Source organism: Ursus americanus, chromosome 5 (assembly GCF_024610735.1).
Source record: "Ursus americanus isolate L20-20 chromosome 5, mUrsAme1.1.p, whole genome shotgun sequence".
In the NCBI taxonomy this organism is placed as follows: Eukaryota; Metazoa; Chordata; class Mammalia; order Carnivora; family Ursidae; genus Ursus; species Ursus americanus.
In genome coordinates, this window is record NC_142131.1 from 28,152,080 (window position 1) to 28,401,703 (window position 249,624).

The window sequence follows — 249,624 nt, forward strand, 5'->3', positions numbered from 1 at the left end:
AATGGGTCAGGGATCTAAATGTGAAAACTGAAACCATACTAGAAGAAAACGTGGATGAATTTTACTTTAACTTTGGTATAAGGAAAGTCTAATCATGACTCAAAATTCAGATGCAATAAAAAAACTGAGAAATTTGACCACATTAAAAAAAATCACTTTGGCATATCAAAAACCAACATAACAAAATATTTGACAGCTCACAAACTGGGAGAAAATATTTCTGACACATGTCAGAGTTAAAGAGGTAACACCTCTACTCCATAAAGAACTCTTAAAATTGAGGGGGAAAGACCAAAACCAGTTGAAAATGACACAATTCACAAAAATGATGTAAAATGGCCCTTTCACATCTCAAAAGATGTTTAACCTTACTCATAAGAGAAATGCAAAACCAAAAACTATCCTGAGATATCATTTCTCATATCAGATTGGCAAAAATTAAAGAGTATGAAACTTTAATGGCTGGTAACAATGAAAATTGGTACTACCCATACAGTATGGAAAGGGGGAAAGTAGAATTGGAGGTATTCCCTATGAACTCATGGTTTTGTACCTATTCATATGTATCCATATACTATCTATACATAGTTACGTATGTCTGCGTGAATATATACATCCAGTTCCTGTCTTTGTCTGATGAGAGATCCTGAAGTAATGACAGCCCCGTAGCAACGAGCACAACTACAGCACAGATATTGGTTTCTAGACGCCATCCTCCACTAAAAGCAATCAAGGAGGGTTCCTTGTAGAGATGGTTAATTCCAGGGTTGCGGGCGGAAAAGTACAAGATGAACCTAGAATACGTTGTTGTACCAAAAAGTAGGGGAGTGCTCAAAGGTTAAGAAGGATATGCCAAAAGGATACAAGAGCCAGACTGCAGGGGCTCCCACTGGTCAAATCGAAGGAAATTGGAGGATCAAAATAATTATAGTAAAGCACATTGATTAAAACAAGAATCCATGAGTTCAGAGTGATTTAAATCAACAAATTAATGGGAGAGAAGGCAAAATTCTTCCCTACCTGACAACTAATATAGAAGGAATGATGGAATTAGAAAATCATCATTCAGCAACCACCCTAATAATAATAGATCAAAGCGAGAAGCATCAGTGAATACGAAAACTAATAAGCCAAAGTTTTAGAAAGAAAAGAACATAAATGTATTCTCAAATTATCTCTTCATAAAATAATGATTAGTTACAAGGGGGAAAATAGTAACTTTATAGTGGAGAAATGCCTGCCTTAACAAAGTGATCAAATAATAAATCAACATCCTGTCCTTCTTAATATGAAGCCTCAAGAAGATATATCACTTTTATGTGATACATACTTCTGCACAAACCCATTACCTGAGTCTAATCATCAGGAAATATCAAAGTCCAATTAAGAGACTTCATAATAACTAGGCTGTACTGCATATCGTGTTCAATACATAAAAATAAAATTAACTCTTTTTAATGAACTCATTTGCACATTTCCAGAGCACAATTGGCATAGGTTTTTGTTCAAAAATGCAGGATATGAGAAGTCTCAGTGTAAGTTTAGCTAGTTTCTGGAGCAGGTGGTCAAAGGAGGAACAGTTTCTGCAGATTAGCAGCTGTGTTTGGGCAATTTGATTTCTATCAGGCAGGGTAGGGAGAAACAGTTCTGGAGAAGAAGGACATGCAAGGGCCGTCGTGGAGAATTCTCAAGCCTTTATGGTCTCTTACGGGGTCTTTAAATGAAATTTTCAAGCCTTAATAAGACTCAAACAGCTCTTCAAAATTATTCTTTTGAATTTAATGCTTAATTTTAATTTTTTTCTGCTAAATTCCACTGATTCCACTAGAGATTAAACTTGGATGTGTCATAAACTAATCCACGCCATGCGAAGAAAAATACATGTAAAAGGAAAACACTCCTTTTGTGTTAAAGGATAATTTTCAAAAAAAGATAAAAATCATGACCCTTGTACAAATATAAAAGTGGATACATGTTGAAGATTTTATTTAATTCACTAATGAGGAAACTGGAAAGGTGTTAAAACTAGTTCAAAGGACAACCCACGGATCAGATAATGAATATTAAAATAAATGTTTAAGTGGAGGCAAAACTTTTTTTCCACAGTGGCGGTGGGGATTGTCATTCTGCTTAGAATTCATTTGTGTATGTATAAATAAGAATTAGTTTCCACAGCTGACAAAACCAAAAGACAACCAACAGAATGGGAGAAGATATTTGCAAATGACATATCAGATAAAGGACTAGTACCCAAACTCTTTAAAGAACTTATCAAACTCAACACCTGAAGAACAAAGAATTCAATCAAGAAATGGGCAGACGACATGAAAAGTCATTTCTTTTTTTTTTCTTTAAGATTTTATTTATTCATTTGACAGAGAGAGAGACAGCCAGCGAGAGAGGGAACACAAGCAGGGGGAGTGGGAGAGGAAGAAGCAGGCTCCCAGCAGAGGAACCCGATGTGGGGCTCGATCCCAGAACGCCGGGATCACGCCCTGAGCCAAAGGTAGACGCTTAACGACTGAGCCACCCAGGCGCCCCTGAAAAGTCATTTCTTAAAAGAAGATGTATAAATGGCCAACAGACACATGAAAAAGTGCTTAGCGTTACTCGGCATCAGGGAAATACAAATCAAAACCACAATGAGATACCACCTCACATCGCACCCATCAGAATGGCTAAAATTAATAAGTCAGGAAATGAAAGATGTTGGTGAGGATGTGGAGAAAGGGGAACCCTCCTACACTGTTGGTGGGAAAGCAAGCTTGTGCAGCCACTCTGGAAAACAGTATGGAGGTTCCTCAAAATGTTGAAAATAGAGCTACCCTATGATGCAGCAATTACACTACTGGGTATTTACTACAAAGATACAAATGTAGTGGTCCGAAGGGGCACGTGCACCAATGTTTATAGCAGCAATGTCCACAATAGCCAAACCATGGAAAGAGCCCAGATGTCCATTGACAGATGAATGGATAAAGAAGATGTGGTATATATATATATATATATATATATATATATATATATATATATATATATATATATATAATGGAATATTACACAGTCATAAAAAAAATGAAATCTTGCCATTTGCTTTGACATGGATGGAACTCGAGGGTATTATGCTAAGCGAAATAAGTCAATAGAGAAAGACAATTATCATATATTCTCATTGACAGGTGGAATTTAAGAAACAAAATAGAGGATCATAGAGGAAGAGAGGAAAAAATAAAACAAGATGAAACCAAAATTAGGAGACAATCCATAAGAGACTCTTAATCATAGGAAACAAACTGAGAGTTGCTGGAGGGGAGTGGGGTGGAAAGATGGGGTAACCGGGGGATGGACATTAAGGAGGGCATGTGATGTAATGAGCACTGGGTATTATATAAGACTGATGAGTCACGGGCCTGTACCTCTGAAACCAATAATACGTTATATGTTAATTAATTGAATTTAAATTTAAAAATGTTTTTTAAAAAAGCATTAGTTTCCATTACTACCAGTTATCCACAACTTATAAAGCTGTGAAATAATTCCCATGGCATCAGACTCAGATAACCTGAAAGGATACAGTGCATAACCGACACCGCCCCACCCCCCGCCCCCACAGCTGTAAATAGTTATAATCTATCTCCAGACATAGAAGAGGCAGAGAGTTTTGGATGGCAGTGGGAATGTACTGGTCATGAGGCTAACTTCCCAATTCAATGAGCATGTGGTTAAGGGAATTTTTTCCTTCCATCCTCAGATGATTTCAGGCAAATTAGATGCTATACCTCGTGTGGAGCCAGCCCCGAAGGGGCTCATACCTGGGCAAGCTAATGAGCTACTCAGTGGTCACACAACAGCCCACAAAATCCTCAGGGCAGCCTAAGTAAAACTGCACCTTCAAAAGGACACCGTGCAGTCGGAGTATTTGGCCCCCTTTTGGGTAGTGAGAAGGAAGTGGCTGCACTGGCGTATGCTATTCATAAATGAATCTGAAACATCACCTAGAGTTCTGCTTCTCCATCGACCTCCCACTTGCACAAGTCTGAGTTCTTTTGCTAGAAATGATTCCCCCCACGACTTTTAAAACATCACGGCTCAGGATCTGAGTTTGGGTTAGGTTCAACAAACTACAAGCTTCTTTATTCCGAAGAAAAAAAAAAAAAAAGAAGGGTGCATTATTCATAGTTCCTAGTCCCCGAGGTTGTCCCGAAATTTAAAGAAAATGTTTTCTAAATTACGAAGAGTTACTAAAAAGACCAAATCTGCTCCTCTTTGAGGATGCTACGATGCAAAGTTCATCTCTGGAAAGAAACCTTGGCTCCCATCAATCATTAACGGAATTTCCGCGCAGCTGGGTAGCGGGAGCCCCGGGTGCTACTCCGCTGGCTCCTCCCCCATCACGCCCGGCCCGGGCCCGGGTCAGAGGCGGCGGGGGCTCGGGCGCCAGGCCTCTACCGCCCGCCGCCCGCCGGGGGTGAAATCCCGTGCGGAGGCGGGGCAGGCCCCAGCTGCCCAGTTCCTGATTCTATAAGCGGTGCCGGGGGCTGCCGGCGCCACAGGCACGGGGACCGTGGGCCGCGAAGGATGGGCCGGCGCGGCGCGGCGAGCCCGCCCCGAGGCCCCAGCCTGCGGCGGCCGCTCCTCCCCGGCGTCCTCCCCTTGCTGCTGCGGCTGCTACTGCTGCCGGCCCCGCGGGGCGCAGGCGCCGGGGCCGGCCGGCCGCCGCACCTCGTTTTCGTGCTGGCGGACGACCTGGGCTGGAACGACGTGGGCTTCCACGGCTCGAACATCCGCACGCCGCACCTGGACGGGCTGGCGGCCGGCGGGGTGCTCCTGGACAACTACTACACGCAGCCGCTGTGCACGCCCTCGCGGAGCCAGCTGCTCACCGGCCGCTACCAGGTACGCAGCGCCCCCGGCGGCCCGCCAACCCGGCGCCCGCGCCCCGCTCCGCCCCTCCCGCGGCCGCCGCTCGGCCCTCCTGCCGCCCCCCGCCGCCCGGCCTCACGGCCCGCGAGCCTCGGAAGTGGGGCCGGGAGGCCGCGGCGGGCGCTGGCTAGCCGGGCTCAGTTCCCCGAGCCGGCTCCAGGCGAGGCGTCGGCTCACCCTGGCCGTGCCGTCCCCGCTCCTCCCGGGCCCCGCAGGCCGCCGCGGCCTCTGCGCATGCCCGCTCCTAGGCGACCCGCAGCCCCCGGAGCCCCACCTCCTCCAGGGCTTTTTCTGTTTTCGTTTTCTACAGGTCGGGGTGCAAGGGTTTCTAGGGGAGCGCTAGTTGCTGGGCCTGCGAGCCGTAGGCCGAAGGGTCAGAGTGCACTCTGCGGAGAGGTTCTGAAGACAGACGGAGGGGAGGGAGCGGGCTGGGGACCCCCGGAGTGGAGCAGAGAGCGGAGAGGGGCCGAGAAAGCAGAGGCGGGGCGCCAGGTAAAGGCGAAAGCGTGTCCGCTGAGGGTGCGATTCTGCTCCCTCTGCGAGCCCAGCGGTCCTAGGTTAGGACTGTCCGACCAGAGAGTCATTTTTCCAGTTCTCAGCACGATGAGCCTACCCAGGTTGATTTTTCTTGGGCTGCTGATACTCCTTTCTGATTCAACGCTTCTGAGCACTGTTATTATCTATCAATCATTGAAGTATAATTGGCATATAATCATCCCCGCTTCGGGTGTACATCATATTCTATATTTTTATACATTATGAAATGATCCCCACAATAAGTCTAGCTATCGTTTGTCACCATACAAAATTATGACAATATTATTGGCTATATTCCCAATGCTGTACATTATATCTCCATGACTTAATTTATTTTTTATCTAGAAGTTGGTTCCTCTGAATCCTCTTCACCCTTTTCGCCTGCCCCCCACTCCTCCCCCTCTGGAAGCCAACTGTTTCCTCTATCTATGAATCTGCTCCTTTTATTTTGTTCGTGCATTGTGTTTTTTAGATTCTACACGTAAGTGAAATCATATGTTATTTGTCTTTCTCTGACTTACTTCACTTCGCATCATACCCTCTAGGTCTGCGCATGTTGTGAAGATGGTAAGATTTCACTCATTTTTTATGGCCGAGTAGGATTCCCTCGTATGCATCTGTTACGTCTAATTTCTCCGTTCATCTGTGGATGCACACTGAGGTTGCTTCCATGCCTTGGCTTTGTAAAGAGTGCTGCAGAGAACATAGGGGTGCATCGATCTCCTCAGATTGGTTTGCCCTTTCCTTCCGATAACTATCCAGAAGCCAAATTGCGGGGTCCTGTGAGAGCTCTCTTTTTAAATTTTTGAGGACCTTCCATTCTATTTTCCCAAGTGGCTGTACCAATTTACATTCTTGTCAACAGTGCACAAGGGCTCCCTTTTCTCCACATCCTCACCAACACTTGTTATTTCTTGTTCTTTTGCTACTAGCCAACCTGACAGATGGGAAGTGCTAACTCACATGATCTCTGAAAGCTTTTCTTTAAAAACTTGTATGTAGTTAACAGAGATACGTGCACTTGTGGACAGTGTGCACATACGTTAGACAGCTAAGAATATCAAGAACATTTGCATGGTGCTTTACTGTTTTTAAAGTTAATTCTTGAAATAGCCCCTGAGGCAGCTGTAACTTTTAATCCCCCTTTACAGATGAGGAAATAAACTTCTAGACGTTCGATTACATGTTAAGAATCACACAGCTGGGAAGTGGTAAAATCGGGTCTTGTGCCTCTCCTGTACCCACTAGTCATCTCAGGCCCATAAAATTGTATCCTTTTTGCTTAATCTGAATAAGATTGATGATTTTATAAGATCCTGATGTGATTATGGCTATTTTAAATACAATAAATGGATACCGTTTGAAAACACAAGCATACCTTCTTATACAGGTATTGTTTGTCCAACAAGCATATTTTGAGTCCTTACTGTGCAAGTCACGGGACATGCTTGAACCCTTGCTCTTGTAAGTCTGTGTTCATGTAACCTCTCTGATCAGCCCTAGCCTCGTTGCCCTGCGATCAAGAGAAGGGAGGGTTTATTTGTGATAAAGATTTCCACAGTGATCTGAAGACCTATAGAAACAGAAAAGACAGACTTTTACCACAGGACCGAGAAGTAGCTATAGCCCAGGTTTCCATGGAGAAAGAATAGCTCCCTTCACCAGCTGCCCTAAGTACTTTCCACAGGTCTAACTTCGGCTGCCAGGTGTAATCAGGAATCCCTGCTCTGAGGCAGATCTTTCCCTGGACACTTAGTAGAAGTAAAGGAGCATTTGAGTAAAGAAGAGAGAGAATACAAGATCTGCCTCAAATAGTTCTGCATTTGCTCTGAAATAAGAGAACTGAACTCATTGCAGAAGAATGGGAGGGCCATTCATTTCTCCAACTTCCTCTCTTCCAACAGACTTGAATAGGAAAACAAATACCATACTTTAAGAAACTGCTGCTTTTGTCCCTTAATATTCTTCTCCCCCGGTCACCACCATTCCATCTTGGAGCAAAAACGTGCGCAGAGTACCCTGTAGTTAAGAAGCGAAGGAAGGGTAGAAGCTGCGTACTCCGAAACAGTTCAGAGACCACTCAGTGGAGCAAGCTAGCCTCCCCAAACATTTTGCTTGGCTTTGCTCCCCTGTTTTATTCTGAGTTCAGGAGGCCCAATTACAAATTACCTCAGGCTAGCAAGCATCCTTTTTTAAAGGAGCCAACATTTCAGGGAGAACTAAGGAGCCTCATTGCCCTCAGATGCTGTATACTGATACCATTCCGGGCACTTTACACTTCAGTTCATTGACTTCTCTCAGCAACCCCCTGCGGTAGGGACTACTTGTATCCCTATTTGATAACAAGGAAACCAAGGCTGGAAGAGGGTAAGAACCTTGCCCAAGGTCACAGGGCTAGTAAGTGGTAGACCAGGATGTGGCCAGGCAATGCGGCTCTATAACCACTATACTGTGTTGCCTACTCAGAATTATTAGAAATATCACAAGAGCTGCTTCAGATTTACTAAATGACCCATTATTTTTGGATGTTTAGGTCGTTTCCAAACATCTTGACCAAAAATTAACCCATCATGTTTCAACTTAAGAATTGCCTGTGTTGAATGGAAAATGAAAATAGGGGGAGAGGTTTTATTTCTGAACGAGTCATGTGTTGCACAAAATTTTAGACACTAAAATGAGGAAATTTGTTGACTGTTTCAAAATTAGGTACTTGAAGGAAATACGTAACAGTGCTATCTGTGAACTTAATAATCGTCTTTTAATAGAATATTTAGAGACTCATCCTTCCCATGATCGTGTAACTTTAGAAAAGTGTAAAGTGATAACTAAGCCTAGCCTGGCTGAACTGAATTTCCCTAAATTCTGAGTTTTAGGTTTTTGGCTTATTAAAGTATTTAGTGAAGAGCACTGGTTGGGAATAATGAAATGTGGGTTCCAGTCTTCAGACTCTGACCTGCTGGACATCATTGTCCACATCTGTAAAATATGGGAGGTAGGCTGAACTCTGAGGCTCTTTCCAACTCTACATATCTTTGACTCTGTGGCCCTGTGTCTTAGAGCAGGTTTCTAACTTGGCAAATGTACCCGAGCATACCTACTGACCCCATCTGCTGGCGGAAAGAGAGATTACTCTTGCCGGCGTTAGGCGCCTTGCAATGTTGGCTACTCGTTCTGCTGCCAGAAACTTGTTTCAAGGGGAACGTGAGCCCAGCCTTTTTTTTTTTTTTTTAAAGATTTTTATTTATTTATTCAACAGAGATAGAGACAGCTAGCGAGAGAGGGAACACAAGCAGGGGGAGTGGGAGAGGAAGAAGCAGGCTTATAGCGGAGGAGCCTGATGTGGGGCTCGATCCCGGAACGCTGGGATCACACCCTGAGCTGAAGGCAGACACTTAATGACTGCGCCACCCAGGCGCTCCAGAGCCCAGCCTTTTATACTGAGATGTATAATCGTTCAGAATCCTCACATATGAACCTTTATAAACCTGCATACTTTGGTAGAAAAATGCATGGAGTTTGATAAAGCAGGGAAGAGGGAGACTGATCAGCAGAGGAAGTAAATGGTTATTGGTAAATTCAGGGCTAGAATTCAGGTCTCTGTACCTTGTTCTTCCCACAACCCTGTGACTCATTCATTCCTTATTTTAAAAATATTTTTTGATGTATATTTTGTTTATCCTTCTGAATAGAAAATACAATGGTTTGAAAACTCAGAAGTTACTGAAAATCTCTCTCTATGCACATGCGTGCACGCACACACACTCACACACACACCCCTACACCTGTTTTGTTCCTTAGGCATCCCGTTCCCCATCTCTGGAGGCAAGCAGTGCTATCCGAATTGTATATGTATATCTTTTGAAAAGTATTTTGTGCATATACAAGCAAATCCATACGTAGCTTCTCTCTCTCTCCATATGGATGGTAGCATGCTCTTCACGTGTTTGTTTTATTTTACATTTGAAATAATTTCACATTGTTACTAAAAGAGCATCCTCAGTTTTTATGACTGTATAATATTTTGTTAAATGGATATATAATAATTTTTGTAACTGGTCACATCACGATGGACATATAGATTGTTTCCCATCTTTTGATATATCAAAGCTGAAGTCAGTACCTTTGCTATGTATCGTTTTACACATGGTTGAATACATCTGTAGGATAAATTCTTAGAAAAGGACTTTTTCTGTGTTTAAGGGTAGATGCATTTGTAATTTTGAGAAATCCTACAAAATTGTACTTCAATGAGTTGTATCAATCTACATCCCCACCAGCAACTTAAGATAGTGCCAATGTTCCTGTGCTCTATTTTTTAAAAAGATTGTATTTTTAAGTAATCTCTATACCCAGCATGGGGTTCAAACTCATAACTCCAAGATCAAAGGTCATATGCTCCACTAACTGAGCCAGCCAGGCACCCCTCCTGTACTCTATTTTTTTTTTTGAAGTTGTGTTTCACATACCATCAAATACACCATTTTAAGTGTCTAATTTATCAGTTTTTCGTATATCTTCAAGGTTGTGCAACCATCACCATTGTCTAATTCTAGAATATTGCCATTACCCCAAAAAGAAAGCCCATAATTGTTAGCAGTCAATCCCCATCCCCCCCTTCCCCCAGCCCCTGACAACCACTAATCTACTTTCTGCCTTTACAGATCTGCTGATTTTGGACATTTCATATAAATGCTGTCATACGGTAGATATCCTTTCATCCATATGGTGGCGTGTACCATTCCTTTTTACGGCTACATGATATTCTTTTGTATGGTTATACCAACATTTTATTTATCCATCTATCAGTTGATGGGCATTGTCTTTTGGCTATTGTGAATAATGCTGCTGTGAACAACCTTTATAAGTTTTTGCGTGAACATATATTTTTTTTTGTCACCTCTCTTGTTATGTACCTAAGAGTGGAATGCTAGATCATTTGGCGACTCTGTGTTTAACTTTTTGAGGAGCTGCCAAGCTGTTTCCATAGCAGATACACCATTCCCACAGTGTATGTGGGTTCCAGTTTCTCCATATCTTTGCCAACCCTTGTTACTATCTTTCTGATTATAGCCTTCTAGTCATCCTCGTGGGTGTGGAGTGTTATCTCATTGTGCCTTTGATGTGAATTTCCCTAATGGCATCAAGCATCTTTTCATTGTCTTATTTGTCATTTGTACATTTCTTTGGAGAAAATGTCTACTCAAATCCTTTGTCATTTTTAAATTGAGTTGTCTTTTTATTGTTGAGTTGTATGAGTTCTTTATATATTCTGGATGTTAAACTCCTTTCATATACATGATTTGCAAATATTTTTCCCTTTTACTTTCTCGATAGCATCCTTTTGTGTATGAAAGTTTGAAATTTTGATGTAGTTCAACTTAATTTCTTTGGCTGTTTGTGCTTTTGGTGTCATATCTAAGAAACCACTGAGGTTATGAAGATTTACCTCTCCATTTTCTTCTAAGAGTTTTATAGTTTCAGCTCTTATATTTAGGTCTTTGAACCGTTTTTAGTTAATTTTCTGTCTTTTTTGAGGTATGTGGATGCATGTGGATGCCCAGTCGGTCCAGCACCATATGTTAAAAAGACTATTCTTTTGCTATTTTGTTCTTTTAAACATTGATTTGGCTGTTCTAGGCCCCTTGCAATTCCATATGAATTTTAGGATCACCTTGTCCGTTTCTGTAAAGAATGCAGTGGAATTTTGACAGGGACTGCATTGACCTACAAATCCATTTGGGGAGTATTACCACCTTAACAATAGAAGTCTTCTAATTTACGAACATGAGATATGTTTCTACTTATTTAGGTCTTCTTTAATTTCTTTCCAATAATGTTTTGTTGTTTTCAGCATGCAAGTCTTGCAATTCTTTGTTTATCTTTAGTCCTAAGTTTTTATTCTTTTGGATATTGTTATAAATGGAATTGTTTTCTTAATTTCATTTTTGATTGTTCATTGATAGTGTATGGAAATGCAACTGACATTTGATCTGTATCCTGCAACCTTGTTGAGCTTACTAGTGTGTCTAAAAGTGTGTGTGTGTGTGTGTGTGTGTGTGCATGATACCTTTAGGATTTCCTATATACAAGAGCCTGTCATCTGAGAATAGATATAGTTTTGCTTTTTCCTCTCTAGTCTGGATGCTTTGCATTCTGAACCTACAGTACAATGTGGATTAGAAGTGGCACGTGTGAACCTCCTTTTCCTATTCCTGATCTTAGAGGAAAGCTTTCAGTCCATCACCATGAAGTCTAATGCATTCATTCGTTCTTTCAGTCAACAAGTATTTATTGAGCAGCTATTTATGCCGGGCATTGTGCTACACTCTGGGGATCTCCTGGTGCTTGGAGTCTGTTGGAGGTGAGGTGAGGAGAAGGAGGGACCAAGCCGGGGACGAAATGAACACATAAACAAATGAATAAGCTAGGTGAATTTAAATGGCCTGGCAATAAATGTAGAGAAGAAAATAAAGTAGGTAAATTGCTAAGTGACTCAGGAAATTATGGGCAGAAATTATTTGCCCCAGGAAGATAGGGTCAGAGGCCTAAATGAAGAGGAGTCAGCCATTCAGAGATCCTGGGAAAGAGAATTGAACAAAATGGGAGGGACAGCCAAATGCAGGCCCCGAGGCTGCAGTGAGCTCTAAGAATGGCGACAGGGTCTCTGGCTGGAACTGAGCTAAGGAGGGTATGAAAAGCATGCTGGGAGCTCAGAGGTGGAGGCAGGGTCTCCCTGTACTCCTACAGCCTGCTCATGATAAAATATTAAACTTCAACTTACTTGTTTGGGTTTTCATAGTGATGTTACATTGAAGGCTGCTATAAGAACATTTCTAATCCAACAGCGTTCCGAGTAAATATATGTTAAGGAACCACAATAATGTACACGTTATTCCAGTTAGGATTCAATTTTTTATCCACCCCCCACCTTTTTTCAAAGTAAGCTTATTTTTAAAATTGTCTTTAGGAAATACTTTCAAACTTTCACATATAAGAGATTTAAATGGAGGTTTGCATTAAAAAAAAAGATCTTTTCATCTTGGCCCTCAGCCCTCCTTCCTGTTTGGAACCCCTATTTATTACTTTCTCGGTATCCTTTGGAGGCATGATGTGCATATAATGAAATAGATTTTACATTCACTTTCCCCTTGTTTGAAATCTCAAGAGTGAAATATTAACTTAAAAATCCTTCATGAGGTGGGAGGAGAGGACAGATGTTGTTTAAGGGTACAGACTTGCAACAAGCAGTAAATAAGACCTAGAGATCTAATGTGCAGCGTAGTCAACAATTGTGGACAACAACACGGTACTGTAATCATCAAACTTGCTGAAGAGACTAGAACTTAATGATTCCAACCACTAAAAAGAAAGAATAATTATGTAACATGAGAGAGGTGTTAAGTATTGCTACAATGGCAATGATATCACAATGTGTAAATGTGGTACACCTTAAATTTACACGATGTTACATGTCAGATATATTCCAATTAAAATATGTATTAAAGATGTTTGTAAAGGTGGCCAAATAAATAAAAATCTGTCAGCTTTTCTAATAGAATTTGTATAGTGCTTTTAGTTCAAAAGAAGACTTGAAAATGCTAAATTTCTATATTCTTACAAATTGATTTTATTCAATACAAAATATTCGTTATACCTCTGTATTCTTTTTTTTTTTTTAAGATTTTATTTATTTGACAGAGATAGAGACAGCCAGCGAGAGAGGGAACACGAGCAGGTGGAGTGGGAGAGGAAGAAGCAGGCTCCCAGCAGAGGAGCCTGATGTGGGGCTCAATCCCATAACGCCGGGATCACGCCCTGAGCTGAAGGCAGACGCTTAACCGCTGTGCCACCCAGGCGCCCCTATACCTCTGTATTCTTAGTACACATTTTCAGTGTGGTTGTTTGTTCTCAAGTCTGACTTCTCGGTGAGACGGCCTTGCTTGTCCCTGGCCTAGAGAAACAGTCGGTGTCGAACAACTAAATGAATGAATGTGCTAAGTACTTTAACAGCTGAGCATTTCCTGAGAGAGCTCAAGATAGCTGTCTTCCCTGGGTATGGTTGACATGCCATTTCCACAAAAAAGATTAAAGAGTAACAATAGCAGTAGGCCTTAGTGGGAACATTTCCTTCTAGGAGAAAAGGAAGGGAAGTAACTTCGATCGTCAACTGGGAACATTCTTACCTTGGGAACCGAGGGGCCCACACCACCAGAACTCTGTAGCCTTCGCAGAGAATAGAAGCAATGAAAGATGACTCCAAGGTTGCATCCTTAAGGGACCCGAGTCACATTTTTCTTAATCACATTGATAAATGGACAAGACGTTTCAGGGCTTTTCACTCACCCCTGACGCAGAACCTGGGACAGGAAATATAGGAAGGAGGCTGTGCAGCAGTATTGTGGGTAATTGTTGACTCTTGCTTCACATTTGCTTTAAGAATGTGAACAGTTGAGACCCCTGGCTCCAGGCAGAATCGGCATTGCTTACCGGCCCCGGAAAGAGCAATGAGTTTTGCCTGAGGATGCTCTCACCTCCCTGCTGCTTTTCTTTAGTGCCCTCAGCGTCAGGCCTGTCCATCCTTTATCAACCCCCCACCTGCTTGCCTCTCCTGTGGACAGTGGACTCCTGTCCCTGGTCGCCTGTCCCTGGATTCTAAGGCTAGAAGTGGGGCAAAGAGGAGTAAAGAGCTAGAAGAAGTAGATAGAGTGATTGGGGAAAGAAGTAGGTGACAAACTGGGAGTGTTCATGGGACCCTCTGGCAATGGCACCTAAGGAGTAAGAGATAGGAGCATGCAGTCTAGGGCCCTAAGTGTTTCTGAAGAGAAAGCACTTGTTAGCTTCTATTCCCGTGCTTCCTTAGGGGAGGAACAGAAGAGCATTAGTTCCATAGTGACAAATAAGACGGCCTCCTATTAAAACACATCCGGAGGGGCGCCTGGGTGGCACAGTGGTTAAGCATCTGCCTTCGGCTCAGGGCGTGATCCCGGCGTTATGGGATCGAGCCCCACATCAGGCTCCTCCGCTGGGAGCCTGCTTCTTCCTCTCCCACTCCCCCTGCCTGTGTTCCCTCTCTCGCTGGCTGTCTCTCTCTGTCGAATGAATAAATAAAATCTTTAAAAAAATAAAATAAAATAAAATAAAACACATCCGGGCTTTAATGCAGGGAGACCTGAAGATGACTTGATTTGATAGGGCTTTTGTTTTGCTGAAGCCAGGTCTCTTTCCTAAGCCTCGCCAGAGCCAAGAACATTTTCCCAGAAGGCAAGGGGCATCTGGAAGCCATATTCTGCAAGCATTGAAGATGTTTGAAAGAAACAATTCCACGTCTTACATATTTTACTTCCCACGTAATTGGAAATGAGGAAATAAAGAAATAAGTTTGGGGCTGAGTGGAGTATGACCCACTGACTCGTGGGGTTTTTTTGCTGTTTGATTTTTGAGGTTTCTTATTTCAAGAATTGCTCTGAACATAAGCTGTCACTGTCTGGTAACTCTCTTTGTTTTTGTTTCTTTAGTCATATCACTTTACTAAAAATTTCTTTTCCTCGATATTTTCCCACCTTTTCATTTTGGGCTTTTGGTTGGAGTTATTGTTGAAACAGAGGAAGGCACGGATGCAGTTTTTGCCTTGTTTATTCTTTTTACAAACAACATCCCTTTGTGGGTTTAGGCAGAGATTTACACTCTTCGCTAATCAACACCAAAATAAACAGACCCTTAAAACTGTCAGCGACACCGGCCAGCTCTGCAGGCCGAGTTCTGGAGGACCAGGCCAGATGGCAGAGTCAGGCCCCTAACACACATAATGTGTGTTCTGTAGCTCTTGGCTTCAACAGCCTGGGCAGCTGACTGCGTTTTAGAAGGCTGAAGGGGGGAGGGAGCAGATTCTCCACCATCCATTTGTTCTGTGGGGCAGCTCCAGGAAGAAACCCTAAGGTGGCATGAGAGGTCCTTGACCGTGGTGAAAACGTGTAGTGTATTGGCTCAGATGCGGGCTGGACGTCTGAACTCCCGGCCGGCCTCCAGCGCGTCCTGTGACTGCGTTCCCGTCAGGAAGCTTCCCTCTCAGCCCTCTGGCACCCACGGGGGAGGGTGCGGCTGCCTGTTTTTCCGAGTTTTAAAGTACTGTCCAGGAGGTGCACCAATCCGGGGCTGCAGGGAGCCCTCCGTTGCTCTTGCACAGGTCCCACGGGTAGGACAGAATCTTCCTTCTGTTCAGCTGCATATCATCTCAGCATTATTAAGTTAGGAGACAAACGGCATTCATTGCCATATGTGTAGCAGTGGTTCATTAGCCCCTGGGAGAGTTCGTCATCAGCGGAGCTAAAATACTGAGCTCTGAACTTCCAGTATCTGTAGATAATCACTAGACTGCCTGGACCTCTTTTTTTTTTTTTTTTTAAAGATTTTATTTATTTATTTGACAGAGACAGCCAGCGAGAGAGGGAACACAAGCAGGGGGAGTGGGAGAGGAAGAAGCAGGCTCCCAGCGGAGGAGCCTGATGTGGGGCTCGATCCCAGAACGCCAGGATCACGCCCTGAGCGGAAGGCAGACGCTTAACGACTGAGCCACCCATAAACTGCCTGGACCTCTTAAAGGGGTCTAGGAAGAGGTTCTGAGGGTCTTCCCTTCTCCCTCCAGGAGATAGGCCTTTCTCTTTTTTTAAGTTCGTGAGACTACACTGATAGTATCTTCTATGTCTACACAGGCTGGAATAACTCACGGGATCAAATAAATTTTATATGTGACAAAACACACACACACACAAGGATTCTCATCAGTTATCTCATGGAAAGAACCTAGAGACAAGCCAGGTCCTTCACGGATTATAGAGATCCTTTGCCTTTGTGCAGGAAAGCCTTGATGGTTAAGTGCAGGCTTAGGAGAAGCTGTTTTTGGAAAGACGCTTTGGTTTAAGGAAGACGAGAGAGCCGCACGTGATCGGTATAGAGTAACTCCTTTGGACTCTCCTGTATTATCCATATAATCCTCTCCGTTCCCATATGCTCTCTGAACGTTGCAGAGGGGTGTTAGAATGGAATTGTCATAGGGGCTGCTGTGTTTGCACAAGGACACTTGTTTTCTTGTTGATTCCTGTTGGTGCCCTGTTACCATCGTGCCCCATGAAGCGTGGTGTGGGGCTGTCGTTCTGTGCTGACCGAAGTGCTCGGCTGGAAGCAGTCAGCATTGGCCTGTTTACTGCTTCTCTACACATTACAGCTTCCTTACTTCAAATAGTGTTTGAACAGCCTAAAAACATGTTTTTGGCTGTCATCCAGAGTTTGGCTTCCGCTTCCCCAGTAATGCCATAAAAATGCTCTGTCAAATAAATTCTCGGGAATTGAGAAGAACAAATTCTCTGCTCCATATGATTGTAGATAATAGAAGCAGGCTTCAGCTGACCACCTGGCTTGATGCCCATGGACTAGGAAAACCGAATCACACCGCATCCCTTGGCAGTGCTCATAGCTCTCAGAGTTAATCTGTGTGTGATGGACGAGCTTTCCATTTAAAGAAATCTGCACATAGCATTTATCTCCACTGGGTCTTTTGGGTTCCCTAAAATACTCTCTTTCCTTGTCCTGCACCGTTGCCAATTAGTATATATTATAAAGTTTTTGAACCTAGGATTAATTTTCTGTTGAGTAAATTTCACGTCAGTAACCATGAACAGAATCCTTCTATGACTTGAGGTGTGTGGGTGTATTTTTTGAGAGCAGTGTTTCCTGCCCCAGCCGGGATAATGTCACATCGTTATTATTCAGGATCCCAGCTGGAAAGAGATGGCACATTCAAATTAGGATAATTTAGGGAGGTTTATTTATAAAGGGAGTATTCAAAAAAGTGTGAATTGGGGAAGGGGAACACAAGTAATGGTGTGTATCCAGTGGAGCTGTTGCTAGCCCTGGACCGGAAGGGAGGGAAGGAGAAAACCTAGAGACAGAGTGTCATATAGAGAAGGCTGCCTTCCGATGGCCTATACACAGAGACACATCTGGCAGTCCAAAGCCACTCATCTCTTCCCTCCCTCTAATCTCCTGTCAGGGGTCCCCCTTGGCTGAACCCAGTCAGAAGACAGAAGGTGCAGAGCCCTGTGATTTGGTTCCCACAGGTAGCTTCCCGGGTCAGAGAGCAGGACAGAGGCAGAATGTAGATTTGGAAGGCAAGTGGAAGGCGTCCGGCACTTACCCTAGTGAAGGTGTCCAGTGGTTTCTAGGAAAGGCATAGAAACTTTTTTTTATTAAGATTTTATTTATTTGAGAGAGAAAGAGAGCATGAGCGAGGGACGGGGGACGGGGGGTGTGGGGAGCAGAGGGAGAGGGAGAAGCAGACTCCCCACTGAGTAGGGAGCCTGAGGCAATGCAGGGCTTGATCCCAGGGACCATGAGATCATGACCCAAGCCGAAGGCAGACGCTTAACCAACTCTGCTACCCAGGAGTGCCAAAAACATAGAAATCTTAATAGAACACTTAAATTCACTTTTATTTTTAAGTAGCTTTATTGATGTATGATTGATATACAATAAACTGTACATATTTAAAGTATACAGTTTGATAAGCTTTTTTTTAAAGATTTTATTTATTTATTTGAGAGAGAGAGAGGAGATAGAGAGCACGAACAGGGGGGAGAGGGAGAAGCAGGCTCCCCGCTGAGCAGGGAGCCCAATGTGGGGCTCGATCTCAGAACCCTGGGATTGTGACCTGAGTCGAAGGCAGACACTTAATGACTCAGCCACTCAGGTGCCCCTATATGGTTCTTTTAAAAGTGTAGGGAAAGATAGAAGGAAATGAAGCAATGGCAAGTGCAACTCCAAAGTGTTGGTTCTGGAAAGATCCACAAAAAATGAAATGCAAGGCAATGTTAAAGCTTATGAAAAAGCTAGTCAATAGTAGCTAATAATAAATTAGAAAAAAAAGGTTGTAAGTGTGAATTTTTTTTTTTTTGGCTTTTCCTTTGTATCTGTTTATTGCCATGTATTTAAAACACAGTAAACATCTGTGAATCTGGTCTGTGTAAGTCAGTATTTGAATTGAGAAACTCAGAGATTAGTCAGTGTTCCATCACACCAGCAAAACTAGAGACGAGTAGCTGAGTATACATTTCATCTGGTGTTCATATGCGCCATGACATGCTCCTGGGGCAGCTCCAGGCTTAGGGGTACGTAGTCTGTGATACGGCGCCATCTCTCAAGAAAGCAAAGTGCAATGTAGCGGGGAAGGCTTGCTATGCTATTAATAACAAAGCTTACGGTTAATACTATGGCAGTCTTTGAATGTTGAGTATGTCCTTGGTGCTAGAGCTGAGATGGGATTCAATTCCCGAGCTTTATGCATTCTGCCTTAAATTATAAAAGCCAGTAAGGCATTTGCAAACACACTTTCACCATTTATTAATAATTGCGTGCAACCCACCTGACAGCTGACGGAGGCCGGGGAGTTAGAGCTTGGGTTGAGAACTGGCGCTCTCCACCTTCTGTGTCCCCAGAGCCCCATTTATCCTAGGGAAGTCAGGAGTACCTAGCCCTTTCTAGAGAAGGCTTGTGTCCACTGCAGAGTTGAATGTGAGACCCTAGTCCCACTCCACACAAAGGAAGGTACCTCCCTGGCTAAGCCAGGACAAGAAGAGGTGTGAGGTTTGCGGGCGGGGAGTGGGCTGCGCAGGCTAGGACGGAACCCCCGGGGGACTCTGCTCTGGTGGGGCCCCAGCAGGGCTGACGTGCCTCCCACCAGCACAGGAGCTGTGACAGGCCCACACTGGCTTCCATGCTGGCCTTCAGACTCACCCAGCAAGTTCAGGGCTCAGGGCCTTTGCACTTTTTATTTCTTATGCCTACATTATTCTTGCCTCGTATTTTTGCAAGGCTCTCTCACTCTCTCACTTGATTCATATTCCTGTTCAAATAGCTTCTCCTTGGATTTCTTTTGTCACCCTCTCAAAGAATCACCTCTGTCACCATCTCCCTGTCCTACTTTATTTCCCTCATTGCAAGGACCAATCCTGGATATTATAACATCAATTCTCAAACTTTTTGGTCTTACTTTGGACCTCTTCATGTGCTTAAAAATTATTATAGACCCCGAAGAGCTTATGTTTCTGTGGGTTACACCTTTCAAAGTTCACCGTATCAGAAATTAAAATAGAAATTTAAAAATATTTTTGTTTATTGAAAAATAGCAGTAATAATCATTACATGTCAACATAAATAACTTAATGGAAAATAACTATATTATCCAAAATAGGAGAATTACATGAGAAGAGTAATACTGTTTTGTATTTTTGTATGTGTCTTCTATTAATACAAGATAGCTAGGTTGTTATAATCTGATGTAATCTATTGTTCTGGTAAAAGTTTATGAAGAACATCTAGCCTCACTAGCCTCACACAGGTAGTTGGAAAAGGAAGGATTATTCTACTAGCCTTTTCATGTAATTGTGGATATCCTATTTTAATATCACACCAAGACTCAACAAGGGATCATTTCTTAAAGGCTGACTGTTGTGTGGTGCTTGTGCCCTGGGCAAACTTGTGTGAGCCACTCCCAGCATGTGGGTCAGATAGCTGCTTTTCTTTTCTTAAGAAAAAGTTGGCCACTGACTCTTGAAATTATGGTTTCCATAAAGCAGAATAAGAAAAGCAAATCATTACTTTCATCGTATTTTTGAATAACCTTTAAAAAAATCAAATCTTGAAAGATTACAGAAGCTCCTTCCAAACCAAACACGAATTTCTCATGTGCACCAAAATTGAAACGCTTTTTCCTTGAGAGATCCACACTTCATTTACGGTTACTTTTTTTGAGGGAAGAGGTGACATCCTAAGTTAATGGTTTCTAACAAAATTCCTTGATAAATATTTTTTAAAATATCTAATGTTTGTTAGAGTGCTTTTATTCGTTTTTTTCCAATCCTGTTTATGTCCATTACCTTATTTGAGTAAGCGAGTACAGCGCCATTCAGAAATACCCTTAAGCTGGTACAGGAATAGAGTTCAACGGTCCAATCTGCAGAGGTAGCCAATGAATTAAGCCACCGCTTTCTCTGCTTGTTCGGGATGTTTCAACACCATCAGTCTGTAATTTCATGTTTGTCTCTTTAAGATCCGCACAGGTTTACAACACCAAATAATCTGGCCCTGTCAGCCCAGCTGTGTCCCTCTGGATGAAAAACTGCTGCCCCAGCTTCTAAAAGAAGCAGGCTACACTACCCATATGGTCGGAAAATGGCACCTGGGAATGTACCGGAAAGAATGCCTTCCAACCCGCCGAGGATTTGATACTTACTTTGGTAATGGAAATGCACATGTTTCTTTTACAACTTAGACTAGCTGCAACCGTCTCGTAAAAACACACCCAGGTGTAATCAAATGAAATGACTGGAAACTTGAACAGAGAATGAATCCGTCAGCACTGCCGTGGGGCAACTTTGCTACCACCTCCGTACACATGGCCCTGCGCTCCGCTCGTGCTGGGCAGCTGCCCGCAGGGACGGACCTTTGCCAGGGTATTAAATGCCGTGTCGGTGCCTTTGAAGATTTGCTGTCTCCATACCCGGGACCAATGTACTCTTAGAGAACCTTATTACCAGAAGGGGTTACAGCTTTCTTTTGAAAAATTCCAGGCTTTCTTTTGAAAAATTCTTTTCTTTTGAAAAATTCCAGGCAAAACCCAATACAAGAATATTTCCTTCACAAAGGTTCAGAATATTTTTTTCCCTCCGTGGACTGTCCCAAAGATTTTTTTTTTTTTTTTTCCCCTGGAGATGGTAGAGGAGACCCTTTTCCATTAGCATCCTTCTCCCCTTCTGTGAGATCTGTTTTTGAAATCACTAGATTGGGGAAGACCAATCCAAAGAATAAAATGGGAGGGCAAATAACCAATGATAATAGGAAGGATAATAAGAAGTAAGTAATTTATGGATTTGATAGCCCCCAAAAATGTGAAACGTTAAGTTAGTTTTAAAGCTTACCGTCTTTTAACCTGTACAAACTATGTTTTAATTAACAGCCTATTTATCTTACTAGTGGCTGTGTGTCTTTCTGATAAGTTCTTTTCATGCTGCGCTTTCTATCCGGCTGTTTAGCTACCTCCTTACCTCTCATTTGCCTTTTCATTTATTTACAACCTGCCACATCCCAAAAGGAACACGCGCTGAACATAAAAATTTAAAAAAAAAATAGAGGGCACCTGGGTGGCTCAGTCGGTTAAGTGTCTGCCTTCGGCTCGGGTCATGATCCTGGGGTCCTGGGATCAAGTCCACCTCAGTCTCCCTGCTCGATGGGGAGTCTGCTTCTCCGTCTATCTCTGCCCCTCCCCGCCTGCTTGGACTCTCTCTCTCTCTCAAATAAACAAAATCTTAAAAAAAATCGAATAAAAAATCAGGGTGAGTAGAGAAAGATGAAATTGCGGTGTGGCACGAAATTATGAAACTACTGCCTGTCTGTAGGTGGGCTTCACATCGAACTCTGCGACTTGGAATTTCTTATGTCCAACTAAAAAAAATTTTTTTTAAAAAGGAGACAGCTAATAAGAGTTGCATTATTTATAAGATAAATGGAAACCAGATGTTCAGGAAGAGTAAAGCATTTTCTGGCTCTGAGACCTGAGAAATTTCTCCTTTGGGAGAAGATAAGGTGGACAACATCCTCAAGAACAGCAGCTTAGTAATATAGCAGTGATTTTCTTGTACGTGTTTCTTAGACACTCCTTTTTATTCAGGGTAGGACCAGAGCACCGAAGTGCATTTCAGTGATTCTGTGGGGCCCAAACAGTGCAGGAAACACACAGCTCTGTCCTACTGTGTTGGATCCGGGGTTGAAGTTGAGATGCAGGGACATCAGGCAGGAGACCGTCTCTGCCCCGCTCCCGTCTGGGTTCTCTCGCAGACATTGCTAAGCAATCAAGGCATTCTTTCTTGGTGAACCTGGACATAGCCTCCGCATCCTCAAATAACTTTTAAAGTCAGACTTGGGTGTAAGAGCTCTTTGTCATTTTGGATATTCTAGAGGAGAAAACAGCCTGAATATCCTTTGACAGTTTTCAATCAGACCTTTGCTGAAAGACGGATCAATACCTATACTCTGGCAAGAGGAAGGACTACAGACATTTTAATTTTTCTTACTAAAACCGAAGTCACATATTGGACAGAAAAAAATCATATCCTTTTATGAGAATTGAGATGCCTGAGGATTCAGATGAACGAACACCCAACATTCATGTGGACTTGTAGATGGGGTCAGGGGGTAATGACCACGCAGCTGTTGTCACTGTTATGACTTAGATGTTCTGTTAAAAATCAGTCAAATGGTTGTGGGGCTAGTCGCACAACTCTGAATACCTTAAAACCACTGAATTGTGCACTTTAAGTAGGTGACTTGTATGGCATATGAATTATAGCTCAATAAAACTTAAAGTCAGAGATTTCGTTGTTCAAAAAGTATTTTATGATCCCCCGCCCCAAAAAGCACAGGACGCCATCTTTAGGCTCAGCATCTAAATGCAAATTTGTGAATCACTGTTGTGAGAAAAGCTGTACATGGTGGTTTGGGATCAGTCTGGCCACGTATGTAAATAAATAGTTCTATTCCTGGAATTCTCGTATTTGTAAATCCTTTTAATATTTATAGTTCTTACTTTTTTTTTTTTAAGTGAGCCACCTAGGCACCCCTATAATTCTTACACCTTTTTTGTTTTAAAGATTCTATTTATTTGTTTGAGAGAGAGAGAGAACGCACAAGCAGGGGGAGGGGCAGAAGGAGAGGGAGAGGCAGGCTCCCGCTGAGCAGGGAAGCCGACACAGGGCTCGATCCCAGGACCCTGAGATCACGATCTGAGTCGAAGGCAGACGTTTAATTGACTGAGCCACCCAGACGCCCTCGTATATCTTTTAATCAAGTGTATCCTATGCTTATATTCTCTGAAGTGATAGACAACAGTTTACATTTACAGAGAAATAACCTGAAGTGATTACCTCAAGCTCTTAACACCCAGGAGTTATTAAAAATTCCAGATAGAACCCCAGTGTTCTGACCTCTCTAATCATCCATATAAGGGCTAAGATCACTTTTATGGATACATTTCTTTCTCTATTATCTATTAATTAACAAACACATTTGATTTCCATTTCTGTTATATACATTAGAGGAAAAGATTGCCATTTAAAAAGTGGTCTGGGGCACCTGGGCGGCTGAGTCAGTTAAGCTTCTGACTCTTAATTTCGGCTCAGGCCATGATCACAGGCTCCTGAGATCAAGCCCCACATCCAGATCCACACTCAGCGTGGAATGTGCTTGACACTCTCTCCCTCTCCCTTTGCCCCTCCACTTGCTCGCGCTCTTTCTCTCTTTCGAAAATAAATTAATTAAATTTAAAAAAAAGTGGTCTGCAGACCAAGGTATTCATTGTATTCAGGAATTTGAATTTATTGAATCATGGAAAAGGAGGAAGTTAATTAAAAATGAATTCATTTTTCATGTAAACTGTGTAAGGCTTTTGATTGTGATTATAGAGATTGCTTAGGGCTGAAGAGAGGGCTAGGCCAATTTTACCCACCTCATTTTAAGGTTAACAAGCATGTTTGGTCAGGAGATGGCTCAGAGTCCAGCACGGCTTATTTCTTTTTAAAAGCTCTATTGAGGTATAAATCACACGCCATGTAATTCACACAACTAGTGTACAATTTATTGATTTTTAATAAATTCACAGGGTTGTGCTGCTGTCATTACAATCCAATTGTTGACTATTTTCATCACCCCAGAAAGAAACCCCTTCTCTATCAGCAGTCACTCCCCATTTTCCTCCAACCCCGCCAGCCTTATAGGCAACCATTAACATAACTTTTTGTCTCTACAGATTTGCCTGTTGTGGACGTTTCATATTAATGGAACCATACAATATGCCCCACAGCTTATTTTAATATTTTAGGAAAATGTGGAACATTTGCAGAGACAGCTTTGGTTGAGAAAACCCATTTCCTTTCATGTTTACATTCAAATTGTGGGATAGCAGTTGATGCCACTTACACTTGGGGCAAAACTGAGATCGTGGTTGGTAGAAAAATCTACTTTCAGTGCCCATGTTAGTTCGATCTTTGGGTTCTGTTAAATTGTTTAGAGCTCCTGTTTGGAAAAGTTTGTGTCTTCCACCAGTGGGTGTCAGCATCTGACTAAAGATGATTCCTCCCAGAGCCGCTTCTATAAATAACCTTGAAGCCAGTCTCCCAAGGTCAATATCGACAGTATTTGAATCTTGTGTTCGTTTATGTGATTACCTCAGAGTAAAAACTTGTAAGAAATCACATTAACTGTATGCTGTTTTTGCCATTAGATAGTTTTAAAAGATGAAGACTTGATCGCCTTTACTGAATTTGAACTCTGATTTTTTAAAATGGATTTACTTGGAATCATCCACTTTGAGAGTTACATGACAGAGCCTTGTGTTCTGAAGACTTGACTGAGGAGGAATGGGTTTGAATTTTTTTACAATGGCATTTTAATGCCTCCTGCTAGCACATATAGAGATGTTAAGAAGTGGTGCTCTGATTAGCTTTGTCATGGGTAATCAATTGCACTAGGCAATTAAATGCTGAAACGTTAGTTTGTTGAACAAGTTTTATGCTATGCTGACTACTTTCATCTCCCATTCTTGTTGTAGGATATCTCCTAGGTAGTGAAGATTACTATTCCCATGAGCGCTGTACATTAATTGACGCCCTCAATGTCACACGATGTGCTCTTGATTTTCGAGATGGTGAAGAAGTTGCAACAGGATATAAAAATATGTATTCAACAAACATATTTACTGAAAGAGCTACAGCCCTCATAACTAACCATCCACCAGAGAAGGTAAGTCTTGCTTCTTTACGGATATCAAATTTGTGTTAAGATAGCATCTCTTCAGGTGAGTATAGGAAAAAGCTCCTTTTTTGGGAAAAAATCTAATTCTGGGGGAGTTGTTTTCAAATATTGGAGTGTATCAGTATCTGCCTGGGGAAGCTTGATAAAAATAGAAATTCCTGGAGACCCTCTTTAAAAGTGATTCCTTAGGTCTGGAGGAAATCCATACATCAGCATTTTATGTATGTATGTATGTATTTATATTTTTAACGTGGGGCTTGAGATCAAGATCTGAGCTGAGATCAAGAGTCAGATCCTTAATCCACTGAGTCACCCAGCGCTCCCATACCTCAGCATTTTAAAGAAACTCCTCAAGGGTTATTCTGACACCAGGGGTCCCCAGATGACACTTTGAGGCATACTGTGTCTACAGTGTTTTAGTAGAAATACAGTTTTATTATTTTGGTGAATTATGTGCGTGTGCTGTAAGCAATTAGTACATTGACTTTTTAAAAATGATAGGCTTGTGTACAAGATGAGGCTGTATTATGGCAAACTTCCTGTTAAGAGATTGACAAACTTTGGGTTCAGGGCAAGTCCTCTTTGTATTTGGCCTCCCAAGGTTATTTTGGCTATTCTAGATATTTTGCATTCTCATGTTGTCAATTTCTACCAAAAAGTTCCTGCTTGGATTTGGATTTCATTGCATCCGTAGACCAACATGGGGAGAACGAATGTCTAAACAATATTAAGTCTTTCACTCCATAAACATGGTATACCGATAAGCCTGTTTTTCACATTTACTACACTGAAGCCATTGTGTATGTCATGTACTAAAATCTTACGACTTACCTAAAGGTAAAAATGGAAAAAAGTGTGAATTGCCTTAACCATTTTTGTTGTTGTTAACCTAGAGTTAGCTTCATAAGCTAAATTCTCTAAATATACCTTTGAAATTGTTGTCAGATATTGGGCCCAAAATGTGGCTTAAGAATTGCATTAGTACACCGATGAAATTGGTCCTTCAGTAAGACCCTGACATATCAAATTACAGAATATGCAGTATTATCTTGTGCTCCCAGTTTTTTGTACTTTGCTTCTTTGACAATTACTTTGACCATTACTGCCTCAGGGCAGATCACAGTTTGGATTTAGGTTTACATAGCTGTTCAGAGGTGGTACCTCGCAGGTGCTTCCCTTTTTGATGTAGTTTTTTCCTGGCTATGCCTTTGCCTGTTCTAACGCAGTATTGGGAGTCTTCCCTGGTATCTGTCTTCAGTTTTGCCCCACCTTGGGCTTTTTATCACCCTCACATACTGACATCTTGGAGTAGCCATGCTTCCCGTGGAACATGGATGATCAGAACGTCCTCTCACATATGCGGACATATGCAGGTTTTAAATCTAGATCTAAACTGGGGCATCTGGGTGGCTCAGTCAGTTAAGCATCTGCCTTAACAGGGTCCTGGGATTGAGCCCCACGTCGGGCTCCCTGCTTAGCGAGGAGTCTGCTTCTCCTCTCCCTCTGCCTCTCCCCCTGCTTGGGTGTTCTCTCTCTCTCAAATAATAAAATAAAATCTTTAAAAAAAAATGTCAATCTGAACCAATTTTCAGAGAGTTGGAAAGATAACTGCTAGGTAATTGGCTAAGGTTGTCCGTTTTCTTCTGTATGCTTGGTGTTTTATAGATGGTGCTTAAAGCCCAGAGAACAAGATAAGGTCTTAAGGGAATTGTGGTTCTGGTCCTGTCCTTTGAGTTAGGCACCCTTTTGAAGATAAGCAAACAAGAAGCTTGTTCAAGGTCACGGAGCTACTGAGAGTCTGAACCAGAACTCAGACCCATGCTGTTTGATTTGAGCGCTCAATGCACTCAGCAGGCATCCCGAGTTCACAGCTCATATCCAAGACTAGAGGTCGTTAGCCCCAGTGTATGATTCAGCTTGATGGTTCCAATCTTGATGGGATATTGGGCTCACCTGGAAAGCTTGTAATAAAGATCAATAACAAATATTGTGATTTATTGGTGCTGGTGGGAGGGTGTCACTGGTATTTAATTACCTCTCTGCCCCTCCCTCCCTCCCTCCCTCCCTCCCACTGTTGATTCCGATTGTACCGCCACTATGACTCCCCTCAAACACAGGGGGACAAGCTCAAGCCAACTGCCTTTTACAGCCTTACAGTGTAACACTGCCCTAATCATGAAACAACTATAACATGCGTATGGTAAAAATGAGTTCCCATTAGGCAACAATGGAGTATTCTGTCACGGTGCCCGTAACATTTAGCGGGTAAGAGGAAGCAGCTGGGTGAAATGGTTCTTTGTGGGTGGGCTGCCTTATCTGGTGTGGTGCAGAAAGCACAGGGACGGAGGGAAATGAGTCCCTAAGAGCTCGCAAGCCAGCCAAACTTGTGTTAGTCATCCAGGGCTGCTCATAGGTAGCGTCATGGGAATCGCCAGATGAGAGGATGGTCGTTTTCCGACAGCGTCTGAACATTCTGAAGCTGTGTCCAGCATTCCCGACATCCTCAAGGTCAAGTTTCAAGCGTAGACATAAATGAGTGAAGTAATCAGCACGGAGGAACAGCCCCAGGATGTTTGTTTAAGACACCAAATGCAGACGTTTATATTTTCAGTTCTCATCACATAGTTGCAGGAGCTGCACTTTTCCTCATTTTATCCCAGTGTTGAATCTAATTCTCTGCTTATTTCTTAGGCACTATATATACACTGTAACATAGGCAACTTGTCCTAAGTTGGAAATCATTAAAGAAATACACACGAAGTATCCACAAGCCATCTTAAAAATGTGCCTATTTTAAAGAGCACTTGAGGGGAAAAGAGCATACGGCGCTATTTTGTAACAGAAACACAGTTGGTGCTGGATTCAGGGAGATATGGTAATAGCCACTGCACATGTGTTGGGAAGGAATGTTGGTTTTTTTTTTTCCTCCAGGATAATTCCCTTAGTACTAACACTACAGTGTAAAAGCAACATGTCCATCGCATATTGTTCAGTTAAAAATAGTTCCCCCCCAACACTTTGCAGAATAAACACAAAGGTTGCCTCATCAACCTAATCTTCTAGAAGCTTCTTAAAGCAAATGTGGATTTCTAGCGGTAGACACTGTTTCCTGACACGAGTTGGAAAGAAATGTCTTAATTTGAAAGTCAACAATAGAGCAATAATTTAAAAATGCATCCTATATTTTTTAAATTTATACTTTAAATTAGGCAAATATACTAAAGAAATGAAAGTAAAGCTTTCTTCCTGACTGGTTTCTTAGCACGGTGAGGATCTTTAGAGTAGATATCTTAGGATTCGTCTGGCATAATAAGAAAGGGAAAAGAACACTTAGCATCTCATCCATATGCTATAACTTAGGTGGTAATGTCATAGTTTTGTGTAATACTTAAACATTTGGTCAGGATTCACATCTAGGACTCTGTTTTATATTCCTAAGGAACCGGAAAGGGTTATAGTTAGGGTTGCTGTAACTGGCTTGGTCAGAGGAGAGACGTGGACCCAAGAAGGAGCAAGGAAAAGATCAGGATCGTGCATAAGCCTGGAGGTCCACGGAGAACCAAAGCAGCTCCAGGACTGCCGTGTTTTGAATCATGATGTCTCGAAGGTCGGAATGCGCCCACAGGTCTCCACAGGCCCAAGGCATGGGTGGGTTGGAACTCAAGTCAGTAGACAGCGTAGTAACACTGAGTCCGTGCCCGGGATGGCAGCTGCTTGCTTTAAGGCCGACAGTGAGCTGAACGGTGTGGGGAAATTGGCTGCGTGTGTTCACTGGGGGAGCCCTACAACAAGGTGGCTGCAGTCAGGGTCCCGGTTGTAGAGAGCCTAGTTAATTATTCTTTCCACTAGGCCACCATGTAGTACAAAGAACAATATTCTGTTAATTTTTTTTTCATTTAAAAATAGCATTGAAATGTTCTATGCCTAGTGCCGTAGAAATGAGTTGTTTCATGGATAAAGTTCACCTTGTGAGTGTTGGAACTTTCTTTTTACAATATCAGAGGAGATGCTCTCAGTTGTGTTGCCCTGGGCCTCACCGTATTAGAAGGGCTGCTCTGTACGTTGTTCTGCCTCCTCCTTGTGAGCCGGAGACGTATTGATGGGTGTGTCTGTCCACCCGTACAGACTGCTGGTGACCTGGGGGGAAAAGATAGCTTATTTTGCTCGAGGAACACCTTTGTCTATGCTTGGAAGTTTCTAGGATGTGGTGGCAGCAGTGTGAGGCCCTTGCTGGCCTGAGACAGTCATGCCCTCTTCCCTCGGAGGTAGATTTCACTCCCTCTTCTCAGCTGTGCTCCTTCTGAACCCAAAGAAGCCTGGCCCCTGGAAAATTGGGGTCTTGCTGCAGTTTTATACCTTTGACCCTTGAGAGTAGTGGTCCTGTCTTTAACCCCCTACGGAATAATTATGGGAAAGATTTCCCAGTACTGTTTTGCTGTACTTAACAAAGTGATAGCATGCTTTCATACTGAGTATTTGTAAGACTCTCCAGTGATGGTCCGAGAAGCATTTTTTTCCCCTGATGTGGTTATAAGAACTCTTCCCCAACCCCCACCCTGGCCATCACCTCTAGAGATCACTTGCGGGCTGGGGATAACCTGCCGTCTTTCTCCTTTCTCTCCTTCGCCGTGTGCCTTGCCACGTTGGTGCCGATGACCTGGAGGAGCGCATCTTCTCCTAAAGCAGTGAGCTCCTTCTCTCATTTCCCTGCCCCTGCCCAGAGAGGCCAGACCAGGGTCACACACGCTGGTGTTCACAGCGGCCAGGCTGCTGACCTAAAGGAGTGAAGCCACTCAGGTCGAGCAGCACGGAGGCTCTAGAAATTGCAGAGCACTTGAGAGTGAAGCCTCTATTTCATGCTCCAGCCATTGGTTACCAGAGGGAGTATGGGCATGGAGTTGGCGGAGTTCTGATTTTTCATGAAACTTTTTTTTGTTTAAAGATTTTATTTATTTATTTGACAGAGATAGAGACAGCCAGCGAGAGAGGGAACACAAGCAGGGGGAGTGGGAGAGGAAGAAGCAGGCTCACAGCGGAGGAGCCTGACGTGGGGCTCGATCCCATAACGCCGGGATCACGCCCTGAGCCGAAGGCAGACGCTCAACCGCTGTGCCACCCAGGTGCCCCGAAACTTTTTTTTGTTAAACCACAGAGTTTTATGCAATATTTCCTGATTCTAAAAGCTTTATGTGGGCTGTGTATTGTGGCAGTCTTCAGTATTTAATCCTGTCCCCCTCCAGACTGCGGCTGGTGGCGGGGGTTGGTTTGATCCAGTGCTGAAGACCCGGACGGCTGCTCCCACGGCAGACCCTCACCCTGCACCGCTGAGCCGCTGATGCCCCAGCACAGCCACCCCCCTGCAGGTGTCTCAGCCCAGCCTCCTTCCTCCCCACCCCAGCAGGGCCCGTGCTGGGCTCCCTGCGCTGTGGTCTGGGGGAACTCAGAAGTTTTGCTCTGTGTGGAGCTGGAGTGGAGAGGGTGTGTGTTGAGGGGGCGTGGAGGCAGAGCTAAAGCAGTGGCAAAGATCGCAGTACTGACCTTTGGAGTTGCAGTTTGGAACGTTTTCCCTGTGGACGGGTGTGTAAATGAAGCCTCGCTTCTACCGTATCAGAGTGGTCATTCCATCACCTAACCTCCTTCGTGAAATAGGTTTTACAGTGATTGCTTTGATATCTAACAGCGGTTTTTAACAGTCCGATTTTGGGGAAAGGGTGTTTCTAAGTTCTAAAGATCTGAACTAAAAATAATCTTTTGGGTATCTTCTTGAGCTCTCTGCATGTATATTCTTACTCTATCTAGCAAGGTGTATCAGACAGAATTTTTAAAAATTTATCAACAATAATGAAGAATGAAATATGAGCCCCCCAGCCCGCTTTCTAACTTTTCCCCATTTGTTTATGAGATTTAAATGTCTCAAATAGGGGCACCTGGGTGGCACAACGGTTAAGTGTCTGCCTTAGGCTCAGGGCGTTATGGGATCGAGCCCCACGTCAGGCTCCTCCGCTGTGAGCCTGCTTCTTCCTCTCCCACTCCCCCTGCTTGTGTTCCCTCTCTCGTTGGCTGTCTCTATCTCTGTCGAATAAATAAAATCTTTTAAAAAAAATAAATGCCTCAAATAGTTTAACAGAATTGTATTATTATTCTTGGGTTGGACAGTTGTTGTCTCTTTGAGGATTTTCAACTCATTAAGGAATTCTGTAGGGGCACAGTGAAGACAGTGTTTTCAGAAAGGCTCATTAGAAAAGGAGAGGCTGACCTGGATACCACTAATGTGAAATGCTATGAATTGGTGTAAAAGGTAAAATAGAAGCAGCGTTTCACACTCTTTTGTTTCGAGGAATTAAATTGGGAGAATGTTTGGTCCTCGGTCAAAGACTAGCGAGGCATGATGTTCACTTGTTTTCTTATATGAAAAATCCTTAACTCTCTCCTAAAGTGTGGGAACTTTCTTTTTGGATAAAGCAAAAAGCTAAAGCATCTGTTGGTACATACTTGCACCATAATAGTGGTGTTTTCCATAGGAAATTGCTCTGCAATGAATATGAATGTGGACAAATCCTCCATAGCCTTTTTAAGCCCCGGTTAACTTATCCGTGAAATGGGTGTACCAGGCTGGATTTATTTGATCATTACACGAGACGGAATATGTAAATCAGGTCATAGTATCTAGCACATAGACAACATTTAATGTATAGTTGTTAGTATTGGTATCATTATTATTTGTTTGGGTCAAAGCCTTCTAGGTCATTTTAGAACTCAAGTTTTTGTTTTTAATTTTTCATCTTGCATTTTTTTGTTACAGTTTTAATATCTTTATTGATGCTCATAGTTCACATGCCATAAAATTCACCCAATTAAAGTATGCAATTCAATAGTAAGTTCATAGAGGTGTGCAAACATCACCACAATCTAAATTTAAAACATTTTCATCACCCCTGAGAGAAACCACATGCCTATTAGCAGTCACTCTCATTCCTCTTTCCCCCCAAGCTCCCCACAGCCCTAACCATCTTTTCAGTATCTTTTCATGAGCTTATTGGTGATTCATATATCTTCTTTGAAGAAATGTCTATTCAAGGTCTTTTCCCATCTCCTAATGGGGTTAATTGTCTTTAGTTACTGAGTTGGAAGAGTTCTTCATATATTCTGAATATGTCCCTTGTCAGATAAGCGATTTACAAATATTTCAAGCTATTCTGTGGATTGTGTTGATATTACTTTTATTAACTGATAAATGTGGACTTCTGTCTCTATATTTAATGCTTCCATACCCTCTTATTTGATTTGCACAAACTCTCTTTCCAGCCTCTGTTTCTCTACCTTGCTCTTCAGTCCGTCCACGAGCCCCTTCAGGTCCCCGAGGAATACCTGAAACCCTACAACTTCATCCAAGATAAGAATAGGCATTACTATGCAGGAATGGTGTCTCTTATGGATGAAGCCGTGGGAAATGTCACGGCAGCCTTGAAAAGCCAGGGGCTCTGGAACAACACGGTGTTCATCTTCTCCACAGGTAAGTCTGTCAATAGGAAAATCATCTCTTGGCAAAGCCTAAGACGTGGTATTCGATAAATGGAATGAAGACAAATTGGAGCATTTAGCAGTTCCTTATTAAAATAAATGTTAACTGTGTGAGCAGAGACATGATCATAATGGATAGAAAAATGTGTCTCAGGAAAAGAATTATGGGCCTTCCCCCTCTTCCTTCAGATATCAAAATACTCTGGCAGAATGCTTGCCAACAAGCTCTCACCACCCGAGAGAGTATGAGCGGACATCACTCATACGCAGGCCAGCCAGGCAGTGAACTCCTAGACTGGCTTGTTCTCGGCCGTCTCTGCGGCCCAGGTGTCCTCTGTGAACAGGACTTCTGCCGACCGAGCGGTTCCGTATCAGTGTAGAGAGAGACAGATGGTGACATTAAGACAAATGAGAAATGGAGCCATTTAAATCTAGACTAGAGTCATCCAGTATAGAATTCTTTGTATTAAGATTGTTTTCTGACAATAAAATTCATACACATCTATTAGAGAAAAAAACAGAAAAGGAGGAGGCAAGAAAGTATTTGAGAACAGTTTCCATCATGGCAGGGCCTTCTGAGTCCTCCTCTGTCACACATGCGATTTTTCTTCCCTCTCATTAGACACTGTTTGCTCAAATTTCCCTACGGCGTGCTATGGGTGTAGATCTTGGTTTACTCATTATGCTGGGTGCTCAGCACTTTGTATCTGAAAATGAAAATGCTTTTCTTCATGGGAAGTTTTCTTATATTATTTATTTCAGAATTGTTTGGCCTTCCATCCTACCTTTTTCCTATTCTCTCTTTACAGAACTTCTGTTATTTGGATAGTGGATTATCCTCTAATTTCCTTAGTTTTGTTCCTTGCCTATTTATTTTTGTTCTACTATTTGGGAAATTTCCTTATCATTATTTTGTAACCTTTTCTATTAAATTCATTTTAATTACCATATTTTTTCATTATCAAGAACTCTTACTTTCTGATAATTCCTTTCTTACAAAGTTCTGTTTTTACTTTGTATGTAATAATTTCTTTCTCCAAAGCCTGTGCTTTTAGCTCTTTTATGTCGGCGTGAGTGTGTACGTGGGTATGTGTACGCACGTACGTATACTTGTGAGTGTGCGTGTATGGGAACCCATACCTATATTTTTAACTTTGCTTGTACTCCCACCATTGCCTCTCTTCTTTCTAAGGACATTTGTATCTTTTTTGGCTTATCTTTCATGAAAAAGGCTTTCTCAAATCCCTGGTGATCCTTGGCTATAAGCTAAAAATGTGATGGAAACTCCAAGAGTGAGGACAGGACTTGACTTCTGTGTGGTGACGTGTTGAGGGATTAATCTGGGTATTCTACTCATAGTTTGTTTGATTGTTTGTTTTTTTAAGAGTCGTTTTGTTTTGGGGCACCTGGGTGGCTCAGTCAGTGAAGCATCTGCCTTCAGCTCAGGTCCTGGGATCGAGCCCCACATTGGGCTCCCTGCTCAGAGGGGAGCCTGCTTCTCCCTCTCCCTCTGCTGCATCCCCTGCTTATGCTCTCCGTCTCGCTGTCTCTCAAATAAATAAAAATCTTTTTAAAAAAGAGTAGTTTTGTTTTGCTTTTAATTAGGCATTGTTATTGAATCCAGTATTTATCGAGTGCTTACTCTAGGATGGAGTTCAAAGTGCTTTATGTGACTTAGCTCAGATAATGCGCACAGTGTTCTCTGAGGACTGTTATCCCATTGTGCAGATGTGAGAACTGCAGCACAAAGAGGCTGAGTAACCTGCCCGAGGCCACACAGCCAGGCTGAGCCAGGCAGCAACCTCTCTGGCTCCACTGCCATCTCCCGAGATGATGCCGATGATGATCGGGATGTTCTTGTTGGACCTCGTGATACAGCAGAGCTTTCCCCACGGTCGGCTGCCGCATTGATCTGTTGAGGAGCCCGGCCAGGGCCAGGAGAGGCGTTCACCCTGAGCAGTGTTGTTCGGTGGCTTCACTGCGGTGCAAACACTCCAATTTTCTAAGCATGCCCTGCTGTGAAACGGGTTGAATGTAAGACACCGTGTGTCCCCCTGCAACCCCCAAACTTCCCCTCTTCCAAAGAAACGGAGACATCTTATACTTGCGTTCTTGCAAGATCTCTCATAATTCTGAGAGTCTTCTCGATTTACTTTATTTTGAATGGCCTGGTAAACACTTTAATCAGGTCTGGAATCGAATGCTTATAGGGGTCACTAGAAAGAATCAATAAAAAAGGAGGCCAAGACATTTAATACTGACTTAGTAATTATTCCTGGGAAATGCCCTCACAGGTGCAAGAATTGGAAGTTGTAAGTTCATAAAGCAAGCCTTTGTTGTAGAGATCACAATTTTACAGTTTAAGGATAAATGATTTCCTGGAATGGAAAGGTATCCTATGTAGACTGCAAAGTGCTCGGACAGAAGTGAAGATGGAACCTCTGGAAGACCGTTACATATCTCAAAGTGGCTCCTGTGACCGTGGTTACTGCTGTGAGGGATGCGTGGGAAGAGGTGGGATAACATTTTTTCAAGATATGTGAGACTTGGAAAGAAGCAGTATTTTAAGGTCTTTTATTACATGATTTCAAATGTGTTTACATAACTGTATTTTAAAGTTGACCGTTTCATAAACATCCATAATGTATTATTTATTCAAGTTGTCAAAAATCATTTTTGAAGCTCTGCATTGAGGTGGTGGGGATTACCTTATAATAAGGCTGCCGTTTGTTCTAGCGCTAGGGTATATTAATAGGTACATGAATCTGGGACCGCCATTCCTTTGTTGGGCTAAATCCAATTGGATCATGTGTATATATTTTTTTTAAACTGCTGAATTCAGTTTGCTAGGGTTTTATTTAGGACTTTTGCATCAATTCAGATGTGAAAGTGGGGTTGGTGGCTTCTTTTCTCCCTGTCAGGTCTGTTGTCTTGTTTATGCTCACTTCATAAAATAGTTGGGATGGTTTTTCCTTCTTTTTTATGCTCTGGAACAGTTTACAGATTGTTTGAAAGATCTCTCTGGTTGAGCTGGTCCCTGGAACCTTTTTGGAGGGTTTTTCTTTTTTAATTATCTCCATAGTTAAAATTTTTTGCTGAGTTATATCTAGGGATAGGTCTTTAAAATATTTAAAAATTAATTTTGCCTGAACTGTATGAGCCTTTTGATCTGCCTGCTGCGATTATTTTTTACTCTGGAAGTTTTCCTTGTACATATTTTAGCTTATTGCTTTAGTTCTGCTCGATTTATTTCTCAAAAATAGCTTTAATTAATAGGTTGAATCGCTGATTCAGCTTCTCATTATTTTCAGTTCTCTGTCCTTTTTCTCAGTCTTCTGGGTCTCCTCTGCATTATCAGTTAGACGTTTTTGCAACTTGGTTTCTGTTCTTTAGGGTCTCCAATGTCAATTATTATTGATTGTTTTGGTTCTTGCAATCCTTCCTTTGCCTCAGCCAGTTCCCTTTTCTTCTACACTTGTTAGCGATGATAATAATAATAATAGTAATAATAATAATAATAATAATAATAATAATAATAATAATAATGACTACTGCTTGCTAAGTATTTACTGCATACCCAGGCCCTGTTCTAGAGCCTTCCCTATACTTTCTTATTATTGGTCATGTTGTTAGCATTAAAGCTTGAGGCAACCTTGTGAAAATAGGTTTCTTTATCCCCATTTTATAAGTGAAGAAACCAGAACTTAAGGAGGTTAAGTGATTTGCCCAAGGCTACTCTTACGGTCTGAATGTGTCCATCCACAATTCACATGTGGTGGTTAGAAGGTGGAATTGGGAGGTGATTAGGTTACGAGGTAGAGCCCTCGTGAATGGGATTCGTGCTTTTGTAAGTCACTCCAGAGAGATCCGAGCGTCTTCCTCCATGTGAGGGCACAGCAAGAGGACACCAGCTGTGAACCAGCAGGAGGGCCCTCCCAGGAAGGCCACCACATGGGTGCTTGATCTTGGTCTTCCCAGCTTCCAAAACTGAGAAATAAATTTCTGTTGTTTGTAAGCCACCCGGTTGGTGGTATTCTGTTCCAGCAGCTGGAATGGACTGCCAAATGCAAGAACCAGAATTTAAGTGCAGATCTACTCAGGGTCGATACCTACTAGCCATGATCAGCTGGGCCTTTGCACCTCGACTTTTCCTTTTTAGCTCATCGCACTGTCCCTTATCTCTACTTTCGGCTTTCTTCATTTCTGTTCATAGAACCTATGCTTCTCCTGAATCTTTCTGAATAGACCTCTACTAAAATCTTCATTTTCACTATAAATCATTATCAGCTATGTATTCTTCCTCTGAGTATAAGCAAGGACAGATCTGTCCACACAGAGTACATGGCCGTCTCCTGGCCTCTGACCACTGTCCCTGGCTAATTCCTTCTCAGACCTGTAGTCTGAGGTTGAGGTGCTCAGCTTCCTCAGTTCCCAGCGGCCTCAGGCACTGAGTGTTCTACACTCCAGGGAATCTGATTGGCGTACTTGACATTTTCTTCCCTTTTGACTACCTGGTACTCAGGAGTACTAGAAGAACCCCAGCACGCACAGCTACCAGACTCTTCTTCTCTCCATACCTTTGGGGGCATTTCCCAGGATACAGTGTGCCCCACTGTCAGACCCTATTCTTCTACTCATTGTTTTCTGGGAGATGTGATCTCTAACTGCATCTAGGAAGGGGAGGAGGTAATAATTCTCTGGTCATGTCAAAAATTAGCCCTGTTCCCCCCCAGTCTGCCTTCCTGCGTCTTTTCAGGCAGGTGGGTGGCTCTGTGTCATGAGGCAAGTGGGATTTGCCAGCCCTTGTTTCTTCAGCCCAGCTTCTTTGGCCTTACTGCTTATAGAACGTTCTCCAGGATTCTCTTGGGTATTATAGCTTATCATTCAGTCCTGGTTTTTCACATTGTGATGAGTTTTCATCTTACTCTAGCTTATCACAGCATATTATTCATTGTAGTCTATGTCTGCGTTGTTTTAGTGGGATATCGCTCCAGGGAAGCAGCATTCGTGGCTGTTAGGAAGATACCATTTAACTGGGGCTCCTGTCACCATGCTGATCTTTATAGTAGCCAGACTCCAGGAATCTTCACTGAAGTCTGACCTTGAGTAAAATGAGCTAAAATCAGAGTCAGCTCTGGAGCAATAAGATCCTGAATTAAAACTAGGAGAACGGATTCTAAAACCTTGAAGAGAAAACTGTAATTGATCTCAACATCTCTATGCAGCGATTATATATTTATATCAACTCGTATCAGAATAACCAGTTTCACTTATATACAGGTGAGAGTTTGGCTGTAAGGAGAAACCTTATTGCGGTTCTTCCTCGAGACCTTGCTGTGCTCGTGGACAGTTTCATTGCCTGAAGTAGAATTTAATAATGTGCTATAATAACGTGACTAAGACCCAAGGAAACAGGGCCTGGGTCTGGCTGATTTTAGAGCAGTGATTCATTTCTTCCACTTTTCGCACATGACTTCGCTTAGCACTGCCCTACTTCGTAGGCATAAAAATACTGGGTACATCTAAACATGCTGGATTCATTAGTATAAGAAACCCTGAAACAAGCCAGCTTTTTTTCGTGAAAGGGAGAGGCAAAGGCATATGCTTTTTAGGATTAGATGTTTGGGAAAGCTGACTTTTTAAAAAAATCTCCTCTTATGACCTGTGGGTGATCCATGGGGCTTCTTACTCTGTCACCATTATCTGAAAGTTTGCGGTGGTTATTCTGAGTTGGCCCCCTGGGGACCACCTGTAGCAGTGGGGAGTTTGTTAAAAATATAGTCTTTGATGACGTGGCTGCATGACATTGTAGACGTACTAAATGCTGCTGAAACGGACGCTTTAGTTTTTTTCTTTTCTAAACATCTTTAGTGTTTCATACAACTTAGCATATTTCATTTCATTTTATTTTTACAAACACCATTCATTTTTAATCTCCTGTTATCTAATCTTCCTTATATCTATTTTATTTTTTTATGTTTTTATTTATTTTTACATTTTTAATTATTTTTTAAAAGATTTTATTTATTTATTTGACAGAGAGATAGAGAGCACAAGTAGGCAGAGCAGCCGGCAGAGGGAGAGAGGGAAGCAGGCTCTCTGCTTTTTATTTTGATGAAGTCCCAGTAGTTTACTTTAGCTTTTGATTCCCTTGCCTCAGGAGTTGTATCTAGAAAGAAATTGCTGGGGTCAATGTCAAAGAAGTTACCGCCTGTGTTCTCCTCCAGGATTTTTATGTTTCAGGTCTCACATTTAGGTCTTTATTCCATTTTGAATTTATTTTTGTGTCTGGTGTAGAAAAGTGGCCCAGTTTCATTCTTTTGCATGTTGCCGTCCAGTTTTCCCAGCACCGTTTGTTGAAGAGACCATCTTTTTCCAGTTGGATGTTCTTTCCTGCTCTGTTGAAGATTAATTAACCATATAATGGTAGGTCCATTTCTGGGTTTTCTATTCTGTTCTATTGCGCTATGTGTCTGTTTTGTGCCAGTATCATACTGTTTTGTTCACTATAGCTTTGTAATATAACTTGAAGTCTGGAATTGGGATGCCTCCAGCTTCTTCTCTTTTATGAATTGGACACTTTAAAATGGTTAATTTTATGATTTGTGAATTTCACCTCAATTTTTAAAAATACAACTTCTCAGACTGTATTTTAGACTTACTGAATCAGAAATCCTGAGGTCTGGGTCTAGGAATCCTTATTTTTAAAAATAATCCAGGTAATTCTTTTGTATACAAAAATTTGAGAAACTCAGATCTCAGGTAACTTATTCAAACCTCAGGAATTCACCTAACGAGGAATGTATATATATTTATTGTATATGTAGTAACTATTTAAATAGCTTATATATATAATACAGATATATGCAGGAGTATAATACATATATATATATACATACACATATACCAGTGGTGCTTGAATAATGTGGGGATTAAGGGCACTAACCCCTCAGGCAGCTGAAAATCGACACAGAACTTTTGACTCCCCAAAAACTTAACTACTAATAGCCTGCTGACCAGAAGCCTTACCAATAACAACAGTTGATTGACACATATTGTGTGTGTTATTTGTATTGTACACTGTGTTCTTGCGATAAAGTAAGGTAGAGAAAAGCAAATATTATTAAGAAAATCATAAGGAAGACAAAGTACATTTATAGTACTGTGCTATATTTATTGGAAACAATCTGCATACAAGTGGACCCAGAAATTCAAAACTGTGTTGTTCAAGGATCATATATATATATATATATATATATATATGTACAGTTTTTATGTTCAGTTTATATCGTTTATAGTTTCAATATATATATATATATTTCACAAATCAGATATATATATATATATATATTTCAGATATATATATATCTGATTTGTGTATGTGTGTGTGTGTGTGTGTGTGTGTGTGTGTGTGTGTGTATAGTTTCAGGTTCCATTTCAGGTAAATGTGCCCATTTCTAGGAACAGACTCTTGAAAAAAGCTAATAAGAAAAATTTAAATTATTCTGTTCTCCATGTCCCTACTACATATAATTACAACCTTGGTAGATTAATGCCACTCTTTTTACAATGTGTGATTATTTGTGTTGTTAACAAATATTGCTTGTCCCATTATAAACATAATATTCTGTATTTGTATACAAAGATGACTCTTGGAGTCCTTCTCTGATAGGATATGATCAGAGTTTAAGTCCCAGCTTTCCTGCCAGTTGGTTATGTAGACCGTAGCCTCAGTTTCATGATCCGTTGAACGCAGGTTGGCTGATCCATTCATTTATTCACTTAGTCTCTCATTGTAGATTGAAAGATAAACAGGACATAGTTACAGCCCTTGGCAAACTCGCAGCCTAGTGAGGCGTACAAGCAAATGTATGATTATGACGCCGTGGAAGCGTGTTTGGGTGCAGCCCAAGGTATTGTGTGCACATAGTAGGAGCTCCTACCAGAGCCCAGAAGTCTGGGGAGGCTTTCTGCGATTTAAAGGTTGGGAGTAAGTTGGCCAGATAAACAGTGTGCCATTGGGAGAGGGATTGGACAGTATTCTCCGCTGTGAGAGGGGAACGTGGACAAGGGCAGAGGGGAGAGAGCAGTTCTGTAGGAGGCTCAGCGGGGCTGGAGCCCAGAGCGCAGGAAGGAGGATGGCCAGATGGGAGGCTGGAGAGCGTGGCGGGAGAGCCTGTGTAGGCATCAGAAGGAATCTCCGAGGTACGGTGACAGCTGCAGGGAAGCATTGACAGGTTTTAAGCAGGATCAGATTTTCATTTTAGGGTTCGTGTGGAGCATGGTTGGAGGCAGGCAGACCTTTTAGGAGCCTGTGACAGTGAAGGGAGTAGGAGGCTAAGGAGGGGCTGAGTGAAGGCAGGGGGGACACTGATGGTGATGAAAGGGCAGGTTGAAGAAGTACACAGGAGAGCTTGGACCGGTTATCTCTAAGAGTTCTTGTTAGGAGGAGGGTTCATTGTTCTGTCATTCGGTGTTCAAATACCTTTTGTCAGTGCTGGAGGCACTGATGGCCTTTGATGGAGGCTTCCTTTCTGCTGGCAGCGGGATGCACTTGCGGAGAGCCGGAAGTGTGGCCAGAGTGCCCATGTGGCCCGCAAAGCGGTAGAGCCATCGTCCACTTGAGACTGGGCTGGGGCTCTGCGATAGTATTTAGAAACGTGCAGAAGTGGTTTTGGTGGTCACAGCGACTGGAGGGTGAAGCCACTTGAAGGACAGGCACCTGCAGTGCTCCTGACACAGACATCAGCAGCGCCAGCATCGAGGAGCACTGACTGGGCCCTGCAACAGCACACTTCTACTTGATCAGAGAGGCTCATTACAGACCCTGAACTTTGAACATTTATTATCTGAACCTGGAGAAAATTATGTGTCGTCGAGTATCTTAAACAGAGCAATAAACTAATTCTCCTAAATCTCTCATCTTTTTCTCCCTCATATATTGAATACTCTTAGGAACGGGTACTGGCAAATGGAGAACTCCTTCACTGCTTCCATGTACTTCTGCAGCTGGCCGACTTATAAATATCATAGAAATTCTCTGCCAGGAGCAAAGAAGGCCGACTGCTGGCAAACCAATCTCAGGAGGTTCTTCAAACACTTAAACGCATTTCTGACAAAGCTAAGGAAAAGCTGTTAAGGGAATAAGTCATGCAGTGTGTCCACACTGTCTCTTTGCAATTACCCCTTTATTGAACACATCTACCATAGAAGGAAACAAGAACACATGGTTCAAAACCACGAGACTAGAATGATCTTTCCCCCAGCCAGAAGTCACTAATCGATTTTACCTCTTTAGACTTTATATGTTAATGTCCATGCTGAACGTATGTTGGATCACCTTAAAATATTATTAATAGTGGTAATCCTACAGATTTGTTCATTAGTGTATTGAGAGAAAATGATAACCAATACCTTTCAAAGGCCCCCAGAACAGTCTTGTGTTTGTATTCTCTGTGACAAACCCTTGAATCCATAAGCTCAGAGTCGAAGGCAGAGATGAGTCTCATTCCCTAAGTTTATCAGATAGATCTTCAAAGTTTTGTTATATTGCTTATTATTTGCTGTAATATAATATTGCATTATTGACATTTTGAATTTTTTATCATGAGAAGCATGACATAATCTTTATTTTCATCCTTCTGGGAGTTTGTGAGTAATGGAAGACATGTAGTGAACCGGGCATAATTACTGACAAAACTGCAAAGAAGCTTTCTAATTGGTTGGGTTTGCTGTCTCTTCTTGGTTTTCGTTCCATTTTAGAGGCCACATTTAAGATGGATCCGTTTCTTCTGTTGTTTACTCCTCCAGACTCATTGGAGGCAGAACTCGGTGGGCAGGGGAGACGAGTGCTGGGAGGGCACTGTGCTGTGGAGGAGAAAGCAGGGCGAAAGCAGATTCTGAATGGAAGCAGGCACGTGGGTGCAAGGTCGGCAGGAGGAAGGGGCTGAGATAGTCGGGTCCCCGAAAGCTGTGGGGGCAAAGATGTGCTCGGCAGTTGGAGGATGAAGGAGGAGACGAAGTGGTTTAGGAAACGGTCGTTTATGAATCACCAGAAAGTAGACTGGATTGCAAGTAGTTTTGGTCTGGGATATTTTTTTAATCTACATCAGTAATAAGATGAAAGATATGAATTTAGATTTCAAAGGAGAGACCGGTATGTTCAGTTGGAAAACAAAAGCTGTGTATTGTTTATAATCGCATCTTCCAGAACGTGAACATGGGGATTTATTCCGGGGGAGTTTAAGAAAACAACGATAGCCAAAATGTGTTCACCCGGCTAACTTTTCACTATGAAACAACCCAAGCGGTCTGATTCTTCCCCATTTTCCTCCGCACGCGAGACGTTCTCCTGGAACATAGTTGAAAAAAGGCATGGAACGTAGTTGAAAAGAGGCATTGGAAATGTAGAGAGTTTCAGGGCTAGGTTTTGCCTGTGTGCTGTCTCAGGCTCCTCTCCAGTGTGGCTTTATACAGGACACGGTGATGGTCTAACTTGGTCTGAAGCCTTCTGGTAGCCAGGGGCAGATTCCTGACCCTTCCTTCCCTGGGTTGTGGAGGCTCGCTGGTCCACCAGGGTCTGGGAACCAGGGCCCAAGCTCTGCGTGGGAGATGGCCCCGCTGTGCTTGGCCTCAGACAGGCTGCACAGCTTCTGCTTTCAGAAGCATGAGACACCCCCCCGACACCCCGCGCCGCCCCGTCCAGGCCTAAAAACAATAATAAAAATATATTTGAAGAAACCCCAGTTTCCTCTCTTGCTGACTTTGGCAGTTAGGTACAAAGTACCAACAGAGCGTGGCATACAGAAATTCTGCCTTCCAGGTTTGTTCCCTTCTTACAGAGCAACCTTTAACCTTGTGGGGCTCTTTTTTCTTGTTTTCTTAATCAGAAAATATTTCAGAGATTAGTGGCACCACAGGTTTCTTTCTTTCCGGCAGTTTTCACTCTGAGCCAACTGTAATCTCTGTGGTCTCTTTTCTGTTCTTCTCTCACAGTGCGGGCCACATCTAATCAGCCTCCTCTAAGACGACTGTGCCAAAGACAGTGACTTTTTTTCTTTTATCCCTATTTTTCTTTCCATCCCAGAGTACTTTCTTACTTGTGCAGATATTTAACAAATAAAATAAGGATTGTCTCAAAACTTTGAACACACATTAAAAATGACATCCATGGCTATGGAGACTACCAAACAAACAAAAAGCTGTATCTCTGTCCTCAAAACAGCTTGTGATCTGGTGACAAATTCTGACACAGACACACAAATTAGTCAGAAGCGCAAAAGAAATGGGGCTGAGGGGAGAAGGGAGTGCTGTGTTTGGACTGAGAATGCTGGCTATATGGAGCCACTTAATTTAACTTAATTTTTTTAAAGATTCTATTTATTTATTTGGAAGAGATTGAGAGAGAGCACACACGCGAGCGGGAGAGGAGTAGAGGGAGACGTAGAGACTCTGCGCTGAGTGCAGAGCCTGAGGAGGGACTCGATCTCACGACCCTGAGATCATGACCTGAGCCGAAACCAAGAGTCAAATGTCCAACCGACTGTACCACCCAGGTGCCCCAGGAGCCACTTTAAAAGACTTATGGGTAGGTGAATGGAAAGAGTGGGGAGGACATTCTGGGCATGGAGAGAGACCTGAGCAGACATGCAGGAAAAAGGGCCCAAAAGGTGTGTTCTGAGGTTGGTGACTAGGCCAGTCCAGGCTTACCATTGGCGTTCAAAAGGATAGACAAAACCACGGTACTAAATAGGATGCATCTTCTTGAAATGTTAATTTTGTTTCCATATATAGAAGAAAAAATATGTAACTTAACTGGCTAATAATCTGAAACATTTAAAATTAAAACAAACAAGGGCAAATTTTGGAACAGAATACAATTTTACGGATCTTGTAAAGTTCAAAATCTCTGGTTTCTACTCTTTTCTTTTGATCCTTTGATGGAACAATTAAAAATTTTTTAAAGAATCAACTCCATTCATCCACAAAAAAATGCCCACTAATCCTTACTTAGAGCTTGAGGCAGGAGTGTGGTTCCTCATAAGTGCCTGTGGGAGGTGGGGCGAGAGGTCCAGCGCTTGGCCGCCTGGCTGGGGATTCTGCTTAGCTGTTGCGAACGCCAGCTGGAGGCCCAGGCTCTGCGACACTGCGTATCCTGGACAGCAAATCCTGATGGTGGTTAGTGTGGGCCCCCTACAGAATGTGCCTCTGTCCCATACAGCAGCCATGCCATATCTCTGTGCTCTGGTCGGGGTGTGGAGTCTGCACTCTTGCTAAGAATGCAGAGAGGCCCGGCTGCCTCCTAGGAGAATAGATGGAATGAAGGGTCTTCAGAGGCACTTCCTGAGTCTTCAGTTCTTTTCTTTCTCACCTGCTGATCCTCAGCCCACTACATTCCTGCGTCTGCTTCTCCAGCCCCTCTGGCTCCTTGCGCTTCCCCAGGCCCCAGGCCCCCATGCTAGTCCTTTGTCTTTGGTATGTTTGGGTTGTGAATCATTCGATAGATTAGATCACAGATTTCAGCTTGTCCTGGGCAAAGGCCATCCCCTCCCTTTCAGAGCTGTCTCCAGCTTTTCCCGCTTTGAGAAAAGACCCCATGCCGTCTCTCCAAGCTAGAGTGGTATCAGAGGCCAACAAGAGGCAGAATCGTTGGTGGGCGAAAGAGCCTCTAGACCTGGGTTTACCATTTCTATTTTTATTTCCATGTATTTTGGTATGTGTCACATTGATTCTGTTACAAGATTTTCAAACTCTGCCCAGGGTTGTAGACTGCTTTCTTGTATCATGGTCATCTACTCACAAGTTAAAGGAATTAAGAAAAGCCAAGAAGAACTCAGTCACTCCAGTACTAAATACTGCCCTGGCTTTCATTATTCATGAGAGAAATGGATCTAGATTTGTGCTCAGATCTAGAGGTCATCAGGAGGTGACCACCAGCCACCGGTGGCTATCACTCATTTGACATGTGGCTAATTTGAATTGAGATGTGCTGTAAGCATAAAATACCGAATTTCAAAGACTTGGTGTGAAAAGATTGTGAAATAATACAACTTTATGTTGATGACATGTCGGAATGATAGTATTTTTGGTATGTTGAGTGGAATAAAGGTATTTATTAAAATTAAATGGAACTGTTTCTTTTTAAAATGTGGCCACTAGAACATTTTCACATTACATGTGTGGCTCAGATTGCATCTGTATCGGACAGCGCTGGTCCAGATTGCAGCTTCATAATCACAGTAATTCCTGCCTCTTTGGGGCACCCCAGGGATTGTTTATTGAAAATCTTCTCTCTAATGATCAGGCTAAGATGGAATAACACAAAGTAGACTGTAAGGCTCTACAAAGCAGGAGCTGGGGTCACTCTGCTAAGGACGCTCATAAACAGGCTTTGAAGGCAAGTCCAAAACCAGTTTTGAGCATTGACAGCATCGTTGGAAGAAGGGTATTGCCTCCCAGTGACTCCACTGAAAGATGTAATTTGGTTGCATAATCTGGAATTGGGACGTTAAAAAGAAGAAAGGATGGAAGGAAGGAAGGAAGGAAGGAAGGAAGGAAGGAAGGAAGGAAGGAAGGAAGGAAGGAAAAAGAAGAGAAAGAAAGAGATCTCATGACTTGAGGTCTGTTCCTCCAGGGGGTGCAGGGATTTCCCATATGCTCCCTGCCCCTACCCTTGCATAGCCTCCCCCACTACCGACACCCCCACCAGAGTGCTGCTGTTTTTGAGGTCTTTAAAAAATATCCTTCGTTGTAGAGCTGCCTTGTCTTCTAATTCTCAGGGGTAGACTAGAAATAATCATCACCTCTTTCTAAAGAGAGACATAATCACAGAGAGGTCATTTGTTGAAAAGCACAGGTGACCGCTGACTGAAATGGTTTGAAAATGTAGATTTTTTTCCTTTCCATTCCAGCTGCTGGATTCATAGTCCCACATGGTTCTGGGAGCTCAGATGTCTTTTGCTCACAGTAGAACACGCGGGTCTGAAAAATGAGGAGGCGTGTCTCAGTTTTCGGTGTACTTCTTTTCTATTAAATTTTACACCGTGCTTTGTTTAATGATACAGTTACTTATTACATGTTTAGAGAGTTAAGAGAGGTAAAGAAGAATTGAATTCTCGAACCGGTACTCTTCCCTTTCTCCCGTAGCGAGGGAAAGGATTCAGGCATCGTCACCAGCTTGTTGGAAGCAGAGTTGCTGGGAACCCTTCCTTCTCACTTCCCACTGCTTCATCTGTCAGCTCCAGTCTCGAACAATTCAGAATTATTGCTGTGTATGACTGAAAAGCAGTGGCATGGATTTCCTCCACAGGAACTTATTTACTTCTTTTCTTGGATGTCTGTCCTTTTGTCGATAGTATTTTCTCACGTCCTGAAGCACTAATTGATTCTGGAGCTTCGGCAAGATTACTTGTTGCACCGAGTGCAGAAACCGTGTTCCCGTGGCTTAGTGCACAGCCTCTGGAACCGTCAGCCAGGGAGCCTGCTGGGAGTCGTAAATGAGGAAGAAATGATGGGTCATGATAATGAGAGGCTCCACGTCCGAGGGTTCAGAAAGGAGCAGACATAAACAGCCACTCCCTTGAAGACTCCCAGCGAGTCAGCCACTGTTGGCTTCCTTAAGAAGTCAGGACTTGAACACGTTCACGTGTGTGGAACGTTCAGAGTACGTGTGCAAGGTCAGTGGTAATGATCAGCGGATCTTTCTCCCTCTCCCGTCTGTATACGATACGTGAAGAGTAAGAAGCAAGAAACATGTTTAGAAAAGAAAAATCATTTTAAATGTTGGTATTTTGGGACAATGCTTTGCTTTTAAAATTACATGCTATCGTCTCAACTCCAATCCAGTGTTACACCCTGAAGCACAGCCTCGTTCCCCTTGCTCTCTTTTACTGTTCTCGGCATTGGGCATCCATCTCTCATCACCGGAACTCGGTAATGGGTCTTGATTTTGTTCTAACTCGGCACACTAGAAGTCGATAATACATTTTAACTTCAAAAGGCTGCCCATGTCAAATGCCTCATAAAGCAATATAACGTGCCAAAAAAGATTCTAGCTTCCGGTCAATGCAAAATTCCTGGAAAAGGACCTACTGGGCATGTTGGGGACAGGGAGAGGATGGAAAACCAGTTCTGGGAAAGGCTGGGATAGGGGGCTGAGCTGGATATAGGTCTGGTTCCAGAAGGTTGATGGCAAGTCTCATCTGTAATGGCCCAGGAAACATGACAAGTTTGAGACCCATCTTGAAGAGAGAGTAAGACAGGGCAGGGGCCCTGTAATCACACAAACCTGAACTCAGATTCGCATTCTACCACTTACTAATTGGGTGACTTTTGGTAAATTTCTGAGCATCAGTTTGCTTATCTGAAAATGGGGATAAAGCTTACTCACAGGACTACTGTGAGAAGTAAAATAAGACTCATGTAAACTACCTTATACCAGGCCTGGTGGAAGGTAGGAATTTAACAATTACAGCTATTATTACTATCATCTGGGCTTTTGCCGTTTTGTATTGGTGAGGACGTCAGAGCAGTAATCTCTGGGCAATGTGTTGTATAAATATTGTATCGCGTTCAGGATTCAAAGATCCCTACTGAAGCAGGACCCCATTCAGCTGTGCTACATGAGCAGAACGCAGCACCTCCTAGAAGAGGAGGTCCCCAGGGCTAGGCAGGCTGTTGGGATCTCGTTTTCAGGAAACTGGAATGCGTATTTGGACACGAGTCAGAAGCCCACACATAAGCAGCTGGAGGAGAAGCAGTTGGAGGTGGGTGGGTGGCTGTAAGGGTTAGAAGAACTATAGACTCCAGTATGAAGCCCAACAACCAGGGCTGAGCAGGGCTGAACCTATATGTTGAAGGCCCCCGAATCTGCAACTGGGCAGGACGGGGGCAGGCAGAGCCCCATAGTCAATGTCTGTCTTTAAGTATTACTGAAGTTCTTAAACCACTGAATGACAACACTCTGATTTTAAGCCTTTCCCAGAATATGAGGTAGATTTATGTTAGTCTCCACTCTTCAGATGAAGAGACGGGCCTAAGGGGCAGTGATCCATTGTTAAAAGCGAAGCAATTGCGTCCTTTGGCTCTAGGCTTTCTTTTTTTTTTTTTTTTTTTAAGATTTTATTTATTTATTTGACAGAGAGAGACAGCCAGTGAGAGAGGGAACACAAGCAGGGGGAGTGGGAGAGGAAGAAGCAGGCTCATAGCAGAGGAGCCTGATGTGGGGCTCGATCCCATAACGCCGGGATCACGCCCTGAGATGAAGGCAGACGCTTAACCGCTGTGCCACCCAGGCGCCCCTGGCTCTAGGCTTTCATTTAGAAACCACACTTACTAAGACAGTGTGTCATCCACAACTCTGTGCGTCATGGCGGATCCTTATAGCCCCATGTCTTGCTCCAACTGCTGCTCTGGTGACCAGTTCAGAGTAGGCTCTGGTCAGCTTCTCACAGGGCAACCGTTGTGCCTTGCCCTGAGCCCACATGTTCTCCGACACTGGAGACTTACATGTACACACCCTAGATGTGCTGAAGTTGATGCCCATGGGGCCATGCTTACTCAATTGGGAGCCAGTGCATAAATGTTTCCCCCCCAAACCCCCTAGAGTGACAGTTCTGAGATGAATTTCATCCGGATTCTCAGAGGGGACCAGTGAGATTGAGCATGAGTCACCTGTGGCAGTGGCCAACTTGATAACACACCCATGTGTGGCTTTCTCTCATTCCTTGTTCAACAACTCTGGCCTCTCATTCCTGCTCCCGGGGATCGCTTCCAAAATAAACTGCTTGCATGCAAACTGCTGGTTTGGGCTCCAAGACAGTGTCAGAAAGCATTCATTCGTAGTCCCACGTTCAAACTGACTCCCACAGTCTTCACCAAATCCTAGCATGTTGAAGCTAGAAAGGCTAAGAGCCTCACATTATACATGAGGAAATTGAGCCCCAAAGAGGTGAAGTTCCTTTCTATGGTCACACAGCTAGAGTGAGGCAGATGTGGGAGTAGGACTCTGTTCAAGTTTTTTTGGTTAAAGGTCTCTCCTTTAAAACTGTCACTCATTCTGTTTCTTACATGGTTATGTGCTGGCTCTAGAGCCATTGGGCTCCCAATAGGAAGAGAATTAGTGATGACAAAATTTGGCCAAGGAAACATTGTTGATACTTGATTTTGGGAGACCTGAGGAGCCATGGAAAGTTGAATTTACTGAGGTTGAGTTTAATGAAAAGAGACAAGGGTAAAATTGTATAAAGAAGAGAATATGGGGGCGCCTGGGTGGCTCAGTCGGTTAAGCGTCCAACTCTAGATCTCAGCTCAGTCATGAGCTCAGGGTCATGAGATCGAGCCCCGCATCAGGCTCCGTGCTCAGTGGGGAGTTTGCTTGAGATTCTCTCTCTCTCTCCCCCTCTGTCCCCTCTTCCCCACTCTTAAAAAAAAAAAGTAAGAGAATATGATATATGTGGGGGGATGGGTGGAATTGGTAAAGGGGCTTAAGAGTACACTTATCTTGAGCACTGAGAAATGTATAGAATTGTTTAATTATTATATCGTACACCTGAAACTAATATAACTGTGTTGATTATACTTCAATTAAAAAACTTAAGACAAATGAAACAACGAAAAAGAAGAGATTATAATGATAGGCCATGTAATATGAGCTGGGGAAGGAGGGAAATTTAGGACTTGATGGAGAGTTGTTAAGATGTGGTAAAAAGGTAGTGTGATTGAAGGACTGTACATCCTGAGGGTGGTGGAAGAATTACCGAAGTGAGGTGCTCGAGCCATGTTGTCCAATAGAAATATAACGCAAACCACCAATGTGAGTTACATCCATATTTTAAGTAGCTACGTTCAAAAAAACTGAAAAGAAATAGGTAAGCTTAGTTTTAGTGATATATTTTATTCAATGTAATACAGCTAAAATATTATCCTTTTAATCAGTAATCAATATAAGAAGTTATCAGTGAGCTATTTTACAGTCTTTTAAGAAACACAGTAAATCTGGTATGTGTAGTCTGAGTGCATGAACTTCAATCTGGGGGGAGAGGGGTGGTGATTAGAGAGAAGCGTGGGAAAAGTTAGGAAGTGCGGTGATGAACAATAGGGCCGCAGAGGGAGGGCCAGAGGCTCCGGATGGAAGGCCTTCTGTCGATGGGGCTGTGTGAGGAGTGGGAGCCGAGGGGGGCGGTCAGGAGCTGAAAAGAGTTAGGATTTGCAATCAGATCTCCGGATGCACAGAACTCCTTGCAAATGAGTCTAGGTGCTGAAGGATGACCCTCCCCAGCCTGCCCTTGGAGGTGTGAGTCCCTGCTGCTCACCCCGCCTCATCACCCACTGATGCACCCGCCGGGGTTCCCACTCGGGCGCTGCCCGCGGCCAGCAGGGAGCGGACCCTCTGAGACCTAAGTCCGCGGTGTATCTTCAGACCCCTCCCTCCCATCCTGCCTCCCGTTTGAGACATTCCTGTAATTACTGCAAAGTAATCTTGTCCCAAATGAATGGTTTCATCCAGACTTCATTTTTTAAATAATAATTTCTTTTATTTTTAAACTCATAGTACACAAAATACAAAATTTTCAAATCATCCAGACTTCGTTTTTTAAATAATAATTTCTTTTATTTTTAAACTCATAGTACACAAAATACAAAATTTTCAAATCATCCAGACTTCGTTTTTTAAATAATAATTTCTTTTATTTTTTAACTCATAGTACACAAAATACAAAATTTTCAAATGTTCAAAAGTTTTTGAGTGAAAAATAAGTCCGTCTACCTACCACTGTTCTCCAGCCTCTCAGTTTCTTTTCCCAGAGAATACCACTGTTCGCGGTTCTAGAATTCACTTGCAGTAGGAAGCGCCTCTGCTCCTATTCCCTCCTGCCTCTTTGGATGTGAAGGAGACTTTCTCTGAAAATGTATTCAACGTTCTCCAGGATAGTGGCTTGCTAGACAGGAGTCTGGGTGCTAAGAAGCGACTCGAGATCAGCCAATTCTCCAGATTCAAATGTAGTCTTATGGTTGCCTTATTGGAAAGCTCTAGATTTCTGGTCTCCAACAGCTACATATAACCCCAAATCTCTGCAATTCTTTTAGGGATGTAAACTCTTTATTCCTTCATCTATTCAGCATATATTCTTTCAGTGATTCCTCTGTGCAAGGCTCCATGCCAGGCACATAAAAAGTGAATCAAACTTGACCAAACTCCCCCAGGTATTTGGACCGTACGCCAATCCTGCCTGAACTCCAGTCCAAGCTAGCTACTGGCCGTGGCAGTCTCTTCTGTCCAGGAATGCAAATGTGCTGACATTTGTGCTAAGTAGATATTGTTTGTATGGAGTAAGGATTGTGTGGTCTCCCCAGCATGCCCTATCCCGACTGCTCTCCAGTCTGGGCTGTGACGGCTCACTGGCACAGCAGGGGTCACTCTAACTGCTGTAGTTGCAGCAGGCATTCCCCAGCGAGCTGTAGAGTGTCCTGACCCTGCCCCATCTCCATTAGCTTATCCCAGATTGGAGAATGGGGCTCCTAGTTTCCTGTCTTGAAATTGTGCCCATATAGAAAGTGCATACTTAAGGGGCGCTGGGGTAACGCAGTCATTAAGCGTCTGCCTTCGGCTCAGGGCGTGATCCCGGCGTTCTGGGATCGAGTCCCACATCGGGCTCCTCTGCTATGAGCCTGCTTCTTCCTCTCCCACTCCCCTGCTGTGTTCCCTCTCTCCCTGGCTGTCTCTCTGTCACATGAATAAATAAAATCTTAAAAAAAAAAAAAAAGAAAAAAAGAAAGTGCATACTTAAGAAAAATCTCCTAGTTTACCTGACTTTGTTTTGTTTCTCTCCACTACTGAACTGCAGCATTATATTGGTGGTGTCATGCAGAGATAAAGGGTTAATTTGGGTACCCTTCATGGCAGAAGAGCGAAACAAACAAGAAGGGCTCTAGACTTCATGCTTCTGTGAAAACCCTATTAGCACCCTTTCATGGTGGTAATTTCTAATTCCTTTCTGAGCTGAGAAAAAAATGTTTTTGCTAATTAGATAATTATTTAGTCGTGACCTTTTGATAAGAAATTGCTTTGACTCTAAAAATGTCTGGAGAGGAATTACTTTACTTAATAAATCATTATCCTAACATTAAAGTCAGACATGAAGAAAAGGTCTTGAAAGATTACAATTTTTATACTAAACCATATAAGAAATACCATATTGGGCTGAAAGTTCTTGAAGTGTGTGTGTATGTGTGCACATGAAATTGAGTTTTTTGTCCCCAGAATGTATAAGAGTAATTAATGTAGGATGTTAACCATAAGAGAAACTGAGTGTGGGTTATATGGGAACTCTCTGCATTACATTTTCAATTTTTCTGTACATCTAAAACTACTCTAAAATGTTTTATATATATATGAAAGACCCTTACAAATCAAATTAGATGTATTCTATAAACTGAATGAGAACATCCCTGAAAAGTTTCCATAGGTGTAATTCCACTTAAAAAAGCTTTATTTAAAAAAATTGACAATATATTGCCTTTCTAAGGATTCCGACCACATCTAATGGAAGTATTAAGAATGGTAGTTTTAGTACATACCAGGACCATTTGCATTTCCTGATATGCAAATATGTTAACTATGAAATTGCATTTAGAATATTTAGTTGCTACATAGGAGACACTTTTCCTATGAGAAACTATATTACTGTTTACTAATAAATCTACTCTCCACCTGAATCAGTTACAGTTAAAAAACTATGAATTACTTGTGTTTTGGGTTATCTCATGATGTGAGTGGGATGGACCAACATGAGAAAGTGTGGTGACAGTTTGAGTTTTGTCTGTCTCTTGGTTTATTCCATTGTAAATTTCTAAGAAATTAACTGATTTTGGCCAAAATTGATTGAAAAGTGTTCAGTTTTCCTCAAATCTCCTTGAACCTGTGGTTTAATTTGCCACCTTTAAACACAATTGAAACACAAAAGGATTTCATGTGAACATGTATCCTATCATATCAATAAATGTTAGTGAAAGTAAGTAGGTGGGTGGGGTTCAGGTAATGGAAGACAAGTGATGATACTCACAAAAGTTCCTTTGTGGTTTACTGCTCAATGTCATTTAGCTTACATTTTTCTTGACAACAGAAAGTTATCAAGAATATAGTTGATAGTCTTTTTTTTTTAAGATTTTATTTATTTATTTGACAGAGAGAGACAGCCAGCAAGAGAGGGAACGGGAGCAGGGGGAGTGGGAGAGGAAGAAGCAGGCTCCCCGCAGAGGAGCCCGATGTGGGGCTCGATCCCAGAATGCCGGGATCACGCCCTGAACTGAAGGCAGATCCTTAACGACTGAGCCACCCAGGTGCCCCTGATAGCAGTCTTTAAAAAAAATTTTGGCATAATTTATCACACAACCCTAATATTGTATCAGAGAGGACTTTGAACTTGAGTTCCCTTCGTCCAGCACTCTCTTCTCTTGACCTTCCCAGGGCTGCTGATGCCTTACCCTTATAAATCATATCAGCTCACAAGCCAACCCTTCACTTGCTGTTGTCCCCTCCTGCGCCCTCATTGCCTGTCCTATCACAGTGTTTGGTCTTCTGCATAGCACTTACCACAGTGGGCATTCTCTTTCCGGTTGTTTTTGCCATACTTGTTTGTCATCCATCTCCCTCACCAGAATTAAACTCTAAGGAGCAAGGACCTTATCTATCTTGTTTATCACAATATCCCCTGTGCTTGGAACCCTGGCACATAGTAGGTTGATATTTTAATGTTTGCTGTTGCAAAACGTATGTATAGGTATATATGCATTTATAATTCCTGCTAGAAGACAGGCCAGAAAGATTCCCCTCCTCCCATGAATGAATAACTACCTCCGGTTACTAAATTCTTTCCTAATTCCTTACTCTGTTTCTGAATTTCTTGTACACTGATATTGCTCTTAGGGCATGATAAATGATATAATTTAATAGGGAAATTGTAAATCTCAAGGAGAAACCTCGGAATTAAGGTAGCACTTTATCTGCAGAACAAATCGATGTTTTAGCTCCTTTCGATTTTTGTCGGTAAGAGAAGGATGACTTTGGGGATGGCAAGGAGACATAGGTGGTCTTGGGGTAGGAGTCCATGGGGTCATTATCTCAGTGACCTCTTGTTCTACCTGAATATTTCCAGGAGACAGGCAAATTTAGTATTTTACTACATTAACCCAGAGGTTTGATCAAGTCTGCTCTTGGGTTTAGTTCAAGACAGCTTGTCCATGTGCCCAGGTCTAGTGTTCTTTGCTCTGGAGTAGAAAAGGCCAGGGAGGACCCGTCTCATTCTCCCGATAGTCAGGACACCTTAATGTACCTTGGCCCCTGTATGCCTTAGTACGGGCAGGGGAAGCCTTTGCAGACCTACTGAGAGCCTTACAAGAAACGTAGGCTAGAGTATGTGATTATCATTAACTGTTTACATATGAGATGTTCATCCATGCCTGGGATAATTTGAATTTTATGGAAGTCATGCCCCACTTGCTGCATGTTCACCTCATCAAAAACTTTAGTAATCTTACAATGAATCATTCCTCTGAGAGGATATTTGTAGTAAATGCTAATCTCAAAGCGTAAATGAAGCCACAGACGAAGATTACGTAAGGGCTGGAGTAAGCAAGTCAGCACCATTTAGATCTGACAGATGTCAGGTTTCATGTTACCTTCTGCTTCACATCCTCTCCCTCCTTTTATTTCCCCCCCCAAATTAATGACGTCTTTGTGTTTGATAGAAAGCTCTTGGACCTTCCCCGTTTCTGCCCCGAGGGCATCGTTTCTCTCGGTGTGTAGCCTGAGCTCGCCTCCGACGGACTCGAGGGTTTCGCTAACCGTGATCCTCAATGTGCAATAGAAGTTTCTGAAATCACTGGTTTCGTTTTAGTTACAGTATCCATGCAGCCCAGAAAAGTCCTTTATGCCATGACTGATGGAGCTCAAAAGAAGCAGCCAAGGGCCTAGATGTGTCGCCCAGATACATTGTTAGAATCGAGGTGGCAGCGGTAGTTAGCTGGCCCAGTAATTAATTATCAGATAACTCAGTAAGGTATCCAGGAAATGAATGGGAAACAGAAACCAAACGGATTGCACATTGATAGTGAAAACCGGATTTATGTGACATAAGGGAGTTTTTTTTTTTTTTTTTTGCCAGAGTTGAACTATGCCTCCTCTCGTCAAAAATATACAAGGAAGGAATGAAAAGCAGTTCAAGAGCTGAAGAAAGTAGCCTATTGGTTGTCCAATTACCTGGAAACTTAACAGGAATGTTTAATACATTCATGAAGTGTAATGAATGTAAAGTATCTTGGCACCCTCATATGGCCCTAAGTATTTGTGGGCCCCTCCATTGTGATATGTGGACCACCCTTTTCCAGCAAGCACGCCACTGAGGATTGGTGGAGACGTGGAGGGCTTGTTTCATTTTATATTTTTTTAATAATTTGGCTCTGAAATATTACTCTTCTCTCTAAAAAAGGTATTCCCTCGTTCATTTCTTTATTTTTTACAAATTAACATTTAAAGTAATATTTTCTAACCTTTGGATTACCAGAATAGATTTTATTATACTTAAATAAACCACACTTATTTTAGAGTGAATATCAGTTTTTGAAAGAAATCCTTAGTATCTCCCATTAATGTTTTAAAATTACTTTAATCATGCTCTGATAAAAAAAATTAATACATGATCATGGTAGAAAACTAGAAAACTATTGAAAGATATAAAGAGAAAAATGTAAATTAATCATTGTCTTACCATTCGAGGTAAATACTTAACTTCCTATGGTAAAAATTTCTCTGACATTAAAAATTCTTCAAAAACATAATTTTTAATCATAGCCATCATTTTAAGAAATCATGATCTAGGTGACTACAGCTGGACAAGAAAGATTTTTTTCCCCTTTGGCTAAAAATTCGGGTACCTTTGATATTTTGGCATAAACATACGTAGTGGCAGAGAGTAATGGTGATGTATCTAAAATGGCAAGTCTGTAAACACAAATACACGACAGTGAGTCTATGTTGAAATGCCTAGAGGCTCTAACTCACTTTTGATAAGAACCCCAACATTTGTGTCTGATCATACCATGAGAAACTTGAGAATCAAATAAAATAAATAGATTCCATTATACAGCAGGATAGGAAAAATACTAACTCCATCCCAAACAGCTGCTTTTGCTGGGACTCGGCCTACTTTATGATACTGCACGTGAATTAAAACTTTGTTTTAAAAGCCCGGCTCCCATCATGTCATTGGCTGGCAGGAAGAGGTCCGGGGAAGGAGGCACTGCCCTGGCCGAGCTGGAAGCATTCCTGCAGGATCCCACTGACTCACTGAGGCCCGTCCCCCAGGCTCAGCATGTTTTCAGTGAGCATGACCAAAGCTTTGAAGTGATCAAAATGATAACGGATTCTTCTTTCTGATGCCTTGAAAATTCTTCCAGCAAAGCTTCTTTAAAAATAATTTCTGACCGTATGTTTGGTTTTTATCAAGAAATGGGAATGGATAGTGGTATTGTGCATTGATCCCAAGAGAGAAAAGTTCCCATACAATGTAAGTGCCTTAGTCAGGTAGTTGGAGAAGCTCCTGTCTGACCCCGGTTCCCTCTTATGAATTCCCAGTATGCCTTCTCCTTGGCCGTGTGGTGCCGTGTTGCCCAGCTGAGGGAAGTGCTGCCATTGCCATAACTGGGATCCGTGCCGCCCTTCCTGACCCACCTGCTGGGCCGGTAAACCGGAAACCGTCGTGGCAAATGTGTTTAGTTGCTTTTCCCTGAAATGTGCTGTCCCTTTTTTACCTCCTGAAGATAGAAACTGACAGGTCCTTTTCCTGCTAGCCAAAAAACAGTGATGGGAACCAGGTGGAAGATACGGCTTTTAAAATGTAGTTTTAATTCATTTTGAGTCCCATAAAGTAGGCCGAGTCACAGACAAGCTGTGGGCCTCACCAAATCACTCCATGACTTCCCGTTCCCTCTGGCAAACCTCTCTCAGGGTACTATGGTGATATCACTGTTAGAGTGCTGGAAGTAGCTTGCTTGTGAGAAATCTGCCTGTGAGGTGTTAGGGCCACCAGATAGCATCACTGCTGTCCATTTTTTCTCTTTTTCCTTAGTCTTCAAATTCATATGGTCTCGTGTACTGCAAGAAGGCTATTAACCCAACCTCGCCGCAACCATTTGGGTTACAGATGTGAAGGTCTGATTACATAACCATTTGTTAGAAGTATAGTTCCAGGGACACCTGGGTGGCTCAGTCAGTTAAGTGTCTGCCTTCGGCTCAGGTCATGATCCCAGGGTTCTGGGATCAAGTCCCGTGTCAGGCTCCTTGCTCAGCGGGGAGCCTGCTTCTCCCTCTGCCTGCGGCTCCCCCTGCTTGTGTTCTCTCTCTCTCTCTCTCTGTCAAATAAATAAATAAAATCTAAAAAAAAGAAAGAAAGAAAGAAAAAGAAGTGTAGTTCCAGAATTGATGAAAGCCTGCATTGACTCCTCTGTTTTTAAAGCAGATACTTTGAATGAAACCCCTGGAATCTTCAAGATGGTAATTGACCTTACGGTTGTGTATTGAGGTCTCTGTTTTAGTTTCTCCCCAAGTACTTCCTTTTTTCTGTTGCTTTAATTATTACCCTTGCAGTCAAACAACGTGATAGCGAATAGGATGGGCTTCAGGAGAAGTGTGATCGTGGCTTTTCTTCTAATTGGCTGTGTGGCTTCTCACGTGCTGTCCGTCTTTCTTGACCTTGTCGTCTTCACGTTGATCTCTCAGATACCATTTGAGATTCTGTACTCCCACCACGGAAATTCAAATGCTGTTTTCTTCTAGCCAGGTTCACAGTCTTCTGTGTGTTTTCAAGCCGCCTAGAAAGCCCACCCCAAAGATTCGGATCCCCAAAGTGGTTCTGCAGTGTAGTCAGGTTGAAGGATGAAAACCACTGGTATAGCACAGACCCAGAGACTCATTATGATAAAACCTTCTCCTTTGTCACCTTTTTTTCCACCCTTAAGAACATTTTTGCTATTCGAAAAATAACTACCTTTATAATTTAATCCTCACAAAAGTTAAGGGTCAGCCATTTTCTTTGTGTGACTTTTTATGAATATTTTACATTGGTTCAGTACCCATTTGTGTTCTTGCTTATTTTCCCACTCTGATTATTCAACCACATTTGACCAGTGATTCAAAAGAACAACAAAGGATACTGAGGAATACTCGTTGACTTTAATGTATCAGCCATTATCTCTCTCTCTCTGGAGCAGTGGTTCTCACAGTATAGGCCCAGAAGTATCCGCATCACCTGGGAACTTGTTAGAAATGCAAATTCTCAGGCTCCTTCTTAGACCAGAAATTTTGGAGGCGGGACCCAGCAATCTGTGTATTAACAAGCCTTCTAGGGGATTCTGATACATGCTATTGTATGAGAGCTGTCCTAGAGAGATTTTCGTATTTTCAGACAGTTGGATTTTTAAGTGGGTTTGGATGTTTTTGAAGCAATCATTGTCCAAACTTAGAAAATAGAGAGGATATTACATAGGTAGAAATAGAAAGGGTATTATATTTCTAAAGGGTATAGTGCCCTGCCTTCCTACCTTTTTATCCTTCAGAAGTTTTCATATTCTTTTCTACTCTTAGAAAACCTATCCATATCTCTGCCTTTTTGTAGTCTGAAATTTCAGTCTTAAAATCAGTTCTATTATCATGGAAACTTTGGTAATCAATGCTGTTTAAATAATTTATTGTGGAATATGATGGAATAGTAGCTGGAACAGTGACTAATGAAATCTTTAATTTCTACTTTTTCATTTGTATATTTTTTAATTGAAACTTCCAGATGGAATTCTTCTTCTTTCAAAGATTTTATTTATTTATTTATTTATTTGAGGGAGAGGGAGTGTGTGTGCACACTAGCATGAGCAGGGGGAGGGGCAGGGAGAATCTCAAGCAGGCTCTGCTCTGAGTACAGAGCCAGACGTGGGGCTCAGTCTCACCACCCTGACATCACGACCTGAGCTGAAACCAAGAACTGGACGCGTAATCCACTGAACCACCCAGGCACCCCGGAATAATTCTTCCTTTAAAACATAGACAGGGATTATTTAAAGTTATCGTTAAACAAATGGAATTGTTCTATAATAGACCCAGAGGCTGCTCTAATCAGAGGGCCTTTAATATGAAATTGAGCACTTTTGGGAAGGAAAGTTTGAGCATGAAGCTAACATCTCGGATTGAATGATGGAGAAGGAGGATAAGGGCATCTGCTGTGGCCGAAGCAGACTGAGAGCCCAAGGTTCTGTGCTTCCAATTCAGTGTTCTCTGCACAGAATGGCCCTGCCTCTAGGACTAGACAGTTTACCTCATTGGTTGGATTTTTGTCAAGAGCTCGATCCAAGTGTGGTTTTTTGTTTTAATATATAAAGCATTTGCAAGTTCTTTCAAGGGCAGCACATAGCTTTATTTAACTCTCTCAAGGCCTCTCACCTCTGCCGAGTTGGACCAGGAAATTCAAGGTCTAGCCAGGGGCCCCCAAAGAGTTAAAAAGACATCCAGTCTGCAGAGTAGGAGAAATTGATGTAAAAAACAGATGTTCCTATCCAGGCTTTGCTGGATTCATAAGTCAGGATAAAGCCAGCATGTATGTGTGCACGTCAAAAAAAAAAAAAAAAGAAGTCTTGGCCAGTGTTGTGGAGAAATGAAATGCTGTCCCCTCATCTGTGATTCCTCTCCAGGCTTTGCTGCATGGGAGCCATGCAGAAGGGCTCCCGGGAGACTGGTGGCCCTGACACTTTGAACGCCCTCGAATCCCTTGTTTTCATTGTTGGTGTTCTGCCGAGCTGCCCGCGCAGCCCCTGCCCGTTTTCATTGGCTCCGGGGATTGTTATTGGAGTGGCTGACAGCTGTCTGCCAGGCTGTCTGCAGTGGCCTCCCCGGGCTCCCCCGCCGCTCCCCGTCGCTGCCCAACTTCACAGCACTATTGTTCCTGTTGGGCCTTTTTCTTAAAATCTTTCCCAGCTGTATCCTGATATGGTAAACCACTTAAATTAGCTCCAGATTGCTCTGTTTATTTTGTGTTAGATAAGCGACAAAATATGGTCCCCGCAGCCTGCTGGGAGGAGGGTGGAAGTGGGGGGAAGGGGACTGGGCGGGGGGGACACAAGCAAGGCCTTTTGCAGAAGGTTGCGTTCCCAGACAAAACTGTGAGAAGGCACAAATGTGGTACAGTCACTGGTCCTGCCGTCGACATGTGACCACAAGGGGCTGGCCAGGCAGTAACTTTGGATCTGCGCACACATCATTCCAGAAGAGAAAATCAAGGCCTTGGCATGAAGTCACACGAGAAGGAAGCTGAATTTCCATGATTGGAAATAGATACAGTATCTCTATTAACCACAGGTCTGGTTGCCCTGCCAGCTGTCCAGGCTGTACGCTCGATGCCCGGACTGTGACAGGAATCCCTTTTTTCCTTTAAATTGTCCTCTGTATGGGGTGCAAACCAGCTGAAATTCACCAGCCTCCCTCTGTGCTCAGCCCTTGAAAACGTTCGCTTCTCTGCTGTACTGTAAAGCTAGAAATCCAAAGACGTTGAGTCACCGGCATAGGTATTTTCCACAGCTGCAAGTGAAAACTCACAGTGGACTTGGCCCCCATGTGCTCACGCAGGCCATCTGTGCAGCTGCTCTCGCCGTAGCCCCTCCGCCGCTGTGGGGGTCTGCACACACGGGCTCCCGGGCAAAGCCTCTCTGAATGCGCCTCAAAAACATCTTTCTGAATGTAATCGATACTGTCCCGGAATGAAGATACTGCCTTTGTGATTGTAGGAATAAACCCAAATAAAATATGAAAAGGAAACTTCCGGATGTTTTAACTCAGCCGAAGCGCATGAACAATGCCAGCAACCAGCTGAGTTACAACAATTATTGGACATTTTGTCTGTTGGTAATTCAAGACTCCCCAGGAAAGATCCCATGACTCACTCCAGCATGACTGGGCTTCCAGTCCTCACGCGGGAAGTCCTGGAAACGCTTTCTACCAACTGAGGGAAGGGGAGGGAAGAGCAGGGTCGGGAGCCATAAAATGTCCTTAGAAGCTGCCTCTTAGTTTCCTTTGGGGCAGATAAACTCAATGTGTCATAAAAAGGTACAAAACCAACTTTGGAAGAATAATTACCTCATCAAGCCCCCTTTCCCCTCTGGTCGAATGTGCCTTTTCTTCTCCACCAAATTCGAGCATGGGATTGAATGGCCTCCAGTGTCACCGGCTTTAATTCCCCAGTTTTCATCTCCCTCTTTTTTCTCTGTGTCCTTTTTTTGTCCTAATTGCAGACAGTCTTGTATTTTTCACATGGAGCAGGCTTTCCATTAGATGATCTGTCCCTTTAGAGTAGGGACTGTGTTTGAACCTCTGTCGTCCTTTCCCACTATGCTGACAACGGTCCATGGGTTCTTCACAGTTGCTTACTTAAGGCCTTTGAAGTCACTGTTTTCTTTCTTTATGCTTACCTGATACAAGGTGGCATTCATTCTGCTGCTGTATTATCCCAGGCAAACAATAAAACAACAACAGCAAAAAACATATCACAAGTCTTGTTGGCCAATTCTCATTAAAATCCTACACGTACCCTCCCAGTGAGGGGCAGGACAGACCAAGCCAACTGAAGCCTGTCTTCCTCATGCATTACACCTGGAAACTCTGGAAAATACAGAAAGCAACTATCTGGGGCACCTGAAAAGTACACAATAGCAGGGGAATGGTGAATGGGAATGAAGTCAAAGCTTTATCAATCCCTTATACAAGCGGTGAGTTTTGTGGGGTGTGTTTTCTCTCCTCCGTCTTTCAGCTTTGACCCAAGACCTGGTGGAATTCTAGAACAACGCAGCAGGTATTGGCAACAAAATCTTTAGGTGAAACCCTTTATTTCTAAACAGCAGTTTGGGAAAGGAGTCCTGGACAATATAGGAGAATTATTATTTTGTTTCTTTTTTTTCTCCCCTGACCCATGGCCAACCCCAGCTGAGGATCCGCATTTGTATTTGTGATGGGGGTTTGGGCACCTGAAATCCTAAAAGAAAATTCTCTTTGACCAGACAGCCAGTGAAAAAGAGCCCCTTTATTCCAAAGAGTGTGGGAGAATCTCATTATTTTATCTCTTTTATTTTGCTGCTTTGCTCCCAAAGGCAGCCTCAGTTGTATGGAAGTACATGACGGAATAAGGAGCTAAAACCTGAGAGAAACCTGTCTTTCTGACCAGAGGATCAAGGAGAAGGGGACCCCAGGAGGCTAGAAAGTGTGTGGGGAATCTCAGAGAGGATGGGGGTGGAGAAGAGGATCCCCCAGTTCCGTGTATGAACGGACGTAAGTCCCAGGCTCACCTCTAGGCTGTGCCACACAGTCCCAAGGAAGCAAAGCAAAGCCCTTGAGAACTCAACAGCGATATAAACCACTACCCAAGTCCCAGACCAGCTCCTGAGTGGGGCGCTTCCTGGGTGGGTAAACCCAAACATTATAGCAAAGCCTTTAAAAACTAAGCTGACATTATAACCGCTATTCCCGGAAAGTGAGGTGAAACTTGCAACTGAATCTAACAGGGTTGGTTGTCTGCTAAAACAAACAAATATCAACATCCTTGAGAGGATTATAATAAGACCTACAGTCTCACAACGTGATATTCAAAATGTCCAGGGTACAATCCAGAATTACTCACCATACAAAGAACCAGGAAAATGTGACCAATACTCAGGGGAAAAGACTGTCAACAGATGCCAATACTGGGATGACCCAAATTTTGGACTTATCAGATGACAATTTTCCTGTAGCCATTATAAGCATTCTCTATGAGATACAGTTGAATACTCTTAAAATGCATGGGAAAGTAAAGTTCTCAGCAGAGAAATAGAAAGGAAGGAAGGGAGGAAGGGAGGGAGGGAAAAGAAGGAAAGAAATAAAGAAAGAAAACCAAACTGAATTTTTAGAACTGAAAGATACCATATCTGAAATTAAAATTCTCTCTATGGGTCCAGTAGCAGAATAGTAGAGGAAAGGGTCAGTGAACTTGAAGACAGATCAGTAGACACTGTACAATCTGAAAGAGAGAAAAAGGAAAAAATTGAACCAAGCTGTAGGGACCTATGGAACAATATTAAAAGATCTGACATTTATGTCACAAGAGTCCTAAGGAGAGGAGAAATGTTGGGCAGAAAAAAAATATATGAAGGAATAATGTCCGACAACTTCGCAAATTCGGTGAGCTATATGTGTATAATTCAAGAAGCTCAGTAAAATCCAATCAGGATAAACCCAAATAAAACTACACCCACGTTGTAACCAAACTGCTGAAACCAAAGATGAAGGAAAAATATCTTGAAAGCAGCAATCCCAATGGCGGGGATGTGACCTAGAGAAATGAAAACATGGTTATACAAAAACCTGTAGCCACGTGTTTACAGCAGCCTGTTTGATAAGTGCTGAAGGCCGGAGCAAACTCAAATGTCCTTCTGCTGGTGAACAGCTCAACAAAACTGCAGCAAGCCTCTGCCGAGGACTGCTCTGCCCCTTGCTGGCACCACGAGCCGCTGATGCACGCATCCATGTGTGTGAATCTCAGATGCGTTGTGCTGAATGAGAGAAGCCAGACTCAAAGAAGCTTCACAGTGTATGATTCTTTTTTTTTTAAGATTTTTTTTATTTTGAGAGACAGCGCGTGCACACACACAGACATATACATGAACACACATGTATACACGTACGCATGTGCAAGTGGGAGGAGGGGCAGAGGGAGGGAGAGAATCTCAAGCAGACTTCCCGCTGGACTGTGTGCTGAGCACAGAGCCTGACGCAGGGCTGCATCCCATGACTTTGAGATCATGACCTGAGCCAAAATCAAGAGTCTGACGCTTAACTGACTGATCCACCCAGGCACCCCAAGTATAATTCTTTTTATATGGCATTCTGGAAAAGGCAAAACTTTAAAGATGGCGAAGGCATCAGTGGTTGCCGGGGCTTGAGGGTGGGGTGGAGGGTTTGATTACAAAGGAGCAATACAAGGGAGTGATTCTGGTTTGATGGAGTTGTTCTGTAATTGTGGCGCTGTTTATATGACTCTATTTGTCAAAATTCATAGAACTCCAAACCAAAGCAAGTGACTTTTACTGTATGTAAATCATAAAATAAAAAAGAAATCACCAGCATACCATTTCATATCTGGTAGGGTTAAGGTATCTTCATGAAGTATGGAAAAGATTCATGTAATCTTTTATGTATTTTGAAGTCATTTTCCACTCGATTCCACATTAAACTTGCAGGAAACTAAAAATGGAATAAACAATGAAGCAATCTCTTTGGGTACATATGAAGAACTTTCCAAAAAAGAATTTTGTGTCTCACATGCCAGGCAGATGTTTTGTAGGGTCAGCTTATCACAAAAGGCATCGATGAAAAATTGAGGTGTAACAGAAGGGTCTGTAAGAGACACCTTGTTGCCAGCAAAGACCTACTGTTATTAAAAGAAGCCAAGTCAGTTTGATGGACTGGTGAAAAGAAGAACAAAGAATCTGACGTATCTTGGAAGCTCTGGGTTTGGATAATTGGGGTGGTATGTAGAGGGCCCTGTCTAGAAGAGTCAGTCTCTTGTACTCAGCTCTATCCTCGCCTGTGCTCTGAAATGTACATGTAGGAGGCAGGCTGGGACTGTTTCCATGAAGCAGATTGTGTACATTCCCATGACACTGGGGAGAGTTTTCCTGAACGTAGGATTTTTTCTTCAACCCGCCTCTCATCCAAAAGGCATAAAGTACAGGATAGATGTTTAATTGTAGTAAATCTATGCTTAACTTTTTGAGCAAACTGCCAAACTATTTCCAAATCAGTAAAGCCATGTTACATTCCCACCAGCAGTGTTTGAGGGTTCCAGTGTCTCTGCATCCTCTCCAGCACTGGTCATTGTCTGTTTATTATAGATATCCTAGTGAATGTGAAGTGGTATCTCCTTGTGGTTTTGATTTGTATCTCTCTGATGTCTAACGATATTGAGCATTTTTTCATGTGCTCGTCTTATTTGGAGAAATATCTGTTCAAATCTTTTGCCCATATTTTAAATGTTTGTTCGTTTGGTCTATTGAGTTGTAATATGATTCATTTTTATTTTTTATGTATGTTGTAAGGTAGGATCTGTCACGTTTTTTTTTTTTCTTGTAGGTATCTGATTACTCTAAGAATCATTTGTTGTATAGACATTTTTCTCAATTAGTTTGTTTCGCTAAGTATCAAATGATCATTGAAGTGTGGTTCTTTCACCAGGCTCCCCTTCTGGTACCATGCTGTCTTGATTACTATAGCTTTATATAGTAGGTTGGCTAGTGTAATTCTGTCAACTTTGTTCTTGTCTTTGAAAATTACTAGGCTAAACATCACTTGATCATGATGATAGTGGTAGGCGGAGTTATGTTCCACTTTCTTCCTTCAAAGAGTGTACAGTTTAAGGCCCTGAAGCTATGGATATGTTATGTTATAGTCAAAAGGGAATTACGGTTGCAGACTGATTCAGATTGCGAATGATCAGACCTTAAAGTGGGGAGGTTCTCTTATAGAGCATAATGTGATCACAGGGGTCTTTAAAAGTGGAAGAGAGGGGCGCCCGGGTGGCTCAGCTTGTTGAGCACCCACCTCTTGATTTTGGCTCAAGTCATGGTCTCATGGGTCATGAGATTGAGTCCCACGTTGGGCTCCCTGATCAGTGGGGAGTCTGCTTGGGATTCTCTCGCTCCCTCTCCGTCTGCCCCTCCCCCTGCTTGTGCACACGCACGCTCTCTCTCTAAAATAAATAAATAAATCTTTAAAAAAAAATGGAAGAGAGACACAAAGAGGAGGTAAAAGTAATACAATGCAAGAAAGACTCAACTAGCTTTTGCTGGCTTTGAAGATGTTGGTCTAGAGCCTAGGAATTCCAGTGGCTTCTGGAAGCTGGAGATAGCGAAGAAACAGGTTCTCCCCTAGCGCCTCCAAAAGGGAATGCAGCCCTCCTGACACCTGGATATTTTTCTCCAATGAGACTTGCTTCAGACTTTTAACCTATGGAACTACGAGATGATCAGTCTGTGGTGTTGAAGCTGTTAGGCTTGTGGTGATTTGTCATAGCATCAATAGAAGATAAGTACAGTGATGTGTTATCATTTTTGTATACAGCTGGGTTTGATTTACTAAAATTTTGTTAAGGATTTTTACACCTGTGTTCACTGTAGTTTTCTTTCTTTCTCTTTCTTTTCTTCCTTCCTTCCTTCTTTCTTTTCCCTTTTCTTTTCTTTTCTCTTCTTCTTCTCCTTCTCCTTCTCCTTCTCCTTCTCCTTCTTTTTTTTTTTTTTATAATGTCTTTGGTTTTGGAATCAGAGTAGTGCCAGCCTCACAAAATGAGTTGGGAAGCTTAGGCGTCTCTATGTTCTGGAAGAGTTTGTATAGAACTAGTAATATTTCTCCCTAAGTGTTTAATAGAATTTATCAGTGAAGCCATTTAAGCCTGGAATTTTTTTTATAGGAAGTTTTTAACTACAAATTTCAACTTCCTTAATAGATACAGAGCTTGCCTAGGTTATCTATTTTTGAGAGAACTTGAGTAGATTTTTGAGAATGAGTTGCTGGAAAAATGGTTAGAGCTTGCTTAATTTCCTTTTTTCAAACAAAGAAGCATTCTTTCATTGCATTTTTGAATATTTATAGGACAATTTAATTTATTTTGGATGAAAAGGAATTACCGTATTATGAGATTGTGCAAACAAAAGTACAAATAAACTGTGCATTGGCAGTGGGACACGGTAGGCCTCTGAGTCCTTCTTCACCAGGAGATCTGATTCCCATTTAGCTTCCCATGCACTTAAGCCCCTCACGTGGGGCATGAACATGCCAGATACTGTGATAGGTAAATTTAATCGTAAATCACCTGACATTCTGATATATATATATAATTTATCATAGTTCTGCTCCTGAGAGGTGGAGCCTCTTTCCATGTGCTGGTAGAATTGTTTATGAGCTTGCAGAGCTTTTAGGCCAGACCCCAAACTATGGCAAATTTACAAAGCAGTGAATGTCACCCGACCAGCCTCTTGACAGCGAAGCCGCTGCTTATCCCTGCTCTGTGTCCCCATTTACCACTATGTAGGCCACTGGCTCCTACTGGAAACATTTTGCAGAGGCCCGGGATGAGATCCCCACACAGTGAGGAGCAGTCCTGAGTCTCATGTGCCTACAGACATCCTGCTGCTTAGTCATGAACGTTTAAAAAAAAAATGCTCATAGTGTTTTGAGTCCAGAACCTACTCTAGTTTTGCATATAAACACAAGGCCATTTTCATGGGGTTTTATATACACTTACTATCCTAACTTTTATTTTAGCATTCATACCCGCCTCTTTGATTTTTCTGTCCTTCTAGAATGCCCCCTGTAAGCCCAAATTTATTTATATGTAGTACATGGAATGATCTTACTGTTTTGCCGTATCTTCTGGGATTGGGTTTATACCTTTTTCATGTGAAATATAAGCTAATTGGTTATCAATTACTTTTTCTCCTCTATATTACATTTAGAGTTGTTTTAAAAATTAGGTGTGTAAGTATAATATTGTGTATGAATTCCATTACAGGACAGTATAGGGAACACTATAAAATATTAATTATAAAAAGGGATTTTCAGCTTGAAAGCCTTGAGAGTCATGATATAGAAGCAAGCTTTCTTTTCTCTCCTATTTCAGAACTTTCCCAGTCATTATGGTGGCTATTATATAAAAAGGTAAGATCTGTGAATGAGTCCACAGACAGGTCACATATTACCGCATCCACAATAAGTACAAAACAACCATAACAATAAAAATGGATTCACCTTCTGTTTCACCTGCAAAATAACCTAACCCAGCTATTTTATCCATCAGGCACAGGGCACCCGGCCATAATGCTCACACGTATGTGCAGCGATCACAGACTTCTGTCCATGAACTTAGACGTGCAAGAAGTGTCACTTGCTTCTTCTTTTCTCCTCAGAGTGAACATAATACTGCTTGCGGGGTTCCAGTTCTGCTGGGTGGAGGAAAGCTGGGGTCGGTCAGTTCAGAGCATCTCAGTCAGTTCAAGGTCTCCTTGTCTCATTGCTGCTCCCCTCCAGGGAACCAGCGCGTTGAAGCTGAGGAGAGCGTCTGCTCCACAGCCAGTCTCTACAGAAACCCCCTTCATGCAGGGCCTTTTCATATCATACACCCACCTGACCACACCCCAACCCCCTTGCCTGCGGAGACTCGGGCCACCTCTTGCCACATCTGTGCTCTTCTCGTCAACAAATGAAAACCACTCATCGGTGGGGCTATAACCTCTTCCATACTGTGCTGTGAGGGCCTCTGAGACTGCAGTCGTTGTCGCCTGCTGCGGCCACACCGCACGGGGCACAGGGAAATGCAAAGGGCCTCGCTGTCCCCTTCTTAATCCCTTGCTCTCTGCAGAGCCCACCTCTAGCGCTCAGCACCTTTCTAATCTGCAGATTCTAGTCTATGAAGTAAGGGAGCCACACACCATGCATGTCATTAGAATAGTGTGTGAGACTAACTGGGCCCTGCGTGGGGCTCTGATAGCAGGGACTTGGTGGTGCCTGTTGTGGTTAGTCAGGGGCATTTGTTCTGATTTGTTTGTTTGTTTGTTTATCCTGGTTCATGGCTATTTAGGATACACTGAGTTTCCCAGATATTGGACCCCTTCCTCCCTTCCTCCCTCCCTCCTTCCCTCCCTCCCTCCCTCCCTCCCTCCCTCCCTCCCTCCCTCCCTTCCTTCCCTCCTATTTTTAAATTTGAGTTGAGTTGACTTACGACATCACGCTAGTTTCCAGTGTACAACGCAGGCATCCCCCATCTCCACACGTTCTGCGGTGCCCGCCGCCAGTGCAGCTGCCCTCCGTCCTGTACCTCAGTCTTATGGGACCACTGACTGGTCCCTGTGCTGTGCCTTTTATGCCCGTGACTTCTTCAGCCCGTGACTGGAAGCCTGTATCTCCTGCTCCCCTTCACCCCTTTTGCCCATCCCCCCCATCCCTGCCCTCTGACAACTGTCAGTGTGTTCTCTGTATTTATGGGTCTGAGTACACTTTTTGTTTATTTGTTTCTTTTAGCTTGCACAGGTGAGCGAAATCACATGGTATTTGTCTTTCTGGGACCTCTCTCTTCACACATCCCTTTGCGTCCTGCTAAAATGCCTCCGTTTAACCTCTTGCTTCTCATTAGGCACATGGACCTCACGGTTTCCCACACTTTGTCCTCTCCAGCTGCCTTCCCTCCCCAACACCTGCTTCGAATGTCCAGGGTCACCTGATTTCTCCTCATCCTCACTGTGTACCTGCCTGTCAGAAGGGGTTCCGCCACCTGGTGTGGTCAGGAGGACCCAGAGTTTGAGGGCGACCAGAGTTGGTTTTCCTTTGGCTTTGGAGCAAGTGTCATCTGCAAATCCAAAGGAATTGTGTTCTTGCTTTTTTATTAAGTATGTATTCAATATTTGAATTATTTGTTAAATTCTCTTAATATCTTTTTAATATCTAGGTACATTGAGTTATTTCTGTTTCTGCCATTAAATGTTTTACTCTTATGGTATTCTTCAAAGAGGATTGTGCTGATGACTTGTCTCTCTTCCATAAGTAGACACTCATACCTCAGTGAGATCCTTCAGCATTTAGTAAACTTCAGAAAAGAGCTTTGGGTACAGAAAATAAGAATCATATATCTTTATGGTTTCTACATAAGAAAAAAAAAAGAATATGGAAAAGAAAAGAGCTTTGGGCAAAGAGAATTGCCTGTTCACTCAGCTTGGTTTATTGGTTTTTCTGTGTAATTCTAAAAGCATATCTGACTACCTTGAAAGTAGAGATCCAATAAAATGCTGCTTCTGCATCAAAGGTAAATGCAGGACATTTAACTTGTATTATGTATTTGGGAACATATAGACTAATTAAAGTAGTTGATGCTTACCCAAACAGAATATGTTAGCTTTCTCTGCCTTAATTCTCTCCAAAAAATCATTGACCTCAATTCTCATCTTTCTTGCCATACAAGGACTTAATGCACTTGTAATTTTGTAACGGCAGTTCTACTTTTGTCTCTCTGTTGATGGTATTTTCACTCTTGCTGTTCTCAAACTTGCCAGACGCTGAAGTACTTCTGTGAGAAGTTTTTATCTGTTACTTCTTCTTTTTTTTTTTAAGATTTTATTTATTTATTTGACAGAGAGAGACAGCCAGCGAGAGAGAGAACACAAGCAGGGGGAGTGGGAGAGGAAGAAGCAGGCTCAGAGCAGAGGAGCCTGATGTGGGGCTCGATCCCATAACTCAGGGATTACGTCCTGAGCCAAAGGCAGACGTTTAACGACTGCGCCACCCAGGCACCCCTTCATCTGTTACTTCTTGATTAGCATTACTGATGGATAAATAGCTATCTAGTTAAAAAAAAAATCACCTGTTCTGAAAAGGGAGCCAAATAATTTGTGAGTAAACTATGATACTCCCTCAAAGTGCCAAATAACTTTCGCTTGCCCTGAAATTCATAACTTCATTCTTTCAAGATCAACCTAAAGGGAAAACAAGGAGGGTTTTAATTAAAAAAAAAAAATCTAGAACAAACATGTGGTATTTTTGCTGGTCCTAAGTACCCTAGACACTGGGCTTTTAGGCTACTTGTTAGGGGATCAGGAATACGGAGATCAAACCCATGCCTCCTGAGTGAGAGAAACTCACAACATTCCGTACTTCTCTTACAACTTAAGTTTAAGGATCTCTAAACTCTGTGACCACCTATGCTTTCAACTATAGAAAAAGTTCATTTGTTCATCTACTGATATGTAATAACTTAAGACAGTTCTTTCAGTTTCCAGTTCCATTTTAATTTTTATTTATTTATATATTTGTTCATTTGTTTTTAATTTTTTTAGGTAAGCTCTACACCCAGCATGAGGCTCAAACTCACAACCCTGAGACCAAGTGTCTCATGCTCTATCCACTGAGCCAGCCAGGCACCTCCCATTTTAACTTTTAGAGACCAATTGTTTCCAGTCTTCTTCTTCTTTTTTTTTTTTTTGTTTCAACTTCTTATTTATTTTATTTTGTTTTTAATTCAAATTTAGTTAACATACAGTGCAATATTGGTTTCTGGAGTAGAATTCAGTGATTCATCACTTACATGTAACACCCAGGGCTCATCACAAGTGCCCTCCTTAATACCCATCACCCATCTAGCCCATCTCCCACTCCTGTCCCTCCAGTCTTTCAACAGACTTTTGAGTCTTCTCATCCCTAAATTTTAAAGGAGAGATAAAATCCCACTGGTATCTGATCATTATAAGCAATGACATTAGCCCCATTAAAATGAGGAAATCTTTTACTACAACCCTGTATAATCCCCTTTTAATCCTCATTGATTCCTGATTTTGCCTTTTCCCTGCATCCACCCCCTTTATCTTCTGCTCCTTTGGTGGCTGCATCCATTATGCAGTCTGGTTGCCAATCCCATCCCAGCAGGACCCTCCCAATAGTAGCTCCGTGGGAGCGCTCCCTTTGCTGGTTCTTCTATCCAGATGTAAAGTCTGACTGGGTCTGACTGGGAGTGGGGTGGGAGCATTCGTCTGTCCTGAATGCTGCAAACCATTTGAGACCCCAACAAATATAACTAAACAAAGCTTCAGCTTCTGACACTGCATTTGTATCACAGCTTATGATCATCGTTCCTCTTTCTTTGATAATTAGGAAACTTCATTTAAACTCCTAGAAACAGAAAGGTGTTACCTGGCTCTGTCCCCAGAATAACAGCAAAAGCCCTCAAATTCACTGTGTTCTTATGAGTCTCAAGAAATCACCTACAGAGAAGAGCATGTAACTGAGAAGGGCTCTGTGCATAAAATCCTTTCTTAACGAATGCGTGGTGTTTTAGAGTGCCGCTGTAATACTTAAATCCCGTGTACGTGTAATAAATACCTGGATTGGAGACGGTTCTGCTCTGCATATTTGATGCTGCCGCTGCTTGTGATTCTCATCAGTGAAAATGGTAGTATTTATTGGGCACTATTTGTGGCAGGCTCTATTAAGATAGGTATCATTATTAGCCTCATTTTCCAAATGAGAAAATTAGGCTCAGAGAACAGTTTACCCAAACTCACAGCACTTAACTCCAATTCTTCGAATCCATTTCAATGAAATTCGACATGTGGCAGTAGGGATGAGAGAGACAAACGATGACAGTCATTTAGCAGCTAGACACCTTCATTCAGCTCAAGTTTGCCTCAAGTTCTGGCAACAGAATGTTCTTACGAGTGTAGTTAACTTAATCTTGAATTGAGAAGAAGCCTTGATGCAGAACACACCCCGCTGTCCAATGTGTAACTGAATAAAGCACTTGAGCCTGTACTCGCTGTTCTGGGCTCTCTCCTCTCTGATCGTGGTCCATCCTGTCCCGTCATTCTGGTTTCAGCTCCTCCATGAGGACCATGAGTGGAGAGATCGTACCTCTTTCTACTTGCTTCATGAGAGAGAGGGCCTTGTCTGTCTTCTTGGCTGCCATTTCCCCAAAGCTGGGGTGGTCCTTGGCACATGGTGAGCACTCCCAAAAGATTTGTTAAAGGACTGAATGAGGACTCTCTTCCTGTCGAGGACCGAGTTCCTTGAAATGCTCTCAAACAATCCCCTTTGACTTCAGCGTGACTGATCAAGGGCCAGATTGGACAAACAATTCTGGTATTGTGTGTTTGATTTGTTTAAACCCTCATGGGGGCCGAGAGCCACCCTGACCCTGTAGGGTCCTGTTAAATAAGCAGCACCTGTGTATGGAACAGTTTCCTAGAAGTCGAGACCATGCAGTGGCTGAAAGAAGGCTCAGAAAACACCATCCAACAATCAAAGTAAATTTTTAGTGCCTTCAGTCTCAATTTTTGGTGGCCTTTTTTCTATTTGTTTATTGTTCCTTACCCGCACCCTCGCTCCCTCAATTCTTGAGTCCTTCTCTTTGGTGGGCCCTGTGCTCGGTCCTGGAAATGCAAAGAAGAATGAGATATTGTTCTTGTCGTTGGGAGGCAGAGTTCCCTGGGAAGATGAACCCATGAACAACTAATTAATAATATACAGAAATAAGTACGATATACAGAGAGACTATCTATGCAGGGTAGTGGTGGGGCATGGTAAATGAAAAGTTAACAGAAGATGTGACATTTATCCTGAGAATTAAAATTTAAGTTGGGCAGGAAAGAAGAGGGAGAGCATTTTAGGCAGAGGAACCAACATGTACAAAGGCAAAGTCAGCACGAAAGTGCATGACATATCCTAACAACAAGAAGTTAGTTCTACATGAATGAAGCACTGGGTACTTTTTTTTTTTTAAGATTTTATTTTTAAGTAGTCTCTACACCCAACGTGGGGCTTAAACCCACAACCCTGAGATCAAGAGTCACACTCTCTACCGACTGAGCCAGCCAGATGCCGCAGCACAAGGCACTTTTAATGGAGGAGGGTAGGTGTTGATGCCCGATAAGTAGGTTGGGGCCAGGTGTAAAGGATTCTGTATTTGGGCTGAAGTTTGAACTTTTTCCTGATTCGAAAGCAATTAGAGATCTTTAAACACGAACATGACTTGATTGGTTTGGGGCTTCACAGTGATGCTTCTGACAGGAAAGTGAAGCAGTCTGTAGGTTACCATGTGCTCAAGTGGGAAGAGTGCCATACCCAAGGCACTGGGGTCGATAGAGGTGGATGGACTTGAAATCCATTTGAAAGTTAGACTCGGCAGAAGGGAATGCGCGTTCAATCAGAAATTGAATGTAGAACAAGAGGGAAAGAGAAGAACATTAGATTGTAAATTGTCCAGGTAGATATTTCCTCCAAGATCTTTTAGTAGGAGAAGATTGAATTTACCTAATCCTCTAGGTGACTTCTAAGACATATATATTAACCCTCCAATTTGCATTTTAGTTAAAAATTTTTTAAAAAATGAGTCTAAAAGAATCAGTCATCAGCAAGTGGGTCATCTTTTTAGAGAAGAAGGCATCTTGGTATTGGAAATCATGTTGTCTACTCATCTGTCACACTTAGGTTGCCTGCCCTGTTCAGAGCCAAGTCCAGGTGCTGGTGCAAGGTTCTTGGACTTTCTTGCTTTTTCTTTCAGGATCCCTGAGTCAGGATGAGGAGGATGTCTCGGGTAAGCCCGGGTGAGGGAGCAATGAGATAGAAATACACACTGATGTTCAGCGCCGCTTCCACGGCCAAGCCACAGCCCTACCCTGTTGGGAGTAGTCCTAAAACTAATGTTGTCATGGTTCCATCTTAACTCTTATCAGCTGGATAAGGATGAGGCTTCGTTGTCAGACACCGAATGCGTTTGCTTAGATCATCGGCTAACCAATGTTTTTCCATGACTGTTTTTGATAGTTATTTTTGTTCAGGAAGGAATAATAAAGTGAGATTCACCATCTGTATATGATAACATTTGTTTTATTTTGACATTTCTTTTCTGGACAGCAAAGTGTTTATAATTAGGTTTTTCCTCTGCCAGAAACATTGCTGACAAACTTTTTCCCTGAAAAAAAACTTTCAGAGCTTCCTTACTAGTTGCAGTCATCTTATTTTAATTTGGAAGTTTTTTCATAAATAAGTCAGGAAATGAAACAAGAAAATTTTCTCTTGAAAATTAATTCGTAGCAAGAACAAAAGTTAGCTTTTGCCTAAAAGAAAATTAGGGGAGAGAATGAAAAGAAATGTGTTCGAGATGGTGACGGTTCCATTGTCTTTTTAGATTTTTATTTGTCAGAGTTAAGTGAACCATATAGGAAACCATATTCCAAATGAGCTTGTTGTATTCTTGCTGCAACTGTGATCAGTTTTATGTCCAACTTCTTGAAATACTCAGGAGACTGTGCTGGAACTGACGGACAGCACCCTAGTTCTGAAGAGCCCAGCTGGGTTCTACGGCTCCACTGCTAAGTGGCAGCCATCGGGCAGGTGCCCGCTGTGGAGAGGCGGACCCCCGGCAAAGCCAGATTGTCCTCTTCGTGTCTCTGGTTGTGCCGTCGGCTCTGGGACAGGGGAGTCCGAGAGAAGAAGTCGTGCTGTGCCCGTTGACAGTGCTTTGTCTCCAGAGTGCTCTCGAAAACGTGACTGATCACAGATGACAGAATCCCTTATCATTGCTCCTGGGAAACCCAGCCCAGTGAGCTGGTGGCCAGAACAGTCCCGCTCACTGCATCGGCACCCTCGCTCAAGATGCAGACACACCTCGCAGCTCCGACAGTAGCCACGGTGGCCACATTCTCCTTCCAGCACAGCGCATTTTCCCTTTTGAGTCATGCCTGAGGGGCCGCTCCTGGAGTCAGAGAGCAGACGCAGCCATCCTCCTCCTCATCTCCACATGCATTTCTTCCACCGCCATCATCTGGTGTTTCTGTGTTGAGCACTAGCAAGTACGTGGGCCTGAAAGAGACATTACAGGATATCTCAGAAGAGTGTATCTATTTAAAATGGAGACAACTGGCATCTTCTACAAGCAGTAGAAGCCAGTATCGTTGATAGCAGCCTAGATAATAGAACGAAATTATAGCGCCAGCTTAGCCATTCTTGACCTCACGGGCAGAATGTAAACGTTTTTTTCCAGTGTACTTTAGTATAATATGAACGGCACCTCCTTTTAAGTTTGGAAATGTGGGTTATGGGTGACCGATACTCTGTGAAGTGTACGCAGTATGGAGGAGTCCCCTGTGTCTAAGGATGGTGACCTCTTGTTTTGAATATCCAGGTTTGCTCCTGTAAAATAGAAAGTGTATGTAATAAACTGGCTTGGGTGACTGTTAGGGCCTTGACTTGGTCAAGAAGAGATGTAGGGTTTAAGGAAAGGTTCTTACAAGTCTGTGATGGCAAATGATGAGACAGATCATCACCCGCCGGCGTGTTGAAGAATTGTCATCTTCATGTAGGCTAGCTCCACTCTTCTCCCTCCCTTCACGGAGCACAGAGGAGAACCAGGCATTTCATGTGCTAAGGATTTGAACAGAAGCCCACTTGGCAGTAGAGCCTTGAATTTCTTACCCACCAGCAACCAAGGCTCCTCTAAAGGGAATTGTCATCACCCTGAAATATCATCACCTTCTGCTGTATCAAAAGGGAGAGTATACACTTTGCTGAGACTATGCTTCTGATTTTCATAGGGCACTGAAGCTTTATGTGGCCTGTAGGTATGAAACCCGCTCCATACCGGATGTCAGGAACACGGCACTCTGGGGGCAGGAGACACCTGGGGAGTCACGCAGACCTTGTTCGAATCCTAGCTTTGCCACTCCTTAGCTATTTGGACTTTTCAGGCTTCTTTTTTTTTTCAGTGACGAAACGGTTATGGTACTAGACTGAGTTATAACTATTGGCTACCATTTATTGAGCCCTGAGGTGATGCCAGGTACCCAGCCAAGCAATGATCATAAACAGTGTCATTTCATTTTCATCCTAATACCTGAGCTAGGAATTCTCATCTCCGCATTGAACAGAAACAGGTGGCGTAGTGCCCTGGGTCCCACGGCAAGTGCGTGGCTGGCATCAGGCTTCAATTCCAGGCCTCTCAGACTTCAGATTCCGGGAGAGATAATAATAATAATAAATAAACTTGAAGTGGTGCCTGGTGCATAGTAGGTGCTTAACAAGTGACAGTTCTTTTCCTTTTCATGTGTTTCCTGTGGCTTCGGTCTTGATTTCTGCGTTGGATTTTTACCTACGACGTTCTACAGACATTAGGTCTGCCCTCCTGCCCTCCTGTGGTTCATTTGGGTAGCAGTGATTTGAAAACAAGATCTAATTGAGGTGTAATATGTATACAAATAAGGTTTATTTCAAATGTATCTGTGGAGTCCCCAGGTGTACGGATACTTTTGGGGATACCAATGATTCTACAACCTCAGTCTACAAGAAATAGCACTTTTTTCCCTCTACAGTCCAACTTAATTTCTGAGTTCCACCCAGCCGGTAAGATACTTAATTTCAGTCGCTCTTGTAACTTCTCCTCTGGCTTCAACTTCAGCGGTCTTGGAAGAGAACCTTTCTCTTCCCTGGCACAGTGCATCAGATGAAGCTTTGTCTTGCCATGCTGTCCAGAAGGGAGGAATTTTTCTGGCAATTATTTTTTCCACCTGACTGCTGTGTTTACAAGAGACATTTAGCCCACTGGAGAAATCTTCAACTTTCACGCTTAAGAAAGAGTTCAAATCACCAGGGAGTAGAAGTTTAATTTAGTTACCAGTGTAAATGTTAGAAAGTTTTTCCAGGTGAGTAAAATAAAAAGGTCCCCACTTATTAGCAGCTTTAACTCACTGAGTGAAATGTCACTTGAGGTTTCTTTTCGTGGATGGGGAGGGGCTCAGTGTAGCTGGATTCTTTCTCTGTGTTACACAAAATTACACACATGCATTTGCAACATAGTTGTTGATTATCAGTACAGGGCTCTATCCCGAGCAGATATCCTCGGGGGACTTGTGTGTTTTTCAGCGACCGTATCCAAGGGGATTTGAAGGTCTCCTGTCAGATTGGTGCCTTGCTGCACTCTGTTTATGTCTGTGTAATGGAAGGGGTGTCGAGCAGGAGAGGGGAGGTTGGTATGGGAGTGGGTAAGGAGGGGGCATCTTTTTTAGTTCTTAAGCACCATTTAAAAGCAATGTAGAAGCCTTCTGTTCTTAAATGTGTCTAACGTTTTCCTCATGCAAAGATCTAATTGTGTTTCAGATAATGGAGGACAGACTTTGGCAGGGGGCAATAACTGGCCCCTTCGAGGAAGAAAATGGAGCCTATGGGAAGGAGGCATTCGAGGAGTGGGCTTTGTGGCAAGCCCCTTGCTGAAGCAGAAGGGTGTAAAGAACCGGGAGCTCATCCACATTTCTGACTGGCTGCCGACACTCGTGAAGCTGGCCAGGGGAAGCACAAACGGCACCAAGCCTCTGGACGGCTTCGATGTGTGGAAAACCATCAGGTACCCGCTCGTCTTCCTTTTTCTCCTCCCAGGGCAGAAACTGCAAGAACAGCCTGATGGGATTGAGGGAAAATGATAGCTTTTGTGTGAAAATGGTAATTCGGCTTACAAATAAATAATTTTTTTAAATTAGAAATATCTTTAGAAACATTGTAAGTATATATTATTTTAAATTCTGGATTTGAGATGGCGGCCCTATGTTTTACAAGAAGAGGAAGGTTGTCTTCTGCTGTGCACCCTCTGCAAGTGTTTTTTAAGCAGAGAAGCTTCTCAAAGGGGTAGGATAGGGTATTGTTTGTCCTGCAGGGGGTCAGGGGACCTGCCTTCTTGTCTGCTAGGAGAATGGAGGACCACGCAGGGGATAGAGCTGGAATGTGAGCCAGGGAGTAGCTAATGAGCACCCATTATGAACCACCCCTGTTTTAGGGGTGGAGGAAGTAGGAATGAACAAGACAGGACGATCCTGGCTTTCATGGAGCTTATCAGGGGATGGGGAGAAGAAATAAACAAGTAAACACCTAAATAAGCAAGTAGCAATAAACACTATGAAGGCAGTAAAACAGCGTGTTGTGATAGAGAGAGCTGGCAGATGTAAGGGAGGTTCACTGGGGAGCAGAACCCCGATGCAGCTTTGGAAATGGTGGCAGTCCTTTTCCTGTTTAGCCACCATGGTGTAGAAAAATGGCGCCCAAGGTGGGGAGGTACACACCTTCCAGGGTGCAGGAAGAAAGCAATAAACTTGGATTTGTATTTAATTTTATCTTACCTTTGTTTAACAATATGTTTTTAAGGTTGATAATATATTAAAAGATGAGTACATATATCCAATTTATATAAGTGTGTATATATTGAAGGTTTTCTAGCACAATAGTATTTAACCTTGGTTTGGTGTTACGGAGGGAGAAAAAGTGGCTGATTGACTGACTAGTCCCTAGTGGATAGGAGGAGACAATCTCCTCATGCTCTCTTCTTCATCCCACTCCAGATGTCCATCTCAAAAATAGTAGGGTTTCTATTCTTAGGAAATATGCAGTGGAGTAGGACTAAAGGGTCATGATAACGTGTTAACATATGCTCAAATGGTTCAGAAAAAAATTGTGTCTATGTATTTCAATATATATTTCAAGACATACAGACACAGTGTGTGTATGTGTATGTGTGTGTACAGAGAGAAAGAATATATATCAAGTCAAATATTAACAATATGATAATCTGGGTAAAGGGCATAGGTATTCTTTTACTATTTCTTATTTTTGCAACTTTCTTTAAATTTGATATTATTTCCAAATAAAAAAAATTTTTTTTAAATAGGTGATTCTGGCAACACAGGGGCCCACCTTTCCATAAAGCCAACCGACAAGAATCAAGTAGTTATCTTCCTTAGATAAAGTATTCCGTCTTCAAATCACCAGTCTCCATTGCCCCCCAAATCCCAACCCAGGCCCACTTCATTCTTTTATGTTAGTACGTGGTCTCTGTAGACATTTAGGTTTATAATCCACAGTGCATAGTCTGGCTATATCATAATCTAACCAGTCCCAAGTGCTAGATATACTCCTTACCTCTGATCTTTATGTTATCAATTTTTATGTAAGTAATATTCAGTATCAAAAATAGTAAAGTTTGGGGTGCCTGGGTGGCTCAGACGGTTAAGTGTCTGACTCTTCACCTCGGCTCAGGTCTTGATCTCAGGGTCATGAGTTCAAGCCCCACATTGGGCTCCACCCTGGCCAGGGAGCCTACTTAAAAATGTAAACAAAAATAAAAATAAATAGTAGGGTTTGACATAAGATTGCTTTATGCAAAGGAAGTTTGACAGCTACTAAAGTTTTAACGTCAAAGTTGTAAAATTTCCTATGAGCTTAGGAATGGACAAAAGAAGCATTCAGCAGGGCTCTTCAGCCTCTGACAAGCAGGGAGTCTATTGGTGCCTTTGTAATGAATCTCACCCGAGAGGTGAGGCGAGGGAAGGTCTTCATCTCCTACAGACCCAGGGGAAAATTCGATTAGCTTTGTATCCTTTTTCTTTCAATTATTTTGCAATGCAAAGTTCCCAAGTTTTCTTTAGAGAATTTATCAAATTAAAAAGATCTTTTCTCAAACAGCAAAATTTAAAGCATCAGGAAGCTCTTTCTTTACCTTTTCCTATTTTCCAACTATTATTTCGGTCCTTCTTATGAATCATACTATTTCGGGGGGAAAGTCCTAACCAGCCCCACATTGTCTCCTCCTATTCTTGCCTGAGAAGTAGGCTTTTCAGTTTGGGTTGGATGACCAGTTCATGTGATTTGCCATTTAAAGAGAACTCAGCCATATCCATGTCATTGAACAGCTAAGCCAAGCAGTAAACAAAAGTTTTTTCTCTCATTAGTTGTTTTGAAAGTTTATCCTCATTATTTTCTCATTCATACAAGATGACATTTTTCTTTTTCTTTAAAATATTTCTGCCCCTGTTGGTGATCTGAACTTGAGATGTACACGTGTTCTGTGGTTACTCTATTTTTATTTCATTTCCCTGAGTGTCAGTAATATATACTCATTGTAGATAATTTACAAAGTACAGACAATAAAAATAATCACCCAAATGTAACCTGGAAAAGCTACCGTAAACATGTGTCATATTTCCTAAAATTTTTCTTCTTAGCATTTTTAACTACCTCTTTTTTCCCTCACTTAACACATCATCACTTTGACCGTGCCAATTCAAGAAACTCATCGCAAACATTATTTCAATGACTACGTATTCTGTCATACACCTTCATATACTTAACCAATCCCTTAACATAGATTGATTTTTATTTTTTGTATCATTAACAACGGAATAGACAATTTCTTCATGAAATCTCTGTCTATATTTTGGATTTTTCTCATTAGATAGAAATTATTTAAAATTAAATTACTAAACTAGAGAATGACTTCTATGTATTGATTTAATTTTTTTTAATGTCACCCAGTTTTATTGCATACATTTTTAGTTTCTTTTTCTTGCGTTGCTGTGGAACACAAGCCTTGAAAAAGTTTGCCTAATTTTGGAGAGTGAAGAAAATAGGTATCAAGTTAAATTTGAAGGTTGATTTTGTTAAAATGTCTATATATTTCATCATTCAACTGTGAGGCAGTAAGTAGCAACCAGAGATTCAAAGGACGTACATGCTGGGTGGTTTGTGTTCTGTTGTCCAGTGAAACATGTCTGACACCTTTCTCTCCTCTGACTGACTGATGACCGGTGAATTCAGAATGTGAGGAAAAATAATATAATTTAATTTCATTATTCCAGCTTTATTGAGATGTAAATGACATAAAACATTGTGTGAATTTTAGGTGTACCTCATAGTCATTTGATACACATATAAACTGGGAAGTAATCACCACAATAAGGTTAATTTATTACCTCTCATAGTTACTATTTTTGTGTGTGTGGGGAGAACATTTAAGAGCTACTCTCTTAATAACTTTCAAGTATATGATACAGTATTGTTAACTGTAGTCAGCATGTTGTACATTAGATCCCCAGAACTTACTCGTCTTACAGCTAGAAGTTTGTACCCTTTGACCAACATCTCCCCATTTCCCTTACCCTCCAGGCAATGGCAACTACCATTCCACTCTCTATTTCTAAGAGTTCAGCTCCCTTCCTTTTGTTTTTTTTTTTTTTTCGATTCCACATATGCAAGATATCCTACAGTATTTAGAGATGACCATTTTGAAAGCATTTGACAGACTTCATAACATTGTGTTCCCAAAAAGTACCAATGTACTCTTACTCCACTGGTTAGTGAGAATTCTCATCTCCTTCACAAGTTTTCCTTATATAGCTTTTAAAAACCTCTTTGTTAATATCATAGGCAAAATCATCTCATTTTAACTTGAATTTTTTGATTATTAAAGAAATTAGTTTTTAAATGTTTTATATTCCATTTGTATTTTCTCTTTTGAAAATGTTCCTGACTTTTTACAGTTATTTACTGAAGTTTGTGTTTTCTTGCTGAAATCGGTTTTTCTTTTGCTTTTTTGGTCCGAAGTCTTTTTCTCCACCGGAAATGCACTAAATATTTTCTTCCAAGTGTGGTGCTTTGATTTTCTTCCATATAATTCTTGCACTGTTGAGAGATGATTGTGCGTGTTATGTAAAGTCAATATCTAAATCAGAGGAGTGGGTTTTTTTCCAGATTTTTGGTTCATAGACCTTTTTGAGACTCTGAAAGCTGTGAATTTACAGAAGAAAAGTATCTAAACATATGCATAGAAATTCAGAAAGAATTACTTTTTGTGATATTAAACACTGATTATACATTCTTTTCTATGTGATTCCACATAGAAAAATATGAGAAACATTCTTTATAAACCTGTCTCATAAATTTTTTTAAAGAAAATCTGTTACTTTTTTTTTTTTTAAGTTGATGTAATTTTTTAGTACTCTCTACACCCAGTGTGGGGCTCAACTCACAATCCCAGATCAAGAGTTGCATGATCTTCGGACTGAGCCAGCCAGGCACCGCCGTCTCTTTAATTTTTAATGCAAAAATTAATACCTACTTTATGATACAGAAATAGAACAAAAATTCCCAAACGAAGCAAAACTTGAACTTCAATTCAGCTCATCGCTAATTTCACTGTGAAAGCTGTTGAGGTTTGACTTAAAGAAGTAGGAGAAAGTTTTGTGTGGTTTTTATATGACAGCATATGAGTCATGCTTGACATCCAATCCGTTTTTGATTTTTGTTTTGTTTTGGTGGCAAAAGTGTTGTAAAATCCTGGCTTGCGAAAGCACCCATAGCAAATGGAGTCAAAACTCCGCGGTGTACTTTGCCAAGTGAAGGTAGGCTTAAGTTGAGAAATAGTTGAATTCAGTTGGAATAATTTCCTCTGTCCCCAACTCACTGAGGCTGTTGTCTTTGGCAAAGTCTAAGTCTTTGATGTTTGTCCACATCACCAAATTTTGGATTATATAGCCACATTTCAATCTTAAGGTTCTATGGATTACGAGTAACCTTTAAAAGTTTGGCACATGTTTGCTGCTGCCTGCAGAGAAACTGGAAAAAGTTTGGGCACCCTTAACTCCAGATCGGAGGAAGTCTCTCTTCAGTGTTAGAAGGATACTGAACTCCTGGTGACCCATCTCTTATGGAACAGGAGCTCTCCATTCTCGAGCCGCATATGTAATATTGACTGCACGGCTTTAGCCAAGGGATACGGCCAAAAGTATCGTCCAAGTATGCTGAACCATGAGAGAGCGGGCTTTCCTTTTCTGTGTGAAAAAAAAAGTAAAATTTCTGCCCAAAGTTTAATTAAGCATTTCAAGACTTTGCTCTGGAAATCCAGGACATTTCTGTTTAGTAAGTGAAGAACTACTCTCCTTCTGCTCCTATGTCTTGATGAAAGGTCCTGAAAAATGACTCAGCCCCTCTGGCCTTGAAGTTGATGCTTCTCACAGCATCAGGCAGACCGTCATCCGTTATGAGTGGCGCAACATTTGGCACCCACGACTGCTGATAGAGAAAGCATCCAGTCACACTGACATCTGGAGCTTCTTTTTCCAAAACAGCAAAAACAAATGGACAGCCAAATGTCAGAGATGTTTGATCTGTGCCCGGGGTTCTGGAACTATCTTCTAGTCAGATATTTACTTGGAATGCCAGTTTCAAGATAATGCTAATTTTTGAAAATTTCAAGAGGGTCTCATGAAATAGGAATCCCAGTAGCAGAGTTGGCTGTGCTGTGAGCATCAGAGGTTTCGCTAGTTGCAGAGTTGTCCGTTCCTCTTAGACCTGCTTTCAAATATTAAAATTTTAGAAGAATTAGTGGTTCTGGGGCGAGTGATACTATTTGCAACAGGAGCTCCTTCAACCACTTCAGTTTTCCTTCTGTTCCAAACCATAGTGCATGTTATCATTTGTAGGGACACAGCTTCTCCAAGTTCTTTCCAGTTCTGTATGGTTTTTCTGCTTTTCAACTTGGTAAGCAGCCTGCAGGGTTTTTAAGATATTTTGAAGGATCAATATCTCACAGTGTTTTTTCTCCTGCTGCTTTTTTTTTAAACTTATTTTATATTTTATTATACTTAAACAAAAGTAGAATGCCTAATCTTAATGGCGGGTATCGTTTTTCTTTCTCATTAATGGGAAACTCTTCTTGATGTTATAACATGACAATAGTGACAATCAAATCTTATCTGATGATGTAAAATATCTTAAAAACTTAATAACTTAAAAACTTAAAACTTGGGGTGCCTGGGTCGCTCAGTTGGTTAAGTGTCTGCCTTTGGGTCAGGTCACGATCTCAGGGTCCTGGGATTGAGCCCCACGTTGGGCTCCTTGCTCAGCGGGGAGCCTGCTTCACCCTCTCCCCCCTCCCCTTGTGTGCGCACTCTCTCTCTCAAATAAATATGTAAAGGCTAACAACAACAACAACAACAAAAACAAAAACTTAAAACGTCGCCCAGTATGGATTAAATTTCAAGAGGAAAACTGAAGGGAAAATAAGTCGCTTTTAACCCCACTTTCACAGATACGGTGAAGGCCAGTGAAACATAACGGTCAATGAGCCAAAGGTTAAGAACCTCTCAACTAAGATGATACTTTATTCCAACTGTTACCAAGACAACCCAGACTGATTATTGAATAATTATTGAATAATATTTACATTGTTATTATTATTGAGTAATGTTTCTGTTTTCACTGACTTGTAGTACCACTTTAATTATATTTTAAGTTCTTATTACTACTGTTTTCTGTCTTAGTGCTGTCTGCTTTAGTCCACTGACTTAGCTGTTCTCATGTTAACACCTCACTGTTGTAATGTGTAATCTGTTGTAAATATGCATTTTGGAGTATGTTTAAATACCTGGTAGAGATAGCTATCGCGTCTCCATTCTATTTTCTTTACAAAATTTTCTTGACTAGTCCCACTTTTTAAATTTTTTTCTGGGCTCTAGAATTATTTTGTTAAATTTAAAAAAATCCTTTTTATAAATTAAGTTGAATGAAATTAAACCTGAAAATTAATTTGGGAAGAATGGAGATATCCAGTCTTCTTACCTGGACTCTTAAAGTTGTCCTCAGTTTGCTGATGCTCCTTTCATTTTTTTTTTTTTTTACATTATTTTTTCCTCTGTATTTCATTTTGGATAGATTCTATTGCTATGCCTGCAATTGTATTATTATTTTTTTCAATGCCTAATCTTCCGTTAATTCTCTTCAGTCTCTTTTTCATCTCACCCTTTGTAGGTTTTCACTTCTGGAGGTTCATTTGGGTCTTTTTTCTATCCTCCGTGTCTCTAGGTAGCTTTATGAACATACAGAATACAGTTAAAATAACTTTTTTGTTGTTGTTAAAGATATTTTAATTTATTCATTGGAGGGGAGAGAGGGCGAGAGAGAGCGGGGGCATGAGCCGGGGGAGGGGCAGAGGGAGGGAGAGGGAGAAGCAGGCTCCCCACTGAGTAGTGAACCTGATGTGGGACTTGATCCCAGGACCCCAGGATCATGTCCTGAGCCGAAGGCAGACGCTTAACTGCTGTGCCACCCAGGCGCCCCTGATTTTTAATTTAATTCTGTTGTGGTCAGAGGACATACTTTATACTATTGAGCCCTTTTTAATCTGACCTTGGCTCTACGTATGATCTCTCTTGGTGTCTGTGCCGTGTGACCTTGAAAAAGAATGCAGGCTCTGTAGTCGTTAGGTATACGGTTAGGTTTTTCTTGGTGATCCAGTCAGAAAACATTTTGTTTTAGTAGATGAGTTTATGTATATTGCTATGACTGGTATTTTTATTCCTAGCTTTGTCGTATTGTCTTGTTATATTTACTCTTATCTTTGACCTTTGATTTTTTTTTAGTTCTTTTAATATTTAGAATGATTTATATCCTATTCTAATGTTCACCTTTATCCGAATATCTTTACAGACTGCCCTGATTTATGATTTTTTGACTTTGTGATGGTGCAAAAGTGATACACATTCGGTAGCAACCATACTTCCTAGTTTGACTTTTGATCTTTTCTCTGGCCAATAACATGTGACGTGTCGCTCTCTTGAAGCGCTGGGCAGCACGCCACGGCTCCTAGGCAGCCGTGCAATTGTGAGGGTAAACAACCGGTATGTTGACAGCCATTCTGTTTTCCACCTGCAGTACAGTATTTATTAAATTATCTGAGGTATTTAACACTTTATTATAAAACAGGCTTGTGTTAGATGATCTGCCTAACAGTAGGCTAATAGGAGTGTCCTGAGCACATTCGAGATGGGCCAGACTCGGATGTTCCATAGGTTGGGTATATTAAATGTATTTTCACCTTATTATATTTTCGACTTAAAGTGGTTTTATTGGGACACATTCCCATTACAAGTCAAGGAGGATCTGTATATAATTCTTAGTCCTCCGTTTTCCTTAGGTTCTCCTATTTGGTTTGCTATCTTCAAATGGCATTTTTGACTCCTACTTATTACTTATAGGGAAATTAACTGGTGTATTTAACTCAATCCTTTCATGTGTCTCTTGCCGTCTTATTCTTAGTTGTATTATTTCTACCTGGTCAGAGCATATAATACATAGAATATTGTTCTTCTGTCCTCATTCACTATCTTGTTTTAGTCTTAGACCTACATCAATATATTCCATGCTAACCACTTCTCAATTTCTAAAATGTTCTCAATTATCTCTTATTTGGAGGAATTAATTCTTTAATAGATTTCTCAGGATTCTTTGAATTCTTGAGTATTTATTAAAGCGCTTTCTACAACCTTGATAACTGAAAAACTGTTGAACTGATATAAAATCGTTGTCTCATACTTTCTTTCCTTGAATTTCTTGAAAATGTTATCCCACTCTTTGTTTTTTATGATGCTGTTGATACATTTAATGTCAACATGATTTTTTTTTTCAAGTGACTTGGTCTTTTTGCCTGGAGGCTAAGAAGATTTTATTATTATTTTGATTTAAAGTCTAAGACTTTTTTATCAGCTCTGTCTCAAAGGGGACCATGTATATTCTTAGATATACAATGAGTTCTTTCAATCTGTACATTCAGATCTTCTATTTCAGAGGCTTTTGAATTATAGTTTTAAATATTATATTTCACTGTTGTGTTTCTTCTTCAGGGACTGAAGTTATAAATTTTATTGAATCTTATTTACATATGTTTTAGTTCTGTTTCTCTCTGATCCTTTTTCTTTATTCTGAATTATCTTCTCTCTTTTCATTTTTATTCTCTACATGCCTCATATATTTTCAGTTATATATACTACCCCTTCATTTCTGAGATTTTGTCTTTTCTTTTAGTTTCTTTCCTTAGTTCAGTGTCAGAGTTTTAAATTTTTTGATTCACGTTTTTTTTTATATTGGTAGTTGCTCATTTAATTATATTTAATTTATGTTGAAATTTTGTGTAACAGTTTTCTTCTGCATGTGGTTGTTTTTTTTGTTTTGTTTTGTTTTGTTGCCATGATAGGGGCAATGTTTTCATTTGCCAAAAGTTTTGATTCTCATCTCCTGCGGTAACTTTGTTTAGATGCTGAGTTCTTTTTGTTGTTCACGTTTTCATATGTCACCTTTTCCTCGACCTGTAATAGCAGGCAATCTATGGGGGTGGGCTTTTGATAGTTTAATTTAGCTCTTGGTTCAAGAACACCTTTTTCTACTGCTGCAGTGAAGTGCCCTTCTTAAAATAAATGTTGCCGCTATCTCTCCGGTCTGCCTTCTTGTGATTCTATGATGCTAGGTTCTTTCAGTAGGACCCTGATCTTTTGTCTCTTCCTTTTTTCCCCTTACCGTCCACTTTCTAAAAGACACCTGATCTTCAACTGCTCCTTTCAGAATTAGTGCCGCCTGAGACCGCCACTCTTGTCCTGCACACTGTCCAAGCCCTCCCTTTGGACTCCTCAGGCACTAGTCCTCTGATCCACTTGGTATCAGACCTGTGTGTCAATCTTCTATCCCTCAGGGTGGGGCCCTTTTTTTCTGGGGTGTATTTTACCGGTACAGTCTGAGTCCTTCCCCTCCATGCCCCCTCACCCTCTTTTGCATGATGCCAGCCTGACTCTGCCCTGGTTGACCTTGGCACGGACTTGTCAGGTCTTAGATGATTATTTCCTCACAGCCACCCATGGTTTAAATACGTTCTGTCTCCCACTTATGTTATAGGCTTAGGCATTGGGTGATTTTACTTTCTTTCCTTTTTTTTTTTTTTTTAAGATTTTATTTATTAATTTGAGAGAGAACGAGCTGGGGGAAAGGTGGCGGGGGGAGAGAGAGAAGGGTGGGGGGGATAAGCAGACTTCCTGCTGAGCAGGGCATCTGACGTGGGACTCGATCCCAGGACTCTGGCATCATGACCTGAGCAGAAGGCAGATGCTTAATTGACTGAGCCACCCAGGCACCCCAGCTTTATTTCCTTTTCATTATGGTTTCTAAAGAAAAGATGTGGAGAGATTAAAATTTAGATGGCTTCCATTATTCTGTGGAAATCTGGAAACTCACATGTTCTTAGGCTCTTTCTCCAGTTTAAGAAAAACAGCCCTAAGGTGTTATAGGCAACTGATGAATCACTACATTCTACCCCTGAAACTAATAATATAGTATATGTCAACTAAATTGAATTTAAATAAAAAATTTTTTAAAAGAAAAGAAAAACAGCCCTAGAAACTGTAAAGAAGCATTATAAGTATGTTTGATGAACTAAGGATGGTAGAGAATTCTAACCAGTAGCCCTGCATTCAAAGACTGCCGACTGAATATATATGTGTTTTTAAGTTAAAGCAAAATATTTAAGGAATGTTGTGTTATTTTTTTGATTCTCTACTTCACCAACATTTTTTATAAAACAGCTTCTACCCTGGGGCACCTGGATGGCTCAGTCAGTGAAGCGTCTGCCTTCAGCTCAGGTCATGGTCCCAGGGTCCTGGGCTGGAACCCTGCATCCATCTCCCTGCTCAGTGGGAGGTCTGCTTCTCCCTCTCCCTCTGCCCCTATCCCCCAGCTTGTGCGCTGTCTCTCTCTCAAATAAATAAACAAAAATCTTAAAAAAAAAAATCTTAAAAAAAAAAAAAGGAGCCTCTACCCTAAGGCCACAGTATGTAGTGCTCTAGGGGTTGGTTCAGATTTGGGGGTGTTTTTGGTTAGTTGACTTCACATGCAAGGATGCTACGTGTTATGCCTCCTTTCCTCTGTTTCCTCTCACGTAGTCTAGCGTTTGCCGCCTGGGCGGACATAGGGCGGGATGTAACTGGGGGTGAAGGAGGAAAAACGTGATGGGCTAGTTCTGAAGACGCCTCACAGGAAATCATTGCCCATTTTTTCTTTAGTGCGATCTCTGAGTCCCAGAGCTAGAGGTAGACAAAGCAAAGCCATCTTTTTTCTGTTTTCTTTGGGATCAGTTTTTGATTCTTATGGTAGAACCCAAGAATATGTTGTTAATCTCTGCAGCATTGGCGTTAGTGAAAATCCCCTGGAGACTTTGGCATCTGGTCTTCTCTTTAGTTTCCAGTGCTCTTGCCAGTTTTCATCTTTTTGTAATTCTTTATGGGTATTATCATGGAAATTGGAAGAAAGGCATATTAGGCCCTGCTGGTTTGCCCTGATTCTAACCCACAAGTCCTACCAATTATTTTTCAGTAATGAAAAGGAAAAGACTATATTTGGGAGTGATTCCGTTATTTTTAATAATATTACATATTTCTTCAGTAGTCTACTTTAAAAATTTAATAAGATTTCTTAATAAAAATGTCCATGAAAGTAATCTCTCCATATAACTCTATATCAAATGAATTTAAGGTATATATTTCCTCACCAAATTTAGTCAAAATCTTATAATTCCCATGCCTAACCTCTTTATTCATGGTTATGTTTGCATGTTAAAATGGCTTTTCAAGGAGCATGGGATTTCCACAAACATTATATCACCTGGGCCCACATAACAAGGCAAAGAAATCTCACCAGGAATTTCACTGGTACCGTTGACGCTTGAACAACACAGGTTTAACTTCACGGGTCTACTCATACACGGATTTTTTAATATAAATACAGTGCATTACACTAAATGTATTTTCCTTATTCTCTTAATAACATTTCTTTTTTCTAGTTTACTTGATTGTAAGAATACAGTTTATGATACACAAAGCATACAAAATGTGTGTTAATCAACTGTTTACATTATCAGTAAGGGTTCTGGTTGATAGTAAACTATTAATAGTTAAGTTCTGGGTGAGTCAGAACTTGTACATGGATTTTTGACTGCCCAGGGGGTCAGCACCCCTAGCCCTTACATTGTTCAAGGGTCAACTGTATGATGGCTCAAAAGTGTGAGCTCCGTGGGTAGATCTGGTTCACATCTTATCTCCATTTGATATTTGTGTGACCTTGGGCAAGTTACTTAACACTTGCAAGCATCAGTTCCCTCATGTGTAAAATGTAACATTAGTAGTTCCTACCTCACAGGCACTTCTGTGAGGGTTTAGGGAAAGAAATGTATAAAAACACCCAGCGCAGTGCCTAGAACGCAGTCACGACTCAGTGGCTGGACATGAAGATGGTGACAGTGATGACGGTGCTCACGGAGAGGGAACAGGATGGACATTACTCAGGGTGTGTCTTGAATTTTTTAATCAGTAACTCTTTTTTTTTCCCCCCCAAATTTCTTCTCAGAAAATATCATCATGGCTATTTCTGTTGCTAAAAATTTGATCCTGCTTTTCAGGGTGTGCCTTTTTTATGACAGATGGTCAGCAGCTAGTGGTAAAATGAATATGGAATGTAATAGTATTTCATTTATTTATGGGAAATATGTTACTGCCCCACCCTTCAATGATTTGGAAAATGAAAGTCAAAAACTGGAAAGTCTATTTATAAATGGACAGTGCTGTGATCTCAGTGTCTGAAACTGTAGACTTTTAGAAAATATTTATAGCCTATTGGAAACTAGTCACTGATCAGTGTCTTCTTGTCCTGTTATTTTTAAAGCTAATCCAGAGAATATGACATTTGAGGTAAATTAAAATTGAATACTAACATGTCATCAAGGATAATTAACTTCGGATGCCTGGGTGGCTCAGTCTTTTAAGTGTCTGCCTTTGGCTCAGGTCATGATCTCAGGGTCCTGGGATCAAGTCCCGCATCAGGCTCAGTAGGCTCAGGCTCTCTCTCTGCCTGCCGCTCCCCCTGCTTGTGCTCACTCGCTCTCTCTGACGAATAAATAAATAAAATCTTTTTTTAAAAGATAATTAACTATATACCATTTTACATAAGTTTTTAAGAGAAGATGGAGAAAAGGATTCTCTCTCTTGTTAATAGAGGCATTTGAAGTTAATAGAGATACTTGGTAATGGTGCCTTGAAAATAAGCTGAATGAATGGAAACGTATGACATTCAAGGAGATACTGAGGCCACGTGTGCATCTTACTAAGGAGACAGTTTAGCATAGTGGTTAGAAGTGAGGGATTCAGGAGTCAGTCAGAAACTGCCCGAGTTTCAAAGCCAGTTCCAGACCCTGCTTAGCAACATGATCTTGCAAGTCACTTAACCGCTCTGTGCTCTCGTATCTATGTCACAGTGTCAAGGATTCAATATGATAATACATGTAAAGCATTTAAAATGATATGTGGCACATAATAAATGCTTTATAAATGCCTGGCCAAAACAAAGAAACCCCCAAATCACTCCAGTTTGGTTGTTATGGACATGGATGAAACATGCCCATTTCACTGGTTTAGAGATGGGTCTCTGTCATTAAGTGGTCAATGTGAACAACATGTTACAGTTCCTTCTCTTTACATAACTTTTTGCCTACTCACTGCCATAGTCATTCATGTAAGCAAGGGTGGGTAGTGAGCATCGTGCAGTAAGGATCCTTGAGCAGTCCCATGGGTGCCTACCTTAAGAAGCTAATCAGAGGGGGCTGCTTTGTCCCTATGACTCTGGAGCCCAAACATTTTCCATAGTAAAAACCCGCACTACCTTGCGATAATGAAACGAGGTCATTGCATGAACTTGTATCATTGTTGGAAAATCATTTCGCATGAATATCATCAGTCATTATTCAGAGATTTAAATGTCACCAGTGGAATCAACAGTCTAATGAAGGTAGTGTTGCCTGTACAGCAAACTATATCATATGCTTAATCTGAAAAGTAGGGAAAATCCCTAGATAACTGATGACACTGTATCTTTTTATATGAAGTTCATGATGAGTAGACTGTGTGACTTAGCTATATTTGACACTGACACATTTCTACAATGAGACTCTCACAAGGGAGGGACTACTGTAACATGCCTTAAAAATTAAAGTTATAACTATACCAGTAGGTTTCATGAGGGGAATTCTTGCCAGCAAGAAGAATGGATAGGGATATTAATGTTTCCTTGTATCTACATATTATTCTTCTATCTGTGTCTCAGGTTATAGTCTTGTAATTCTGGTTGTGGTATTTCCATGTCTGCAGAATCGGGATCCACATTTTGTAATAAAAGGTGTTCTTGTTTTTAAGCTACCAGCTTATTCAGCACGTACTACATCCCAAGCTTTATGGCTGTGCGCTTTATGCCTTATTTAATTCTAACAATTCTGAAAGTGGAGACTTTGATCCACATTCTGCTGGTGAGGAAACAAGGCTCCCGTTTATAAAACCTCGCGGACTTGAGATGCAGACCCTGAAAGGCTGTGCCCTTAAAGACAATGCAAGACTGCATGTGAGAGAGTGAGGCCTTCAGAACTGGTCGGAAGACCATAAATTACCGAAACAACTGACAGCGTCCACTTTCTAGTATTTTGGTTGTATGGAAATAACACTTCGGCACAGTATAACGGACAGGTAATCATGAAATGCTGCGATATTTGTAGCATTACCTATAAATGCATAGATACATGTAGAAGATAAAAGCTAACACAGAACAATGATCAGTCCCATAAGCCTTTATGAGTTTGATGAAGCCACTGTTTATTTGTAACATTGTGATCACACAGTTGATGTTGCTGAAAACTGTCATGAACATGCAAAGCACTTTTTTTTTTTTCCATCTCACTTCGGTACACGTACCTTTGAGGAAGAAATTGTATTATACGCAAGAAGGGATGTGTTCAAAGTCCTTATATCCCTACACAGGGACAAATTAAAGGGACTGATTGTAGGAAGTTATCAATGGTTTTCTTTTTTTTTTTTTTAAAGATTTATTTATTTATTTGACAGAGATAGAGACAGCCGGTGAGAGAGGGAACACAAGTGGGGGGAGTGGGAGAGGAAGAAGCAGGCTCCCAGCAGAGGAGCCTGATGTGGGGCTCGATCCCAGGACTCCGGGATCATGCCCTGAGCCGAAGGCAGACGCCCAACGACTGAGCCACCCAGGCGCCCCTATCAATGGTTTTCTTAAGATACTTTCTGAGGAACTGGGACTTCCTTTCAAGGGGAAGCCATTATCATTATACATGCGCTCATTACATAAGTGTTGTAGAAGCTAGTCACCCATCCTTTCCTCCGTAGAAGAAAACCAAGAATTTAGAACATATAATCAAATGTGTTGACTTCATATAACAAGGCTCAAGATTACTGATTCTCACCCTGAGCTGTGTGTTAGAATCAGCTGCATTTGTGACAAGGGTACCAACATAGTTCAACTGGGAAAGCATAATCTTCTCAATAAATGGTACTGGAATAACTGGATATCCAATGCAAAAGAATGAAATTGGATCCTTACCTCACAGCATACACAAAAATTAACTTAAAATGGATCCGAGACCTGGGACATCTGGGTAGCTCAGTTGGTTGGGTGGTTAACTCTTGGTTTGGGCTTGGGTCATGATCTTGGGGTCCTGGGATTGAGCCCCACGTCAGGCTCTATGCTCAGTGGGGAGTCTACTTCACGATTCTCTCTCTCCCTCTGCCCCTCCCCCTGCATGCTCTCTCTCTCTCTCTCTCAACTAAATAGATAAATCTTTTTTAAAAAATGGATCAGAGACCTCACTTTAAGAGCTAAAACTATAACAATCTTTTTTTTTTTAAGATTTTATTTTTTTATTTGACAGAGATAGAGACAGCCAGCGAGAGAGGGAACACAAGCAGGGGGAGTGGGAGAGGAAGAAGCAGGCTCATAGCGGAGGAGCCTGATGTGGGGCTCAATCCCATAACGCCGGGATCACGCCCTGAGCCAAAGGCAGACGCTTAACCGCTGTGCCACCCAGGCGCCCCTAAAACTATAACAATCTTAAAAGAATATGTAGGAATAAATCTCTGTGACCCTGGATTAAGCAATGGTTTTGTAGATAAAATACCAAAAGCAACAAAAGGAAAAATAGATAAGTTGTACCACATCAAAATTTTCAACTTTTGTTCTGCAAATGATACTATAAAGAGAGCAAAAAGACAACCCAGAGAATTAGAGGAAATATTAACCAATCATACATCTGATATGGGAGTTGGATCCAGAATATATGCAACCCAATTACAAGAAGACAAAACAAATAAAAAATGAGCAAAGTATCTGAATAGATATTTCTCTAAAGAAGCTTTACAAATAGTAGATATTCATACGAAGGTGAAAATGTAAGTCAAAACCACAGTGAGATACCACTTCATACCAACTAAGATGGCTATAATCAAGAAGACAGCCATTAACAAGTGGTGACGAGGATGTGGAGACATTCGAATGCTCACACACAGCCACTGAGAATGTAAATGGTACAGCTGCCTTGGAAGACAGTTCTGCATGTCCTTAAAAGTTTAAATATGGAATTACCATATGACCCAGCAAGTCCCCTCCTAGATATATATCCCAGAGAAATGAAAACAAACGTCCATACAAAACCTTGTATGTGAACATACATAACAGCATTATTCACAGTAGCCAAAATGTGAAAATCCAGATGTCTGTCCACTGATGAATGGATGAAGAAAACATGTTATATCCATACAATGAAATATTATTCAGCCATATAAAGGAATGAAGTAGAAATACGTGCTACAACATGGCTGAACCATGAAGGCGGTATGCTAGGTGAAAGAAGCCATCCAGTAGGCCACGTATTTTATGATTCCATTTTTTTCTTTTAAGATTTTATCTATTTACTTGAGAGAGAGAGTGAACAAGAGAGACAACACGACCAGGGGCAGAGGGGGAGGGAGAAGCAGACACCCCTGCCAAGTCGATCCCAGGACTTTGACATCGTGACCTGAGCCGAAGGCAGGGACTTAACTGCTTAACGGACTGAGCCACCCAGGCGCCCCTCTGTGATTCCATTCATATGAATATCTAGAATAGGCAAGTCTGTAGGAACACAATAGATTAGTGATTGCCTTGGGCTGCAAGGAGGGTAGGGAGAGACAAACTGAAGGGTAGCTGCTAATGGGTACACAATTTTTATTTAGCAGGGGAGAAAAATAATCTAAGATTGTGTTGATGGTTGTACAACTCTGTGTATATGCTAGAAATGTTTAACCGTACACTTTAAGTGGGTGAATTGTATGATATATAAATTGTATTTTAATAAAGCTAATTTTAAGAAAAATTTACTTTTATAAATATTATATTTATAATATATAATGTATGTTATGTTACATGTATATAACATACATTATATATTATAAATATAATATTTATAAATGCTATATTTATTATAATAATATATACTATTGTTATATTTACTTTTATAAATCTACATGCCGAGGCTGAAGTACATGTCAGTGAGATCACTCCCTTGTGGTGGAATCCAAGCATCACTAGTTTTTAAAGCTCCCCAAGGTGACTGCATTGTATAGCCAAGGTCAAGAATCGTTGCTCCAGAAGCAGGTCTAAACATGAATTTCTAATTTAGGAAACTCCAGAAGAGTTGCAGTCCCTTGTTAGGGGATTCCAGGAGATGTCCTCCAGTCTTGCTACTGAAAGTGTGATCCTCAGAGCGGCAGCAACAGTACTACCTGGGAACCTGTTAGAAATGCAGATTCCTGGGGTGCCTGGGTAGCTCAGTTGGTTAAGTGTCTACCTTTGGCTTAGGTCATGATCCCAGAGTCCTGAGACTGAGTCCCACGCCAGGCTCCTTGCTCAGCTGGGAGTCTGCTTCTTCCTCTCCCTCTGCCCTTCCCCCCAACTCTCTCTCTCAAAATAAATGAATATTAAATAAATAAATAAGATATTTTAAAAATCTTAAATTTTTCTTGATTGCAATAATAATACATGCTAGTTATAAAAATCAAAAGTCCTTGGTAACCTCACCCCACCCATCCATCCACTCCAGTTAAGTTTGGTGTATATTTTTCCATATTTCCATAATTACTTCCCATGTCGGTATGCATCTTTTAAAAAATCCACCCAGAGGTATTTCGAAAATCCATCATTTTCCAAAAGGCTAGCCCCACGGAATTGGTACATAGGCTTATCTGGGTTGTTTTTGTTTTTGTTTTTAAGATTTTATTTATTTATTTATTTGACAGAGAGAGACAGCCAGCGAGCGAGGGAACACAAGCAGGGGGAGTGGGAGAGGAAGAAGCAGGCTCCCAGTGGAGGAGCCCGATGTGGGGCTCGATCCCAGAATGCCAGGATCACGCCCTGAGCTGAAGGCAGACACTTAACAACTGAGCCACCCAGGCACCCCTTATCTGGGGTTTTAACAACTTTTTATATTTCGAGGTGAAGTAACCCAAGAGTTCAGTATTTTATTCAGGTCCCTAAATGTACATTTGGTTTCCTTGATTTATTTAATAACTCGGAGTGACTAAGAATGTTTGGTCATTGTTTTAATTACTAATCACATACTGTGTCTTCTTGCCTCATATCTCTAACCACATCCTTATCAAAATATTCTGATTACTACATTTTAAGAAGTAGTGTCACAACATACGTAAGAGAACTGGTTGTTTTTTGTTGTTGTTGGTCCTGTTTGCATCATGGTGATTCTGCCTGTGAAGATTTTTCCCAGCAAATAATCCGTCACCAGGATTACTCACAGACTCCAGTATTCAAAATGTCATCTCTTAAGTTTCCTTATTTTGAAATATCTGTGGCTCTTCTGAATAATGCAAAAAAATATGAATGAGTGAATAACATAACAGAGAAAATTTTTCCAAAAGGTATTAGAAAAATACCCTTTATTTAACTGTGCCTAATGCTTTGGGGTACTCCAGTGAACTATGCTTTTAAAGACTGGTTGTGTACTAATACCTTGGCCCTGAAATTTTTGGGTCTTCTTTTGAATTGGATGAATTTTGTTTGGGTTTTTTGGTAGTCCAGAAAAATTCTATCCTCTTTATTTTCAAGTTACCTTAAATTTTTAACATGCAAATTTTATTTAGCTAAATCTAAATTTCATCAGTAATATTAACTTCTTCTGAACAATATGAAGACTTCATAAAATGTATTCATTCCGATTTCCCCTCCTGACTTACTTGCTATAATTATCATTCTGATTTTCACTCTATTTGCATTAAACCCACAATTTAGACATTATCGTCGTCGTCGTCATCATCATCATCGTCATCATCATCATCATCCTGTTTAGCTTTTCTCACGTTCACCATTTTGTTTGCTAATCATCTTCTTGCATTCAGAGCTTCTGGAATCAAACTCGCATTCCTGTCATTTTGGACTGGTTGACAGTCTTCAGGACAATCAGATAGTTAGTTACCTCAAGAAGAAAATGAGAAGAGTTCTGGGAAATATGCCCCCTCTCCCCAACAGGGCTGCCTCCTGTGCCCCCAGGACTAGGGGCATCCCTGTGTATTTCCTCCCACTCTCTAGTTAGTGTGTTTTATGGAGTAGAGAAGAACAAGGAAATCTGATAGAATACTAAAGTTAAAAACATTCCATTTGAAGAGCTGTCATGTTTTTCTGAGATCATATTCTTCCTACCTTTTTTGCTATTAAAATTATCTTTATTTTAGGGGCATCTGGGTGGCTCAGTCGCTTAAGCATCCAACTCTTGATTTCGGCTCAGTTCACGATCTCAGGGTTGTGATATGGAGCCCTGAGTCTCCCTCTGCTGGGCGTGGAGGCTGCTTAAGATTCTCTCTCTCCCTTCCATCTTCACCCTGCCCCCTCTCTCTCTCCCTCTCTTAAAAAAAAAAATCTTTATTTTATCATATAATGGTGATGGTAGTCGAAGTTCGGGGTTTTTGTAAATTAAATTATGTCTTAAAATTTTTTTACTTGGCCAATCGCATTGCCAATCACAACCCAGATTTTTTGAAATTTTATGGACCTTGAAATCCCAAGCCACTGCCATAGACAGCCACCTGTGGTTTCGAGGTATGGATATTGGGTTGCCTGAAAACATGTCCTCTTGGTTGCATCAGGGACCTTAATGGTTTTTCAGGTGTATACAAATCCTACAGTATTAACAGTACTTTGCAGCCTTTTATTGGGTTATCAAGCAGTCCTTAATACTCTCCCAACAATTGAAATTATTTTTACATGAGGCTGAGTCTATACTAGCAAAATGTCCCGGGTATATCATGCACGCCCCACATATATCTGGTGATGTTAATGCTCCCAATTTTTTTTTTTGATGATTTTATTTATTTGAGAGATAGAGAGGAGTGAGCAGGAGGGAAAGGGAACGAGAAACTGGAGGAGACTCCACACCGAGCACAGAGCCTGATGCAGGGCTTGATCCCATGACGTTGAGATCATGACCTGAGCCAAAACCAAGAGTCGGATGCTTAACGGACTGAGCCAACCAGGCGCCCTAATGCTCCCAATTTTTTAAGAACACCATTTTGAGAGCCACATAATCTAATATTTGGCCAATACCTTTGTGTCTGCCTTACTCATAACATAAGGGGTTGGACTGTGATCCCCAAGTTTCTTTTCTCCACTAATGTAGGCTGTGATTGTAGTACCGATGCCACCATCCTGGTAGATGTTCTTTCCTCATCCCCCTGTGAACGGTCAGTGTGAAGTCTACACAGAGTGACTTGAGTTCTCATTTCCCTTCGTAAAGAATACTCATGTATAAACACAGCCACAGTGTTTTATTGCATAAGAGTGTTTTTTAATTGTCATATGCTTGACACTGACAGTCTTGTTAGATGTTCAGTCATTACTGTAATGTAGACAAATAATGATGAATTAAAGATGCACCGAGTACAGATTTTGGAAATCTCTGAATTCATGACAAAGTTGTTAATTGGCAAGCTTGTTATTTCCTGTAAGTACAAGGAAAAGAAGCGTTAAAAGTTATCCTATTAATTTGAGAGAGGAAATTAACATTTCCTAAAAAATTCTCTTCTAGCGAAGGAAGCCCGTCCCCCAGAATGGAGCTGCTGCATAATATCGACCCAAACTTCGTGGATATTTCACCATGTGAGTACCTCATTTATCGCTACTAAACTCAATCTCTTTAGCTCGCGAGGATATTTTTATTGCCTAGTGTGTCTCCAGCCTCACTTTCTCCTTTTCCACTTGAGTTTGCTGTCAGGATAAACAGTTCTCCATAATACCTGTTGTACTGACCTCCCCGTGTCTTTGGTACCACGGATGGTAAATGCTGTTCTTGGCTCTGCCACTTACTGGCTATATGACCTTCAAGCCGTTTCATCTCCCTGCCTCAGCTTTCATAGGATCTCAGAGGCCCTCGCTCACTGGGAATGTCATGCTGTTGTTGCTCTCTTCTCACTTGAGAGCTCCAGAGCCTTCTTCCAGGAAGCCAAAGGTCAGATGAGCCGCCACATCATCTGATGGAACTGGCCAGGTGCTGCCCAGCACCTGCTGTGTCTCACAGGTGTGACTTACCTAGCAATCCTGGAAGTCATTTGGCTTGATTTTGTCTCCTGCCTAAGTTAAGCCGTAGGTAGCCCCATTAATTCTTCAGGGAAAGAGGCCATTTGTGCTCTCGGATCACAACAGGTTGTAATAGTCCTGTGTAAATACCATGCTCGTGGCCCTGTGAACCCTAACCTAGTGAGTTTGGGTCTGGAAAGCTGTAACTCTTAGGGCCTTTGTCCAGCCTCCGTTATCAGGCCTCAACTCCAGACTCTAAATTTAGAAAACAGTGCTCTTCCATCCCATTCATTCCCTTGGGTGCTCACATGCCCTTCTTTCTAGACATACTGCCACCCTCTTCATTCATTCCGTTAAGAATTCCTGACTTCTTTGTCCTCTCCCGTCTGTGCCACAGCCTGGCCTGGGATTTGCCTGCTCAGGCAACAGCCTCACAGTGGTTGTGTATCAGCGGGCACTTGAGGCCCCCCTCACGCCCCCAGCCGCCTCCAGCCACTCCTTGCCCCGTGAGACACTTGCCTTTTCCAGGCATGTAGATCGTCATTTTTTGTCTTGAATATGCTTTTCTCTGTGGCTGAAACACGTTTCCCTGACCTTCCACAATTTTTCCTCATCCCTTAAAGCTCCGTACAAATGTCCCATGTGTGTGAAGGCTTCTTGGAAGCCCAGAAAGTCCTTCCTTAGCATCCTCTTGTATGTATCTGTGCATAAAGCCTGCAGCAAATTCCCTTGTACGTGCCTTCATTTCCCACCAAGGTGAGAGCTCCTGCAATTCAGGGTCTGTGTCTTATTTATCTTCTCATCCTCCTACGTTAACGTGAGTACCCATCACTGGGTAGGCCCTCAGTGACGATTACTTGATGACTCATGGAAGAGTGTTGGACCAAAGTGGAAAAGAAATGGTCTGAGGCAGGGAGGATGGCTATCGTGTGGAGAAATTGCTATTTCTATTGGAGTAACTTATGTCAGTGAAAGAGGCAAGGGTGTGTGGCTTTCGAACACTTGAAATGTAGCTAATTGTGAATTGAGATGTGCTGCAAGTATAAAATACACATCGGATTTTGGAGACTTAGTATGAAAAATGTGAAATATGTCATAATATATATTTACTACTTATTGAAATAACAATATTTTAGATATGTTGAATTAAATTTATTATTAATTTCACCTTTTTCCTTTTCCTTTTTTATGTGGTTAATAGAGAATTTAAAATTACATGTGAATTTGCATTGCATTTCTGTTAGGCTAGATTGTTCTAGCAGGTTCTGGAAAGTGACTGGATCCGCTGTGTCGGGGGAGCACAGGCCCGTGACTACTTACTGTGGCCACGACATCCACGGTTTCTAACCTTTTCTCCACCCCAGCCTACCAAAGGGGGGTGACGCATTCTAGTCTATCACCAGCTTACTAGAGCAGTCATTCATAAGCAGTGATATCAGAATCTCTGGGGGTGGCCAGGAGGGAAGAGGGGAAGCAGCAAGGGTTTTTAAAACCTCTAGGTAGTTGAATGCACTGGGAACCCCGTATGATGTCCACGGATGTGCTGAAGACGCGGCACACACTGATGGCTGTCGGCTGTCCTTACCAAGTTCCATCTGCAAGTGAACAGGCCCCTCCCCTCACCAAGCTGAATGTTTCTTTTTTTTTTTTTTTTTTTAAGATTTTATTTATTTATTTGACAGAGAGACAGCCAGCGAGAGAGGGAACACAAGCAGGGGGAGTGGGAGAGGAAGAAGCAGGCTCACAGTGGAGGAGCCTGATGTGGGGCTCGATCCCATAACGCCGGGATCACGCCCTGAGCCAAAGGCAGACGCTTAACCACTGTGCCACCCAGGCGCCCCCAAGCTGAATGTTTCTTAGTATCAGAAATGGGGGCTCAGTCAGTTAGGTGTCCGAATCTTGGTTTGGGCTCAGGTCATGATCTCAAGGTCGTGAGATTGAGCCCCATGTTGGGCTCCATGCTGGGCATGGAGTCTGCTGAAGATTCTCTCTCCCCCTGTCCCTCTGCCCCTCCCCCCACTTGCGTGTGCACGCTGTTTCTCTGCAAGAAAGAGAGAAAGAGAGAAAGGACGAACTGGGAACTTGCGTTCTGTGTTTCCATGTAACCCGGCCACAGCGCTGCTGGCTGCAGAGCTCCTAGTACAACCTGCTGTGGTTTTTGCTACCTTCCCCACAGTGCCCCAGCTCAATCCCAGCACAGGTGCAAGGTTTCTCCGGTATAAAAGTTAAGGAGGGCATGGAAATCAGAATAGTGAATCATTTTAGTTTTGCCACCCATAGCTTATAAGGCCTTAACCAAGTCCCTCCACTTTTCCCACATATTAAATGATGGACTTACGATGACCCTTTATTGCTGTCCCAAGTTCAGGGACATTTTCTGGCCTTCTGCTGCCCCCCCCCCACCTTGAAGCCCACTCCAGGCCTCCCTGTTGGCCTTCGCTGTCAACCAGGGACTCTTGCTCTGACTCCTGCTTGTAACGAGGGACATTGTCCGCCGTCGGCATCCACATAGAACCACATTCACCGTCGGTCCGCAGAAACAGGGCATTCACTTCTGTCTCTGCCTGCAAGTAGCAAAGTGCCCCTCCTCACACATATGCAACACCTTGGGCTTTTCTCCCCAGTTTTTATCTTCATATAGACCCACTGTGCAGCAGAAGCTAAAAAAAGGAGCACTATCTTTGGGGGCCCGCTCCTTCACAGGAGATGATTCCAGCACGTTTCCTTTTCTGTGCAGTTAATTTGGGGGGGATTAAATCCAGCTCTAAGAAAATATGTATTTATAGGACAACAACCAAGTCTGTGAATCCTATTTATAGAGTATGTTTTGTGAATATGTTCTAGAGGCTTTGTGGGATGCAATCATATAGCAGCCAGTAGAGCATACATTACAGATTCACAGTCGAGTCAGTGTTATCACAGAACCGTGTCTTTGGTTTCTAACTCCAACACTTCCTGGATTGTTCGTCTTTACTAGGGCACAAGACGGTGGCATTCTATCTGTACCCTCCCAAAAGCCACTTCACCAGTTTCCTCACCTGTGAAGCGAAGATTGAACTAAATGATGTCTCAAGTCCCTTCCGCTTCAACAATCTGTGGGTCTCTGTATAAATAGGATCTCAAAGGAGCAAAGCTGCTGACTCAGTTTCTCTCCTTTTCCCCCCGGGCACTCATTACTAAGCAGTGACATAGCCAAAGGCGTGGTTGTACATAGATAGATACAAGTGAAAATGTTAGAAACATTATAAGTGCTTCGCACTTTTCTGATCCCTGTTCTAAAACATCACTGCATCACTCCACTTTTCCATCTGCCCTCTGCTCTTTAGTGGGGCTTTTTGGGGGTTGTGGACCAGTGTCTCGTCCTATCACGAATCAGAGGGACAGGCATTAGACATTTCCCGGGGGAGCCCTACCTTCTAAGTAATACCACATCCCCTCAGAAGCTGGCCTTTTGGGGTTTAGCAGCTCTATCCCCTCCCTCTTATTCTAAGAGTACAGGGTGCCCCCAAAGGCGCTTCTTACTGGTGGAGTTGGGGCTTTTTTCATGGCCACATACCCTAGGTACATGTGGGTTGGGTATGAATAATAAAGATATTCCCAGAAGACTGGGACACACACACAGGCACACTCCAGAGGTGTCATAGGCTTCCCCATAGACCAGGAGATTCCCTAGTAAAGCTTAAACATTCTCAAAGAGCCACAGATCACACCCATTAGGATGGCTACTATGAAAAGAAAGGAAAGAAAGGAAGAAAGAAAAAAGGAAGGCAAATAACAAGTGTTGGTGAGGATGTGGAGAAATGGGAACGCTTAGGCACTGTTGGTGGGATGAAAGGGTAAATAAAATGTGGGATATGCATACAGTGGGCCTTAAAAAGGCCTTAAAAAGGAAGGAAATTCTGGCACGTGCTACACCATGGATGAAACTGGAGAACGTTTGTGAAATAAGCCAGTCACAAAAAGACAAATACTGCATGATTCCACCTACATGTGGTACCTCGTAAAGTCAAAATTATAGAGACAGAAAGTAGAATAGGGGCTGCCAGGGGCTGGCGGGGACGAGACGGGGAGTCCGTGTTTAATGGGTGTAGTTTCAGTTTTGCAAGATGAAAAGAGTTCTGTGGGTGGGGGTGGTGAAGGCTGCACAACCGTGTGAATGTACTTAGTACCACTGAAGTGTACATTTAAAAACAGTCAAAATGGTAAATTTTATATATTTTTTGCCACAGTTAAAAATAAATAAATGTAAAATGTAAAACCAAAGAAAAAAAAAAGCATAGAAATTCATGAGGCCAGGGTCTGTATCTTTTTCATTTACTGCCACATCCCCCGTGCTTTGCGCAGAGCCTGCCATCACAGCCCGCTCTCGGCAAATACTTGTTAATGAATGATAATAGAGCATCAGGTTAAAGTCATTGTCTTACCATCTCTTAGCCTTTCCTGAGCCTAAAGATATCTCCGGATGGCAATTCACACCCACCTTTTAATCCCTGAGCTTGCATCTTACATTTTGTTCCTAAATAAATATAATTACATTAAAATTTAGAAGTGGCCGGTGACCATTAACATTATCATATACGGCTTATCCTACTTACACTGCTTGGAACTACTTATCCAACTTATAAATGCCCGCCCTCCGTCTTGCCTGCATTGAAAATGTCAGCCGGAAGAGAGGATGTGGGATTTTCCCTCCCTTTCTTCAGTCCTTTCTCTAGACCTCTGTGAGAGACAAACATATATATTTATAAAGTCCCTGCCCATGTGCTCGGCTCGGCCTGACTTCCGCTCGGCCTGACTTCCGCTCGGAGACCAGGGCCCTGCTGCTTCTGCTCTGTTTCTTTGTGCTCCCTCCTTGGCAAGTCCCCTTGCATTGTTTCATTGTTCTCCGTCCTCTCCGTGCCCCAAATCTGGCTCTGCTTTGATCTCCACCTCGCCCCTCACCCCCGTGGCCAGTGTCAGACATGTGGGCTGTAATTGCTTTCCTGTGTGCTTTGAGGAAACTTTATTCATCTTCAGAGGCTTTGTTCTGAGATAACCTTGGGCAGACATGTTTTGGTCTCTGTTCAGATAGTATCTTTTTCTCTTCCCTCCTTCCTTTCTAAGAACATATCCTAAGAATTATTTATTCCCTTGTGTCTTTAAAATATTTCTTTCTAGGGTGGCTCAGTTGGTTAAGTGTCTTCCTTTAGCTCAGGTCATGATCTCAGGGTCCTGGGATCAAGCCCTGCATCGGGCTCCCTGCTCAGCGGGAAGTCTCCTTCTCCCTCTGCCCCTCCCCCTTCCCCTCCTACTCATGTTCTCTCTCTCTCAAATACATAAATAAAATATTTCTTTCTAGGGGCGCCTGGGTGGCACAGCGGTTAAGCGTCTGCCTTCGGCTCAGGGCGTGATCCCGGCGTTATGGGATCGAGCCCCACATCAGGCTCCTCCGCTGGGAGCCTGCTTCTTCCTCTCCCACTCCCCCTGCTTGTGTTCCCTCTCTCGCTGGCTGTCCCTGTCTCTGTTGAATAAATAAATAAAATCTTTAAAAAAAAAAATTTTCTTTCTAGCAGGCTGACCTAGACCCAGTGTCCTTCTCGAGCAGTACAGGGTAGTCAGTGGAGGAGACCTGTGAGATCCCAAGGGACAGGGGTGATGCCATTTAAGCTCATTCATGGGAAGCCTGGAACTACCGCAGGTGGTAGGGAGCTGCCCAGATTCCAAGTCAGGCCCTGAGATCCTGCCCAGCTCGATGAGCTTCTGAGGAGCACCAGCTCCAAACCCCCTTAGGTTCTAGCCAGCATGCCTTAGACCATGAGGAGAAATCATTTCAAAGGAGTTAGTTCACGTTAGAGGAAATATATACACCCAACCCCAGGCACCGGCCTTGACATGCACTGTTCTGAAGTAATGAGCCTCCTCCATCTGAGACCACAACTCACCTGGGAAGTCGGATGTGACATTCTGTGTATCGTGAGAATTCTCACGCACATCCGGTTGTGCAATGTATACATGTACACCTGACACGCATGCATGCGTCCAAAGCACTCGGATTCTTCTGGTAGGAGCTTGATCATAGATGAAGGGCACTGACAGATGTTAGCATTTTCCATACCACCAAAGGCCAAGTCTTCAAAGTGATCCCGTACAGCTTTGTTACTATTTCATTTAAAAGGCCTCTTTTCTTTAAAGGTTATAATGAGATGTTATTTCCGCTCTTGATTACAGAGCGAAAGAAGAGTCTTTCCCTCCCTCTCTCTCACACACTCATTTTCTGTGGTAAAATTGCCAATTCTGTACACAAGATCTAAGAGCTGTCCAGGTTTGCCTGCTTGGAGCGGCTCCCTGTTTCCTCTCTAGAGCAACATTCAGTCCATTTCTGAGATGATTTATTCAACAGGTACAAGCTAGGTACTCGTGTAGGTACTGGAGATCAGTTAGACTTTAAGTTTTGTCAGAAGCCGGTCTAGAAGAGGCCATGGACACAGCCTCTCACTTCCCTGCTTGCTGGCTGTCTGTGGTCCCCAGCTGCCCACAGCTGCGTGCGGACGCCTGAGCCTGCCAGCTATGACCTCCGTAATTCAGCTTACACGACCCCTCGGCACTGTTGCAGTGCCCACCTTCAGCTACCGTCATCGTGCTGTGCCTGACACTTCTCTAGGGACCTGTTCCCATCCCTCCCTCCTCCTCCGTGAAGCTCTGCTGAGCCCTCCAGACTTGAGTCTCTTGGGCTACTCAAGCATCCTAGGACACTGAGCTCTTGCTACCTCAGACGCAGTTGTATAGATTCTTGTGTTTTCCCCATCCAGAGCTGTCAGTTCCCAGGAGGGCAAGATTTGATCTCGAACTCTCTCAAACCCCTCTCCTTTGTTTAGAGGGCGGAGGAGAGAGAAAGAGAGGAGGGGGAGAAGGAGAGAGAGAATCTCAAGCACGCTCCATGCCCAGCACGGAGCCGATGTGGGCGGGGCTCGATCTCACAACCCTGAGATCATGACCTAAGCGGAAATCAAGAGTCAGATGCTTAACTGACTGAGCCACCCAGAGCCCCTCTCAGTTTGTTGTGCAGATTTGTACACTCTGAAAGAATGCATGCTAATAAATTAATCATTGAATTGGCTGTCACCCACTCATTTAATTAGACTAAATCTAGCAAGAGCAATAATACCATACTTTCTTTTCAAAGCACTTTCGTTTCTTTCTGGGCATATTTGTGAAGTAGCAATCCGGGAGCAACTGTCTGTCCTGTAGCCTAAAATTTGATACTGAGCAGAATAAGCAAAGTTAGGGGGGGGACGTGTGAAACCCACCACCTCGCAATGAGGAGATGGCTCATTTTTGCATAGAATACCAGAAAGTAGAAAGCATTCAGATTGTCCATCCTCTTTATTATCAGGAAAGAGAAACCGAGGCATTGGTCACACACAGCTAAGAAATAACAGACCCAGAATTCAGGGCTTTCCAGGTTCAAGCCTCACACAAAAGTCACGTCCTCCTAATTTAAGGGGTCTCTTTGTTTTTCTGTTCTACATGGGTTTTGGGCAAAAGGACGCCCAGATGTGTGTTACAATCCTCCACTCAAACGTCACCGGAGCATTACACACTTAAATGTGGCTGGAAAAATGGGTCTAGCTGTGACACTAGCTTGCAGTTTCCTGCACAACCTGTGTGTAGAGCTAGTTATGTAAGTCCTACAGTGCTCTGTAGTGATTACCCTGCAGGATGGTGGTGGGATGAGAGAGAAGGATATGGGGACACGGTGTGTAGCCTAATGGAACATGCAGAGTTCCGGGGTGTCCCAAAGCCTGGGTTTGAATTCCAGTTTTGACTTACTTCCTCTAAGCTTGTGGATAAGTTCTCTGAGTTATCCATTTCCTCACTTATAAATTGAGGACAATTATATCTGTGTCTTGTAAATATGTCCCAACAAGAGTTCATAGCGATTATGTTCTGGCTGCTGGGATTGGGGTGGGGGGTGTCTGCACTTTTTGTTTTATGTATTTCTCCAGTTTTACGTTTTAGTAACGAGCACATCGAATTTCCATAATCAGGAATGAAGCCATAAATATTTACTTTTGAAAACCAGCCTGGGGACGCCTGGGTGGCTCAGTTGGTTAAGCGTCTGTCTTGGGCTCAGGTCATGATCCCAGGGTCCTGGGATCGAGTCCTACATCGGGTTCCTTGCTCAGCAGGGAGTCTGCTTCTCCCTCTGCCTGCTGCTCCCCCTGCTTGTGCTTTCTCTCTCACACACAAATAAATAAAATCTTAACAAACAAACAAAGAAAACCAGCCCGGAGGGTTCTTGCAAGATTGCCGTACCTGGAAAGCTGCTGGGTCTTCAGTGAGTGGGATTTGGGGCTGCACTGGTGTCTTTGTCCCCGGGCCCACCTGTGCGGTGGCAGCGAAGCTAAAGTGTAACCATCCTCCCCCCACCGTCAGACCCTGACGGCCTCCGCTGGCGTTCTTTCCCCTTATTGAATATAGGAGCTCATTTTGCAGCTTGTCCCAAAGTTAGCAGAATTTGGTGTCTTCTCTACCCCCTAATATTTGTCTTTAGCGGCTCATCCAGCGTGCCCTGGTGTAGGTCGGTACATGCCCTTGGTCGCAGAGCCGAAACTCAGGTGACTTTGCCCCTTTTTAATTTTCAAAGGCTTTTCTTCTGCCTCCTTCACTTTGGGGAGCACTAAAGTGTGTTTGGAAATGTGGCCTTTTTGATGCCGAGGGCAGTCCCCCAAGCCTCATATCCCATCCACCCCACTTCACACAGTGCATCTCAAGTAACATGCATCAGCCCTTCGCTGTGAACACTTGGTGCTGGAGTACTGGCTTTCATCCTGAGAAAATAAACAAGCCACACCAAACCCACAGCCCTTTAAAAATGCTAATTAATCCCCACCGCAGGTCTGGGCTACACAGAAATGGCAAATCCCACTGCCCCAGTTTTATGTTTGGAGAAATCAGTGTAAGCAACTTTTTTAAGGCTTCCCAGGGCCAGATCACAGCAGCGGACTTGAAGGGCCAGGGCTGGCCCTGCCTCTGGGAGAAGGGCATGTGGCCAGGGCCAGCTGCCTCCCTGAATTCCCTTCTGCACAACACCATGTGCTTACTTGCCCAGAACCCCATTTACACATCAGCTTTTATTTTTTCCCCCAGGGTTACGATGAGGCCAAATCCTCTCGTTTCCAACTGACCACTTATTTATTTGCTTCCTTTTCTTTAATTGTGGTACAGCCGAGAAATTCTAGCCGTGGCTTCCAAGAGCAGCCTGGTAACTCTAGTTGATCCGAAGGTCTATGCTGATTCTGACATTCAACACAGAATAGACCCTACCCTCCACACAGTCCCTCCTCCACACCGGAGCCTGCTCCGTACCCAGGTCTGTTCAAGGTTTGAGGATGTCCAGACTCCCTTTTTTCTCTCCCCTTCTAGACCAGACATCTTTCTACCTCAGTTCCCCAGTCTTAACAATCCATAGGGATAAATCCATATGCCTTTCTTGAAATAGTCAACCGTAAAAGTTTGGGAAAACATAAAACCTCGCTAAATTTTGTGGGTCAGGTCCAACAGAATGAAAGTGTAGTAAGTCCCCTTTGTAAATATTTACTAATCCAGTCAGATTTTTAGGGGCTTGAGGGTGCTTCTGTATAAGACTGAAATAAAACTTTCAAAAACATTTCTGAGAAGAAAGCTGAGTATATGGTCACCCGTAAGTAATCCATAACGTAAGATGTTAGTAATCAGGCATTTATAGACTGAAGTCTGTTACGTCTGGCAACAAATACCTAGGGAGTGAATACATGGCCTCTGCTTCTGAAGAGCCTTTTGAATGAGAGGAAAGACTGTGTGCCCAGGAAATGATAGTAACACAGTAATAAAATAAGTAGCAACAAATGATAAGTGATATAAATTGGATACATAAGCGCTGAGGAGAAATAAAGAAATAATGAGAAGCATTTGGGGGTGATTAGGATAGATTTCCTCAAAAAGTATAGCCTTAAATGTGTCCATTATTTTAATAACTTTGGTTTTATCTTTCTTGATTTAAGTGTGAATGAAGGAAAATAATATTTAACACTGTATTAATTTTCTATCGCTGCTGGAACAAATTACCATAAAATTAATGACTTAAAACCACACAAATTCATGTTACGACTCTGTAGGTTAAAAGTCTGACATGGATCTCACTGAACAAAAGTCCAGGGTGTTGGCAGGGCTGTATTCCTCCCTGGAGGCTCTCGGGGAGAATCCACGTCCTTGCTCTTCCAGGCTGGGGAGGCGGCCCCCCTTGCTTGGCCTGTGCCCTCTTCCTCCATCTTGAAAGCCAGTGATGGAGAGTGGAGTCCTTATAGCACATCACTCCAACCTTATTTCTGTCCTCACACCTCTTCTGAGCTCCTCCGCTTTTTAAGGCCTCTTGTGATTACATTCGGCCCACCTGGGTAATTCGGGCTCATCTCCCTCTTTGAAGGTCAGCTGATTGGCAACCTGAACTCCATATGCAATCTTAATTCCCCTTTGCACTATAACCTAACCTATTCACAGCCTCCGGGGGTTAGGACATGGACATCTTTGGGGCCATGATTCTGTGTATCATACACACCTACTCTGTTGCACTAGACTTTATGAAAAATAACAAAAATAGTTGATAATCTAGTTGGAGAAAAGAAGAAAAACATACAAAAAGTTAAAAGAAAATCAAGTAATAGTTCAAGGTCACCGTGGTTGAGATGTTGCAAGCTGGACTTGATTACTTGTCAGATTAATTGCCATACAGTCTGGGAGACAGAGAGCCGCTATTCGAGGGGAGGGCTCAGTCACACAGGCTGGTTACCGAAGGGAAGGAAGCCTTGCCTGGAACCCTGAATGAGGAGTTCCTGAGCTGGAAAAGGCGATCCTGGGACACACAGGCACGTGAGCAGAAGGGTGTATGTGTAAGCCTGTTGAGACAAAGAGAAGGCAAGAAGGAGAAGATGGGATAATAAAGACAGTATGTCAGACTAAGGAGGATAGACTTGATTCTGATAGGAGGGAAGGTACCTGTTTGTTTCTTTTACAAGTAATACATAGGAGGGATATTGTGTAGAAATTTTGACAAATACAGAAAAGCGCAGAGATAAAGGTAAAAATCACCACAATGCCACTATCCTGCTACCTCAAAGTAAGCAATGTTAATAACTTGGTGTGATTTTTTTTTTTTCCTGTATTCTCTCTCTCTCCCCTCCACTCACGGACACCCATATATCACACATTCTTACAGAATTTGGATCCTATGATATATTATTTCATTATCTAATTTGTTAGCATAATTAAGGGTAGACATTTTTCAGCTTTAAAATTTTGCAGAACAATTTTATCAATGGCTGCATGGCATTCTCTGACCTGGATCTACAGTTCTAACATGCAGAAGGAATACTTCACCACTTACCCTATTTTTGCATGTGTTAGTATATTTTCAAAGTTTCATTAATATAAATAAAGCTGCAATGACCATCCATTATTTTGGATGCTTTTAATTAACTAGATGGTGGGACCTAAAAGCAAAATTCCTAGGTCAAAGGGCATAGACATTTTGAAGATCCTTTTTTATATATTGGTCAGTTGCTTCCCTGAAATAATGTATGAATTGTTATTTCTATCATCACTGTGTGAGAATGTTTATTTTATGGAATCTCTGCTATAGGATATATTAACATTTCTTAAAACATTTGCCAATTTTGTAAATGGGGAAAATAATGTACTGTCTTAATTCGTATCTCTTTGCTCCTGAGGCTAGGCTTATTTTTTGTGTTTATTGGCTGTAATTACTAGTTCTTATCTTTTTCTCATGTTAAGAGAAAAATGTTTTTCTTATCAATTTATAAGAACTTTTTATATGTTAAAATATTCATTGTTATGTAGCAAATACTTTTCTTTTGATTTTATTTTATAGTATCGTTTAAATTTAAAAAGTAAAAATTTTCATTTTCTAGAATTCTTGTGTTTATATATTTAAACAATTCTTCATCCTAAGTTCAAATATTCACTTATATTTTCTTCTAGTTCTACAAAGATTTATCATTTACATTTGGCTCTTTAAAAAATGTGTCAGGGGGAATAGTATGAATGCCAAGTAGGTTTACAGTTTAAAAATAACAAAATCGATATGGTTATGCCTACCATCTTGAAAAAACAGTTGAGATTTTGATTAAAGTTGCATTGAACTTATAGATCAATTTGTCCATGGACATAGTATAGCTATGCTTTGATGTCATCTTCTCTAATGACTTCCTGTAAACTATTATAATTTTCAAGACTTTTTTATTATTTATTTTTGTATATCTTATGTTTTTGTTGCTATTATAAATGGTCCTTTTTTCTTTTTGAATTCTGTTATTTGTTAGTATATAGGAATGCAATTGAGTTTTGGATATTCACTTCACCTTTAATCTTATATCCAATTAGTGACATTGTTAAATTCCATTACCAAGTCTAATAATTTCTTGAGTTTGTATAACAACAAGGAAATTATCTTTAATAATGACAATTTGTTCTTTTCTAATCATACACCTTTCACTTTTTCTTGTCTTATTGCTATTTTTATTCAGTGTTGAGTAAAAGAGGTGGTATCAGGCATCCTTGTTTCATTCCCAAGCCCAAAAGGAAAGCTTTCAAAGTATTACCATTAAGTATAATGTTCATTATAGATTTTTTATACTCTCTATCAGAGTAAGAAAACACCCTTCCATTCCTAGTTTGTAGAATCGTCTAAATTATGAATAGGTGTTTGGTTTTTTTTCAAAGTTCTTCTGCCTCTATATGACCATATGCCTTTTTCCTGTGATTTGTTAATTTTCTGATGTTAAATTTGCATTGAGTTACATTCCACTTATACATTGCTGGATAAAATTGTCTAATGCTTTGTTCAGCATTTTTACATTCATGTTTATGTGTAAGAATATCCTGTAATTATGATTTCTTAAATTATCTTTGTAATATTTTGGTCAAGGTTATGCTGTTTTCATAAAATAACTTGAATGGTGTTCCCTCTTTTTGTGTCTTATGGAAGAGTTTTTTCGTGCACTGGAGATATTTATCTTTTTTTCTCCCAGCTTTATGGAGATACACTTGACAGCACATTATATAAGTTTAAGGTGTGTAATGTGACAATTTGATATATGCTTATGTTGTGAAACGATTACCACAATAAAGTTAGTTAACACATCCATTACCTCCATAGTTACCTTTTTTTGGTTTTTTTGGATTTTTGGCAGTAAAACCATTTAAGATCACTTTTTAAATAACTTTCAAGTGTATAGTACACTATTGTTAACTACATACTATGCTGTACTTTAGGTACCCAGAACTTTTTCATTTTATAATTGGAAGTTTGTACCTTCTTACCACCAGCTATCATTTTCTCTACCCCCAGCCCCTCCACCCCTGGCACTATAAATTCAGGTTTTTTAGATTCCATATATGACTGAGATCATACAGTATTTGTCTTTCTCTGTCTGACTTATTTTACTTAACATAATGCTTTTGTGGTTCATCCATGTTGTCACAAATGGCAGGATTTGCTTTTTTTTTAATGAATGAATAATATTCTGTTATGTGTATGTGTATATATATATATACCATATTTTTTCCAGTTTTATTGAAGTATAATTGACAAATAAGATATTTAAATGTACATTGTAGTGATTTGATATACTTATACATTGTGAAAGAAGTCCCACCATCTAGTTAATTAACACATCTATCACCTTACACGTTTATCTTTTGGGGGGCAGAAGACAGAATTTGAGTTCTACTCGGAGCAAATTTCAATTACATAATATACAGTGTTATCAACTATAGTCACCATTTTTTACATTAGCTCCTCAAACCTTATTCATCTTATAACTGAAAGTTTATACCCTTTTACCACCTTCCCCCTATTTACTGCCCCCCCACCCCATTCTGGCAACCACCATTCTTTTTTTTTTTTTTTAAGATTTTTTTTTTTTTTAATTTGTTTATTTGGCAGAGAGAGACAGCCAGCGAGAGAGGGAACACAAGCAGGGGGAGTGGGAGAGGAAGAAGCAAGCTCCTAGCAGAGAAGCCTGATGTGGGGCTCGATCCCAGAACCCTGGGATCATGCCCTGAGCCGAAGGCAGACGCTTAACGACTGCACCACCCAGGCGCCCCTGGCAATGACCATTCTACTCTGTTTCTAAGAGTGTGAACTTTTTTATTTTTAAAGATTCCACATGTAAGTGATACTAGGCAGTGTTTGTCCTCAGAGTCTATCCGTGTTGTCACAAATGGCAGGATTTCCTTCTTTCTTATGGCTGAATAATTTTATATATATATATATATATACGCGCCATATCTTCCTTATCCATTCATCATTCATCCATTGACGGACACTTAAGTTGTTTCCATATCTTGGCTATTGTAAACAATGCTGCAGTGAACATGAGAGTGCAGATATCTCTTCAATATCTTGTTTTCATTTCCTTTGGATATATACCCAGAAGTAGGATTGCTGGATCATATGGTAGTTCTATTTTTAATTTTTTGAGGAAACTCCATACTGTTTTCCACAGTGGCTGAACCAATTCACGTGATCAGCAGTGTACAAGGGTTCCCTTTTCTCCGCAGACTTGCCAACACTTCTTGCTTTTTGATCCTCTGCCCATTTTTTAATTGGATTTTTCTTCTATTGAGTGGTATGTGTTCCTTTTGGGTATTAACTCCTTATCAGAGATATGGTTTGCAAATATTTTCTCCCTTTCTATAGGTTGCATTTGATTTTTTTTTTCTTTTGCCATACAGAAGCTTTTTAGTTTGATGTAGTTTCACTTGACTATTTTTGCCTTTGTTGTTTGTGTTTTTGGTGTCATATCCAAAAAATCATTGCCAAGACCAATGCCAAAAAGTTTTTTCCCTATGTTTGTGTCAAGGAGTTTTACAGTTTTAGACCTTACATTAAATCTTTAGTCCATTTTTATTTGATCTTTGTGTTTGGTATAAGATAAGGGTCCAATTTCATTCTTTTGCATGTGGATATTCAGTTTTTCCAGCAAGTATTTAAACTTCTACAATTATTATTATATACTGCATCAGCTACATCCTGTGCATAGTGATAGGTTATATTTTTATCATTAATTTTCTTTTTATTTATAATATATTTATTATCACAAGAAATATTTTATTCTTCAACCCATAATAAGTTAAAATTGTGTTTTAAAATTTCAGGGATAAGGGTTTTCATCATCTTTTTTGTTTTAATTTCTATCTTAATTGCATTACTACTTGAGAATGTAATCTGCTTGCAAGTAGGTTTTTTTTTTTATCTTTTATCAAACTTTATGAACATTTTACCATAGCAAAATGATCTTTTTTTTAAGTGTGTGGTTTTTTTTTTGTTTTGTTTTTTAATTTGCCTAAAAGCCCATTTTATCTGCTTTGAATCTAGGAATACCAGCTCTCTTCTTCTCTTTTGGTTAATAATTTCATGAAGCATCTTTGTCAACCTTTTAACTTTCAAACTTTCTGCATTTTCAGTGTTTTAAATACATCTCTTTTAAGGAGCATATACCTGTTTTCTTTTCTTTAATCTAGTCTGCCAAACTTCAGCTTTGTTTAAGAGCATGTAAGAGTTTCAGTTACTCTACTTTCTCACCAACATTTAGCATTGGCAGTCTTTTTAATTTTAGCCATGCTAGCAGGTATGCAATAATAAATCACTGTGGTTTTATTTTGCTTTTGTTAAATGCTTGAATATAATTGCTACTTAAATTTTGTCCAGTTTCCTGGCTGTTTGTGGCAGAAAGATAAATCCAGTCCCTACCACTTACTTGGTTAGAAGCAGCAGTCCTCCCCTTGTAATTTTCAAGGTTAATTTCTTAACGTATCACCAAGGCATTTGAAAAGTCTTTCTTTTCTTTTCTTTTCTTTTCTTTTCTTTTCTTTTCTTTTCAGATTGTTTTACTTATGGGGGTGGGGGCAGAGGGAGAGAAAGTCTTAAGCAGATTCCATGCTCTTTGCAGAGCCCAACGTGGGGCTCGATCTCACCACCCTGAGATCACGACCTCAGCCGAAACCAAGAGTCAGACACTTAACTGACTGTGCCACCCAGGTGCCCCTGAAAAGTTTTCCTTTTAAAAATAAAGCTATGTAGCTTGTCTTGCTGTTTTTGGAAGGATGGTCTATTGGGATTTCTTGTCCACCATCCTGCCAGAAATGAATGTTTACTATGTGGTATAAATGAGAGAACTAAAGTTTTTTTTTATTTAGTTATCAATATTTTTAGTATCATGTATTAAATTATTCATTCTTGCTCACTGTCTTAGTTCACAAAAAGTAGAGCTTGAGACAAAGTCTTGCATGTAGTTAGTTTATTTGGGAAATAATCCCAGGGTGTAAGAGTGAAAAACAGATTTAATTTTATATAAATTACATATAGACTTCAGTGCTTACTTCCTTTTACTGTAATTTCATCTTGAGATAGAAATTTTATTTTGATTCTTTTCATTTGTTTGGTACATCTTTGAATTATCATCTTTCCATGGAAACTTCCTGGGCAATATGCTTTCTGAAGCCTTGCATATTTGAGGATATAGCTTTCTGTTACTTTTGCCCATAATGACAGCTTGGTTGGGTAAATAATCCCATGGTTTGGTTTTTTTTTTTTTTTCCTTCACGATTCTGTAGACGTTGCTTATGGTCTCTGGCGTCTATTGTTGCAGAAAAGTAATCTCAGTATAGCCTGATACTCTTGCTTTGGAGGTATCTAGTTTTCTCCCCCTGATTGGATAATTATGGTGTTCTGTCTTTGGTACTGATAGTTAAAAACATATATATATATCTATATATATATATATATAGATATATATATACACACACATACACATCAATAGTGTATTTTGGATTTATTTCATCAGTTTTTCTTGGTAGAGAGTAAGTACTGCACAATTCAAGATTTTTCATTCCAGGAAAGTTTTAATCTGATAGATGTTTGGATTTTTCTCTTTTTAAATGCCCTCTGGTCTTTTGGGCAGTAACACCACTTACCTGTAGGCTAGATAGCCTTTGTCCTTCATACGTATATTCTTTCACTTCTCATTTTTATCTCTTTGCCATTTCCCCCCACATTTTCGGATGAGTTCCACTTCACTGATCTTTTTGTTTGTTTGTTTTGTTTACAGATCTCATTCGGTGTCTCTTTAATGCTTCCAGTGGCATTTCAAAATATAGTCTGGCAGATCTTTTTCTGCCTTTCTGTAGGCTTTCCAGCTCTTTTGTTTTAAAAAATCAGTTTTATCATTGTATCTTTTTCCTCCTTCATTGAGTTGATATTTCAGTTGACCGTATTAAGTACACAAAGTTGAGGCTGACAGTTGACTCTTTCTTCAGTAAGTAGTTGTCAGGGATGCTACGCCTTGACCTCTATAGTGATATGTTCATCTCCTTTTATGTTGTGCAATATTATCATATTTATGTATATTTTATTCTGTTCATATTATTTTATTACTGAGTGTAAATGAGGCGGGTTTTGCTAAAAATGGCATAGATCAATTGTCTTTGGGTTCCATCTTTCATGCTGTTAGAATACTTCCAATATAAAAGCAGGAGGACTCTTTCGTAAAAGATACATAGAAACAGTTCAGTGAGCTAACAGCCAATGGATGAGGGAAAACGGTCTGGTGCAGTGGGCCCTCCTAGTAGGGGAAAATAGTCTCCAGGTGGTTTCTTTGTATTTGATGGAGCCCTCGATCGAGAGCCGACTTTATGGACTCTATTTCAGGTATGCAAGCACCTATACCCAGTTCCTTCCTACTGCGCCCTGTGTTAGGATGGGTCCTCCTGCGTGCAGTCTTTTCATCTAGCATGCTGGAGATGCCCCTGGACTTCCTTCTGACTCACAGCAGTGAAAGAGGTTCTCACTTGAAGGCTTCCTTTCTATCCTGTGACCTGCCCTGATGTCCAAATTTGGAATGTTTGTGAAAGTCGGCTAGAAGGTCTCTTACTTATTTCCTGGGGCACCATACCATTTTCTCAGGAAAGGAGCTTTTAGTTAGGTCTAGCTTCTCCCTTTAAAATGTCAGCGGCGTTAGAGACCTGTGCTTAGTTGCCCTCTCACCTAAATGTCTCCACATAAGCAGTTTTAAAGAGGGTACATACATGATTACGTAAGGGAGTTGAGAGCAATCACATGGAGAAAAGTCCGGAGAAGACACTAATGGCGACAGTGCGCTGTGTTCTAGGAACTCTCTAGGCACGCTTCCACCCATGCGCTGTCCCCATGCCTGCGTTACTTTAGAGCACACAGCAGCATCTGTCATTGTATTCTAAATGTTTATCATCTTCTGCTCCCATTAAAATAAAAGCTCCACGAGGGCAGACCTTTTTATCTTTTGTATTCATTACTATACCCAAGTATCCCGAACAGTGTCATGACAAAAAGTGGTTGTTAACTAAATGTCCTCATTTAAAGGTTATTTTTTAAAAGATTTTATTTATTTATTTGACAGAGAGCGAGAGTCATTTAAAAAAGGAAAGACTTGAGAAAGCCTTCAGCAGATCTTTTACAAAGAGCGTGGATAGATGTCGGAGGCACTTGATTTGTAATAGCTAATGTTTGTTCATAAAGTAAGATACAGAAAACTTAGATTTGGTTTACTTGACGGCTATGTAAGAGACTTAAGTGTACTTGTGTCCAACATGAGTATAAATTTATGATGACTTATCAGGAAGTTATGATTATTTTGGCAACTTACAAAAATTCATTTCAGAGCCTTTTATATCATTTTGTAAAAATTTCTTACGGAAAATCATTCGGTGCTTATCTGACTTTTAGCTCCTTTCTCAAAAGAGAAAATAAGAATAAAAGAGGAAAGAGAGAAACTCAACTCAGGTATCACTCTCTCTTATAATCATTTGCCTGAGATATAAGAATTATTTGTAATATATATATTTCATTTAAAGAAAGTTGAGGGAGCTCCTGGGTGGCTCAGATGGTTAAGCGTCTGCCTTGGCTCAGGTCATGATCTCCAGGTCCTGGGATCGAGCCCCACGTCCAGCTCCCAGCTCGGTGGGGCGTCTGCTTCTCTCTCTCCCTCTACCCCTGCTTGTTCTCTCTCTATCTGTCTCTCCCTCAAATGAATAAATATCATCTTTAAAAAATAATAAAAAATAAAAAATAAATAAAGTTGAGGGTTGGGTTTGGGTTATTTCTTGGAAAAATTAGAATACAGTACCTGATTTCTAACTGTTAAAACTCATCTTTAAACATTTAAATGTTAGAGACTGAAAAAAAATCTAAACTTTTACCTTCTTCTAATTTTAACTATATTTTCAAATGTATATGAGGTAATTTTTTCTTACTCTTTTCACAAATTATAAAGAACAGCATTTATCCTGCATTGAGCTCAAATGATTACACATTCTTTTAAAATGAAAATGTTGACAGTGGAAACCAAATTAGAAAAGAATGCAGAGAGATGTTCATAAATCACCAGCCACTCGGGAGAGCATGCAAGCAAATCTAAGAACTATGCGTCTTTCATAATTTTACATTTTCCCTTTTAAAAACTCCTTTCCAGTTTGTTGATGGTTCAGCATCTCCTAGCATGACATCAGCTCTTCCATTGTGCAGTAACTGCTTTCTTTTAGATAACTTGATGGCACTTCATCGAGTGTTAGTGATTAAGGTGAATTAGAAAACCAGCTAACTGGATTTGAGTTTAAATTCCCTTGCCTGATAAACCAAACACATTCCTGACCTTAGACCTGCTTTTGAGCTCTCCGCAAAACTTACCTTGCCCATAGGCTGCTTTGCTTCTAGAAGCAGAAGTAAGCGGGTGAGAGAAAACACACGTTTTAGAGTCAGTGATCAGTCAAAATCCTGTGTCCAAATGCACAGCATTATCGGTGCACTTCTGCAACCATTCAGACGCTTTCAGACCAATCATCCTCTTTTCTCTATCTTATCTTGACCCCCAATCCGGAGCATAGTGACCTTGGCATTGTTTTTCCAAGTCAGAAAACCAAAGCTGGTTATTTGAGCTGTAGTCTCTCTTCAGCAGTCAGGGGCAGATTCTCATCTCCAACCAGCAACGTAGTGATGAAAATACTAGCAATTAGCCTGGTAACGGGGAATAAAAAAGCTGTCTGTGAACAGTACTGGCAACTTTTCTGAATGTCCTAGGAACTCACCTCTGATCACCAGGAGACAACACTTGCATTTGTAAAGGTCTGCTCCATCCCCCCACTCTAAACCAGAGCTTCTCTGAGTTGACTCAGTATAGGGGTGACCTGATTCAGGATTTCTGAGGAGCTCCCAGGTGCTGCTACTGCTGGGTCTCTGAGCACACTTCCAGTAGCCAGCCCCCCATGCAGGAAGCACTTTTACCCAAATGGAAATCCAAGATTTATAATTTTTTAAAAAGATTTATTTATTTATTTTTGAGAGAGAGAGAGAGAGAGCACTCGAAAGAGCAGGGGGAGGGACAGAGGGAGTGGCAGACTCCCCGCTGAGCAGGGAGCCTGATGCGGGGCTGGAGGACTCCAGGATCATGACCTGAGCCTAAGGCAGACCTTAACCATCTGAGCCACCCAGGCGCCCTCAAGATTTATAATTTAAAATGTGTGAATATTTGATATAAGACTAATTAAATATTTTGTGAGATATGCAGTTGGAGACAGAGATGCAAGACCTTAAATTTCAGAACTGTTTTATAATTACTAATATATTAATTATATAGCTATTATATTAATTATGTAATCAAAATAGTAATTGTAATTATAATTTTGTAATTTCCCCGTGAGTTCCTGCTTAGGCTAACTGGGTAGCATTTTACGTGATCTTTCTCATTGTCCAAATTGACTTCTGATCCTAAAGTAATCTGGTGTTTTATGAAAAAAATTCAAAGTATATTCAATTGAGCAAGGCGTGAAGATTTTAGAGCTCAACTCAGAAGCTCAGTTCCTTTTTCCTTTTGTTTCTGATATTCCCATCCTGTCAACAATCAGGAGGAAAATCTAAACTTCTAAAAAACGGCAGTGAGCTGAGCATCCCGCCCACCTAGGAAGTCAAGAATGAGGTACTAATACTTCTACCTAAATTCTCTGAGACCCTGCTTATGAATTCTGACACCTTTGAGGTCATGAGTTCTGACACCTTTCAGGTACTTCCTCTGGTCTTGCAGAATATTAGGAATGGGTATAGACAACCCCAACAAGCTCCCAGAGACAGTAAGTAGAGAAATCGGGGGACTAATGATGCTACTTCTGTGGAGAAGGAGACTTGGCGGTGCTCATGCCGAGTATGCAGCAGAGAGGGTACTGGCACAGGCGCTGACATCCACACGTCTGTCTGGGTGGTCAGAGCAGTAGCTGTGACACCTGCTGGTCAGTCAGTGTCTCTGAGGGACACAGAGTGCCCTCGCCCGGAGTCGTTATGTGAGCTCGGCTGGCATCCTGAGTCAACAAGCTTGTTTTCTCGCCTTGCCTTTCAAACATAAAGAGGTACACATGTCTACAATATCAGAGAATCTGAAAACCGGATCTCATCAATGAACACATGCAGGGGGACAATGGGAGAATCTGATGTTCCTAAAATAATTGCAAAGATCTATTCCTGGGGTACCTGGGTGGCTCAGTCTGTTGAGTGTCTGCCGTCGGCTCAGGTCATGATCCCAGGGTCCTGGGATGAAGCCCCAAGTCCGGCTCCCTGCTGAGCAGGCAGTCTGCTTCTCCCTCTGCCTACTTCTCCCCCTGTTTGTGTGCATACTCTCTCTCTCTCAAATAAATAAATAAAAATCTAAAGAAAAAGATCTATTCCTTCTCTTTCCCCATGAATTGCGGCCCTTGTTTAGAACGTCCTAAGGACTCAGTATAGTTTTCCTTTGCAGTGTTTAGAGGTCACAAACAAAACATCGTATGCAATATTTAGGAGGAAAAAGCCACAGAATATAAAATTTTATATTCAGTATCATCTCAATTATAAATTATAGGCATCAAAACAGAATTAGAAGGAGCAGACCAAAATGGTGTGATGGTCCATGACCTTTGGAGAATGAGGTTATGGATGATTTCCAGTTATCTTTTTCATTCCGTTCAGCGTAGGCAGGTTTTCTACAAGTTTGTCTTAATTCTGCAATTAAAAAGAGAAGAAGAAGGAAGAGAAAAAGAAAAGAAAAAGGAAACAAAGCAAACAAGGATCAGGCTAGACGTCCCTGAACCTAGGTCCCCTCCCACCACATGTGTGTAAATCTCTGTTCAGGGACTTGATTCTGTAGTTAATTGTTTGATGTTTTTATGTGGTATAGATCTGTCTACTGCCACAGTGACAGAAATAAATTAGAGTGTCTCGGTAAAGACCAAACTCATCAATTTTTCCAAAATCTGTATTTGATTAATTCTACAAAGGTCCAGGTCAGAGTTACTCCTCAAACCTTATTATTCCAATAAAGAAGCCCAGAGTTTCCAGGTTTGTCAGGAAATTCATTATCACAGCAAAATAGCAAAAGGTCACAAAATGTCTCCTTCCACAATCAAATAGCATATTAGAAAAATTTCTTTTTCTCCACAATTCATTACCCCAGCAAAACCAAGAGAAACCTCTGACATTTCAGATCCTTTTGCTTCGGGGGAAATAAATATTCCATAGATCATGGAGAAAAATGACAAACAAATTAATGAAAAACAAATACACTCCTGCAGTGTGCTCAGCCATGCCAGACCAAACACAAGGCAAGGTGAGCTTTTATTCTCAGGGCTTTCCAGCTCTGAAGAGTGACAGTTTCCATAATGACATCAGCTCTTTAGTTATAGAAAGCTGTGCACACACCAAAGAAACACAAATTAGAGAAACATGCAGTGGAAAAACAGAAAGAGGAATTCTGTTATTTCATGCATATTTAACTGGGAAAGTCAATGCTGGCAAAGCATGATTGAAATCTTGAGCTAATAAGGAGAAGCACGCTAGTATTCACCCCTCTCTTCATATTGCTTTATACAAAATTGTAACTTGACTGAATCGAGCTCAGTTTTCCCACATCCTAAAAATTCCTTCCTTTCATTCTGCCTCATTCTGGCACCTTTTTTTCCCTAAAGTTTCTCCATATCTTCAGTTTCCATTCACTGACAAACTAATTTTCCCACCAAGTACATTTCCATTTTGCTCTTTTAAAAACACAAACAGTACAAATAAAGTCAAAATTCACTGTGACTCCCTGCCTTAGTCTACTCCCCAGAGGTGACCACTGGTAATAGTTGTGTCTTTCTAGACACTATAGTTGTACTTACTTATATAATATGGACATTGCGCGTGTGTGTGTGTGTGTGTGTGTGTGTGTGTGTGTGTGTGTATAGAATACTTTTTCTATGTCAGTGATGCCATGTAAAATGTACTTTTTTGTGACATGTTTTCCACTCAATGATCTGCCTTGGAGATCTTTCCTGGTCAGTACGCATAGAGTGGTGGTTTTCAACTGGGGGCAGTTTTGCTCCTCTGGGGACATTTGGCAGTTTCTGGAGACATTTTTGGCGATCACCGCCTGGGTGGCGGTGCTACTGGCATCTCGTAGGTAGAAGTCTGGGTGCTGTTAAACATCCTGCAATGCACGAGACCGCCTGCAACAAATTGTCCACCCAGAGCCGCCTGGGTGGCGCAGTTGGTTAAATGTCTGAATCTTGGTTTCAGCTCAGATCATGATCTCAGAGTCCTGGGATCAAGCCCCGCATCAGGCTTTGTGCTCCGTGTGGAGTCTGCTTGAGATTCTCTCTCTCTCCCGCTGCCCCACCACCACTCATGCACGTGTGTGCATGCTCTCTCTCTCTCAAACAAATAAATAAATCTTCTAAAAAAAAAAAAAGGAATCATCCACCCAAAATGTGAGTAATGCTGAGGTTGAGAAATGATGGGGTGGCTACTTTATTCTTTTAACTGCTACCTAGTATTCTGTAGTTTATTTTACCAGTCATGTAACAATGTACATTTAGATGAATTTTTTCAAACGTTTACTTGTAACCATCATTCAGCGTTTCTTCCATTTACTTTTTACCCAATTGCAATCTGCTTTCTTCCCCAGACATCCCCTAGGTTACCGGTGGCCTCCTAATTTCCACAGCCCTCTTGGCTCCTTTTCAGGACAAGCTGACTTGGCCTTTCCCTGACGCTTCTCAGTGATCATTATGGCCTTCCCCCGGAAGTACTTGGCCCCTTGGCCCCAAGACTCTGCCTCTCTCTATATCTGCTGCCCCTTTTCGAGCCCTGGAGCTGGCCAGCCACCATGCCCTGAGCTCTTGCTGTCCTCCAGGCGCTGTGCTCGGCATCTCGGGCGTGAGGATGAATGGCAGCAGGTCCCTGCCCCGGAGCCCCTCTGGTTTAGGAGACAGGCATAGCCATGAGCTGTGCAAAGGGAAGCATGCCCCAATTACACTGTAGGCAGAGTTTGCTGAGTGATTCAATAAATGATTAGCTATAGTAGGAAAGATTTTAAAGGACTATACAAAATGTCTCTCCTTCATGGTTCGAATGTACTGCATATTTTGTCTTCTTGCCTACTTCTCCCATAACATACGTTTAAAAAATAAATCAAGGAGAATGCTTTCTTCACATTTTCCCACCAGCACTCTTTTTCTCTGCTTTGAAACAGCAACTGCATTGTTTCACTCTTACTCTGTGGGGAATGCACTCAGCCTTGGCCAAAGCAGAGAAAAGATCAAATTAGAGAAGCAAGTCTGCTTGCTGCTGGCTGACGGGCAGGAAGCAAGGCTGGCACTCCCTCCTCTCCATCGGGAGCTTCCTTCTCCTACCCTTCTCTTCAGCTGCCTGGGTTAGAGGACCCCAGGGCTGGGCTGTAACGGCTGCCCAGCCCTTATTTCCCAGGATCAGGGATCTTAAGCCCCTACCTGAAACCTGACAGCAAAGGAAATCTCAACTGTTAAGTCCAACTCAGTGCTCAGAGTGAACTCCTTAAACATGTACTGAGTGTTCCCTGGGCAGGCCTGGGGAGACACGAAGATAAATGGGATGTAGCCCCTGCCCCTGCAGGGCTGGAGGGTGTTGGGGGGTCGGGGGGTACATATAAATAGCTACTCAGTGCAAAACAGAAAGAATAAAGGGAGCCCTTAAATGAGGATTGAGCAAAGTTGCTTAAGGAGAAAGGTGTGGGGGGAGGGAGTTGGTGGGGATTGGTTTTGCTCAGGGATCAAGCAAGGCACTTGGAAATCATCTCCCTTCTCTCTTAGAAATAAGAGCATTTTTGTTGGATGGATTCATTTGATTTAAACAAGGAAAGTAGGATTTCTGGAAGGAGGAATGAAGTGTCCAAAGAGCTGGATTCTCGAGTCCCATTCTGCTGAGCACCATGTAGCTTGGGTAAGCCCGAACCTTAGACATGGGAGCTTTTATCTGCTATTTATCTCGGGACCCAGGACAAGCATCCGGGATCATGGCTCTCTCAGCCCCAGATGCTCTAGTCCTGCGGCCCCACTTGTGTGTCAGGGATCTTAATTTGACTCATTTCTGTTCAAGTTCATTTTGTGCCAGTCACATTCTCTAGTTCTTAAAGGTGCACCCAGCAGTTGCTCCGGGTCTGTGTGTCGGTGTCGTGCAGGGTCTGTATTGATCTTTCGAACTGTGTCAAAGCCAGCTGGGGTCCCTGGAGCATCAAGCATCTAGCTTGAGCTCAGAGGCTTTTGCTGAAAACTGCAAGCCCCGGCCGAGGGCAGAAAGGAAGGTTTGACGCTGTGCGGGACTGGGGAGCGCGGCACCCACGGGGGAGAGGGAGGTGGAGCCATTGGCTGAATGGGTCAGCGACCAGGGACAACAGCAGTAATAGCCAGCCCTCCTGTTTATTTTTGCTCTACTAATACCCATTCTTTGTCTCTGCAAGTGGAGAGCTGATGGAGCTGGCGCTGAGAGGCCGGTAGAGGACCGCTGTCTACATTCCCAGAGGGCTGGGTTCATCTCCTATTGCTGTGTAACAAATTGCCACACGCTTTACAGCTTAACATGACACCCTCTATTATCGCATGGCTCTCAAGGTCGGAAGTCTGAGCAGGCTCACGTCCTCCGCATCGGAGCTCACGGGGCGGCACTCCAGCCGTCAGTCAGGCTGCCTTCTCACCTGGCATCTCGGGGGCAGGAGTCAGCTGCTTGCGCTTCTAGGACTGAGATCCCTGTTCTCTCCGCCGGGCCTGCTCCCGGTTTCCAGAGGCTGTTCTCAGGTCCATGCCCGCCGACCCCCTCCCTCTCAAAGCCAGCAAGGACCTTCCTCTTGTTGAATTCCTTCTGTAATCTCTCTGACTTTTGTGCTCTGAGCCAGAGAAAACTCCCTGTTTTTAAAAGGCTTGGGATTAGGGTAGGCCCCCCAGATAACGTCCCTATTTGAGGTCACTGATTAATAACCATCATATCTGCAGAGTCCCTTTTGCCATTAAGTCGCATAATCACGGGAGTAACACCAGGGGGGCCGAAGACATGGATTTAGAATTTAGCCAACCTCCGTTGCCCAAAGCGTGGTTCTGAGTGACCTTGAAATGACACCTGGGGACCCAGGGCCCAGAAAACTGTGGCTGAGACTGGGGGTGGGCAGGACGGAGAGTGACAGAGGAACGGAAATGTTCTCAGGGAACCGGACAGAGGACTTTCAGAGGCAGAATCCAAGGATGGTGCTGGGGAATTCAGCTCCCTTATCAATTTTGTCACACTTCTTTGCAAGGTCCCTGCCCTTTAGCACTTCACAGTCTAGTGAGATTTCAAGGTATCTCCTAGACTGGAAATGTTGTCCCGACAAAAATTTGTACCTGTACGTTCAGAAAATAATTTTGTATATTTTACAGACTGGCCTGAGTGCCTAGCACCTTTAGTTTTACACATGGTTTTTGGTTTGGCTTGGCCTTTTGTGTTCCTCTGTACAGTCAACAAATACTTCTTGGGACTACTTCTGTTGACAGCACTCCCCTAGTTCTTGCATCTAGTAGTCCTCGCCTGGGCACCGTGTTACACAGGCAGCTTCCTAGGCCCTCCTTCCATATTCCTTAAGGACCTCGGAGGCTGTATTTTGGTCAAACAACTAGGCAATTCTAATGGTGCCAGGGCCACACTTGGAAGGTTGCCATAGGGGCAGGAAGAGTATAACCTAGAGTTCCTTGTCCTCAAAGAGCATACAAATGCATCAGGGAAATAAAATGTAGACATATTTCAAAATAACTAATAATACACAACAGTGGAGGCTGGAGAGCCAAATGAGAGGCAGAGAAAGTAAAGGATAGGTGAGATATTACATGAGGAGAGGAATATTCCTAAATAGAGTTTTCAGAAGGTTTCGAAACAGATCGGGTTTAACTGGGCCTTAAAGAGCGGTGAGGGCGTGCCCAGTGGGGAGAACATGAATAAAGCCACTATGGCCCGAGGCAGGAGCAGAGAGCGCAAACCCAGGGGAACTGATCTAATATCTCCTCACTGCCTTGTTGAGGATCCCTCTTGAACCACAGCCTCGTTCTTCTTCCTTATTAGGTTGCTTTTAAGAATATTCCATAAGAGATTGCACATGTACATGTAAAAAGAGATTAATCACAGTTGAAACCTACACACTGAGTTATGTATAATTTCAACCTGATTTGTTTAAGTGTCTATCATGTTGAAAAATTATGTAGACTCCAAATGGAAATGGCATCCGATTATTAATTTCAGATGCCAGCGCCTTTCCTTAGCAATGAACATTTTTGCTCTGTGGATTTTCAGCATACTTTTTTTGCTCTGTAGATTTTCCTTCAGAAGCGGCGGGCCTACAGGCATCTCCAACTATGCTGCCATCAGTGAAATAGAGGAAGTGGTCACGAAATTAAATGTGAAAATACTCCATCAGCCTTTTGCAATGTGAAGCCTTTGTTTATTCATCTAAGCCATATTCGGAGCTCATTCTATTTAAATGGATTGCTATCCAAGTGATTTATTGGAGAGTGTTTGATACTTGTGTTTTATAATCCTTTTTTCCCCTCACTAAAGCAGTTTTTAAAATACAGATTATCCCTTACTTTTCAAAAAAGTTCCTGATTCACCTTTCACTTTTACCAAAACGCACCTCAGTACCTGTTTTCAGTAACCAAAAGACTTCCAAAGAGGATTTTCACTTTTATGAAGAAAGATGAAATTGGAGAATAGCGTTTTGCATTTGTTTTGCAGTGAGCTCGCAAACAGGCAGTGCGACCCCCCCCCCCCCAAAAATGGACATCGAGAGTGGTCCGGCTGAGCTCCGACCACACCCGGTGTCTTAAGCATCTGGTTGCCATACAGCTTTGAGCTCTGTCTGTGAGCATCTGTGCTTTATTGCGATTTATTTCATACATCATTAGCAACATGTGCCCAAAGGTATCGGAAGAGCCTGAGAGGTTATATTTTGAGCATGGAACGCTCAAAAATTTTTCCATATAAATTAGGTAATTACTTCTTCAGTTTTTGCTATTTCAGCCTGTGAAAGTTTTCACAGAAACACTCTGCTTTTCGATAGCAGGGGAAACCTGCATCAGAATACGATTGCAGAAGATACACTTAGGGAAGTCAGAAGAAGATAAACAGAACTCTCCCTTTTACTGATACTCATAAGAAATACAAACTGAGAAACGATAGGGATTCGTGTAGTACTGCGTGACTGTGTTATTCATCACTGCCGTGGGCTTTTCTTTAGTGATAAATAAATGCTGTGTGGCTTCAGGCAGAGATTATATCTGAAGTTTAATTTGTGCAATTAAATAAAGCTTATGATTTCGTGTATTTCTGCAAGAGGAGAAAAGCTATTGGCGGAACTATATTTACTTATTTCTTCTATGTACACTCATAATTTGTAAACCTGTTCATCACCATCATCAAAGAGGGGTGCCCAGGACAATCCTGAGCCCTCTAAGCTGCATCTAATGCTACATCTAATTGTGTGCGTGCGTGTGCGTTTGGACAGAATGTTACTTTGACTTCGTTTCTGTAATATGACCATATCAACTATTTGGGGTTATTTTAATCATACGAGCGTTCATTTCTACCAGTTTGATCTTGACTGTTGTATTGCCATTCCCAATCTATTATGTATATATATGTTTTATTTATGTATGTATTTTACATGTACATCAAATTTGAAGTTTCTTTGAACAACTTCCCCAGCCCGGTTTCGGACTCATTCCTCCCTGAGGAGTTTGTCCTCACTCTTCTCTTCCCCACCGTGAAGACCCCTCTCCTACACCAGCTGGGCCTGCCTGTCCTTCCCAGCTCAGTGCTTGTGCTCTTGTCTCTGCTTCACTTGTGCACGTCCCGGGACCTAGCAGACAGCCAAGCACTTGCCTCCTGCCCTATAAATACCATAAATACCCCACACCTTGGGGGGGGGCAGCCTTTGAGCGCTTTCCTGTTTCCAAACTGATTAGCTTGTGGATCGCGATACACAGATCCATATGCGTCTGACCCTGGGGTGCTCTTTACCGCTTACAGAGAGGTGGCCCTTTCTCTGATCACCTCAGCAGTCACGTGGGTCTGAATTCCTATCTTCCAGGCAGCACTTGGCCAAAACTTCTCGATGTGTCATCTCTGGTGCAGGGTTAGTTCAGTTGGCAGATATCCTTCCAGTTTCAAAAAACAAAACAAAACAAAACACTGTGGATGACATGTGACTATACTGTTAGGCTTTTTATCTGCATTAATAATTAGTATTTTGCAGATACTAAGTTTCTGCTTTCTATATCGGGTTTCCAGGGACATAGTATGCTCAAGATTCTGTATTCATTGCTTTGCACAATATATAGTTCTTGAGATAACGATATAATTCCAAACGTTGATACACCCATAAGGGAGTTTGCTTTTCCCCCTCACACATCTGTTTTGCTTTATGCAAGAGAAATTTCTCATGCCAGAATGGCTTTCAGTGGATATAGGCAATCTGCTTTCTGTTGAGCCTCTGCAATTCACAGATGCAAATGTTTAAAAAGCAGTGAGGTTAACATGGTTATTTCTTCATCTGCAGAGTCCCCAGTCACTACTCTTGTCCTTTTAAAAAAAAAGAAATCTTGTGTTATAAATCTATTGTGTGTAATCCTTATAGTCTTGCCTCATAATTCTCTTATCCGAACTGAATTAACTCTTTAGTGGCCTCCTAGGTGGGATTTCAGGGTCTTCCTAGTTTATATTGCTAGTTTGGTTGTGTTCTCGTGATAGAATTATGTGCTCAGGGAGGGAAGGAGGGCAGCAGGTTTGCTACCCAGAACAGAATCCCACGAACCAAGAGAACAGCCCCCCAACCCCCCGCAGAAGTTCTAGCCTATCCATGTGTGTCCTCAATTACTTAATCAGCAAGTATTACGAAGCACTGTTGTGTCGCTCTGCTAGCAAATGTGGGCAAGGCAAGGATAATATATGGATGCTAACCGCAAAAAAAGCACAGTCTGCGTAGACAGATGGAACCTAAAATAACAGAGGCAGCAGTGGGCCGATCCGTGTCAGGCGGAGTTCCCGCCCAGTGCTCCTGCTGCTCCCTCAAGGAAGGGGAGCCCTCAGCTGATCACCCCTACAACTCCAGACATCTTTTTCAAATTTTTAATTTAACCCAGCCCTTGAGGACTGGAATCTTTCGCAGAAATTGCCCAACTCTTCTTGTATTGCTAAGTTGTTAGGCGGTTCGAAGCCTTCAGCTCAGGGAGAAGTTGAATGATACACATAACGCTAAGGCAAAGGTTCAAGGCCTCTGAGAGCTGGAGAGAAACCCAGCCACCATCATTTCCTGATTCAACTGATCGTGGGAGTCAGTGGTTGAGCGTTCCCGAAACTCCCGTAGCAAGGGAAGGCCGAGTACAGGTCGCACTGAAGATGTGGAACTGACGTAGTTCCCAGCGGCTCTCACCGCAGCAGGAATGCCTTGTGTTTTCTGAAAACAGGTCCTAAGTAAACGTGCAAAAGTCTTTTAGTGCGAATTACAGTTTCGTGATTGGAGGTGCAGCTCTGTCGGCGTCTAAAATTAGAACCACGCAGAGTGTCCCCCAGAAAATGAGCTCGCATGGCAAAACCAGACAAAGGCTACCCTTCTGCCAAACTGCCTGTCAGCAGAAATCCGGTCTGCTTTCTGAAGTGGAATGTAGGCTTCCAGACTCTCTAGACAATCTCTTTCCAAAGCAGATGAGAAACAAATAACTCACAGACACCAGCTTCATTTTTGCATTCAAAGCAAGAGGGGTTTTCACTATGCCGCTTCTACCTGTCTTTGCACAACTGGGTTCTCCCGGAAATACTTACAGCAGTGGTACACTGGAAATTCATGGGATCAGAATGCTGACGGGGGATTTAAATTTAATCACTTCCACTCTTTTTTTCCCCTTCTGTCCTGACTCCTTGCATAGCAAGCCCTGTCTGCACTTGTCCCCAAAAGAGAAATGACAGTCCTACTCTGAGCCCTCGAAGAAAAGACAAATGAGCACACCGCCTTGGCAGGGAGATCGGAGGGGCCAGTGAGGCATGCGGGAAGTTTGAGATGTGAGTAGAGATTATGAGCACTAAGTTTTCTAAGGATAAGCAGGGAAAGCAGAGCCTTTTCTTCTGGTATCGTAGATGGGCCACTCTGCTAAATCAAGGGTCTGTGGGGTGTTCACCATGCTGGGCCATGGGACCAAGATTTGACAAGAAGGGCCCAAAGATGGGCCCTGCTCATACAGTCTGTACCTTCTGCCAATGTTCAGCTGCGTCTGATTCTTTTCTGAGACTGGGGCTCCCAGGGCCAGCCAAAATCAGAGGGCCAGGCAAACAGGCGTGTAGCTTAAGGGATGTGTCAGTGGGATGGGGTTTAGGGCCAGGCCCATAGTCCTGCTGTGGGGAGAGCAATGCAGGCCCCGGATCTCATGGGCAGGGTGCAAGGGGGCATGGTTATCAGAGCAGGAGCACGGGGGGTGAAGGCTGGCAGGCACCGAGTGGCCAGTTGCCTTGTACCCATGAGCAGAAGAGTTGCTCCTGCCTGGTGTCCATCCTGGTCCTGCGACTCTGGCTGGCCTCAGCCTGACTGCAGCATGGATCTCTCAGGCGCCAGCTAAATGGCGAGAGGTGCTGCTGGTGGGGGGCGTGGAGCCAGACCTGATAGCCCCTACCCTCCTCCCTAAACGTGCTCCATGATAATCTGTCTCCTTGTTTGCTCCCCACTTCTTCCAGCGCCTCCATGGCACTGGTCCTCAGTGTAGACATAGGAGAGAGTCACCGTGATACGTGTGAAAGGTCTGTCACCACATGTTTTCCCCTCTGGCTGGAGGTGAGCCTGAAATCCTCCCCACTAGAGACATCTGCCTGCTCAGAGTCCCTCAGTGAGCCCCCAGCGCCTGCTGCAGAAAAGAGCTGGACTGGAGGCCCTGCGCAGGCCGGCCCAGCCACGTGGCCCAGCCCCATTTCCTGACCCTGCCCTCTCCTGGCTCTCGTGCTCAGCGGTGCTGTGTCCTGTCCCCAGTTGTGCCACATGCCTTCCTGCCTCCGTGCTTTTCATCACGCTGCTCTTCTTGCCTTCCTCTGCCTGCAGAAATCTGGCTAATCCCTTGAGATCGGGTTCAAGCACAACCTTCCTTGGTAAGGCCTGGCCAGCCTGGACCCCCACCACCTTTCCTGGCAGAATTGAGCACTAATTGCTTCTCCCTTGGTGCCCCTCAGCGTTTTATACGCACCCGCAGCCCATTATGACAGGCTTATGCACGCACATTTGTGTTAGATTCCAAACCTCTTAAAGCCAGGCACCTGGCCATCCGTCCATTCATCTTCGTATCCCTCCCAGCTCAGCGCCTGGAACACGGTTTGTAATTTACACATGTGTGTGTTGCGCACGCGTTACTGGAGATGGAAGCCTTCGGCGCTCATTAACATTTAGCTCTGACTAGTTGAGAAAGTCAAAGGCAGGGCAAGTGGAATTGTTCATATCTATTGATGCCTTCCTGTGTGCCCCACCTCCCTCCACGTCCAACAGAAACGTCAGCCAGGGCACCGTTGGCCCAAGCAGAGAGAGCCAGGGGGCTCTCCTGGTTTCCCTCCAGTGACACTGCAAACAGGACAGAGGCACCAGCCGATGCTGAGTGCTGAGCAGGCCTGAAGGCTGAAGTGAGATTTGTCCCTTGTGGCCTTCAAAACTATGTGGCTTTCTGAAGCTGCCTGTGGCTCCGGAAATCAGGGAAATAACTTTAATAGGAGTCCTTCTCTGTGCTGGGAGGTGTAAATGCAGCATGAAGTGAATCTTACTCCACCCAGGACAGGATGTGCTCTGTGAGCACACTGGGCTGCCCTGAGCCAGCTACGAGCACCAGGACTCTGTCCTCCCAGCCACTCAGGAGGTAAACGCGGGCTTCAGGAGAAAAGTCTTGTAAAAACCATGCAAAGGCAGACATTTGAACACTGGATGGATGTCTTTGTCTGTTCAGGGTGCCATAACAAAACACCAGAGTCAAGGTAGCTTATAAACAACAGAGAGGGATTTCTCGCAGTTCTGGTGGCTGGAAGTCCAAGTGCAGGTACCAGCACGATCAGAGCCTGGTGAGGGCACCTTCCTGACGCGTAGCTGGTGCCTTCTTGTTATGTCCTCACGTGGTGAGGGGGAAACAGATCCCTCTGGAGCTCCTTTTATAAAGCACTGACCCGTCCGTGAGGACTCCACCTTCATGACTTAAGGGTCCCACCCCTGACTACCATCATCTTTGGGGGTTAGGATCGCAGCATCTGAATTTGGAGGGGACGTAAATAGTCAGACTGTAGCACTGGGTATGCGAAGCCACGGGGGAATTATTGTTAATGTTCTAGGAAACACTGCTCATCTTTGCTCACTAAATCATTATTAATGTGATAATAGTATTGTGGTTTTTTTTTTTTTTTTAAAGAACCCTTGTCTTTTAGAGATATATACTGAAGTGTTTACAGATGAAATGTTATGATGTCTGGGATTTGCTTTGAAACAATGTGGGGAGCAGGGAAAGGCAGGGAAAGATAGAAGATTGGCTATAAGTGGATAATGGTTCCAGGTGGGTGTTGGGTACCTTGGTATTATGCTGTTATATTATGCTATTCGGTCTACTTTTCTGTGTATGCTTGGGTTGTTTTGTAATTAAGGGTTGGTTTTTTTTTTTAAGTTTTTATTTAAATTCCAGTTAGTTAACATACAGTGTAATATTAGTTTCAGGTGCACAATATAGTGATTCCATACTTCCATTACACACCCAGTGCTCATCACAACAAGTGCCCCCCTTAGTCCCCATCACCTATTTCACCCATCCCGCCCGTCCCCCTCCCCTGTGGTAACCATCAGTTTGTTCTTTATAGTTAAGAGTCTATTTCTTGGGGGATGCCTGGGTGGCTCAGTCGGTTAAGCGGCTGCCTTTGGCTCAGGTCATGATCCCAGGGTCCTGGGATTGAGCCCCACATCAGGCTCCTTGCTCAGCGGGGAGCCTGCTTCTCCCTCTGCCTGCTGCTCGCCCTGCTTGTGCTCTCTCTCTCTCTGACAAATTTTTTAAAAAAGAGTCTGTTTCTTGGTTTGCCTCTCTCTTTTTACCCTTTGTTCATTTGTTTTGTTTCTTAAATTCCCACATGTGAGTGAAATCATATCGTATCTGTCTTTCTCTGACTGACTTATTTCACTTAGCATAATACTGTCTAGCTCCATCCATGTTGTTGCAAATGGCAAGATTTCATTCTTTTTTATGGCTGAATACTAATTAAGGTTTTTTTTTAAGTATGTGGGAAAGAAGTTTATTTTGTTCTCATCCCCTCAATTCTTAGATTTGCCTCACTCAAGGTCACCTCTGAGAATCTCTTAGGGGAGAGGGTCCAAATCATTGGCATCTCCACCCCTTCAGCACCTTCAGGTTCCTCAGATATTTAAAGGGCTTTGAAAATAAGATGTTCCTCCTTACATTGGTTCCAGAACAGTGGGGGCCAGCCAGAAGTCCTGGAAAGATCTGTACTCCAAACTGTGGGCTTAGGCTACTTCTGGTTCGAAATACTTGCTTTTCCCTGCTGAGGAGTCACTGCCTCTTTGATGACAGGTTATAGAAGAAAACATACTATTTTCACTGAGCTTGTGCCCCAGGGAGCTGGCCTGGGTTCATTTTATAACAGAAGGACACTTTCATGGGGCTAACTCTACTTGGAAGCCAACTGATGAAGATGTGTTAGATGGGTTATCTGATAGAATCTAGGCACCACCAGCCAGTTTGGAATGCACAGTGTGGACAGCAGGCTCAGCACTGAATTATTTAATCTCTCAAATATTTCTGTTTTATCTCCTTCCACAGATTAGTTGTCCTGAAGTCCATTAGCTTAATGTTTTCCAGAGTAAAGCTTTCACTGGCCTCATTTCCACCACCCTCTTGTTTCCCACCCCGCCCCCCCACCCCCACCACACTCCTCCGTGGAACGCTCTGGGCTCACTTTATTGTCCTCAACCACTGCCCGTCATCATGGCCCCACTTCCTGTGCATAGCACATAGTTGTGAGAGAGCTGAGAGGAAAAATAGCTAATTGCGAGGGACAGGGAATAGAGGGGTAAGCATGGCAAGTGCAGGCCAGCTGGTGAAGTCTTAAATGGGATGATTTAAAACTTAAGAGTTGTCAGAGAGGGGCACCTGTGTGGCTCAGTCGGTTAAGCATCTGACTCTTCATTTCAATTCCGGTCGTGATCTCAGGGTTGTGAGATCAAGTCCCACATCGGTTCTGTGCTCAGTGCAGAGTCTGCTTAAGTTTCTCTCTCTCCCGCTCTGCCCCTTCCCACTGTGCATGCTGTCTCACTTTCTCTCTCTCTCTCTCTAACAAATTTTTAAAAGAAAAAAAGAGTTCTCAGGGATGCCTACCATTGTGAGGCAACATCTTGTCTAGCTTCCCATTTGTGACCCATTTTCCAGTGGCGTGACTTGGAGGAAGCTACCAGAGCCATACTTACACATTCCAGATGCCGTAAGAGCCATGGGCGATAGTGAATGAAGCAGATGATAAGTCGGGATCCAGGAGGCGCTGACAGTCGAGAATAGTGAGGCGAACCTAACAGGCTGGAAGGAAGTGGGGCAAATGTGGAGTGCTGTGCTCGCAGCCATCGGCAGACAACAGTGTGAGGAGGAATGGCAGCCCGGGAACTTACCGTGAGGCCACAATATGAGGTGGCCACACGGACCTACAAAGAATGTTTAACAGTCCAGTTACACGGATGGAAGAAGTTGGAAGCATCAGTACTGTAATGAATGCAGAGGAGGAGGGCCAGTGCAGAAACCACGTTTGGCCCGTGTAAGCTTCTGAAGGGGCCATCCCGGGACGCGTCAGCTGTTAGCGTAAAAGATGTTGCTATTTCCCTGGTGGCGCCTGATCTAGTGTGTCGCATGCAGAAGCTGATCGGCAAGCTTCTTGCTTATCAACAGCCTCATGACATCCTCCAGCTTTGAAGTTGCTGTACGTGGCCGCGGGCGCCGTGACTGTGTTGTCGTTTCTCACTTCCTCTGAGCACTGGTTCGTTTGCCTATTGCCGTCCCTTTTAGTTCTCAGTTCCACAGGAAGGTCCTAGAGAGGATGGTCAGGACAAAGGAGATTTTATAATAACAATGACAATGACAGTAACAGTAATGGCTCCCATATTTTCCCTCTATTTTGTGCCAGCTACTGGCTGGGCACTTTGCATTGGGCTATTTAATCCCCACAGAAACCCCAGGAAGGTAGGCGGTAGTATTATTCCTATTTTACAGAGAAGTAAAGTAAGTCTTAGAAGCCTGTGCCCAAGGCTGCGCAGCTGGGAAGTGGCAGAGCTGGGATTCCAGGTTCCTCCGTGGCCAGAGCCCCGGCTCTTCACTGCCTCTCGCAGCAGTGGAGAACTGCTCTTCTGAAGTGTTCCTTGCAAGCACCACGGGCATCGTGTCTGGGGGTGAACATGGGCCCGAGCTGCGGAGCTGGGCGGCGACTGGTGAGTGAGTGGGGAGGTCGGGGACAGGCAGATTACTCTGGTCAGCCCCACCAAATCGGGGGCATCCGAAGGGCCAGTTCTTCCCCGGCCATCGGCATTGGCGCAGGTAGAAACCTCCCCTCTGCGTCCTCCCCAGGATCCACTCTTGGACAGCACTTGGGTAATTAGAGCTTCCATTTCTGCTTTGGGTGTTGGTTTTAGTGTGTTAATTATCTGCCATGTCAAGAGATTTCCCTGATCCTCTGCACTCTGGTCCTGTCTTCCCAGGAGCCGTGTCACCCAGTGTGACAAGTGAGGGCAGATCTGTGATTTCCGTCTCTGCTGAGTCACGTGAAAGTTAGGCATGTCCCAGTCCCGCTGTCCTCGCTGACTTTCCCGTGGCTTTCTTCCTCTCGAGAGGCTCGTGTGATTGCCCTGACCAAGTCTCCTACCCTCCATGGCAGGTAGGGATGGAGGGGCTAGCAAGGGAAGGAATGGGGAATGAACCAATTTTGATGAAAAAAAATTCTCCCTGAGTTAGAGTGACGCTCGTTTCACTCCAGATTCTGCTCACATCTGCATGAGCAGTTACTAACCCTGAGAGATAATCTCTCCCCTGGTATTTGCTTCTTTTTGCCGGAGTCTAACGCTGCTTATATCTTATGGGAGCTCCTTGGAACTAAAGGGCATTTCTCTTTTATTCCTGAAACATTACTGGCTACAGAGTCTTCCAGCCTTGCAGGCATCCTGCTTACACTCTTGACTCCCCAGGACCGCCAGGCACCCTGACTGGTGCTCCCGCTGCCCTCCAGTGGGAGAACCGGGGCGCTGAAGCAGTGAGCCCTCACCCGGCCCAGAGCTCCTTGCCCGCGGGGAGTGAGTGGCCCTGGAGCAGTTCCTAGCACATAGTAGGTGCTCAATAAGTAGTCACCAAATGGAATGAAATCAGTTCCTAGTAGGGTACAAATATTCGTGAAAAAGATGAGTACGTGGCTGTATTCCGTGGGGGAAAGAATTCCAGTCTCTGCAGAGCTTGCATCGTTTGAACCTCCAGAAGGGATCTGGGCTGGATGACGTAGGACAGCGGCCGTAAGCAGGGGAGCAGATGTGTGATCCAAGCCCTCCAGCCAAGGAGACCGGCGCTGTGTCTGTGGGAACTTGGATGCTCTGACCTCAGGGAAGCGTGCAAGAGCAGAGGGGCCGGGGCTGGTGCAAATCCAGGGGCGCTCTCGGCTCCTGCTGGCACCCTTCGCGCCGCGCACACTTGTCTGTGCCAGCCCCCAGCTCCGACGGCTTTAATGGCCCAGTAATTATCTCTTGATCAACGGAGGCACGGATGTGTGTGGAAATCACTTTTTAGTAGCAAATATTTCTTTTGGAAAAAGCCCCAGTGAGCTGCCGGCTTTCTCTCAAGTGTTCAAAGGGTACCAGATGACTGACAGGCTAATTTAATCGTGTTAATACGAGAAGTGTCCCTGGAGCAGAGGGAAATGTATGACAGTGAATCATCAGAACCGGAGCTCCAGCTCCAACGTGTAAGTGAAAATGCTCTGCATGAGAGCAGAGGAGTCACGCAGGGGAAGGGAACATGCTTCTTGCCGGGTCCCAGGAGGCCCGCTCCTTACTTCTCTGAGGAAGGCTTTTCGTCTCATCCAGATAAGTGTTGCACTCTCAGGAGAACAGACACAACCAAGGAGGACATGGGTGTCTCTTCCCCAGGCTTACACACAGCCTCCCCCCTCTCTGACCATTCAGGGGAAAGGACCCTGGAGTTAAGATCTTCGGACATACAGGTTCACCTAAGTCCATCACGAGACGCCCCTTAGGTCCAGCAGAAGGACTGCAGGTTTTCCCTGGCCACAAATTTAAAATTATGTTCCCTCTCAGCTATCAAGGCAGCCAGAAGAGTCCAGACTTTCTTAGTAGGGTGTACTACGGAGCTGGATACCTTGGACACCAGCTAGCCGGGTCAGGGACTTACCTTCTGTTTCCTTATCTACACGAAGGGAAGCTCTGGTGACTTGATGTCTGAGGCCCCCCGGGAGCTCTAACATTCTTGATCCTGTAGCAACCATTAATTATTCTCATATTGTTTCCCTACACTGTGTTCTTCGGCAGTCACCCTGTCTGGGGTGTGAATTGAGATGTCAGTGCCATACCCAAGTGTGTGTTTCCCACAGTTGTGTCTCGGCCCGCTACTCTCTTCCTCCCGTCTGTCTCCGGTCAGATCACTGTCAGGTCTCATCAGAACCTTAGCACTCCAGGCACTCGCTTATTCAGTACTGTTTATCAGATTCCTACAGAGTGCGAGGCATTGGGTGTACAGACAGTGGCCAACGAAACAGCCACGGTCCCTGCTTTTTGGGGATCTTACACTTTTATAGGGAGACATAGTAAATAAAGAAATATATAATTGCCAATTGTAATATGGGTTATGAAAGATAAACGGGTTGACCGAATTTCATTTGGGTGGTGAAAAAAGGCTGCTCTAAGGAAGTGGTATTTGATCTGAGACCTGAAAAAGAAGTTAGGGGGGCCACCAGCCGTAGAAGGTCCTCCAGGTGGAGGGAAGAGCAAATGCAAAGATGTCTGCTGCAGGGCAGGGCCGTACAGCCCGGCGGAGCTTAGTGTGTCCAAAGAACAGAAGACACCAGCACGTGGGGAACAGGGTCGTGAGCGAGGGGCATGCGAGGAGGCCGGAGGAGGGATGGATTGGTGAAGATAATGCTGGCTACTGGAGTGGACCGAAACGACGTGCCAATCCAAGTCGCACAGGCATCGCCCGTTCAAGCAGAGAACAAAGCGGGCATCCCGAGCACCAGACAGCGCTGGTCCACGCGGTGTTCAGGGAACCACCTTCTTCCATCTCGTGGCCGCCGAGGCCGGTCTGCTTGTCTGCATGGCAGGCTGTGCACGGGAGACTTTTCTGGGCCCACGCCTGCCTGGGAGTCTGCCCTCACAGGGCTCACATTCCGCCGGCACAACCGAACAGCGAGGGAGACCACGAAACGCGGTGGGACTGTGATCGCAGGGAGACGCAGCAGGTGACGCCGGCCCTGTGGCCAGGCGACTGAAGTCAGGCGAGCTGGGGAGACACCTGCGGTAAATCCCTCACCGCGTCTACACCGACACGTCCGATTACTCATGTCTCATAGTGTCTAAACCTAGTTCACCATCCCCCTCGAAAAGGAGCCTTGCCCTCGCTTTCTTCTTCTTTCAATGGTGCCTTTCCAGACCTAATAGTCACTTTTTCTCCTGCTCTGTTGGTCACCGAGACTTTCCCTCTACCTCCCGGTTTCAGCTCCTGCCCGTTGAGGCTCATCGATTGGTCTGCTGTCCTGATACAGCATGCTCATTTGCAGTGCAGACCGTCCTCTCCCAGAGACAGCTTTTCCTAGCTGTGATGTTTTCCCAGTACCGAGTCTTCTGAGAAACTAATCACATCATAGTGAGCATGGAGATGCAGCTTCCTAAAACGTGCCTTTCATTTCTGCTCAGAAAGTTGTGCCTGGTTTCCAATTACCTGCTGAAAAAAGTTCTCACTTCTGTAGTTTGGGGTAACTGATTGAACCCATCCTTTCCAAACTCTCCATACTGTGTCCCCCCTGCAGCCAGCCAGGGTGCCTGACCGTCCTCCAGAGTCAGCACAGATTTACAGACTTCCTGCCTCGTGCTCTTCCTCTCCGTCCACCTCCCTGAACCCTACCAGTCCTTCATTGCTAGCCCTCATTCCTAAGTCTCATCTCTCCCAGGGAGCTTTCCCTTTCCCCACCAGTTAGATATAAGCTCTCTGTCTGTCTCTGGAATTCTGTGACACTCCCCAAAGTCCTTTGCACAATGGCTTACAAATGCTTGGTGCTTAGTTAATGCTTAAATCGTTTCAGTTATGTGCCACTCCCTTGGCTTTCATCATGTATTGCCTTTTATTGACATGTATCCTTCTGATTAATTATAAACTTCCTAACTAAAGATGCTTTCTCCATACCTAAAATTGTACCTGGCACATCCTCAAAAAAGCTAATTAATTACTGCTTTTCTGTAATTCTATGACACCTTGCGCAGTTCCTTCAACATAGCAGGTGTTCTAAACATTCTTGTTGGTTTCTTCTTGTTGTTCTCATATGTAATACCTTCATAAATGCACAGCTTCAGTCAGTTCAGGGGGAATGCTTTTGCTGGGAAGTCCAGCCCCATAGAGAGACGGTTGGGCAAAATCCTGGGGGGGGAGGTAGAGATTGCCAGTGACTGTCTAGCCCTCTGTAGACAGCTTCCTGTTTTGCTGCTTCTGCCCAGCTCTGGGTTTGTCGTGGGGTGTCCAGTTGCAAATACTCCCACTTCCCTATTTACGATGCTCCTTTTCCAAAAAGGGAGAAGAAGAAGGAAAAGGAGAAAAAGAAGAAGGTGTAAGAGGGGTAGGAGTGTTTCCCTGGGTATCTTTTTAAATTTCCCATGTGACAAACTATACTAGAGCCGGGAGACAGCATCAAAGCAAGCGGCCAGATTTTCAGAATTTACTCTGGCTCTGTGGGGCTTTGGTCACCTAGACTACCATCCTGCAGTAGATGAGCACCCCCCAATATGATAGGAGGCCCCTCCATTCCATTTCCAAATCTACCTGATTCTCAACATTCTGGAGTCAGATTGAAAATTCAGTTCTGTCTTGTTTTTCTCTGTACCTTAATTGGTTTTCCATATGCAGGTCTCAGAAGTGGGGTTTAACTCTGCAAATCATCCCTTCATGTGAGCGGGCTAATGCTGGTACAGGGGAAAGAGAAGTGAGAGCAATGCTTGGTGTCGAGTCCCTCCCACCTGCTTCAGGCTTCAAAGAGAGAGCAAATGGCCGATAGGGTGAGAGTGTCTCTCCAGACTGGGATGGTCAGATGCTGCCCTACTGTGAGTCACTTCCCGAATGTGTGTGGGGTCCCTGGCGGCCGGCACTCTTCAGGAAGCACTTTTGGGATTATGGATGTGACTGTTAGCCCTGGGTTTTTCAGGAGAACACTGGGGCTTCGGGAATCCCGGATGTCTGTCTGTTGGACCCGCTAATCAAGCTGCCGGCTTCCAATCAGCCTCTACAAATTCATGAGCATTGAAGGCAGGTGCTCTCTGGAACCAGATCTTCTCAAGCAGGTCTGAGGACTTGGTGGCAGGTCTTTGACGCTTCATTCTCTCTAAATCAGTTGCAGAGCAAAGACCCCATCTTTGCTTACCTTCTCAAATGTGCTTCTAGTTTTCCTTGGAAAGAGAGATGGTGTTCTGAATCCTGGTTCATGTGAGTCCCCGATAGTCTCAAAATATAAAACATCCTTCATTTCGACCAGGCTGCTGTCAAGAGTGGGGGTAGGCTAGAGAGAGTTGTCTCAAATGTTTGCTTTTTTACCTTTGCCAAGCAGCACCTTGTGGTCCTCATTTCGGTGATTATAGGGTTTGTATAACATGCTGGGGTTTGGGCTGTGGAAGAGCAGTGCTCTGGAGGGCTGTCCTTGGAGGGGTGCCAGCTGGCTTTAGCTTTCTGCGCTGTAGTTGTTGGCACTGCTGCCCCAGCCTGAGCTCCCGGGGTCGGGAAGGGCGGCATCACCAACCTGCCCAGAGAGGCCAGGCCCACCTGACAGCCGTCACAGGCTGATTCCGTGGGCAGGGCCCCCTTTCCAAAGTAAGTATTAAATTAGCATTTTTTCTTCCTTATCCAAAAAGTGTGCTCAGAGCCTAGACACGTCTTCCCTGTGCACTGGAATATGAACAGTACAACACAGGAAGAGAGAGGCCTTCAGCAAGGCATTCTGGACCATGAGGCTTTGTGGTTGGGATTTCACTAAATGCCATGTTGGGGGGCCGGGGAGGCTTTCTCCTTTCATCCCCCGCCAGAGAACAGACGACCCAGCCTGGTTCATACTCATCATCTTAATCACAGGCTGAAGATGAATATTTTTGGTTAGTTTCCCTTTTTTTATATATACACAGTACCTATTTATAGCTATTTGCTGACGGACTCTACCAATTACTTTGAAAACTTGTATTTAGAGAGAGACGAACCAAACACGTGACTGCAGAGGAGAGCCGTAGCTCTGCCTTGGGTTAGCCTGTTGTGGAGCAGGTCAGCATAGAGACGGTAGTTGGCCCGTGATGACGTCAGAGCTGGAATGATCATCTGTTATGAATTTAATTAGGGGATGATTAGAGAAAAGACACACTCTTCTGTCTTGTCTTTGTTATTACAAGCTTACTGGATCCCTTGTGCGTGTTTATTCTGGGCACGGGATGTTGCAAGCCCAGTGCAATTGCTGTCTCCACAGTCATCACTGACACCCTATTTGCCACATCCAGTGTTCTCTTTCCCTGCGTTCTCAGACTTTCCTTCTGTCTGGCAGTAACCATTTCCTCCGTGGAATATTTCCCGTGGCTTCTGAGGCATTTTCCCAATCTAACTCCTCTTCCTCAGTCTTTCGGACGTTCCTCCCCTCTGCTTCTCCTTTCAAATGTTGGTTTTCTCCAGGATTCCGTACTCTACCCCATTGTCTTCTCATTCCACATGTTTCTACCACTGTCACTACAACAGGAGGATGTGGAAATAAGGCACCCTTGGGAGTCTGGGACTTGGCCATGTGTAGGCTACAGGGAGAAGAGCTTCCTTTTTTCTTTTCTTTTTTTTTTTAAGATTTTATTTATTTTATTTTTGAGAGAGAGCACAAGCAGGGGGAGCAGCAGGCAGAGGGAGAAGCAAGGCTTCCCGCTGAGCATGGAGCCCAATGTGGGGCTCTATCCCAGGACCCTGGGATCATGACCTGAGCCTAAGGCAGATGCTTAACTGACTGAGCCACCCAGGCGCCCCCGAAGAGGAGCTTTCTATAAAGCTTCTTATGGGCAGATATGCAGGATTTCTCTGCCTGCCACCTCTACTCCTCACCCAGGGCACAGGCTGAAAAAAGGCACGGTGGCTCATGGAGGCCCCGAAAAGGAGGTGGAGCCAGAGAGAGTACATGTACTGCTGGGGGGGGGGGGGAACAAGCCGAAGCGGTTGAGGCTGTTTTGATGGTGAAGGCCAGAAACAGAAGCGGGATGTCCAGCCCCCTGTCTACAAATGCAGTATTGCAACAGGATTGAGGTGCAGTGTGAATGTGAGGCCGGACTGCTGGGCTCCGGCCCCGTGGTGGCCTAGGCAGGTCAGCCTGGGTTAGAGGCACAGAAGTTGGACAGAATGAAAAGTGATCTGGGTAGGAGATAAGATTTTGGAGCCTTGATTACCCAGGGGAATGTTGAGACTTGAACTCTTCAACATTTTAGAGATGAACAGAGAAAGGAGAAAAACCAAAGGAGGCTAAAACGCAGTCTCAGGTAGAAATGAGAGGCAGCCTGGATGGAGCACTTTCTTGGGGCCAGGCACTGTGGTTAAGGGCTCTGCCTGCCTGTTCTCATCTGGAGACTGAAAAGGAGGAAGACGTCACAGGGAGAAGAAAATTTCAAGGAGACAACCACGCCCGCTCCCCGGATCATCTCTGTCACGCTTGATCTGTCCTGTTCCCCTGTCCTTTCGAGCCCAGCTCAGTGAGCACTGCTTTCCTGATCCTTCACTCCTTTGGAATCACCTGGCACTTCATACATTTTATTCACTCAGCGCACAAATGTTTATTCCACTGTTTTAGAATTTATGGTGTTTAATGACATTATTTTATCATTATCTTTGGACTCTAGCTTATTCATTCTGAAGACTTAGAATCTAGCATGTAATCACCAGAATAAATATTTGTCTAATAGGCAAATGATTCAGCAATATAAAATAGTACATTTATTCAAGATTCAGTTTGAACCAAAGTATGAGAAGATCTCTCGACAACCCATTTTGGATAGAAATTGCTAACCTTCCTGGACATTCAGGGGCTGAGGATTCATTGAATGGTTGTTTTCTGTTGTTTGGGTTTCCGGTGCTCAATTGACGGTTGTGGCCGATGCCAGACATTAACCAACTGTTGGGGTTCCCTCCAACACAGGCACACACATTCTCTGAATACTTATTATGCACAATTCAATAATGATTAACATTTGAACTCTGTCAAGGCTGAGCAAGCCACATCAAAGCTCTTTTTTCATTAGGACTTTAAAGATATCAAATATGGACTGAATGAGTAGGTGTTGGAGAAACTGACTTTGTAAACTGAAAATCATAAGCCCAGATTCATTTGAAATATGTCATGCAGAGTGCATATATAAAAATTACGAGCATTTTGATTTTTCCCTTGTAGGTAATAAATAACATCTGTAATATTCCTCCTCACCTTTTTCTGATTAGCTTTATGTCTGGCATATTTTCCCCAACACTCCTGTTTCGTGTTGCAAGGATTTCGCCAGGGAGAGACAGGATTCTGAAGTAGGGTGGGTGTCACAGAAAACTTGCAGCAATCAGGTTTAAGTCCAGAAATAAGGGGCAGGATGAGCTTGGTGCGGAATCTTTAATGCCTCTGTATGTTACCTTTCTCCGGGGTACATACCAGCAGAGCTGCACAGACCCTAAGGGATGGGAGTACCCCTGAAGGGCAAAGGGCATGTGGCCCACAAACCAGCTCCGCCATACCCCAGTGCCGGCGTGGCTCCCTAGGTCCCCTCACTCTGCACCTGTGCCCACATGGGGGCATCCAGCAGAAGGCCCTGGGCCACTGGCTTTCACCCTGGGGACCATGGAGCCCGAGGGGTCCTCTCGGGACTGCAATGGCGAATCCAGGTGGAGGTTGGACAACTCTGCTTTTAGCTGTTTTATACGATGGGCAGCCGCATACTATTTGTTTGGAGGGGAGAGCTGTGTCAAGACCGCTGCAAGTACAGTGGGTGCTGCTGCTGAACATGGGGGTTTCAGGTCACTGAAGGCGAGAGACGGCAAGTGCTGAGCTGTGCTGGGCTCAGGGAGCTGTAGTTAAGTCTTGAGGTGGCTGTGGGGGTCAGGTGATCCCAGTGTGCAGCCAGAATTGGGAATCCCTGACCTATTTCACTCTGTTTTCACCATTTGAGCCAGACATCTGGGTTAGCATACATAATTTAGGTGGTAGTGCCATGTTGTTTTTTTCCACACAATTTTCTTTTTTCATTCGTTTTAAAACCACTGTATTATTTTTTTGAAGATTTTTATTTATTTATTTGAGAGAGAGAGTGCACATGCGTGCACAGGGGAGGAGGCAGAGGGAGAGGGACAAGCAGACTCCACGCTGAGCACAGAGCCGGACTCAGGGTTCGATCTCACGACCCTGAGATCATGACCTGAGCCAAAGTCAAGAGTCAGATGCTGAACTGACTGAGCCACTCACACACCCTTTCCTGAGAGAAATCACTTTATTTAGATATGATTGACATACAAAAAGCTGTGCATATTTAATATTTACAACTTGGCAACTTGATAAGTTTTGAGTCCATTGCTACAATCTGTGTCATATACAAACTCCAGAAGTTTCCTTCCACCCTGTTATTATTTTCTTATGTGTCTATGTGTATATAGAACACTTAACATAAGATCTACCCTCTTAGCAAGTTTTTAAAGATACCTTATGATATTAACTGTGCTGGACAGTAGAATTCTAGGACTTATTCATCTTACAGAACTGGAGCTCTGCCCTTTCACCACCCCATTTCCCTGCCCCCCTCTTCCCCACAATTTTCTAATATCTTGTTCCTGTAGCAGCTGGTCCAGGTTTCACGGTTGTTATAGGTTTGGGCAGCTGACCATGCCTTGATTTTGATGTCTGTCAATCAAAGGCCATCGGTTGAACCTAAACTGAAATGATTTCTTTCAGTTGGTCAATTAGTTTATCCATGTACCAGTGGTATGGCAACTGCTGTGGAATTCAAGAGACTTGTATTTTTATATTTACAATGCAAAGAATGCCCACCACCCCCCCCCAGGATCTCATTCCATCTTCACAATTGTCCTGTGAGGTAGGCATTATTTTTCTCCTCATTTTACATACAAGGAAACAGGAATTCAGAGGGGCTAAATGACTTAATGGATTATTCCTTCTAAACGCTATTAAAATGCACAGTGGTTTCTCAGAGTTCCTTCTCAGAACTAGTGAGTAATAGTAGAGGGAATGCTGCTGGTAAATTCCTAGCCATTCTGTAAATCCCAGCTCGAGAGCTGCCAGAGCCATACCTATGGCTGGTCAGGGCTTTTTCCATCTCTGAAAATTGAATAAAAGCTTCAGTAAAGCATCAGCTCAGGGTGTGGGGTTCTAGCTCGTGTTTTATTGGGAACTATTTTTAGAGGAAGAACTTCTATTTTTAGGTCTAGAATGACTTTCTTTTTTTTATAATAATTTTTTATTATATTATGTTAGTCACCATACAGTACATCCCTGGTTTTTGATGTAAAGTTCCATGATTCATTACTTGCGTATAACACCCAGTGCACCATGCAATACGTGCCCTCCTTACTACCCATCATCAGCCTATCCCAGTTTCCCACCCCCCTCCCCTCTGAAGCCCTCAGTTTGTTTCCCAGAGTCCATAGTCTCTCATGGTTCATTCCCCCTTCTCTTTACCCCCCCCTTTCTCCTTCCCTTTCTTCTCCTACCGATCTTCCTACTTCTTATGTATCAAGACGACAATGAACATATTTGCATCTGGATACGTAAGCCCTTACCACACAGCGAGATGAGAGGTAGCCTGCAGGATGCGTCAAACCCTGAGCACACTAGAGATCTGATCCATGTGTACCACCCGAGCGCCCATCTGGAGGGGTGCAAGTGCGTGGTGGAGGGCGCGCAGGCCGGCGGTGGGGCTCAGACGCGCTGGCACAAGAAGGACCTTTACTGACTTGAACTGCCCTTTGATTTGGGGGTCCTTTGAATTTTTCTTGAATTGAGCCGTGAAGAAATTGGCCAGCCAGTCAAATGTTGAGTGTAAATGAAACTTTGGTGTTTTAATTATGAGGCACATTTGGCTCATGTAATAAACTAACAAATTTGCCTGTTCGTTAAAAATAAACCTGACAGGATTCCATATTTAAAAATACCTTGATCACCAAATATCTGGGAAAGCTGGGGGTTTTCCCCACTTAGCTCAAGTGAGTACGTTTTGCTGGAAGTAAAACTGTGTTTGCCATGAAAGCACGAAGGTGGCCTCCCAGCAGCAAGAGAAGAAAATGGGTCATTAGAGGTAGAATAAAGTTTTAGGCTAGTCTTTGTAAATTATAAACATGATCAAAACCAGAAAGGGCTCAGTAGAAATGCAAGGCAGCCCACGCAGCAGGGCAGAAAAGGGACTAAAGCCTAACGTAGAAAATTAAAGCTTCACTATGAATGCTTTCTCCACCTAACCCTGTTCAGATTCCGGAACACGTGCGTAGGGGAGCAAATACAGGTCGTCTCCAGACCCAGACCAGAGAAGTGGTTTGTTTGATTTGAACTTTAGAGTAGGGTGGTCTTTTGTTGTTTTTTTTTTTCTGGAATAATAATGACTTCTGCCTACCTTTCTCCTATTTGTAAGGTCTTCAGTAAAAGAGGATATAAAAGAAAAAGCCTCTATTATATTGATAATAGCTACCATTCAGTGACCATCATTACCAGCCATTATTACCTATTTCATAGAGCTCTTGGAAGGATTAAATGAGTTAACATACATGGAACACTTAACACAGCATTTTATAAGCATGTAGTGAGTGCTTTTAAGTAGCGTTATTACCTTTAATGTTGACAATGTTGATAATAGTCTTAAAAACACCAGATGCTGTGCTAAGCACTGGCTATGCCCTCTCTCACCTGCTGTTACTATGTTACTTTTATATAGTTCATTGAGGCATACGGAGTTAGAAAAGTTGCCCAAGATTGCACAATGCGCATCAAAACCATTTATTGTGCACTTACTCTATGCCGATGTAGTGCTAATGAACATTTTCAGTGTATCTGCACATTTAGGCCACACAACAGTCCTATGAAATAAATGACATTTTCCTCATTTTACAGATGAAGGAATGTAGGTCTGGGGAGATCAGCTAACCCCTAAGCGTACACAGCCAGTGAATAATGGAGCTGAGATTCGAACCCAAGCAGTCCTGCTCCAGAAGGGCCTGCTGTGTGCGGCGGAGCACTGCGGCCTTCTGGGAGAGGGGTGGACAGGGACCTCTCTGCAATGGCAGAGAGGGGTGGGCAGGGACCCTCTCCTGGTCCTGACTGCCCTCCGTTACAGTGCTCTCCTGCAGGCTCACAACTTTAACTCTTCCCAAGCCTCATTCTCCAGCCACACCCAACGCCTCCTTGAACAACATCCCAGAGAGGAAGAGACCCAGACCATCCCCTTCACCCCTGCCCTGATGCTTGGGACTCCTCCCTACCCGGCCTCATTTTCTCTAGCCATCAAAACGTTGCTTTCGACGAACGTTCCTCTTACTTGCAAGTCGCTAACATGTTTATTTTTTTTAAGCCTTGTATAGTTAAAAGCCTCCAGGGTTATACACCAAAAGGTTAACATCAGCTAATAAATTTAGAGATAGTTTAAATTTTCCGGTTTATATGTTTTTGTGTTTCTAACTTAAATGCAAGAAACATATAAATTACGTAGAAAAATAATGTATTTTATATAATATACTCATAGACTGTATTGGACAGTAGTTTCCAAAGAGTGATGAGGAGGCATTCATTGTGCAGTCAAGGGAACAAGGTTGCCTTTCATAAACACTGGAAGATTAGAAGTATCCCCTGGCATCACTCCCTTCCCCATTTGATGAGTCCATCACACATCACTAATCAGTATCTTTCCAATTGAAGTTCAGCTGCAGATCCTTTTTTCAAACAAAAATGTGGAGAAGTATAATATATTTAGCAAAAACTACAAATTCTTCCTTAAGGGTTAACCAGCACTAATTGAAATGAAGACAGGGAACCTGGACCCTGCCCCCCTAACTCACTGTCCCAAAGACAACTCCCAAGGTGCTTCTGGAACCCCTTCTGGCTCTGGAGAATACATCCTCTGCTGAAAACCATGGACCCACCTCATTCTAGAAGCTCGAACTCCTTCAGATTTCCAGAGGTTGCTCAGATAAGGAGTTCTATAAGTTTACTACATATCATGTAAGACAGTGATTTCTTTCATTTGCCCAAAAATTTTTTGCTAATCTCCTTTTTTATATCCAATATCAGTACACATGACCGGTCCATCTTATGACTGAGTATGTCTGTCTGGCCAGAAAGTTCTATCTCAGGGGTGGCTGTCAGTTCTGAAGGAAAGAAAGATTTGTTTTTTGTTTGTGCTTCTCTTCAAACCCCTCGTTTCTGCCCGAGGTTAACAAATCTCCGTCACGCTGTTTGCCTGACTCTCGGAACGGGCTAGAAACCACCGAATTTTATGCTCTAAAGGGCTGAGTTGTGTCATATGTGAATAGTATCTTAATAAAGCTATTAGAAAAAGAAGTTTACTTTTTTAAAAGTATTTAAATTCCTCTCGTGCCTCCCCGTTGATGAGAAGAAAAGTGCTAGTTCCTCGGGCTGGCTTTTCGCTCCCCCGAGGCTGCTTCACTGCCTACCATCCGCCTGGCCTAGGCCTCGACAGCACTTGCCCCCCTGGCCTTCCGAGGCGCTCCATCGCGGAGACTGCTGCTCTCATTCTTCGGGCTGAAAGTGCCTTCACCTTCTGTTTGTCCAACTTTCGGTCATCTGCTGTTTCAGTGAGCATCGTCCAGTGCTGTCGCTGATGTGCCTGGGCACGGGGTAAGGCCTTGGGATTATACGGCTAAAGCAGAGCCAGGCCATACCCTCCGTTGCTTGATGCCGGGAGAGGGCTGGAGTGGTGGGTAAGAAAAAGGCGCAGCTTCCAGGTCTTATCCGAAGTCCCACTTTCTTCGTCTCTCCTTCCTGGGGGCCTCAGCCTGTATCGACGTCTTCCTACCGTGACCTTTTGTAATATTTAGTGTCTGACCTTCATGGTATTCTTCCTGGTATGGTTCATTCAGCCATTTCATATGTAACGTACACTTGCAAATACACAGCTCCCTTGTAGATGCTTTTCTATTGCGGCTGTAACAAATTATCACAAACTTCGTGGCTCAAAAGAACGCAGACCTATTGTCTGACAGTTTTGTTGGTCAGAAGTTCGGTCTGGGTCTCACAGGGCTAAGGTCAAGATTTCAGAAGTGCTGAATTCCCTTCCAGAGGGTCTAGTACAGAATCCATTTCCTTTGCCTTTTCCAGGCTCTGGTGGCCACCCTCATTGCCTAGCTCACGGCCCCTCCTCCATCTTCAAAGTCAGCAACACTGCCTCTCGGACCCATCTTGCTCTGACCGAAGTCGGGAAGGAGTCCCTGCTTTTATGGACTCGTGTTAGATTGGGCCCGCTCAGATAGCAGGAGATAACCCCCACATCTCAAGCTCCTTACCCTTAGACATATGTGCAAAGTCTCTTTTGCAATGTAAGGTAACAAACATCCCACAGATGCCAGGGAGGTTAGGATATGGACATCTTTGGGAGTCACTATCCTGCCTAGCACCCCATTTTATACTTCTTTGTATTGCATGTGAAATGGATAGAAAAAGATACAATATGCAAACACTAACACTAATGATGACAGCTAATAATCTGTACATCAGACAAAGTAGACTAAAAGGGGAAGGCATTGTTGGAAATAAAGAGAAGCTTTTCAAAATTACAAAAACAAGAATCAGCCAGAAAATTACAATGCTTCCAAATGGGTAAGCCCTTAATAATATAGTCTCAAAAAATAACAAATTCTCAGTCGCAGTAAGAAATTTTCTACATAACTCTCTCAGTAACTATTAGAACAAGCAAACAAACCAAAAAGTTAGTACAGATGTAAAATATTTGAACAGCATAGTTAACAACTATGATATGTTTGGATCACTGCACCCAACAACTTGAGAATACATGTTCTTTTTTCAACTAAGAATGGAACATTATACAGTTGACCATATACTGGGCCATAAAGCAAGTGGAAACACATTTCCAAGGATTTAAACCATATATAATACATCTAACATGGTTCTAAAGTTAGAAGTTTATTTTTTAAAAATCCATGGATCTATTTTTCTAATCATAATGGAATTAAACTGGAAATTAGTAACAAAAGGATAATAGGAAATTCTCAAATATTTGGGCATGAAGAGATACACTTTTGAACAATCCATGAGTCAGAAGGGAAATCACAATGAAAATTTGAAAATATTTTGATCTGAATTACAAAGGTGCATATTTAAAACTTGCATGATAAAAAGAAATTGGTGCTTGGATGAAAATTTCCAGTATTAGATGTATATATCAGAAATGAAAAAGTTCTGAAAATTAAGTACTTAGGAAGTTATAAATAGAAGAGCAAATTAAGGGGCGCCTGGGTGGCTCAGTCAGTTAAGCATCTGACTCTTGATTTTGGCTTGGTCACGATCTCTGGTTCGTGAGATGGAGCCCCAAGTCGGGCTCTGTGCTGGGCAAGGAGCCTGCTCAAGACTCTCTCTCTCCTTGCTCCTTCTGCCCCTCCCCCCCCCCCGGAGAAGAAGGAGAAGGAGAAGGAGAGGAAGAGGAAGAGGAAGAGGAAGAGGAAGAAGAAGAGTAGCAAATTAAGCCAAAAGGAAACAGAGGGAAGGAAATAATAAAGAGAAGAGGCAAAATTATGAAATAGAAAACAAACATACTACAGAGAGGGACTGTTGGTAAAATCTTGGTTTGAAAAGACTAATAAAATCAATTAACCTTTAACAAACCTTATCATGGGGAAAAAAGTGAAAAGCACACGCTGCCAATATCAGGAATGAAAAGATACTACTACAGATGCTGCAGACATTAAAAAAGATAATATGGAGATGAAAATTTGTATGAACTAGACAAATCCCCAATAAAATACACTTTACCAAAACTAAGAAAAAGAGAAATAGAAGATCTGAAGAGTCCCGTATCTATTCAAGAAATTAAATTAATAAATAACCTGCCCACAAAGAGAACTCTAGGCCCCCACTGCTTTACAGATGAACTCTTGCAAATATTTAGGAAGTAACATCCACCTTACACAAATTCTTCAGGGAAGACTTTCAATTCCTTTTATAGGACCAGTATAACCTTCACTCAAAAACATGATAATATTCCAAGAAAAAAATTAATAGAGCAATTTCTCTCTTAAGCATAAGTGCAAAACCCCTAAACTAAATGTGAATCCAGTAATATATAAAAACGACAAGCATGATGAAAAGGGGTTTATTCCATAAATGCAAGGTTGGTTTGGCATTTAAGAATCAATAAATATAATCCATTGTTTTAAAAGATAAAAAAGAATAATTATGTGATATTTTCAGATGCAGAAAAAATATATGGTAAAATTCAACATCCATTTATGATTAAAAAAACTTAGTGAATTGGGAGTAGAAAGGATCTTCTTTAATCTGATAAAGCATAGCTACAAAATTTTTATATTGATATCATACTTAACAGTAAAATATTAAAAGCTTTTCCCCTGAAATCAGGAGTGAGATAGGAATTCTCATTATCACTACTTTTATTCAAATTTATACTGGAGATTTTGTCCAGTGTCGTAAGGTAAGAAAAAGGAAACTAAGAGATATAATATGGGGGAGAAGCCAATGTCATTATTTGCAGATGACATGACCGGTTGCATAGATAATCCAAAGACTCTGTAAACATAGGATCAGAATTAACAAATGAATTTTGCGAAGTCACTGGGAACAAAGTCAGTATCTAAAAAAGCCAGTTGTATTCTTTTTTTTTTTTTAAAGATTTTATTCATTTATTTGACAGAGAGAGACAGCCAGCGAGAGAGGGAACACAAGCAGGGGGAGTGGGAGAGGAAGAAGCAGGCTCATAGCGGAGGAGCCTGATGTGGGGCTCGATCCCATAACGCCAGGATCACGCCCTGAGCCAAAAGCAGACACTTAACGACTGAGCCACCCAGGCACCCCCCAGTTGTATTCTTATATACAACATCCAGAGTATGAAATATATTTTTAAATGTTGTTTATAGTAGTATTAAAACACATTAACCAACTAGGAGTAAACCTAAGAAAAGGCATGTAAGACCTCTCCACAGAAAATCATAAACTATTATCAAGAAAAGATACAGGGATCCACCACATTCATGAATTGTAAGTCTCAGTATTTTAAGACAGCAGTACCGCAAATTGCTCCCTGGAGTCAACCCCATCATAATCAATATCCCAGCAGCTAGTCTGTGAAATTTAACAAGCTACTCCTAAAATTTATATTGAAAATGCAAAAGGCAATAATGATGAAATCAGTCTGGAAGAACAACAAAGTCGAGCACTTACACAAGCAGGTAGAAGAACACATGATAAATCTACAGTAATCGAGATAGTGGGGTATTAGCATAAGGATAGACAAATACACCGGTGGGACAGACTAGAAACTCTAGAGCTTGGCTGTCCAATGCAGTAGTCACTCGTCACATGTGGCAGCTTATGTTTAAATTGATTTCCTCAGTTGCACTCGCTGCATTTCACATGCTCAGTAGCCCCGTGCAGCAAGTTGTTGGTGCGATGGACAGCACAGACAGAGAACGTTCCTGTCACTAAGAAAGTTCTCTTGGACCACGCTGCTTCAGAGACAGACTCAGCACAAATGGAAATCAGATGTTTGACAGAAGTGTCCCTGCAGAGGAGTAGAAAAGAACAGTCTTTTCAACAGTCTTGGTCAGATGATAGCCATCTTTGAAAAATGAATCTCGGGTCCCACCTCACTTCACACACAGAAACCAATTCCCTGTGGGTTCTGAGTCTGAGTGCTAGAGGCTGTGGAACTTTCACGTAAGGGAAACATCCGGCAATGAAAATGAACGAAGTGCTGGCAACAGGCTGAGCCCCAACACCAAGGGTGAACCCCACCAACATTATGAGATCAGTTGGAGCCAGAAAGAAAAAAGAACATGCTGTATGGTTTCCATTTACACCAAGTTGAAAAGCAGGTGGAAAGAAGTCTGCTGTCGGATAGCAGCTACGTTTGAGAGGAGGGTGGAGCGTGGAGGCTGCCCACGCGGGCTTCCGAAGTCCTGGTAATGTCCGGTCTGCTGAGTGGGCTGCGTCTGCGGAGTGTCCTGTCTTCATCAGTGCCTTCTGCGCACTTCTCTCGATGGGTGTTACTTAAAAATGTTTCTTAAAGCAACGCTTGGATTGACATGGAAAAACAAAGATCATTCTTGCTGACTGAATGATGTTTAAAAAATGAAGATTCTGTCTAAAATGTTTAGATAGGCAACAATTTTAAGTGTGAGAGCATCAGGTACAGGGTATGCAGAAAGGGAGACATTACTGATAGGAGGGCCGTTAGGATGTGTTGTTAAGTTGGAAAGGTGCGTACCTTGCAACCAGACAGTTTTGCTTCTAGACACCAGACCTAGAGAAACTCTTGCTCGTGTGCACAAGGAGACGTGGGCAACAGTGCTCGTTGCAGGAGAGTTTATACTAGGAAAGAAAAAAAAAGAATAATTGAATTAACCAAAATGCCTAACAGAAAAATGGATAAATAAAATGTGATTTTTTTTTTTATATAGTGAAATGCTAAACAGTTAAAAGGAATGCATACACGCAAACAAAACTCAGAGCTCTAAAAATACTGTAGTGGATGAAAAAAGCGAGTTGCAGAAAATGTATAGCATAACATATACATGGACATTTTTAAAGTGTAAAACGGGTCTGGATATTATTCTCTGATGCACACATATGTCACTCTATTTTTAAATGGCTGCAGGATACACTGTGCACTGAAAGCGTGATAGCAGCGGCCTCGGGGGAGTGGGGAGGGGACCGAGATTGAGGATGGGGACAAATCGTCACATGGAAACTGTCCCTTCATTTTCATTATTCTGTTTCTCTCTCTCTCTCTTTTTTTTTTAAAGCAAACATGACAAAATGTTAACATTCTAGGTGTTGGTCACAGGATGTTAGATTATTCCTTGTAATTTTCTCTTTGTTTAATTTCTCAATAAGAAAAAAACAGAATTGACATAATAGCACCTTCCATCATTTAGTCTTAGACTTATTTATTGTTTAGGTATTTTATGTTCCTGTTTGTTTTAAGAAAAAAATGTATATAAATATAAGTTTAGCTGAGACAGCTACATTTCCTCTCTTTGTTTATGCTTGCAAAGCACACTTGTTTGATTTAACGTTCTCTGATATCAAAATGTGTCCTTTCTGGAAGCTTGTGAGGAGTACATCATGAGGGCTCACAGCCCCACTACAGCCTGTGTATTAGGAACGCATTTCCTATGATAGACATCCTCTGTGCCCCGATCTCGGCAAGCATCCGATCGTATCGGAGCCAAGATACCCACAAGCAGGCAGAGAGACAAGAAGTCAAAAAGATCTGCTAACGATTTGTTGATACGTGACTGTGAAGACAGAAGGTCTGAAACCACCCATGTTTATTGGCTCTGTCTCCAGTATGTCCTTCCCGGGTCATTTGTACAGGATGGACCAGAAGAACGGGACCCTGCCTTTTCCCTCATGGACAGTGCTTCCCACAGGAAGAGCAGCAGCGCAGGAGTCCAGCTCTGGCAGGGAGGAGGGCAGTCTCAGAGTCTTTATGCCAGGACGGTGGACACATGGGCCGGCCGCCATGGTGGAGAGAGGATTGTTCCTAATGCATCACACACACCCACACAGCTATTCCCCTTAGGCAGGTGGTCTGGCAGACTTTGGAAGTACGCCCAAGGTGACTGCTGTGACCATGTTTGGTTGACAGGTAAATGTAGGCTGAAAACAGACTAGATGTTTTAAACTAGATATTTTAAACATGCACAGGTGAGGTGGGGGCCTCCATACCTTGTCCTCACAGATACACCAGGGTCTCTGTTTTAAGGATTTTATTTATTTATTAGAGAGTGAGGAGAGAGCACAGCAGGGTGAGGGGCAGAGGGTGAGGGAGAAGCAGACTCCCCACTGAGTGGGGAGCCCAACATGGGGCTCCATTCCAGGACCCAGAGATCATGACCTGAGCCGAAGGCAGATGCTTGACTGACTGAGTCACCGGGGCGTCCCTCCACCAGGGTCTTTAACTTGAGTAGAACTCGGTTCTCTCTTGCAGCACCTTATTCACTCCTGACATGCAGACCACAGAGGGAGTTGTCCAAAAGAAGGAACCGAGCATGCTCATTTCAGACTTTTTGTCTGTCTAATTTTGGGGCCAGCCTGCTCCCAGGATATATGCAAGCACTCCGGTCTGCTCTCAGCTCTGAGGGAGCCCAGTGGTGTCCAGCATGATCAGTGATGGGTGGTTTAGTCTTTCTAAGTCAAGGGTCAGTTAGTAGAAAGGCCTCTCTGCCACAGATCTGAAGCTATCTTCTCTCCAATCAACTTTATCGATAACAAAGGCAATATTTTTAGCTCCAAAAGTCTGGTCTTCACCTTTCAATTGGTTCCAAATTCAAGAAGGTGGGGGAGTAGGTACTATTAATTGCTCCCCTCAAAAACCTAATAATCAATTAGTATAAGACCCCAAGATGATAAAATAATGTAATCCATGATAATAACCAAGAATTTGTATAACCAATTCATTCTTACACCCATAATTATCCTGTTTGAATAGTTAACTGAGCATTGCTCAGTTACTTTTAGATTTCATCAGTGCGGTTAAACAAAGATAGTACTATTGATCATGGCGTGATTCAACTTTCATAGCTTGAGACAGACTCCATTAAAATGTACGTGTTATAATCCATTTCATTATCTACATAAGTGTAAGTATATATAGAAAATGTATTCACCAAAACGATCATTGAACAGCAGAAAGAAAAAAGGCACACATAGAAAATAAGCTACACGGCTCTAACAGAACACTGTTCTGCATAGGGCCAGCTGGACATTGGCAGAACATAGTGATTTTAAGGGTGAATTAGTGTTCTAATCTCGTTGGGATTCCCTTTATATTTTGGTGGTTTATGACTGATGTTTAATGGAACTAGAGCTTTCTGTTTATATGTAAGAGAAGATTCATTTCTGTGGTGGGATACACAGTTACCCTCCAGCGTTGAATAAAAGCTACCGTTCTACAAGGAGGATATTAAATGTTGATTTATAACGACACGTTTCAATAACAGTGATCTGATGCTTCCACACTGTTTCTTCCCAGGTCCTGGGAAGAGCCTGGCTCCAGCAAAGGATGATTCTTCTCATCCAGAATATTTCTCCTTCAACACATCTCTCCATGCTGCAATTAGACACAGGAATTGGAAACTTCTCACTGGCTACCCAGGTAGAATGCTGAGCATTTCCCCCCAGAACAGCGAGGAAAACTTTACCAAAGTGGCAACTGCCTATTGCTGAACATACCTCTGGGGCTATTGAATGGGAAAAAATGGTTTGATCGACTGTCCTGACAAAAGAAGGCTGAGAATTAACTGTAGGTGGGGGAGAAAGCAATGCCACTCTAATGTGTCACGGAAAAGAAGGCTTTCAGAGATGTGTGTTGTTGAGCCCAGCACGTCTAGTTAGCAAGGAGAATCTCTGAAAGCTACATCCTCAACCAGTTGCGTAGCCCAGGGAGGTGGTTGCTTCCCCTGAGCACATTCTCTAAAAGTGACGTCTTTCACGTAGTTTTAAAATGTGGGGTGTGATGGCTAAGACTGTGACGCCGTTAAGCTGTGTTTATAATGATGACAGTCTTGGCATTTGTGGCAGGACAATTCTTCTTTGTCTTGTAGCGTCGTGCCATGTATTGCGGGAGACCTTAGCTTCCCTGGCCCATGAACACTGTATGCCAGTAGCAGCTCCCCTAAGTCACTGTGACAACTGAAAATTTCCCTGCCCCCGCCCCCACCCGCACGCACACACTTTCCTGGAAAATGAAGCTGTGGCCATGTCTAGTTAAAGCATCAGAAGTCAGAGTCCGAGATGGATGTCTTTTTTATGTGTTCCTGCCCACGTCCTCTCTCAGCCTTATCCCCCCGCCTCCTTCCCTGAAGTGAGAACCTGCCTGTGATGCTTCTCCCCCAGTAAACTGCTGTATTTCTCTGCCAGGCTGTGGTAGCTGGTTTCCTCCACCGTCTCAAAACAATGTTTCTGTGATACCCTCGTCAGACCCTCCGACCAAGACCCTCTGGCTCTTTGATATTGACCAGGACCCAGAAGAAAGACGTGACCTGTCAAGAGACCATCCCCATATTGTCAAGCAGCTCCTTTCCCGCCTGCAGTTCTACCACAAACACTCAGTGCCCGTGCACTTCCCGGCGCAGGACCCGCGCTGTGACCCCAAGGGCACTGGGGCCTGGGGCCCCTGGTTGTAGGACTTCTGCAGCCTGGGGGAGCCAGACCACCTTGCTGTTACAAGTTGGACTTGAGGCCTTTACTCCTGTATCTCTCGACTCATTTGCTCTCCCAACTGGGTTCCCCTGGCCCTTCTCTTGTGTCTAAACCACGCTGCGGTGTCTCATTGCAACCCCCCGTGCATTTAAGAAGCTGATAAAACCTGGAACACTCCTGTTGTTGGCTGCGGTGTGTGTCCCGGGGAGAGGGTGGCTGAGTTCAGCCTCCTGGTCCTGAGCCGTGGGACTGCTGGGAACTTGACTTGAAATAGGAAGTTCTCATTGAGTCCCAGAGGCTGGAACAGCTGGCTCTTTTTCCTCACAAGTCAGATGTTAGGTCTCCCTCTGCCAATAGCTGCGTTTTATTGGAGTGCCTCATGTTTCTTGTAACAAATGGAGGGAGCAGACAGTTTTTAATGGTTCTGTTGGCCAGGAGTTCTCCCTGTCTGTGAGATATCATGTTCAGGCATATTCTATGTGAATAACACCCCCCTTGGTTCACCCCTCACTCACCCTGTCACTCATCTCATCATGGAGCATAAGGCCCATTTCATAGTTAAGGTCAGCATGGCAATATGCCTTCTTCTTGGTTTTGGTTATTACAATAAGGAAATGTGTTTTTATCCCCAGTTTTGTTTTTTTTTTTTTTTTTCCAGCCACTGCTCATTTTGTCTAGACTTCCTGCTACCCCCTCTCCCCTGTGGTTCTTCTCCTAACCTCCTTTTGACTCAGGCATCCTGTGCCTGGGAAGGCTGCTTCGGCTCTCCACTCTGAGCACCACCGGTTTTTGGAAGACTGCTGTGCTCTGCCTTCCTTTTGCCTCTAACCCTGAAGCTAGAGCCCCTGCCCCAAGAAGGCGGTCAAGTCTGGGTCTGCAGGCATGCTCGTGGTGGATGTGAAAGGGCCGGGTGGGTGCTGCTCAGGTCTGTGTCATCTGTTTGGTGAAGACTTTTCTAAGTTGCATGGAGTTCATTATCATGATTGTGGCTTTGTCTCATAATGTATTACAAGTTGCACGCTCTTCCCTAGCAATGAGGAGAAACCCCAGGAAACAAAAATTTTGTCCTGGGATGATGGAAGTGGGCAGTTTGAAAGGAACTGGCCGGCATCTGAGATACTGGGCCTCAGTAAAGCAAAGGAGGGCACTCCATGTTTCCCTTATTTTCACTGCTTGTACTGAGGTTCTGGGATAGTGGAAAGAGGAGGTGCAGTTTGACCTGCCAGCCCTTTCTCAGTCCCACTGATGTCCTACTAATGTGGATCAGTCCAGATTAGCCCTCAAGAATGTCAGGCTCAGAGAACTATGTGCAAAAGCTATAGTCTTTTCCCCATGAGCTCCACTGTTTTGTTCACTGCTCGTCACCGATGCCTGGATCAGTGCCTGTTACAAAGAAGGCAGTCAGTACTTTTTTTTTTTTTTTAATGAATGACAATTGAACAAATGAGAAAGTTGCACACCATGGAAAGTGCAGTGAGCTAAACACATCCTCCAACTGTTCCTTTTCTGTTCTCAAGCTGCCCTCCTGGGGTAGGAGCCGAGTCTACATATCTGGATGGATGGTCACGGACACTCCATAGTGAAGCCATAATATCCTCTCCAGGAGGGAAAAGGGGAAACATGCCCGCCAAAGATGCTCTTTTGGCAATAATCCTCCGTTCTATTCTTCACAGGACACTAGAAGCTAAAACCAGCCAATAATGTGCTGTAGGTCCTTGTGTAGCCATCCTTCAACTCAGTAGAAATATTTTCTGGTCACTACTAACATGTATTGTATTAAAATAAGATGATTGGGCGGAAATGGTGCTAGAACTAAAGACGCCTATTACCAGCCTTTACCCCACTCCTGGGTTGGCAAACAGCTGATCAAAATGCCATCCCCTACCACCCCCACACCTGTGGCAGATACTATGAACTAACTGAGCCCAGATGTTCCTCTGGATCCTTCTAATCCCAGTGTCTGTTAACCCCAGAAGACTAGAGGCCATCACTACATGACAGCCATTCACCCCCCCTGCTGTGCTCCCAGGGCTGCCCCAGTTCTAGTCCACTGGTGACCAAGTACAACATGGATGTTCTGCACTCAGTGGACTTAAAGGGAGTTGTAGAAACTAGTTGTTGTAAACCTTTTATTTGAGATTTTATTTTATCCATAATAGAATGTATCTCATTAGGTTTCTTTATTCTGTATAAGAAGGTGAACAGATTCATATTAATGTTGTTTCTCCCCAAATTGGCTTACCTTTAAAGAAATGTTCTATTGATTTAATTGTTTTTCTTTGTTACTACATGATTGTTCCAGATCTGGGGAGCAAAAGGTTACTTTATCCTTTAAAATGTGTCAATGGGGAGTTTCCATTTGAGTGATGAAAAAGTTCTGAAACGGGACTGTGGTGCTGTTGGCACAACAGGCCTCCAAATTGTGTACTTTAAAATGCTGAAAATGATAACCTTTATGTAGTTTTACCACAATTTTTTAACGTGTTGGCCCATTTTATGGTATGTAAATTACATCTCAATAAAACTGTTAAATAAATATAGCAAAAATATCAGAACTGAAAGAAATGTGTCAGTCATTGCCCCAAGAGTGCAAACTACAAAATAAGTTATTGAAGGGAAGTCAGGAGAGGGTAGGAGTGAATATAAAGTGATATTAAGAGAGTGTATTTGTTCTCTATCGATGTATAACAAATTACCCCAACATTTAGCAGCATAAAACGATAAACATTTATTACTTCACCCACTGCATGGGGGTCAGGACTTCTAGGAGTGGCTTAGCTGGGTGGTTCTGGCTCAGGGCCTCTCATGAGATGATAGTCAAGCAGCTGGCCTGGGCTGCAGTCATCTGAAGGCTTGTCTGGGGCCGGACGATCCACTTCCAGGATGACTCACTCACAAAGCTCTTAGTTGGAGGCCTCTGTTCCCTACCCTGTGGGCTTCTCCACAGGCTGCTTGAATAGCCTCACACGTGGCCCGCAACTTCCAGCAGAGCAAGTAATCTGGAGAGACGCAGAGCAAGAGGAAGCTACATTGCCTTAATGACCATCCCTAAAGTGCTACAGTGTCACTTCTACCTTTTTTCACATCCTTAAAAATGAGTTCCTAAGTCCAACCTTTGCACAAGTAAAGGAGAATTAGGTCCTGCCTTTTGAAGGAAGTGTCAGATTTGTGGACATATTTGATACCACTATGGATAACAGAGGAGAATGGGCAAATATAACCTCCTGGGGAATAGATTGTTCAATCAAGGCCATATGCATTTCTCAAATTCTGGTATTTGAAGACAGATGGAAGAAAAAGCATCCAGCTAACTCCAAATGGATGAAAGACCTCGATGTGAGACAGGAATCCATCAAAATTCTAGAGGAGAACATAGGCAACAACCTCTACAACATCAGCCAAAGCAACCTTTTTCATGACACATCCCCAAAGGCAAGAGAAACAAAAGATAAAATGAATTTATGGGACTTCATCAAGATTAAAAGTTTCTGCACAGCCAAGGAAACAGTCAGAAAAACTAAGAGGCAGCCCACGGAATGGGAGAATATATTTGCAAATGACACTACAGATAAAGGACTGGTATCTAAGATCTACAAAGAACTTCTCAAACTCAATACACGAGAAACAAATAAACAAATCAAAAAATGGGCAGAAGATATGAACAGACACTTTTCCAATGAAGACATACAAATGGCTAACAGACACATGAAAAAATGTTCAAAATCATTAGCCATCAAGGAAATTCAAATCAAAACCACACTGAGATACCACCTTACGCCAATTAGAATGGCAAAAATAGACAAGGCAAGAAACAACAATTGTTGGAGAGGATGTGGAGAAAGGGGATCCCTCCTACATTGTTGGTGGGAATGCAGGTTGGTACAGCCACTCTGGAAAACAGTGTGGAGGTCCCTTAAAAAGTTAAAAATTGAGCTACCCTATGATCCAGCCATTGCACTACTGGGTATTTACCCCAAAGATACAGACGTAGTGAAGAGAAGGGCCATACGCACCCTAATGTTCATAGCAGCATTGTCCACAATAGCTAAATCGTGGAAGGAACCGAGATGCCCTTCAACAGATGACTGGATTAAGAAGCTGTGGTCCATATATACAATGGAATATTACTCAGCTATCAGAAAGCATGATTTCTCAACATTTGCTGCAACATGGACGGCACTGGAGGAGATAATGCTAAGTGAAATAAGTCAAGCAGAGAAAGACAACTATCATATGATTTCTCTCATCTATGGAACATAAGAACTAGGATGATCGGTAGGGGAAGAAAGGGATAAAGAAAGGGGGGGGTAATCAGAAGGGGGAATGAAACATGAGAGACTATGGACTATGAGAAACAAACTGAGGACTTCAGAGGGGAGGGGGGTGGGGGAATGGGATAGACCGGTGATGGGTAGTAAGGAGGGCACGTATTGCATGGTGCACTGGGTGTTATACACAACTAATGAATCATCGAGCCTTACATCGGAAACCGGGGATGTACTGTATGGTGACTAACATAATATAATAAAAAATCATTAAAAAAAAAAAAGAAAAAGAAAAAGCATCCAGCTTTGCTAATTAGTGGTTAGAATGACCATCGACTCATCATTTAACCCTGTCTATGCCTCAATTTTTTTTACTGGTAGGGTGGGTTGAACTGAGTAGATCCCTTTTGCCCAGAACAATGCCAGACACATAGTATATATTAAACAGATGGTGGTTGACTGACTCCCAGCTAACTGAACTCCAGTGTAAGAATGTGAAATAAAACTGCTGGGGTGCCTCGGTGGCTCAGTTGGTTAAGCGCCCAACTCTTGAATGTGGCTCAGGTCATGATCTCAAAGTTGTGAGATCAAGCCTTATTTGGGCTCTGCACTCAGCAAGAAGTCTGCTTGAGATTCTCTCTCTCTCCCTCTGCCCCTCCCCCCCAATAAATAAATCTTTTTTTAAAAAACTGTGCTAAAAATAGCCTGAGACTATGCTCCATCTTGAAAAAATTCATTTCCTGAAAATGATTTAAAAAACTAATTTTTTGAATGCTTACTATATTCCAAACATTGTATGAGGTGCTTTAAAGGAACTATCTTGTTGCCCAAGGAAAATAAAGACAATTTTCTTCTTAAAAAAAAATAAATAAGAGAATTATCTCATTTAATGTAATTTTAAACTAACCAGAGGTAATGTTTATAAAATCTGTTCAGTCTTCATTATAAAAGACATACGTGGTTTTCACCCCCTTACATTTTTAAAATATCCAATCTTTATCCAAACATACAATTACTTAACTCAAGAAAATAAAAAGAATTATTTTCTCTTTTTAAAAAGTACACCAGAGAAATAACCCAAGGGTCAATCAACAAACAGATGGATAAACAAAATATATCTACACAATGGAATATTATTCAGCCATAAAAAGAAGTGGAATTCTGATACATGCTACAACATGGATGAACCTTGAAAATATTAAGCTAAGAAGCCAGACACAAAAGGGTAGATATTGGGGCACCTGAGAGGCGCAGTCGTTAAGCGTCTGCCTTCAGCTCAGGGCATGATCCCGGCGTTCTGGGATCGAGCCCCACATCAGGCTCCTCCACTAGGAGCCTGCTTCTTCCTCTCCCACTCCCCCTGCTTGTGTTCCCTCTCTCGCTGGCTGTCTCTGTCTCTGTCAAATAAATAAATAAAATCTTTTTTTTAAAAAGGGTAGATATTGTATGATTCCACTTACATGAAATATCAAGAATAGACAAATTAACAGAGACAGAAAGTAGATTAGAGGTTACCAGGGGCTGAGGGTAAGGAAGAATGAGAGCTATTACTCAATGGATAGAGTTTCTTTTGAGGTGATGAAAATGTTTGAGAAATAGTGGTGATGATTGCACAACAGTGTGAATGTAATTAATGCGGTTAAATCGTACACTTAAAGTCAGTTAAAATGGAAAATTTTAGAGAGAGAGAGAATATATATTCTATATACAGAATATAAATTCTATAGTATTGACTGGGAAGGGGCATGATGAAACTTTTTGGAATCCAGAAAATGTTCTGTATCTTGGTCTGGGTGGTGTTTACATGGCCATATCCATATGTAAAAATGCACTAAGAAGTACACTCAAATTCTGTGCATTACGGTTTATATGTTATACGTAATTAACAAGTACTTTAAAACAAAAAACACCTGTCCTTAGAGAAGAGAGCGCTACATATTTATCACATATGTTACCCGAAAGTGCTTGGAAACATACAAACAATTGTAAAGAAAACATTTTAAATGCTGCAAAGACATTCACTAGTTGTAGAAGCCTTTTGTGATTCTGTAAGCACAAATTTAGGTTTTTGTTTTTTGCAAAACCTGAATGCATCGATTTGGTGTTCCTAAATTGAGATTTTGCTACCCTGGGTTTCCGGAAGGATTTTCCCCCGTGTGCTGGTGCTAGGGGAGAGGTGCAAAGACCAGGAAATGACAGGAAGGAGACTGCAGGCTGGCCTCCGCCCCGAGGCTTACACTCCAATTCTGTAGGACCAAGTTCTTTCCAGCTTAACAGTTGTTAAGTACATTCTATCCAATACTAAACATGTTGAAGTAGTTATTATCCTTCCCAGTCACCACTTAAACTTTAAAATCGATTTTTTTTTTTTTTTTGGTCCACGTGGAGAATAGCCGCAGCTGGAGCAGATTGGTTCATTTTCAGGCGGTTGGAAGACCTGCTCACTCTGCCGCCGTCCTTACCGACCGCGAGAGCAGGTAGGTTCGAACAGCTGTGGAGCTGCCTACCCGTCTCTTTCACCTTTGCCCCATTGCCACGGGAGCCACCCACCAGGTGGCACAAAGCGGAGGAGGGGGTGACTCATGCTGCCCGTGGCCTGACTTCAGGACTTTTGACCATCAGGAAACCAGAAAGGCAATTTAATTCTCAAACTAACTCACCCAAGTAACAGATCATTGAGCTTAAGATAGTTCATTCAATAACCTTTATTATTTGTTTGACAATAAAGATAGTACATAGCACTGTAACAATTTTAGAAAATACAGAAAATGCATAAAGAAAATTAGACAACCCATAAAACAGCCACCAAGAGACAGCCACCATTAACCTTCTTTCGTACCTCTTTAAGAGAGCAATGAAGTGGCCCACCTCCCAGACTGGCTTTCAAATCCCACTGTGCCCAGGAAGCCCTGTGCGGGTGCTGGGACCTACTCTGCGGTGACTGGGAACTTCCTGAGGTGCTTCTGTCCCTCCGTCTGCCCTTTCCTCCAAGAAGAATCACAGTTGCACTCTGCTTCTAACAGTTTGTTTTGCTCGTGTGCCTGGAGACCCTGAAGCAAGGGAAGCATTCTAAATGGGTTAATGTATAAACACACAAAGAAACCAACATACACATCCTCTGTGATACAGCAGAAAAACCACAGAGAATCCAGCAAAGGAAGAAGCCAAGAGAGTCAATAAACAAGTTGGTGGAGATGCGACATACAGGATGAAATATTAGGAAGAAATAAACATTGAGAAGAGGAAAAAAGAGACACCGTGGAAGTTTCTTGAGTTAAGAAGTTCCCTGAGCCTTAATTTCCAGGACTGTTAGTTCTGGCGTCTGATCTCAAAGGCACCCTCTGGGGAGACTCAGGGTCACAAATGCCTAGAAATGGCTTCTGCTCTGCCCACCAGCCAGCTTACACCCCAGGTGCCCACGTGGCATCGTCTGACCCAGATTCACACAGCCTCTTTGGATGCTGTAATTCAGCCCACCAGGGAAGCCATATTTTGCCAACTATAGTGGCAGGGCAAGAAATTAACCTTTACTGGGGACAGTCTATACAGCAGGCACACTTTACTTCTCCAGTGGCTACCAAACACGGCACGATAATGCCTAATCCTTAGGTAAATGTTTTTACCATTTTGAAAAATCTCTTGCGTGACATCATATAGCCAGTAGAGTTGGAATTAGGAGCCCAAATTGCTCTTAAAAAGCCCCCGCTCTCTATCACGCTCCCTGGCAACCTCCAGTCCTGCCTGCCTTCCCTTCCCTTTGTCCTGCGCCTTTAAGGACGGACAGAGCCGCCATTGTAGGAAGTCCCACTCTTGCAGCTCGGACTCGGGGAGCAAAGCTAGGTGAGAACTGTAGACTGGCACACGCCTGGGATGAGTGTGGGGCAGGGAAACCAGAGAAGGGGCCAGTGCAACGCTTCAGCCAAGAAGGCACCGCAGCTATGGAGGTAAGAAAGTAGTGGGTAGCGGCGCCTGGGTGGCACAGCGGTTAGGCGTCTGCCTTTGGCTCAGGGCGTGATCCCGGTGTTCTGGGATCAAGCCCCACATCAGGCTCTTCCGCTATGAGCCTGCTTCTTCCTCTCCCACTCCCCCTGCTTGTGTTTCCTCTCTCGCTGGCTGTCTCTCTCTCTGTCAAATAAATAAGTAAAATCTAAAAAAAAAAAGGGGGGGGTAAAAAGCTAATTGGAGGCTTAGAAAATAAAGCACATTTGAAAGGAGTTTGAATGACTCAGCCTGGAAAGGGGGTTTATGCATGTTTTTCATACATTTCATAGGAAAGTTGCTTTCCCACACGCAGGTCACAGAGGCCGGCGACCATCGCCCCAGTGAACACGCAAAGGACACGCAGGACAGTGCTGATGTGAGGACGCGAGACGAGGCTGACAGGTGGGTTCTTAAAAGCTCACTGTAGCTTCTGCTGCAGGTGCTGGATGGAAAATAGACCCAATGTTCTATGCTGTTCTATGACCAGCCGGCGTCAACCAGTCTTTAATCTTTATTTATACTCCGTTACCATCTTGCTGAATTCTGGAGGTGGTTCCTACCAGCAACACTGACTACTCTCTTTTATACAAAGTCCAGAGGACCTCACTCCCTCCTCTGTTTCTAAGGCTCTAAGATGAAGAGTAACAAACACTTCAGATATACTGGTATTTCTTAAAGTTCCATTTGTAATGAGTTCTCTTTGGGGATTGGAAGGAGAGAAAATAATGCAGAGGTTATGAGGAATATTGCTTCATGAGGGTCTCTCCTTGAGGAGGAACGAATAATGACTATGTTTAGGTTCAAATACTATGTTTTGGTTTAAAATGTTACAAATTAGAGAGCTCTGTGTTGGCCAACAGGACGGAGTTAGAGAAATGCTTTGTTTTCTGTAGCTAGCTAAACATTGTTGCCTTAAGTAAAAAGTCCTGTGGCTGAGCCGAAGTAATTATGCCCACAACTCCTCTCTCTGGTTAGAAGGGTAACTGTCAGTGAGAGAAAATTCCCTGCTTCTCATGCACGTCTGGGGCGTCTGGTCTCGTGCTACGTGAGGGCTGGGCTCCTGCAGGGCATCTGCTGGCTTTCAGGCTAAGCCACCCCAGTGGCCCCCAGCCCCCCACCCCCGCCCCCACCGGTGCAAACCCACCTAGTCACCAAGGGGTAGATAATCCATCCCTAGCAGGGGAGAAGCAGCCTGTCTTTGGACAGGGACGGCAAAACAGAGGAGTGAAAACGTGGTGCCATTAGTCTCGCCTCTTGTCACTAAGGTTTTACATGTAACCATCAATAAATAGAACTTGCCCTTACTTTCACCAGTACTTATTATCATACAATTTGAAGATTCTCGCTGGTTGGACAGGTTTTGAAATGTTACATTATTTTGTGTTTCTTTCACTACCAAGAGATTGGACTTTTCCATATTTTCATTGGCCCCTATGGCTCTTTTTTGAGTGTCCTGATCACCATCCTCCCTCCCCATGCCCACTGGTCATGCCTAGAGGGAGCAGGATGGGGGGAGCAGGAGCCAGCGAAGATGGTAGTGCAATGAAAAGCTGTCCTTCACTTGCACCTGAGCCATCATCTCAGCTGGGGCTGCTGGTGCATTCGCAGGTGGTACATTCGGCGTGGTCAGCTGTCTCTGCTTTATGTCCTGTCTTTGGAACTGTGTCAGGAGGCAGGGAAAAGTAAAGAGGAGGAGAAGGAATGGGCAAGATTCTTTTCCTTTGTTATAAACCAAGTCAAACTGAGACTTGTGAGAAAGGTGAAAACTTGGTGATCCTTCAAAGTGATAATCTTTTAATATTGGAATAGAAGCACGTGTTGGGGTGGAGGGTGGTGGACTGAGCAGGGAGGCATCTGGCAGCTGCCCCAGAACTCCACTGTGATCCCAAACTCATCTCTGGTCCCAACCTGCACATGTACTTGGCGAAACGAATCTCTGCAGGTAACTGACTCACTCGTAGAGTCGGTTCAACAACCGCTTGCTTCCTACTAAGCGTGTCCCTTGGGGTGATCCCACCCAACCCCACACATGAGAAAAATTCTGATGACTACCTGTCTCTCCCTGGTGACAGTGCTGTTGCACCTTCAGGCCCTTATACCTGGGCTGACTCATCTGAGTGGATTTACTCCGATGGGGTCCCTGAAACCTCTCCCCCTCCCACCGAGTCAGCCTCAGTGCGGGAGGTCAGTGCTCTCTGTATAAACAACTTATAATTGAAAACTTTCATTCCACTTTTAGCCTTGCCTTTTTTAGTATGAATAATCCTAATGCCTTTCATCTGACTTTCCGCACTTCTTTTGGCTCTTGCAATCTGCTGGTGCTCCGGTGTTTCTGAGCCTTAACGCAGGCTAGTGCCTTTGCTTACGTAGTTCCTTCTGCTCTTTTCTGGACCAGCTCCTCCTTCAGGTCTAAACCTCAGGGGTTCCTTCCCTTGGGAAGCTTTCCCCAGCCCTGCTGAACTGGAATGGTGTTCCTATGAGAGTGGACATCACACTGCATTGTTATTCGTGTATAAATAAACTTCTTCCCCCCCAGACGGAAGTCTCATGTCTGGAGTGTTTAATGGAATATCTTTGTCTGATAGAGCCATGCTTGGCACTTAGACAATACCAGTTGAATGAGTTCCATTTGTTGAATTCAAAGGATTCAATTATCTTTTAATTGGAAGGTGACATTGTAGTCCCCAATTTCAAAGTCTAGCTCTTGTTCTCTATCTGCAGACCTTGTTTCTACCCTACCTGCAGAGCCTGTTTACTCAGCCTGATGGCAGCCCCACCCCGTTGCCTGCTCTGGGGAAATGTGTGTCTGGAACATTGGCTATCTTCAAAGGCTTTCGCTGTATCAGCTGGAAGGACTTCAGCGCCTTCGTCAAATCAGGGTGAACATTACACTCTCCAGACTCCTCAGGCATGTTTTGTTTATCCTGGAATCTCCTCCAAGATATCAGCTGATGGCTTCACACACTGTTTATGGTCTCAGATTTGGACAGACTCAGATTTTCCCCCTTCATCTTCCAATCCTTCTCTAAGATTTTCCTCCCTTCGTTTGCTCAAGCTTCATTACAAATGCTTTTCCATGTGTGACTTTCCCTGCAGAAAACTGGCTTCATAGCTCACACTTGGTGCTGAGATAAGTCTAGCAAATGCCAAGGGCTAGCTGGAAAGGGCAGATGGCATATTTCCTGATGCCCTTTTGTTATCCATCCATATTTACTCAGGCTTTTCTCCTTCCACAGGGTGGGAGTGGGTGGTTTTTTTGGTGTAGATAGAATGGAGACAAGCTAGTGGTTTCCTTAACGAAAGTGGAAATGCATTTTTTCAAGGCAGAGGTTGGGGAATAATAGAGATATAGACTTAGTTACCCAGGCACAGACTAGGATAGCACGAATCTTGGTGAAAAGTGTAAGGCACAAACGTAGTTAAGACCACACACATTGTTGAGCACCTCCTGTATATGCCAATATCTGGCATGGCAGGTAACAAAGAGAAATAAGACTTGGTCTTTGCATTCAGGGAGCTCACAGTTAGTTCAGAGAGTGACCATACAGAAGAGTGAGTGCCAAGTACAGGTGGGAGTCAGTGACAGGGAGAGGAGCACTATTTGGGTTACACATATGTCCCTTGACCTGACTGTCGCAATGACACCTAGAGAGCTATTTTTTAAGAAATCAAACCCGTAGGGCCCAGGACCACAGATGTCTTCCATGGTCATCAAGACTGTTTGGAGATGCTGATTTTTTCTCGCAGGTGGACTCAGAAACCGGGGAAACAACCCCACACTATAATCCCTGCCCCACACATCGTTTATTGCTGTGTAACAGATTGCCGAAAAATGACATCTGGAGACGAAAAATATTATCTCCTCTGGTTTCTGAGGGTCAGGCACCTGAGTCCATCTTAGCTGGGTAGCTCTGGCTAAAGGCTCTCATGGGGTGCTCATCTCAGCTGAAGGCTTGATTTTGGAGTGGGCAGGTAGGATTCAAGAGAGAGCATGAGGACCCACCATGGAAGCCTCAAGCATTTATAGCTAATCTCTCAGAAATGACATCTGTTATGTCTGCCATATTCTATTTGTTTAAAGGCTGTCACTAAACCCAGCCCCCCACCAAGGGGAGGAGATTACTCAAGAGTGTGGATACCAGGGGGCAACAGTCCCTGGGCACAATCTCGGGCTGCCTACTGTGTCCCTCCACCCAGTCCCAGTCTCCTCCCTGTCTCACTGCTTCCTTCCCAGTTCAGGACATGCTTATGGAAGGGACCCGTGATGGCTTTGCTCTTTCCTCTGTGCCACCAAGAGTGGGGAAATGGCCTTAAGTCATAACAGGACATTAGGTTGGATATTCTGCTTGTACGGGTAGTGGACCCAGAAGGACTTGATGCTGGCAGAGCCTCTGTCTATAGAGGCCAAGTACTGGATGGGAGACAGATTTGTAGGAAGAGGTCATTTCTGGAAGTGTTTGGCTGAGGGGGAGCCATTTTGCAAATTGTGATTTGAAGCCCCAGTCTGCCATCTTACCCAGATACTTACAGTCCTGTTATGGCACAGGACCGAAGAGCTGTCTTACAGAAGAGGACAGTTTCTGTGCCACCCCAGGGCCGAGCCTCACCCACTTGGTCATGAGGCCAAAATCGCCTTGGACCTCCCTTGCCTTCTGTCTCAGACCCTTCCAGTCCTTTCCTGGCTCTGTGACTCAGCATAGTTAACCTCAGCCCTGGTCATCCTTGTCTCCTATGAGCTCTCCGCCGGCTCCAATCCGTCCTTGCCTCCATCTTAGCCGAGAAGCACTTAAGGTACAACTCTTCCCTGGGGGCTGGCAGAGGCCCCTGGTTATCCCACAGCTGCGAATCTAAGCCCAAAGGTGTAAGAGGCCATGGGAAAGCAAAAGTTGTTAGAACACAGTGGTGACTGCGGAATTTGGCACTCAAAAAGTCGTCCATATGCAAGTACCTCAATCCCAATTAAACCAGCTTCCTTCCTAGCTGGCCGCCTCGGCCTCCTGGCCCGCCAGCCTCCAGCTGGTTTTTCAACGTTGTGCATATACAGAAGTAAGATGCAAATCGAATGCACTTTCATGAAGTGGGCAGTGAAGTCGGAGAACTACTCGGGTAAACCTACAGAGAAGGATCTGGCTGTGGAACTAGAGCAGTTAACAGAGACGGAGAGAAAATTGACGAGGACGCTGACACGGGAGGCTCTTCAAAGGAAGGTGATTTGAATATCAAAGGCGGAAGAGGGGCCCTCCGGAAACTGGTGAAACTCTTGAATATTTTCTGCACAAATATTCCTCTTTACCTTCCTGCCCTTGAATGTAAAATGAAGGAAGACATACTGTGCTAGCTTATAATTTTATCCAACAGTTAATGCCCCCAAAATGAGCTCTTTCTTCCATCTAAGAATTAGTGCACAATCACACAACGTCCATTTTATAAAATAGGCAATATATGATTTCATGATTTAGTTTTGTTTGAAGATAAAGTTCCAGTCAAACTCGCTTTTTCCTCACTATTTACTGTGATATTTTAGAGGAAGCTGATGGGGTAGTGATGTGAGGCTGACGGCAGGTGTCAGAAAGGAGAGGGAATATTTTAAGCAGAAGCAGGAGCTAACAGGATGTGCAGTGGAACTTTTCCTGTTGTCTCAGGTGTTGGCTACAGCTTCAAAGCTGAAGTCAATGAGAGATAAGGACCCCCACATTCTAAAGAGAGATGCTAAAGAAATTCCACAGGACTTGCGAAGGAAAGGCTGGAGGCTCAGGAGAGAGAGTTCTTTGAAGGGAATTCTAAGAGGAGCAAGCTTTGCTTTTTCCTCCACTCCCCATGGGGAAGGGGATTCCTTCACCCAAGGCAAGCAGAGAGCAGGGGCAAGAGAACCTCAGGCCTGGGAGAAGGTTCTTGCAAGAAGGGGAGACAAACTGGTCTCTCACTTTGTAGATGGAAGCTTGTTAAATGGCAAAAATAGTTCAGCCTGTGGAGTGCTCTTACCAGAGAGCAGGATGCTAAGGGTCTTGGGAGAGCCTGCCTTGTGTCTCTTGGAGTGTGGGGCCATGAGGACTGGCACCTGGCTCTCAGGGAGCTGTGAGAGCAGGGGCTGGCTGGGACTGGTGTTGGGGCAAGGTGAGGAGGGCAGCAGAGATAGTAAGATGCATTTCTGCCATTTGGAAGGCTAAGAGTGAGTCAATTTCCATGGACCAATTGATAGCCAGCGAGCTGCACGGTGGGGCAGGGGGCCCCAGCAGAGACAGATTGAGATCAGCTACACAGGGCATCACCGGTGGTGCACTGTGGGAAATCTCCATGGCAGGAGTAGGGGAGTGCATCCCAAAAGTCCTGTTAACATGCCCTGTAAAAGAGCCAGACTTAGAATGAAGGGAACTTCAGACACTCAGGCAAAAGCCACAAACTGTGTATGTTGCCCACAGTGGCCTCATGATTTCCTCTCAGTTTTGCCCATCTGCTCAGCCCTAGAGGATCCTGAAGAAGGCTGGGGGGTGAGGGCGGGGGTGGTGGTGGTAAGTGAACAAGTCAGATCAGGAAGAAGGAAAGAACAAACATACCTCCTTCCCCACTGGAGGTTCCTAACCCTCACATCAGACCTGAGCTGAAGAGTGGGAAGGAACTAAACCAAATGTGAAACTCCAGTGTGAAGTTAGAGTGAAGCTTTTAATATTCCCAAATAGGGCTCTTCTGATGCCTGAACAAGACTGAAGTCTTGGATCTGCCTGGAGACATCACCAAAGAGTGAGAAAGGAGACACAGAGTTCCTTTGAAGACAATGGTGGAAGAAAAAAAAAATCTTACCAAGTTCAGCTTGCTCAATAAACCGATGGCTTGTGTTTGAGGACGGCTAGTATTTCAATTTGCAATGGCAGAGTTTTTCCATTTTACCTGTGCACTTACTCTTGGACTTTCATACCCAAGACAGCATTCCTGCCCTGGAAGAACCCACAATCTAGTGAGAAAACTAAAAAGGGAGCAAGTGATTATAATACAGCATCATATTGGGAAAAGTACGGGGCACTGTATGAACATAGAGGAGGGCCAACCCAATCTTCCGGGCCAGGGCAGCCTTCTGATGAAGTGATATCTTGGCTTGGCTATATTCGTATGGAGAAGTAAGAGCTAACTAGATAAAAAGGGAGGTAGGAGGCCGGGTAAAGACAGAATGGGAGTAAGGAGTAAAGGGATGGGTTTGGGGAGTGTTAATGAATTAACTTTTAGGCATGTTGATCCTATAATTAGATGTGAGTCAGGAACCCTGTCTGTGTGCCAGAGATGGTGATTGGGCATCATCACCCACGTGCAATATTTGGAGCCCTGTGGGTCAGATCTCTCAGAACAAGTGTGTATGGAGAAAAAAGAGACTATAGATTCAAGTCGATCAGATAAAGAGGCATTTGAGAATGCGTGCACCCAGGACTCAACACCTAAATCCTGTTCTGGGACTCTGGGGCAGGTAAGTTTATAAAGAACTTACCAGGCAGAAGAAGCTCCCGAGGAGTGGATGTTTGAGGGCTTTAGTGCCTGTCCTCGGGGACCAGACCTAGCTCGAGCATGCTGGGTTTAACTAATGGAACCGCGGACTCTCTGGCCTGCAGGGGACACATCTGACTTAGATCAAACAGACCGAATGGCCTCCTGTCTTCAGAAGCCCAGATGCACGTCTCCACTCTGTCTTATAGAACAGCAAGGTGAACCCGAGAAAAGGCATGACAATAAATGGGTAAGGAAACAAAGAGGGGTTCATTTTGGTGTCTGGAACATTGCTGGTCAAACTGTGCCTCTGTGACATGTGCTTTCCCAGCAGCAGGTGGCCACAGGCTGACTCACTAAACTGGACACCTGGAAGATAAGAGCCCCAAAAGGGAGTCCAAGAGGGAGAAAGCATCAACTCCAGACCCTGTGGCTTAACTTAAGGCCTTGACTGTGAACTGTTTGCCAACCAGCCTCCTCCTAAGAGCTGAAGAACTCTCAGTGCCCTCAGAGGCCTAAAGGGATCCCCAGTGTTTGAGGAGTGGGTGGAGGAAGAGATATGGAATGGAACAGTTGGGAAAATGGAAGAAACAACAGGAGAGTGTATTCCCATAGAAGCTGAGGGAAGAGTTGAGGAAGTGGATGAATGGAAGAACAAAAACGTGCCCCCTGGATTTGGGGGGGAGGGTAGTCACTTGCCAAAACCGATGCCAGTGCAGTGAGGGATTCAGGAACCAGACTTGCTGTGAGCTCAGGTATGCGTGGGTTGTAAGCAACCACAGGTAAGGAATAGACAGTGCCCTTCCCAGAAGTTTGCCTCTAAAGAAAAAGCAATAGTGTGAGAAACAAGAAGGACCTATAGGGGTGTAATGGCATGAGAGAGGGTTTTTCTCTTTGTTAGGAGATCTTAGAGCATGTTTCAAAAGTGATGGGGAAGAGGGAGAGAGAAGTTGAAGAGGCGAATGAATGGGGGCGGAGTGGGTGGAATGAGAACTCAGGGAGCAGGGAGGAATGGCTCTAGAAGAGCACGGACGTTGCACAGGTGATTAGCCTTGGATGGATAAGAACAGGAACAGATAAGGAAAGAGCAAAGAGCAAAGGAGATAGGCGTGAACGTAGATAATTGATAACCGGAAGGGTGGAAAGGTTGACGCTTGTTTGCTTTCCTGGTGGGCAAAAGGGTGGTGAATAACACAGCAGCAATAGCATGATAGAGTTTTCAAGCATTTGCATAAATATTTCATGTAATCCTACAATAAGCCAACCAGATTTTTTGGTTGGTTCCAAATCTTGAGGACACACCCACGTTCTCTATTACTCTTGTCTATCTGAGCTGCTGTTCTCTCCTGTAGCTCTACACAACTAGAATTCTCTCGATCTAGTCTTTCCCCTAAGTACTGGCCCAAGCCAACTCTTTTAAGTCTCATTTACAGCTGCGGCCATTGAGGAAATTCAAACAACAATTGGTTCTTTTCTAACTTATCTCTGAGGCTCAAACATCCCTGCTGTCCAGTGGCAACCAGCTCCAGCATGGCTGGCCATTGCTCACCTTCTGGCCTGTTTCAAAAAAGGACTTGGACCAAATCCAGATCTACATTGGATGCATGGTGCTACCTCTTGGCTATAACCAAGGAATATTCCTAGACTTCATGGGGGTTCAACTTAATTTGAGTTGAGGACACTTTGGCCAGTTATCCACTTACGTTTGTTTGTTTCTTTCTTTCTTTCTTTTTTAAGATTTATTTATTTATTCGAGAGAGAGGGAGTGGGAGGCGGGGCAGAGGGATAGGGAGACTTGAGCAGCCATCCCTGCTGAGCCAGGAGCCGGATACAGGGCTCCATTCCAGGACCCTGAGATCATGACCTGAGCTGAAATCAAGAGTTGGCTGCTTCACCAACTGAGCCACCCAGGCACCTCTCACATTTCTTATAGTCACTCAATACCCAAAAGAATTGGGACAGTGGCCATGCTCCATTGGTCTTTCAGATTCCAGGCTGCAGTTGGCCCCTCAGTCTTTTTGCTGGAACTTTCCATTCTCAGCACCATTAAAAACACATCTGTTAGGATCTCTTGGTTATTGGTTCATGATGTGAAAGAGGGGAGACGGGCAGGGAGAAAGTTTCAAAAAGTGTCAAAGACCAAAAATTGCATTGAATCAAAGAAGCAAACCTGTGACCCTCAAGTTGGGTGACATCTTTTTGCTTTTGTGCCAGTTGTTTTGAAGCCTCCTCTGAAAGAGAAAGTTCGAAAATGCTTCTAGAAATAATGGCATCATTTGATTAGTGAGATTGTTTCAAGAACAACCTTTATTTGGGTATACATACATATGTTCGGTTTATACGTTCTAATGTGTTTTTTATTTTACGGTCACTTAGAGGTCATTTAATAGGTTCATTATTTTATGGTCATAGTTTCTAGTCTTTCAGGCTGTGCTGTGACTGTTAAAATAAAGCTCTTCTAGCTGAGATGAAAGGTATTGTTTCAAATGTGCATCCAGGATCCAACTCTGTGCTAAGTATCCTTAAAATTTCCAGTGCAAAAGAAGGTTGAGGCTTTTGACATTGTGAATTCACAGTGTGGTTAAAAGTCATAGGTTGAAAAAAAGTTGACACAGGTTAGCTTTGACTTGTACGTTCAAGAGGCAGATCTTTTTGCCCCCAAGTGAAGGAGAAACTCCTAATGCTAACAGGGCAGCTCCAGAAGGCAACGGGAGGCAGCTGTTTTCCTGGGCAACGCGCTGTCATGTAAATCAAATACGCTCCCAACCCACGCACCGAGCAAGCAATAAAATACAAGCTGGGAGGTTATTCTGCTCCGGGAAACTGCCCTGGTTACCCAGGACAGTTAGTTCAAGCCTGAACTAACTGTCCTGGCCTCTCCCTCTCATCTCCTATCCTTTCTTTCACTTTCCATCTGTTTCTGTGGCCAACCCAGCAGATTTTTTGACTTGTCTGGGGCACCATGTTAAGAGCACTGGACACAGAACTGAGCCTCCCCAGGCGGTACCCTTGGTCCGCCCCAGGCAGGTGGATGCACTCCCCTGGGCCTTCTTGTTCTTGGCTGTGTCAGGGACCACCCCTCAGCACCTCCACCAGACCATGCCCAGCTGCTCTGGAGAGCAAGCAGTCTCTAATGGTCTGTAACTCCAGTGCTGACCACGGGGCCATATATAACAGGTGTGTTTGCAGCTGGAAGACAACTAGACCTTACCTTGCTCTTATTTCAAGAAGATGTCCCTCCGAAGGAGCCCCTTTGAGTGCCATCATGCTGCTGGAGATGTGCCTTTGTATCCTGACTTTTGCTGTGAAAACCTGCGTAGGCTTATTTTATGTTTACTAAACTCCCAGTGGACACAAGTCATCGCGAGTATATCAGAGGCTTCTATGCCGATTCTCTGTGCTCCCTGAAAACCCTCTCCAGGTCCAGGGAAGAACCAGTGCCTCCCAGGCCCCATCTGGATGGTGTCAACAGCTCTTGGCTCTCATGAAATCATATATGACCATGAGTTTGGCAGGGGGCCGCAGCAGGGGGGGGGTCCCTTAATTTTGGAAGAAAAGAAAAACATGCAGGGCAAGAACACAGTTATATTGTTAGAGTGATTATTTGGCTTCTGGCTAACTCTTGGTCTCCTGAGAGGCAGAGAGGAGAAGGTTTGGTAAAAATTAGCTCGGTTTTCTTTTCTGCAAACACAACCAGAAAAAATGGAAACCAGCTGAGTTGGCAAAGTTTTTGCCTGCCCGTAATAGAGGCATTTATGATATTAAAGAACGTTTATAAAGATACTTCAACTTGGGTTTCCTGTGAATGAATTGGGAAGAAAGGGAGTGGATAAGACCTGGATGGAACTAGACTTTCTTCAGTTACACAGTCTACCGAAAGCCAGGGACTTTTATGGGAAATAGGGAAGTTTTGTTTGGAAGATGGGTCTGGGAGATTCGAAGAAACTTCACACCAGAAAGTCCTTTGAATGTGCCCTGGAAATGGCATTGAAATCTCCCCAGCCCTGGCCTTGTGGTGGACATTAAGACTGGGCTGACACTTCAGAGAAGATTCTTGAACAGCAAGGTTTTCTTCTGAAATTATGATCCTAATAATCCAAAGTATTAGGCTGTCCAGGGTGGCTCAGGCAGCCCAACTTTGACAACACAGAGTTCATGGAACAGTGTTTTTATTTATAGCTTCATTAGTCAAGGCTCTTCATTAAGGTGTTATAGTCCAAGACTATTTCCTCTACAGAACATAGACCGACTCACACGCAAGCTTTCCTACCCATGAGGTTTGGTTCCAAATATGTCAAAAAGACTAAAGCTCATTCAACCGTTTGGACCCAAATCAGTTACATTTATAGCTAACATGTGTAATATTCTTATTTTTCTCCATCTAAGTCAATCACATCCATGCATGAGCACCTTCAAGGAGGACAGTGTTTCGGGCTGGCATGTGGAAGCCTTAGATGTGTTCCTCAGTCCCAGGAAACTTTATTAAGGAAACAGAAGTGGGGGTCTGGGGGGGCTCAGTCGGTTAAGCTTCTGCCTTCGGCTCACGTCATGATTCCAGGGTCCTGGGATCTAGCCCCACATGGGGCTCCCTGCTCAGCAGAGAGTCTGCTTCTCCCTCTCTCTCTGCACCTTCCCCCTTGTGCTCTCTCTCTCAAATAAATAAATAAAATATTTTTTTAAAGGGAAAAAAAAGGAGACAGAATGTGTGAAACATTAATGAACAATTCAAAGCAGGATGTGATAAAGGGCTAAATGAGGAAGAATAGGAAGACCTGGAGAAATTGAGAGAAAATAAAGGGCGTGTGAGAGACCAGGCTTCCTAGTTTTACGGGGATATTGAATCTTTCTTCAGAAGGAAGAACTTGGAAGTTACAGGAAGAAAATTCCATCTCATCAACAGAAAGAACTTCTGAGTTGGGGAAGACAAGCTAGTGGGATTCTTGGAGGCATGCAAAGAGAGATTGAATTTCATCTGTTAGGGATACTACAAAAGGATTTTCCACACTGCATAAATTAAATGATATCTAAAACTGTCTTGGACCTATCAAATAGTCCTGGGTGCAGTTACTGGAACCTGCCAGAGGAAAAGGACCTTGCTGAGCCTCAAAGGATGAATGGCCTCTAGGTGGGATCCTCCCCTCCTGTGTGTTCCCCTATCACCACCACCCACTACCTGGCTTCTGGGAGAGGAGAACCTATGGTAAAGTAGTCTCTATGGCAACAGAGGCCAGGATACAGAATTAAGGATCCAAGATGGATGCCTTCATGGTACACTTAAGGTTTGTATAATTCACCAAATATAAATCTTACCTTTTAAAAAACCAGAGAAAGATGTTCACTGGGAAAAGTACTGATGTCTGCAGCTTACTTTAAAATATATTTTTGAAAAATGGATTAATGGGTGAATAAGAGATAAATACGTAATAAAACATATATAGCAAAATGCTAATTGTAGAATCTAGGTGGTAGGTATATAGGTGTTCATTGTACAGTTTTCAACTTTTTTGTATGTTTGAAACTTTTTATAATAAAATGTTGAGAAAAATCGATGTTGAAGAGAGCCAATGGCTTTCAGCATTCACTGACATGGAACACAGAATATGATAATGTGGCTTATCAAGTTCTTACTGCTCACCAAGTGCTTTGAGGTACTATCTCGTTCACTCTCACAACCACCTACGAAGTAATTATTATCATCCTCACTTGGTAGATGGGACAACTGCGGCACAGAGAGCATGAAATGTTTGACCAAAGCCACACAGTTGGAAAGTGTCAAGTTCAGGATTTGAACCCAGGTCTGACTGACTCCAGAACCCTTGGGCCCCAGATGCTGATGGCTGGCACAGTGCCTCACTTTGGGTGGAAAGCATCTGATGTTTGGAGGAAAGTCGGAGGGTGCCCACATGCAAGCCCTTCCCTCCCCTGCAAATGGGTTGCATACAATTTGGCTCTTTAATTGTTCTTTAATTGTTAATAAACACCCAGATCTCCACTTGGGAGTTTTATTTTGATTTCATCTTTTTTCCCCCTCTTTCATTTTAAACAAGAAGTTTCTTTAAACAATAAGACGTTTGACTTGAAGGGAAAACGATCTAGGATTCATTCCTTTTAGAGTCATTTATCCCTACTTCAAGATAAATTCTCCTACACGTAATGGCTACATTCAAAACTGTTATAAAATTGTCCTGGGTTTTACAGTGATGAAAACCGCTAGAATTCTATAATCAAACAAGATCTGCAAGGATTTTTTTTATGTTGTTGTTTTGTTAAACAATGAGAGCAAAATAGCTGCTTGGAACATAAAGATAAGAGCCGAATGAGCATGCCACTGATGGAGAAGGAGCGTCTTTGCACAGAATCCGTTCTTTTACCCACCTTATTTCTGCTCGATGACAGTCAGAACATACCATGGGCTGGTTAGCTTTTTAAAAATGCAACATTCGTGCATATACACCAGTTACTTTATGTACAATAAAGGACTGAGAAGGCGGAGAGACGAAGGACAAGAGGCTGCGGGAGTCGGGCGGCGGCGCTCTGACAGCAAAGGTCCCGGGGTCTGCAGGAACGGGGTTCTGGAGGAGAACAGCAGGTGCCCCTTTGGGGACACTGCCGGAGCACAATCACTGTCTCTTCGGCCTCCGTGTCCCCCTGTGCAGGTGTGTGCCGCGGACTGGCTGCACCTCCGTCAGAGTCAGAGCTGCCCCAGGACCAGCCTGTCCCCAGCAGGCTTCCCCTGGCTGCTAAGCCGTGTAAAAAACGGCGCTTCATCTTCGGCGGCACCGCGGAGTCAGCCAGGCCCACCAGCTGCGAGCTATCGCCGTCATCGTTCTCAGGCGTGCCCCCTTCTCTGGGCTGTCCGTCAGCCCTGGCGGCGCTGGACGCTCGGCTGTGGCTCCACGGAAGAGGCCTGCGGGGAAGTCGTCGCATCTCCCTTTGGCGCCCGTGGTCCCCGAGGGGGTGCTTTCCGTCACTGGCTGAAGATGGGAAGTAGGGCAGCGCTCTCCAGATCTGGCCCTCGGCGTCCTTGGCAGCTGCCCGGGCGCTCTCCCATAGTTGGTAAAAGGAAAAAGAAATCATAGACAATCACACCCCTCTGTTTTCACCTCAAAGGCCCACTGAGAAACGGACCACGACCTCAGTGTTGGGGTGGGGGGGTGGTCTTTTCACACCTGGGTGTGATCTCAGGAGGCTCTGGAGTCCCAGCCGCAGCAGCGGGGGAGGCCATCTGTGGGTGCTGCGCCCCACGGTCACCCAGGCATGGTGCTGGTGTTACCCAGCTCTGCGACGGCCCTAGGCCCGCATCTGGGAGGCCATCTGTTTGGGCCTCACATTTGGCTTGTTTGGGGTTTCTATTACTTCCCCTTCCCTCCACCTTTTATGGGGAGGGGGAAGGCTGCTTCCCAAAACTAGAGAAAAGAAATGAACTGGATGGCTTCCCGCCTTCTTCCCAACAGCCGTCTGAGCCCACCACTACCCCGGGGGTAGACAGCAGGGGAAAGATGATTTTAGAAACCAGAGCCAGGGAGTAGGGAAGGAATTCCTCAAGTCCCGACCTCTGGCTCTTCTTGGAGTTGGACCACATATAACCCGGACGGCAGGCTGTCAGAGGAAGCATTTGCCTGTTTTTTGTTTGGTTTTTTAATGCATTTTGGGTTTTTAGAAATTTTTATATATTTGAAAGAGCATGAGCAGAGAAAGGGGAAGAGGGAGAGGGAGAAGAAGACTCTCTGCTGAGCAGGGAGCCCAGATTGGGGGCGGGGGGGGGGGCTCGATCCCAGGACCCTAAGATCCTGACCTGAGCTGAAGGCAGATGCTTAACCAACTGAGCCACACAGGTGCCCCTGTTTTGTTTTTTCCCCCCTAGTTTTATTGAGAAATCATTGAAATACATCACTGTAAATTTAAAGACATACAGCATGATAGTTTGACTTACATATATTGTGAAGTGATTACTACAGTAGGTTCAGCTAATGTCCATCTTTTCATAGATAAAATAAAAAGAAAAGGGAAAAAAATTTTCTCCTTGCGATGAAAATACTCAGAATTTACTCAGTAAACAACTTTTCTGTATAACCACGTAGTGGTGTTTGCTATATGTACCATATTATACTCTACATCCCTAATACTTAAAACTGAAAGCTCGTACTTTTTGACCACCTTCCTCCGATTCTCCCTCTCTGCACCCCTCTGCCACATTTGCTTATTTTAAATGCCCTGCAGGGACTCTGAGCCTAGGGGCTGTAGTGGGGTCACTGTTCTAATCTTGTTCGGGGATGTGTTCAGGGTTGAGGCCCTACTAGACCACACAATTCCAGAACAATGGGGTGAGGAGTGTGCATCAGGAGGTGAACACCAGCCTCCCTCCTGCTCCCCTGGGAATCTCAGCCTGCATCTTCCCTCCACTGTCCATGCAATGCCTGGAGCTGAGCCTGGCCCCCGGGGCCTTCAAAGCAAAGTTATGAGGTCAGATGGCAAGGGGTCTAGAAGCATGGGAAGGAATCCTGGAGATCAACACATCCAACCCTCTCTCTTTTTCTAAATTGTGTTAAAATATACATAAGTTCTCATTTCAACCATTTCAAGTGTACAATTCAGTCACCCTATACCAGCTGATTTCTTAAAAATGGGATGATATATGTATAAAACATACATATTTACCAAGAACTCAATTGCTTGTTCCTGGTTGGATGGATGTTAGAGAGCAAGAATGTCCAGAAACAGCAGACAGGATGGCGAGGGACCTCGGAACTGTCCCTTACTGATGGAAGAAATTGGTTAACAGGGGACTCAGGACAGTAATGGGTGTTGTCTTCAAAGATTTTACGGTATATGGTGGAAAAGAGATTCAGCTCACCTGGCTTCAAAGGTGTGCACTTGGCAGCAAGTTCATTTCTATTGGAAACGTCAAAGACCTTTTAAATAACTCAGCTAAAGCAGCCGGCAGCGAGCTTCTGACTGCCCGAGGTGTGGAGCAGAGCCTGTGTGACCGGTGTGCTGAAAAAGTCTCCATTCTAACTGGGAGATGCTTCATGAAGAAGTAGAGAGATGATGTCAGGCCCACGACCCGCTTACCCAGCCTAGCAGGTTCACAGGCTCCTGGACTGGAGTCCTGAAACAAATGGCTTTTGAAGCATTTGATGGGAAGGTGCTCACAGTTTAAGCAGATGATGCCCTTGGAGCAGAGCATGGAATGGTTGGACTATGAATACTCTCCAATTGCAGGTCACACACCCTGTCATGAAGTCGCTGTAGTCCGTTATGCCCCACAGTTTTTAAAGAACTGAAGTAGAATTGAATATATCCAAGTGCAAAACACAGGGTAAGGGTAAGTATTTGGTGTTTTTCAAGAAATATGTTTGGTTATATTTTGTGCGTACATGTACAAGGCCAGTGTAAAAATTATGCTTTACTGTGGGTTTTTTTGTTTTGTTTTGCTTTTTAATTAAAAGTTCAGAAGCAAGTGGAAAGCATGGGACAGAAATGTCTGGAGTCTTAAAAATGTGTCACAAGTTGTTAGGTCACATGCCAGAATAGAGAGAGGACAGTCCCTACCAGGCTGGGCAGCTCTGACTGCTTGCTCTCTTGGCCCAGTGCACTGTGAAGCCCATGTCTGTCACCAGCAGTGGCGTCCCTGGGGTCCCCAAGTGCACTGACTCGGCTGGGAGCTGCGGACGCCCCTGCGTGCTGAGGAGCAGGCGGAAGGGCATGCATACTGACTTGTTCATACTTGGGGAGTGTAGTGAAAGTAAACTTTGAGCCTCAGAGGATAGCTGAAAACAAGCCATGGAGACAGCCAACTGAGAGTATATGTGACCCTCTCTCTCTCCCACTCCTCACACAGATCCCCAGTGTGTCATTATTTCACCCCTTCATCCCTTAACTCCAGGACATTCGTCATTCTGGGAGAGAACGGTGTGCACACACTACCGGTCAGCCTCCCCTGGAGCCTGTACTCAGAAGGGAGCTGCTAAGACATTCTGGAGAGGGTTTGCAATGAATAGGCAAGTCACAGAGTGCACAGTCTTAGACCACACCATGCAAGAGAATGTCTATAATTAGACCAAGAGACGATTACCTATATAATACAGACACACACACACACACACACACACACACACACACAGTGCTTTCCAAAATGAAGGGGTGCTGCTGCCAGTTCTACGGTGAGTCCTTTTCATAATGCAGAGTATGTATAGTGGATCTGTTTTTGTCCGTCCAATATCCCATTCTGATTTTGACATGAGCATCCACAGTCCTCCACTTCCTATGGATAATGGTTCCTGTCTTGCTAACTCATTCCACGTGGTTCTAGTGGGACAGCCAATCGCGGTGTCTTGCCTCATCCCCCGGGCTTCAACAACTGGTCCGTGAAGAAGGCAATAGACCCAAGCCAACACAACCGGGGTGTTCCCTAGGACTTACAAGTACGAAAGCAGTAGGCAAGAACTGAGTTTTCTTGTGGGGATGCTCATCTTGGGAACTTTGGCTCCATTTTCCTCTAGCCATGTGGAAGAACACTACCGGCAGAGTGAGGGAACAGAAAGTCTGATGACAGCTCTGGCCACTTCTCCTTTGTGCTCCACCAGTTAAGTGAATGACAGTTTGTGGGTAGACAGGTTGGGTGTTCCGTTTTTGCTTAAACTAGTATGAGTTGGTTTTTGCAATTGATACGTGAGAGAGTCGCAGGTTGCTTCAGCATGCATCCGGGTACAGGATTTGGAGTGAAGACATACATTCAAAGCCTAGATCTGGTTCTTACTAACTGTGTTCAAGGCATACAACTTGTCCAAACCCCAGTTTCTTCATCTGTACTATATACAAGGTATTTGTGAGGGTTAAATGAGCTAATTGTGTGAAAGTGCTTTGTATAAGGATAAAACATTGTCTAAATGTGAATTACAAATCCAAGCATCTTTCTCTGAAAAAGAAAAACAAAGGCAGGGCCAGGGGAGTCTCCCTTGTGCACCTTCTCACTCAGGGCACTCTCCCCGAGGGACCGCTCTTCTGAGCTCTGTCATCCTAGGTTGCAATGCTGCTAATGATTAACAGTATGATTTCAGACAAACCTCCTTACTTCTCAGAACTGGAATTTTATCATTAGTTAATGATGAGCTTAATTAAAACAACACCAACAACTTGCCTTGGAGAGTTGTTGCAAAGTATGTTAGGTAACATAAACTTTCTAAAGATCCTTAAAATGTGGTGAGCTAAGGAGCAGGCTGTTGATTTCGCTGTCATGAAACCATGTAGGACAGGCGCTCTGGCTCGGTGGGTGGCATAGGCACCAAGTCTAATAGCAACTCATGGATTTTAAAACCATTTCATTTTTCACCAACTCAACCAACAGGAAGGGGACAAAGAGCGTGAAGGAGTCAGAGTCCTCCCTAAAGGCTCCAGCTTGAGGGTAGCACACTCCGAAGGTACCGACCCTGGCCCTCCCCTGCCTCCAGGCAGGCTGGGAAATGTAGTTCCAGGCTGGACAGCCATGCTCCAGCTACAAGTCTTGCCAGAGAGGAGAGGAGAAACAGATTGTGCTGGAGAGAGGGTGTGGGAGGAGGAGAGGAGATAATACACGCAAAGCGCTCAGAACATCTCCCGACAAAAGGTAGCACTCAAATATCAGCTGTTTTAGTTTTTTTCTCTCATGCTATAGGAATTAGAAAAGAAAGCTTTTCCTCAAATTAGGCCACAAAATGACTCTTTCTAGGAAATATGTACTGATTTCATGACTCCACTCTGCCAGCTTCCTCTGGCAGCCCTGAGCTCATCTCTCAGCCCCTTCTCTCTAAGAGCTGCCATTCCTCCGCCCCAAAGAGCTTCTAAAATACTCACTAGTGACAATCTTGAAAGATGAGCCATGGAGAAGGTCCAGCTTTATCTCCTGGAATGCCCCATTTACTTATGGGATGAGCTCAGAACAGAAGACAATTAAAGGATGATAAATGGGTGTTGGACCCGCTACATTTCCCAGCTTGGTTTTGGCCACAGTACAAATGTATGCAGACCAGTGTGGAGACCCTGGGAGTTTTTTCTTGTTAACTCTGGCATTGACTCTCTCCTATTCTGCTGACAGCCTCGTGGGGAGACGGTGTGTGGTGGGCACCTGGGTTTAAGAGGATGGCCGAGATTGATGAATCACACGCCTTCCGATGCCATCAATAATGCAGGCCCAAGTCCCATCAGCTATGGAAATTTGCAGCAGGAAACTAATGAAGTCTTTAGTTATAAAGTCCTAGCCATTTAGTCTTCCAAGAAGGCAAAGCTCCCAATAAATACTTTGGCAGGGGCTGTACGCAGGGTGTGGGCCATGCTATGTAGCTGGTCGAGTGTGAGTGTGAGAGACCACCCACTAGACCGGCGTGGCAGGGAGGCTGCAGTGAGGCTCATTCGTGACCTCAGCAGATGGGCTGCCAAGGAAACAGAATTCCCCACTGCCCTTTCCCCTGCCCCTTACCCCACCCTCGGGACAGCCCAGACAAGTGGGAGGACCTGGGCCTCGGCTGAGGACAGCCGACCTTAGCTTAGCTCATCCGCAAACATTACCTGGCTCCTTAACAACTTGCTTTGAGCATCCGTGTGAGTAATTAACTTGTAGGTTCACCTCTTAGCTGTTGATAGAACATGATTTCTTCCATCGTGCATGTTTCTTACAGTTTCCAGCGGGGACCAAGTGCCCACATTGCTTGGAAAAGAAAAAGAAGTAGGAATGACTCTCTCTTCTACATGGACCGTAAGGGGAGATGGGCGAACCAGGAAGCCCTTCTGCACATTTATAAAAGTGTGGGCAAGTTCGAGATATCTGGATGGGGGCCTGGTGGGGGACTGGAGAGAGGGGTTGAACTGCCTAAGGCTTTGTCCACACATACAGTGTAAATTTCAGGCAATTCCCCTGATCATCTGGGCTAAAATTCTTTTACTGACAGGTCCAGAAAATTGAAGCAAGGTTGAATTAACTAATCTATTTCTTTCTTTTCTTCCTTTTCTTCCTTTCTTCCTTTCCTTTCCTTTCCTGTCTATTTTAGAAATGAGTTCTGTTTTCTGCCTCGTTTCACTTGCCCAGCCAGCTTACAGGGAGCTCAGTTCATTGCCTTGCTCCTAACAAGGTTCAAACCCCAAGTCCAACGGTTTGTTTCTAGAGGCAACCGCAGTGTTTCGGGCACCCCTGAGGGAAAGTGGTGCCACGCTGAGGCGGGTGATCGAGAGAACACCATGTCCTCTGAAAACCAAGAACTAAGACGGACCCACAATGGATTTCCAAGGGAAGGACCAAAAAACAGAGGAAAGCTATATTGGAAGCTTTCAAAGCCCCTGGGGGTGGTATTCATGGAAACTGGAGGAAACACAGGTAACAGGCAGCCTGACTTCAGGATGCAGAGACAGCCCAGGGTGAGTCAGAGCTAATAAAAAGTGCTCTGTAATGGCCCTGGACACACCGTTGAGACCAAGTGTTGGAGCATTTTCACTTTGGCCCAGAGCCCCAGAGTCCATTCAGCTGGTGATTAGTTGCAGCACAGACCCTGGGAAAGAGATCAGGAACAGAAAGTGGTTTATATCGGTGTGATCATTAAAATTTGATCAAAACCTGGACGTGGCTAGTTACGTTTTGATGGCCTGTGCTGAGAGCCAGTTCTAAAAAGAAGTCCCAGCCTTCCCCACCAGGAACTTTCCTTAATTCCCAAGTGATATTTTGAGGTAAAACTGCATAATGGGCCAGAAAGGTAGAGCAAAGCAGATGACTGGACTGGGACCTTTTTAGGTGGTTATCTGAAAGGGAAAGCAACAGAAAGGGTTTCAGGCTTAAGACAATTGGGGAAAAAGCAGAAGTCTTACAACAATGAGCATAACCAACTTTTATCTGCATTTTAGGAAGAAACAGTATACAAGCAATCTGAAATTTACATGTCAAGTAGGTCGATAAATTAGTAAATCTGAAGTTTGGAATTATAACATTTCCCATAGTTACAGTGTCATACATCCTTATGGTTAGATGTCACCTCAAACGACCAGTTTCTGGAAGCCTCCCATCCATCCACCCAGACTGCACGGAGCATGACCCCTCCCAGGGCCTTTGTAACACCTAAATCCACCCAATTTTAGCCTTGTTACACTGTTGTCGTTGCCTTCTTAACATCTCTATTCCCTAATGAACTGTAAGTTCGTTCTGAGAAAACTCTCCAGCTTTAACTCAGTGCTGGGTTCCCAGTAACTATCTGTTGAACTAATAACAAAAAAAATGGTGACGTTTCCAGCTCTTCCATAGAAACTTATATATTTCAACAGGAGAAAAATAAAACTGTCTTATTTTTCACAGATGATATCTGTGTTTTCTTCTCCCATCCTGATCCAAGAGGATACCCCACCGTTTCTGCTGGCAAATGCACGTGGCTTCCCACAGGGAGCTCACGCCGCTGCAAGCCTCTTCATCCTACTTCAGTGACCTTCGGGAAGACCATTGCTCTCTACTTCCCCACCTGCCCTGGCTGCAAGAGGGGATTCTTTCCCTTTCTTTACACGTCGTCCCCTGCTCTCAGAGCATAGAAAGGGTTCTCCTGGGGTCACAGCAGAGGGAACACCACCTGCTCACATTCATAAGCACATGTTTGTATATGAGAGAACATTCTTTAAGCAATGGATTTGTATCCTGGGAACTGCCTCTTTTTTCTCCCTTTCTCTGTCTCTCTCTTTCTTTTCTTTTTATTAGTTTGTTCATTTTTAGGCATTGAAAAAAGAAAAATAAAAAGACAGTTGGATCTGTTATTTTTCCCGTGTAATAAAATCATTCAGAATGCTCGACTCTCGGTCTGAGCTTGCTCTGCTCTTACAGATAGCCAAGAACAAACAGCTAATCCCATCCACTTTGAGAGCATCTAGTTTTTTAAAAAAAATTTAATGCTATTTCTTTTGTGCATTCCTTAGCTTTGCTCTTGCCATTTTGCAATATGCAAACACATCTCTTTCCATCTTGAGTTGCCATTAGTTCAATCTTTGGCCCTGAAGTCTGGATTGTGGAGATTTTTAGCTACTTGTTACGTGATGTCATTGGCAGCTGGAATGAAGAGTTTCGGGGATGGCAAAGGAATCAGGAAGTCAGCAGGGTAGATGAGAGGTGAAGACTGGCCCGCCTTAAAGGACATCTACCCCATTTATATTTTGTGAAAAATATTTACATATTTATATAGTCAAAATAATTGTGAATATTAATTTAACCAAAATGTGTCATAACTATTTGAGAAGACGGGAAGTAGGGGGAAAGGGATATATTTTTGTGGCTGGGTGGGGAGCTTGAGAAGGTTTTGAAAAGTTAAATCTAGCTCTTCCATAAACAATATCCAACATTTTAAAATGAGGAAATTTCCCCCGTGTTTTAATATATAACATTTTCATTCATTTCATGCCATCCAAAAACATTTTCTTATTTCCATTGTGATTTTTTTTGATCAAGGGATTATTTAGAGGCTTATTTCTAAATCTCCATGTATATGGGGGTTTTCTAATATGCTGTGGTTCTGATTTCTTTTCAGTTGCAATGTGGTCAGAGAGTCTATGCTGTGTGACTTCAATCCTTGGAAATTTGTTGAGACTTACTTTGTGATACAACATATGATCAATTTTTCCATCTATGCTTTAAAACAGTATATGCCCTGAAGCTGTTGAATGTTCCATGTTGTCTCTCATGTTATTTCCTAATAACGTTTCATTTTGTTGAAGTTCTCCATGTTCTTACTGATTTTGTTTGTTCTATCAGTTACAAAGTATGTCAATAAAAGCTCCCACTAAAATATTTTTGTCTGTTTTCCCATTTAGTTCTGTCAACTTTTGCTTTATAGTATTTTGAAGTGGATATTAACTTAGAATTGTCATATCTTTCTAATGCGAATTTTATCATTGTGTCCCTCTTTATAGATGTGGTTTACTGGACCTGATATTAACATAGCCATACCTACTTTCTTCCCATTGGTATTTATATTGTCTTTCTTTATCCATCTCTTTACTTACAACATTTTTAATTCATATAGATAGAGATATGGATAATTCTTATGAGCATAATTTTTTATGTCACTTTGAAGATCTTTGACTCTGTTTCATCACATTATATGTAATTACTTTTGCATTAAGTAACTTATTGTTACTCTGGTCTACATTCTTTTTTCCCCCTCTCCTTTCTTTGTTTTTATTTTAAATTTTTAAATTTATTGTTTTTTCCTCTCTTCTAGCTTAGAAGTTATATCCTCCTTTGCATATAGTCAATAAACGAATTCTTCACAAGACTAATTTGATTGCTATTTTTGTCTTCTTCCTGAACAATGTAAGAATCTTAGAATACTTTAATTCCATTTGCTCCCTGACCTTTATCTGCCATTGTGGCTGTATATTCTAATTTCTATTATTGTTTTGATAAAGCAATATTAAGTTTAATTAAATTCCCCACACCCCTGATTTCTCCTGCATCTTCAAGCCTTCATCTGCAGTCATTTTCCTTCTGCCTGAGTAATGTCCTTTAGCTTAAGTCTGCTAGTGACAAATTGTCAGTTTTTGTTTGTCTAAAGATGTATTTCCCATTCTTTCTAGTACATTTACAGTTATTTTTTCAGCTTTTTAAACATAATACTTCATCGTTTTTTGTTTTACATTGCTTCTGTTTAAGTCAGTTTTCTGTCTCATTTTTTGCTCCTTTGAATGTTGTTTGTATTATAATCAGGATCTTACTCTCTCTTTGTCTTTAGTTTTAGAAGTTTTACTATAATGTGACTAGATATGGTTTCCTCTTTTCTTTTTTAAAATTTTGTTTGGGATTGGTAAGATCTGTTGAATATACGGCTTAATTGCTTTGGAAAATTCTCACCATTATTTCTCCAGATATTACCATTACCTCATTCTCTCTCTCTCTCTTTCTCAAGTATCTGGTATCTTCTTACTGTATCCTCTTTTACTTATCCTTGCTTACATATTGTCCATTAATCTATCTCTTCATGAGTCATTCTGAATTATTTTCTCTGACTTTTTATTTCACCAATTCTCTCTTCATCTGTGTTAAATCCATACACTAAGTTAATTTCAGTTATCTTTTTTCAGTTCTAAAATTTCCATTTGTTTACTTTGTATAGTTTCTAGTTCTTGTCAAAATTACCCATCTTTTCATTTATCTCCTTGGCATAGTGAACAGTTAAGTAAGACTTTAACTGATAATTTGCATATCTGAAGCTCTTGTGGGTCTGTTTTGTGGTTGGTTTGTTTGGATGGTTTATTTTCATGTTGCCTTATCTCATCATGTATCTGGTTACTTTTTACTGTGTGCCCAATGTTGTATTTGCAACATTGTTTGTTGAATTAATTTTAGGTCTAAGATGGTATTTTCCTCCAGACAGGAGCACCGCCAATTTGGATCTCAATCCAAGTTTGGAGATGAGATCATTTGAAGTTGAGCTTTAATCCTTATAAGGCTTTCCTAAATCTAGTCCACCCTTTTTCCTAGAGTGATCCCTTCAGGGTCTCAATTTATAGTTCACCAGAGGTCCCCTTGGTGGGCGCTAGCGTGGGTCCCCTAGTCCAGTATGGCTGTCAAAAGCAACTTTCAGCCTCTCAGCCATTTTCAGAGTTGGTGAAAGTCCCCAGGAAAAAACATCTCCATGTGCTGGGCCACTTCCCTGGGCCTCTGTCCTCCAGCCTGGGACTTCTTTTTTTTTTTTTTTTTTTTAAAGATTTTATTTATTTATTCGACAGAGATAGAGACAGCCAGCGAGAGAGGGAACACAAGCAGGGGGAGTGGGAGAGGAAGAAGCAGGCTCCCAGCGGAGGAGCCTGATGTGGGGCTCGATCCCATAACGCCGGGATCACGCCCTGAGCTGAAGGCAGACGCTTAACCGCTGTGCCACCCAGGCGCCCCCAGCCTGGGACTTCTATACCAACTTGAGAGCTCTCAGATGCCTTCAAGCTGGCATTTCTAAGATCCTGCTGCAAAATTCCTCTAATTTTCCTCAGTGGGTAGATTGGTTTAAATAGACCAGTATAACATTGCTAAAATCTCAGTTATTAAAAAAAAAATGAGTAAGGAATCTACTTAATGACATTGCATCATTATATCACTAGGGTTAAAAGTGTATATCTCAGGGGTGCTTGGGTGGCACAGCGGTTAAGCGTCTGCCTTCAGCTCAGGGCGTGATCCCGGCGATATGGTATCGAGCCCCACATCAGGCTCCTCCGCTAGGAGCCTGCTTCTTCCTCTCCCACTTGCCCTGCTTGTGTTCCCTCTCTTGCTGGCTGTCTCTATCTCTGTCGAATAAATAAATAAAATCTTTTTTTTAAAAAGTGTATATCTCAGTTCCAGGGTGATTTATTCTGTTTCTATACCAATATTAGAGTATAAAAATTACTGGGGCACCTGGGTGGCTCAGTTGGTTGAGCATCTGACTCTTGATTTCAGCTCAGGTCATGATTTCAGGGTTGTGAGATCAAGCCCTGTGACAGGTTATGTGCTCAGTAGGAAGTCTGCTCGAGATTCTCTCTCTCCCTCTGCCCCTCTACCCCCTCTCTCACTCTCTAATAAAATAAATAAAATTTTTAAAGTCTAAAGATTGCTTTTCCTATTTTAGAGTCTAGGAGGAAAATAGCCAAGATTATAGTAACAATTTGGGAGTTTTTAGTTTTTTTCTTACAGCATAAAGCAAACTGATATGAGATTTCTGTCCGTTTGCATTCTTCAACGGTAATTTTTTGTTTATTTTGGATATTCTCACAGGGTAAAAATACATTAATGTAGAATCGTATAAATTTTGCACTGACATCTATTCTATTAAGGGACATCTGAAAGTGCTTTGGCTCTTGAAAAAAATTAGTCTTCAACTTTTTTTTCTATTCTATATTCTAAGATTTCTAGCTCCTTTCCCTCTGATGCTATCCCGTGCCAGAATCCCAGGAAATTATTGCTTTAAAAACTAGCATCATGGACAGACAGCAGGAAAAATGGATTTTTTTTCTTTTTAATTAAACAGGCAACAGTATCAAAGGTCTGAGATGACCAGAGTCCAGTGAAATTGCTCTGAGGTTAACATGTGCTGGAGCCTCTGGAACCCCTCGGGATTGAAGAATTCAATGAGCTCAGCATTTTGTCAAAGGAGATTGAAGAGTGCTTGATATATTTTTCAATTAAATAATCCTATATACTATGCTTCCTCATGACTGTGCTATTAGATTGGATGAGAGCATATGGGATTTACTTTTTTAGACTGGAGGATTTATATGCCACAAGTTTGCCCAGTATGATCCTGATACTCCCTTTCCTGAGGCAGGCAGGTTAGAAGACCCTTTCAAGTAGATAATTTAGGCTCCCTTCCTTCACAGTTAGTTGAGTGAGTGACTGTAGTTTCCTGAGTGAATTCTTGTTGGAATTACATCCTAACCATCCACAGGAGAAATGCTAGCAGGCCATAGACCCAGGTCACGCATTCCCAGTTTGAAGTTGCTTATTCATTTTACTCATAAAACAGCATTTGTTTTTGTTTTTTTAAAGATTTTATTCATTTTTTTGGACAGAGAGAGACAGCCAGCAAGAGAGGGAACACAAGCAGGGGTAGTGGGAGAGGAAGAAGCAGGCTCGCAGCGGAGCCGGAGTCCGATGCAGGGCTCGATCCCAGGACCCTGGGACCATGCTGCCCTGGGCCAAAGGCAGACGCTTAATGACTGAGCCACGCAGGCGCCCCAGCATTTGTTAAGTACCTGGGAATCGAGCAATTAAAAGTCAGACTTGCTTTTTGCCTCATGAGACTTACATTCTAGTGGAGAAACATGATAAAAGTACGTAATAAATAAGCAGGTTGTGCTGTGCATTCAAGAAAATAACAGGATGGTGAGAGAGAGTAATCAAGGAGGCCACTTTAGATAAGAGGGTAAGGGAGAGTCGAAAACAATCAGCCTTGGCCTGAGGCATGAGAATAAGCCAGCCCTGTGAAGATCTGGGGGGAAGGAAATCCAGGCAGAGGAAATAACCAGTGAGGAAGGATTTGCTATCATCAAGGACTAGAAAGGAGGCCACTCTAGGATGGGCAGGAATCAGTTTTTTAGGAACCTGGAGACCTTGGTAGATTGTGTGTGAGTCTAACTGTAAGTGAATATTTTCTCAATATGCATGACTAGAATCATCCACTGATCCTCCCTATAAGGCCAAGGAAATTTGTCAGGATTGATTTCTTACAAACTTCATAGAGCTCTGTAGCCTCTGGGAAAAGCACCAAATCACTAAACTCAAAGTCGGGACACATGGAGTATGGGTGTCAGCTGTGCTCATTGGAAGGCAATCCTCAGGATGCTTAGCCAGTCCTTTGCATGAGGTTCTTGTCAAGTCTGGATCAAACTGTAACTGAGCCCAACACATCTGCTCTCTGCAAGGCAGGCCAATAAATCGGGGAGAGGCAATAGGAGCAAGGAAAGGGACTTTCGTCAGAAAGGCAGCAGCAAACTGAGGAGATGGCAGACTACTGTCCCAAAGAACCATCTCCCCTCCATGTGGAATTGGAACTGCTTTTATGTTAAGAAGGGGGGAAGCGGGAGGGACTTGGAGTCAAAAGGTAACGGAGGGGGTGGAAACCTGAGGAAAGATGGTGTAACTCCTTTTGTCTCTGGTCTGTGGATCTTTGCATACAGGAATCTGGTCATGTCGTTCCTGTAAATCTTAAGCATAGCATCCTCGCTGCTGTACGTACTGCCTCATCTCCTCAAGGGAGGTAGGTTTCGGGTAAAAAAGCAGTTTTTGCAAATCGCTGCTATAAGCGAAATTCCTTCTGTGATTAACATGCCTACGTGCAGGGCTAATCAAAAGTTCCTTAAGCTATAGGTCACAGCAGCAGGGGAAATGGAAGCAATATGGAGTCAGACATGCCAAGTTTCTCCCTGTGACCATGTGATGCATGTGAAAGCACTTGTTGACACAGAGAACTGCATGGATACAAGATGTTATTCTTCTGATTTCTGGCACAATCTATGTCGTGTAATGATCTTTCAGAGAAACGTCAAAGGGGTGACAGGCCATCTGGGCATTGCCTCCTGAGGAAAGCAGGGAAGACCACGCCCACCTACATGGTCTTCAGAAGGGTTAAATGAGGCTGCATGCGTGATCGTGCCATACTGAGTGCTCACCCCAGAGGCCCTAGCTGCCGCCTCCCAGCAAGCTTGGGTCAGTACTTAAGATCTGGGTCTTTCACTATGTCACCTCTAGTCCCCACTTCAAAACTTAGCTGTCCTGTGACCCATGTTCTCATGATTCTTCTCTGTAAGACAAGAAGGATGCATTTGTGATCATCGCACAAAATTATGCCCCCCAGGTCAAATGAACTAGTGTCCAGAAGGCCTAAGTAATAACTTTAATTTGTGGGATATCAGTTACTGCAGGAGTCATTAGTCCTATAGATATATTTCTGGATTGTTCTGGACTCCCTAATCACATCCAGTGTATAGCTGCTGATTTTGCCCATTGGTAGGGTTGGTTCATCCCAGAATATTAGACAAAAGCAACACAATAGACATTCACCATCTATACATTTCCCCCTTCATTTGGGGGTCATCACTCCATTCAGGCCAGATCTCCCTGATTTATCCACTTCTCTAACACTCTCTGTGACTAATCCAACGTTCTGAGTGGTTGTCTCCTTCCCTTCTCTTTCACCAGGAGCCCTATCGCCAAGAGGACCATATGTCCTGGGATGGCCCTGGTTTCTACCTGTTTCTCTGGCTTAATTATTATTATATGTACCCTGTGCCCCCTTTCAAATGTATGCTTATTTGAAAAAGAAGTTATATGGTTGGTAGCCCTGCCTACAGCTGAATGAAAAGCTGGAAGGCAGGTCTGGGGTGAGAATAAGAGAAAGCAGAGCTACCAAGGCAGAGGTAAGAAGGTGCCACTGTCTCCCCTGCGGCCCTCTTCTCCCTTCCTGGGTCTCGGCCAGCTCTTGCTGGGACTGTAGGCAGTGGGGATAAGTCAATGGGGAGGAGGCTTGTTACCAGGAGAGGTGCCTCCTGAGTAAACTGAAAGCGAGAAATTCACAGAAATAAGACGCCGAGGCACCTGGGTGGCTCAGTTGGTTAAGCGTCTGCCTTCAGCTCAGATCATGATCCCAGGGTCCTGGGATTGAGCCCGCATTGGGCTCCCTGCTCAGAGGGGAGCCCGCTTCTCCCTCTCCCTCTGCTCCCCTGCTCCTGCTCCCTCCCTTGCTCTCTATCTCAAATAAATAAATAAAACCTTAAAAAAAAAAAAAGGAAATTAGAGGTGAAAAAGATGGGAAAGCAAATGAAGGGTGGTCATAAGGGCATGAAAACATTGCACAAGCCCCATGAGGATGTGGGAAGACAGCATTCTGTTGCTTGGGTTAATCTCCATTCCTGAGGAGCCTCTGGGATGCACACATCGGCTTCTGGGCTGATGCTCTTTGCTCCTTACCACTCAGGTGTTTCTGCCAAAGACTGTAGATTTCTCACCCCTGCTGAGCTGAGCTTGTTGCCTTGTAGATTAAATCTGGCTGCCTGCACCAGGAGGCAGGAGACTAGGGTCTGGTCCCATATGTCACTTAGTGACCTTAACAAAGTTACTTTCACTTTGAGGGACAAGTTTTTCATCTGCAAAGTGAAGAGAGCAGAACCAGATGGTCTCTAAAGCAGTTCAAGTTACTTGTTTGTGTACTGCTTAAAGAATTCGAAGAACTTTCTCCCTTATGCAATCTTATGTTATTTAAAATGTTTCTTCAACAAAAGACATAATTTTCAACACAATATGGACACTTAAAAAACTTTGTTACATCATTCTTTAAAATGTATCCAAAATGCCACAGCAATTTTATACCCACCATCACCACTTGAAAAATATATCAAAAAATTATTCTTTAATCATACAAATTTTACATTGTTTCCTTTTTACTTGGAACTCATTTCATTATATGTCTCCCAAAGAATTTTACCTCTGATATGTCTACATGCTTGAAAGTCTGTTTTTCTTCTAAATCACTCTATCATACTTCAACAAAAGTATGTGAACAAATTGAAATTTTAAAAATATCCTTGTGACTGTAAAGCTCTAAGGGTAAAAAAAAAAAAAAGAAAAGAAAACTTTAGGTAGAGTTATCACTACAATTGTTTTCACCAACTACAGTCATTAAACATAAAAGTAAAATTTCATTGGAAATGTATCACTTAGTAAGATGGATAGGGCTGTTTTGGTTTTTAAGCAAGTTCAGTTACTTAAGGCTGAGTATAATTTATTGCATCAATTGTATTACCTTTTTCTGTTTTTAAAAATGTCAGTCCTGATGAACATTATTTATATAAACAAGCAGATGACAATGAAAAGACTTTTCTTCTAGCAATGTCACTCATTTCTCTGAAGTCTGGAGTTACATGTAAAAAATGGCCCAGGAATCCATGATCAAAAATAATTTTTAATGTGCTAGACAACACAATAGATTCTCTTTCAATTTTTGGAAAGCAAAAACTTGGAAACTAGCTTTTGCAAGATTTGGATTTGCAAAAGGATTTATTTCCCAATCTTTAAAGTTGTTTGCTCTCTCAAAAGCAATGCCAGTATTTTGAACCATTCCCTGGTTTGGCCTCCCCGGGGTCTTCCCTCTCCGGGGGGACACCCAGCATCCAGTGCAGGACAGGTGAGAGGTGGAAGGAAGGCTAGGAGAGAGAAGGCCAGAAATAGAACCAGCCAGGCAAGGGACTTCCCCAGGCAAATGAATTTTAGGAAGAAACTTTGTGCCCATTCTAAATCTGGAAACTAATTCCCTTTACTGTTTTCTTTAAAAACCCACAAATATATACCCTGAAAGAAAATGTTCCTGATCCTTGGGCATATGTGTACCTAAGTTTGAAAATCCAACTCTAATATCTAAAAGTCCAGACAATATTAAATCAAAGCCCAGACAACTGATAGAAATGTCTTCTTTTTTTTTTTTTTTAAGATTTATTTATTGGGGGGGAGGAGCAGAGGGAGAGAGAGTCAAGCAGACTCCCTGCTGAGTGGGGAGCTTGATCCCACGACCCTGAGATCATGACCTGAGCTGAAACCAAGAGTCAGACATTCAACTAACTGTGCCACCCAGGCACCCCAGAAATTTCTTCTTTTTAAGTTAATTTTATTTATTTATGATTAAGTAATACATTCAGTGGAATAAAATGAAACGATATTAAAGGGTATACAGTAAACCTCTGCCCTCCCGCTCTTGTCTGTCAGTCGTCAGTACTTGTCTCCAGGCAACCGGCAGGAAGGTTTCCCGTGTAATTTGCAAAGATAATCTATGCATATCCATACAATTATGAACAGATATTCTTCCTCCTCTTTTTCAATTGCCATTTAACTACACACATTGCCTGGCGCCTACTGTTTTGCTTAGAAATTACATTGGAGATTTTTTTCACGTCGTCATATAGAAAATACCATCATCTTTGTTGGATGGAACAATATTTTATTGAATGTTATAATTTGTTTAAAGAGGCCCATATTGATGGCCTTTAGGTTATTTCCAATCATTTCTGTTTAAACAATACTGTGATAAATACGTCGTACGTGTATCACTTTATATCTACGTGAATATATTCGTCGGGAAGCTTCTAAAAGTAGAATGCCTGGGCCAAAGGCCTGTGTCCGTGTTATTTGATTAGATATTAGTAAATTGCTCATGTCCAAGGAGGATGGACCAATTCAATCTACCACCAGCAAGCACTGAGAGTGCTTATATTAGTTACCTATAAAATCTAGAACTACCGCTGTGTAGCAAATCACCCCAAAACTTAGTGGCTTCAAACAACAACAGTCATTTCTTTCATAGTTTCTGTGGGTCCAGATGAGGAGTGACTTGGCTGGGTTGTTCTGGTTTGGGATTTTTCTGGAGGTTGCTTTCACATTATGGCTGCGTCTGAGGTCGCGTCCTGGGGTTACCGGGCAGCTCTGGGTCTGGCCACAATTCTTCCCCCCCCCCCCACCGTTTTAAGTATTGTAGCCATGTAATTTATTTTAATATCTGGTAGATCGACTTCTCCTTATTTATAATTTTCATAATGTTCTGGATTATTCCTTCGAGTTTATTTTTCCATGAAAACAATTTCTTAACTTTAATTGCATGGGGATATTACTGGTCATGAAATGTGATTAGGATGACACCCTGGGGTGTTTGGGATTTTTCTGCACATAAAAGAAGGAAATGGGAGGTAACCTGGCATCCTAAAAAGAAAATTGGCACTCAGAGGGAAAATTTTCAATCTCAAATCTGCAGAATATTCCATGGCCTTGATCCAAGCCATGATGATACTTGAACAGAACTGATCAAGGGTGGTGAAGATTAGTGAGAAAAGAAAAACAAAAACCCTAACTTTTTATAAGATCGTTTTCCTCTTTTAATAATTTTAGTATGCCAGGTCTCTGAGGGTAATGGAATCTTTCCTTAGTGATTAGGAATCACACATAATTCCTGATTGTTCATCTGTGGTACCGTTTTGGTATAATTTGCTGGAAAGTTATTTTTTCCTAAAAGCATGTAAGGGAGTGGTGGATAAGATTTAGTCATTAGAGGTTTTATTCACAAATATTGTGTTAGGCTTTTTACATATTTTTCAACAAATGACTAAGTCCAGTGAAAATCTAGAACCATATTTTTCGTTACTTTCCCATGTCAGTTTCTGGACTGTACACACTCACATTTCTATGTTCTGACTAATGCACAACAGTATTTAAAGCATAGGCCTTAGCTCTTATTGAAACTTTCCAACTGAAGGGATCAAAAGCATTTGCTATTGTTCGTTGGCCATTCTCCTGAGATCCTGGGAGACTCCCACAGAGTCTCTTGTGGTACATACTTGTAAAATATCTTGGATTTATAGAGGTTTTTCTGTTCTTATTTAATAATCAGTCTTAGGATTTCAGGATTTCCCTCAAGGGAAAAACCAAAGCTCAAAAGTTCACAAGAAGCATGAATTAAAAGTAAGCAAACTGATACTACAGATAAAAGACTGGTATCCAAGATCTACAAAGAACTTCTCAAACTCAATACATGAGAAACAAATAAACAAATCATAAAATGGGCAGAAGATATGAACAGACACTTTTTCAATGAAGACATACAAATGGCTAACGGACACATGAAAAAATGTTCAAAATCATTAGCCATCAGGGAAATTCAAATCAAAACCACACTAAGATACCACCTTACGCCAGTTAGAATGGCAAAAATTGACAAGGCAAGAAACAACAATTGTTGGAGAGGATGTGGAGAAAGAGGATCCCTCCTACATTGTTGGTGGGAATGCAAGTTGGTACAGCCACTCTGGAAAACAGTGTGGAGGTCCCTTAAAAAGTTAAAAATCGAGCTACCCTATGACCCAGCCATTGCACTACTGGGTATTTACCCCAAAGATACAGACGTAGTGAAGAGAAGGGCCATATGCACCCCAATGTTCATAGCAGCATTGTCCACAATAGCTAAATCGTGGAAGGAGCCGAGATGCCCTTCAACAGATGACTGGATTAAGAAGTTGTGGTCCATATATACAATGGAATATTACTCAGCTATCAAAAAGAACGATTTCTCAACATTTGCTGCAACATGGACGGCACTGGAGGAGATAATGCTAAGTGAAATAAGTCAAGCAGAGAAAGACAATTATTATATGGTTTCTCTCATCTGTGGAACATAAGAACTAGGAAGATCGGTAGGGGAAGAAAGGGATAAAGAAAGGGGGGGTAATCAGAAGAGGGAATGAAGCATGAGAGACTATGGACTCTGAGAAACAAACTGAGGGCTTCAGAGGGGATGGGGGTGGGGGAATGGGATAGGCTGGTGATGGGTAGTAAGGAGGGCACGTATTGCATGGTGCACTGGGTGTTATACACAACTAATGAATCATTGAACTTTACATCAAAAACCAGGGATGTACTGTAAGGTGACGAACATAATAAAAAAAAATTATAAAAAAAAAGTAAGCAAACTGAAAAATGTGAAGATGCTGTCATATGTTGAATTGTGCCTCCAAAAAGATACATCCAAATCCTAACCTCTGTACCTATGAATGTGACCTTATTTGAAAATAAGTTCTATTTTAAAGTTCTTTTGTAAATTGAGATGTAATTTACATACCACATTGTGTAAGTTTAAGGCGATTGATGTGTTGGTGGGATACATTTATATGTTGCAATATGATTTTATGACCAATGCTTAACTAACACCTGTCACCTCATATAATTATCATTTCTTTTTTAATGGTGAAAACATTTAAGATGTAGTCTCTCAGCAATTTGGGTGTATGTAATTCAGTGTTGTCGACTATGGGGAATAGGGTCTTTGGAAATGTGAAGTGAAGGTTCTCTGGAAGAGATCATTCTGCATTTAGACTGGGCCTTAGATCTGATAACTGGTGTCCCTGTCAGAGAAAGAGGGAGACGTGACACATAGAGACACAGAGTAGAGAACACTGTAGATGGAGGTGGGATTGGAAGGATGCATTCACAAGCCAAGGAACGCTAAAGATTGCCAGGCAGTGACCAAAAGGTAGGAGACAGGCATGGAACAGGCATGGAACAGGCATGGAATGGGTTCTCCCTCAGAGCCTCCCAAAACTACCGACCTTGCTGACACCTTGATTTCAGACTTTAGTCTGTAAAATTGTAAGAGAATAAGTTTCTGCTAATTTAAGCCACCCAGGCTATGACAATTTGTTATTGACCAAAAAAAAAAAAAAAAAAAAAAAAGGCAGCCAGAGGAAATTAATACAACCCCCTTTACCCATCAAGATAGGCTGAGCAGGAAAGCTTTTGTTCTGAGTCTAGCACACTTGTGAAGTAGAAGAACCACTTCCTCAGCAGCTTCCTTCCTCCATTCAGTTGCCTCTCTTTTGACTTTCCTGCCCCAGTGCCCGCTCTGTCAGGCTTCATTTGGGTTTCTCCTTTGTGCCAAGACCTCCACCAGTGATCAGCTTACAACAGCTTATGGACTTGTTCACGGAGTGGTAGAGACCAATAATGTGGGGTATTGACCCTCTCAGAAATATTCTTATCTTTAAAACAGTGGGAAAGGACTTTATCACAAAGGAATTGCCTCTACTGGGGAAATCTCTGGAATTGGCATGTGGTGAGGTGGATGATTTTGCAGGGGCTCAAACTTCTGTGCCTTCTCCCCGCACCTCTTCCCCAGAATTGCTGGTTTCCATGGCTTCATTAGACCAAAAGAGGGACCCCACTATCTCCATCTGCCCAGCACTCCGCAGTGAGTGGGGGCCAGATGGGGCACCGCAAATGGGCCTGGAGGTTAAGGCTTGTGAGGAGCTGTGGGGAAACTGCTCTGGAGGAAGGGAGATTTTCTGTGAAGGTCATGTGTGGGCAGAACCAGCTACCTAACATTCACAGCCCAGTACGAAATGAAAATGTGGGGTCCTTTGTTCACATGTGTTAAGAATTTTTTGATGGTGATGGTAGAGCATTAAACCATGCTACGGCACTTCTAAACTTGGGGCCCAGTGCCACCACATAGGGTGCACGCCCATGAAGCTGGCCCTGTTTGGGAGTCACCGAAAGCTTTGAATCAGAACCGAGGAGCCATGTTAACTTGGGTCAGTGGGTGTCTCCTTGAGCTCATTCCAGACATTGGTGTGGCACAAAGAGAAGCCGCCACCATCGAAGACGTGGGCCTGACAAGGGGACCTCAAAGGAGCTGATGTGCAGAGTGCCCAGATGAGTTGGTATAGGTGATGGGACAAAAAGTAAAACAGGAAAATGATCTGATACATAAAATTCCTCCACCGAGAGGGTTCCTGGTGTCTGGGAGAGTTCTTGTGTTCGAACCCCAATGTCATCCTGCTTCTGCAGGTCCAGGAGCCAAATTCCTTTGCATAAGCAAAGGGGTGAGGTACATGTGATGGGAAATTTGGGGCAAGGAGCCAAGGGTAGGCTACAGAAGCTGAGGGAGCTCAGGTGAGAAGCATCCAAAGGCAGAGACTTGAGGGAAAAGAGACACATCCAGGAGACTTTTGAAAGTGCAATTCTGTGTATGAGTGATGTAACTGCCCTGCCCCCTAACTCCACCCCAACTCACTCCCTCCCCTCACCCTGGCAAATCTCTCATAGAGGAACAATGCCTGGGTGGCTTACTCGGTTAAGTGTCCAACTCTTGATTTCAGCTCAGGTCATGAGTTCAGGGTGGTGAGATTGAGCCCCGCCTTGGGCTCGGTGATGGGCACGGAACCTGCTTAAGATTCTCTCACCCCCTCTCCACCAACCTCTCCCTGCTTTAAAAAAAAACAAAAAACAAAAAAACAATTTCTTAGGAATCTCTGAGGGTGCCGAGAAGTGTTGTAGTCAAGGGTGAGAGCAGAAGATTGGGGAGTGGATGTTAGTATATTGCAGCCTTGCTAGAATGGAGAGGTAAGCTTCCATAGAACTCACTCAAACAGAGGGGAGGGCTGAGGGAAGCAGCCTCAGAAAAACCATGATGACTATTGTTCAACGTTTTTATTTAATCCCTCAGCTTGGAAGAACAATGAAGGGGAAAAAAGGAGGAGTTGGTAGGCACAGCCTGCCTGGGGCAAGTCCAGTTACTGGGGGTTGGGGGGGAAGGAGGGTATGCAGAACTGTTGGTGGTTTCGTTCTGGGGGCCAGGTGAGGAGTCCGAGGAGTCCAGGAAGAGTACTGAAGCCTCAAGGCTCCTTCCTGACTGACAGCAGGTAAAGCCCAGAGAGTCCCAGGGCTAAAGTCATGCACTTTCTTATTCCTCCTGCCCGATAGCTATGAGCTATTATGGTAACCACATTTGTTGGGGTTAGCATAGAGCATGAAATCAGCCCTAATACCTGGCTCGCTAGAATGTAACAGGGAGGCCGCTCAGGGCAGGGAAGGTTTCAGAGAAGGGTGGAGGCCTTTGGAATGCCGAGGCCCGCATGACCCCGCTGCCATTGGAATGCCCGGGGGAGTTGCCTTCCCGAAACTTTCCTAGCCCAGCCGCCCCGTGATCTAAGAGATGTCGGCATTGTCCCTTAGGCTATGTTTAGGAGGACTCATGGAACATGCAAATTAGCATATCGTATCTTTCCGGTAAGCAGATCCTCCCAGTTTCAGTAAGACCCCCTGTCACACATCACATGCTTGAGGAACAGTGATAAGGATTTGTGATTATCCTGAAGGACCAATAAAAGCGGGAGCGAAGAAGAGCGAAGGGTCTTTGTCTCTGAGCGTTGACCCTCTTACCTTCGCCTCTCTTTCACAGCAAAGTTTGGAGTAATCTTTATTTCGTCGGTAGAGCGATTGCTGGCCATTCCCGGCACACATTCAAAATTAGTGCCCGGTTAACATTCCCTCTGGCTCCTGGATATGTTGCTGGTGGGTATACAATTATTTTCCTAGTCAATAAATGCCGCTAATTGACTTTAGTCAATTGACTTTAGTCTAGAAAGTGCTATCTCCATACAACTAGTTGGTGAGTGGTAAGTATGCCTGGTTGAACTCACCTGTGTTCAAACTGGTCCAAAGCCAAGTGCATATTGTGGTAACTGCTTGTTCTGGAAGGAACGCTGGGCGTATTTTCTCAAGCAGAAGTTTTTATTTGTCCTGAGTAAAGGTCCAACAACGTCCTACCTATACAGGTTTTACAGATAAAATGCCTCAAGATACAATGTGCCTCATAAAAACCCTGAGAATGTGCCCATTAATGTTGTTTGGTCTCCGTGAACCACACTGGTGTGAATGAAGGGGGCAAGCTACCAGCTACGTTGATGTTTGGCATTCTTGTGTAGGGTGGAGAAAGGTATTTCCAGTTACCTGGTTCACCCCTGAGGCCACCCCTAAGAAACACCCATCCCTTACCACTCTTTCAAATTGAAACCTCAGCTGACGCAGCTCCCTAGAGATTCCCAGGCATCCCCACTTGCACATGACAAACCAAAAAAAAAAAAACAAAAAAAAAACCAGACCTTCAGTCCTGGCTGGTGGTTTCATCTCCACTTCTCAGACATGGAATTAACTCAGCTATATAATTTCTAAAGCCGTTGCTTTAAATCTATATGTGAGTTGATCTCTGCTTATGGAACTGCTGCTTGTATTCATTTGAGCAGATCAGAAAATTTTAATATGACCAAGTCCTAAAATGTCATTTGGTAGAGAAGTTTTAAAAATATATTGCTTCCTTGTGTTACAAAAACATACCAATACTTGATTTTAGATCTCTGTATTGTCGGTTTGGGGTGTATGTAACATGTGATCCGGTTTGTTGGTTTAAAGTCATTCCCTGTCTTTTTAATCCTTTAGCACTCTTTATCTCCCCATTGCAGCCCACTACTCCTCCCTCACCCCCCACCAAGAGAAACCCTGCAGGAGGCCTGTGGTCTCGCTGCATTGTTTAAAAAACAGAGGGAAATCATCCACTTGGGGATTCCATCCATCAAATGTTTGCGTTTGTTTTGTTTGGTAGATGAAAAAGCCCAAATTGGCTGTCTCCCAGTCCATTCCACATACCACTGTGTGAAAACCAAGACCAGGGGTCCTCCCAAGAAACAAGAGAAAATGGATAATTCTGTGAGCTAAGAAGCCAGCAGCTCTCCATCCTTTCCACCAAAGCCTGTTCAAATTCCAGCATAGTCGCTTGTCCATAATCTCCAGAAATGGAGGGCCCAGGAGTCACCACGGCAGTCAGATGCCCCGATGCATTCATTTATTTGTTCCGACAAATACTGAGCCGCTACTATGCGCCAGCCACCACAGTGGACCCTGCAGCTCCAGCCAAGATGTTGATGTGGAGATAGATGTAAGGTCAACCCTAGAGAGAACGGAGTCTCAACCTTATGGCAAGGACACTGTCATCAACTGTCTCTGCTCTCCATCCTCTATCCCACAACCATCCTGACAAGTGAATATAGCCAACGGCAGGGAACTCAGTGCTTCTCGAGTAAGACTGTTCTACTTCCCATCAGTCCCAGCTTTGTCCCCTAGAACTGCGTAGAGCCACAATGCGCCTTCCCCTCTGTGATTACCCTTTCAACTTCAGGAGGCAGCTACCATATTTCTCTTAATCTTCACACTAAATGTAGGTACAAGGGTGTGAAAAGATGACCCAGGCTGAGTCCAAGCTAAAATGCAGAAATGCCGGGCTTTTCTCAAACTGCTGGGGTGTGTCTGTTGGAAGTCTAAACGAGGCTCTATGGAGCCTATTAGGAATGAATTCATCCAGGGGAGAAAGAAGCCATAGGTGACCAGCTTGACCTGTCACCAAGCCTTGATCATTGAAGAGAGGGACAAACCTGAGCAGAGCCAGGTCACAAAGACAGATTTTAAAAATACGTGGTGCTTGTGCATGTGTGTGTATAGAAAAGCGAGGCAAATGTTGAGTTAGTTTTCCTCTGCGAGGTGGGGTTTTGAGTGATTTTACTGTTTTCTTTAAACTTTTTTGTATTTTTACTCTCTTCTACAATTAATATACAAAACATATTAATAGAATAAAATTTTATTTTACAAACCGTTGAGAAACTGATTTTCCACAGTGATTGACTTATCTGCTCCTTTTCACTGTAGAACAAAGGCCCTTTAGTTTACCTAAAAAATAACATTCAGACAATGCTATTAATATTAGCAAATATGCTTTATAGAAATGTTCCTCTGTTACTTGTTGGCATCGGCCTCCTCTCTCTCTCCATGTGTTTGAAAGAAAGCACCTGGCAGCAGGCCTGTAAAGACACTTTAAAAGGCCTTAATGACTTTCTTTAAACAAGCAAGCAGCAAATCTTCATTAGCGTCTGTATAGTTTGAAAAAAATAAAAGTAACCGCCAATAGAAATCCATTCCCCCTCAAGGACTGCTAAGTATCTCTCAGAGAAGTCTGAGACAAGGGCATTAGGACAACATTTCTAGAGCAGTTAAACAACTGCTTCGTAATACATAAGCACATCAACTAAAATTGCTTTTCAGACGGTGGAGAGATTTACAAAACTGGTCAAAGACATTCACACACGTCAACATTAGCATCTAAAGAACTCAGGTTGTAGTTATAGGACTTCGGCAAATAATACCTCTGAATTATAATTTGTGACCAGTGATTATTTAATGCATGCATGGGGTAAGATTTTTCAGTAAGCATATCATTGTTTTCAAGACTATACATTTCTTAACTCTGTGGGCTGAGTGGCCATCAGATTTTGTTTCTAGCTTGGTGGAAATCATACAAACATGCTGTTCTTTATTTCATTGCTGGGTTTAAGGTTACGGGGTGAAAATGTTCCCAGTAAACCGGTTTTAAGACTGGCGTACTTGCAACATGCGTTTCCAGAGGGGCCCTGGATGGCACGGGGCTCCTTGCTGGCCCGACGCCCTGGGGAGTTCCACGCAACGGGGGTAGGTAGACGTGAACTTGACTCCCTGGCAGTTCATCGATAGTTTTTGGTCTGGAAATTGCTCTTGAGTGGAACCGAAATAAATCTTTCAAAATCAAGGTGGAGAAGGGGAGGGTGGAAAGGATGAAAATGATTGCCCAAGACTTGTGATTTTATGATCCAGTTTTGTTTCTTTTCCAAACCCTTATTTAGTAGTCTTCTGTAATGATGGGTCCTTCACAGCTGAATAATTGATTTAAGTGTGACACATTGAGGTGACTCTCGGTCCTACAAGGAAGTATCCACTGGGGATCCTTCTCACCTCAGAAGGAAGACAAGTTTAGGGAAAACTAACTGAAAAAGGTTGGCTCTTTAGGCTTTAGGATGAAATGCTTGGGATCCTCTAAAATCAATTCTGAATGGACCCTCTGTTGCAGCCTTGCTTGTGATGTAATAGTTCACCCCAACGTTCTTTTAAAGTCAGTCCATTCTCTCCTGTTAGACACAGCTGTGTTTCAAGAGTGTTCTTGCTAGCAGCACCGTTCAGAAGCTCAGACTCTCAAACCAGACCATCTGGGTTCAAATCCCAGCTTCACTACTTACTAGTTGTGTCACCTTGAGTGAGTCTCTTCATCTCTCTGTGCTTGGGCTTTCTCCATCCATCAAGAGGAAATGATAATAGTAGCTACCTCAGGCAATTGGTGTTAGGATTAAAAGTGTTAATATAGGGGCACCTGGGTTAAGCTTCTGCCTTTGGCTCAGGTCATGATCCTGGGGTCCTGGGACAGAGCCCTTCATTGGGCTCCCTCCTCAGTGGGGAGTCTGCTTCTTCCTCTTCCTCTGCCTCCCACTCCTCCACCACTTGTGTGTGAGCTCTTTCTCTTTCTCTCTCTCAAATAAATAAATAAAATCTTTTTTAAAAGGTGTTAATACATGTAAACCATTGAGAATAGTGCTTAGCATGCAGTAAATGCCAGGTAAGAGCTCTTCTCGCTCTTAGTTTTTTTTCGAATTGGCCCTCACTCCAATGTGTACAAAAAAGTAAGAGCAACCATTGTTATTATTATGGCCAAAAAGAGTGAATATATCCCCCCTGAGTCTTACATTTATTATCAAATCAAAACTCTGGCATTAGAATGAATGCAACTCCATATTTCAAAATCATAATGGTATTTGTTTCCACACAGGTATTTTTTTTTTCTTTTTTTTGTGGTTCATTGGCAAATGTGATGCATGTGACTTTTTTAAAGGGGCATTCTGTGAATTCTCTACGTGGGAAAAAGGCTGAAAATGTGTCAGCTTTTTTTGAGATAATAAAGCAGTGAGCCTAAATGAGATTTTAATCTAAACCTTCCATCAGAATCAGAGCACTTCCTATAATATTATCCTGTTTTCCAGTTCACTCCAGCGTCCTGTTTACCTCCCACCCCCCACCCCCCCCCTTCTCCCCGCTGTTTGTTGGGTGTCACCTACTAACAATACCCATTTGGCCTTCCTGGTCTGCTCCAAGATCATTCCCCACTGTAAGAGGTGAACTGATTTTTCTCTTGTTTTGTTTACCTTTCTTTTCTTTTGTTCCCTTTTCCTTCTAAATTTTAGTTTCCTTCAACTCCTGCTAGAGTTTCAGTGAGATTCCTTCTTTTCTCTTTCATTCCCTTCAATAATTACTTGGAATTTCCTACTTGGGGGCTACACCGCCCGAATTCTGGTGCTCTGTGACCACTTTGGAAGGCCTGCCTTATTGTTCCTTTCATTTTACGTTGGAAGGTCATCTGTGCAAATCATTGCAGTTGGAGGGTACTAATGACTGGTCAGCTCCATTAATGCAGTTGCCCCTCTGTGAAAGTTTACTTTTCTGGTTCAGTGTCTTTTACTGCAGATCTTGTGAAGAGCCTTTATTGCTTGAAGAAGGTGCCCCTTGGGACCTTAAGGTTTCCTGTTTACACACAGGGCAAGGCCCAGCTGAACTCTTGATGGTGCGGGCAGCTCCTGAGCTTGGCCAAGGGTTCTGACGGGGGCCCCAGGGGAACCACGATGGGGATTTAAAAGCAAGTGTCTGCTTAGTTGCCGGAGTTGTGGTAGAAACTGCGAGAAAGTGCCCAGCCATAGCTGGCAATAGGTCTGGTGCTGCTGATGAAGCAGTTTGTGCCAATGTCAGGGTCCCAGCAGGGTTGCCATGAGCCAAAAGTTTTCATGGTGCTAAAAGCAGAAAAGGTACCCTCTTCTAGGTCCCTGGCTGAGTGGATAAAAACCAAGGACTGAGTTCTCATCCTTGTGGTGACCAGACAGACTGGTGTCTTTTGCTCTGGTCCATACAAATGGAATTTACAGAAAATCTGAACTTCCCCCAGGTCCCATCAGTGTCCAGCAGGATCTAGAGGGGGTCGTACTCTGTGCTGCAGTTTGACACTAGTCACAAATCCGAGCACTTCTGCAGGGGCTCAAAGCTTTCTGCCCTGACTTTCTAAGCCCCACCCTGCATCAAATGCCCCACCTCCCAACCTGCTTCTGTGGACTAACTGTTAACTCCGAAGGCCAGCAATTTTGTGCCTCTACCCTGATGGGGGGGAGGGGAGTCAGGTGTCTGGGGCTGAATTAATTATTGGAAGCTTCCTGATGGTCTAAAGTCTCAGCAGAGAGCCCTCGAGACAGTCGTGTTGCTGGGATAGGAAGACCCAGATGAGCTGCTCACCCACATGGTCAGAAGCAGCAAATCCAAGGAAAGAGCATGTGTTTTCCCTCATGTGGGAGGGAAGGAAGCCATGAGTTCAGGATCAGCCCCCTGAGGGGTACCAGCTAGGTGTAGAGAAGCCTGTGACCCCCAAAATGCCCGCCCTTGGGCCAGGTTCTTCCTCCCTGGTAGGGCCCTGAATAAACCTGGTGTCGTCTTGCTTCCTTGTTCTCTGCTATCTGGGCTGCACACCACCCACCCCCTTCCTGCTGGTACAGTCAACCCTCAGGTCGTAGGGGAGAAGCTGCTCCGTCCCCACCTACCTCTTTGCCTGGACATATGGGGTTAGTGTGCAGTGTTATTATTGCTAAACTCGCCACCAGTATTCTTCCTTCCATCCGGGTTCCAACTGTGCAGTTGTAGAAAAGAGAAGAGCAGTGGACTTCTTCAGGTAATCGCGTCTTCTTCCTGTTAAAAGCCATGGTTATTCTTCTACGTCTGCCTCACAGTATCACTAATCTCTTACACAATAAGCGTGCGTAATAAATAACCACAAAACCTCAGTGACATACAACAGCGACCATTTGTTGTGCTGGTGTGTCTGCAGGGGGTCAGCCAGGCAGCTCTGCGGGGGTGCTTCGCACATGGAGGGGTCGGCGGGCCGTTGGCTGGGTGGCGAGGTGACTCAGCTCAGCAGCACGCTCTGCTCGCCCTCCAGCAGCCAGCCCAGGCTTGCTTGTGCCATGGTGGAGGCACACGAGAGACGGGCTGGAATCATGGGAGCTCTGATCCTCCGATAAATACTGCTCATGTCCTACCAGGCAAAGGAAATCGCGCAGCCAAGCCCAGACTCAAGGAGGAGGGACACAGACCGCCTCTTTAGTGAGAGGCTGCTGGGACAGGGAGTGTTGCAAATACCACCCTCATCCTAGTCTCAGCTGGTACTGGGCTAACTCTGTAAACAGGATAAACTTCCAGGAGAGCAATCCCAGCAAGACTGAGGAGTTACAACCAACAAAGTCAAATCATCATCCCCACGAATGGTCTAGAGAAAGATCTCTTTATTAGAGCGTTGATAACAAAAGTGTTTGTCACAAAGTTGTTTTTGTTGTTGTTGTTGTTGTTCGTTTTTTATTTGTTAGGCAGGTGTTGGGAGATGATTCTCCATGGATCTCTCCTTCTTTTCCTGTCTCAGGAGCAGAGGCACTAACAACCATTTGTTCCTCATTATATCTTCCAGTATGTTTTAGAGCAAAATAGCCTTGGGGGTTAGAGATAGGGGCTCTCGGTGGAGCAGACAGCAGGGGGGAGATGACTCTTCCTGAGCAAAAGTCAGGCAAATTTGCTTACTCCCATTATAAAAAATCCAAGTTTCCCAAGCTCAGGGTTTCTCAGTTGTGACACAAAGCCATTTTGTGTGTGTGTGACAGTCACCTGTGTCCCTCCACATTGCCCCTGTGGGTTGTGGAGGCAAGGGACACCAAGGCAGAAATGAAGCTCATGCTGTTTGTTCTACCATGAATGATAAAATTCCTTGTTTCTGGCTCAGGGGTCCCATGTATCCTGTCAGCATCCGTGAAACTATGGTAGACTGCTTTGGTAGTTTGCAGTTAGGGAAAAATTCCAGACCTTTCATGATTCTCGACAAGTTAAGTAATATCCTAGCAGGCTATCCACATATCTTGCTCCTAGGAACGCCGTGATCTTTTAGCCATTGTTGTAGACCCCTCTCTGTTGGTCAAAATACCCTGATTTGCTGCCCTGGCCTTGCTGCTCATTATGGTAATTCTGCCTCCTTTGCTCTGATGGTTAACTGCCACCGTCTAGTGTCTGTCATTTCAGAATTCTGTCATTTCCACTGATACTAGGGAGTCTGTTACCATTACAGTACCACCTACTGTCAGCCCTCGTCCTCACCCAAGGACAACTACCATCAAGCTTCTCTAAGATGTCAGTGGCTCCTTCACCTGTAACCCTCATAGCCTTAGTGAAGGAACATTCCCTCTGCCTTCCTGAGGAATATAGGACGTTGGTAGCTCCTGTGGTCTTGCACAATAAATCTCTTCTCACAATACCACAGACCTAAGCTTTCCGACCTCTTCATTGAAACAATGCTAAGGCAATTCCAGCATTTCCACCTCATTTCCTGTGGCCATTGTTTGGTCTAAACTTCAAGAAGCTGTTACAACAATGTATTAGGATCATTCCTGGGTATCCTTTCCATGGGAGGGGGCTCCTACATCAGTAAACAGCCCCGCTCCAGTCTTAGAATCTGCCCTTGCTACCAATTCCGCCTTCTCCCCTCTCTGATTCTTCTAAGATCCACACCCTCAGGTGATCGTTGGGTTTTCCTGGAAAGTATGACCCAAGTCATGATGTTTTTCATGTGGACAATTTTTTATTCCTGGAGGAGGAGCTGTGTTTTCTACTCACACTGCTGAGAACTCATCTTTATTATTCTCTGAACAGAGTCAGAATCAGGGTGGTGTTCAAGAAGATAGACATCGAGGGGCGCCTGGGTAGCGCAGTCGTTAAAGCGTCTGCCTTCGGCTCAGGGCGTGATCCTGGCGTACCGGGATCGAGTCCCACATCAGGCTCCTCCGCTATGAGCCTGCTTCTTCCTCTCCCACTCCCCCTGCTGTGTTCCCTCTCTCGCTGGCTGTCTCTCTCTGTCAAATAAATAAATAAAATCTTTAAAAAAAAAAAAAAAGAAGAAGATAGACATCGAGTGGGGCTTCAGTACCGTCTCTGGGCAAGGGCAGTTGGCTCTCCTCTAGTGGGGGAGAGAGTTCAGAGAAGCAGGAAGATTTCGCGCTTCTCGGGCTCATCCATCCAAACATCCCCGACCACATCTCAGGATCTTATCCTTTTTCTACCCTGACTTTGACCTAAGAGATTCATTGAAGCTGTGAATTAATTTCCTTTGCCGCTTTTGCCGCTGCTGTAATTACATTCTGGGACCAATTTTGAGCACGTTCTACCCTGCAACCGCTGGAGGCCTTTGAGCTTTCATATCACACCTTTGGTTGATAGCAGGGTGTGGTTTTTCATGGCTTCTGGAGAGTTCAGATCAGACCACCTCCCCAATCTTTGTAATTTTCACATGTCCTAGCTGCCACATAACCCAGCATTCACCTTCTGCCTGCACCTGTGCAGGTGAGAGTCTGTGACTGTGATGCTGCTTACGCCTAGGGTTCTCCCCTGCCACGCTCAAAATCCCATCCCAACAGCCTGCTGATGGGGACCAGTGCTACCACTGGGTTGTATTTGGCTCTATTTATGGACCTTCAAGTCTGTTTCATTGAACTTTATGACTATTTTTGTGTCAGTACCACACAGTTTAGTGTATTGTATTTTGATAACATGTTTTATCATCAGATAAAGCTTGTGCTCTCATCACTTCTCTTTTGGAAAATATTAAGCTTGTTTACTTTAAATTTAACTGTGATACTGGGCCCGTATGTGGGGGGGAGCAACTCCAGCCTAGCTCATATGTTCTTCCCAGGTCCCTGTCCTGAGTTCGGTTCTCTTTGCTCCCCAGGCACACTTAGAAGATGGTTTACAGAAATGCGAGCCCACTTCATCCATCCCCCTTTGGCGAGGCCTTCCCTAAAGGCCTCCACAATAGTGCTTCCAAGTCCTAGAGGGATCCACCCTCCTCTGGCCTTGAAGTACTTCTCTTGTTCAAGTTCTCAGAATAAGTTCTGAGGTTTGATGTTTTTCTCCAACTAATGTCAAATAGCAGGCCTGTAATTTTCCCAAATTTAAGAGCATTTTCCCCTGGTTTCCTGGCTGGCTCAGGCTTGTGAAAATATTCTCCATGTCAACCTTGCTTCCTCCAACATTGTGCAAGACAGTGTGTGGCAAAGCCTTAGAATATAAAACGTTTCTGACATTTTCACTCTGCAACTTGCCAATTTTTCATTTGATTCTTTTTCCTTTTTATAAAGACAAATTAGAAAGCAATCACTCCATAACCTTTGGCTTTATTATTTCTTTATCCTTTGTATTACCCAGTCCTGTTCCCCTGTCCATCACTTTTTATTGATTTTGGATGGTTCGGTGTTTGCCTTTGTGTTCTGCAAAGAGAACCATTGATTTTGAATAGCTCTAGAAATGTTGGGAGGGTTTGGCGACATAGCCAATCTTAGTGTTGCCACTAAAGGCATTAAACATCGTCTTGCAAGTGAATTTATTGTCTCAGTCTTTGATGATGGAATTAAAGGCTGCTGCCAACTGTTGGCAGAGACCTTCAGAGTTACCATCTGCCTATTCGTGACAACAAGAGCCAGGAGCGACCTGTTGAAAGTCCTACTGAACCCCTGATGTCTTCAGTTTCAAGTTTAAAAAATAGGATATGGTGTAATGGATGGAGAATCAGAAGATCTGAATGTAGTCTTGATGTGCTCTATCTACGTAGAATTTCTCACCAGGCTCTGGAGAGAAAGAGTGCTGAATAACTCATAAATAGGAGGTGGTAGCATATAGACCATTCTAGATTGTCCCTAATTGATAAGAGCTAGGGGTAAAGTGGATAGTGAAGGCTACTTGACCTTTTTACCTTTCTTCCTCACAAATCATCCCCCAGATTTTTACCCAGTTCCTGTAGTACAGCACATGAGAAATTAGTGGCCAAAGGACAAACAGTGGAAAAGAGGGAAGGAAAAAATTCAAGTCATCCTCAAGACTGGAGAACTAGATTATTAAACAGTTGGCAGCTGACTATAAATATGTAGAAAGAATGATGGTGAGGGAGGAGCTCAGCCAATCCTCTTGCCCCAGAGATGATGCCGAGAGGACAATCATAAGGAAGCTTTTGTCTGGGAGCTAAGGTGCTTGCTGCTGGCCTACCAGGATCCTTCCAGGCTGACCTGCCCAGCCAAGTGTCCTCCCTTACTAAGGCTATCGCTGTGAGTGTCTCTGCCTCTGGAGAAGTAAGGAGCTGTTTCTCCATATAAAGTGTTTAGGAACTCACGGTGATGCTTCAAGGTAAAGGAAGTATATCAAAAAAAGAAATGCACCTGCATTTCTCAGCAGTGTAGAAATTGCATTGGAAATGACTCAGCAATTCTAGATGAAAACTTGAGAGAACATTACTTTGAAAAATTGATTTTTCCGTTGCTGGGGCTGTGGTGCAAAGTGAGACCACCTTCCATGTCCCCCTGAAATTGATAAATTCTACGTTTCTCATAAAAGGGGATAATTTGAGTGGCACCTGAGGAAAGAGCCCACACATATGGTGAAGGGTGAGGAGACAGGTGGCTGAAGAGCTGGGATGATGACTCCCAGATTTGTGAGCTGACTCACCAGCCACTCAAGCAAGACTTTGTCCAGAGCAAACCTTTGCAGGGAAAAGGAGAAAATGTCTCATGAACACTCACCCATTTCATCCCAGGCTGAGTCATCCTTAGTTCCTTCAGATTCATTCATGCCTTTTACCTTCCTGGGTATTCAAGAGAAGCAGGGGTCCTGAGTCCGACTAGAAGTCAGAAATCTTTTTGAGGTCATTTATTTATTCTTGATTTTCGTGTAGTGGGTCAGCCTCACACTGACGAGTCACTGCATCTCAGGTGGGCCGTCCAGCCACGTCTGCCTCAGCCAGGGAGGCCCGAGCTCCTCACTAATCACAGGAGTAAGTGGGGGGAGTGGGGGCAGGCGTTCTCTCTCCCACATTTGAGCATGTCTGCAGGGGGCTGACGAGAAGCCCTGTGCACACCTCATCCCAACGTATCTTACCCAGCTCTCTCTCCCTAGTGGTGAGGGGATTCATTCACGTTTACTCTTGATGGAGTATGTGGAATCCCATAATCTTACGACATTCATTTCACCTTACTTTCCACAATTTTTGTCTGACTCAATCAGCATGTGAAGTGAAAGAACATGCGAAATGTGACATCTGGGCATAAGTTCAGTTTGGGGGGGAAAAACCAGTTTTCTTTAATCCGATAAAGGATACCGACCACAAGCCACTGAGAATGAAGAAGTACATAGTGGAATATTGCCCAGCAGTAAGAATAAATGAATTATGGTTTGCAATAAAATGGATACATCTTAGAAACAATGGTGAACAAAAAAAGTAACTCCCAGAGTCTCTTCATATAAGAATATAGCAATTTTATAGAGATACAATGTAGCTAAATGAACTATTAGATACATATTTTCATAGCCCATAGGTACAAAACAGCGTGTCAACATATCAGTTTCCTGTGGCTACAGTAACAAATGATCACAAACCTGGTGACTTAAAACCACAGTTATCATCGTCTCTCAGTTCTGTGGCCAGAAGTCTGAAATCTGTCTCACGAGGCTGAGATCGAGGTGTCAGCAGGGCTGTGCTTCCTTCCCAGGAAAGAATTCAGCACTTCCAGCTTCCAGCTTCAGGCGCCTGCCAGCATTCCTTGGCCACATGGCTTCAATATCTGCCTCCGTGGTCCTGTTGCTTTCTCCTCTTCTGTAGTCCGGTCTCCCTCTGCAATTTCCTAAGGGTTGTATCTAGGCCCACTTGGATGATCCAAGATAATCTCCCCATCTCAAAATCCTTAATTTAATCTCATCTGCTGTGTTTGTCATATAAGGTAACAGTCACAGGTTCCTGAGATTAGCAGATCTTTGGGGTTCATTATTCAGCCTACCACTCTCTTGGTGAGGGAAGCAGAGGGTGGAGTTGGGTTTGATATGCTCTAGTTTTTAAATTGGGTGATGTGTTAACAGGTGTTTGTCTTACTATACTTTGAACTTAAATAGATTATATATGTATTTTTATATATGTATATCTATACATATGTATAGATATGTGTGTATATATATATGTATACACACGCACACATACATATACACACATATACATAATACTGCATATTTTTTCTTTTTACTTAGAAGGTGAAAAAGGAAGGTAGCAGGATGTTCCTGATCTTTCAAAAAAGAAATAATGCGGTACCAACTGCTGGTGAGGATGTGGAGACGTTGGCTTTCATACAGCTGGTGGAATTGTAAAATGTTACCGTCACTCTGGAAAATAGTATGGCAGTTTCTTACAAAAGCTAGACATACTCTTGCTATATGACATAGCAACTGCACTCCTGGGAATTTATATCAGAGAAATGAACACGTATGTGCACACAAACCTGGACACAGTATTCACAGTAACTTTATTTGTAACAGCCAAACACCGGAGACAAGGAAAATGTCCTTCCCTATGTGAATGACTGAACTATTGTGTTCAATTATTGATGCAGGTGAAAACTTGGATGGACCTCAAAGACATAATGCCAAGGGAAAAAAGCCCATCACAGAGGTTCACATATTGTATGAATTTATTTATATTGCATTCTCAAAATGACAAAATTAAAGAGATGGAGAAGATATTAGTGGTTGCAAGGGATTAGGGATGGGGGTGGGGGAAGAGTGTGACTATATAACAGGGCAGGAGGAAGAGAGGTGGTGGGTGTGACCATAAATAGGTAGCAAGAGGGAGACCTTTGCGGTGATGGACTATTCTGGATCTTGATCTTGGTGGTCATTTTGGAAGCCTGTGCATGTAATGAAATGGAACGAAGCTGTATGCACGCATTGTATCAATGTATAGTTATGTAAGATGTATGTAACTGTTAGGGGAAACTGGGTAAAGGGAAAGGGTACATGGGAACTCTCTTCTCTATTCTGTCTTTGTGGCTTCCTGTGAACCTATATTTAAATTCACAAAGCTTAAAAAAGTGTAAAACTGTCAAAAGGAAAAAAAAGTGAAAAAGCGAAAAGCTGTGATTGCTTCCTTCCTCCCCAAGTCAGCACAAAACCTAGCTCCCGCGCTAATACTACCTTTGGCTTTCCCTGAATCAACCTTCATGACAGTTCTGAAGCAGTTCCAAAAAAGTTCTAAATCAGAGCACCCACAGTTGTTCAGCGTCATCACTGCATACCCCATCTCCCTGCGTAACTACTTCTTCTAAGAGTCATCGCTTAAAAAGTCCCTCACTCACTTCTGCCTGCCTGTGTCTGTGTGACCTTCCCTAGCTCCCCACGCCCTGCCTTCTCTTGAGCAAGCACCCACCTCATCTTCCTGAGACAGTCTGCTCATCAGTACGGGGAGCAAACTCTGGGCTTTTTCCTCATCCTGACCTGCTGCCGCTTTCCTCCTCTGCAGCCTGCTCTTTCCTCTCTGTCCAAGCCCGCCTTGCTGTCCTTAATCACAGACAACCGACCGCCAGGCAGCAGGTTGAAAATATTTTCTGACAAAAGCAGCCCACTGAATTTTATGTATTTTACCTCCTTCTTTTATTTTCATATTTGGATTTTCCCTAGCTTGCTGGTCAATAATAATTCCTTGTTTTTCTCTTCTCTTCCTGTAAGTAAAGTCTAGCCGGGATCAAGACTATTGCCTGAACAGGCCAGGACGTTTCAACTTTGAGGGGGCAGGAGGTGGGGGGGAGAGTAAATGGAGGACAGACTTACCGATCAGGAACTCCCAGCTTAGCACACACGGGATCAGAGGATCGGAGTGGAGGGATCTTACAGCCCTGGGACGAGAGCAATTTCAGGCCGTTCTTCCCTTGGTATTTCTGCAAATTCCAGCTAGGAACCAATGCCTACTGATGGGCTTTCCACTTCCTTCCTGTGAGTTTTCTTTCTTTTTGTAAATTCATGTATCCTATTCTCAAATTTTGCTTCATAATATCCATTTCTTGTTTCATGGACACAATATCTTCTCCCATTTCTTTGAGGCTATTAGAATTTTTAAAAATCCGCTCTCTATATTATCTGGATTCCCTCCACATTCGATTCCCCCCCCCCTTGTATGTTATTTGTATGTTATGTCCTCTGTCCTTCAAGCTGGAGGCTTTCCTCAAATATCTGGTGGTCCCTAGCTGAATGATCAAATCCAAGATATTATACATAGGTCACATTAAAAGACATACGATTGGTAGGCTCTGCTTTAAGGGGATCGAGTGGTAAGCTGGACTTTTAGTTGGGGGTCCTAAAAGGTCACGATCTGTAGAACTTTTTCGGGAATCTTTAGGTATTTTTCAGAGAAGAAGTCTCTCATCTCCTGTCCATGTTTCACAATCCTGGCTACTCTTGTTTTGAAAACCAGGAGGGAAAGGGGCTGAAGGATTCTCCACTTAGTAGGCATATCTTCACTTAACCTCCTTGTTTTCAATAGAGCATCCCTTGCCCATCCTCTCCTAAAATCTAAGATGTGCCAATATCCCAGAATGAGGATGCTCTTATGTTCAAATTTCCAGAGAATAAACATCTAGTTGCCAAACTAGATGGGAAGGAGGTAGCTGCCTGCTGGGTGGGGGAGAGGGAAAGACGGGGGGGGGGGGGATTAATTTCTCTTTACCTTTACTCCAATTCTTGTGAACATCTGGGCATCCTTATAGCCATTTAGGGAAAATCGTATCCCAGCCTCCCACAGCTCTTTGATACTGCTGTTCCCTTCACTGTCCTGGACGAGACACAGTGTGCTCTGTACATTGTGCGTGGCAGGCAAGAGTCCGGTCCAGTCGTTCTCCTTGCTGTTTTGGAATGTAATCTGCCACCAGTTTGTTTTGTGATACATATTCTAAGCTTGGGTATTCAGGGTGGGATTGGAGCAAGCATCGTGTAATGTCACAACTTCCCAGGAAAAACAAAATCATAAGCCCTCGGATTTTTCATCTCGAAGGCTAAAGGTTGGCTGCCTAGAGACAGTAAATGTTTTCACTAAAACTTGAAAGAACGATCTTTTTGCAAGCACAAGACTGGGTTCTCTACCTCCTCTATGAGCCATAAAACTGCTCAAGGTGAAAAGGACTTCAAGAGTTGTTCGATCCAACCACTCGCACCATGCTTCGAGCTCCCACTCCCTGTCATTCCCCGCTCCCCAGAAAGGAGGGTTGTAACCAGGCTTGGACACCTCTGGTGATGGGCATTTACTCCTCCTTTAGGCAACCTCTTCACCCTTCAGAGCTTGAGCTATTCTTATTTCTATCATCTGTGGCTTATTGAATTCCAGTTATGGGTCCAGCTCTCTGCTAAGAGCTTTACAAACATCTCATTTAATCCTCACCACAGCCCTGGAACAATTATTATTTCCATTTTACAATTCAAAAACTCAGAGAGATTAAGTGCTTGCCCAAGATCCCATACCTGGTGAGTGGCAGGGGCAGCAGATGAAGAGTGGTCCATCTGGCTGTAACTCCTCATTCTTTCTACTTATTCTGCCTTTTGTCCAGCCCACAATGCCCCTTCTCTGTAGCTTTCACCTACTGGGGCTAGTTCTGTCTCTTGGGAGCATAGAGGGAAAAGCCAAACCTCTCTTCCACATGAGCACTCTTCAGCTATTTCAAGATATTTATCTGATGTCCTCTCCACTCCAGGCTAAAGCCTTAAAAAAAAAAAAAAAAAAAAAGGCAAAGCAAAGGGGAAGAAGATCCCTATCTGTTTTAAAGGTATTAAGTGTACTTCTCCCTTCAGTTTCCAAGTTGTTTTCCTGCTTACAGCACTGTAGGACTGCTGGCTTAGCCTCATAAAAGGACAACCACGGAATCTCTTCAGTGTGTGGTTGGAAGCTATGGCCCACAGAATGGCTATGACTCTGCCCCAAACGCACCTTTGTGAAGGGCCCAGGTCTGGTGGGCCTGTGTGAGCTGCGGCGTCTAGTACATCCGCCCCTGAAGTTACACCACCCTTAATGGACTTCCTTTAGGAGGAGACCCAGCTGAGTCCTGGGGCAGGATTAATTGCTTAATAAAAGCACTCTTAAATAGACTTTGTTGTGTACCCTTATAGCAGCTTGAAGGGATAGGATTCACAATGAGCAAATGCCCTTATAAATTCCACCAGTAGCTTGGCTCCTTGGTTACAAGTAGGTTTGTTTTACAGTGTCATCGCCCAAATTTTCCTGATCATAACCCCCCTGGGGAGTTGATTTAAACCACAGAGTCCTGGATCCAACTCCAGACGTTCTAGGTCAAAAATCTTTGTGTGTGTGTGTGGGGGGGGGGACCCTGCAGTTTAATAACCCTCTCCAAGGGATTCTCATCATCACCCAAATTTGGAAAACACCATTTCGAGGAGTTCATTGCCCACAACTTTATTCCTTGTCTTTAAAAATTGGAGTAGAGACAGAGCTAAAAGAAGATTGTGATGGGTAATTTCATGTGTCAACTTGGCTGGGCCACTGTGCTCAGATATGTGGTCCAACATTGTTCTGGATATTTCTGTGGGGGTGTTTTTGGATGAGATTAGTATTTAAATCAGTGAACTTTGAGGAAAGCAGATTGCTCTCCTTAACATGGGTGAGCCTCATCCAATCAGTTGAAGGCTTACCTAGAACAAAAAGGCTGACCTCCCCCAAGCAAGAGTAAAGTCTTCAGCAGACAGCTTTGGATTTGAACTGAGGCCCTGGCTTTTCCTTGAGGGTCATGCTTAGAATGTTTGAGAAGAGGAGAAATTAAGAGAATTGTACTATTCTTCTGAAGGGATGAGGGGTGTTGAATGCTAACTGCTGCTTTATGAGGGAACAAAAGTGCTCTGATGACCTTGCTGTAACCCTGCTGTGACAACAGCCCATAATCAAATAATTTTGGAAAGGAGCAGGGGCAGAGCTGGGCCTACTTTTAATGCTAGATTTGTGTTTAAGTAAAAGTAACTGAGGTGTAATTTATACACAATAAAACCACCCTCTTAAAGTAGAATGTTGGATGAGTTTTGGCAAATGTATAAACTCACATAACCGCTGTAACCAGCAAGATGCAGGGTATTTCCATTACCTCAAAAGTTCCCCGAATCCCTTCTTAGTCAATTCCCTCTGCCCTTCCCAGCATTCCCCACCCCCCCAACCACTGATCTGTTTTCTGTCAATATAGTTTTGAACTTTCTAAAATTCCATGTAAAAGGAATCCCATGGAATGTAACTTTTTGTGTCTGGCTTCTTTTACTCAGCATAATGCTTTCGAGGTCCGTCCAATACCACTGCATCTATCAGTAGCTTTCCTTTCTCTCGCTGAGTAGTATTTCATCGTGTGGCCGGACCACAGGCTATCCACGCACCAGTCAATAGGCATTTGGGTTGTTTCCAGTTCGGGGCTATTATGATTCATGCTGCTGTGAAGATTCCCGTTCAGGTCTTAGCACAGACATGTATTTTCATTTCGCTTGGATAAATATCTAGGACTGGGATTGTTATATGCTGAGCGTATGTGTACTTTTATTGACCAATTATCTTTCAAAGTGGCTGTATATCTGCATTTGCATCAGCAATGGGGTGCTGGATTTTTCTGACAAAGACAATTCATCTTTGAATTGGATTGAATTGGCCTTTATTTTGTGTCATCTGCAGGGACAGAGAATTAGCTTTGTATAAAGCCCCGCGTAAGAGTGCTGGAGTGACCAATTCGACAGTATTGCTTTTCTGCAATTCAGGAAAAGTCACTAGGTCTCTCTAAGCCTATCTCTCCCATTTGTAAAATGGGCTAATAATGACGCCTCTCTGCTTAGGAATGTTGTAAGGATTAATTGAGATAAAACATACAAATGCTTAATACAGAACCTGGTACATAATAAATGATTATAAATTACAGTTGGCCCTTGAGAACACAGAGGTGGGTCTGCAGAACCTGCCCACCCGTGCAGTCAAACACCCCAAATGCCCTGATTCCCTAAAACTTAACTATTAATAGCCTGTCCTTGGTGGGAAGCCTTATTTATGATAACATAAACTGTTGATTAACACATATTTTGCATGTTATGTGTATTATATACTGTATTCTTACAGGAGAGTAAGCTGGAAAAAAGAATGTTATTAAGAAAATCATAAGGAAGAGAAAATACATTTACAGCACTGTATGTATATTATTGAAAAAGTCTACGTATAAGTGGACCAGCAGAGCTGAAACTCATGTCGTTCAAGGGACAACCATACTGTTACTATTCCAAGTACCTTCTTTGGAAAAGTAAGCTGCAGTAGGGTTTAACCGTATGAGAATATATATACCACAGCCTTTACTTCTTTGGGGTTTCTTTTGGGTAATAATTTAGAACTCAAGAGAGCCAAGGAAACTGTAAAGGATATTTTGTCACTGAAAAAAGGTATCTGTAGTTATTTGAAAAGATCAGCCAGAAGTCTCTTTACATCCTTTCTATACTTTCTGTCCTCAGTTTCCTAATCTGTAAAACAGGGGTAATAATTCTTGCTCTGCCTCTCTCACAGGTTTGATGTGAAGCTCAGGAAAATGTGAACGTTATAACCTGCACAGTGTTGTATACATATTTGCCACCAGTGAAAGTTTTAGAGAACTTTTATAAAAGACAATTTAGTTAGAAATTATCAGATAATGGCATCCTTCACAAAACTTCCTTTTCTACCATTACATAGGAAAAAAAACCTGATAGTTCATGGAAATTGCTACAAAATGCTATGAAAATAAAAGATGTAAGAAAGTGATATGGAGGGGCGCCTGGCTGGCTCTGTTGGTGGGGCACATGACTCTTGGTTTTGGAGTTGTGAGTTCGAGCCCCACATGGGGTGCAGAGAGTACTTAGAAATAAAATCTTTTAAAAAAGAAGAAGAAGAAGAAAGAAATCGATACCGAGAATACCAAACTACTGCCCAGGTCTCAAACCAGCACTAATGTATCACCATTATAGAAAGGAGCACACTCCCGGTACCCTTCACACCCTCAGCAGGTTAACGCGCTGAATTCACTGCGGTATTTCAGTAGCTACAGGGGAACAGTGTGTCTGTGTGTGTGCACAAACATCGGCTCTCAGTCGCTTACTTAGACGACACTCGAGTTTGAACACTGTCACTTGGAATCCTTTTGGAAACCCTATTAATCGAATGAAAAAGGCTGTTTGCACAATGGCATTTTTGACAGCACCGGGAACATTTTAATAATAAATAAATTATTTAGTTCTCCATTGGAACCATGTGGGGGAATAGAATATAAAGCACAACGTTGCATTTGGGAACAGAGGGGTTATGTGTGTTTGGAACAGAAAAGAATGAGTATGTCTTCCACCGCGTAAGCACTCCCAGGCACTCAGGCTGAGCTCGTAAGTCACCTTGGGGTTTGGTCCTACCTGTCTTACGCAAGAAGTCTACTCTACCTCAACTATCCACAGGAAGAGGAGATAGTGGAGGAAAGCTTTGACCCTTAGACTTGTCTAGTTGATGTGGATTCCCAAACGTATGCACTTAGCATTTCTCATTGAATAAGTCACTTGTCTACTAACTAAAGTCAGAGCAGTTATCATAATCTTTTTAAAACTCAGAACTCAAGGAATTGCGTTTTGAATGTGCTAATGGGTAAATGTGTTCATACCATTATTTTTTCCACATACATTTTTAGTGGGGACATGCTGACATCTCCTGCACACACTGAAATGGTTATGTGTGGCCAGACATATAGAACACATGATTTACTCCCAGCCTGAAATGCCATGAGTCAAAAGCATTCACTGAGCTCCCATCCGCCCCTGGGCAGTCGCGCTCGCCAACAGGATCATAGTTCCTTCTCATGATCATTCCGTGATAGGTGTTACATATATTTAGTTTTACAGATGAGGAGACCAGAAAGGTAAAATAACTTGCCCCACATTTCCCAGCTAATACACAGGAGAAATAGAACTGAAGTTGAGGTCCTGCTATACGGCTGCTGCCAGATAAGAGATGTATACCCCAAAGAACTCTGGTAATATTGTATTTTCATCTGTGATCCCAAGGAAAATGGCTGGAATACCTCAATTGTTCCCCCAAGGAAATTAACCTCAAAATTTGGGGCATGCATGTGAAATATCACTAATTTCCTTAATAACCTGATGAATGTCTTTAATCCCTAAGTTTCCTAGTATTTCTTTCTTTTTTTTTTAAGATTTTATTTATTCATTTGAGAGAGAGACAGACAGAGCACAAGCAGGGGTAAAGGGAGAAGCAGACTCCCCACTGAGCAGGGAGCCTGATGCAGGGCTTGATCCCAAAACCCAGAGATCACAACCTGAGCTGATGGCAGGTGCTCAACCATCTGAGCCACCCAGGCGCCCCTCTCCTAATATTTCTTAAATTTGTTTATAGTTCTAACCTGGACTAGCTCTTGGGATAATAAGTGCCTTAAGTTTACTACCAGTTGTGTTATTCATTATTGCTTTTATATACATCTAAAACATGTTTCAAACTTTAGTGGGTATTCCCCATTTGTCATGTTCTGAGTTTGGGGATGCATATTCTTTCCCTAGCTACGCTTTCGGAATTTCATAGAATTTGCTCCTGTCTTCCTCCTTAATTAAGAATACTCAATTTCCAAGATGCCTGGGTGGCTCAGTCAATTAAGTGTCTGTCTTCAGCTCAGGTCATGATCTCAGGGTCCTGGGATCGAGCTCCGTGTTGGGCTCCCTGCTGGATGGAGAGCCTGTTCTCCCTCTCGCTCTGTCCCTCCCCCCTGCTCTGCTCATGCTGGCTCTCTCTCTCTCTCAGATGAATAAATTAAAAAATCTTAAAGAGAAAATACCCAATTTCTGAGTCTCAGTCTGTTCTCCCTCGTAGGCAAGACTCTTCATTACAGAAGTTAATTCTGAACATTTTGCAGATGAAAGAAAAGGTAAAACCTATCCTCTGTGGCTGCCCTCACAGCCCTCCCCTTGGTTGGACACTGTCTCCTCTCCCCTCTGTCCTGCAGGTCTGCCTTTAGGACACCTGCTCCTCTCTCTCTCTCTCTCTCTCTCTCTCTCTCTCTCTCTCTCTCTCTCTCTCCCCCTTGACTCCAGAAACCGATAACCAACTAGGCAGCAGGGTCTTTCTTGCCTTTCGGGATTAATGACTGTTAAAGGGTCAGATATCCCCTACCTTTCCAATGAGAGCTAACATTTTCGTCTCAGAAAGCTCTATTTTAAAATTTTTTATATTAAACAAATTTTATATTATATTAAAACACTCTTTGGAGTGAAACCAAGCAAAGGACATGGGCAGGAGAGAATGACCCCTTTATTTAGCACTCGGAAGTTCGCAAGTATACCAGGGAACCAGGAATGCCTGCGGAATCTGGGGCTTAACCCAGACCTGATGAGTGAGGATCTCTGGAGAGGAGTGCAGGAATCTTCTATTGAACTGGTCTCCCTGAGAATGATTCTGATGCAAGTGGTCAGAGACGTTGCAACGACGTGATGCAATCAGTCAGACCGTGTTCTCCTGGAAAGATCCAGCGCCCCTATCTAAAACTAAGGGTTTTTTTTTAATGACCTCTCACTTGCCATAGAAAATCCTACTTAAAACTATGAGCAGTCTTAGAGGCCCTTCTTCTGAAAAGTCGAAAATAAAAAACAGACAGAAATACTCACCCATCTGATCAAATAAACGCTGCATGAAAGGATAGTGGCGGCTGTTCTGTCTTCTGCCCCATGATTTGGAGAGAGCGTTTTATTCTTCTCCATAAAGTAGCAGGAAAAGATTGGATGATTAGAAATCTGCGGGCTCCTCCTCTGTGGGCCCTCTTGAGAACAAATGCAAAACCTTTGGTCTGGGGCCCAATTGACAAATGTTTAAATGTCCACATGCACCATCAGATAATCTCCAGAATGCCTTTCCCCTGGCCTAACTCAATTCAGATAACTGTGTTTGTCTCTGAGAAACCCTCAGAGAAAACATTCAGGCCAAATGATCTCATGCCTGGATTTTGCAAAACCATATGTGCACAAGACCAGAATTTATATCTTCCTCAAGTAGGTGCCATTCCCAAATCCAGCCCCAGGATTTCTCCAGCAACGTGGCTGTGTGGCCGCGTCTGAGTCATTTCGTAGGCCGGCAGACCCCTGGCCACCGCACAGGCCACATGAGGAAGCCATTCTGTACTATTTCTAGAAGTGGCATCTTTTAAAATGATTTTACACCTATCTCACCCATTTTGCTATCCCAGATGTTTTTTTAAAAGGAGGGTCCGCTTCACCAAAAGTGATGTTTTCTTCCTCCTCAAAATAATTTAGATTTTTTGATTGTGTCCAACCAAGAGAAAAATCAAAGGTGCGTGATGGGGGTTACACCTGACACTCCCTGGGGACGCTGGGCTCGTCTCTTGGAACAAAATGCTGCAGATTCATTTGCTGACTTGGGGTATTAGCCACCTTTGGGCCCCTGTTTGGGGGGGATGTACGGAGGACTCGGCTTCTACCTCTTCTTTTCCAGGGAGATTGAAGAGGCAGGAAAAGTTGTTCTGGATTGAACCTCTGGCCACAAACAACTCATTGTAACACTTTTTGGTGCTTGAATTTATTAGACTACGTTTTGTGGTTGCAAAGCTCTAACATGATTTTCCTGGTTGTCACTACCAAAGGGCCACCCCTCCACATGGTATCTGTGATCTATCCGTGCATTTTCATTTTTGTATTAAGGAGAAGAGTTAGGGACGGTTCCTCCTTGGGGAAGAGGCTGCAGTTTTCAGGCAGGCATACTTAAAAAAAGTATACTGGAGGCTGGTATGGCCTCCTGGAGGGGGCACACTCAGTCTAGGGACTAGAGGGTGATACCTCTGAGCCCGAACTTCCCCACACATTGCCTGTTTCATGTACCTCCTTGGGCATTGTTACAAGGTCTGAAATCCCACCAGAAGTGTATTGGAGTTGACAGATTTCCTCTTTAAGAGGTCAGATAAGAATGGGTTGGGGCCTAGAATACTCTTCCTGTGGCTCTTGTGACCTTACTCACCTGGTTCTATATAAATCAGGTAACACCTCTTGCAGAACGCTTTTCCCTTCTTGAATCATTGGCCTTTCTACGTGCCCTGATAGGCTAGGGCTGTGGTGTCAAATCTTGCTGGGGGTTGGTGTTCTCTGTGGGCCTCCCCGAAGGTAGGGACTGTGTATTAGTCATCATTTTGTCTCCACTGGGCCCAACACACAGTCGTTACTCTAGAAACAGTAGCTGAATGAGCCCCCGGATCGTCACCTGTAAAATGGGGATGACACCGGAAATGATGCCTTTCTCGGGGTGTCTGTGAGCATGAGATGAGATCATTTATATCACAATGTTACTAAACTGTAAAGCACTATGCAAATGGAAGTCATTATAATAACTTGCCAGGAGGTAGGAGGGAAGTCTCAAAGAGGTATAGAAACCCCACCACTTTGAATATTTTCCTGAGGCCCGTTCTAAGTGATTGCACCTAGAAGAGGCTATGAGCAGGACTTGGCTCTGTCTTTATACCAAGATCCTTTGCCCTGTGTGCATTTGAAAGGACTTAATCCCAAAGGTGTTTCCAGAACTCATCTTCTTACAGAATAACCAGAGGATGGAAAATCAGATGTTACTTCTCACCGGATCTGTTTGATAACTAGTTCGGTTGGTAATTGTATTAATTATTAAAGTGAAGAGCCTCAGGTTGAAAGAAGCAAGGATTTGCTCATTACTCATGTGGACCATGATACATTGGGAGCTTGGAGAGAATCGTAGAAGACATGCCACTCACATCCCCTCCTTAGGGAACTTGCCTCCCCTCCCGGCCCTTTCTGGCCACAGCTTTCTAAGGCCATTTCATAATTGGGGCGTGCCTTTCTGGAGACCGCATTTCTGTTTGAGAGAAGGAGGGATTCATAGGAAATCTGGCTTGTTGTCACGAAGTCGATGTAAAACCCCATGCTGTACTCCCAGACTTCGATAGTATATATCTTCACATTTCAAGGCTGCCCAGAGACCTCCACTGTGTGATTATGTTTTTACTACTTTTGCAGATAGATCTTCAGAGGTCCTCCTCTTATACCCATAAGGTCCTCGAATCCTGAGTTGTACTCATGATTTCTTTTCCTTTGCTTGTCCTTAGTCTTGTTTTTCTTCTTTTTCCAAGTATTGTATCATTTTTCACTTTTGCTTTTCTTTCTACCAACTTCTTCCTTGCTTCTTAGAAAATGTCCTTTCCAATTTTTTCCATTTTTAAAAATAGCCAGTCCTCGGAAACCTGCAACCTGGGAGAAAAAAAAGTAATGTTCTCCTTTCCCGAGTATTTACGTTGCTTGCTTTTTGGCACAATCGTCACACCATTGTGGTATTTCAGGCCCACCACATCTTAGAGCAATAATGTGAAAAATTTAAAAGAACTGTAACCTTGGGGCCATTTGCAAAGTGTTCATCCTGTAAATACAAATGTCAGCTTATCTCACATTCCCATTTGTTGTTCATTTAAATGATAAATATACTCGGTTTATTGCTCTGATCTTGTACAGGCTGAACTTAGGATCTGCCTAGATATTTCTGGTCCTTTTCCAAGTCTACACAATTTCTAGTGGTTGCCTCCTTGCAGCTCTTCACTATGATCCAAAGTTCTTTATTGGTGAAACTGTATATTATGTGGGGAGATTGGTGGTTTTCTTTTTGGCTACTTCTGTACTTTCATAAATAAAAAATAAGCAATGCAATAGTCTTTGGCAGTAGGTAATCAAATATATCCATCCTTTCTTTAATCAAAAGCTCAGTGAGGGCCTATCATGGGCCAGGCACTGGGCTTGATCCCTGGGGGTGCAGTGATGACAATCATAGAAACAGAGAAAACAGTGCACCTGCTCTCATGGTGCACAGAGTCTAGCACACGTATCGCAGAGAGAGGTAATCATAGGGCTAAGGTGCAGCCCCCAGGGGCCCAGTTTAACATTAATCTCAAGAAAAGGACTGCATCAGGGGTGCCTGGGTGGCTCAGTCAGTTAAGTGTCTGCCTTCAGCTCAGGTCATGATCCCGGGGTCCTGGGATCAAGCCTCGCATTGGGTTCCCTGCTCAGTGGGGAATCTCTTCTCCCTTTCTCTCTGCCCACCCCCCGCTCATGCTCTCTCACTCTCAAATTAAAAAAAAAAAATAAGTAAAGGACTGCATTATTCAGAGATTTACATAGAAAATATTTTATTACATCCTTCTGAGTGTGATTCTTGACATCACTGTTGAAGTTAAGACTATTTTTTTTCTCTTTCTTAGCACAATGCAGACATTTCCCCCAGCGTTTTCCTAATGAGAATTCTCCGTATATTTCAGTAGCGTAGCTATCAAGCTGCCCTTTCCTATTGTTCTATTTCACCATTTACTATGAAAGGTCTTATTTGTCAGGAGTTCTTACAGAGCTTGTGGATGTAGTCAAGCATCTAACTTGTCCCTAGGAAGGTTTCTTGACTCTAGAGAGAATAGAGCACTAGGATTCATCCTGAATAATAGTGGCCAGGACTTGAAAAAGATATTTTTAGTTTTTAGAGGGAAAAAGACTATGTTCTGTAAGTATAACATGTATTTTCTTTTGGATAATGTATTTGCTTATTTGGGCCACTAGGTTAAAGGAGAGCAAAAGCCCTACATAATATATTTTCCACCAGCAATTTTTCATACAGCCCAAAATCATGCCAGGTTTTGTGCAGCATTTGGAAGAAATGTAATGCCTGACATTATACAAACGAAAGGTGTCATTATTTATAGGCTGTGCTGTTGTTACAGTCCTGGTTTACTAACAGCCTTTTGCTGAGGGTAACAGCTGACCCTATATGTTCAAGCACTTAATAGAACCTGGAACCCTACAGTGTTACAGCTTAGCCTCCGTGACCTGTTTGAACACTCCCACCCCGTTACTTCTTGGGGAAGCTTACCGGTATACACAACAAGCCTAAAGCTTCTACCAAGTGACAGTCTTTGGGTCTTTGAAGGCAGCTACTCTGTAAATCAAAAACTAAGAATTCCTTATATGCTATCCTGGTTGCCTACTTTGTGTTCCAAGTCCTACGTTTGTTCCTTTGCTATATCTCTTAAGTTGTTCCCTTCTTTTCTACCACTTTTACCTGCCTGCCTATGAAAACTACCTCTCCCTAGACACGATCAGATGGCTGAAATTTTGGGAAATGCAACATCAGACTCCTTTTTATGATTGTCTTTTAGAGGACATGGGAATAAAGCAATGGACATAATCACTGCCGATCATCCTGGGACAGGATTCAACATGACATCTATTTTTAACTTTGCCTGCAATTGCAAAAAAGACCAGGACTAACACTTTTGGACACAGGAAAATAGTGTACCTCCTTCGAGTCTGAGAAGAGAGAGAATTCTAGGCAGAGCAAGAGCTTACTATAAAAACACTTTTGTATTTCTTAGGACCTCTCCCCCCCCTCCTTCAAAAACCATGAATGGCTCCCCATTGCTTAAAATATAGAATCTAAACTTCTGAGCTGCCTTTCAAGCACTAATCTATACCACCGAAATGAGTCTATTTCTTGCCTGTCCTACCCAAAATAAAAAGCTCTGTGCTTTCCCGCTTTCCCTCTTTGTTTACAGCTGTTTCCTCTATCTGATATGCCTTACTTCTCCCTGTCTTGCCCAAACCAACAATTCTCTACAGTGATCACCTAACTCAGTCACCCATGAAACAAGAAGAAGAAGAAGGAGGAGGAGAAGGAGTAGGAGGGGGAGCGGGGGGGGGGAATTCATCAACTAGATCTGACCTCAGCCCTACATATCACAGCTCTGGGCCTAGAGCCCAGCACACCTATTTCTTTAAAATGCATTGAGGAAAAAAATAAATAAATAAAATCTAAATTAAATGCATTTAGAACCACTGGCCTGCCTAATCCACTAATGCTCAATTCAACATCCCACCTCTTCTGGGAAGCCTTCCCTGACCCCGCCAGGGAAGAAAGTCCTTCCTGCTTGCCTTTCTGAGTATATTCGCTGGCTTCTAACACTTTAGCCTTATTTGGCCCTAAGTTAGCTCAGAAGCTCTTTGACACCGAAGCCAAGTCTTCTAACTTTCTATTCTCTGGCCACGAGCACAGTGCCTTGCCCACAGTAATCTTCATAAATACTTACCAATTATTTGCCCCAAGCTGGAGGAGCAGGTGTGACTAGAAACAGAGCTGGAGCACGGGATGGAAGAAAACCAATGCTGGGAATCCAAGGCCGGACGTGGGGCAATAGTGAGTTTGCATACACTCTCTATCTGTAAGCAGAGGTGAGCTGTGTGAGCACAGAGCTCTCTCCAGCCCAGCTGAGCCAAGAGCAGGGTGCTGCACATGAAAGTCTGTGATGATGCAGAGGAACTCCATACCAGCTGCATTTCAGGGGCTTGGGGAAACAGCCTTCAATGGGGGAGAGAGGTGACCCTCTGGCCCAGGCTCTCCAGGGTGCAAGGGTATTAAAGGAGAGATACTAGACTCGGCTAGAGGGCTGGAAGTGAGGTGAAATAGAGGAAAGGAACTCTTCCAAGATGGAGTTGGAAGAGGAATTGAGAGATTGGAGGCAGAGGAAGCAGGCCTGCTTAGGGAGACAGATAAACTTCTTGAGCCATGTTTTCAACACTTTTGAATTGCTTGAGTTCCCGGCTTATATATTAATTGACTCCTCCATTCCCTTGCCTGATTCCCAAAGTAGGTAGGCACTTGAAAATGGCTGAGCGTCTGAGCTGGGCTACAGTAAAGGACACAAACAGAGGGACTGACTGCCAGGGACCCGGTCTGCTGAGAACCACTTGTTCTCCTACCCGAGTCCTACGTTGTGAGGACTAGCCTGGGGCAGCCAGCCAGGCAGGAGCCTTTGAAAAGTCCCCCAAAGAAAACCCTACAAAGGAGCCTTCTGTTTAGCAACTGCCCGGGGTGCCTGTTTCATCACAGACCCTCCCATTTCTGTGATTCCACAAGTGATAGATATTTTCTAAACAGAGGAACTAGATCTTACAGATAACATATTTATTGAAACATTCCCTCCCTACCACAGCTGAAAAAGTCCTCCACCAGAACACTTGATTCGAAACAAATTAAGAAAACAGTCCACTGGCCCCGAGGTGTCCCTCTCCCTTGATGGGTGGGTCTTGGGGTAGTGGAGACTCCCCAGGCTTCACCACTCAGTGATCTCGGGGCATGAAGAAGGAAATTACCCCAATGCCAGCCCCTGTGCATCTCTTCTTCCCCTGAAAACCCTTGGTCCCCAAACCTCTCCCCTCAGTTTGCTAACACCTGCTCTGTGGTGTTGGGGGTGGGGGCTTATAACCGGAGCCTGAGACACAGCAACCATTTCCTGTGTGCCCACTGGGAGCAGGCCCTGTGGCTCTGCCTTGAGCTCATTCAAACGTCAAACCAGACAACCCTGTGAGATCAGTTTTATAAGACTGATTTAGAGGGTAGAAAAACAAAGCCCTGGGAGAAGTTGAACAAGGTGTCCCCTGAGATTTGGGGGCTGCCACCCCATCGCTGTCTGATTCTAGTTAATAATAATGGTAACAACTAACATGTATTAAACATTTAATACTTGTCAAGCATTGTTTCTTGTATTTTTACTGAGATGTAATTGACACATAACATTGTGTAACTTTAAGGTGTATAGTGCGCTGATTTGTACATTTATATGTTGCAATATGATTACCACCATAGCTTAGCTAATGCCTCTATCAGTGTCACATAATTATCTTGTGTGTGTGTGTGTGTGTGTGTGTGTGTGTGTTGGGAACAATTAAGGTCTGATCTTTTAGCAGTATTGAAATCTGTAATTTAGAACTGTTCTCTGTAATCACTCTGCTGTGCATTAGACCTCAGGGCTTCTTTATCTACTGGTTGCAAATTTCTACCCTTAAACAACATCTCCCCAACTCCCTCAACCCCCATGCATTGTGATAAGCACTTTACACGTACCCACTGACAGCAATCCTATGAGGTAGGAGCTACCATTATCATTTTTCTCATTTTACTTGTGAGAAAACTGAACTACAAAGAGATGAAATAATTTGTCTGTGGTCACAGTATTATGTGGCATGGCCGGGTTTGAACCTATACAAGTGGTCTAGGTGCTTCCCCTGGGAGTCCTAGGGTCTTCTCTACTTGGCCTGCCTTGGCTTTCTCAGGCTGGTGGCGGAAGATATCATTAAACAGCAATGCTGGGCAATTGGTATGATAGAAAACTTAGGTTTTTAAAAAATGATTATTGATATTTGGGGTTCTTTTTTTTTTCTTAAAGATTTTATTTATTTATTTGACACAGAGAGAGAGACAGCCAGCAAGAGAGGAAACACAAGCAGGGGGAGTGGGAGAGGAAGAAGCAGGCTCCCAGTGGAGGAGCCTGATGTGGGGCTCGATCCCATAACGCCGGGATCACGCCCTGAGCTGAAGGCAGATGCTTAACGACTGAGCCACCCAGGCACCCCAATATTTGGGGTTCCTAACAGCTGTAAGGAAAGCATGAGGATTCTCTGGTGGAATGTGCACCCTTGGCTGATCACTAGCAAGCACACGAACAGGACTTACTTAGAAGGAGGGGATTTAAAATTGAAGCAGACAGAATTTTTACTAACATGAGGAAATGCTTAGGTCATGGTGGTTAAGTGAGGAAAAAAGCTACAAGGGTATCTACAGCATGATCTCAGTGTTATAAAAAGATGCATAAAAATGATTAAATCAACGAACTTACATTTTTCAAAGATTTTTATATTCTTTTAAGTCAAGCAACAGGAAGAAAAGTCTTTCTACTGGTGTATGTTTTTCCTAATTTGGTATAGTTCCACAAAGGAATTTTGAGGACCTACTGTGCCCATGGCTCAACGACACAGGTGCGTCAGCCTTGCCTGGAGAAGTCTGCATTCTGGTGTGGGCTGGCTGGGCTGTGAAGTCTCCTGTCCACCACCACCCCAGGCCAGGGAAAGCAGCCTGAACTCAGCCTGGCTGCGCAAACTTTTGAAGCAAGTGGAGGTATGTTGTACACTCCCTTCTAACTCCTTCCTGCGTCCTGCTCCCACCACCCAGTCAAAATCCTGGCATGTACAAGGGAGTTTAATATTTGTAGACTAAAAGTACATCTCTTCCTTTCCCTCAGTGTAAAATGTTCCTTAAAGCTGAACAACTCCATTGCTAATCATTAACGAATAACCTTGAACATAATCTTTATCCTTTTCCACATTTTCTTTATCAAAATTAAATCAGAGTTATATACATACAAAAAAAAAAAGCCTTACCACCCTTCAGTCTCACCCTTCCACTTTTTTTTTTTACTTTTGCAAGATAAACCAATGGATTTTAATATTACAGAACATGAAAACTAATTGATTTGGTTTCAGATTCCACATAGCAACTAACCTCTAAAAATCAACCATTTTTGGATTTTGGTGTCATCTCAAAGGAGACTTAATATTCACTATTATTTAGAAAGGCTCTTAAAATCTCCTTTTTCCAGCTACATATCTTTGAGAGGATGGTTTTTCTTCCTATACTTCAACCAAACAACAAGTAACAGCTTGAATGCAGAAGCAGGTAGAATCACCCAACTCTTTCCTACTAAGTCATATGTAAGAGAGATTTGCAAAAATTGAGTTATAAGAACTATTTATATGTTTTGGATACTAAAGCCTTATCAGATATATGATTCACAAATATTTTCTCCCATTCTGTGGGTTGTCTTTTTACTCTCTTCATAGTGTACTTTGATACACAAAAGCTGTAAATTTTGAAGAAGTGTGATTTATCTTTTTGTTTCTTGTGGGTGCCATAGCCAGTAATCCATTACCAAAATCAGAGTTCATGAAGATTTGTTCCCATGTTTTCTTCTAAGAGTTTTATAGTTTTAGCTCTCCCATTAAGTCTCTAATCCATTCTGAGTTGCTGTATGTAGTGTGAGGTAAGGGTTCAATTTACCCTTATGCTGGAGAGGTTCCATAAATTGGTCATGAGATATTGACCGAAGAATAAGACTTGGATCATTAGACACTTGGGCTCTGCTGGAATTTCCTGCTTAGCAAATGATTCCATCATGACTTTGTCTTTATGTGGGATATAGTCCCACATAAGGTTTCTCAAGAAATAACTAAGGGGCACCTTGGTGGCTCAGTCAGTTAAGTGTCTGACTTGATTTTGGCTGAGGTCATGATCTCAGGGTTGTGAGATCAAGCCCTACGTCAGGCTCTGTGCTGAGTGTGGACCCTGCTTAAGATTTCTCTCTCTCGGGGCACCTGGGTGGCTCAGTCGGTTAAGGATCTGCCTTCGGCTCAGGATGTGATCCCAGGGTCCTGGGATCGAGCCCCATATTAGGCTCCTCTGCTGGGAGCCTGCTTCTTCCTCTCCCACTCCCCCTGCCTGTGTTCCCTCTCTTGCTGGCTGTCTCTCTGTCAAATAAATAGATAAAATCTTAAAAAAAAAAAAAAAAAGAAGAAGGTTCTCTCTCTCTCTCTGCCCCTCCCCTCCACTCTAAAAAAAAAAAAAAGATAAAATGAAACCTAGAAATGAATCTTCTAAAAGCATTTTCTTACCATCCAACTGCCATACAGAATGTTTGGTTAGGCTACTTTATTAGAAAAATGGCCTACAATGAAATCCTGGGATTGCTTAGGGCTTGGACAGTAAACACCAAAATAGAACCAACGTTTAGTTCTCCCACTCCGCCACTACCTGGAATGGCCTGAGATAATAACTGAACCACCATGGCTGCAGTTTGGACTTTGTAAGATATCAGAAACCATTGCTAATAATTTCCATGAAGATTTGTGAGACTTGTGTTATAGAAAGTATAATAAAACTATGAATTTATTAAAATTCAATTTATGCATATAAACAAGCATTATTAAGTGGTTTTACTTTACAATGTTGAAAAATGAGAGAAATTAATACATTTTCTCAAGGTAGTTCCTTGAAGAATACAGTAAATGCAAAACGATCTCTTACATTAAAATGTTAGCAGGTTGCTGGCATTGCTACCTTCAGGCTTTGGCAAGTTTCCCTCGCTTACAATGTCACGAGTGTGGAAGTTTTGGGAAGTGTTCTGGGCTGAGAGAAAGAGAATCTATGCTTCTGGACGTTAGCCAGTTTCAGACAAAGGATAAGAAAGATTTAACAATTTGTTTTCTAAGTTTGAAATGTTTCTCCTGAATTCCTTTTGTGTTATCAGTAAACATGGTAGTTGCTTTTTCTTTTGAGGTCTCTGAGGTTAAAATGCACTTTGAATGATTGTTTACTTTTGAACAGGCATATCATATTGTCTTTCATCCTATGCTGAAATGGCTACTCTCCACCAGGTCAAAGAAAGTTCAGGTTTCTAAGGGAACTTTGCACTGAGAGATAGAGTCCCACATGAGAAGACACAGAGATTGTTTCCGATGTGGCTTTATTTTTAGGATGGTTTTATTGATTACTTTTTCATGTTAATTTTCATCCCATCAGCAATCAATAAATGCATTATGAGTTGCACTGAAACTTTCTTTTGACTTGAGAATCAATAAGTCCATTAGGATTTGAGGGCCTTATCTGGTTTACAAAGTTATGGAAGCTTCTGAAGTAGTATTGTGTGTAAGTGCAAAAGAACAGCTCAAAGCAAGGGGGCATTTTCTTTAGTGATTAAGTTGTTGAACTGATTAAGGAGGTGATACCCATCAGGAATGCTGGTTTGGACAACTGGTGCATTTCACACGTCCCCATAATAATGGACGATGATATTTGATCCAACCCAAGTTGGATAAATATCTAGAGAGTCCCCCAGCCTCCATCAGAACCTGGATGGTGAAGTCCCCTGGGGGAATCTTTCCCACAGCCTGGTAAGTGTTTTTCATTTGGCTGGAAAGCATTCAGTATACTGAGATTTATCAGGACTCTCTAACCGTTGGTAGAGTCTGCCTGACTGAGACAGAGGTTGGTGTCTTCTATGGCTGAAGGCCTGCCCTCGGCTTGGGTACCAAGGAAGGTGTCAGTGGGCCCAACTCCACAATCTGGTGGCAAAGCGGAGGATTTGACCCTGATCTTTAATGTTTCCAAGAGGGAAGCTCCCGTTTTGCATAACTGTGGCCGATGGCCCTGAGCGCTTGGTAGGAGTGCTGACCACACTGACTTCGTCTTTGGCCCTCCATCTTGTTTGTATTCATTTGATGACCTCTCTTGGGGCTGTGTGTTCTGGAAATTAATATACGTACCTTAGAAATGCCCATTAAGGCCTGGACGGGGGGAGGCTTGTTTTGGCCTTCCGTGAATCTGTTAAAGATAACGTGGTTTTTCCCCTTCCTGACACACAGATGGTGCTACAAAATCTAATTAAAGGTTGGCCGTCAGTTAGGTGCACGCAAACCCTCTGATCTCACCACCGCGCCCCTCTGCATGTTCCCTCACTCTGTAAAATCTGGACTAAGTTCCAGACTTTTTGGAGAATAACTATGCAGCTGCCATGGCTTGTCCTCCCCCGGATCTGCCCACCTTCCCCTCTACACCCCCCACCCCCTGCCAATACACACGCCTCGGTAATTTACCCCGATTAAAGTTCCGTGTAAACTCAATGGAGTCACCTGATTTGTTTTCTGGTCTCAAAGTGCCTTCTCAGCTTGGGGGCTGCTTTACTTTTCCTCCCCCACCTTCTAACATACTCCTATGAGGGGTACATCACAGTTTCATGCCTCCACTGGAATCTCATCTGTCGGCCCACGTTTACTGCCTCTGTGGCTGACACTAACCTGTCACGTATCACCCAGCCTGGAAACCTGGAAGTCATCCTTGACTTGTTTTCCTTCACTGACCACCCAGTGGGTGCTGTACGCCTACCACCAGGATGGACAGAGGTCCTCATCCCCACTCTCCTGCAAGATAGGTCTCTCTCTCCATTTCTGGTCTTGCTCTCATCCAGGCCCTCTCCTCCTATCGCAGGCAGAGCAACCTAAATCAAGACTGGACCATCCTGGGATTGAAAGCCTTCATTGGCTTCCTGGGGAAGCCAGGTTGAACTTCTTAATGTGATTCATAGGATTGTTGGGGTTCCCACTTGCATCCACCCCCTCTCCCCAGTCATTTTCTTCTCATCTCTCACTTTTCCTTTCCGTGTGTTCTTCAGCCATGCACTTGCTGGTGCTGCGGGGCCCTTGTGCATGCAGTCTCCTTTGTCTGAGTGGGCTGCCTTCTACCTTTCAGCTTGGGAACTCCTACTCACTCCTGAAAACAATGTCATCACCCCCAGAAAACCTCCTGTAACACCCTTCCCCTCCTCCCACTGGTTTTCAAAGCCCATGAGCTTCTTTGGCAGCTGCTCAGCACTTTCCCCTAGACCCTCCTCTGTCTCTCCAAAAGGCTGGGTGCCTACGGAGGGCTGGACATGCAAGCTTTATATCCCCAGGCTTAGCATGATGCTCAGCACTGTGTATCAGATGAACACTGTGCGTTCCGGCTATTTATTTAATTGTGGTCCCACTGGCAATCAAAATATGCACTGATCTTCACTGAACTGCATCCACTCACTAGATCTGAAGCTCTTTGAGGCTAGAGTCTATGCCTAGTCATCCCTGGATCCCCCTTACACACAGTAAGTAGATGGTTACCAAAGCTACTCCTGGTTGTTGATAGTACAACCATTTCTCCTATCATTCTTTTTCCTAATTTCTGTTTATAAACTGGGATGTATTTCACATACCATAAAACTCACTCATTGCAAGTGTATAGTTCAGTAGTTTTTCATATATTCGTAGAACTGTGCAACCATCACCGCAATCTAATTTTAGAACATTTTTGCTGCCCCCAAAAGAAATCCATACCCATTAGCAGTCGCTCTTTACTTCCCCCTACCCCCACTCTCCACCCCAGCGCTGGGCAACCATGAATCTATTTTCTGTCTCTATAGATTTGCATATTTGAGACATTTCATATAAATGGAATCATACAATATGTGCTCTTTTGTTACTGGCTTCTTACACTTAGCGTAATGTTTTCAAAGTTCATCCATGTTGTAGCCTGAATCAGTACTTCATTCATGTTTATTGCTGAATAATATAATAAATGTATATAGTATGTATATACCACTTTTTGTGTATCCATTCATCAGTTGATGGCGACTATGAATAATCCTGCTTGAACATTGTGTACAGGTTTTTGTGTAGACCTGTTTTTGTTTCTCTTCTCTATAGATCAAGAGAGGAATTTCTGGGTCATATGGTAGTTTCGTATTTCACCTTTTGAGGAGTAATCACACTGTTTCTCAAAGCGGCTGCACCATTTACAGTCCCACCAGCAGTGTATGAAGATTTCAATTTCTCTACATCCTTAACACTTGTTATTTTCTGTCTTCTTTATTTTAGTCATACTGGTGTGTGTAGTGTTGTTTTCATTTGTATTTCCTTCCTCCTTCCTTCCCTCCCTCCCTCTCTGCCCTTCCTCCCTCCCTGCCCTTCCTTCCTTCCTTCCTTCCTTCCTTCCTTCCTTCCTTCCTTCCTTCCTTCCTTCCTTCCTTCTTTTTAAGAGTGAGAAAGAGCATGCATGCAAGGTGGGGGAGGGGCAGAAGGAGAAAGAGAATCCCGAGCAGGGCCCAGGCTCAGCGCAGGACTCAATCTCAGGACCCTGAGATCTCAACCTCAGCTGAAACTGAGAGACCCAGGTTTAACCCACTGAGCCACCCAGGCGCCCCTCATTTGCATTTTTGTAATACTAATGATGGTGAGCATCTTTCAGGTGCTAATTAGCCATTTGTATATATTCTTTGGGAAAGTATTCAGATCTTGCCGGTTTTTCAATTGGATTGTCTTTTTATTATTGACTTGTAAGAGTTCTTTATATATTCTGGATATATAAAATATATCTTTTTAAGAGATTTTTATTTATTTATTTATTTGAGAGAGAGAGAGAGAGAGAGATCACAAGCAGGGGTAAGGGTAGAGGGAGAAACAGACGCCCTGCCGAGCAGGACGCCTGATGCAGGACTCAATCGCAGGACCTTGGGATCATGACCTGAGCCCAAGGCAGATGCCTAACTGACTGAGCCACCCAGGAGACCTCCCGCTTTCTTGATGGTGTCCTCTTGTCACACCAAAGTTTTTAGTTTTAATGAAGTACACTTTATATATTTTTTCTTTTGTTAATTGTAATTTTGGTGTCATATCTAAGAAATTATTGACTAACCCAAGGTCATGAAGATTTCCTCCTCTGTGTTCTTCTAGGAATTTTATAGTTTTAGCTCTTATATTTAGGCATTGATCCATTTTTATATGGGTTAAGGGTTCATATTAATTCTTTTGCATATGTTTATCCAGCTGTCCCAGCACTGTTTGTTGAAAAGACTATTCTTTCCTCACTGAAATGTCTTGGTCCCCTTGTTGAAGATCAGTTGACCATAAATGTGAGTTTATTCTGGACTTTCCATTTTATTCCCTTGATCTATATTTCTAGCCTTATGCCAGTACCACAGTGTTTTGATTCTTATGTCATTTTTATAAACAGCATAGGAAAGCTCTGTAATTGGCAAATTGGGAAGACTGGTCTCCTTAAACTGGAAGAAAATTCTTTTCGCAGGAATATGGATGTCAAGGGGAGGGAATAAACATCTACTGGGCACCTAGTATGTGTTAGGTGTTATAGTAGACACCTTCACATACATCGTAATAGTAATCATGTAGTCATAATAACCTCATGCAATAGGTAACATTATCCTCACTTGAAAGCAAGCAAAGTAGGGGCACCTGGCTGGCTCAGTGGGTAAAGCGTGTGACTCTTGATCTCAGGGTCATGCCTTCGAGTCCCACATTGGGCATGGAGCCTACTTTAAATAAAATTTTTTAAGAAATGTTTAAAGAGTAAGAAAAGTAAAGTTTAAGTAACTTGCCCATGAGCATTTTGTAACTAATGGTGGAGGAAGTGGTATTTATACACAGTCCCTAGGAATCAAAGCCCGTGATCTTTTCATAACAAGGAGCTTTTATTACTACGTGTTTAGTGAACACAAACTGCATCTGAAGACAGTGGGGGGACTTGAACTCATTAATATCAAACATTTTTCTTTTGACACTCTAAAAAATTAAGGAGGTGCTTCTAACTATTTTGAGACAGTTGTCTAACAGCAGCATTTCACAAGATATTTAAAGAAATTATTCTTCAACTATAAAAACTATGGTTTTTATGGTTCATTTTAATTTCACAGCTTATGTTATTCTCGTTTATATGACCTCAAAAGTGATCGAACATTATTTTGTATAATTAGCACAATGCCATTCTGTTGGAAGAGAAGCTAGAATGAATCTCAGTTGTGTGGATTGGCTTGTCTTTAATTCTTGTTTTCAATGAAAACTTTCCCAAGGTTGTTCTGAAATGAACACAGGTCATAGTTGTCAAATGAGTTCTATGTGAAACAATAGAATGTTTAGAATGGAGAAAGGCATGTGAAGTCAATGAAGAAAAGGCATTTTGGGAAGCATAATTCATTTAATACAAAGCTCCTTTATTTTTCTCTTTTTAATGGAGGACACAGAGAGTATCCTCTAGGTCTCAGAATCTTGATAGAAGTTCAATTTAGATAATGCAGTTTCAGTCATGACAGAAACACGGTCTAGACAATTCTGTCATCTCTTGTGAACTTTTTACCCTCTCTACTCTGCAGGGCACGAGTCTACTGCTTTTTCTCAGTGAAGACGCTGCACCCAGATGTTTAGATTGCCCAGTGGCTCTTATGTAAGGATTCCCATGATTCAATTCCTCTTAGAAGTTAATGCCAGGAAAAAGTTTGTCTAACTTGAAGAACAACTATGATTCTTTTACCAGACCATGAGAACTGTATTATTCACTGTATGTCTTCTTGCCTTGGCTCTGGGAAGCCTGGACTAAATTTAATGCTCAACTATGGTAAATCAAGACTCTGGTAAGAGAACTTCTTGCCTTCTTCTATTTATTTTTTTAAAGATTTTATTTTATTTATTGATTTGTCAGAGAGAGAGAGAGAGCACAAGCAGGGGGAGCGGCAGGCAGAGGGAGAGGCAGGCTCCCAGTGGAGCAAGGAGCCCGATGCGGGACTCAATTCCAGGACCCCAGGACCATGACCTGAGTTGAAGTCAGACAATCAGTTGAGCCACCCAGGAGTCCCTGTTATTTTTAATAACAAGTCACCCCAGGGCCATATGGAAATAGGCAGAATACACGTTATGATCAATAATACTTAATAATTACATTACCAATAGAAAATAATGTATCTTCTAACTCTAGCACTATGTGAAAATAGGGTGCCCAATAATTGCTGGTTTTATAGATTTATGTGTCGTACTTCTTGTTTTCAGAAGACAATTAAAAGAGTAAAACAAAATAAGTTCCTTAATGGCAAGGTTTTCAGATTGGAGATTGGGTTTTTCAGTCTGGACCAGATTTGGGACAAGCATCCTCTTCATAATGCAAAAAACAGCAGTGGTTTCCTTAAATTTTCATCTCAGCATTGCTACCGAATCACACTGAGTATTTTCCAAATTTTATTGTATGTACTAATGAGGGTAATAGTAAAATCGTACCTCTTAGAGGTTATGAGAGTAACACATAATTCATAATAGAAAAGATAACGTGCAAGTCAGGGGCCAGATGCCAAGCACTGTTGTTATAAAGGGCTAAAGCAGGCTTTCTTTGGATGGTTTTATGCTTGTCATGAATACTGTAAGACAGCTAATCCCCCAAGCTTCTTTGTATTTTGTACCTCTTCAGAGAAAAGTTGTAATCCAGGAAAATGTCTGCAGGTGAATACTTGGGATGAATTGAATTTGCCAGTTTCATGTTATTGAGCAGCTAAGAATGTTGCAGAATTTACATGCAACGTATAAAGTACTATTGCAGTAGAACATTCTCACTGTATGGAAATTTCCACCTCACTTCAGGGGTAAGCTCAATTGGATGAGGGCCAGATGGATTTGTTCATGGTGGTGGTGACATAATAGGAAGAAATGAACAGAGCACCTTCTTGAGTTGAGTTTTGCTGGAGTCTCATGGAATCAAGTTTTGGAACTAGAGGCAGTGAAGCAGACTACTTCTTTTAGGAGTCAGTAGCAAATTACAACTATTGCTTCATTTACAGAATAAAGGAAGGCCAGAAAGTAGAGACTGTGGCTTGAAGATAAAGCGACCCAACAAACCTTAGTTTTGCCAGAAAAGAGCGAATGCCCAAAATTTTGTGTGCTCATTTCTCTCGTGACTTAGCCACAGTGTATTTTTAGGGCCATGTTTTCCCTTGGCTCCTGTGTGGACAGTGTCCTTAATAGATGTGTGAAAATTAAGGAGTGTTTGCTGCAGATCATTGGGATTTTCCTTATCAGGAGCTCATGGCCCTTAGTATCTGACTGGGTCCTACTGCCCTCCTGTAATGTGGTTACTGAAAAATCCTGCATGACTATTTGCATTTGTAATATTTGTTCTCACTTGGAAACAGTTTGCTATTCTCATTCAACAAATAGCCTAGCACCTTGGTAATGGGATTTCAGGAAAAATAGGAAATTTCTTTTTTTAGTATTTAAGAACGTAATTTTCACCCTTGAGTTAAAAACAGAATTGGAGGGGCGCCTGGGTGGCACAGCAGTTAAACATCTGCCTTCGGCTGAGGGCGTGATCCTGGCATTTTGGGATCGAGCCCCACATCAGGCTCCTCTGCTACGAGCCTGCTTCTTCCTCTCCCACTCCCCCTGCTTGTGTTCCCTCTCTCACTGGCTGTCTCTATCTCTGTCAAATAAATAAATAAAATCTTTAAAAAAAAAAATCTTAAAAAAACAAAACAAAACAAAAAAACCCTGCGAATTGGAAGCAGAAAATGAAATATGACGTGGCTAAGCCCACTGGATACTGTGGCCAGGTCATTGCTGTAGCCAAAAAGACTGCTTGCTTCTGTCTCACGTGGATCAGAGCACTGTTGTTAATTGCCCAGAGCCCTTTTTAATTAGGAAAGCTCTTCAAGTCCTTGTGCTCAAAACTGCCTTTTCTCCATCCATATTTATCAAGGAAAATGGATTCTTAGAGTTTCAGATGATTTCTTTGTATGATTAGATCCATGGATAAAAAGGCAGAATGACCATTTTTAAGAGACTGATTTTTCCCAGGACCTCAAGTTGGTACACTGCAATTTTGCTAGTTTCCTTGAAGAGATTCTCTGCTTAAATCATTTCATTTTCTTTTTTTTTTTTTAAAGATTTTATTTATTTATTCAACAGAGAGACAGCCAGCGAGAGAGGGAACACAAGCAGGGGGAGTGGGCAAGGAAGAAGCAGGCTCATAGCGGAAGAGCCTGATGTGGGGCTCGATCCAGGATTGCCGGGATCACTCCCTGAGCTCAAGGCAGACGCTTAACCGCTATGCCACCCAGGCGCCCCAAAATCATTTCATTTTCTATGTGATCTTCAAAAGACGTTGATTTCTGAATGTGTGTCTAGCCCTGGAATTCTATGATCACAGTTTAGGAAATATCAATCACTAAGAAGCGGGGGGGGGGTGTGGATTTGAGAGGGTAGTTTTTATGAAGATGAATAGGCAAATTTAAAGTTAATCTATATTCAGTATGTTGACAATCATGAAAACATATCAAATGTGTCTGTTGTAAATGCATATTTTATTTGCATTCCAAGCCGATTCACACTCAGAATAGGATACAAAGCGTTTGCACATGAAAAATATCTAGCCCTGTTGATGCAAGTTATACTAGGTGGGGTATAATGTTCAGAGAAATGAGTGATTTGCACGGGCAAGTAAATTTAGAATCACAACACCGTAGCCAAGCACCACTGTAATTTTACCTTGTGACCTATCTAGGGGCTCATAATTATTTTCTTCCAAGGCCTCCTTGTCATTTGACCAAACTCTTTAGGTACCCTTTAATTTCTTATAATTTCGTCCTCACTCATCCCACATTAAGTGCTTCTTGAACATTTGGCTGAAAAACATGAAAGAAGCAGCACTCACAGTATACCAAAGTTCCTGTTGTTATCCTTCTTTTTCCACAAAGCTTAGAAGTACTTTCGTCTTGAACTACACCTCTTAGCATCTCTCTCCTTCTTTATTCTCCCTCCCCTTCCCATCCTTAGTTTCTTACTTCTTATGAACTGTGATTTTTCTGCTCTTCAGGTCCAAATGATCCTATCTGGGGAACTTGCTTTAATTTTAGCCCAAATAGCAACAAACAGTTCTGAGAAAACCTTAGTTTTAGGTTTCTCAGGTGATTCTCTGGTGAATTCAATAACACAAGGCATAATGTGGGTGTAAACTGCCTAATTTATACGTCCCAGTAGGTATTTCCTGCGTCGGACATTCCGAAAGACACACAAACATTAGGCATTAGATGAGGCACTAATTTAAATTACATCCACATGAAATATGTAATACCACCTCGTGATGCCATGTTTAATTACCTACGGCCCGTGAGGGCACACATTTTTGTGCTGCTTTTCGTTCACTGATGCATCGCTGTGCCTGAAACAGTTCCTGGCATATAGTACGTGCTCAATCCATGTGTGCAATTAGAAGTACGGTCTACTGTCTAAGCACAGAATTAAGTACAGTCTAGTCTATTACCGGCCTGTTTCGGTAATGAGAATATAGGTAACGCAAATGAACTCATTCCTGATTGAAAATATTAATAAAATGGGGTGGTTGTGTTGGTTCACAAGCAGTTGCTCCCAGCACCTTAGTATTTTGCACCACCAAGTCACAGCAGCTCCAAGCAAAACACAGCAGACTGCTGCTTGTGAAGACTGCACAGTGCTGTGCCCGACACCCATTTCCCCCGAGTTCTTTCTCCTGGATTCGTTTGGCCACGAGTTCTAACTTGGAAGGGCTTATTGTGAGGGGGGAATTCAACTCTTTTTTTTTTTTTTTTAAAGATTTTATTTATTTATTCAATAGAGACAGAGACAGCCAGCGAGAGAGGGAACACAAGCAGGGGGAGTGGGAGAGGAAGAAGCAGGCTCACAGCGGAGGAGCCTGATGTGGGGCTCGATTCCACAACGCCGGGATCACGCCCTGAGCTGAAGGCAGACGCTTAACCGCTGTGCCACCCAGGTGCCCCGGGGAATTCAACTCTTATCCTTGTACATTTTGTGCTTTTCTTCCCAATTCAACAGCCTCCCAACAACTCTCCTTCCAGTCAGTCCCTTCATCAGTGACCTCCACCCTTTTTTAAAGGTTAAAGTCCTATATTTATATTTACTGTGATATTTATTAGGAATTTAACATGGCTTATAAACCCTGCTAGTATGTTTTTTGGAATGGTTACTGTTTTTGTTAGTGTTCTAGTTGCAATGTTACATAGATTTGGAGTCCTTTGGGGGCACCTGGGTGGCTCAGTCGGTTGAGGGTGGAACTGGTGGTTTTGGCTGAGGTCATGATCTCAGGGTGGTGAAACTGAGCCCCAAGGTGTGGCTCCAAGATCAGAGGGGAGGCTGCTTGAGATTCTCCTTGAGATTCTCCCCCTCTGCCCCTCCCCCAACTAGTGCATGCTCTCTCTGGCGCTCTCTCTAAAATAAATAAATCTTAAAAAAAGAAAGATTTGGAATTCTTTGTTGCTAACCGTATTTTCCCCATAAGCCTTGTTATTCCTAGTGTATGATTTCACAAAATGGGAAGAACACATACATCCTTTTATAGAAGAAATGTCCTACAAACTTCTTTTCAATGAAGATAAGTAGGCTTCGGCTGTGGGAGAAGATAAAAGAGAGTATTCCAGTTCTGGCAAGAGCATCAGCAACTCCCAAGTGGATACAGTATGGAAACTTCTGGGAGGAGGGGAAGAGTCCCGGCTGGCAAGCCAGGCTCTGAGGAGTGGGTAAGTGGGTGGTTTTGAACAGAAGAGTTTTAAATTCAGAATTTTCTGTGGTAAAGTGCCTCCCAGAGCTTTTAGAACAGGAAGTGGCCTGCCGGAGCCCTGTTCTAGGACCGTTACCCTGTAGGCATGTGCAGATGGATGCCCGTGCAAGGAATGGGGGAGAGGGCACTGAAACCATCAAGTCCCCAGGCAGAACCAGGAAGGTGGCATTGGACTTGGAAAGGACGGGACAACTGGGAAGACCTGAAAATGAAGAATCAATGGGAGTAGCTATGGCAATGGAAGAGGCTGGGAATCGAATTGTAGGGTCTGTGTTCAGGCACCTCGTGTAAAAACTCTTACCCCAAACAAGAGGCAGAGAAGTTGGGGACAGGAGCCCGTCTGACAGGAAAAAAAAGACCAGAAGGGTGTGCCTTCTCAGAGTGTCGGGCTAAATTGCCTTAGGAATTCATCCTGAAACCGTACTTTGGACAGAGGAGGATGTTTCAAAACCCCAAGTAATCTATTTATGAATATTCTTCGTGACTGCTTGAAGTTTCCTCACCTAGAGAATCACAGGGCAAAGAAACGTACGTATGGAGCCTCCTCTCCGGGAGAGGAAGGTGAAGATGGGGGTCCAGGAAGCCCCAACCCACCCTCCCGTATAGGAGTCCCGCGGATGGCCGGACAGACATTTTCCCGCTCCGGCCCGGGCCCGGGGAACTGCTTCGGGCGCTCCAGGGCCCGGGCTCCGCGGAAGGAGTCCGGCCTATCACCCCCGACTCCGACTTCGCCGCTCCCTGCCTGGGCCGCGCGCATTCTCCGCGCTCCTGAGGCAGTTTCCCGAAACTGCCCCCGAAGTTTCCCCG

At 43.1% G+C, this 249,624-nt stretch overlaps 1 protein-coding gene and 1 long non-coding RNA gene across 2 annotated transcripts; both read left to right on the forward strand.

The window, feature by feature from the left end:
- The first annotated feature begins 4,393 nt into the window (after positions 1-4,393).
- Positions 4,394-162,166, forward strand: ARSB (arylsulfatase B). The gene is made up of 8 exons (XM_045796411.2): positions 4,394-4,896; positions 20,561-20,747; positions 25,112-25,302; positions 32,620-32,827; positions 78,578-78,821; positions 100,026-100,096; positions 158,443-158,565; positions 159,330-162,166. The coding sequence occupies exons 1-8, from the start codon at positions 4,579-4,581 to the stop codon at positions 159,593-159,595; spliced, it is 1,608 nt and encodes a 535-aa protein (XP_045652367.1). The 5' UTR covers positions 4,394-4,578; the 3' UTR covers positions 159,596-162,166.
- Positions 162,167-166,375: 4,209 nt separating this feature from the next.
- Positions 166,376-191,259, forward strand: LOC148110064 (uncharacterized). Its single transcript, XR_015724461.1, has 3 exons — positions 166,376-167,820; positions 168,171-168,259; positions 189,639-191,259. It is a non-coding gene; the product is annotated as an uncharacterized LOC148110064 (long non-coding RNA).
- Positions 191,260-249,624: the final 58,365 nt, after the last annotated feature.

Excerpts from the sequence above, each read along its gene's own strand:
- ARSB (XM_045796411.2), top strand. The coding sequence starts at position 4,579 with ATGGGCCGGCGCGGCGCGGCGAGCCCGCCCCGAGGCCCCAGCCTGCGG. Across the intron at positions 4,897-20,560 it reads TGCTCACCGGCCGCTACCAG|ATCCGCACAGGTTTACAACA; the intron begins GTACGCAGCGCC and ends TGTCTCTTTAAG. Across the intron at positions 78,822-100,025 it reads GATGTGTGGAAAACCATCAG|CGAAGGAAGCCCGTCCCCCA; the intron begins GTACCCGCTCGT and ends ATTCTCTTCTAG.